The 288,358-nt window shown below is 36.8% G+C and overlaps 1 protein-coding gene and 1 non-coding gene across 2 annotated transcripts; one reads left to right on the top strand and one right to left on the bottom strand.

Annotated features, from left to right (window-relative positions):
* Window positions 1–117,335: 117,335 nt before the first annotated feature.
* SEMA3D (semaphorin 3D) lies at window positions 117,336–261,695 on the bottom strand. The gene is made up of 17 exons (XM_068973015.1): window positions 261,545–261,695; window positions 242,638–242,798; window positions 221,802–221,864; window positions 209,699–209,818; window positions 204,521–204,614; window positions 200,814–200,939; window positions 185,901–186,043; window positions 170,351–170,465; window positions 169,091–169,160; window positions 164,141–164,285; window positions 151,900–152,122; window positions 149,904–149,992; window positions 148,081–148,122; window positions 145,077–145,234; window positions 141,473–141,537; window positions 124,666–124,802; window positions 117,336–117,761 (listed from the first exon to the last, which is right to left on the bottom strand). Exons 1-17 carry the CDS (start codon window positions 261,693–261,695, stop codon window positions 117,336–117,338), a joined length of 2,328 nt encoding a protein of 775 aa, XP_068829116.1.
* LOC138080525 (U6 spliceosomal RNA) lies at window positions 228,521–228,624 on the top strand. Its single transcript, XR_011144984.1, has one exon. It is a non-coding gene; the product is annotated as a U6 spliceosomal RNA (small nuclear RNA).
* Window positions 261,696–288,358: the final 26,663 nt, after the last annotated feature.

Genomic DNA, 288,358 nt, shown 5'->3' with positions numbered 1-288,358 from the left:
GACTGCAGCCATGAAATTAAACGACACTTACTCCTTGGAAGGAGCGTTATGACCAACCTAGATAGCATATTGAAAAGCATAGATATTACTTTGCCAACAAAGGTCTATCTAGCCAAGGCTATGGTTTTTCCAGTCGTCTTGTATGGATGTGAGAGTTGGACTGTAAAGAAAGCTGAGCACCAAAGAATTGATGCTTTTGAACTGTGGTATTGGAGAAGACTCTTAAGAGTTCCTTGGACTGCAAGGAGGTCCAACCAGTCCATCCTAAAGGAAATCAGTCCTGGGTGTTCATTGGAAAGACTGATGCTAAAGCTGAAACTCCAATTCTTTGGCCACCTCATGTGTGAGCTGACTCATGGGCAAAGACTCTGATGCTGAGAAGGACTGAGGGCAGGAGGAGAAGGGGATGACAGAGAATGAGATGGTGGATGGCATCACCGACTCGATGGACATGAGAGTGAGTGAACTCTGGGAGCTGATGATGGACAGGGAGGCCTGACATGCTGTGATTCTTGGGGTCACAAAGAGTTGGACACGACTGAGCAACTGAACTTGTGGTAAAGAATGCACCTGCAATGCAAGAGACGCAAGTTCAATTCCTGGGTCAGGAAGATCCCCTGCAGAAGGAAATAGCAACCTGCTCCTGTATTCTTGCCTGGAGAATCCCAGGGACAGACAAGCCTGGTGGGCTACAGTCCATAGAGTCACGAAGAATGAAACACAACTGAGCAACTAAACAACACAAAAGGGAAATAAAGAGTTCAGGATGAGTTTTGGGTTTCTAATTTGGTGACTAGGTAGATGCCAACATTATTATATGGAGAAAAGCAACAAAAAAATTTTTTTTAATTCATTTTTTGGTAATATGAAAGCAACTATAAGATAGAACAGTGTCTAAAAACAGACATTCTGGTTCAGTTTTTCATTAGGTCTGTGACTTTGTTGCTACTCAGTCACTCTAAGTCGTGTCTGGCTCTTTGTGACCCCATGGACTGGAGCAGACCAGGCTTCCTTGTCCTTCACTGTCTCCTGGAAGTTGCTCAGATTCATGTTTATTGAGTTGGTGAGGCTATCTAATCATGTTATCCTCCACCACCTCTTCTCCTTTTGCCTTGAGTCTTGCCCGGCCTCAGGATCTTTTCCACTGAGTCAACTTTTCACATCAAGTGGCCAGAATACTGGAGCTTCAGCTTTAGTATCAGTCCTTCCAATGAATAGTTAGAGTTTTTTTCCTTTAGAATTGATTTGTTTGATCTCCTTGCAGTCCAAAGGACTCTCAAGAGTCTTCTCCAGCACCACAATTCAAAAGCATCAATTCTTCAGTGCTTTGACGTACTCCTCTCCCAGGTTGGAACCAGTCTGTTGTTCCATGTCCAGTTCTAACTGTTGCTTCTTGACCTGTGTATTTAGGTTTCTCAGGAGATAGTAAGATGGTCTGATACTTGCATCTCTTTAAGAATTTTGCACAATTTATTGTGATCCATACAGAAAAGGAGTACGTCAAGGCTGTATATTGTCACCCTGCTTATTTAACTTATATGCAGAGTACATCATGAGAAGTGCTGGGCTGGAGGAAGCATAAGCTGGAATCAAGATTGCCCAGAGAAATATCAATAATCTCAGATATGCAGATGACACCACCCTTATGGCAGAAAGTGAAGAGGAACTAAAAAGCCTCCTGAGGAACGTGAAAGAGAAGAGTGAAAAGGTTGGCTTAAAGCTCAACATTCAGAAAATGAAGATCATGGCATTTGGTCCCATCACTTGATGGGAAATAGATGGGAAAATAATGGAAACATTGTCAGACCTAATTTTTGGGGGCTCCAAAATCACTGCAGATGGTGATTCTGGCCATGAAATTAAAAGACGCCTACTCCTTGGAAGGAAAGTTATGACCAACCTAGATAGCATATTCAAAAGCAGAAACATTACTTTGCCATCAAAGGTCCATCTAGTCAAGGCTATGGTTTTTTCAGTGGTCATGTATGGATGTGAGAGTTGGACTGTGAAGAAAGCTGAACACCGAAGAATTGATGCCTTTGAACTGTGGTGCTGGGAAGACTCTTGAGAGTCCCTTGGACTGCAAGGAGATCCAACCAGTCCATTCTGAAGGAGATCAGTCCTGGGTATTCTTTGGAAGGACTGATGCTAAAGCTTTGGCCACCTCTTGAAAAGAGTTGATTCATTGGAAAAGACCTTGATGCTGGGAGGGATTGGGGGCAGGAGGAGAAGGGGATAGCAGAGGATGAAATGGCTGGATGGCATCACCTCGATGGCCATGAGTTTGAGTGAACTCCAGGATTTGGTAATGGACAAGGAGGCCAGGCATCCTGCGATTCATAGGGTCTCAAGGAGTCGGACATGTTTGAGCAACTGAACTGAACTGAACTAAATACAGTCAAAGGCTTTAGCATATTCAATGAAACACAGAGTGAAATGAAAGTCACTCAGTTGTGTCTGACTCTTTGTGGCCCCATGGACTATACAGTCCAGGGAATTCTTCAGGCTAGAATACTGGAGTGGATAGCAATTTCCTTCTTCAGGGGATTGTCCCAACCCAGGGTCTCCCCCGACATTGCAGATCAATTCTTTACTAGCTGAACCACCAGGGAAGCCCTTTTATCTGAAATTTCCTTGCTTTGTCTATGATCCAACAGATGTTGGCAATTTGATTTCTAGTTCATTTGCCATTTCTAAACCCAGCTTGTACATCTGAAGTTCTCAAATCACATCCTGCTAAAGCCTAGCATGAATGATTTTGAGCATACCCTTGCTAGCATATGAAATTAGCACTACTGTATGGTAGTTTGAACATTCTTTGGCATTGCCCTTCTTTGGGATTCAAATGAAAACTGACCTTTTCCAGTCATGTGACCATTTGCTGACTTTTCCAAATTTGTTGACATATTGAATGTAGCACTTTAACATAATCATCTTTTAGGGATTTAAAAAGCTCAGCTAGAATTCCATCACCTACACTAGCTTTGTTTGTAGTGATGCTTCCTAAGGCCCACTTGACTTCACACTCCAAGATGTCTGGGTCTAGGTGAGTGATCACACCATCATGGTTATATTGAGGTCATAAAGACCTTTTTTGTATAGTTCTTCTGTGTATTCTTGCCACCTCTTCCTAATCTCTTCTTCTGTATGTCCTTATCATTTCTGTCTTTTATTGTGCCCATATTTGCATGAAATGTTCCCTTGATATCTCTAATTGTCTTGAAAAGACCTCTAGTCTTTCCATTCTATTGTTTTCCTCTGTATCTTTGCATTGTTCCTTTAAGGTCTCCTTATTTCTCCTTGCTTTTCTCTGGAACTCGGCATTCACTTGGGTTTATCTTTCCTTTTCTCTCTTGCTTTTCACCTCTCTTCTTTTCTTAGCTATTCTTAAAGCCTTCTCAGACAACCACTTTTCCATCTTGCATTTGTTTTTCTCTTGAATGGTTTTGGTCACCTGTACAATGTTAACAAACCTCTGTTTGTAGGTCTTTAGGCACCATGTCTACCAAATCTAATCCCTTGAATCTATTCATAACCTCTACATATAATCATAAAGGATTTGATTTAGGTCATATCTGAATGGTCTAGTGGTTTTCCCTATGTTCTTCAGTTTAAGTCTGAAATGGCAATAGGGAATTCATGATCTGAGCCACAGTCAGCTCCACATCTTGTTTCTGCTGACTGTGAGAGCTTCTCCATATTCTGCTGCAGAGGATATAATCAGTCTGATTTCGGTATTGACCATCTGGTGATGTCAATATATAGAGTCATCTCTTATGTTGTTGGAAGAGGGTGTTTGCTATGACCAGGTGTTCTCTTGATAAAACTGTTAGCCCTGTGACTTAGTCAAGGTCTCCAGAGATGCTGAACCACTGGGAGGCTTCCTAAGTTGCAGAGCTGTTGAGAAGTACAGCTCAGATTGAAAGTCAAGCTGCCTAACTTCATAGGAGATTTAGTATGAGGAATTGACTCAAACAGTTTTGGAATCTGAAAAGTCTTATGATCTGCTGTTTGCAAGCTGAAGATCCAAGAAAGCCAGTGGTGTAATTCAATCTGAGTCCAGAGATCTGAGAACTAGGTGAGCCAGTGGTGTAAATCCCAATCTGAAGACAGGAAAGAGCTGTATCCCAGGTCAGACAGGCAGGAAGGGGATGAATCTACTTTTCTTCCTCTCTTAGTTGTATTCAAGCCCCACTGATTTATTGGATAATACCCACAGATATTGGAAAGGGCAGTGTGCATGATGCCCACCAACACTGAAGAGAACAGTCTACTGAGTCCACCAATTCAAATGTTAATCTTATCCAGAAAACCCATAGGCCTTCAGAAGTAATGTTTAATCTGGACACCTTATGGTTCAGTCAAATTAACATAAAAAAACAAACCATCACAGATTATGTACCTCAAATCCATCATCTATAAAATGGCAGTAATAATTGTACCTACCTCAAAGGATCCCTGTGGGAATTTAGTGATTTAATATTCTTAGAGCACTTAGTTCAGTGTTTGGTCCATAATGAAAGCACTATGTACTTTTTAGTTTTCTGTGACACTCAAAAGTAAACCTGAGGCTAATAAATACAGATTTTTGAAGTCACCTGCATATGTATGGTGGTTAAAGCCATGGCAGTATGGAAGGAACGGCTCAAGAAGAATGTCTGGCATGGGATTACAAGCTGTCCGCAGGTAATACCTGAATGCAAAGAATCGGTAGTGAAGAGGCTCAATTTGAAGAATTCAGATAAAAGAGCCATAAAGAAGAGACTAGAGTCTCATAGGCCACCAAAGACAGGTGTTTCAAGAAGGAGGGTTTGAGCTTTAAATACTCAAGAGTGTTACACTTATTATATACTTTGAGTATTTGACAGAGTGATTAAACTGAAATACGGTCAATAAGGCTTTGGTTTCCAAAGACAAAAACCATTTATAAAAATAGGTCAAGGCTGTGGTTCTACCTCTCTCTCTTTCTCATGATCCTACCTTCTGTTGGCTTCATTATCAGGAAAGTAAAAAAGAAGCCAAGTCAGTGCTAAGAGTGCCATAAAGAAACAGCAACATCCAAAGGAAGGGCATTTTCTCCTTTTGAAATAAAAAACTCCTTGCCCAGAAGAGTTTCTTCCAGTATATTTACCTCCTGACTTGTTGGCCCGTGGGTAAACAAATCATTTGCAAAAAGAATCAGGCCCCCATAAGTTTAGATAAATGTGGCTTCTCCCCTCATGCAAAGGTGGTATTCATTTTCTCTGAATTAAATGGCTGTGATAACCCAACCAGGGTTATTTTAGGAAAGATGATGTAGAACGGATGAACATTCAATAGACAGGTCTTCTGGATCACTGCATCTTACACTTTCAGTTCAGTTCAGTTCAGTCGCTCAGTCGTGTCAGACTCTTTGCGACCCCATGAATCACAGCACGCCAGGCCTCCCTGTCCATCACCATCTCGCACACTTTAATATGCACAAAAAACACTGGGAGATCTTGATAAAGTGCAAAGTTAGAATCCATAAAGGCTGTAGGGGAACTTTGAATTGTTGGCAGCTCTAACAAACTCCTCAGTTCAGTTCAGTTCAGTTGCTAGTCATGTCCAACTCTGCGACCCCATGAATTGCAGCACGCCAGGCCTCCCTGTCCATCACCAACTCCTGGAGTTTACTCAACTCATGTTCATCGAATTGGTGATGCCATCCAGCCATCTCATTCTCTGTTATCCCCTTCTCCTCCTGCCCCCAATCCCTCCCAGCATCAGAGTCTTTTCCAATGAGTCAACTCTTCGCATGAGGTGGCCAAAGTACTGGAGCGTCAGCTTCAGCATCAGTCCTTCCAAAGAAATCCCAGGGTTTATCTCCTTTAGGGTGGACTGTTTGGATCTCCTTGCAGTCCAAGGGACTCTCAAGAGTCTTCTCCAACACCACAGTTCAAAAGCATCAGTTCTTCGGTGCTCAGCCTTCTTCACAGTCCAACTCTCACATCCATACATGACCACTGAAAAACCATGGCCTTGACTAGATGGACCATTGTTGGCAAAGTAATGTCTCTGCTTTTTAATATGCAATCTAGGTTGGTCATAACTTTCCTTAGATGGTGCCAATAATGCTGCCCTGGGACAATGTGACTAGGAAATTTTAAGGGTGGTCTTTATACACTTGGGCTTCCCTGGTGGCTCAGAGCATAAAGAATCCACCTACAATGTGGATTAGATCCCTGTGTTGGGAAGATCCCCTGGAGGAGGGGACAGAAACCCACTCCAGTGTTTTGCCTGAAGAATCCCCATGGACAGAGGAGCCTGGTGGGCTACAGTCCATGGGGTCATAAAGAGTCCAACACAACTGAGCAACTAAGCACAATTATACACTTACTCTGAATTTGCCCTTCATTGGTATTTGAAATACAAAGTAAATTAGTCATAGTCTCTGTCCTCAAGGGATCAAGACAAATGAAGATAAATAGTCTAGTGGTAGTCTACAATAAAAATAAAAACACGTAATGATACCAAGACAATCCTGAAATTAGAAATATGATTACACATACAATTCTCAATATAAAATAGTTAATGTTTAACTCTTATGGATTACATGCTAATACCAATCACTTTTCAAAGGTCTTTTAAAGCATTAACTCATTTATTCCTCTTCCTCCTATTGTTAAAATATGTAATATGGAGGTTGGCACTATATTTTATTTCTACATCTTCAGGTATGCAGGTATGGAAAGCATTTTTCTTTTTCTTTTTTTTTAGTTTATATTTTGTGTCTTGTCTATTCATCAAACTGTTTGAATTTACTTATGAAATTATTTCTGACTTCCTTGGATATTTTATAGTAAGTATGGACCTCATTATAATAAAATAATAGATCTACATATTCACAGAGACTTCTTCAAGACTTCACAGTGTAAGAATAGGTTATTGTCTTAGTCTAGGTCCTCTGAGCATAGCAGTACATGCATGGGATCTTTTGAGGGAGACCACCAGGCGGCTGTGGCCGGCGCACTAAGCGTAGGTGGCTGTGCACTAAGCGCGACAGAGAGGAGCCACCTCGCGTCCGAGGCCGGGGTGGCACCAGAGGCCAGGGGTGGCAGTCGGGAGGAGCAACCCCATGTCCAAGGAGCGGTGGCTGTGCAGGCACAGGAGGGCCTAGAGGAGCCATCCCACATTGAAGGTCAGGAAGGGCGGCGGTGAGGAGATACCCCTCATCCAAGGTAAGGAGCAGTGGCTGTGCTTTGCTGGAGCAGCTGTGAAGAGATACCCCACGCCCAAGGTAAGAGAAACCCAAGTAAGATGGTAGGTGTTGCAAGAGGGCATCAGAGGGCAGACACACTGAAATCATACTCACAGAAAACTAGTCAATCTAATCACACTAGGACCACAGCCTGTCTTAACTCAATGAAACTAAGCCATGCTCATGGGGCAATCCAAGATGGGCGGGTCATGGTGGAGAGGTCTGACGGAACGTGGTCCAGTGGAGAAGGGAATGGCAAACCACTTCAGTATTCTTGCCTTGAGAACCCCATGAACAGTATGAAAAGGCAAAATGATAGGATACCGAAACAGGAACTCCCCAGGGCAGTAGGTGCCCAATATGCTACTGGAGATCAGTGGAGAAATAACTCTAGAAAGAATGAAGGGATGGAGCCAAAGCAAAAACAATACCCAGCTGTGGATGTGACTGGTGATAGAAGCAAGGTCCGATGCTATAAAGAGCAATATTGCATAGGGACCTGGAATGTCAGGTCCATGAATCAAGGCAAATTGGAAGTGGTCAAACAAGGGATGGCAAGGGTGAACATTGACATTCTAGAAATCAGCGAACTAAAATGGACTGGAATGGGTGAATTTAACTCAGATGACCATCGTATCTACTACTGCAGGCAGGAATCCCTCAGAAGAAAATGGAGTAGCAATCAAGGTCAACAAGAGTCTGAAATGCAGTACTTGGATGCAGTCTCAAAAACGACAGAATGATCTCTGTTCGTCTCCAAGGCAAACCATTTAATATTTTGCCTCTCCAGCAAAGCACAGCCGCTGTTCCTCACCTTGGACGAGGGGTATCTCCTTACCCTTGTGGTTCCTGACCTTCAACATGGGATAGCTCCTCTAGGCCCTCCTGTGCCTGCGCAGCCACCGCTCCTCGGGTTGCTCCTCCCGGCCGCGGCCCTGGCCTCAGGTGTGGTGGCCCCTCCCCGCTGCCGCCCCTGGCCTCGAGCTCGGGGTGGCTCCTCAGGGTCACTGCCCCTGGCCTCGGGCGTGAGGTGGCTTCTCCCGGCCGCCCCTGACCTCGGACGCGGGGTAGCTCCCCTCCCAGCCGCCGCCCTGACCTCGGATGCAGGGTAGCTCCTCTCAGCCGTTCCTGCGCCGTCGCAGCCTGGCACTCTAGGCCACTGCCCCTGACCTCAGACGTGAGGTAGCTCCTCTCGGTCGCGCTTAGGGCGCCGGCTCGCTGCTGCCACCTGCGCTTAGTGTGCCGGCTCGCCGCCGCCGCCTGCGCCAGCTCGCAGCCTTGGATGGCATCAATGACTCAGTGGACATGTGTTTGAGCAAACTCTGTGAGTTGGTGATGGCCAGGAAGGCCTGGCGCTCTGCAGTCCATGCAGTTGCAAAGAGTTGGACACGACTGAGCAACTGAACTGAACTGAACTGAGGTCCTCTGAGAAGCAGCCTCCAAAACAGGATTAAATTAGAAAGAAATCTTAAAAGGCAAAAGCCTGTGAAACGAACTGGGGAGAAACCTGGGAGAGATTAGCCATGACCATGATACAAGTCAAATTCCTAAAAAATAAAGCAGAAAAGAAGGTGACTGAGCGTGGCAGCATCAACAGTTCTCAGAAAAGTTACGCAAGGCAGCTTTTGAGTCCATAAGGCAAAATCATTCCCTCAGAGGAGTCCTGTGTCTCCCAGGAACAAGCCTGTCTTGGTATTCCTCCCTTGCTCACTCTTGGCAAGGAACGGCCTGAGGGAAGCCCCTGGGCACAAGCAGCAATGTGAATTTCAAACCATTCTGGGTCACCTGACAAGCAACCTCCTTGTAGCTGAAGATCTGAGGAGACAGTGGGACAATTCTCATCGTCACCCTAGTTACATTGACTGTTCAGTGTCCTTTACAGAGTGAGTCCAGCTGAGTCCAACTCTTAAACGTTAAATTTCTTCCTTTAAAAATAAACATAAAATGGCCATTGATTTACAGGTGCTATCAACATCTGCTTCCTGTCATCTTGAACAGAGTTCCAATTTGTCTTGTTAAGTGCATAAACTAAACAATTAGAATTAAGATCCTAGAATGTGTGAGGCTTCTGGAGGTCTTGCAGAATTCTCACAGTGCTTTGGATAGCTAAGACTGCACATGCAGAAGGACACTTTGCAGCACATTCCAGGAAATTCATGTGACATGCACTCTTGTCGCTGCAACTACTTCCCTCCGAATTCTTTACTTAATGCAGCACATTAAGAAAAATGTAAGAAAAAACTAAACGATGAAAATCACAAGTGGCAAATGCTCAAGGTGGTGTATGATGCACAAGCATAGATCACGTACTGGGAACAATATGAAAATTATAATATGCAATCATCTTTTATAGATGAAATCTTGAAATTTACACATACCACAAATACTTTTTATATTTCATTGTCAGTTTCTCTAACAATACTACTACTTTCCTTTTACGGGAATTTTTATATTAAAAAGCCAATACAGGATCACCAAAAATTTTGTAGTCTGTTGAATGAATTTCAGTTCCTATTGTGATTTCAATCGTGTGCTCATTTCAACAAAAGAGGGAGCAAAATGCTTGAAAGTTATGAAATGTCAATCTCTATATGGAAGGAGAGAGTAATTTAGTAATGTATCAAGACTTGGCTTTAAACTGTTGAAACTGTCAAGTTTTGAGAGAAAAAAAAAAAAGCACCTGGTGCCTTACATTCAGGAATGGGTGTGTTCTGCAGTGAAGACTTCTAGCCAATGACAAGTCAGAAGCAATTTTTCAAATAGTGATTAGTGATTAGTTCTGCAGTAGCAAAATCAAAGAATAAATTTACTTGTGCATTAATATGAAACAAACTTCTAGTCTGTCATCATGCAAATTGTATTACAAAACACAAAACTAATCAGTTCCACAAAAAATGGGGTACATGCTGATATAGTGAATTTCTTTCACAGCTGCATCAGTTCAGTTGCTCAGTCGTGGCCGACTCTTTGTGATCCCATGAATCACAGCACGCCAGGCCTCCCTGTTCATCACCAACTCCCGGAGTTCACTCAGATTCACGTCCACTGAGTCAGTGATGCCATCCAGCCATCTCATCCTCTGTCATCCCCTTCTCCTCCTGCCCCCAATCCCTCCCAGCATCAAAGTCTTTTCCAGTGAGTCAACTCTTGGCACAAGGTGGCCGAAGTACTGGAGTTTCAGTTTTAGCATCATTCTTTCCAAAGAAATCCCAGGGCTGATCTCCTTCAGAATAGACTGGTTGGATGTCCTTGCAGTCCACGGGACTCTCAAGAGTCTTCTCCAACACCACAGTTCAAAAGCATCAATTCTTCGGCACTCAGCTTTCTTCACAGTCCAACTCTCACATCCATACATGACCACAGGAAAAACCATAGCCTTGACTAGACGGACCTTAGTCAACAAAGTAATGTCTCTGCTTTTGAATATGCTATCTAGGTTGGTCATAACTGCATAGTATTTCTAAAAAGGTATAGTACAATGAATTCACATAAATAAATAAAATTTCAATATTTTTCTTGAAATAAAGGCTCATAATTATGTAATAAAAGATATTTTTAACTGCTTGTAAAATATTTACATAGTACTTCCTGATGATTAATAGTTTTTAATAAAGAGCTTTCATAGCATGGGCTTCCCTAGTGGCTCAGATGGTAAAGAATCTGCCCACACCACGTTCAGTCCCTGGGTCAGGAAGATCCCTTGGAGCAGGGAATGACAACCCACTCTGGTATTCTTGCCTGCAGAATTCCATGGATAGAGGAGCCTGGTGGGCTACAGTCCACAGGGTCACAAAGAGTAGGACACAACTGACTGACTAACCCTTTCACTCTCATAGCATAGTTGTATAGAGCCAGTTAAAAAATTTAATGGAAAAGATCCCAAGTCAATTTATTTTTATTTTTATTTTTACTTTATTTTACTTTACAATACTGTATTGGTTTTGCCATACATTGACATGAATCCCCCACGGGTGTACATGCGATCCCAAACATGAACCCCCCTCCCGCCTCCCTCCGCACAACATCCCTCTGGGTCATCCCCGTGCACCAGCCCCAAGCATGCTGTATCCTGCATCGGACATAGACTGGTGATTAGATTCTTACATGATAGTATACATGTTTCAATGCCATTCTCCCAAGTCAATTTTTTTAAAAACATCTTAGCTTAAAAATTGAATTTGGTTTGTTAAAATTTCCCAAGCAAAACACTTACGAATCTTTGCAAAATAAAAATATAGTTTAGAATTTAAAAGAATAAATTTATGCTTCCCAAACTGCATAGTATAGAAATATACTATTAATAACCACTCTATTACCCAAATTATTAACACAAATATAATATACCAAAACATTGGGGTATATCAAAAGATTGCTCTTAGGAACTTGAAAACCTCTCATAATTTTTATTAAAAGGAAAATAGGTGTGCGATATAATACAATACTTTAGAAAAGTGCTTATACATATTAAAAGAAGCCTACACAGTAAATTTCTTTGTCGTAAATTAGAAGAGGCAGTCTCATATGCTTTTGAGTTTACCTTGGATGAGGAAATGGCAACCCACTCTGATATTCTTGCTGGGAAATCCCATGGATAGAGGAACACGGCAGGCTATAGTCTGTGGGGTCACAAAATCATCACTGAGCGACTAACACTGTGGCTTTTAAATTCAGAGCAAGTTTTAGAAAGAAAAAAAAAAATGAAAAGGAATGCTTAGGTTGAAAACTCTATGACAAAGGCGATTGAATTTTAAATTAGCTTATTTAGATACAAGTGGCAGAAGGGATTTTAAATTAAAAACCTAAACCAAGGACTAATTTGAACCTTTTTAAAAAGTCTTTTAAAAGTTGGTAAGCAGAGGTAGTGCTAGCACAGAAGTATGAATGAGTCTCATACTTTCTCCTACCCTTCTAAGGAAAATATGAAACAGGTTTGCAGGAAAAAAAAAAATAGCACATGGCTCCCTTGAAGGCTTATTTTCATTCCAATTTTACTAGATCTTAGTTACAGTCTGCAAAATCTACTTCTGATGTTTTCTGCTAAGCACATCTGTTGTTGGTAGCTAGAAGACAAGCATGCTCATTTTTTAGAAGTCTATATAAATGGAAAAGAGTGACATTATGCAAAGGCTTTTATAAGTATCACTCAGAATAAAATCAGTGTTATTTAGTCCACATAAGCATATTCAAGAAGAGTTTTTCTCCAATCCTCAAAACAGATTTCTACAAATTACTTCACACAACAAAATGTGAATCCCTCTTATGGATTAAAAACAGAACACAGAAATTCATTTTCCAAAAATCAGATAGTTATACATTATAAGAAATATGTAAATTAGATCAACCAAAATAAATTCCTATTCTCAAATTTCATTACTTGCGATTATGTTTAACAAAGAGAAAGCATGAAATATAATTCTCCTCCCTTTCTCCTCCTGCCTTCAATCTTTCCCAGCCGCAGGGTCTTTTCCAATGAGTCAGCTCTTTGCATCAGGTCACCAAAGTATTGGAGTTTCAGCATCAGTCCTTCTAATGAATATTCAGGATTGATTTCCTTTAGGATTGACTGGTTGGCTCTCCCTGCAGTCCAAAGGACTCTCAAGTCTTCTTCAACACCACAGTTCAAAAGATGTGTGTTACCATTCAACATACTGTATTTGTCAGTCCCAGAGCATTAGAGGAAGGCCAAGCAGGCTTGTGTACTCAACAGATGTCACTGTTCTAAGTCTCTTTAGAAAGTGCTGTTTAAATTTAGAACTAAAGAATGACAAATAGATAGATATATGAGAGGAATAAGGTATGTGGAGATAATTATTCCAGGCAGAGGACACAGAAAATTTCAAAAAGCTCAGAAACAGGAAAATGCACTTTCAGGTTTGAAGTAAGGAATAGCAATGTGGCTAAGCACTGACTTTCAAAATTCTTGACTCTGACACACACCGAAGTTGATTAGTTTTATGTTACCACTTAATATACATCCAGACACAGACAGACACATACACATATATAACTTGAAAGAGCTTTATGAAACATTTTTACTTACTACATGTTGTAATATGCTTTGATCTTTGCTTCAGTTTCCTCCTTCTCCTCCTCCTCCTCTTCTCTCTCTCTCTGTCTCTCTATATAGATGAGAACCATAAGTTGATTTCACTTTTTCCTAATTGCTCACCTTGCAGTTTGTAAAACAGGGTAGAGGAGTATGGTAGAAACTGATTAGGATGATAATGGCAGCCAAGATAAGCAGGTCCCAGAGAAGGTGAGATGTGTAGACCACTAAAAAGCACTTGTTTTATGAACTAAATTAGAGTGACTGATTTAGCAGATGAATATACACATTGGAATTTCAGATAAGCTTTTATTATAAAATGTTTCATCACTACTTATACTACAGTAATATGATACCTAACATGTAACACATCCTATATTTTATCTGGCAACAGTGAAAGAAAGCCATTAAAAATTGTAATCCAGAGTAATAAATGGAGAGATAAATGATCTGATTTCCTTTAATATTCCTCCAGTTGCCATGAAAGAGAGGCAGAAAGACAACCCTAGAATTATGGATCCTAGAATATCAGTTTAATGTAATTTAATACAGGGAATTTCAGCAATATCCCAGATCTTGGAGCAAAAATTAAATTAATTGAACTGTTAGCCTATCATATGCTAACACACCAAATATCCTTTAAACTTTAATTTTATTTCTCAAAATAACATAATTTAAAATGCTGTGGCTTTTTAACAAGTAAGTGATTTTTTTTCAATTCTTCTACTTGAAGATTTTTTTAAAAAAATTTTTTCACCATGCTTCCAAGTCCCTGGGGCTAACAGTTTAGAGGTTTGTATATGGTTTCAGTTCCAAATGGAGGAAAATGGACCAAGGCTAGTAATCCCCACTGGCCTCCATAACACAGCCTATGCTGTTGCCTTAGTACATAGTCCCTGAGTTTTGAGGAGGAATTTCAGAATGGAATTTTTCGTGTGGTAACATGTTTTCACAGATAAATCATATAGTGGTATCCTGATTTAAGTGCCTTTCTTTAAATTTTCTTACAAAATATTCAGAAGCTTGTTTAGTGTAATGGCACTTCAGAGAATAGAAAGTCTAATATAGTTAGTCTGTCTGTACTTCATTAAGTTAAACAGTCACTTAAAAATATGTTTCACTTTTTAATTTTAGATAATTATTTCTTAAGATAGTTTCTCAAAATCTTACTCCTAGAGCAGTGATAGCCAGTATCTTTAATGACAGTATTTTAATTTAAAAATGTCAGGTTGTTTCAGTATCCCTTCAACTAGATTTTGGAAACCTAACTCACTCTAATTTAGAGAGACTTAGTTTCACTGCATAATTTTCCATGAAATCACTAGGATTCCTCAGCATCACTTAAAAGAAACTGGCTAAAGCACTTTAAACCCTATGAAATAAGTTAAACAGATAAAATTTATTGTTATTTAAAAGTTAAGCATAGCAGAAACAGCACAGGACAATCATGGGGGCCAACAAAGAAATAAGGGGAGGAAAGCTCATTCAGATATCAAAATGAACTCTAATATCAGCCATTCTGAATAAGTTATGATCTGAAAATATCCTGTCTATTTGCATTAAACATAACAAAGGAGTCCCAAGTGACACACAGTAAATGACAGAATTCTCCTCCTGTAATTGTAATAGTCCATGGATAGCCAATATCGTCTGCTTTTGAACTTGGCATTTTATAGGAATGCAATAAATTTATTATATATAGAAGTTCATTTGAGTCACAGGCTATTTCCATATGTCTATTATACTTTAATAGACATAGTTACAATAGGATTTTTCCACATTAAATTGAAGCCACCTTTCATTTCACTAAGCATTCAGAAGAATTTAGATTTCTTTAGAATTAGAGCAATTATAATCTACATACCTACCCTCTGCCAGCAATTTTCTATTTAAAGTGAATCCAATTATATCTTTTTCTTGCTCTAATATTAATAAAACCTCATGTTAATCAATAAGAAGAGTGTTTATCATTATTCATAGCTGTAGGAAATTGCCATAACTTGTAGTGAAGGTTATTTTTCCAATTATTTAAACCAATTCCTGTTTTTAAGTTCAAAGGTCTCTAAAGAATCATGTCAAATTAGATAACCTAAACTATAAAATGCACAGATAACACTCATCAGGTATCAGTAAGAATCCTCTGCAGTGTGATGTAATTTGGTTTGCTCCAATATAAACGGTCTCATTTTCATAATCTGAAGGCACCAGAATTGTTTTAAGTATTGATATATTTAAAATTTGATTTGAGATCTTATTCTTTTTTAACTCAATCCATAATCAGATATGATTTTAGTTTTTGATTATAAAATAGCTGTTGTTACAATAATTAGACCAACAGTAATGGTAGAGTAATTCATGAAGGTAAAAAGGATGAAAAGATCTATTTTCAGTGGATCATGGATTAACTCAACTATTTACCCACTCATTTACTGGGTTTTAATCCCAGTAGTCATTATGGGAAAGAGTGTTATTGTTAACCTACATGAGAAACACTGGGCTGGATGAAGCACATGCTGGAATCAAGATTGCCCAGAGAAATATCAATAACCTCAGATATGCAGATGACACCACCCTTATGGCAGAAAGTAAAGAAGAACTAAAGAGACTCCTGATGAAAGTGAAAGAGGAAAGTGAAAAAGTTGGCTTAAAGCTCAACATTCAGAAAACGAAGATCATGGCATCCGGTTCCATCACTTTATAACAAATAAATGGGGAAACAGTGGCTGACTTTATTTTTGGGGGCTCCAAAATCACTGCAGATGGTGACTGCAGCCATGAAATTAAAAGACGCTTGCTCCTTGGAAGGAAAGTTATGACCAACCTAGGGAGCATATTCAAAAGCAGAGACATTACTTTGCCGACTAAGTTCCATCTAGTCAGTTCAGTTCAGTTCAGTCGCTCTGTCAGGTCCAACTCTTTGTGACCCCATGAACTGCAGCACGCCAGGACTCCATGTCCATCACCAACTCCTTGAGTCTACCCAAACCCATGTCCATTGAGTCGGTGATGCCATCCAACCATCTCATCCTCTGTCATCCCTTTCTCCTCCTGCCCTTAATCTTTCCCAGCATCAGGGTCTTTTCAAATGAGTCAGCTCTTCAGATCAGGTGGCCAAAGTATTGGAGTTTCAGCTTCAACATCAGTCTTTCCAATGAACACCCAGGACTGATCTCCTTTAGGATGGACTGGTTGGATCTCCTTGCAGTCCAAGGGACTCTCAAGAGTCTTCTCCAACACCACAGTTCAAAAGCATCAATTCTTCGGCACTCAGCTTTCTTTATAGTCCAACTCTCACATCCATACTTGACTACAGGAAAAACCATAGCCTTGACTAGATGGACCTTAGTTGACAAAGTAATGTCTCTGCTTTTTAATATGCTGTCTAGGTTGGTCATAACTTTCCTTCCAAGGAATAAACGTCTTTTAATTTCATGGCTGCAGTGACCATCTGCAGTGATTTTGCAGCCCCCCAAAAATAAAGCCTGACACTCTTTCCACTGTTTCCCTATCTATTTCCCATGAAGTGATGGGACCAGATGCCATGATCTTCATTTTCTGAATGTTGAGCTTTAAGCCAACTTTTTCACTCTCCTCTTTCACTTTCATCAAGAGGCTCTTTAATTTTTCTTCACTTTCTGCTTAGTAACAAATATTTTAGGCTAATTTTCAGAAAACTTAAATTGCAATTCTTATTTTGAAATAAGGAGATAAATTTTCTGAGTAAGTGACTTCACATTCCAATAATTAGTTCTATACCTGGAAAATGAGAAATCTCACATATTTCTAAACTATTTGCTGTTTTTTTCCACTAATTTAAATTTTTCATATTAGTTTTAATGTACTGTTTACTATAATTGGTGGCCCAGCTTTTGTAGTTGTTCTTAGGTAGGCAATATATTTTTATTATTTTTATTTTTTTGGCAGCTAGATTATTTCACAGATAATCTTTTTTATTAATATGTTTACTTTCTTTTAGTGTACTGTGTTTCACTTGGTATTAGGTCATTTTTTTAAAAAAAGAATTCTTTCAGAATAGCTTTTTTAAAAATAATAGGAATCAGAAATCTTGTAATCACTGTTATAGAGAACTAGGAAATGTAGACAGTTCATGAATTACTTTAACTGTAAAGATGGGAACACTGCCTCTGTCTAAAGTTTATTTCTGAACAGTATTTCTTTTCTTATATCACATAAGAGGGATCAACATTAAATATTAAGCATATTAAAGTTAATTTTAATATTTTACAACTTATTTTCCTCAAAGCCTTAAGATGGAATTTGAATTTTACTAATATGACCATATTTTTATTTTATAATACATTTGTTAATTTTTAGGAATAGCATGAGATTGTCTAGTAACAACAGACAAAATAGGTGAGCATAGTTTACTTTCCACAGCGTATGTGTTAACTTTTAAAAAGTACTATATGCAGGCTTAATAATATGTGGACTATTTTGCTTCAGAACAAAATCCTTTCATACCTTTTCTGAGATACTACATTCTGAAGTTAACCTATCACAGCTATATCTTAAGAACACCAAAATGGAGTTTATGTAACTTAAAATATGGCTCAGCCTCTTTTTAAAATAAAGACAACTTTAGAAAAAGAAGCAGCACAGAGGGGAGTCAGCATAGGTAATGCTGGGAAGTCTCCCTTCAAACATAAAATTTAAAACAAATGCCAATAATATGTTAGGATAACTCATATATGAAAAAGAAAAGTGATAGCAGAATATTAAGAAATTAAGACATTTCATAAAGGTATGCTAGCCCATAGAAAAGAGGAGGAAGTATTGTCAGGTTATATATATGTATATGCTTTCCATATTGTAGGTTTGGGAGTAATAAAACATAAAATAGACATTAGTCCTTTTGAAAGAAATGATTCTTAAACGAAGCAAACTTTAACATACTCCTCAAGGACACAGAAGTAAACTTGGGTGTGAAGATCTGTCATGTCATTCCATAGGAAATCAAAATCATACAGATATCAGAACACATGTAAGAATTAAAGATTTTAAAATTAAAAAAAAAAGAACAAAAAAATAAATAAATAAATAAAATTGAGAGATAACCCCCCCAAAAAAATCATACAGATATCAATTATTTTGAAAATTTATGAATTAAAAATTAATTCCTACAAAATACAAACAGGTATTTTGATGGAAGTAGACATATAGATTCTGATACTCTTATGAGGAAAACATCAGCTCGAACAGCCAAGAGAAGTCTGAAAAGAAATAAGATAGGGCTAGCATTACCAGCGGAGAAGGCAATGCCACTCCAGTACTCTTGCCTGGAAAATCCCATGGATGGAGGAGCCTGGTAGGCTGCAGTCCATGGAGTCGCTAAGAGTCGGATACAACTGAGCGACTTCACTTTCACTTTTCACTCTGATGAATTGGAGAAGGAAATGGCAACCCACTCCAGTGTTCTTGCCTGGAGAATCCCAGGGACAGGGGAGCCTGGTGGGCTGCCGTCTGTGGGGTCGCACAGAGTCGGACACAACTGAAGCGACTTCGCAGCAGCAGCAGCAGCATTACCAGATATTACACTATACCATAAAACCTAAAAAATGAGTGGTAGTGGCATGTAAAAAGGCAGGAAATGAAACAAAAAAGCCAGAAATACCACCACACACATTTGGAAATTGACTCTATGTTAAAAGCAGCCCTTCAATTTACTGAGTTAAAGATGGACTTCTTAATAAATGGTGTCAGGTATAGGCACAGTTTGTTTTAAAAAAAAATTCAGGTTAGACTGTTTGCCTCACACCATACACCAGTATAAACTGCAAAAAGACTAAAGATCTAAATGCAAATCACTGAATTTTGTGGTAGGAGAAGCCTCTATAAAGCCAAATGTATCCAAAATAGAAAACAGTATCATCAAGGTCAAAAGATAGGTGACAATTTAAAAGCCATTCAGTCAGTCACTCAGTTGTGTCCCACTCTTGGCGATTCCATGAGCTGCAGCATGCCAGGCTCCCCTGTCCATCACGAACTCTTGGAGCTTTCTCCGACTCATGTCCATTGAGTCAGTGAGGCCATCCAACCATCTCAACTCTGCCATCACTTTCTCCTCCTGCATTCAGTCTTTGCCAGTATTGGGGTCTTTTCCAATGAGTCAGTTCTTCACATCAGGTGGCCAAAGTATTGGAGTTTCAGCTTCAGCATCAGTATCTCCAATGAATATTTAGGACTGATTTCCTTTAGGATTGACTGGTTGGATCTCCTCGCTTTCCAAGGGACTCTCAAGAGTCTACTCCAACACCACAGTTCAAAAGCATCAATTCTTTGGTGCTCAGCTCTCTTTGTGGTCCAAGTCTCACATCCATACATGACTACTGGTAAAACCATAGCTTTGAATATACAGACCTTTGTCAGGAAAGTAATATCTCTGCTTTTTAATATGCTGTCTAGGTTTGTCATAGCTTTTTTTTCCATGGAGCAAGCATCTTTTCATTCCATGGCTTCAGTCACAATCTACAGTGATTTTGGAGCCCCCCAAAATAAAGTCTGTCACCATTTCCATTGTTTTCCAATCTATTTGCCATGAAGTGATGGGACTAGAAGCCATGATCTGGATTTTCTGAACACCGAGTTTTAAGCCAGTGTTTTCATTCGCCTCTTTCACTGTCATCAAGAGGCTCTTTAGTTCTTAAATTTCTGCCATAAGGGTGATGTCATCTGCATATCTGAGGTTATTGATATTTCTCCCAGCAATCTTGATTTCTGCTTGTGCTTCATCCAGTCTGGAATTTCAGATGATGTAGTCTGCATATAAGTTAAATAAGCAAGGTGACAATATACAGCCTTGATGTACTCCTGTCCCAATTTTGGAATGGTTTAAAAACCACTAGGTGGACAGTAAATGAGAAGGTGGATATTTATGTAGTACCAAATCAGCATTGCACATGTTACTTTCATGTTGTACAAGGAAGCATAAAAGAGTGCTATGCAACCTTAGTGATGATTCAGCATCCATAATGCTGGTTCAAGCATATATTTTAAGCCTCCTAGGCAGATAAAATATAAAGTGTACAACATCATCTTGAACATATTCTGGAAAGAAAAAAATCCAAACTTTCAGATCCACATTCACACTCATAGAATTATGAGTAAGTAGCCTCCAATTAAATAAATTTAATTTTAAAATAAATAAAGTTGCTTGAATTAAATATTAAAACAATAGAATATAGGTATCTTATAACTTGTTATAAGATACCTCAAGGAAGCAATCAGACAAATCAAAAATAGATTATTCATCAGGGAAACTGGCCTAGTCTCTTTAATGAATCTTTGAAAGAAAACAAAATCAAACAGATGACAACAACAAAAAATCTGTTTTAGATTAAAGAAGAGAAGATTTCAGGGATGTGGCAGGTAAATGCAGTAAATGAGTCTGGATTGAATCATGGTTTAGCCAAACCAGCTACAAAAGATAGTAGAGGTATAGTTGGAGAATTCCAAATCTACTGATAAGATGAATTCTGTACATAAATATGCAAAAATATCAATTAATGAAAATTAGCACATGGCAGTCTGATATTTTATGTGTGCATACATGCTAAGTTACTTCAGTAATGTCTGACTCTTTGTGACATAATGGACAATAGCCCACCAGGCACCCTTGTCCATAAATTCTTCAGGCATGAATACTGGAGTGGGTAGTCAGTCATTTCTCCAGGGGATCTTCCTGACCCAGTGATCAAACCCCTGTCTCTATGTCTCCTGCATTGTCAGACATTTCTTTACCACTAGCACCCCTGGGAAGCTGCAATATTTTATGTACATGTAGTACATAAGCATGAACAGTATGGAAAGGCAAAAAGATAGGAAACTGAAAGATGAATTCCCCAGGTCAGTAGGTGCTCAAATGCTACTGGAGATCAATAGAGAACTAACTCCAGAAAGAATGAAGAGATAGAGCCAAAGCAAAAACAACACCCAGTTGTGGATGTGACTGGTGGTGGAAGTAAAGTTCGAGGCTGTAAAGAGCAGTACTACATAGGAACCTGGAATGTTAGGTCCATGAAACAGGGCAAATTGGAAATGATTAAACAGGAGATGGCAAGAGTAAACATCAACATTTTAGGAATCAGTGCACTAAAATGGACTGGAATGGGTGAATTTATCATCTCAGATGACCATTATATCTACTACTGTGGGCAAGAATCCCTTAGAAGACATGGAGTAGCCATCATAGTCAACAAAAGAGTCCAAAATGCAGTACTTAGATGCAGTCTCAAAAACGACAAATTGGTCTCTGTTCATTTCCAAGACAAACCATTCAATATCACATTAATCCAAATCTATGCCCCGACCAGTAATGCTGAAGAAGCTGAAGTTGAACGGTTCTATAAAGATCTACAAGACCTTCTAGAACTAACACCCTCAAAACATGTCCTTTTCATTATAGAGGACTGAAATGCAAAAGTAGGAAGTCAAGAAATACCTGGTAACAGGAAAATTTGGCCTTGGAGTACAGAATGAAGCAGGTCAATAGCTAACAGAATTTTGCCAAGAGAATGCACTGGTCGTAACATACATCCTCTTCCAACAACACAAGAGAAGATTCTACACATGGACATCACCCGATGGTCAATACTGAAATCAGACTTATTATATTCTTTGCTTCCAAAGATGGAGAAGTTTATTACAGTTAGCAAAAACAAGACAAGGAGCTGATTGCGGCTCAGATCATGAACTCCTTATTGCCAAATTCAGACTTAAACTGAAGAAAGTAGGGAAAACCACTAGACCATTCAGGTATGACCTAAATCAAATCCCTTATAACTATACAGTGGATGGAGGTTCATGACATTGTAGAGGAAAAAGGGATTAAGACCAATGCAAAGAAAAAGAAATGCAAAAAGGCAAGATGGCTGTCTGAGGAGGCCTTACAAATAGCTATGAAAAGAAGAGAAATGAAAGGCAAGGGAGAAGAGGAAAGATATACCCATTGGAATGCAGAGTTCCAAAGAATAGCAAGGAGCGATAAGAAAGCCTTCCTCAGTGATCAGTGCAAATAAATAGAGGAAAACAATAGAAAGGGAAAGACTAGAGATCTCTTCAAAAAAATTAGAGATACCAAGGGAAATTTTCATGCAAAGATGGGCGCAATAAAGGACAGAAAAGGTATAGACCTAACAGAAGCAGAAGATATTAAGAAGAGGTGGCAAGAATACAGAGAAAATCTATCCAAAAAAGATTTTCATGATCCAGATAATCACAATGGTGTGATCACCAACCTAGATCCAGACATTCTGGAATGCAAAGTCAAGTAGGCTTTAGGAAGCATCACTATTAACAAAGTTAATGGAGGTGAAGGAATTCCAAGTGAGCTATTTCAAATCCTAAAAGATGATGCTGTGAAAGTGTCACACTCAATATGCCAGCAAATGTGGAAAACTCAGCAATGGACACAATACTGGAAAAGGTCAGTTTACATTCTAATCCCAAAGAAAGGCAATGCCAAAGAATACTCATACTATAGCAAAATTGTACTCATCTCACATGCTAGCAAAGGAGTGTTCAACATTTTCCAAGCCAGGCTTCAACAATACATGAACCATGAACTTTCAGATGTTCAAGCTGGATTTAGAAAAGTTAGAGGAACCAGAGATCAAATTGTCAACATCTACTGGATCATAGAAAAACATTAGAAAGTTAAAAAAAAAATCTACTTCTGCTTTATTGACTATGTCAAAGCCTTTGACTGTGTGGATCACGACAAACTCTGGAAAATTCTTCAAGAGATGGGAATACCTGATCACCTGACCTGCCTCTAGGAAAATCTGTATGCAGGTCAAGAAGCAACAGTTAGCACTAGACATGGAACAACAGTATGGTTCCAAATTGGGAAAGGAGTATGTCAAGGCTATATATTGTCACCCTGCTTATTTAATTTATATGCAGAGTATATCATGAGAAACACTGGGCTGGAAGAAGCACACTCTGTAATCAAGATTGCTGGGAGAAATATCAATAACCTCAGATATGCAGATGACACCACCCTTATGGCAGAAACTGAAGAAGAACTAAAGAGCCTGTTGATGAAAGTGAAAGAGGAGAGTGAAAAAGTTGGCTTAAAACTCAACATTCAGAAAGCTAAGCTCATGGCATCCATTCCCATCACTTCATGGCAAATAGATGGGGAAACAGTGGAAACAGTGTCAGACTTTATTTCTTTGGGCTCCAAAATCACTGCAGATGGTGACTGCTGCCATGAAATTAAAAGACACTTACTCCTTGGAAGGAAAGGTATGACCAACCTAGATAGCATATTTGAAAGCAGAGACATTACTTTGCCGACTAGGGTCCGTCTAGTCAAGGCTATGGTTTTTCCAATAGTCATGTATGGATGTGAGAATTGGACTGTGAAGAAAGCTGAGTGCCGAAGAATTGATGCTTTTGAACTGTGGTGTTGGAGAAGACTCTTGAGAGTCCCTTGGACTGCAAGGACATCCAACCAGTCCATTCTAAAGGAGATCAACCTGGGATTTCTTTGGAAGGAATGATGCTAAAGCTGAAACTCCAGTACTTTGGCCACCTCATGCGAAGAGTTGACTCATTGGAAAAGACTCTGATGCTGGGAGGGATTGGGGGCAGGAGGAGAAGGGGACGACAGAGGATGAGATGGCTGGATGGCATCACGGACTCAATGGACATGAATCTGAGTGAACTCCGGGAGTTGGTGATGGACAGGGAGGCCTGGCGTGCTGCGATTCATGGGGTTGCAAAGAGTCGGACACCACTGAGCGAATGAACTGAACTGAACAGAATATATGATTCTCTAAATTCTCCTTATTTCATGTTATATATTTTTAATTTAGTTTTTATTTTATATTGAATTATAGTTGATTTACAATGTTGTGTTAGTTTCATGTATACAGCTAAGTGATTAAGTTACATTGATGTATATGTATACCTTTCTTTTATAGATTCTTTCCCATATAATTTTTTTGCAGAATATTGAGTGGAGTTCCCTCTGCTATGTAGTAGGTTCTTGTTGATTATCTACTTTATGTACAGTGGTGTGTATATGTTAATCCCAAACTCTTAACTTATCCCTTGCAGTGTTTCCCTTTTGGTAATCATACATTTATTTTTGTAGTCTGTGAGTCACTTAAGTTTATTTATGTAATTTTTTTTTTAGATTCCACATATAGGTGATATCATATGACATTTGTGTTTGACTTACTTCACTTAGAATATTCTCTTAGGTCCATGAATATTGGTCAAATGATATTACTTCATTTTTATGGCTGAGTAATATTCCATTGTGCATATGTATCATATCATCTTTTTACCCATTCTTCTTTCAATGGACATTTAGGTTGCTTCCATGTCTTGGCTATTGTAAATGGTACTGCAGTGAACATTGGTGTATATATCTTTTTGAATTGTGGGTTGTTTTTTTTTTGCATTATGCTCAAATGTATGTTTTTTTACAAGTTCTTAAAATCTGAGGAAGAGAAAATATAAAAGTAAATTGAAAATTCTAGGCATATTTTATGGGAGAAGTGACTTCCATTTGCATAGTGACAATAATTTCAACAGGGCTACTCAAGCTTTTTTGATTACATTCTCCTATTGATTATTCCTCTCCTGGGTTGTCTCTCAGATTTTAATATTTTAGGGTGAAAATGATTATTTTGTACTCCTTTGAGGTGCTTTGTTCTGCTTTCTTGGGCTTCCTGACTTTGTGAGCAATTTTATTTTCTTCCAGGACTTGAGGCATATAGTTTGCCCTCATAAATATTTAAATAGTTATTATCAATATTATTAACATTTTAATAACAGCAATTCAGAAAAGTGGAGTTGCTGCTCCCTATGAAAGCTAGTTGACACCTTTTGATGGGTATGGTTTTGAGAGGAGCAGTGAAGAGCAGAGTAGGAGGTTGACAGCTGCAGTAAAGAGAACATAACTCCGACCCAGGGAAGGCAAGTGATTGCAACTGGAGTGACAGTTTCCAGGTGGTTTCATTTATCTCTCTGATACCTTTCAAATACCTCTCTAGCAAAATGCCTTGAGCAAAACACACAAATTTCCAGGTGTAATCTTATTAAAAGAATACTGTAGAGGTGTATAGAACTCTTTTAGGGAATAGCTTCAAAAATTCATATTTGTAAGAAAGTAGTTTAATCATTTCCCTTCTAAAATGTACTTCCGACAGCTTCAGCTAATCTTGTGTGGTCTTAACCACTCACTATCTGTCAAACATTCAGGATCAAAAAGAAATTCTCTTTAGTCATGAAGTCTGCTCCAAATAAGAATAAACAGATTACAATACTCAATTTTAAACTTCTATCCTAATGGAAATAAAATTTATAGAACAGAAATACCAGGATTATTTTCATTTATTAAATGTAATCTTGTTGAAACAGAAATCTCCCTTTGAAAATATTTACAGGGCAGAATGGGTATTTCCTCATGCCCCCGTGTAGTAAACACACTAGAGCAGTAACCAAGAATAAAAGATAAACTCACCAGGAAAAAAAGAAATGCACTTTCTCTCTTGAAAGAAAAAGATTCACAATCAGATCACATGATAATTGTCCACAGATATTACAAAGAACAGACATTGGAGACCACTCACTGAACCAAAGCCCTTCTAACTTCTCTCTTTTTCCCTATGGGAGGCACTCTATTTAGTGTGTGTTTTGCAGCTGTAGCTGCAACAGTTTGGGGAAAGCTGGAAGGAGATATTCAAGAACCCAAAGAAGAAAAGGAGAAGGTGGATAAAGAAGGATTGTTTCTGGTTTAAATTAATAGAAAAACTAGCAGAGGACCGTTTCCTCCACCTATATCTGTATCAGTGCCATTTATCCCAATACGGAAATGATTTGAACTGATGTACACAGAGGGAAAGATGGAGAAGAAAATAAACTATGACCAGGCTATCAAAATAATCTATCCTAGTTTACTCACTTAAAAATGTGAAAAACAAAACGATGTAACCAGAGCATCACTGCCACCCTTCCCCTTATCTCATACTTCATTTACCATCTGTGCTACGTGTTTTGCCTCCTTTTTTCCCCTCTTAATTCATTATCTTATCTTCTTTTTTCCGGTTCCCTGACCCTGTGAACCAGTGGTCTATCTCATATTGGTAGACACAATATTCCCTGCTAAATGTGACGGGCAACATAAGGTTTGTGCATTCAAATACCATTTTATGCTCTGTTCCACACTTCGCATCCTTAGGATCATTAGTCACAGTATGTGTTCCATGCTGTGCCCATAATGTCTCATCTGATAATCACATACTCAAAATATTTTGAATCTCTATTTTACTAACAAAGTATCAGTATCAAACACAATGTGTCCCTTGTGTTCCTACTCTTTCCAAAGCTTATGTCTTAACATATAGACAATATTTATCTCTTTAGAATTCCCAAAATGTGTTTTGGTCAACTGAGAACTTTTCAGGGTTAATAAATAGGAAAAGCTATTTTTTTTTTTTAAACTTGAGGTTAGCAAGGAAACATCTTTAAATAGACTAGAATTTTTTAATATAATTATTTCAAGCTGATTAAGTTTTAACCATGAATGTCATCCGTGGACTGACATAAAAATTTGAAGAAAGAAGAAATTATCATAATTAAGGGATTGAATGAAAATTCTTTTAGTGGTACAAATCATTAATTTTTGCAATAATCAGGAAAGATTGTAAGACAGCCTCAAAGGAAAAAAAAAATCTAACATTATCTCAGTTTGATATGTACAGAAGTATACATATGATTGCCATATGTTTTTATGATGGATTTACAAAGATCCTAATAAGATGAATATTTGTATGTTGAAATCTAAATGAAAGAATATGAAAATTACCAGTAGTGGCAGTAAATTAAAATTTATAAATTCTACCACGATTTTAAATTCTAGCTTACCAGATATGATTTTTTTTTTATTTGTTAAACCTTTTTATTAGCATATCTATCGAAATAGACAATAATTCCTTAACATCACTCGCTGTGCAGTCCATATTTGCATTTCCCCAGTGGTCTAAAAGCTTCTCATTACAGTTGGTTTGTTGAAATCAGTTGAAATATTGTATATACAACATTCCTTTTGCATACAATGTATACACATTGTATTTGACTAGTACACTCTCTTAAATTACTTTTAAATTGTAAGAGTTCCCCTCTTATCGCTCTCATCCCATTTTTTCATTTGCATTACACATTCTAGAATGGGTGATGACTTCCTTGTAGTGAGATTTAACTTACTCTCTTATTCTTATATTTTCTACACTTTCAGTCCAAGATCAGTGAGTCCAAGATGTTTTACAGATGGTGCTATGTCTTCTTATTGCATCTCCTCTAGAGACATATGTCTAGTTGTCACTCTTTTTCTTATGGTGTAAAGGTAACTTTATTTTAAACTGTGTTGAGTAATGCAAAATTGTTTTTCAAAGTTTTTATACCAATTTAAACAATCTTTATCAATTCCATAATCTTTTATTGCCCCATAACTGCACCAGTTCTCACCAATGCTCTGTGAGGGGTGGGGTGGGGAGGGGAGTGGGAGGGAGGCTTAAGAGGGAGGGGAATATATGTATACTTGTAGCTGACTTGCATGGTTGTATAGCAGAAACTAACACAGCATTGTAAAGCAATTATCCTCCAATTAAAAAATTTTTTAAAAAGAAAATAAAGGAAGATAGCTTTATGACCCCAGGTTGGTAGATAATTCCAAGCAGTAATATAAAAGAAAGGAATGATAAATTCTATTATATTGAAATTAAGAATTATTGACAATCAATATACACTGCTTCTGCTGCTGCTGCTAAGCTGCTTCAGTCGTGTCCGACTCTGTGCGACTCCAGAGACAGCAGCCCACCAGGCTCCCCCGTCCCTGGGATTCTCCAGGCAAGAACACTGGAGTGAAAGGGAATAAAAATAGCATGCCATCTAGTAGGAGAATTACATATGTATACATGTATAATTTCTAAAAAACATTAAGAAAAAACAGCCCATAGTCAAAAGACACAGAAGATTAAAAATGAGTCTCCAATTTTTTAAAATGCACAACTGAACAACTAATAAAGGAAATAAAAACAAAAACCACAGTAAAATGCCTTTCAAACCTGACTGTTGAAGACATTAAATGTTGATGAGAACTGGTGAAGCTATGGAAAGCAATAAAAGCAATAAAAGACTATGGAATTGCTCAAGATTGTTAAAATTTTTTGTTTTATATTAGAGTATAATTGATTTATAGTGTTATTAGTTTCAGATGATTAGCAAACTGATTGAGTTATAAGTATACATATACCTATTCTTTTTCAGATTCCTTTCCCATTTAGGTTACTATAGAATATTGAGTAGAGTTTCTTGTGCTATACAGTAGGTCCTTGTCGATTATGTATTTTATGAGAATCCCAGGGACAGAGGAGCCTGGTGGGCTGCCATCTATGGGGTCACACAGAGTCAGACACGACTGAAGCGACTTAGCAGCAACAGCAGCAGCAGTGTATATTGATTGTCAATAATTCTTAATTTCAATATAATAGAATTTATCATTCCTTTCTTTTATATTACTGCTTGAAATTATCTACCAACCTGGGGTCATAAAGCTATCTTCCTTTATTTTCTTTTTAAAATTTTTTTTAATTGGAGGATAATTGCTTTACAATGCTCTGTTGGTTTTTTAATGTTTATGTTAACCCCAAACTCTTAAGTTTTCCCTCCCTATCCCCACCTTTCCCCTTTGGTAACCATAATTTTGTTTTTGTAGTCTATGGGTCTATTTCTGTTTTGTAAATAAGTTCATTTATATCATCTTTTTAGATTCTACATGTAAGTGATAACATATGATATTTTTCTTTGGCTTGCTTCACTTAGTATAATAATCTCTAGAACTGCTCTTTTAATTTTATGTGCTCTGCTGGGCCTCTAGCCATTTCTTGTACTAGACAATAGGCATTTGTTAATTAAGACTACAAAATAGTCCCCTAGTGAATCATGCCTCCTGATATTCACACCCTTGGATGGGCCCTGCTAACACTGAATCAGGTCTGACCATATATAGCCAAAAGATTATGGCATAAATAATGATGCATGGGTTCAAGACTAGCTTTCAAATACTGGACTCTAGGAATACCCACTTATCCCAAGAGCCATGTCAAAAGTCGAAGAAACTAAACCATCATGCTATGAGAATACTAACCAAGTAAAGAGGCCACGTGGAGATGGCTATGGGCTTCCCGGGTGACTTAGTGGTAAAGAATCTGCCTGCCAATGCAGGAGATGTGGGTTCTGTCTCTGGGTCGGGAAGATCCCCTGGAATTTTCCAGTATTCTTGCCTGGAAAATTCCATGGACAGAGTAGCTTGGCAAGCTGCAGTTCCTGGGTTCACAAAGAGCTGGACATGACTGAATGACTGAGTGCATACAAAAATAGCTATCCCAGACCAGCTGTCAGCCATGTGAGTAAAGGAATCACCTTGCATATTCCAGCTCTGCTGCTGCTGCTGTTAGGTCACTTCAATCGTGTCCGACTCTGTGTGACCCCATAGACTGCAACCCACCAGGCTCCCCCGTCCCTGGGATTCTCCAGGCAAGAACACTGGAGTGGGTTGCCATTTCCTTCTCCAATATTCCAGCTCTAGGAGGTCTCAAAGTTAAAAGCAACAACTAAAGCTGAAAGCTTATGGCCCTACTTTAGCTGTCCTAACCATCTTGGCCATTTGGGCTACTCTAGGTAGGGCTCCACTGCTAAGCCTTCCTTGCTGTGGCCCACCTGAGTTCCTAACCACAGAATTTCAGTATGTACCTATGGCTGATTCATGTTGAGGTTTGACAGAAAACAAGAAAATTCTGTAAAGCAGTTATCCTTCAATTAAAAAGAAACAAAATTTAAAAAATTTAATTGTTGTCATTGTGTGCTAAGTCACTTCAGTCATGTCCGACTCTTTGTGACCCTATGGGCTATAGCCCACTAGGTTCCTCTGACCATGGAATTCTCCAGGCAAGAATGCTGTAGTGGTTGCCATGCTCTCCTCCAAGGGATCTTCCCAACCCAGGGGCTGAACCTATGTCTCTTATGTCTCCTGCACTGGCAGGTGGATTCTTGACCACTGGCACCACCTGGAAAGCCCTGATATTTTCTGTACCTGGTTGTCACTGTACACCCTTAAATATTGGGGTAATTCATTATGCAGCAATAAATAACTGAAATGGTGTTTACTTTTTAGATGGAGGATAAATGTATGAAAAAAATATAACATGTATGTCATTAGCTTTTATATCATGCAGTGGGCAGAAATGGAAAGGACATTAAAAAAAGTTATTAGAAGCTTGAGAAGACTCAAGAAAACTGTTGATGTGTGCTTGAAGGACAGTGAACGAAAGGTACCAACTACATGCTGACAGAAAAGTTGCAGAATTTTTTTTCTCTGTAATGTGAAAAATGGAAAGGGGTTATAATTTGTGCATAATTAAGAAGATTTCAACATCAAAAATTGAAAGTTCTACATTATTTCTTGTATATAATAGGGAAGAGAAAGATGCCTTAAAGAAAAAGTAGTTCCATTTTTTAGCATAATTTAGAGGACATATATAGGAACAAGGAATTGCTGGATTCAAAAATAAAAATCTTTCTTTTCCCCAGTAAAATATTCTCAGAGTGAGAAATGGGCAAAGATACAATTCAAAATGAGGCAGTTAAATCCTTTACTAAGATACAAAATGGAAAAAAAAAAAAAAAGATAAAAAATGCTGCACCATAGAAAATCTCAAAAGACTTAAGGGCCTTAAAGAATTTTGTTAAGTAATAGGGCTCCTAAGAATTTTAAGGAACTTGTTCCACAACAGCCTGACATAGGGCCCAAGATAGAAAATAATCTTTCTGAAGGTGATTTGAAACTATGCCTTTTGTTTTTATAGTAAATTCTAATATTATTAATAGGAAGCTCAAAGTTCTTAATAGAGTGATACTTGAAGAGGCATTTCCTGTTTGACTAAAAGCCACAGGGCCTGTACAAAATAGAAAGATACTTCCTGGGGAGTGAGGTGACCAATAAAGACCTCAAGAATTTCAGTCATCCCAGCCCAGGTGCTAAGCAGGTGAGGGGGAACAGTCTTCAAAGGTCACCAGCCTCAGTCTCTATCTAACTGCAATCTAATTGTATAAGGGACTCAAAGTAGGAATCACCCAGCCTGTCATCACCAGAAATCATCTGCCTGACTCATACCTCTTGAAGACACTAAATGTGTTTTTCTAGCTTGGCAGATATTTTGCAATAGCATTTAAGATTATCTTTGTTTTTCATGTTTTTGATTCTCTGCAAAAGAATATAATAATTTATAGCCTATCATAATGGTAATTTGCATCATTTCATAAGATCATAGCTACTCATATCAGATGAACTAATCCAGAGTAATATCAGCCATATGATCTCTAAAGTTGGACAGTGTCTAAGTCTCTAATTTTGGCACATTTCAACTCTTTTCTCTCTATATAATCTATTTTAATTTCACCATGAATTTAAAAGTTCTGGGAATTTGAGTTGAGAATTTTAACCTATACATTTTCATGATCTAGATCATGAAAATGTATAGGTTAAAATTCCCTAAAAACTTGCAAAAAGAATAGATAAGGCAGATCTGCCAGTCTGTATATAGGTGAATTAAGCTGAGTCAATTTAGGACATTATATACTAATAGAAATAAACACATACCTGACTAAATGTGAAATTTTAAATGTAAAGTACATTGAATGTTTTGGTGAATTTTTCTGCAGTAAATTTATTTCTCAAATGGAATCAATCTTAGAGTACAATATATTCTAACACAGATTAAAAATATCACCGGTATGCATTATAAGATTTTATTTTGCTAATCTTAAACTCCAGACTCTTTCTTTTCTTCAAATCTTATTTTGAAGATACTCATGAACAATTTTAATAGTTTGCAAATATCTAACATATAGTTTATAGTTCAGTTTGCAGGCCAAAACTGTTGGTTTTATAAATGGAAAAGCTCTATTATATAGCATTAGCTAGTTCTCCTTAAATATTTACTGAGCATTTGTGTTTATGGGCTTCATGATGAAAAGCTTTGAGCTGTTTCTTGAAGTGGAAAAAGATTTGCATTATATAAAGTGCAAAACAAGTTTCTCTTTAAGGCTGACCTATTTCAGAACTAGTGACTTTCAATATCACTTTCCTGCGATCTGAGATTGAATTAGGAAGAGTAAGAATGTATTAATCATAGATACGTTTGTTGTAAAATGTTCTATTAGTTTATGTATATGTTGACTGCAAGTAAATGTTCTCTATTCAATTTTTTCATCTTCTGTCGGAAAGGACAGAAGCAATAAAGTAATAAAATTTTAATTGGAAATTACTAAATTGCCACAAAATCTTAAAGTTGGAAGAGGCTTTGAAGTACTGATATATAAACTTAAACTCAATGCCAGCTTGTCAGTTTCAATGCACCTGCATCCCGTCCTTTAGGGGTATCCTGCAAGACCTTGTCTCAGCATTAACATTTCCTGCCTTTTCTACTCAAAGACTTCAAGCTAAATAGTTTCATACATGATGAACAATAACCTACTTAATATCAATTCCCTTCAAAAAGATCAAGGTTCCCTGCGTAAGATAATTTACACTTTGAATTTTAAAAACAGGATGTTTGAGAGATTTGATAAACTTCACATGGTCTTCTTTAGTGCCTAAAATTAGGACAGTGGATTAAAAGTTACTTTAAGAGTATAAAAGTATTATATTACTGAAATTCTAATTTAGAAATTCAAGCTAATGTATGAATAATGAGTGGAGGAAAAAAGACTGACTCAACATACATCTTCCCTTCTCTTTTATTCCCTGTATTTTTCCTGTAATTATATCTTTATTCATTCTTCATTTTTAACTCACCACTTCTTCTGCTACCTAACATAATCTAATTCTATGTCTCCTACACATGTCAGACACCCATCTATATCAGACACATGATGAAGCAACTCATCAAGTGCAAGTTAATGAATTCTCAGAGAAGTTCCTGATCAATAAAGGAATGAAAGTGGCTCGGTAGAAATTGCATTTTCCACTTTCTCATTTATTTCAGGATGCAACTTAAAAGACAAAGGGCAGAAGAATGTTCAGATGTCACTTTGTTTTCCTAAGGAACTGTTTTTCATGATTATAATAATGCTTTTGGGAGAACTATCTGTGAATGTTCTATGATAACTACAGTTATTGTAACATAAAGAAAAGCAAGTGTGACCAAACTATTATTATTTCACTTAATCAGGTCACAGTCACAAAGTAACAATGATTCTGAATATCATTTACACATTAGCCTCCCCTTAGAAATCTCCCAGTCCATGGGGTCGCTAAGAGTCGGACAGGACTGAGCGACGTCACTTTCACCTTTCACTTTCACGCATTGGAGAAGGAAATGGCAACCCACTCCAGTGTTCTTACCTGGAGAATCCCAGGGACGAGGGAGCCTGGTGGGCTGCCGTCTATGGGGTCGCACAGAGTCGGACACGACTGAAGCGACTTAGCAGCAGAAGTTTCCCACTTGAGATAAAATTAATCAAGAGATATTCAGTTGTATAGATCAGGATTAGTATTCTAATAAAGTTGTGTCCACAGTAAAGGATATTAATAAAAATATATATTTGAAGGATTAAGAAAAATAACCTGACCACATGTACTTAATTTTAAATCACACACATTGCTCCTTTCTACTTGATTATGGCACCTTTTGTAGCTCCAGAAACAGCAAGTACTAGTGTTATAATTTTCAAAATATCTTCAACAAGAAACTAAGGGTTTAGAATGACCTCATATTTATCGCTTTGAACGCTGTCACATATCAGTAGACATAGCAAATGTTCAATACTAAGTTTAACAGTTTGCAAAAAAAATTAAGATAAAAAGGTAATTATATGATCATACTTAATCATTTCTAACAATTTGCTCTTGGGTTAGCCAAGTAATTTCACTCCTTTATGAGTATTATGTTATTAATATTTGTATAGGCATCACATTGTTTACTTAATCTTTCCAAATTACATTGTAATATTTTATCAAGAATTGAGTCTTTGGCCTCTTGATCATTTTCATGGCTCCTATATATGTCTTTCCCAGTTTGTCAATACCAGTAAAAATAGAATTTAGTATTTTACACACGGTCTTACCCAGCTTTCATCAGTAGATTGTCATCCACCTCTCATGAATTCAGAGACTGTATAAACATGGCATCAAAAATGTGGAATTGATTTTTCTCTTCATATATAATCTGCTTGCTATCATTGTTTTCATCATCAGACTTTGATTATCATCACTTTTTTCAGCTTATAGGATTCAAACTGTGTTTTGGAAGCTAATTATTTTTCTTTCTACTTTACTCCATATTTTTTTTACAATTATTCCATAATTGTCAGTTTGCTTCTTCTGATAAGGTAAAAGAAAAGAAAGTTTGTTTTTAAAAACTAGAAATATTAATATTAAATAAAGTCCTGAAAGACTCATGATAAAGATCAAGTGTACTAGAAAATTACTAACTCTTGCCTATTAACATAATATTTTCCAAATGTTGAGCATTCACACTTTTCCAATATTATTTTTGTAAAAAAAAGAGTGAAACTTTACTACGCAGATAACAAAAGGTAATGCAAGACATTTATTTTAAACTAAAACTACCTTAATTTTCCCACTAGACCATTACTTTATTGAAAAGGCAAGCTATACAAATTCTAGTTTTTGCTCCAAAAAGGAGAATTGTGACATATACTACAAGAAAACTATTGCAGCAAAGCTCTGCTATAATTTCAAATTCACACAAATGACAGGTTCACACTGATAAAACTCATAGACTGTTATGCACTCTTTTCTCAGAATGTTTTCCTCCATTTACTGCCTATGATCATCTATCAGACTCTTGATTCTGCAAGAATTAGCTCAGATGTCACTTTGTGAAGTTTTCTTCACTTCTCATCAGAATAGATTATACCTATGACTTGATCAGTTCAGTTCAGTTCAGTTCAGTGGCTCAGTTGTGTCCCTCTCTTTGCAACCTCATGGACAGCAGAATGCTAGGCTTCCCTGTCCATCGCCAACTCCCTGAACTTACTCAAATTTGTGTCCATTGAATTAGAGATGCTGTACAACCATCTCATTCTGTCGTCCCCTTCTCCTGCCTTGAATCTTTGCCAGCATCAGGATCTTTTCAAATGGGTCAGTTCTTTGCATCAGGTGGCCAAAGGATTGGAGTTTAACCTGCATGCAACATCAGTCCTTCCAATGAATATTCTGGACTGCTCTCTTTTAGAATGGACTAGTTGGATCTCCTAGTTATCCAAAGTACTCTCAAGAGTCTTCTCCAACACCACAGTTCAAAAGCATCAATTCTTTGGCGCCCAGCTTTGTTTATAGTCCAACTCTCACATTCATACATGACTACTGGAAAAACCATAGCTTTGACTAGAGGAACCATTGTTGGCAAAGTAATGTCTCTGCTTTTTAATAAGCTGTCCATGTTGGTCATAACTTTTCTTCCAAGGAGCAAGTGTCTTTTAATTTCATGGCTGCAATCACCATCGGCAATGGTTTAGGAGCCCCCCAAAAATAAAGTCTGTCACTATTCCACTGTTTCCCCATCTATTTGCCATGAAGTGATGGGACCAGAGAAGGCAATGGCACCCTACTCCAGTACTCTTGCCTGGAAAATCCCATGGGCTGAGGAGCCTGGTAGGCTGCAGTCCATGGTATCCCTAAGAGTCGGACATGACTGAACGACTACACTTTCACTTTTCACTTTCATGTATTGGGGAAGGAAATGGCAACTCACTCCAGTGTTCTTGCCTAGAGAATCCCAGGGATGGGAGAGCCTGGTGGGCTGCTGTCTATGGGGTCGTACAGAGTCGGACACGACTGAAGCATCTTAGCAGCAGATGGGACCGGATGCCGTGATCTTAGTTTTCTGAATGTTGAGTTTTAAGCCAACTTTTTCACTCTCCTCTTTCACTTTCATCAAGAGGCTCTTTAGTTCTTCACGTTCTGCCATAAGGGTGGTGTCATCTGCATATCTGAGGTTATTGATAATTCTTCTGGCAATCTTGATTCCAGCAGCCCAGCATTTCTCATAATGTACTCTTCATATAAGTTAAATAAGCAGGGTGACAATATACAGTCTTGACATACTCCTTTCCCAATTTGGAACCAGTCTGTTGTTCCATGTCCAGTTCTAACTGTTGCTTCTTGACTGGCATACAGATTTCCCAGGAGGCAGGCCAAGTGGTCTGGTATTATCTCTTGAAGAATTTTCCACAGTTTGTTGTGATCCGCATGATCAAAGGCTTTGGCATACTCAATGAAGCAGAAGTAGATGTTTTTCTGGAACTCTCTCACTTTTTCGATGATCCAACAGATGTTGGCAATTTGATCTCTTGTTCCTCTGCCTTTTCTAAATCCAGCTTGAACATCTGGAAGTTCACATTCATGTTCTGTTGAAGCCTGGCTTGGAGAATTTTGAACATTCCTTTGCTAGCATGCGAGATGAGTGCAATTATGTGGTAGTTTGAGCATTCTTTGTCATTGCCTTTCTTTGGGATTGGAATGAAAACTGACCTTTTCCAGTCCAGTGCCCACTACTGAGTTTTCCACATTTACTGGCATATTGTTGCAGCACTTTAACAGCATCATCTTCTAGGATTTGAAATAACTCACCTGGGATTCCATCACCTCCACTAGCTTTGTTCATTGTGATGCTTCCTAAGGCTCACTTTACTGAGCATTCCAGGATTTCTGGCTCTAGATGAGTGATCACACCATCATAATTATCTGGGTCATGAAGATCTTTTTTTTTTTTTTTTTTTAAATAGTTTTCTGGTATTCTTGCTACCTCTTCTTAATATCTTCTGCTTCTGTTAGGTCCATACCATTTCTGTCCTTTATTGTGCCCATCTTTGCATGAAATGTTCCCTTGGTATCTCTAATTTTCTTGAAGAGACCTCTAGTCTTTCCCATTCTATGGTTTCCTCTATTTCTTTGCACTGATCACTCAGGAAGGCTTTCTTATCATCCTTTGCTATTTTTTGGAACTCTGCATTGAAATAGGTATATCTTTCCTTTTCTCCTTTGCCTTTTTCTGCTCTTCTTTCATAGCTGTTTGTAAGGCCTCCTCAGACAGCCATTTTGCCTTTTTGCATTTCTTGTTCTTTGGGATGGTCTTGATCCCTGCCTCCCATACAATGTCATGCACCTCAGTCCATAGTTCTTCAGGCACTCTGTTTATTAGATCTAATACCTTGAATCTATTTGTCACTTCCACTGTATAATTGTAAGGGATTTGATATAGGTCATACCTGAATAATCTAGTGGTTTTCCCTTCTTTCTTCAATTTAAGTCTGAAATTGGCTTTTTGGAATTCATGATCTGACTTGATATAAGATACTTATTATTTTCCTCTATTAGAATATAAATCTGTCAGTACAGAAACTATGTTTTGCTTGTTCTGTTGTCCCATAAGAGCAAGTGCAAATATTTAATCATCTGGTTTCTCCATAAACTTCTGGAACAGTAGCTTAGGGCAAAGTAATATGGGTTAAGTAACCAGCCTAAGAATCAAAAAAGATAAAAATTCATTTAGAGGTCAATGGCTTTGGTGTCTAAGAGACCCCAAGTCTCTCCTAAACCAATAGCTACGTTAGATTAAGGATTTTAAATATTAATATGCAGTAATTAATAGATTATTTTGTTTTTCCCAAATAACCATTTTCATTTAAGCCATGAGATTTTGTATCACCTTTTTCCTGAAATAAGATTTGGAGATGAATAAGTGGTTGGTATTGGGAAAATGAAATTTTTTGGCCAAAGTGGAAAAAAGACAAGTTACTGACTTTCAAAAGCACTGCCCAGAGGTACAGCTTGATATTCCAAAAAATAAGTGTAGTTGTCCTTTTAGGCAAAAATAATATTCTCATGAAACAAAATTGTGTGTGTGCGTATGTGTGTGCATTCTTAGTCATGTGTGACTCTTTGCAATCCCATGGACTGTAGCCCGCCAAGCTCTCTCTGTCCATCAGATTTTCCAGGCAAGAGTATTGGAGTGGGTTGCCATTTCCTTCCCTAGGGGATCTTTCCAAACCAGGGATCAAACCTGGACCCCCTGTGTCTCCTGCATTGACAGGCAGGTAAGGCTCCTTGGTGGTTCAGTTGGTCAAGAGTCTGCACGTCATGTGGGAGACCCAGGTTTGATGCCTGGGCCTGCAAGATCTGCTGGAGAAGGGAATGACTACCCACTCCAGTATTCATGCTTGGAGAATTCCATGGACAGAGGAGCCTGGCAAGCTACAGTTGGGGTCGCAATGAGTTGGACACAACTGAGTGACTAGCACCAAAATTGTATTGTTTAAATTTAGCATACAGTGGGGTTTAAATATAATCTTTTTTAAAAATAAAAATAATATAAGTGCTTCAGATAAATGAAGGTATTTTATTTCACCAGTTAATCTTTCCATACATTGGATATAATAGCCCCAAAATATATTTTTTAAGCTGCCATGTCTTTCACAAAGTGACTATTGAACTGAGTATAGTTGCAATAATTTCTTTTTTCAAATGTTATTGAAATCCAGTTGATTTACAATGTTGTTATAATGTCTTCTGTACAGCAAAGTTACTCAGTTATACATACATATATTATTTTTCATACTTTTCCATTATGATTTATCACAAGACATTGAATGCAGTTTCCTATGTAATACAGCAGAACCTTGTTTGTTTACCCACTTTGTCTTTAACAGTTTATCTCTGCTAATCCCAGACTCCCAATCCTTTCCCCCTCTCCACTTATGTGTAGAATCTAAAATACAATACAAATCAACATGTCTAATTATTGTTTAAGTTCTAATATTTTATTTTCATATTACCCAAGGAATAGTAGGAATTATTAAGAAAGAGACTCAATCCAATCAGAGGATGTTACACCAGATTTGGAGATATTACTTCATATGCTTGTACTTAGTCATGCAGTCAAGTTCACTGTACAGTCATATCATATTTAAAGGGATGCTATCTATAATCCCAGTTATCTCTTTCCTTTCCTGGAAACTGAACATATATTTCCTCCTTAGTTTCTGTGGGAAGTTTGTTTATTTAGACTATTTATTGTGGACTTTAAATATGACTTTCAAAATATCTGCAAGATGTATAAATATATAAACCAACCTGACATACATTATCTTCCTAATAGATTATCACAGAATTGTCAGGAAAAAGAGAGAGTGACTTATATCATTTTTTGGCTTGTTAAACTGTGGTCAGATAAAATTCTAATCACCAAATTATTTTACTATAATTGTTTCATTTAAAAATTATCATCAATACTAATAAAGCAAATATAAACAATATATTTTCTTAATGGTGACACCTACTCATTTGGTACAAAACAATTCAAACAATTCAAAAATTGTTTCCAGTGTTTACAATTTTTCAATAATTGTCCAATGGTCTGCTTTCATGAAAAATTCAATGACTGTGCAGCAAGACTCATATACAAATCTTGGAAACCAGTAATATAGTTATGTATATTGCTTTGTGTATAAAAATGTTTATTTCATTTTAATTAGGGGAAGAGTAGCCCAATTTTATCAGGTGTATCTGAATGATGTTCAGTCATATCAAGATGAAGTTCTACTGTTTCTAAATTTCAAACCTGTCATAACATTATACTGTAGCTCTTAAATGTGTGATAGTCTAAAAGTGTGACTTTTTTTAATCCGTGAGTAAGTATCATAATGTCAAAGGATTTTTAGAAAGATATTTTTCCTTTTGCTTTTCTTGTCACCTAGATAGCAATGACATAAATATATTGGAAATAAGAAAAACTGACATTGCATTTCTCAACAGGCATGCAGATAATATATAGAGAATCAGGAGTGCGTTTTAAAATGTTTGGAAAGGACAGACAAGGATAGACTGGAAGTGATTTAATGATTTATAAGATTAAAGTCATCTGAAGAGTTTAATAATATGCATTAGGGAGTGGAATTCCGTAACAATATGCCAGATCTTGCTCAGATGTTCTGTCTTGCATTCTTCACATTAAAGAGTCTTTAGCTTCCCCTCTGTAAAATCATAAATGTTTGGTTACCCAAATGATTTTTCCAAATTTCCCAGGCTATCCAATGTCCAGTTATTTTACAATACAGTGTCTTGAATATCTTAATGGCATAACTGGCACAGAATCTTTTCTATATTAGCACTGGATCTTCAAACACGTTTGTCACAACAGCACGCGCAGGGAGACAATTAAAGTAAATATTTTTAAAAAATGTTTGAAGTAAAATAGCTTTGTGATATTCTTTATATAAACTGGTCTATTTATGGCTTCCCAATGAAGAGAAAGAATGTGCACTGAATGTAGTGAAGCAAAGCAAGCTACCGTCAAGAACAAAAATGGGCTTGGACAAATGTCATATTTTCAGCAAAACTTTATATAAAGTGATGTATCTGTCCTTACTTAAACATATTAGGATCCCCATTCTCCATGCACAAAGTTATACATGCGCGCGCACACACACACACACACACACACACACACACATTAAAAGCACACAGCATCTGTTACTATAGAACACTGCAGCGATGGCTGTTCATTTTGACTACCTACACTTGGTATGTTATGTTATCATTCACATGGACATTTCTCTTATTTTTTGGCTAGAAACCACATTTTTTACTTCTACTGAACGTCTGGTTATCTTCAACTTGTCAGCTGCTTTATACTGTGAGGTTTGCTTAGCACCTGGGTGCCTGATAAAAGTTGATGCAGTATCAGGTAATGCTGTGATTATTGTAATAAATTCAGGCTTCACAATTGCTTTACTATGGCAAATCATATTCAAGAAAAGGCTTTCTATGTGTTCCATGAAAGTAGATGACTATGGACCCCACTCTATAAAGCCTAGTCTTTTTCTCAGATAACTTTGAGTGTCTCCAGATTTAAATATATCGAAAGACTGAACTCTAAGAAGCAGTTCAAGGTTGTTGAAAGGGAGCCACCTCTGTCCATGTAATTCTTCAGGCAAGAGTACTGGATTGGGTAACCATTTCTTTCTCCAAAGGATCTTCCTGATACAGGGGTTAAATCCAGGTCTCCTGCATTGAAGGCAGATTCTTTAATATCTGAGCCACCAGGGAAGCTTGACAGTTGAAGAATAATCAGCTCAGTTGTTAAATTGCCTATGATTAAAAACTAAATGAGAGACATACTTTTGCATTTCTATAGATTGTGATGCTTTTGGTTTGAAAACAACTGATTATAGTTTCATGTTTCCTTTTTCTTATGTTTTTCTTCTTTACTTCTGTAAGTCAAAGATTCTAAAGAATATATTCCTTCCTGCTTTTATTTGTTTTGTTTTATTTTGATTTTATGGCATGAATAGTTATCTTCCTTACAGACTCATTAAATAATGATTTCCCATTATTTCCCAAGATTTCCCATTAACTTTTTCATATGTATATTTTTTCAAGTTCTCAAAGATGCATCTCTCCTATGACTAAATTTCAGAATCCATAATTGATAAATCATGATTGATGAATCCAATTAAATATGTATCAAACAATAAATTTGACACACCTAAGCAAGCATATATGATAAACTAAGTGAAAAACTTAACTGTAACACATCATAAACAAAAAGGTAATATATTTTCTATATAAAGAACCCCTAAAAATAAATAAGGCCAAAGGAAAAATGGAAAATGATGATTATGAACCTCTAGTTACTCTCACAGTGTCCAGCATATAGAGAGACATTAAATGTTTTATGAAGAAATGGGTGAATAAATGACTATTCAATCAGTTGTCCTGACATTTCAATAAAAAGCTTCACTTTTTGTGTAGATTACCAGTAAAGAGATTGCATAAAGTTTATATATGGATCTATATAATATTTAAAATCTGTACTTTTAAAGACATTGAGTATAGTTCCCTAGTCTATAGAGTGGGCCTTTGTTGTTCCTGCTTTGTGTAGAGTAATGTGTATATGTTAATTCCAAACTCCTAATTTGCCTCTTCTCCCCCACCCACTCCACCAACTGTAACCATAAATTTGTTTTCTGTGTCTGTGAGACTATTTCTGTTTTGTAAATAAGTTTATTTGTATCATTTTTTTAAGATCCTGCATATAAATGATATCATATGATATTTGTCTTTCTCTGCCTTCAGTTAATAATTGTTTCCCTGCGTAGCTCAGAAGTTAAGGCATCTGCCTCCAATGCGGGAGACCTGGGTTCAATCCCTGGGTCAGGAAGACCCCCTAGAGAAGGAAATGGCAGCCCACTCCAATATTCTTGCCTTGGAGAATCCCATGGACGGAGGAGCCTTATGGTTGTACCATGAGAGTGAAATAATGCCATTTGCAGCAACATGGATGGACCCCACAATTATCATATTTAGTTAGGCAAGGAATGACAAATATCATATGATATATTTTATATGCAGAATCTTAAAAAAATGATTCCACTGTAGGGCTTCCCACGTGGTGGTGGTGCTGCTGCTGCTGCTAAGTCGCTTCAGTCCTGTCCGACTTTGTGTGACCCCAGAGACGGCAGCCCACCAGGCTCCTCACGTCCCTGGGATTCTCCAGGCAAGAACACTGGAGTGGGTTGCCATTTCCTTCTCCACCCAGGTGGTGCTAGTGGTATTAAATAACTGCCTTCTAATGCAAAAGACATACTAAGAGACTCTGGTTCAACCTCTGGAGGAGGGAATGACAAAGTACTCTAATATTCTTTCCTGGATAATTCCATGAACATTGAAGCCTGGAGGGCTACAGTTCATAGAGTCACAAAGAGTGGGATATGAGTGAAGTGACTGAGCATGCGCATGCACACACACACACACACACACACACACACACACACGTTTACACACAATATTCATTATAAATATGTACACCGCACCTTGTTTATACATTCATCTGTCAATGGACATTTAGGTTGATTCCATTTCTTGTTATCGTAAATAGTGCTGCTATGAATATTGGAGTTCAGGTATCTTTTTGAATAAGAGTTTTCTCTGGATATATGCCCAGGATGGATATATGCCCATCAAATAGAATCATGTGATGACTCTATTTTTAGTTTTTTTAACTAGCATCTATACTCTTCTCCACAGTGGCTGTGGTAATTTACATTCCCACCAGCAGCGTGGGAGGGTTCCTTTTCCTCCCTACACTCTCCAGCATTATTATTTGTACACTAGAGCTCATCAATGAATTCAGTAAAGTTGCTGGATACAAAATTAATATCAGAAATCTATTACATTTCTATTCATGAACAATGAAATATCAGAAGAAGAAATTAAGAAAATACCAATTACCATTGCATCACAAAAATACCAGGCAAAAAACCTTCCTAAGGAGGCAAAAGGCCTATTCCCTCAAAACTGTAAGATATTGATGAAAGAAACTGAAGAAAACACAAACAGATGGAAAGTTATACTATGTTCTTGGATTGGAAGAATCAATATTCTTAAAGTGACCATACTCCCCAAGGCAATCTACAGATTCAATGCAATCCCTATCAAAATGCCAATGGCATTTCACAGTACTAGAACAAAACAATGTAAAATTTGTATGCAATTATGAAAGACCTAGAATGCCACAGTAATCTTGAGAAAGAAGAATGGGCCTGGAAGAATCAAGCTCCCTGACTTCAGACTATGCTACAACTACATCAATCAAAATGGTATGGAACTGGCACAAAAACAGATATGGAGATCAGTGGAGCTGAACGAAGAGCACCAGAAGCTAACCCACACATATTAATTTACAGCAAAGGAAACAAGAATATACAATGGAGAAAAAAAGTCTCTTCAGTAAGTGATGCCAGGAATACTGGACAGCTACATGTAAAAAAATGAAATTAGAACATTTTCTAATACCATATACAAAAATAAACTCAAAATGGATTAAAGACCTAAATATAAGGCTGAATGCTGTAAAACTTTCAGAAGAAAACATAGGCAGAACACTCTTTGACAAAAATCTCAGCAATATTTTTTTGGCTCCATCTCCTAGAGTAATGGAAATCGATACAAAAATAAACAATTGGGACCGAACTAAACTTAAAAGCTTTTGCACAGCAAAGGAAACCATAAGCAAAATGAAAAAGCAGCCTATGGGATTCAAGAAAATATTCGCAAACAATGCTATCTACAAGGGATTAGTTTTTAAAATACCCAAAGAGTTCATACAATTTAATGTAAAAAAAAAAAAAAAAAAACAACAAAAACACAGTCAAAAATGGGCAAAGACCTAAATAGATATTTCTCCAGAGAAAACATACAGATGGCCAACAGGCATGTGAAAAGATGCAATAGTGCTAATTATTAGAGAATTGCAGGTCAAATCTACAATAAGGTATCACCTCAGACCAGTCAGAATGTCCATCATTAAAAAGTCTACAAATAAAATTGTGTACTTTATACATAGAACAGATATATATTTATTATACATAATTTGTATTAAATTATAGACAAAGTAGATATTACATATTATGTGTAAAAAATATATATATATTCATTTATGCATATATACATACACATGCATATATGTATGTATATATAAGTATATATCTTTTCCCTTAAATTATCATGTTAAAAAGAGGGTAGAAGCTTACTAAAAAACTCAAATAGATTGGCATTTAATTTGTAGAGTACATTGTCTCTTTTTATATTGTTATGGCATCACTTCTGCTTATTATATAGGAAAAAAATAAAAACATAATAGTTAATAATAGATGATAGATGAATGTATGTAGATTGAATTGTTTTTCTTCAGTCTTCACCTGCCTCATTCAACCAAATGACTCTGCTGTGCCCCAGAGTAAGTGAACTAAAATTTTCCATTTAATTGATGAGCTTTGCCCACAGGACTTAACTTTGATAAACAGAATATTAAGGGGCATGACTTACAGAGATCTTAAACAAGCTTGCATGATTTGGCTCAGATGGCTTGGCCTGGGTAGCTGCTTGTCCAAAAATGCATAGGAACACATGCAGCATGCCTGAACCCATCCTGCAGCCTCCAGCTGGAACCTGGCATGTAGCTGGTTTGCCATGAGCAAAAATTAAAAACTTGTTATTGTAAGCCATCAAATTTTGGAGAGTTTCACTGTGCAAACTTATTTCTGTGTTAGCTGACCAATAGAAAATGGTATCAGAAATAGAATGGTGCCACGAGCAGATCTCCAAAACATGTGCCAAGAGCTGAATTTACAATTGGGTAGTGGATGTCAAAGAAACTGTTATACTGGACTGAGAACATGAAGATTGCCATTATACAGTAGCAAAATATCTGGTAAAAGTGTTATCTGTGGTAACCTGGAAGTCAAAAAATGTACCCAAAGAACTTCTGGTATTGGGCAAGCTGTGAGGCAGAATGTGGATATCATGAGTGCATTATTGCTACAGCATGTACGTGATGTTACCACAAGAGAGATAAGCTCAGAAAAAGGGGGAAAAAAAACTGGCTAGTTTGCAAGCAGAATTTAAAGGTACTGTGGAGATCTCTCTTTCCCAGATAGCTTTAGAATTGACTCATTAAATTGAGAGAGTCATGGGAGAATGCAAAGAAAGAGCTTATTCATGAAAACTAGTTCTAAGGAAGAACTTCTGGCTTGGCTATTCATGAGAAACAGACCAGACGCCTAAGAAATTTTTGAGTAAAGTGTACTCCAAAGAAACCTCACAAGCTTGGGTTTCAAAGTCATTTGATTATTTGAAATTTAAAACAAACATTGGATGCCCAGATTTACAGGATCAGGATTCCTGCTGTGGAATTCATTCAGTACCCAAGAAGGAATACTTTCCAAACCCACTTCAGGAAGTGATCAAAGAAGACTCTCCTGGAAGATGAATAGGAGTCATGTAAAACCATAGCCAGGGGAGTTAATCCCTGAGAGTAAAATCTGTATTTAATCCCAGTCCTTTTCCCCACCTACAACAAGGGCAGAACCACAGTGTAATTGATTATCTATTTTCTTCAATATCTGAGTAATAGTCACCTATATATGCCCTATTTTAGAAACCAAATAATACTGTAACTTTGAGTAAGATAAGGAGAAGTGGACTTTCAAGTGCTAAGAAAAATTTTATTCATGTTAAACTATTATGTTTAATTGCATTTCCCCATAGCCATAACTTTCAGTCTAATTTACAGTAAGCATGTAAAGGAAAACAATGTTATTTATGAGGTAGAAAATCTAAATAAACCCTTATTCCTAATGAATACATATGATTTCTTTATCTAACAGCCTTCTAGAATCTATAGGTGTTATAATGTGAAGAGATTTTGTTATTGGAATAAATGTATAAAATACTTAAATTTCCTAGTTTCAAAATTAACTTGGGTTTCTGAGTAAGAAAGACTGACTCAATATTCACACATGGCTTTGAAATAAAAAGTTAATAGACTTCATTTATAATTCTTCTAAAAAAACAGTTTAATTTATTAATTATTATACAGAGATTACAGACAAGGTATTCAACAGAATGTTAATTGCCCTTTTTTGATGTTTTCTTGCAAACTAATTTGTATCTCAATAGCTATTTTCTCCTAGAATTTCTATAGCTTTTTTCTGTTTCACTAAGTAGATTCAAATGATAATTGTTTTTGTATCTACTTATGTCAAAAATAGTCTCATAATAGATATAGAAGTCAAAGAATTTTGAATAATAGTCCATAAGAGAAAGGGGTATTTTCATTTTAGCCTGGAGAAAATTGATTTGAATGAAGTCCAGTTTTTCTCATACTGTATTCAACTAAATTGATTCTAGTTTAAATAAAATCTTATCCTTCTTGTCTCAGTTTCCTGGACATTTACATAGACTTTTATAATGCTGATTAATTTCAGTGCTTGCTAAATTCTGTGGGAATTAAAGTCCATGAAATCTCATTTTAGCTTTTATTTTGTGTGTGTGTGTGAGGAGGTGGGGGTAGATCTAAGCATCCTATTCTGTACCCATACACATGAGTGGGTGATTGACATTTTAAAAAAAGACAAGTCATTTCTTTGGATAACTTTGAGATTCCTTCCTCAAATGTTTTCATATTAGGCAAAGGGGATGTGAATTTCTACACTGATAATAAAGTGCTAACTGTAGGTACATTTTGCTCCATAGTAAAATTTACCTTTTGGTCTAACTTCATTAAGTAGAGAATACATATCAGTGACTTAAAAAATGAGAATATTTTTAATAAGAAGTAGCTAATTATGTGTTGTTTTATCATTTTCCTCTGAAATGTATTTGAACCTCAGGTTAGTAAGCTACAATAAATGTTGTTGAAATTACGGCTAGAAAGTTAAGTTACGGTAAAAAGAAATAAAAAGCTTTTAAATGACTAGAGAGAAGATAGATTGCTTCAACAGAAGGAAAAAAATGTATACAGTCTTATAATTCCTTATTTTCAGTATAATGTTTTCTGATAAGTCATATGCTTTTAAACAGTTTAAAATAATGCTTGAAATGCATTGTAAGATATTTTAAAAACCTGCCATCTGTATTATTTCATTCTAATTCATATACCTTTTATCACTGGAATGTATTGAGAAATGTTTGTCCCCTGTTAAACTATGTTATTGGTCCTGGGATTGAAAACACACCATCTGCAAGATTTTCCTTAAAAATGATCAGAAAGATGTCTTAATCTCAGTTTGAGAGTGTTTATGTTTACCCAACTATTGAAGTGATTTATTTTCAGTGGTTATCAATAGAGTCTGTTCAAATTGACACTGTGTACATGCTAATGAAAGGACAATTGACAACTGTGATAACCCTTGGAAAGAGCTATCTTCTTTGGTTGTGTGGTCTTGCATTTGTCACTTGGATTGTGTTTATGATCTTGAATCTTCCACTGGTTTGAATTTCCAAATAGAAAATAGATGGGAAAACACATCCTCCCCTTTTAAAGAAGTTTTTGTTATCTTTCTGATCTGCATATAATTCATACTCTCTGTGTATGTATGAGTATATATAGAAAGAAATACTTTTTATTGATAAGAATTAATATAATCACTTGCTTATTTACTGAATTTAAATGTCTATAAATTAGAATTAACAACACTGAACTTTAAAATTTACTTTTCAAATTGTTTAGAAAATAAAAGGACATCTAGGTTGCTTCCATGTCCTGGCTATTATAAACAGTGAAAGATGGTAATGATAACCTTGTATGCGAGACAGCACAAGAGACACAGATGTATAGAACAGTCTTTTGGACCCTGTGGGAGAGGGAGAGGGTGGGATGATTTGGGAGAATGGCACTGAACATGTATAATATCATATATGAAACGAATCGCCAGTCCAGGTTCGATGCACAATACAGGATGCTTGGGGCTGGTGCACTGGGATGACCCAGAGGGATGGTATGGGGAGGGAGGTGGGAGGGGGGTTCAGGATGGGGAACACGTGTATACCCGTGGCGGATTCAGGTTGATGTATGGCAAAACCAATACAATATTGTAAAGTAATTAGCCTCCAATTAAAATAAATAAATGTATATTTTAAAAAAGAGAAAGATGTGAGATCTCATTTATATGTTAGATCTAAGAAAAGAAACAAACAAATGATATAACAATAGAAACAGATTCACAGGTACAGAGAACCAGCTAGTGGTTACCAGTGGGGAGAGAGAATTGGAAGGACAATATAGGGATAGGTACAAAGTATTGTGTATAAAACAAATAACTACAAGGATATATTGTACAGCACAGGAACATAGCCAGTATTTTATAATACCTTTAAATCAAGTGTAATCCATAAAAATGTTGTCACTAATTTGTACACCTGAAACTAATATTTGTAAATACTTGTACAACTAATAGTTGTAAATCAACTATATTTCAATTAAAAAAAAAAAAAGAAAGAATGAGACCCTTGGGGGAAAAAAAGAAAACAAAAGGAGACTGAATGTGTTGTAGGAAGTGGGGGGCCCTCCAGGCCCCAAGAGTAGGCTCTTTTCTAACGTTCGGAAAAGAATTGTCCCAGGAGACACGTGCTGACAAAGCAAGAGAGACTTTATTGGAAAAAGGCACCAGGGCACAGAGCAGCAGGGTAAGGGAACCCAGGAGAACTGCTCTGCCATGTGGCTCACAGTCTTGGGTTTTATGGTGATGGGATTAATTTCCAGGTTGTCTTTGGCCAATCATTCTGATTCAGAGTCCTTCCTGGTGGCACACACATCGATCAGCCAAGAAAGATGCTAGAGAGGGATTCTGGGAAGTGGACGGACATGCGGTGTCTCCTTTTGACCTTTCCCAAACTCTTCCGGTTGGTGGTGGCTTATTAGTTGCCTATTCCTTACCAAGACCTCCTGTCGTAAAACAATTCATGCGAATGGTTACCAGAGAGCCTGGCCAGAGTAGGCGGTTTCAGTCAGTGTGCTTCCCCTAACAACTGAGAGCAGTTCTCCTGGGTTCCCTTACAAGCCTACTGCACTCTTTATTACAAGAAGACCTGGTGTCTTCTTGCAATAAAGTCTCTTGCTTTGTCAGCATGTATCTCCTCGGACAATTCTTTTCCAAGTGTTAGACAAGAGCCCTCTCTTGGGGCCTTGGAGAGGGGTCCCCCTTTCCTACAACAAGTAGTCTGAAAATTTTTAGTTCTACATGTCAATAATACATAATACTGACAAGTAATATTCTTAAATTTCAGAATTTGTACTTAAGTAAGATCTTTTAGTTGGCAGTTATTTCATTATGGTATAAAATGCTGAAGACAATGCTGTAAGGTAAAAATATAGGTGCTCATCTATAATATCCCAGAAAGAAGTAAGAAAATCCCCACACTAATGTGCTTGGGATTGTGGAGGAATACCAGCAATAATTCAAGAAAGGTGCTGGAAGGTGTTATAAATCATCTTTCTATGCATAGCACTGACATAAATTTGAAGAAAATAGCAAAGTATTCCACTAGATAATTTTTTATGCATGAGAACCTGCTCATAGAAGGAAGTTTGTGTTAGTCAGCTCAAGCCACCATAGCAAAATAGATGGGACAACTTTAGTTCAAGATCAGGGTTTCTTCCTAACTTGATTCCTAGTGACATTTTCCTCCTGGCCTGCAGGCAGCTGTTCTATGTCCTCACATGAAGGACAGCAACAGCTCTAGTCTCTCTTCCTCTTCTTTTTTTCTTTATCTGGATTTATTAAGATAGACTTGATACATAGTATTATGTAAGTTTAACGCAATACAGTATATTATTGTGTAATGTTAACACACACGAACAACATATTGATTTGACATATTAATATATTACCGAATTGATTACCACCATGCTGTTGCTACTGCTGCTAAATCGCTTCAGTCGTGTCTGACTCTGTGTGACCCCATAGACAGCAGCCCACAAGGCTCCCCCATCCCTGGGATTCTCCAGGCAAGAACACTGGAGTAGGTTGCCGTTTCCTTCTCTAATGCATGACAGTGAAAAGTGAAAGTGAAATCGCTCAGCCGTGTCTGACTCTTCACGACCCCAGGGACTGTAGCCTACCAAGCTCCTCCATCCATGGGATTTCCCAGGCAAGAGTACTGGAGTGGGTTGCTATTTTACCACCATAGCTTTCGCTAATACCTACATCACATCACATAATTACTGTTTTCTTTTGTAGTAAAAACATTTGACTTACTCTCTTAGCAACTTTCAAATATATAATACAGCCTATTAACTATAATTACTATGCAGTATATTAAGCCCCTAAAACTTAATCATCTTATGCTAGAGGCTTATGTTGTTTGATCAACAATGTCCCCTACTTTTATTGTTGATCCCCTACTTAGGGCTTCCCTGGTGGCTCAGAGGTTAAAGCGTCTGCCTCCAATGCGAGAGACACAGGTTCGATCCCTGGGTCGGGGAGATCCCCTGGAGAAGGAAATGGCAATCCACTCCAGTATTCTTGCCTGGAGAATCCCATGGACGGAGAAGCCTAGTAGGTTACAGTCCACGGGGTCGCAAGGAGTCGGACACGACTGAGCGACTTCACCTCACCTCATCCGCTACTTACCTCCTCTCAATTTCCAGCCCTTTGTAACTACCTGGTAACTAATTTCTGTTTCTATCAGTTTGTCTTTTTAGATTTCACCTATAAGTAATACTATAGAACATTTGTCTTTGTCTAAACTTATTTCACTTGGCATAATGCCCTCTAGGTCGATCCATGTCCTATCCAAATGGCAGGATTTCTTTCTTTTGTAAGGCTAATTAATATTCCATTATGTATTGACTTCATATATTTATATAATTACATGTATTAAACACATCATTCTAATCTGTTCATTCATTGACAGACACTTTGATTGTTTCCATATTTTGCCGATTATGAACAATGGTGCAATGAATACGGGACTGTGGTTATCTCACAGATATCCTGTTTTCATTTTCTTTGGATATATAACCTGAAGTGGGATTTCTGGACCATATAGTAGTTCTAGTTTTAATTTTTTGCGGAGTCTCCATACTGTTTTCCACAGTGGCTATACCAGTTTACATTCCCATTCTCTTCTCTTCTTATAAAGATACTAATCCCATCATGGGGCCACACCCTTATGGGCTAAGTTAAACCTAATTACCTCCAAAAGGGTGTACTTCCAAATATCATCACATTGGGAATTAGGGCTTTAACATAAGAATTTTGGAGGACACAAATATTCAGTCCACAACAGTACTGAAATATACTACTTGATTTTAAATATGTTCTTTGTTTCTAAATTGCTATTGGGCTATTAAAAAGTACTAACATAACAAGCTGATAAAGTTAAAATATTTTAGAGACTTTGGATTTTGTAGAAAATAGCGTGAATCACAGGCTTAAGTATGCCATAGAGAGATTCAGTTCAGTCACTCGGTCGTGTCCGACTCTTTGCGACCCCATGAATCACAGCACACCAGGCCTTCCTGTCCATCAACAACTCCCAGAGTTCACTCAGACTCACGTCCATCAAGTCAGTGATGCCATCCAGCCATCTCATCCTCTGTTGTCCCCTTCTCCTCCTGCCCCCAATCCCTCCCAGCATCAGAGTCTTTTCCAATGAGTCAACTCTTCGCATGAGGTGGCCAAAGTACCGGAGTTTCAGCTTTATCATCATTCCTTCCAAAGAAATCCCAGGTCTGATCTCCTTCAGAATGGACTGGTTGGATCTCCTTGCAGTCCAAGGGACTCTCAAGAGTCTTCTCCAACACCACAGTTCAAAAGCATCAATTCTTCGGTGCTTAGCTTTTTTCACAGTCCAACTCTCACATCCATACATGACCACTGGAAAAAGCATAGCCTTGACTAGACGGACCTTAGTTGGCAAAGTAATGTCTCTGCTTTTGAATATGCTATCTAGGTTGGTCATAACTTTCCTTCCAAGGAGTAAGCGTCTTTTAATATCATGGCTGCAGTCACCATCTGCAGTGATTTTGCTGCTGCTGCTGCTGCTAAGTCACATCAGTCGTGTCCGACTCTGTGCGACCCCATAGACGGCAGCCCACCAGGCTCCCCTGTCCCTGGGATTCCCCAGGCAAGAACACTGGAGTGGGTTGCCATTTCCTTCTCCAATGCATGAAAGTGAAAAGTGAAAGTGAAGTCGCTCAGCTGTGTCTTGGAGCCCCCAAAAATAAAGTCTGACACTGTTTCCACTGTTTCCTCATCTATTTCCCATGAAATGATGGGACCAGATGCCATGATCTTCGTTTTCTGAATGTTGAGCTTTAAGCCAACTTTTTCACTCTCTACTTTCACTTTCATCAAGAGGCTTTTTAGTTCCTCTTCACTTTCTGCCATAAGGGTAGTGTCATCTGCATATCTGAGGTTATTGATATTTCTCCTGACAATCTTGATTCCAGCTTGTGCTTCTTCCAGCCAACATCCGCTGGATCATGGAAAAAGCAAGAGAGTTCCAGAAAAACATCTATTTCTGCTTTACTGACTATGCCAAAGCCTTTGACTGTGTGGATCACAATAAACTGTGGAAAATTCTGAAAGAGATGGGAATACCAGACCACCTGACTTGCCTCTTGAGAAATCTGTATGCAGGTCAGGAAGCAACAGTTAGAACTGGACATGGAACAACAGACTGGTTCCAAATAGGAAAAGGAGTACATCAAGGCTGGATGTTGTCACCCTGCTTATTTAACTTCTATGCAGAGTACATCATGAGAAATGCTGGGCTGGAAGAAGCACAAGCTGGAATCAACATTGCCAGGAGAAATAGAGAGATTAGGGAGGTTAATTGATCTCAGTGCCATTCTTACCAACACCCTTCAGCACTAGGGACAATCATTAGGGTGACCCAAAGTGCTTTGGATGTGGCATGGGAGGATCTTCAGCAAACAACAAAGGGGGACAGGGTTTCAGACACAAGTGCTTTTTTATTTCCTTATGCTTGCTAAGTTGCTTCAGTCGTGTCCGACTCTTTAACGACCCCATGGACTGTAGCCCGTTCCTCTATCCTTGGGATTTTCTAGGCAAGAATACTGCCTTGCTGCAGGGGATCTTCCTGACCCAGGGATCGAACTCGCGTCTCTTATGTCCCCTGCACTGGCAGGTAGGTTCTTCACCACTAGCGCCACCTGGGAAGCCCTGTTTCCTTAGACTGTTCCTCATTTGCCCTGGGAAAAGTAGAAACATGTATTAAATCCAATAAGAAAGGGAAAGTGATACAAATTCACAAGTAATCACATATGTGTAAATTAAAATAACAAATACTACTATAAACTCAAAGGAGAAAATTTTTCCACAATTCAGAGTATCCAAGCATTTTTATTTTTAGATATACAACACAGAGAAACTTTCATGCAGTTCATACAGAAACATAGACAAGGGTACTTATCCTATTGGTATTTGTGGAAGAAAAAAACCATCTGGGTTGTTACGACCAGGGGAATAGGAGAATCAAGACTGTTACATACATGTGCTGGAATGCCACTGCAAAATTCAGTCAAGGAATATGACTTATATATCTCAGCATTACAGTCTCAAAATATTTTTTGTGAAAAATGGTAAGAAATGTGTGTATAATTTATGCAAAGTAAAGTTGCACAGATGCAGTATAGTTTATACTACACAAAAACTCTAAATAAATATGTAGAGAGTAGATAGGAATCATGTTCATTTAATATATTAAAATAGGTGTGTGGAGTGGGTAGAGAAGTGGAAAATTGTTTTTAAGGAGAATATAACCAAGATACCAAAAGAAATGTATCAATAGTTAGGTTGTCCTTGGTGAATAGCTCTTCATTATTAATTTTTACAGGAAATTGAAAAGGAGAAGTCCCTTGCAGAATAGAAATTTACTTTATCTCCTTATTAATCAAGTATCACCACAATAAGGATGTGAAACAAAGCTCTGCAGAATCTTAGTAGCTTGCAATAAGAGCATTTACTTTTCCCACTCACAGGTTTGTAATTTGAATAGGATGGCTCTGCATCATTTAACATAGTGGCTCAAGTTGAGTCCAGGCTTCACACTGGATTTCATTCAGCCCACAATTCTCTAAATGCTCCTGTACCTGCAGTACTCCAGGGCATGTTTATATCATGGTTATCAAAGCTATGCCCTGCAAACAGTTTGAAAATCTTTGTTTGTATCACATTCCAGTAAAATTTCTTTAGCCAAAACTGGTCATGTGGCCTTGCTCAGTATTAGTGGTATGAGAACATATATCCCGTTATTCTAGCGACCTGAAAGATCCTATGGCAAAAGGAATGTGGAGAGTTGTTGGGGAATTTCAATCTACCACTGCAAAATTCACTCTCCCTGTCCCAACTCCCAAATTCTCACGCGGTCACATCATCAGGCTTGAAGTCCAGGATCTGATGATTGACCTTAGAGCCAGATGAGGAGTCTCTTGATCAGGAGACTGATGAACTTAAAGATAAGTAAACTGTCTTCTGCATACCATTAGTTTCAGAGAACAGCTGTAATCAACACTCCTCTGTAAAAGGGGGAGGGATGAGAATCATACAGTAGCTATTATTCCACAGTAATTCAGGAATTCTGAAATCCTAGAGGCCAAATGTTACATGGTTCACCTTATGTAGTTACGGTATGTCCTTTCATCAGGCCCTTATCTACCTCCTGGGAGTAGTTCCTTAGTCCATTTTTCTCCATGATTGTTGCTTTACTACATGGCATGTCCTTCTTTGATATCAGTCACCTTGGTGATATCGGAAAAGGGCATTGAGGAACAAAATCTTGGTTGAGTAACTTTCTAAGTCCACTTTGTACCTGTGTAAAGTTATAATTCTAGAGGTATTCATATATCTTAAATTTTAAAGTATTTTATTGTCAATAGAGCTAACAAATTCTATAGGTAGTCTGTGTTTATGGTTCATAACTAATAACTCCTTTTGACCTGTACATTTCCTCTAGACTTATTTACTAATGCTTTGGACATACCATATTTCTGCACACTGTGAGTTTAATCTTTCTTAGGATTGGTTTCTTCATGTCTGACTCAAAGCATCTACTTTAATCCTTTCAGAGGCCTAGTCACATCTTAAGTAGATCATGTCCTGGGGCTTTGTCTTAAAGGTTATATCCTGGATTTGTTTTGCGGCATGTTTTAACATGTTTTATTGACATTGGTTTATTTTCAAAGAAAAAAGTTTACATAGAGATAATCTCAGTGGGGTCAAAATCTGCTAGTTCCCCTCCAGCTATTACAGAAAATTTTTGCTTTGCATATGGTAGATCATCAGTTTTCCAACCTTGAATAGCTATTATTTTTGCTATTTGCAACTTAATACCTTGGCCTATGACCAAGGTCATAAGTTAGTTTTTGTTTATGATTGTACCTTCTTCAAGGTACTAATTTCAGTCTAAGTTAGGCACTAGATGACAAAAAAGATTCCCTTAATTTGTATAGAAATGAATTTCGATTTAAGGACCAAGAACTTCTTTTCTTGAACTTCAGTTCAATGGCTAAGTCTATTGTTGTTTCTACATGCTCTAGCATAGAACAGTTCTAGATGTGGTAGCATGATCTAAAAATATCAGAAGGCCAAAAAAGGATATGATAGAATGCTTATCACTAATTACTAGGGAAATGAAAATCAAACCATAGATACCACTTGATACCTATTAGTATAGCTGTTATCAAAAATCAGAAAATAACAAGAGCTGGTGAGGATGTGGATAAATTGGAACACTTGCTCTTTGCTGGTGGGAATGTAACATGGTACAGCCATTATGGAGAGCAGTATGCCAGTTCCTCAAAAAGTTAAACATAGAATTTGCACATAATTCAGCAATTTCACTACCGCATATATACCCAGAAAAATAGAAAGCAGGGCCTTGAACAGATATTTGTATACCAGTGTTCATAATAGTAGGCTTCCCTTGTAGCTCAGATGGTAAAGCGTCTGCTTGCAATGCAGGAGACCCAGGTTTGATCCCTGGGTCGGGAAGATCCCCTGGAGAAGGAAATGGCAACCCACTCCAGTACTCTTGCCTAGAAAATTTATTTTACAGTACCTGAAAGGTGGAAACAACCCAAATGTCCACTGATGGATGAATAAACAAAATATGGCATACACATACAGTGGAGTATTACTCCTTTTTAAAAATAAGTGAAAAAAAAATAAGTGAAATTCTGATATATGTAACAACATGGATGAACCTTGAAGACATTGTGCCAAAAGAAATAGCTAGACACAATAGGACAAATATTGTACAATATTACTTTTATGAAATACCTAGAGCAGTCAGATTCTTAGAGAAAAAAGTAGAAGGGCAATTTTCAGGGCCTGGGTGGCAGAGAGAATAGGGAATTATTGTTTATGGTACAGAGCTTCAGTTTGGAATGTTGAAAACCATCCGAAAATGGATTGTGTTTATGACTGTGCAACAATATCGATGTATTTAATTCCATTGAACTGTACACCTAAGAATGGTTTAGATGGTAGGTTTTATGTACATTTTACCACAATAAAAATTATTTTTAAATATCAGAAGGCCTACAACAGCAAATCTAAAGGGCCAGAGATGTGGACCAGCATATATGAGATGCTTTGAAGGAAGAACACCTTGCCGAGGAAAGAGAGAGACAACATCTATAAAGTGTGGAGTGAGAGAGAAATATTAGCTCTTGATATTGTATCTCTAAAATGATTGCTAAATTCAGCCCCCATTCATTAGTATCTGAGGCTTAGCAGAGAAGGAATACACTTAGAGTGTAACTATGTATTTTATAGAATCTGAAAGAGTCCTTGGGAGCATTGTGAGACCCCTTCCTAACAGGAAATGCTTAAAATAGTTGAGTAGGCTTCAGTGGTGCTACTGGCAAAGAATCTGGCTGCCAATCCAGTGACTCGAGATGTGGGTTCAATCCCTGGGTCAGGTAGATCCCCTGGAGTAGGGAATGGCAACCCAAGCAGTATTCTTGCCTGGAAAATTCCATGGAGAGAGGAGCCGTGCGGGCTCTAGGACATGAGGTCACAGAGTTGGACATGACTGAGCATAACGATCTGAAGGAATCTGTAATTCTCACAGCTCTATAGTTTGGCTTGAACTTTTTTCATTATGATTATGACAGTGTTGATTCCTTAGCTTCCTGTTGTGGTCTAAAGAAATACTGGTTACACCAGCTGTTCACATTCCAACTTGTGTAAGAGTTGTCATCAGTCATACAGTACCTTCAAATTTCAACTGGAGGGGTAAACAAGAGTGGACATGAACCTTCTTGAAACTGTTGATAACTGCAAAATTACTGGTTCCTTTCTCTCATGACACCAGTAATTTCCACCTGGAAATCATAAATTGATTCTTTTCTCCATCTATAAATTTTGCAGAACATTATAATTGTAATGTTTTAGCAGAAACAATATAAATGTCCCTCTCTGAATTACAAGTGCTTTTAAGCTACTTGCTGGAGGCAAATGCACTTCTTGCATCAACAAGTAAGTGAAAGTTGATTGAAAGAGAAGTAAAGCTAAGAGATTCTCTCAGTGATAACTGTAACACCTGTATTAAAGGGCTAGCCGCTAAAAATTATGAGAAGTAATGAAGCAGCAGCAAATCTTACACTTGCTCTTGACAACATAATTGCGTCTTACTTGCTGTTATTTTAACCACAGTATTGGAGAACACCCAGTGAAACCAAAAACGAAGAATTGTGAAGACATCTGTGTCCACGTCTTTCACCTATAGTGGTATATGTGTCTTGGTTTTTACAGAAAGTTGTAGTAACCAATGAGAAGTATGCAACTAAATATATCTTTTGCTTCCATCTTATTTTAAAACCATTTCCCATGGTACTATTTTCAATAGTATTATTATAAAAACAATGAAATAAAATTTAAGGTGCCAAAGGAACCATAAACTTCCAGATGTTCAAGCGGGTTTTAGAAAAGGCAGAGGAACCAGAGATCAAATTGCCAACATCCGCTGGGTCATCAAAAATCAAGAGAGTTCCAGAAGAACATCTATTTCTGCTTTATTGACTATGCCAAAGCCTTTGATTGTGTGGATCACAATAAACTGTGGAAAATTCTGAAAGTGATGGGAATACAGACCACCTGGCCTGTCTCTTGAGAAACCTATATGCAGGTCAGGAAGCAACAGTTAGACTGGACATGGAACAACAGACTGATTCCAAATAGGAAAAGGAGTACATCAATGCTGTATATTGTCACCCTGCTTATTTAACTGATATGCAGAGTACATCATGAGAAATGCTGGGCTGGAAGAAACACAAGCTGGAATCAAGATTGCCAGGAGAAATATCAATAACCTCAGATATGCAGATGACACTACCTTTATGGCAGAAAGTGAAGAAGAACTAAAAAGCCTCTTGATGAAAGTAAAAGTGGAGAGTGAAAGAGTTGGCTTAAAGCTCAACATTCAGAAAATGAGGATCATGGCATCTGGTCCCATCACTTCATGGGAAATAGGTGGGGAAACAGTGGAAACAGTGTCAGACTTTATTTTTTGGGGCTCCAAAATCACTGCAGATGGTGACTGCAGCCATGAAATTAAAAGACACTTACTCCTTAGAAGGAAAGCTATGACCAACCTAGATAGCATATTCAAAAGCAGAGAAATTACTTTACCATCAAATGTCCATCTAGTCAAGGCTATGGCTTTTCCAGTGGTCATGTATGGATGCGAGAGTTGGACTGTGAAGAAAGCTAAGCACCGTAGAATTGATGCTTTTGAAGTGTGGTGTTGGAGAAGACTCTTGAGAGTCCCTTGGACTGCAAGGAGATCCAATCAGTCCATCCTAAAGGAGATCAGTCCTGGGTGTTCATTGGAAGGACTGATGCTGAAGCTGAAACTCCAATAGTTTGGCCACCTCATGTGAAGAGCTGACTCATTGGAAAAGACTGATGCTGGGAGGGATTGTGGGCAGGAGAAGGGGACGACAGAGGATGAGATGGTTGGATGACATCACCGACTAGATGCACATGAGTTTGGGTGAGCTCCGGGAGTTGGTGATGGACAGGGAGGCCTAGCGTGCTGTGATTCATGGGGTCACAAAGAGTCGGACACAACTGAACAACTGAAGTGAACTGAACTGAAATGAACTGAAAGACATATGACATATGATAGAAATCATCTATTCTTGAGGTATCTTTGGGCAATAAGTAGATTGTCTTTAGCTGTAAATCTTATGTGTTATTTTTACTGTAAATACACACAATGTGATGAATGTTCAGTTGTTCATGAGCTATCGGATTTCCAATGCATTCAGCTTTTTGACTTTTCCTGATTTCATGAAAAAATAGACCACAAAAGCCACTGTAAATTAAAAATATTGAAAACTGCCTGTAATGTCTTCATTCAACAATTATTTCGCTGGGGACTATAGCCATACCCCAAATCCACTCAAATTCTACAGACACTTAATGATACAGTCAATTGCTAATAACACATCTATTTTAGTATTCCTTCAGGATGAGGGAAAAAGAGGAAATGGAAAGAGCTCTCTATTTGCATATCAATAACTAACATTGCATTTTCAAGTCAGATTTCTATCATTTATTATTCAAGATAGCAGGAAACTTCTACAATTATAAAATTAGTGGCATTTTGTGAAATCTTTTATTTTTCTAATTTCTAAACTTCATGGCCTGCAAATAATACTCCTCTAAGAATAGCCTGTTGTCTTTGACAAAAGAACATATAGTAGCAATGAACAGTGCTACTCCTGTTTATATTTTTCTTGCCCTTATTCAAACTGAATCCCCAATGTCTTTTTCTGTTCCTCTTATAGCATTGCCAAAATGTTGACAAAGGCTTTCTGGACTATATTTTTCCCAAATGCAACACAATCCTAAATTTGGCATATAGCTGTTTGGCTATATTTTCTTTAAATACTATAAAAGCCAGTTTAGCTTCATGGTGTCATTTTGAATACTATTTCTCTCAATTGCATAATAATATGGTCCCATCAATTATATGATTAGTATTATATTCTTACTTGTGACTGTTTCCAAATACAGTACCTTGCCAAGGTTAAAAATAATAATAATAATAATCTTAACTATAGCTTTCTTATTTCTATGTACCATTTGATAGACATCTAGACTTTTTCTAGTTAAAAGGGAACTTATGTTACCTCCGTTGTCTTCAATTAACCCCAGATTTATTAGTTATTGAGTGTACTCCTTATATTTTAACATACATTAACATTTGTTTGGACATTTGGGGAAAAAACTAGAAAATTTTAATGAAAAAATGTTTAAATGATAGAATATCCCTCTTGTACTAATTAACTTCTCTAAGGCTTTGAAATAAATGGTACAAAATCAAGATATTTTTAAACAGACTAATATTGCTTTTGAAAAAATTAAGATTCCAATAATATTATTTGGACTCATTCAAATTAAATTTCCACTTGGGTACAACTAATTTTTTAATGAGTTTTTATCATGTGGTCCCATGGTTGATTTGTGCCCTCCTCCTGTTAAATGATGCAAGGTACTTTGAAACTGAGATGTTATTATGCCTTACACAAATCCAAAACCAACTAGCCACAGGTGTCAACCATGTGAGTTGCTGAAAACAGGGCCAGGAGGATGGTGGTGCATCGAAAATATGTTCATCTTAAAGTGAAGCTGGGCACTGTTTATACATCAAGGTATTTTTACTAGTAGCCTTTGAAATATTTAGGCAGGTGCCTATGTATGATTTTGGTCTGTGGAGCAGATGTGTATCTATCTATACCTAACAGATCATAAAAGCCTAAAGGTTAATAAAGGGATAAAAGGTACGACCAAGAGGAGGGCTTGGTATGAGTCCACAGTATAATTTAACTATGAAGTTGACACAGTGTCTAGAGAGGCACACTAGAGACACCATTTCCTTTCCTCCAAAGAGATACTTAAATGTTTCCATCTCCCTTAGACTTGGTGAGATGTAGCCCTGTGCTAGATTATTTTCAGGTGGTGTGGCGTTTTCATGAAAGAGTGGTGTGTGTGTGAAATTTAGAAGCCGATTTTTCCCTTATTAGAAAAATAAAAATCTGATAACACAGAGGATTCATTCCACATCATTCTGCAGAATATAGTGTTTCAAATGTTATTCAGTATGAGGGACATTTGAGTTTGCTCTTGAAAATTTTAGTTTCTTTTAAAAATAAATTTATAGGAGATGAAATCCAGTTTTAGAAGGCCATAGTTTTCTGCTAATGTTATTGGGATGTGAAGTGTATAATTCTCAATTTGAGTTGCTTTAAGAATCATACTGTCACTAAAAGTAATTTATGGAATGCAGTTTGAGTTCATAATGTAAAATAAGTTATTTATATTAGAATATTGGAACTATTAGGAAAGACCTGTCTCTGAAATTCTTTTAAAGTGGAATATGCATCTGTTGTTGAAGCAAGTATGATACGATAACACACAAGAAAGAGCCAATACAAGAAATATTATTTTATTAAAATAATTAGTAGTTAGTATATATTAACAGGATCAATTCTGAAATTATAGATTGAGGACAGGAAGTTAAAATGATCAACATAATTCTTATGTACTTAAAATTACTTCTTTTCAAACTTTGTGCAATAATTGAGATAAACTTACAAATATCCAGCACACGCACACACAAATGAGAAACAGTCAGAGATTCATGAATTTGTTACATGTGTAAAAGTATTACACATTTTGGTGTTTTAGGAATTATTTACAACCTTTGAAGTTTCTTTGAAAAATATCTTCTTTCAGATATTCAACAAAATATAAAGCAAGATTATAGAATTGTAACACTGGTTCAAGTCTAGGTTGCTTCTCTTATAAACATAATGTTTGAATTATGTGTAGAATTTGTATGAGTATCTCTGTTTGCAAAGTGTAATATTGGGCAATCTGCTAAATGATATAAAGATTTTTCAAAAGGTAAACTTAAGCTCACACTCAATCTCAGCAGTCAGTGAGGAAAATGCTTTCCACATGGCTTTTAACATGCCACAAACCAATTCTCTGCTTTGAAGATCATTCTCAGTGGCAGGAGAGGGAAGACACCAAGGGCAGAGTGATTTTAGGTCAAAATCCACTGGCAGTATTCTGCAACTGCAGTCAACAAGGTTCTGGATCCACAATTCAGTCTTTCTGACTGATTCCTTGGGTACCTCATACTGTTTCTATTTTAGTCCATCTCAATCAAATTTTAGAATATAGATTTGCTAACATGCAATGTTCACCAAAAAACAGTTGGGGAAATTGTAATGCCAGTTGGTAGGCAGGATTCGTCTGGATATTTAATTTTTAGTCTCATATTGAAAGCAACTGTTTAGTGCTATAGCTGTCTTTCACACAGAATGAAACCTACAGAAAACTTATAAAGAGAACCTCATCAAACTTCAGTTTTCCCAAGTCTGAGAAATGAGATTGAGGTAAAGATTAAATGAGATGACGCATGTAAAATACCAGTCATATGCGTGTGGTTAACCAATATAAGGTTTTCAATACTATTGTCATCTCTACCTTCATTTCATAATTCAAAATTAAGGTAGACAACACATTTAAATGGTTTAAAATTTAAACGATTTAAAAATGAAGATTAACAAAGAATATATATTGGACACTCTTCATTCCTCCTTCTTTCCAACCAGTTGGTTTCCTGTCAGGGGAAACTCATATAATCAATTCTTTATGTATCCTTGCAGAAGATATTTTGCATATATGAAGGTAAATACAAAAATATTATTTATTTTTATACATGTTGTTGCAGAGTATGATTAACACATTTTTGTACCCTGCTTATTATTAGATATATTAATCAGTAAATTTCCCCTCTCTTTATTCAACCTCCCTGGAATTGACCACTAGTTTGTAGCACAGTTCGCCTTATTGGCTATCTCTGGGTCAAGCAAGCTCCTACTTTGTCTTCTCTTCTGATATGTACAATAGAAATTTTGCATCCTATCCTAAAAGTTCCCACAATCTACTTTCCCCTTCCCTGGGGGTGGGGGTGGGGGGAAATGTATATATGTATGTATTTTAATGAAAACTTTGATAAATAAATCATCCCATCATTTCTTTCTAATATTCAACTAACTGAATATTCATTGCAACAAAATGAGTCTTCTTTGATTTTATTTATCTCTTCCCTGATATATAAGAACATAACAGATAATCAGAGAAGCCCAATAAACAAACATTTTCAGTCTAAAAATTAAGACTTCATAAATTTGTGAAAAGTGGGTAAATGGGGGACTGCAACACAGTAGTTGGTCTTTCTTGGTGGCTCAGACGGTAAAGAAACCTCCTGCAATGAGGGAGACCTGGGTTCGATCCCTGGGTTGGGCAGATCCCCTGGAGGAAGTCCTGACAACCCACTCCAGTGTTCTTACTTGAAGAACTCCCATGACAGAGGAGACTGGTAGTCTACAGTCCACGGGTTCACAAAGAGTCAGACACCACCGATTAACTAAATACACAGCACAGCAGTGGGGGGGGGGGGGGTCCTAGTTTTTCTAAGTATCTGTCAACTCCATCAGCTCATCAACTCATCATCTTCTGTGTGTCCACAATATTATCTCTAAAATAAGGGAGTTGAGCCAAGTGATTTCTCAGTATTAACATGATGGTTCTGTTTTATGTTTGCAGACCTTTTTGCTCTCATCACACAATACAAATATCAGCAGGAATATGGAGAAATAATGAGAATTGTAATAAATTCAAGACATTTTAAAGTGAACTGGTATCAGTTACCCCACATTTTCTGAAGAATGAGGCATTATGCTTTGGGTTGAATCATTGGCATCCTCAGTTAATACAATAGAAATTGTTAAAAAGGTGCTTTGAAACCATTACTGTATTATCTTAAGGTCAGATTCAAAGATAGAATTTCATTTATCTTTGAATTGTTTATAATTGGTATAAAATATCCCATGGAATTTGGCAATAAGGAGTTCATGATCTTTGGCTGCAAAGAATATAATCAATCTGATTTCGGTTTTGACCATCTGTCCATGTGTAGAGTCTTCTCTTGTGTTGTTGAAAGAGGGTGTTTGCTATGACCAGTGCATTTTCTTGGCAAAATTCTATTTGCCTTTGCCCTGCTTCATTCTGTACTCCAAGGCCAAATTTGCCAGTTACTCCAGGTGTTTCTTGACTTCCTACTTTTCCATTCCAGTCCCCTATAATGAAAAGGACATCTTTTTTGGGTATTAGTTCTAAAAGATCTGGTAGGTCTTCATAAAACTGTTCAACTTCAGTTTCTTCAGCGTTACTGGTTGGGGCATAGACTTGGATTACCGTGATATTGAGTGGTTTGCCTTGGAAACGAACAGAGATCATTCTGTCGTTTTTGAGATTGCATCCAAGTACTGCATTTTGGGCTCTTTTGTTGACCACAATGGCTACTTGATTTCTTCTGAGGAATTCCTGCCCACAATAGTAGATATAATGGTCATCTGAGTTAAATTCACCCATTCCACTCCATTTTAGTTCGGTATCCTGTCATTTTGCCTTTTCATACTGTTCATGGGGTTCTCAAGGCAAGAATACTGAAGTGGCTTGCCATTCCCTTCTCCAGTGGACCACATTCTGTCAAAGCTTCTCCAAAGATGGAGAAGCTCTATACAGTCAACAGAAAAAAGATCAGGAGCTGACTGTGGCTCAGATCATGAACTCCTTATCACCAAATTCAGACTTAAATTGAAGAAAGTAGGGAAAACCACTAGACCATTCAGGTATGACCTAAATCAAATCCCTTATGATTATACAGTGGAAGTGAGAAATAGATTTAAGGGCCTAGATCTGATAGATAGAGTGCCTGATGAACTATGGAATGAGGTTCCTGACACTGTACAGGAGACAGGGATCAAGACCATCCCCATGGAAAAGAAATGCAAAAAAGCAAAATGGCTGTCTGGGGATGGCTTACAAATAGCTGTGAAAAGAAGAGAGGCAAAAAGCAAAGGAGAAAAGGAAAGATATAAGTGTCTGAATACAGAGTTACAAAGAACAGCAAGAAGAGATAAGAAAGCCTTCTTCAGCGGTCAGTGCAAAGAAATAGAGGAAAACAACAGAATGGGAAAGACTAGAGATCTCTTTAAGAAAATTAGAGATACCAAGGGAACATTTCACGCAAAGATGGGCTCGATAAAGGGCAGAAATGGTATGGCCCTAACAGAAGCAGTAGATATTAAGAAGAGGTGGCAAGAATACATGGAAGAACTGTACAAAAAAGATCTTCGTGACCCAGATAATCATGATGATGTGATCACTAATCTAGAGCCAGACATCTTGGAATGTGAAGTCAAGTGGGCCTTAGAAAGCATCACTATGAACAAAGCTAGTGGAGGTGATGGAATTCCAGTTGAGCTATTTCAAATCCTGAAAGATGATGTTGTGAAAGTGCTGCATTCAATATGCCAGAAAATTTGGAAAACTCAGCAGTGGCCACAGGACTGGAAAAGGTCCGTTTTCATTCCAATGCCAAAGAAAGGCAATGTCAAAGAATGCTCAAACTACTGCACAATTGCACTCATCTCACATGCTAGTAAAGTAATGCTCAAAATTCTCCAAGCCAGGCTTCAGCAATACGTGAACCGTGAACTCCCTGATGTTCAAGCTGGTTTTAGAAAAGGCAGAGGAACCAGAGATCAAATTGCCAACATCTGCTGGATCACGGAAAAAGCAAGAGAGTTCCAGAAAAACATCTATTTATGCTTTATTGACTATGCCAAAGACTTTGACTGTGTGGGTCACAATAAACTGTGGAAAATTCTGAAAGAGATGGGAATACCAGACCACCTAACCTGCCTCTTAAGAAATCTGTATGCAGGTCAGGAAGTAACAGTTAGAACTGAACATGGAACAACAGACTGGTTCCAAATAAGAAAAGGAGTAGGTCAAGGCTGTATATTGTCACCCTGCTTATTTAACTTATATGCAGAGTATATCAAGAGAAATGCTAGACTGGAAGAAACACAAGCTGGAATCAAGATTGCTGGGAGAAATATCAATCACCTCAGATATGCAGATGACACCGCCCTTATGGCAGAAAGTGAAGAGGAGCTAAAGAGCCTCTTGATGAAAGTAAAAGAGGAGAGTGAAAAAGTTGGCTTAAATCTCAACATTCAGAAAACGAAGATCATGGCATCCGGTCCCATCACTTCATGGGAAATAGATGGGGAAACAGTGGAAACCGTGTCAGACTTTATTTCTTTGGGCTCCAAAATCACTGCAGATGGTGATTGCAGCCATGAAATTAAAAGACGCTTACTCCTTGGAAGAAAAGTTATGACCAATCTAGATAGTATATTCAAAAGCAGAGACATTACTTTGCCAACTAAGGTCCATCTAATCAAGGCTATGTTTTGTCCTGTGGTCATGTATGGATGTGAGAGTTGGACTATGAAGAAGGCTGAGCACCGAAGAATTGATGCTTTTGAAGTGTGGGGTTGGAGAAGACTCTTGAGAGTCCCTTGGACTGCAAGGAGCTCCAACCAGTTCATTCTGAAGGTGATCAGCCCTGGGATTTCCTTGGAAGGAATGATGCTAAAGCTGAAGCTCCAGTACTTTGGCCACCTCATGTGAAGAGTTGACTCATTTGAAAAGACTCTGATGCTGGGAGGGATTGGGGGCAGGAGGAGTGGGGACGACCGAGGATGAGATGGCTGGATGGCATTACCGACTCTATGGACGTGAGTCTGAGTGAACTCCGGGAGATAGTGATGGACAGGGAGGCTTCGCGTGCTGCGATTCATGGGGTCGCAAAGAGTTGGACATGACTGAGCGACTGAACTGACTGACTGATCCAATGGAAATAAAATTCAAACATGGAAAGGAATGATAAGAGGATTTAAAGGAATGAGATCAAAATAAAATGTAAGTAAATAATTTAAATGTCAGGGTCCATCCCCATTCCCAACCACCCAGAAATATCTGCAGATCCCCTTTACTCGGTGGATCACCCATCCCCCATCTGCTATGAGTGTTGGCTGCAGAAGTTTCCCAACATTCACCAAGTCCATAGGTCAAGGAACATATGTAAGGATTCTACTAGTTACTAAGTTTATTTATTCCAGCAAAGAATCCCAGATGAATCAAAAAACAAAAACATAAACCTGGAGTGTATTTATGGACAGATAGGACTCACCCTGAAATGGACATGAGCCAACCCTCCATTGATCATGTAACTTCCATATAACTCCAACTCACACCACTGGGCCGGTGTTAGTGTTTGGTGTCTCCAGGAATTAGGGTCAGTTCAGAGTCAGTGCTCAGTAATCTGTGAGTAGTTTGTTTATTCCCCCTTCACAAGTGCAGTCACTCTGAAAAATGGCCAGAAGTTCTTTGAAGAAGGAGGAAGATTTATGGTATGTTTTTGTCATTATAGCAAGGTCCTTCTTCCAGAGGTCTTGCCCTCTCATATAGTCTAGGGGTTCTGAGTCTGTGAACTGGATCAAGTATAGGAATTGGTGGAGGGATTATAGCTCTCTATTTTGTTAATTCAAGTCAGACTTCTATTAACATTAACCAGATTTAGAATGCTTATATATATATATATATATAAATCAAGTAAGATTTTTGTAGAATGCCATCTATTTCAGGTATAGGTAAATCAGGGCCAATTAGCCAAAGGCAAAAACATCAGCTGGTAAAGCCATTTTAATTACTGCTTTGACTGTGATGCCCATCGTGGTCACCACAGTCACCTTTTCTGTGGTGATTAAGTGCCACTACTTGGCTTCCACTGTCAGGGCACATCATCCATAAGTGAATTCACAGAGTCCAGGTCAATGGCATTCTGAAAGTATCCCTAGCCAGTGGAGAACAGCCTCCACAGAACTCCTGTAGGATGCCAGGACTCTGCTCAACAATGTAGTCCTATAAAACTTTGTAAAGAGAGTGTCCACTAGACACTCCCAGGGGACATATTAAGAGGATGGTTGAAAGAAAGTGAAGTCGCTCAGTTGTGTTCAATTCTTTGTGACCTCATGGACTGTAGCTTACCAGGTTCCTCCATCCATGGGATTTTCCAGGGAAGAGTACTGGAGTGGGTTGCCATTTTGTTCTCCAGGGGATTTACCTGACCCAGGGATTGAACCCTTGTCCTCCCTCATTGTAGGCAGATGCTTTTACTGGTTGCTGCTGCTGCTGCTAAGTCGCTTCAGTCGTGTCTGACTCTGTGCAACTGTATAGACGGCAGCCCACCAGGCTCCGCCGTCCCTGGGATTCTGCAGGCAAGAACATTTTACTGGTTGAGCTGACCTGAAATGATAAATCTGCTCTAGGCTTCCAGTCTCTATGAGCTTTTGCATACCTTCCTCTATAACATACCAAGGAAGATCTGCAATTTCAAATTCGTTTGGTGTAGACAACCAAGAAAACTGTCAGGATCATTCTCTGCTTAACACCTTAAATCCAGAATCTCTGCTTAATATGAGAAGGCAGATTACATTCCTATCAGACTAAGCTTTATTTGTTCCATGACCTTTAGACTTCAGCAAATTCTTCACAAATTCACTCCTCAGTTGGGACCTGGAAATACCCAGTTTTGTTACTCTCTCTTTGAAGCTGCTAAAAGCTTTTCTTGGATTTTCTTTCCCCTCTTAAAGGCTACTTGCTAAATCCATTCTCAGAATCACCAGATACCATGGAAGGAAATAAGCTGCTTCTTGTTAGCTTATACGTGAATGATGAGCATATCTCTGGAATTTTAGCCAGTCAGGACTTCTTTCACTCTACAGATCTCTCATGCCTTAAAAAGTAATATGAACTTTGTAATTTCATCAGCTTTTCCTACCTGTTGTAATGAGAAATTTGGTCTTGCCTGGACTTATTATATCTTATATAGCAATAGAATTCCCTTTTGTTTGTGCCAGTTAGGAACAGTTTATATTTATCTGGTGCTCCTGTGATAAATATAGGAGGGCAGAGAGTCGCTTATTATTGTTTTAAGTTCAAAAACCCAGACCTCTCTATCTGGGGACACTAGATCCCTTAGATCTTTTGGCAAAATTCATTTAGTGTCTATAGGAAAAAAAAATTTTTTTTTCTGAGAATAAGACCATTTATTAAGGCCTTTGTGACTTCAGAGAAACATGCTTCTTCCATTCTATACTTGACTATAGTTTCCTCCACAGTGCCCATGAGGTAATTTACCTAGTCTTTTAGAAATCTACTGAGATACCTTGTCTGCTAATGCTCAGTAACCATTTTCTTCATTGATGAAAGTTTATTTTAATGAGTGGTCATTGAAAGTAGATAATGCATGTGATTAATCTACCACTGGCCCTATATATCTTCTCAAAGATATTATGAGATATTTTAAATATTTAAAAAATTAGAATAAAATGTTCTGCTATTATATTTTTCAGTGAATATTTAACATACCTTGTTATAGAAAGATGTGCAGTAGAAATAAATGAGGACCACCAAATGAGAACAAACAGACTACTTATTCAGAGCTTGCTATTACAAAGGAGTTGGCCACCATCACTTTGGTTTGGCAGAGACCCAAAGAAAGTTTTATAGTTTAAAAAGGGAGAAGGAGGCTTTATGAAAATTGTTGGCAAGGGGAAGCTAGATGAGGTTAACTATAGTGCAGAATTCTATATGGTTCATTGAGGGGCGCGTTTGACTTTCACTGGTTGATAAAAACTAAGGAAGCTGACACTCATTGACCAAATGCTGTCTGTTCTGGGCTGCAGAGACCATGGTTTATGGTTTGCCTTTCCTGCTGATCCTGCTGATAACTCAGATTATGAGTCAGAGGTCTTTGTCATATATGATCTGGCCGCTGCCCATTTGTATATCCACTTTGTTGATATAAAAGTAGTTCCAGGTTTGTCCACTGACAGTTTGGTGAAAATATTACTTTCCTGCATATTGTATACCATTAAGCAGGTGAATTATTGCAGAGAGAGTGCCAGTTCCCACTTTTCCATAATTCAATCTTATTAGAAAGTGGCTTTCTAAATTAAAATAAATGAGATGCTAATAACAATTCAAATATTATTGTTTTTGCTTGATTGCTATGTTGTGTCTGACTCCTTGCAACCCCATGGACTGCAGCATGCCAGGCTCCCCTGTCCTTCACTGTCTCTGCTCACATTCATGTCCATTGAGTTGGTGATGCTATCTAACCATCTCATCCTCTGCCAGCTCCTTCTCCTTTTGCCTTTGATCTTTTCCAGCATCAGGGTCTTTTCCAACAAGTTGGCTTTTTACACCAGATGGCCAAAATACTTAAGCTTCACCTTTAGCATCAGTCCTTCCAGTGAATTTCCAGGGTTGATTTCCTTAGGATTGAGGGGTTTGATCTCCTTGTTGCCCAAGCAAGGGACTCTCAAGAGTCTTCTCCAGCACTACAGTTCAAAAGCATCAATTCTTTGGTGCTCAGCCTTCTTTATGGTCTGACTCACATCTATACATGACTCCTGGATATATTTAAATATCACTGACAGTTAAAGGAAAAATTCCAGTAAGTTACTGCATTAAGTTAAATATCCTTAGGGTTTTGAGTTGATGATTGACAGATGGCTTTATTTTGGAAATGTTTGATTGATAGAAAATTATTCCAACCCTTCATGCCTGGACAGGAATTTAAATCATTGGCTTTTAAATTTTGTTGTGCCTTTTTTTTTTTTTTTTCATAATTCATTGTCATTCCACTTGGCCCAAACCTGCACCACACCTCTTTGTTTTCTACATGCTACATCAATAATGTGTTTATCATCCATGCACAGATGAATGTAGGCTTATTAGTTTGTCACTGAGGACTTTTAAAAAAATGCTGATTTATTTATATGTCAGAATAACTGTCAATTAATGTCAAACATGGCATTGTACCAAAATATATAATGAGAAATATTGTCAGTTTATGATAATCCCCTAAGTATACTGTGTGTTAAGTTAAATATAAATTAATATAATACTTTGTCCTTCATCTAGCAAGAAGATTCATACACTCTTTCAATAGTATACTGTGCAGAAAGAATTTTTTTAAAAGATTCTGATGGTTTATGGATTCTATTTTTGGAAGTTTTTTGTGATTTTTCTTGGAGACTTTTTTTCTTCATTCTGATACAAACACATCAATAAAAAAAAAATCAGAGCAAACATCATCAGTTCAGTTCAGTTCAGTCACTCAGTCGTGTCCGACTCTTTGTGACCCCAGGCCTCCCTGTCCATCACCAAACTCATGTCCATTGAGTCAGTGATGCCATTCAACCATCTCATCCTCTGTCGTTCCCTTCTCCTCCTGCCCTCAATCTTTCCCAGCATCAGGGTCTTTTCAAATGAGTTAGCTCTTCGCATCTGGTGGCCAAAGTATTGGAGTTTCAGCTTCAACATCAGTCATGCTTAGTAGTAAAACACTGAAAACCATAAGATGAGAATAAGGCAAGGATGAATACTGTCTTTCCTTATAGTCTCCTTTGCCTCACATCCTAGGCAGGGACATATGGGAGATGGGGGGAAGGGTTGCAGGGAGCCAGAAGGACAAAATGGGTTGAAAAAGACTAAAATTTGTACCAGGATTACAGAGGGGCTTATGTTTTAGTCAAGTGATCCATTTCTCAAATTGGTTGGTAGGTACATGAAGTTGATATTCTTATTACAGTTTAACATGTAGATGTAACGTTATAAACTATTGTTTGCATCAATGTATAGTTTTGAGATAAACTTTAATCCAGGAAAAACAATATAACAGAGTAATTTGGGTAAAGGTAAGGAAATAACCTTAGATTATTTAAACCAATTACTTTTTTAGGCAGGTGATAATTTAGTCTCATTAAAATGACCATGTGTGAAACTACAGCATCATACACAATATTGAGGTTTCACTTCTCTTATATTGTCCTCAGATCTTAAAATAGCTAGAAGAGCACACATTCCCTTCTATTTAGTGAATTCTCAAATCAAAGGTTGAATTCCAAATTTCTACATTTTATGTCCCTTACTACTCAAAATTTTTTGAGAAAGCAGTTATGAAAAGTCTTGGAGAGTTGGAAATATAAAGGGAATACTGCTGAAGGAACTGGCACTCCCATCACTATATCATTTAACTGTTTACAAATGATTTAGCAGTAATACCACCAGGCTTCTCAGAGTTCACAATTTCCATTCTCACATCTGAAAATAGATCATAGTTCTGCTAACAGTTCACGCCATTTTTCAAAATAGGTCAGCAGAGCCTTTAATATCCAGTGTTTAAAAGGCATCATCACAAATGCTGTTCCTGCCTACACTTAGATAAAGTGGGGGTGATTTGTGAGGTGCAAAGGAAATCTCCCAAAACAGCATAATCACTTAAAAAATAAACTTGGATTGCTTGCTTGTCTTACAAGATGCTTAAAAACCATCATTCTATTTAATTGCAAGGAAAATAAATTTAGAGAAATTCAAGTTTAAAAAGAGATGGAGGGGAGGAAACAGAATTGGAGAGAGAGAAAAATGAGTGAGAGAGTGCAGAAAGAGTGAAAATGAAAAGGACAGAAAGCTAAAGAGACAGGAAATAAAAAAGAGAAAGACAAAGAGGAGATTTAGAGACCAAGAGAGTAAGGGAAACTAGGGAAGGGAGGAAGAACGAGAAAGTGCAATAGAACCCTAGGGAAAAAAAAGAAAATGGTATGCAGCAGATAAGGGAAACCTCTTTCTCTCACACACATTCACAGTGTGTGTGTCAAATGGCTAATTCAAATTCCAATAATCCATTCAACTATTGCTGTTTGTTATTTGCTATTTAATGGCTAAGTCTAAGTTGTGTTCGACTCTGTTGCTACCTCATGGACTGTAGCCCATCGGGATCCTCTGTCCGTGGGATTTCCCAGGCAAGAACACTGGAGTGGGTTGCCATTTCCTTCTCCAGGAGATCTTTCTGACCCAGGGATCGAACCCGTGTCTCCTACATTGACTGGTGGGTTCTTTACCACCAAGCCACTAGGGAATCCCCAATCCAGTCAAGTAATCACTATTGTAAGAATGATGATCCAGAGCTGACTAATGTGCTAGAACTTATAGCAGTTTTTGGAGGGTGGTTGGGCAGGAGGCAGAATCTGCATGGTGAGAGTAAGGGGAGGTAGGAGTAGGAACTGAGTTGACTGGATGAGACAACAGGAATGAATGATGCTGATTTGTGAAATTTATGTTGGGACACATAGATTGAGTGTACTAATTTTTCCAGAAGTGATTTCCAAGTCCGTGATGACTGCAAGCCCCTCTATTAGTACAGAGGGGAAAAAAAAGACAGTATTTAGTATTCAGGGAAGGGAATCTGTCTCTTAATCCCCATTTTCTGTGACGCTTCCTCTGAGCCTGCTGACCCTTCCTGGACTGCTTGGTTACCATCACCCTCCTCCACACTGGAAAACATGAAGACTCTGTTTTTGATTCTGACATGAGACTGAGCCCCTGCACTGACATGATTAATATACAGCACAGTAGAAATTACTGGAACCACACTCTGAAGTCACGCCAAACACATGCTCTGTAGACATGATAACCTTCAATAAAGATCACAAATGAATGTTTTCATTTTCAAGTGAGAGGATTAACTGCAGGATTACCACCCAGAGAGCTCCATTCACGTAGCTGGGGCATGATTATTTTGAATTATGAAAATAGAACTCCTTTCAATCATGTCTGAAATTCCATTCAACCTGGTATGAAAGCAACTATAATACACAGAAATACCTTGAAGGGTGCAAATTAAACCCACACAAAGAGGGATTCAGGCCAGATTTCTGGGAGGATATTTGAGCTTAGCTCATGTCACTGTTGTGCAAACATAAATTAAGGAAGAGAAAGTGCCAATATCCTGACCAAGTAACAGCATGAATCTAGCCCCAGGCCTAAAGTCTAAATTATCCATTAATAATATTTTCAGTTTTATTCAAAAGGGGCATGATCCTTGGAGCAATTCAGAAGAGTCTAATGCACGTTGAGCATTACTAGCTCACATACATGAGGGACTATCAATCTCTCATGGTAGAAAAGAACAGAGGTAATTTACCAAATGGTACCCTACTGACCCAAAAAACTGATTTACCTCATATGCAGGTTTCATTTTAGAGGAGATTTTATTTACCAGGCTTCATTGTAAGACCGACACATTGTATGCTGATTAAGAATGTATTGGAATATTTTTCTTCCCTATGGTCCTTTTTTAAAATAGGAAGGTTGATATTTAGTTGCGGGTTACAAGGCGCTGAGTTAATATTCTAGATCTGAAAATCACTGGTGTGCTGAAGCATATTGAGCTGTATTATCATCTGCACTGAGTCAGGGTGATACCTATTATGAAATTAAAAATGCAGACTGTTTAAAACCCTGAATCACAAAGGAAATGCTTTTCTCCTTCACTTATTCAAAATACACTATTTCAAATTCTGAGTTACTCTGTATTGTATGGCCTTTAGAAAATAAATGCAGTTAATAACATTTGATATATTAAAGGCTTCCAAGTCTGTAATTTAGGGCCAGGTTACTAAACATGATATTGTTTCTTTTACTAAAGGAAAAGAGAAAGATCTTGGACAAGGATTTCAAGCAAAGAATTCATATTCTTAGATCCTTAGAAAGAAAAGTTATCACTTGTAGTGAACCGTGTCACTATAATTTCTATTTGAAAGAATCATTTTCAGGATAATGTTGAGACCTCTCTAAATTTCTACCATCATAAAAACCAAATTGCTTCTCAAGCCCACAAAGTATAAAACTCAATTGCCTTGGAGGAGTAAAAGGGAGAAATAATTATTGAAACACAATTCCAAGTACTCTGAGTATGGCATATCATATTTTGTCCTGTGGGTCTCTGAAGGACTCAACTGACAATAAGGCTGTTGCTGGTCCCTGTGATACTCCCACGGCATCATTTAGAGCTCTCTCACCATTAAATAACAGACATTTTATGAAGCTGATAAATATAGTCTTCAACATTAACCAAATAATTCTCCTGATAGTCTGGTAAAACAGATGGAGAGGATAAAACAGAGAAGTTGTTAAAGGGCTTAAGTCAGTCCATAGAGACAATCCCATGATTTAGTTATTACTGGACCTCCCTAGTTTAACTTTATGACACCTTCTATTCCATTCTTTACTTATAAATAGTAACCTAGTCTCCAAACCACAGCTATCCCAACCTCACTCCCTTATGCTTGTCCTTCCTTCCATTTAATCAAGAACAGGACATAGTATTGCCATAAAGGGAATTACAACTTTTTCATGTATACGTTTTCTTAGCTATATCTTTAAGAGCCTTAAAATTACTTTTAATAAGATATTTTTTCAAATGGATAAATATTTTATGTTTTCCTTTTTTTTAAGGAACAACTTCATTTGAAGCACATTGTTTCTATCAACTTCTAAATTATTTTTATTTCTTGTTCTTTGACATAATCAGCTCCTTTTTAATTAAGTGGAATAAGCTGATTACTGCATTTCTTCTTGATGACAAGTATTTTGTTGGCCACTTGAGGGGCATAAATGAGTATGATATGGCTGCCATCTTGAAGGAAACCAGGATAAGGAAGGAAATTGATGACTAAACAAATATAACAGTCATAGTAATGATAATAATTCCTGAGAGTTTATTATGTTCCAGGCCCTGTGCTGAGCATGCCTTCCTTCATTTGATCCTTTGATGTAAGAGCTATTTCTATTCTCATTTTTCACAGACCATGCAACTGAAGCTTGCCAGGTTAATGATCTTACACATTGAACCCATGTAAAAAACAAATACTCCATTCTCCCATTCAAAGTTTATCAAACAATCTTTTAAGATTTCAATTTTTCACATAACCTTTCCATATAGAGCTTGTCTGACAGTTTTAGTTCTCAATATAATTAATACTTTTCAGTCTGGTTTATATTTTTATGATTTTTCTTGGCTTGAATTCTATCCCCAAGTCTAATCAATTCTGGGTCAGTGACAAATAGCATTTCAGAAACTGCAAAGTTGAGAACTATTTTGACAATTATTTTTAGGTCATTCTACCATGTCAGTTTTTGTGGTTAGTGGTTTTTCTCTCAAATACCAGCTAATCTTTGGAAACTTTCCTGAGTTTCAGAGGGATGTGAATATTACTTTCTCCTGCTCTTTTAAAATATCCCTACATTGTTATATTTATTTTTATACCTTATTCATATGATATTCTTCATTTTCAAGTGATAAATATCTTCTGAGCTACGAGGGAAACCTTATGACAAATTAAATATTCTAAATGTGGATTCTTCAGAATCTAAGTTCAATGTCTGATATGTAGTAAATTTCAATGTCTGTTGAAGTAAATTTTGCTTTCTTGAGAAGAGACCTCTATGAGGTCTTCAGTCTTTCTTTGCATTACCTAATCAGTGTCTATCTCTTTTACCTCTCTTTTATTTGTTTCTTCTTGTTTCAGAGAAGTAGGGTTCTCCCCTCTTTCTCAAATGTAATCCCACCAGTTTAAATCATGGTTGTTATTGATCTGTCTTTCTCCAAGACCACTAGCCACTCAGTATCTATGCCTTCTTTTCAGAAACTCTCATGGCCATCTCTTCCTTCCCTTTTGATTATAAGTTTTATTTTGATTTGTCACAATACCTTCCAAAGAATACAGTATGCAAAGGAGGGGAAAAAAGAGTAACTTAATAGTGGGGAAATACTACCTGAACCAGATGATCAAGGTCAATATCAGCAGTGATAAATCATGTTGATAGTATGTGCATTTGATACACCGTGTACTTTATCTCTGTGGTTTTCCTCCCAGGAATGCATATCCCCATTTTAATGATGAGAAAAACATCAGCCAAATTTCAATAGAGGGCATGTGAGGAAAAAAGCCTGACTGGTACTATCAAAACTGTCAAAGTCATTGTTTTAATTTCTCAGTGAATTGGCAGTGCTGTTCTCCCGAAAGAGGTTCTAGGCGATATCCTGTCCCTTGACTTTTCCAGCTTCTGCATTCCTGTGCTTGTGGTGGCATCACTCCAATCTCTGCCTCTGTGATCACATTGCTTCTTCCTCCTCTCTCTATGTGTGTCTTCTTTGTTTGCCTCGTATAAGGACACTTGTAATGGATTGAGGGCCTGCTCAGATAATTCAGGAACATCTTACCATGGATCTTTCACTGGTTGTTATTGTCACTCAGTTGTATCCAGCTCTTTGAGACCCCATCCACTATAGCACACCAGGATTCCCCATCCTTTACTATCTCCCATAGTTTTCTCAAACTCATGTCCACTAAATCGGTGATACCATCCAACCATCTCATCCTCTGTCATCCCCTTCTCCTGCCCTTAATCTTTCCCAGCATCAGGGTCTTTTCTAATGTCTCTCTGCATTAGGTGGCCAAAGTATTGGAGCTTCAGCTTCAGCATCACTCCTTCCAATGAATGTTCAGGGTTGATTTCCTTTAGGATAGACTGGTTTGACTCCATACTACCCAAGGGACTTTTAAGAGTCTTCTCCAGCATCATAGTTTGAAGGTATCCATTCTTCAACACTCAGCCTACTTTATGGTTCAAACCTCACATCAATACATGACTCCTGGAGAAACCATAGCTTTGACCATAAGGACCTTTGTCAGCAAAGTGATGTCTGTTTTCTTTCATATGCTGTCTAGATTTGTCATAGCTTTTCTTCAAAGGAGCACGTCTTTTAACTGCATGGCTGTAGTCACTGTCCTCAATGATTTTGGAGCCCTAGAAAATAAAGTTTGTCATTGTCCATCTATTTGCCATGAAGTGATGGGACTGGATGCCCTGATCTTAGTTTTTTTTTGAAAGTTAAATTTTAAGCCAGCTCTTTTACTCTCCTCTTTCACTTTCATCAAGAGGCTCTTGGTTCCTCTTCACTTTCTGTCATTAGGGTGGTGTCATCTTCATATCTGAGGTTACTGATATTTCTCCCTGCAATCTTGATTCCAGCTTGTGCTTCACTGAGTCCAGCATTTCTCATGATGTACTCTGCATATAAGTTAAAAAAGCAGGGTGACAATATACTGCCTAGATGTGCTCTTTCCCCAATTTGGAAGCAGTCTGCTCTTCCATGTTCAGTTCTGACTGTTGCTTCTTGACCTGCATACAGGTTTCTCAGTAAGCAGATAAGGTGATCTGTTTAAAAATTTTCCATAGTTTGTTGTGATCTACACAGTTGAAGGCTTTAGTAAAGTCAACGAAGCAGAAGCAGATGTTTCTCTGGAATTCCTTTGCTTTTTCTATAACCCAGTAGATGTTAGCAATTTGATCCCTGGTTCCTCACTTTATGTAAATCCAGCTTGTATATCTGGAAGTTCTTGATTCATGTATTGCTAAAGCCTAGTATGAAGAATTTTGAGCATAACCTTGCTAGTAGTTGATATGAGTGCAATTGCGTAGTACTTTGAACATACCTTGACATTGCCTTTCTTTGGGGTTTGAATGAAAACTGACCTTGTCAAGCCCTGTGGCCACTGCTGAGATTTCCAAATTTGCTGGCATGTTGAGTACAGCACTGTAAAAGCATCATCTTTTAGGGTTTTAAATAGCTCAGCTGAAATTCCATCACCACCACCAGCTTTGTGGGTTGTAATGCTTCCTAAGGCCCACTTGACTTTGCATTCCAGCATGTTTGGCTCTAGGTGAGTGATCACACTATTGTGGTTGTCTGGGTCATTAGTAACCTTTTATTTGTAGTTTTTCTGTGTATTCTTGCCACCTCTTCTTAATTTTCTCTGCTTCTGTTAGTTTCTTACAGTTTCTGTCCTTTTTTTGGTGTCCATCTTTGCATGAAATATTCCCTTGATGTCTCTAATTTTCTTGATGAGATCTCTAGTCTTTCCCATTCTATTATTTTCCTCTGTTTCTTTGCATTGCTCACTTAAGAAGGGTTTCTTATCTCTCCTTGCTATTCTTTGGAACTCTACATTTGGATGGATAAATCATTCCTTTTCTCCTTTTACTTTCACTTCTCTTCTCTTCTTAGCTATTTGTAAGGCCTCCTCAGACAACCACTTTGCCTTTTTGCATTTATTTTTCTTGGGGATGATTTTGATCACTGCCTCCTGCACAGTGTTATGAACCTCTGTCCATAGTTCTTCTGACACTCTGTCAGCTCCAATTGCTTAAAACTATTTGTCACTTTCACTGTATAATCAAAAGGGACTTGATTTAGGTCATATCTGAATGGCCTAGTGGTTTTCCCTACATTTTTCAATTTAAGTCTGAATTTTGAAATAAGGAATTCATGATCTGAGCCACAGTCAGCTCCTGGTCTTGTTTTTGCTGACTGTATAGAGCTTCTCCATCTTTGACCACAAAGAATATAATCATCAGTCTGATTTTGGTATTGACCATTTGGTGATATCTATGTGTAGGGTCATCTCTTTGTTGTTGGAAGAGTGTGTTTTCTATGACCAGTGTGTTCTCTTAGCAAAACTCTGTTGGCTTTTGCCCTGCTTCATTTTGTACTCTAGGGCCAAATTTGCCTGTTGCTCCAGGGATCTCTTGACTTCCTGCTCTTGCATTCCAGCCCCCTAAGATAAAAAGGACTTTTTTTGGTGTTAGTTCTAGAACATTTTGCAGATCTTTATAGGGAGCCTAGTGGGCTGCCATCTCTGGGGTCACACAGAGTTGGACACAACTGAAGAGACTTAGCAGCAGCAGCAGCAAGAACGTTTCAACTTCAACTTCTTTGGCACTAGTGGTTGGAGTGTATCTTCCAGATAAAGACACATTCACAGATTTCAGAATTAAAACATGGAAATTTATTTTTGAGGACCACCATTTCGAGGACTACCAAGAATGTCTGAAAAACTGTGACATTCAAGAAGAGCCTAAGTAGACATGAGCACTAAATATAATCTGATATCCTGAATGGGGCCCTGAAGAAGACAAGGACACTAGGAAATAACTAATGAAGTCTGAATAAAGAATTAGTTTAGTTAATAATGATATGTAAACATTAGTTTATCCATTGTAACAAATGAACCATTCTAATGTAAGATGTTAATAATAATGGAAATTGGGTGTGGGTCGTATGGGATCTAAAACTGTTCTGAAGCTCAAAGTCTACTTTAAAACAACTCTATAATTAATCCTTTATAACAATTCTGTCAAATAGAAGTATAAAGTAAACCACATATGTGATTTTTTTCCAAAACCACATTTTTTGATTATTTTTGTATATATATATATATACACACACGTACCTATTTTTCAAGTTCTTTTCCCATTTATATATATATATACACACACGTGTGTGTGTGTGTGAATCACTTTGCTGTACATCTGAAACTAGCATAACATTATTAATCATCTGTTTCTTGTTCAGTCACCAAGTCATATCCAACTCTGCAACCCCATGGACTCCAACACTCCAGGCCTCCCTGTCCCTCACTATCTCCCAGGGTTTGCCCAAGTTCACGTCCATTGAATTGGTGATCCCATTCCAACCATATCATCCTCTGTCACCCTCTTCTCCTCCTGCCCTCAATCTTTCCTAGAGTCAGGATATTTTCCAGTGAGTCAACTGTTTGCATCAGGTAGCCAAGGTATTGGAACTTCAGCTTCAACATCAGTCTGTCCAATGAATATTCAGAGTTAATTTTCTTTAGGATTGAGTGGTTTGCTCTCCTTGCTGTCCAAGGGTCTCTCCGGCATCTTCTCCAGCACCACAGTTCAGAAGTATCTATTCTTCAGCCCTGAGCCTTCTTTATGGGTCCACCTCTTATATCCATACATGACTACTGGAAAAACCAAAGCTTTTTACTATATGTACCTTTGTTGGCAAACTGATGTTTTTGCTTTTTACTATCTAGTTTTGTCATAGCTTTCTGCCAAGAATCAGAAATTTCTTCTAAGCAGAAATTAGAATCGTCTTCTAATTTCATGGCGACAGTCACCATCCACAGTGATTTTAGAGTGCAAGGAGAGGAAATCTGTCACAGCTTCTACCTTTTCCCCTTCTATTTGGCCTGAAGTGATGGGACTGGCTGCCATGATCTTAATTTTTTTAATATTGAGTTTTAAGCTGGCTTCTTCACTCTCTTCTTTCACCCTCATCAAGAGGCTCTTTAGTTCCTCTTCACTTTCTGTCATTAGAGTGGTATTATCTGCATATCTGACACTGTTGATATTTCTCTTGGCAATCTTGATTCCATCTTGTAACTCATCCAGCCTGGCATTTTCATGATGTGCTCTGCATCTAAGTTAAATAAGCAGGGTGACAATATAACAGCCTCTTTGTACTCCTTTCTCAATTTTGAACCAGTCAGTTTTTCCATATAAGTTTCCAACTGTTGCTTCTTGACCTGCATACAGGTTTCTCAGGAGACCAATAAGGTGGCCTGGTATTCCCATCTCATTGAATTTTCTACAGTTTGTTATGATCCACACAGTCAAAGACTTTAGCATAATCAATGAAACAGGAGTAGATGTTTTTCTAGAATTCCTTTGCTTTGTCTATGTCTATGATCTAGCAAATGCTGACAATTTCATCTCTGATTCCTCTGCCTTATCTAAAGCCACCTTGTACATCTGAAAGTTCTTATTCACTTACTGCTGAAACCTGGCTTGAAGTAGTTTGTACAAATCTTACTAGCATGAGAAATGAGTATACTTTTCCAGTAGTACAACTATTCTTTAGTACTGCCCGTCTGGGGAATTGGGATAAAGGTTGACCTTTTCCAGTCCTGTGGCCACTGCTGGTTTTTCCAAATTTGCTGACATATTGAGTGCAGCACTTTAATAGCATCATCTTTTAGGATGTTAAATAGCTCTGCTGGAGTTCCATGACCTCTGCTATCTTAATTGGCAGCAGTGCTTCCTAAGGCCCACTAGAATTCACACTCTAGGATGTCTGGCTCAAGGTGAGTGACTACACCTTCATGGTTTTCCAGGTCATTAAGAGCTTTTTTGTACAGTTCTTCTGTGTATTCTTGCCATCTCTTCTGCTTCTATTAGGTCTTTACTGTTTCTGTCCTTTTTTGTGCCCATCTTTACATGAAATTTTCCTTTGATATCTCCAGTTTTCTTGAAGAGATCTCTAGTCTTTCCCCTTCTGTTGTTTTCTTCTACTTCTTTGCACTGGTCATTGAAGAAGGCCTTATGTCTCTCCTTGCTATTCTCTGGAACTCTGCATTCAGTTCAGTATAGCTTTCCCTATTTTCTCTTGCTTTTTACTTCTCGTCTTTCCTCAGCTATTTGTAAAGCCTCCTCAGACAACCGCTTTGCCTTCCTGCATTTCTTTTTCTTTGGGATGGTTTTGGTCAGTCCCACCTGTACAGTGTTACTAACCTCTGTCCATAGTTTTTCAGGCACTCTGTTTACCAGATCTAATTCCTTGAATCTATTCATCACCTCCACTGTATACTCATAGGGGATTTGATTTAGGTCATACCTGACTGGACTAGTGGTTTTCCCTGCTTTCTTTAATTAAAGCCTGAATTTTGCTCTAAATCACCAGCTCATCATGTCAGATCATCAGATCATCATTAATCATCTCTACTCCTATATAAAATAGAAAATCAAGAAGTAAAGTGAAGTGCAATTTAAAAAAATTCAAAATTTCATTTCTCAGGCTTGCAAGCTACATTTCAAGTGCTTAATCTCACTGAACAGGATAACTCCAAATGTTTTCCTTGTTGTTGGTTTCTATGGTCTACTGTATAACAAACTACCCCTTCCCCCCAAATTATTGCCTTAAAATAACAATGGCTTATTATATCTCATGATGCTTTGAGTTGACCTTGCAATAATTTTCTGTTCTTGCTTTGTGTCTCTCATGCTGATGGTGTTAGAGAGCCACTGGGGCTGGAATATCCAAAAGGGCCTTATCACAGGTCTGGCTCTTTGGCCGGGAGAGCTGGAAGACCAGGCTCAACTAGGTCTCTCTCTCCTGCCCTGAAGCCTCAGGACCTCTGCTTCTGGTCTCTCCAGTAAGATGGCCAGATTTAATATATCTCTGGTTCAGGGCTCCCCAGAGCTCAATATAGAACCTTCCAGACCCTCTTAAGGATTAGATGTAAGACTTGGCACAGTGTCACTTCTGTGCTATTTCAATGCTGCTGCTGCTGCTAAGTCGCTTCAGTTTTGTCCGACTCTGTGCGACCCCATAGACGGCAGCTGTTTAAAGATAACTGTTATTTAATGTGAATCATGGAGCCAGCAGATTCAAGATGGAAGGAAAATACACAAGGGCATAAATTCGAAGAGACTTGGAGACTAGTGTTCTTGAGTGTTGGTTCAGTTTTCAACAAGGTATTTATTTCATGAGGGTTGTCACTAGTAATTCTCATAATCGTGTACTGTTACTTTAAAGATACAGAAGTTAAGAAACATGCTCAAGCAAGGGTTCCTCAGTAAGTGGGGAACATGGGCTACAAACCCAGGCACTTTGGATTCCTGAGCCCCTGCCCATTTTGTCAATTGTTTCAGTGTTAAACTTGTTTATATAAATAAGTTTTAAGGACAAAAATTTAGTCCTACTAAGAAATATTTTAAGTCCTTGATGTTATGCTTGTTATGATTAAAGAAGGTCTCATTAACTGAAACTTCTTATGGTCACAGCATTATTTACATTTGTGGTGGAAAGATCTAACTCTCTCTTCTATCTCGTTCTTGCTCTTATTCTCTTTTCATGGATAAATTTTGATGGTTGTGTGAAAATTTCTGCTTGCTTTACACAAACTTTTCACTTAGAAATTTCAGTTAAACGCATTTTTATCTCTGATCACCCAGAGCTCTTTCTGCTGACCCTAAATTCTTTCTTATCCTTCGTAATCATTGAAGACTCATCAGTGACATTACTAGTTCCGTGTAATATAATATGTTTTCATTCCGTATTTTCCTTAGGCAGAGAAATCAACTATGACAAAGTAATGACCTTAACATAACTGTCATTAACAAAAAGGTTACAGTGTTCTCACCAGAATAAAAGAGCCAGGAATCATTCTCTCTTGTGATTCTACATCTTACTTTGCTCTGAGCTCTTTAAACATAACAAATAATCTTGTCTTATTAAGCACCTGCTCAGTGAAGTTGGGGAATCAGACTATGGTGACATTAAATCTTGACCTTTGACTTCTGTCAGATGTCAGAATGATTATTTCTACTGGGTCTTGGTTTGACATTAGGGAGCAACTGGCTAATCCTCAGATTCTCCAAACTTGCTCTCTGGTCTCTTGCTAATGCTCATCTTGTTCTGGGTCTTAGATTTATTTTGATTTACTCTCCATGTGGGGTAACAGTATCTCTTTTTATCTTAAAGGGAGCAGCATCTATATGGTTTGAGTCCTAGTTCTCAAGAGAACTCAGGGAAAAACTTTAAAAGCTTAGAAATGGGTTTTTATCTCTTCCCTTTGTTGACTTTCCTAATATAGGATTTGGACAAGTGGCTAAGTGAAGAGATGTGTAAAAGGAAAAGACTCTGGGTCTAATTAGTTGGAACGACTTCCATGAGGGGTGAATATTAGAATAACATCATATCCAGAAAAAGAACTATGGATTTGATAACTTTTCCAAACAATGGGCCTAACATATTTGTTTTGAAATGTAATCACTGGGTCTTTAGTATTTTAAAAGCATAGTTGAAGTTGGCATTGCCATTAAATTACAAATGTGATGAAGTCCAGAATTGTGAACAATGTCAGCCCAGATTATATACAGAAGGAAGTGTGAGAAAAGGTCCGGGAAAAATTTTGGTAGACTAGATAGGAGAGAAGAACCTTGGGGATAGATCTACTCAAGCAGAAAATTTAAGAAAAGTGAAACTCACCTTAATTTATCATCTATTATGTGTCAGACACTGTATTGAGCACATCATAAACAGGAAAATGGGCAATAGCAGTAACATCCCATTGAAAGGAGCTAGAACAGAAAGAGTAGAATAGGCGAGAGCAACATTGAAATAAGGAATTTATATCTGGAATTTTCTAAGAACATGTGAACTTCTAGAACACAACTTCTATTTCAGAAAATCCCTAAATAGGACACAGTGTGTGTATATGCGTGTGCTTAGTTATGGCCAGCTCTTTGCGACTCGCTGGATTATAGCCCGCCAGGCTCCTTTGTACAAGGAATTTTCAGGCAAGAATACTGGAGTGGGGACCTTCCTGATTTGGGGTTGGACCCACATCTCATTGTGTCTCCTGCATTGGCAGGCAGAACCTTTACCACTAGGGCCAGCTGGGAAGCCACAGGGCACAATAGAACTCTACATCCAACTATAAAAATTTAAATAGGGCCAAACAGCCCTTCTCCTACTTTAACGCAATTTACTAAGCTTCATCAATCTGAATTTGCTTACAGTTCACTCATTCCTTTTTTGCTGAAGTTATACACAGTGTTTCTCTTCTTTGCCGCCATGAGCTGATGCTTGCTAGCCAGTAACAATTTTAGGAATTTTGTGGGTTGTTGATCCATGTATCTTAATACAATCCTTTTAAGGAATCGAAGTGAAGGCTGCTAAAGAAAGAGTCCAGGCTGCTAAAGAAAGAGTCCAGGGCTTCCCTGATGGCTCAATGGTAAAGAATGGCTCAACGGTAAAGAATCTGCCTGCCAATGCAGGAGACACAGATTTGATCCCTGATCCAGGAAACAAAGATCCCACATACCAAGGTGTAACTAAGCCTGTGTGCCATTTTACTGAGCTTGCACTATAAAGCTGCTGAAGCTCATGTACCCAGAATCTGTACTCTGCAACAAGAGAAGCCACTGCAATGAGAAGGCTGTTTACTGCAATGAAGAATAGCGCCCTCTCCACAACTAGAAAAAGCCCATGCACAGTAACAAAGACCCAACACAGACAAAATTAAATAAATAAACAAAATTATATTTATAAAGAGTCTAGGTTCAGTACCTAACAAGATTCCTCAAGAGGAGGGAGAGAAAGATAGAAGACAAGAGCTGTGTGGTAGTAGGGCAAATAATAGGGCTTCCCTGGTGGCTCAGCAGTAAAGAATTTGCCTTCAGTGTAGAGATGTGGCTTCAGTCCCTGGGTTGGGAAGGTCCCCTGGAGGAGGGCATGGCAGCCCATTCCAGGGCCCTTGCCTGGAGAGAATCCCATGGACAGGGGAGCCTGGTGGGCCACAGCCCATAGGCTCACAAAGAGTCAGTCACAAATGAAGCAACTGAACACACGGGCAGGAGAGACGATAAAATTGGAAAAATTGTAGGGTCCTTAGTGTTTTTGTCCAGTTGTTCTACAGAACTAAGCACACCATGATCAGTACTGCTTGACTGAAGAAGTGAATTGTTCAAGGCCAATGATTCCATATCTTTTCATGTCACAGTAGGCTCATAAAATGTATGGCAAGGAGGGATGAGTAGATGTGGTTACTTGCAGCTGGAGAGGATTGACTTTCAGGGTTCCAGCATACTCCAGATCCTAGGGGTGCCCAGAGGATGAGCAGTTGATTTTCTGACAACCTGCATGTGTTGTGGCCCATTGCTTGGGAAGCACTAACCTAAATCATGAAATATGCCTGAAATATACTTTTCTTCAGGTCTGTCATTAACATATTCTAACCTTTATGTATTCTGTACAGATGGTGCTTTGAAGAGGGGGGTGGTAAAAATGCTTCCCTTCTTTAGGTGGATCCAGCTTCGTAAAACCTACTGCTTGGCACAGGTTTCAGGTGCTGGCTTCCATCCCTGCTCATTCCTCCACTGTGTGCTTTATATCATTATGTCTGCTCAGCATTCCACTGTCCTCTTTCACTCAGCTAATTTTAGGCAATCTCCAATCTAGTGATCACTGACCACCTTTTACTTTTAAATTTATGGATTCTGCTTCTTGTCTTCATGAAATCTCCTTTTGGTTCAAATTTCTCTTTATCAGTTGGCTCAAGTTTCAGAGTTCTATATTCTCTTGAGTAAACTTGAAAAGGAAAAAATAAAAGAAATCTGAAATTTTCTCTTCCCATTATCCTTAGTGTTGCCATTTTTGTTTTGATTTTTTTTTTTTTGTCCAACTAATTCACATAGAATCACAGCCTCTGATGAGTCAAACTAGGATCAAAGCCCACCAGCCATGACTTCCAAAAACACACTTTATTTGCTTTGCTATCAACATGTGGATTTTCTGGAGAAGTTTAGGTGGGTGGGCAATGCTTATTGTAATATTAGAGTTTGGACTATGTGATTCCACAAAGGGATGGAGAAAATGGAGGTCCATTTTGGATGATTACTCTCAGGAAACAGCCGTTCAGTTACAGTTGTCTTAGTCATTTTTATCTGGAAAGAGAAAGGATTAAAGTCAAGCTAAAGTTGTCATTGATAAAGAAGCCGTTGTCCCTTGTGATAATTAGCAGAAGGGCTGTTATTTTTATAGTTCTGGGTATCCTTGTCTCTGTCTTGTTTCAGGCATAATCACTGAGTGGCCTCATCTGTCTTTTTCCCCATAGTCACCAGGTGGCCGGGTTTGAGTACTGTTTATACAGACATACCTTTGAGATATTTCAGGTTCCTTTCCAGACCACAGCAACAAAGTGAATATTGCAATAAAATGAATCATATGCAGTTTTTAGTTTTTCAGTGAATATAAAAGGGATGTTTGCACTGTACTATAGTCAATGAAGTATGGAATAACATTGTTTAAAAAAAGTATGCCTGTACCTTTAATTGAAAAATATGTTATTGCTAATCATCATCCAAGCCTTTAGCAAGTCAGGTAGCAACATCAAATATCACTGATCACAGATCACCATAACAAATATGGTAACAACAAAAAAGTTTGAAATGTGAAAATTGACAGAATGTGACACAGAGAGCAGAATGTGACAAAGTGAGCAAATGTTGTTAGAAACATGGCTGTTAGTAGACTTGCTTAATTGTCATGAAACTTCAGTTTGTAAAAAAATGCAATATCTGCTGAAGGCAATAAAGTGAATCATAATAAAATGAGGTATAGTAGTATTCTGCAAGCATCATTCATGCACGGTTGGAAACATTGGGTCTACCTACCAGCTTACGACTGCCAGACCTCCAACTTTTTCAGTGCAGAATCCTTTTATTCATAGGGTTATAGTTCTTGTTCTCCTGTTATTGTTTGCCCCTCCCTTTAAGCCTTTTCTATGGAGACTACTGATTCACACTCAAGCCGGAAGATGAGAAAGTCCTGTCAGATATTGATGGGTCTCTTTCTGAAATCTTCAGATCTATCTAAAGCGAGAAGGAAAACAGAGCTACTGTGATTTTACTTTGTAATGTCAGAGCTCTCACTTGGGGAATGAAGACAGAGTCAAGAGTCAGAGAAGTCATAGCATGGAATCTCCTATGAAGCTATCCTGTCCTGTGGCATAAATGAGACTTGTAGGGTCTGCAGTGTGGCTTGGCTGCACAAATCAAGAGTAGCCCCCAACTATCAAATTTTTGGATTGATAATCCTTCCCACGTTAAATTGCCCTTGTTGTCTTTTTTATGTATATGTGATATTAATGGAGTTTGTCTGTAATAATAAAGGGAAAATTCCAAGTGTTTTTACCATACTTTCCTTTAAACTTATCCCATCTGTCTAGATATAACAGTTTCTGAAATTTCTGGGAGGACTTCTGTAATAGACTTCTTTAGTTTTCTACACTGATGTATTTATATTCTATTGGTAATTTCAATGGGAGCTGGTGGGGAGAGAATAATTGCTTCAGGAGATAGTCATCTCACTCTGTTATCTGGAAAAATGTTTGTGATTTCTAGAGAATGAAAGAGAAAAGATATATCTTCCAGGAGTATTTTTTTTTTCCACATACAAATGGTTGTACTTGCTGCAAAATTTCATCACCCAAACTTCTCAGGCAAATTTCCCTTTTGAAATGGGATATGAACCGATTGTAGTATATAGACTTAAAAATGATCTCAGTACCCTTAGGGAAGCCTCAGGTGTCCTGCCATGGAGCCCAGCATTCCAACATACACTTATCTAATGACAGCCAACTTTTAAACCTGCTGACCTGTTCTTAATAAAGACTTTCATCAATGGAAGCTAAATCAAGTTAAAGCTAAATTGCCAACATTCGTTGGATCATCAGAAAAGCAAGAGAATACCAGAAAAGCATCTACTTCTGCTTTATTGACTACTCTAAAGCATTTGACTGTGTAGATCAAAACAAACTGTGGAAAATTTTTCAAGAGATGGGAATACCAGAACACTTTATCTGCCACCTGAGAAATTTGTATGCAGGTCAAGAAGCAACAGTTAGAACTGAACATGGAACAACAGACTGGTTCCAAATAGGGAAAGAAGTATATGAAGGCTGTATATTGTCACCCTGCTTGTTTAGCTTACATGCAGAGTATGTCGTGCAAAATGCTGGGCTGGATGAAGCACAAGCTGGAATCAAGATTGCTGGGAGAAATGTCAGTAACCTCAGATACACAGATGACTCCACCCTTATGACAGAAATGAAGAAGAACTAAAGAGTCTCATGATGAAAGTGAAAGAGGAGAGTGAAAAGCTGGCTTAAAATTCAACATTCAAAAAACAGAGATCATGGCATCCAGTCCCATCATTCATGGAAAATAGATGGGAAAACAATGGAAACAGTGAGAAACTTTATTTTGGGGGGGCCCAAGACGGTGCAGATGGTAGCCATAAAATTAAAAGATGCTTATTCTTTGGAAGAAAAGCTGTGACCAAACTAGACAGCATGTTAAAAAGCAGAGACATTACTTTGCCAACAAAGGTCCATCTAGTCAAAGCTATATTTTTTCCAGTAGTCATGTATGGATGTGAGAGTTGGACTATAAAGAAAGCTGAGTGCCGAAGAATTGATGCTTTTGAACTGAGGTATTGGAGAAGATACTTGAGTCCCTTGGACTGCAAGGAGATCCAACCAGTCCATCCTAAAGGAAATCAGTCCTGAATATTCATTGGAAGGACTGATGCTACAGCTGGAACTGCAATACTTTGGCCACCTGATGTGAAGAACTGACTCATTGGAAAACACCCTGATGATGGGAAAGATTGAAGGCAGGAGGAGAAGAAGACAACAGAGGATGAGATGTTTGGATAGCATCACTGACTCGATGAATATGAGTTTGAGCAAGCTCCCGGAGTTGGTGATGGACATGGGAGCAGTCCATGGGGTCTCAGAAGAGTAGACATGACTGAGCCACTGAGCTGACTAATGCTTCAAACTTCCTCCCTCCTCCCATCCTGAAAATCCTAATCACTTGTCCTTGATCCCAGTGAATGTTATTAAAAGAATGTAGGCATTTCCGTGACATGCTCAGAAAAACACAGTTTATAAGTAAAATAGGGAGTCCACAATTTCCACATCCATCAGTGCCTGGTCAAAGCAAAATATCTTAAAATCATTTCTATTCTTGTTATTTCTCATGAATTTAGATGCCATTCATAAAGACAGCTATCTTTTAACTGGTGTGTTATCTAAGTGCTCTCAGAAAGACAATCATGTACTTTAAAAAAAATGAGGAAAAACTTTGAAAGTCATCTGGCTTATAAATGGGTCTAAAAATAACATAAAAAAATGTGTTTCATGTTCAACTAAACTTGTTAAACACATGTCCCCCTGAAAGTTAAATTGCAGCCTTTTTTTAGAGTCTCATTTATAAATATACACTGTGGATTTTTAAGACCTGATATAAAATAAAGTATTTCCTAAACTTATATTCAGTTTCATACCTGTTAATATTTTCTAGAAGAATATTCTATTTATCCACACATTCTCATTTTTTCTGAAAGAAATCTGATAGAATTCATCTATTAGAGTCAATTCCCAGAATAGCACCCAGGATCATGATTTCCAGCCTAATTTTTCCACCACATCACACACTTCAAAGATGTACACATATCAACACTATATAAGTACTGTTGAACACACTTATCTATATAAAATTATATTGTATCTTTACTATTTTCTAATTTATTAAAGAGTTGTTTCATTGTCTAATGAACTTCCAATCAAGTAAAGAGTCCAAAATTTCCAAAGCTACTATGTTTTATTCAGCAGCTTTGTTTATATTTGACTCTCTTTTAGTATAAACTAAATGATGCAAGTGATAGGAATCAATATAAGTTGAATGATTTTGTTTAAATCTTTGATTATAGTCAGCAAAATATGGTCAAAAAGCTCTTGTTAGTCTATAACATGTTTCTCTTCATTCCCACAACTGTGCATTTAATCTGAGTCCAATGTTTATATATCTACTGCCTACTCAGAATAAAGCATTGATTGAAGTCCTTTTTATAAATAAGTAGTTTTGCTATTAATCAAATTTTACATTCCAATAATATACAGACTATATTTGTTTCTTGAAGCAAAGGATTGGTGGTAAACCATTATGAGAGCACCTAACTCATTAAACATAACTAGGTATGATTGTAGCTGTTAAAGATTGATCCAGGGAAAAATTAACACTGTTTTTATGCAGAGATTTTTTGAAACTTTATTCTAAAGGCTTTTAAACTATGTGGTACATTGAATAGTAAGTGAACTTTTACCAAATTGGTAATAACTCAGAAAGTAAAATATGCTTAAAAATCTGATTATTTACAGAAAATTATTTTTTCAAATCAAGATAAAATTTGGATTAATTTAACCATCTTGTGCAATAATTGCATTGTTGTAGTGCTTTCACAGGGAATGCTTCATGATTATTTGTTATAAAAAAGAGTTTATTTCAGTATCACAAATACTATAGATAAATTTATCAAATTCTAGTGTACATAAAAGAAACCTATTTATTTTTCTTGCTTTGATTCTGACCCATGGATTTCTGGGTCTTCAAGAAACCCAATAACATGTGGTATAAAGAAACAGAAGCTTCCTCCCAGCTTTCTCCATGTATGTTGCTCCTTAGCATGCTTCTCCTTTCTATATAGTCAAAATCTTTCTTCAAGTTCCTACCTGACTCCCATGTAAATACAATGTAAAACTAGTTCCAGCCTTTACACGTTCTTTTTCTCTGGACTCAGTCTAGTTATTCAGTCCTATGAAGAATCCCACAATGAGCCAGCACTGCCCACTGATTAGGATGGCCAAACTGTGGAACAGTGACACCAAATGCTGGTGAAAATGTGAAGAAACAGAGAATCTTACTCATTGCTGGTGGGAATATAAAATGGTACAGCCACTTTGGAAAACAGTTTGGCAGTTTCTTACAAAACTAAATATATTTTTACCACATCATCCAGCAGTCACACTCCTTGGTACTGACCCCAAACAAAGTAGTTTAAAACTTAAGTCCACACAAAAATCTGAATACAGATGTTTATAGCATCTTTATTTATAATTGCTAGAATGTAGAAGCCCCTTAGATGTCCTTAAATAGGTGAATGGATAAATAAGCTATACTACTTCCAAGCAGTCAAATATTATTCAACAGTAAAACAAATGAGCTGTAAAGCCATAAAAAAAATCAAAGAAACTTAAATGCATATTACTAAGTGAAAGAAACCAATCTGAAATTAATTGAAGAATTCACTATTTTAAGAATTCACTATTTCAAATTTCAAATTCAAAATTCAGAATTTCACACCAATCTGAAATTAATTCAAGAAGAATTCACTATTAATCAATCAGTGTCACAGTTGGCAGAAAGAGTAAATAATAAAAAATAATAAGTGTATGTTGGAATTATCACCTCTTACATTACAGGTTATCATAGGAAAACTGAGTGATTTGAGGAATACAAAGAAATGGAAGAAATATATACAGCAATTATAGCAACATCATCTTGAACCCTGTAAAAGAAAGGAGACTTGAAGAGATATAACCAGACTATAGTCAAGAAAGAAGTAATGTTGAAATCTGATGCAGTAAGTTCTGGTGACTGGAATGCAAAAGTAGGAAGTCAAGAAATACCTGAGTAACAGGCAAATTTGGCCTTGGCATACAAAATGAATCAGGGCAAAGGCTAACAGTTTTGCCAAGAAAATGCACTGGTCATAGCAAGCACCCTCTTCCAACGACACAAGAGAAGACTCTATACATGGACATCACCAGATGGTCAATACTGAAATCAGATTCATTATATTCTTTACAGCCATGATGGAGATGCTCTCTACAGTCAGCAAAAGCAAGACTGGGAGCTGACTGTGGCTTAGATCATGAACTCCTTATTGCCAAATTCAGACTTAAATTGAATAAAGTATGGGAGACCACTAGACCATTCAAGGATGACCTAAATCAAATCCCATATGATTATACAGTAAAAGTGAGAAATAGATTCAAAGGATTAGATCTGATAGGTAGAGTGCCTGAATAACTATGAACAGAGGGTTGTGACATTGTACAGGAGGCAGGATCAAGACCATCCCCAAGAAAAAGAAATGAAAAGGGCAAAATGGTTGTTTGAGGAGGCCTTACAAAAAACTGTGAAAAGAAGAGAAGCAAAAGGCAAAGGAGAAAAGAAAAGATAAACCGATTTGAATGCAGAGTTCCAAAGAATAGCAAGGAGAGATAAAAAAGCCTTCCTCAGTGATCAACACAAAGAAATAGAGGAAAACAATAGAATGGGAAAGACAAGAGATCTCTTCAAGATAATTAGAGATACCAAGTGAACTTTTATGCAAAGATAGGAAAAATAAAGGACAGAAATGGTATGGACCTAACAGAAGCAGGAGATGTTAAGAAGAGGAGGCAAAAATAGTTAAACGAATTGTACAAAAAAGATCTTCACAACCTAGATAATCATGATGGTGTGATCACTCAGCTAGAGCCAGACATCCTGGAATGCAAAGTCAAGTGGGCTTTAGGAAGCATCACTACAAACAAAGCTAGTGGAGGTGATGGAATTACAGTTGAGTAGTTCAATTCTTAAAAGATGATGCTGTGAAAGTGCTGCACTCAATATACCAGCAAATGTGGAAAACTCAGCAGTGGCCATGGTACTGGAAAAGGTCAGTTTTCATTCCAACCGCAAACAAAGGTAATGCCAAAGAATGTTTAACCTACCTCACAATTGCAGTCATCTCATGTGCTAGCAAAGTAATGCTCAAAAGTCTCCAAACCAGGCTCAACAGTGCATGAACCATGAACTTCCAGATGTTTAAGCTGGATTTAGAAAAGGCAGGGAACCAGAGATCAAATTGCCAACTACTGTTGGATCATCAAAAAAGTGAGGGAGTTCCAGAAAAACATCTATTTCTGCTTTGTTGACTACACCAAAGCTTTTGACAGTTTGGATCACAACAAACTGTGGAAAATTCTGAAAGAGATGGAAATACCAGGCCACCTGATCTGCCTCCTGAGAAGTCTGTATGCAGGTCAGGAAGCAACAGTTAGAACTGGACATGCAACAACGACTGGTTCCAAATCAGGAAAGGAGTACATCAAGGCTGTATATTGTCACCATGCATTTTTAACTTATATGCAAAGTGTATCATGAGAAGTGCTGGGCTGGATGAAGCACAAACTGGAATCAAGATTGCTGGGAGAAATATCAATAACTTGAGATATGAAGATGACACCACCCTTATGGCAGAGAGTGAAGAAGAACTAAAGAACTTCTTGATGAAAGTGAATGAAGAAAGTGAAAAAGTTGGCTTAAATCTCAACATTCAGATAACTAAGATCATGGCATCTGGTCCCATCACTTCACAGCAAATAGATAGGGAAATAATGGAAACAGTGAGAGACTCTACGTTTTGGGGCTCCAAAATCACTGCAGATGGTGACTGCAGCCATGAAATTAAAAGACTCTTGCTCCTTGGAAGAAATATTATGACCAACCTAGACAGCTTAGTAAAAAACAGAGACATTACTTTACCAACAAAGGTCCATCTAATCAAGCTATGGTTTTCCCAGTAGTCATGTATGGATGTGAGAGTTGGACTGTGAAGAAAGCTGAGCGCCAAAGAATTGATGCTTTTGAACTGTGGTGTTGGAGAAGACTCTTGAGAGTCCCTTGGATTGCAAGGAGATCCAACCAGTCCATCCTAAATGAAATCAGCCCTGACTGTTCATTAGAAGGACTGATGCTGAAGCTGAAAAGTCCAATACCTTGGCCTCCTGATGTGAAGAACTGATTCACTGGAAAAGACCCTGATGCTGCGAAAGATTGAAGGCAGAAGGAGACGGGGACAACAGTGGATGAGACAGTTGCACGGCATCTCTGACTCAATGGACATCAGTTTGAGTAAACTCCTAAAGTTGGTGACGGACAGGGAGTCCTGACATGCTGAAGTCCATGGGGTCTCAAGGAGTTTGGACTCAACTGAGTGACTGAACTGACTGAATTTCTTGATGAAGACAGAAGTGGATGAGGTCAAGAGCATAAGTGGACAGATTAGCTTCAAATTTTAAAATACAGTTTAAATGGATAAGAATAGGTACAGGTGTAATATAGATAAGGGGAGGTTGAACAAATTTGTAGCTGAGTCTCTTTGAGAAATAAATTAAACATATTTTAATTTAAAAAGAGATAGAACTATTTATCCTGGGAAAACCCTTCATATTTCTAAAAACAGAAGTGTCAAACATCGTAGTGGATGAAAGACAGGAATTGTTCTATTGTCAGAGGAGAGTTTCTAACAACTCCATATCACATTGTCAAGACCATTAAGTACACTTGGAAATGAGTGGAAACTTGACTAGATCTGGTTATTTTGCAGGAGAAAAAAATTAATGCTAGGCAAACGTTCTAGAGATGTTTCAATTGGTTTTCCTGGAAAAACTGAGTCTGAATCTAACAGTGATGAAGGAGAGAACTTAGGATCTCTGTCATCTCCATGACTGTAGCCCCATCCTTCCTTCTTTCTCACCTTCAGCACAGTCGCTCCAGGCCTGTCCCCTGGATGTAAGAGGTACCATTATTTAATTTACATATTATTTTTCATCCCTGGGATCCTTCCAGCTGAGGATTACTTCTTTTCCTGGAGAAGAAAGAAGTGTTTGCTCACTCAACTCCACTATGTGCTTAGCCCTTTAGTCGTGTCCAACTCTTTACAACCCCATGGACAGTAGCCCACCAGGCTCCGCAGTCCATGGAGATTCTCCAGGCAAGAATACTGGAGTGGGTTGCCATGTCCTGCTCCAGGGGCTCTTCCCAACCCAGGATCAAACCCACACCTCCTGCAATGCAAGCAGAATTTTTGCCATCTGAGCACCAGTGAAGCTCAACTCTACTACAGTTTAGGTAATGTAATTCTCCCTATCTCACATGTACAACCCCAGATTCTGGTGTTTGCGTCACTTCCAAATCAATCTCAGAACTTGAGGGCCATATAATGAGACACTTTCTGGTCTTACTTACACTTGGCTTCTCATCCAGGTTTCATCCCATGTTACTTTTCTAGCCATAATCTCTACTATTTGTCTCATCAATTCCATCTTCCTTTTTATCTTATTCCATTGCCCTTCTTTGATCACTAGACTTCTTTTAATTCTTTTTATGTCAAAATCTCATAACATCTATTAGATGTGGGCATGTTTTATGTATATATAAATGAGTGTAATATGCAACCTAACATACACTTGATACCTACCACTCAGTGCATGTCTTTATGTCTACTTAGTCAAATAAGTATGTGGTTGAACATTCGTGACTGGCTAAACTGTGGACCCATCACCAGGAAGGATATTGTAGGGTTTTACTAGGCTAGAAAAAACTATGAAAATCATATGGGAGATGATTTCAGAAAGAGGAAGAGAGAGGTATCTGTTAACATCCTAGCATACTAAGGTCCTCTTAGAAAAGCATTGACATTTTCATGCACTTTTTGCTTTCTTTGCCCTGGCCAGATTTCTTTCTTCCCTCACACATCTTTGAAACACAATAAGTCAGAATAATGAGTAAAGATTCCCTACACACACACACACACACACACACACACACACACACACACACACACACACACACACACCTGAGAAGTTTAGATTCTGTTTCTCAGAAGATTTTTTTCCTGATGAACTATGTCTAATCCCATTGCTTTAGGGATATCTCCAGTTCAAAAGTAAGGTCCAAGGGGAAAGTAAAGATACAAACAGAACTGTGTTAATAAAACACAGTTAATAAAACTGTGTTACTTCACTCTTTCTTTATAATACTGGATGATTATGTAGTACATATTAATTCACAATGTGTTAAAATGACGGAGGACAATTTGAAATTTAAAAAAAAAAAACAAAATATTGGTGGAAAACTGTCAGGCTTTCACTCACCAGAAACTTACAGTTTAGAACATTATTATTCACTCCTCCCTTATCTTTTATTTTTTTCCATATTTGTTCCTAGTCAGTCAAAGTTTTAGGACAAGGTGTTCTCTCTAGTTCATTTTCTTTATAAATACTCATTATAGTAATTGCCTGCAACTTTCTTTTGGAATTCACTCCACTCTCCTGTGTGCAATGGTTTGGGTGCAACCAGTCCTGCACCTTGGTCAGCACAGAATGTATACAAATGCTGTTCTGCAGAAAAGCACAGCCTGCTCCGACTGATAGTGTTACTTGACATATATCCTGATTACAGACTTGGCTCCCTGGAGAAAAAGCAATCTATGCCAAAAGGAAAAATGGATTGAAATCCTCTGAGCTTCTAGCAAAGGTTTTCTGTCTAATATCCCTCCTAAAATGGAGCCATAATTCACTTAAGTTCTACTTCTAAGCAGAAAAGCGTTAACTTTTGACCAACAGACTCTCTCAGATGTAAAAAGGAATCTTCGTTTGATATTTATTTGATATTCACTCTAAAAACCACAGTTAATCTTAGTTGAAAGGGTAATGTTAAAACACAAAAGTAACTATTTATAAAAAGGAAGGCTTTAATTTTCCAAATATGAATAAATAACTGTAACACTATTAATTGAATTTATGAACATGAATGTTTTAACCTGTGTCCCAGCTACTACCCAGTTTATTCAGTGCTATTTCCTAACTCCATGAAGGCATTTTGCAAATCTTTGAGATTAATCCAAAGAATGAGAAGGATGGACATTGTCTCAGAAGAAAAGAAAAAACAAATTCAATTAATAAGAATTCTTACACTGCAACATTAAAATTAGTTTGACTGTTTAATTTTTGTTACCTAAATTATCCTAAGTATAATTTCTTCACTGAAACAATGTAATACAGATGTTCTCAGAACATAGTTTAAGAGTTGGGCTTTAGCATCATGGTTTGCTTGCTTTTATCACCTTGCAGCTGCAAGGGAACACAGAATGATTTAGACCCAATCCACCCAATGTGGCTTTGACAAGTTATATCACCTCTCTGTGCCTTAAGTTTCCTTATCTGTAAAATCTAGATGAAAATAATCCTATTTCACATGAGGTTGTGGGAATTAAACAAATTAGTATTTTTAAATTCCTTTTAACTAGTACCAACTGTCTATATAATTATGTGTAAAATAATGAAAATATCATTGGAAAACTTAATCTCTGGAATTCTTAGTTTTTTCATTAATAAAGGTAAAATAGTATTTACTTCATTATATTGTTAAGAGAATTTAATGAAGATTGCATTAAATAAATATTAGCTTCTATAATTATTAGCTGTTAATAAATAGAAATTTCCTTCTCATTGGAGAAGTAAATGGGAACCCACTCCAGTGTTCTTGCCTGGAGAATCCCAGGGACGGGGGAGCCTGGTGGGCTGTCATCTCTGGGGTTGCACAGAGTCGGACATGACTGAAGCAACTTAGCAGCAATAAATAGAAACAAAATTAAATCTCCATGTAGCAGTAATGAGAATACTTATTATAGACATTTTCAATTTGGAAATGGGTTAAGAGACATGACTGTTACTGTTAACAACTTGGAATTTAGAATCAGACAGAGTGGATGTAAATCTTGGTTCTGTCACGTACCAGCTTTGTAATATCTATAATGACATCAAATCACACCACTATTCTCTGCTACTGGCAGCTTCTTCTTTTGAAAAATGTGAATAATAATTCTTGCATCTAAGTTTTGTTGTGAACATTAACTGAGACCATGTTTGTAAAGTAGCTGGCACTCTGTGTGCATTCAGTAATTGCTGGGTATTAGTAACTTTCATATTTATTGGGTTCCACAGTTTGAAACTCAAATCACCTTTTCCCCAAAAATATTATATTTCAGGTTGTGACCAGTGTTTTGGAAAAATCTAGGTTTATATATATATATATATTTCAAAGATTAAGTAAAAACAAAACAAAACAGATTAACTAAAACAAAAGCCATATTCCAATGAAAACATAGCAATCCCTTCACCGGAGGCAGCCCTCTTCTTCCAGTCACATTCATGGAAGGGTGTTCTTGTCCATGAAGCAGTAGATGTTCCTATGGACCAGTAGGCAAGTGACTGTGTTCTCTTGGTCTGCACAAATGCAACCCTCTTTCTCTCTCGTATGTTCAGCTACAGAGACTTGAGTGGGTCACAGTCCATAGTGCATCACACATTATTATCATTGGCTCATTCAAATTCTTTCTCTTTGCTTACTCGCTTGTTTATTTTATCCCCATATCTAGGCTGTGCATGCTAAGTCGCTCCAGTCATATCCAACTCTCTGTGACCCTATAGACTGTAGCCTGCCAGGCTCCTCTGACCATGGGATTCTCCAGGAAAGGATACGGGGATCTTCCCAACATAGGGATCAAACCCACATCTCTATGTCTCCTACACTGGGAGGCAGGTTCTTTACCACTTTTGCCATCTGGGAAGCCCAATTATATTTGCTGGGTTGGGGCAAGAGTATAAATGGAGGCCTCAGGCCCATGATTCTGTCTGCTTCCTGAATCTCAGGGAACCTCAAGCAGATGCATGTGATTGCCACAGGGCACACATGTGTATTCCATCCTCCTTCACTACCCCACATCCTAGGCTTGGGGATGCCACACTAACAACAACAACAAAAACGCTTTCCTTGACCAAACCTTGGTCAGGCTTCTTGAAGGCCTCTTCTGAACTGATTTAATCTTGGACCTCAGTGTCCATCTTTGTTGGATCTGTGTCACCCAGTTTTAGCAAAGATCCTGCCAGGTCAGTTTAGCCACTGGTTTGTCTTAGTAGTTTTCTATCCACTGAGCCCAACTCTCTTGTTTCTTGGCTATAAATTCCCATTTCTTTATGTTGAACTTGAAATGGAGCCAAGTTCTTTCATTCTCTCTCTCTCTCTCTTTTAATATTTATGGAAGTTGTCCTTAAGCCATATGCCAATTAACTCACTTTTACTGATTCCTTACTCTATCAATATCTTCATTTTCAACCAGTAATACAAGAAGTGAGCACATTTTTATTTCTTTTTGGTCCTTTTCATCCCTCACACCATAATATTGACATTGAAAAGCATGAATCAAACCTTAACCAATTTGCCATCTTTTCAAGAGATGCAACAAGCCACTTCATATCAGTCTTTCCCTTGGTGAGATTAAGTGGAAAACAAAGGAAAATTTCTAAAGGTGTTTGGTGTGGGTTTCCTACTGAGATTCCCCAGATATACATCTGCATCATATACAATTTCAGACAACTTTTTATATACTCAGAAAGAATTATTTTTAATTAGATTTCTTCACTAGAAATGTAAAATACTGCTATGTAAATGCATTTATGAATAGCATTAATGAATATTAAGTGTCCAAAAGAAAGGATTGTTGCTTGCTTCTGTTTTTATATAGTCAAAGAGAGCAAGTAGTTCCAAGTTTTGCCAGAGCCAATGCTTGTTTTTCTGCTGGTTTTCTGTTGGTTTCTGCTCTACTTACATATATTATCCTGGGTCCAAATAAAAATCATATGTCAGTAATTCACTTTTTTTTAATTTATTTTTTTATTAAATTTTTATTTTTACTTTATTTTACTTTACAATACTGTATTGGTTTTGCCATACATTGACATGAATCCACCACGGGTGTATGTGAGTTCCCAAACATGAAGCCCTGCTCCCACCTCCTACCCTATATCATCTCTCTGGATCATCCCCGAGCACCAGCCCCAAGCATCCTGTATCCTGCATCGAACATAGACTGGCGATTCGTTTCTTACTTAACAGTATACATGTTTCAATGCCATTCTCCCAAATCATCCCACCCTCTCCCTCTCCATCTCCAGAGTCCAAAAGTCCGCTCTACACATCTGTGTCTCTTTTGCTGTCTCTCATACAGGGTCATCATTACCATTTTTCTAAATTCCATATATATGTGTTAGTATACTGTATTGGTGTTTTTTTTTTTTTTTCTGGCTTACTTCACTCTGTATAATCGGCTCCAGTTTCATCCATCTCATTAGAGCTGATTCAAATGTATTCTTTTTAATGGTTGAGTAATACACCATTGTGTATATGTACCACTGCAGCTCAATTCCAGAAAAATAAACGACCCAATCAAAAATGGGCCAAAGAACTAAATAGACATTTCTCCAAAGAAGACATCTGGATGGCTAACAAACACATGAAAAGATGCTCAACATCACTCATTATTAGAGAAATGCAAATCAAGACCACAATGAGGTACCACTTCACACCAGTCAGAATGGCTGCGATCCAAAAGTCTACAAGCAATAAATGCTGGAGAGGGTGTGGAGAAAAGGGAACCCTCTTATACTGTTGGTGGGAATGCAAACTAGTACAGCCACTATGGAGAACAGTGTGGAGATTCCTTTAAAAAATTGCAAATAGAACTGCCTTATGATCCAGCAATCCCACTGCTGGGCATACACACCGAGGAAACCAGAATAGAAAGAGACTCCTGTACCCCAATGTTCATCGCAGCACTGTTTATAATAGTCAGGACATGGAAACAACCTAGATGTCCATCAGCAGATGAATGGATAAGAAAGCGGTGGTACATATACACAGTGGAGTATTACTCAGCCAGTAATTCACTTTTAAAAAATATACGTATGATGCATCTTGAGCAATACATCTTAATAGTTCTAAGTCAAAGAAATTTTTGCTATTTGATAAAATGTGTAAATGTAATGAATATGCCTAATTAAACTATATTTTTGAGAAAATATAAACAGGATTGAAAATGGATAAACAGGGTTATAAGTTTGGTTGACTCTCATTTAATGCTGGGCTGTAAAGTTCTAGTAGAATGACTTTCCAAGAAGATTTCACTTAGGACTTCTGTGTTCTTTAATGTAAACAGTACAGGGAAATGCTATATATAAATAAATAAAATAATTTAATGTATTATTATCAAACAATATCTGTCAGGTAAATCTATTTGATTTACCATTATTTTGATTCTGCCATTAATTTAGATCTTTAAAGTTTTCTTCAAAGACCTTTTAAAAGTCCTTGTGTTTAAACAAACCATTTATTGCAAATTATATGGACCTTCTTTCTACCAGTTGAAACCTTGTAAATTACGGCACTGAGTCCACCTGAATCAAAGGAAAAAAAAAAAAACAAAAACCCACAAACTGGTTTCTAATGGTTTTGTTTAAAATAGATGAACATTCAAAAATGAAAATAGAGCTTATTCAATTTACCAATTTGATTTTAAAAGAAGTACACTTCAGTTCAGTCACTCAGACATGACCAATTCTTTGCGACCCCATCAATCACAGACGACAGGCCTCCCTGTCCATCACCAACTCCCGGAGTTCACTCAGACTCACGACCATCCAGTCACTGATACCATCCAGCCATCTCATCCTGTCATCCTCTTCTCCTCCTGCCCCCAATCCCTCTCAGTATCAGAGTCTTTTCCAATGAGCCAACACTTCGCATGACATGGCCAAAGTACTGGAGTTTCAGCTTCAGCATCATTCCTTCCAAAGAAATCCCAGGGCTGATCTCCTTCAGAATGGACAAGTAGGACCTCCTTGCAGTCCAAGGGACTCTCAAGAGTCTTCTCCAACACCACAGCTCAAAAGCATCAATTCTTTGGCGCTCAACCTTCTTCACAGTCCAACTCTCACATCCATACATGACCACAGGAAAAACCACAGCGTTGACTAGATGGACCTTAGTTGGCAAAGTAATGTCTCTGCTTTTGAATATGCTGTCTAGGTTGGTCATAACTTTCCTTCCAAGGAGCAAGCGTCTTTTAATTTCATGGCTGCAGTCACTATCTGCAGTGATTTTGGAGCCCCCCAAAATAAAGTCTGACACTGTTTACACTGTTTCCCTATCTATTTCCCATGGAGTGATGGGACCAGATGCCATGGTCTTCGTTTTCTGAATGTTGAGTTTTAAGCCAACTTTTTCACTCTTCTCTTTTACTTTCATCAAGAGGCTTTTTAATTCCTCTTCACTTTCTGCCATAACGGTGGTGTCATCTGTATATCTGAGGTTACTGATATTTCTCCCAGAAATCTTGATTCCAGCTTGTGTTTTTTCCAGTCCAGCGTTTCTCATGATGTACTCTGCATATAAGTTAAATAAGCAGGGTAACAATATACAGCCTTGACGTACTCCTTTTCCTATTTGGAACCAATCTGTTGTTCCATGTCCAGTTCTAACTGTTGCTTCCTGACCTGCATTTAGGTTTTTCAAGAGGCATGTCAGGGTGGTCTGGTATTCGCCTCTCTTTCAGAATTTTCCACAGTTTATTGTGATCCACACAGTCAAAGGCTTCGGCATAGTCAATAAAGCAGAAATAGATGTTTTTCTGGAACTCTCTTGCTTTTTCGATGACCCAGTGGATGTTGGCAATTTGATCTCTGGTTCCTCTGTCTTTTCTAAAACCAGCTTGAACATCTGGAAGTTCACTGTCCACATATTGCTGAAGCCTGGGTTGGAGAATTTTGAGCGTTACTTTACTAGCGTATGAGATGAGCACAGTCGTGCGATAGTTTGAGCATTCTTTGGCATTGCCATTTTGGGTAGTGGTCTTGTGGCCACTACTGAGTTTTCCAAATATGCTGACATATTGAGTGCAGCACTTTGACAGCATCATCTTTCAGGATTTGCAATAGCTCAACTGGAATTCCATCACCTCCACTAGCTTTGTTCATAATGATGCTTTCTAAGGCCCACTTGACTTCACATTCCAGGATGTCTGGCTCTAGGTGAGTGATTACACCATCATGATTATCTTGGTCATGAAGATCTTTTTTGTACAGTTCTTCTGTGTTCTTGCCACCTCTTCTCAATATCTTCTGCTTCTGTTAGGTCCATGCCATTTCTGTCCTTTATTGAGCCCATCTTTGCATGAAATGTTCCCTTGGTATCTCTAATTTTCTTAAAGAGATCTCTAGTCTTTCCCATTCTGTTGTTTGCCTCTATTTCTTTGCATTGATCACTGAAGAAGGCTTTCTTATCTCTTCTTGCTATTCTTTGGAACTCTGCATTCAGATGCTTATATCTTTCCTTTTCTCCTTTGCTTTTCACTTATCTCCTTTTCACAGCTATTTGTAAGGCCTCCTCCGACAGTCATTTTGTTTTTTTGTATTTCTTTTCCATGGGGATGGTCTTGATCCCTGTCTCCTGTACAATGTCACGGAACTCTGTCCACAATTCATCAGGCACTCTATCTATCCGATCTAGTCCCTTAAATCTATTTCTCACTTCCACTGTATAATCATAAGGGATTTGATTTAGGTCATACCTGAACGGTCTAGCGGTGTTCCCTATTTTCTTCAATTTGAGTCTGAATTTGGTAATAAGGAGTTCATGCTCTGAGCCACAGTCAGCTCCCGGTCTTGTTTTTGTTGACTGTATAGAACTTCTCCATCTTTGGCTGCAAAGAATATAATCAATCTGATTTCAGTGTTGACCATCTGGTGATATCCATGTGTTGAGTCTTCTCTTGTGTTGTTGGAAGAGGGTGTTTGCTATGACCAGTGCATTTTCTTGGCAAAACTCTATTAGTCTTCACCTTGATTCATTCTGTATTCCAAGGTCAAATTTGCCTGTTACTCCAGGTGTTTCTTGACTTCCTACTTTTGCATTCCAGTCCCCTATGATGAAAAGGACATCTTTTTTGGGTGTTAGTTCTAAAAGGTCTTGTAGGTCTTCATAGAACCATTCAACTTCAGCTTCTTCAGCGTTACTGGTTGGGGAATAGGTTTGGATTACCGTGATATTGAATGGTTTCCCTTGGAAATGAACATAGATCATTCTGTCGTTTTTGAGATTGCATCCAAGTACTGCATTTTGGACTCTTGTTGACCATGATGGCTACTCCATTTCTTCTGAGGGATTCCTGCCTGTAGTAGTAGATATAATGGTCATCTGAGGTAAATTCACCCATTCCAGTCCATTTTAGTTCGCTGATTCCTAGAATGTCGACGTTCACCCTTGCCATCTCTTGTTTGACCACTTCCAATTTGATTCATGGACCTGACATTCCAGGTCCCTATGCAATATTGCTCTTTATAGCATCAGACCTTGCTTCTTTCACCAGTCACATCCACAGCTGGGTATTGTTTTTGCTTTGGCTCCATCCCTTCATTCTTTCTAGAGTTATTTCTCCACTGATCTCCAGTAGCATATTGGGCACCTACTGCCCTGGGGAGTTCCTCTTTCAGTATCCTATTATTTTGCCTTTTCATACTGTTCATGGGGTTCTCAAGGTAAGAATGCTGAAGTAGTTTGCCATTACGTTCTCCAGTGGACCACATTCTGTCAGACCTCTCCACCATGACCCGCCCGTCTTGGGTGGCCCCATGAGCATGGCTTAGTTTCATTGAGTTAGACAAGGCTGTGGTCCTAGTGTGATTAGACTGACTAGTTTTCTGTGAGTATGATTTCAGTGTGTCTGCCCTCTGATGCCCTCTGGGTTTGGTAAGTAACGTGTGGTATCTCTTCTCGGCTGCTCCAGCAAAGTGCAGCTGCTTATCCTTACCTTGGATGAGGGGTATCTCCTCACTGCCACCCTTCCTGACCTTGAAGGTGGAATAGCTCCTCTAGGCCCTCCTGCGCCTATGCAGCCACCGCTCTTTGGACATGGGGTTGCTCCGCTTGGCCGCCGCCCCTGGCCTCCGACTTGGGGTTGCTCCTCTTGGCTGCTCCTCTCAGCTGCTGCCCCTTACCTCGGACACAGTGTAGCTCCTCCCGGCCGCTGCCCCTGGCCTCGGGCGTGCGGAAGCTCTTCTTGCCTTCCACCCCTGACCTCGGACTGGGGTAGCTCCTCTTGGCCATTCCTGCACCGTCGCAGCCTGGGACTCTTGGCCGCTGCCCCTGACCTCGGACATGGGGTAACTCCTCTTGGCTGCCGCCCGTTGGGCATGAGGTCCTCCCAGCTTCTGCCCCTGACCTTGGATGTGAGGTAGCTCCTCTCGGCTGTGCTCTGTTCGCCGTCACAGCCGCCCGGCAGCGCACAGAGCACGGTGGAGAGGAGCTAAAAGAAGTACATGGGGTAGGAATTTTAGAAAATGCTTCCAGTAATGAATCATGAAAGTTTTACAGAAAAGTTGTTTCACAAGTTGCTAGAGACTGCACTAGATGTGAAGAATAGAGACTTTGTCTTCCAGAAATTAAGTTTCCTGTGGAAGATATAAGAAAAACTCATAAATTTTTAAGCTGTTTGATGCCTTAGGATATCTCATCTCATTAGAGAAATTAATGAATGATAACTCACATCAGGATACACACTAACTTAGGCTAAGTTGACCACTAGCTCACTTATATTCACTGCATTCCCTACTACACTACTTTCATCTGTACCAATAGCCACAAATAACTTCAGCTTTCATTTTTCCTGAGCATCAAACCCATATATCAAACTCTACCATGCACTCCTCAAATCATCCGAATTCAGTGTTCAATGCTGAAACTGTGATCTTCCCATCTTAACCTCCTTTCCTCACTATAATTCCTGGTTTTGTTTTGCTTTTAACTATCATCTATCCAGTTGCAAAACATAGAAATTTAGGGGTAATTTTTCACTTTTTTTTTCTCAAATGCCAATTTGATGAAAATATTGTTATATCATGTCTGGTTAAAAATACCAAAATGTCATTCCCTGTCTCCAGGATTAGATCTTTATCTAGTCTGAATCATAAAGTTTCTAACAATCAGAACTTTGCCTTCATGGTCAGCTTTCTATAATTTCCACACCTGAGTAAGATATGGTTATTCTCATGCTTAACTTGGCCTGTGAGCATTGAAACCTAAGACTACTTCCAAATGTTTCTAAAAACTAACTACAATGACACAAATTACCATGGGAGATTCAACATTTTTATTTGTTTTTCAGTAGTAAAAATGACCTGTGGGAAAGGGCTGCAATTATAACTAAACTCGATAATTGGAGATAATTGCCCAATAGTAATTTGTTTCAATATATTAAAAGCTTAGAGGGATATGGCCCATAAAACAACCCCTTTCCTGATGCTAAATGATAATTTCCTACCTGGTAAATTGGTCTCATTTTCTTCTTATTCAAGTTTATGTACTTTAATTTAATACTCTCCACTATGCCCCCTTCTACTCCTACAGTGCAAATGTAAATATACTAGCCCCTCATTAACAGGGTCCATTAAAACTGAGAAATTTACACAGGGCAAAAATGTTGGGCTAAATTTTTGCCTTTCTCTACACATGAGCAAAACATCAACAGTAGATTAAAAATGTATGTTATATTAATGTCAAAATTTTCCTAAACAAGATAATGATTTGTGGGATCATTTAAAAACCTTTTGCAAGATATAAATATTTCTTCAGTTTACCTAAAAAGCATGAGTTGGTTTATAAATTTGATATGTAAGCCAGAAACTCTATATTTTAAATATCAACCTTAAACAGTGTTCATTCCAAGAAAGGCCAACTCAGCTGTTTGGAGTCCTTTGGCACATTAAACACAGGGTTTGATATCCTAGATGCCTTAGGCATTTCCATAACAATAAGGTATTGCTTTGAAAATAGACATTATTCCAGGGTCCCTGAGGCCAAACAAGGTCCTCACTGTCACATTTTTAAAATAATCAGGGTGTCCAAGAAAGTCCATAATGTAAGTCAGTGGAACTGGAAGGTTGCATCTATTATGATGGCTCCATATCTAGTATTTCTATATGTTATTCTTTTCTCTTTCTGTCTCTTTTTAGATTTTACTATTGAGTACTTTGTTCTTTTACTGCAATTTAAATCTTTCATCTATTTTTTGTTATGAAATATTTCAAGCATGTAGAATTATGTTGAACAATATATTTAAATTATAAATCTAACACACAACTTTGTGAAATGCTAATGCTTAAATTTACTAGTTACAGCAAATATATGTAGTATATGATATGGAGTTTATATTTTTTTTAGAGAAATAATACTTTATTGAAATAGCCATACCTCCCTGTGTCCTCATTCTCTTATTTCTTAGAGGAAAATATATTCTGAATATACTGTTTAACTTTTCCAGAAATTTTTACTGCTTACATATGAATGTATGTATCCATAAGCACTATCATTTGCTTCTTTCAACTTGAAAATCCAGTATAATTCTTTTTGTGTTCCTATGCTTTGGGATTCTGTTTCTTTAACACTGTTTTTAAAATTTTTCTTTATAGATACATGCTGCTCTCCCCCTCCCCCCATTTAAACTTCTGTATACATCTAGTGACTATACTTCAGTCACTTCTGTAGAACATAGACATTGTTCTCTTTTTTCTATTATATTTAATCTTACAATAAATATTTTTTAAAATATCTATTACTGCACATGTGGAGACGGTTCTCAAGAATATACTTAATTGTGAAAAACTGGATCTTGGTGTACGTGCATTTTAAATTTTGAGTATTGTCAAGACACAGTTTTACCCAGTTACCCCCTCAGTAAAACTCTCCGATCAGGTAGCTTCCATAAGCCTCTTATCCTTCTCCATCAGAGGGCAGATAGACTAAAAACCACAATCACAGAAAATTAACCAATCAGATCACATGGACCACAGACTTGTCTAAAACAATGAAACTATGACCCATGCCGTATAGGGCCACCCAAGACAGAGGGTCATGGTGGAGAGTTCTGGCAAAACGTGGTCCACCGGAGAAAGGAATGGCAAACCACTTCAGTACACTTGCCTTGAGAACCCCATGAACAGTATGAAAAGGAAATAAGATAGGACACTGACAGATGAACTCCCCAGGTCAGTAGGTGCCCAATATGCTAATGGAGATCAGTGGAGAAAGAACTCCAGAAAGAATAAAGAGACAGAAAGCAAAAACAACACACTCTTGTGGACGTGACTAGTGATAGAAACAAAGTCTGATGCTATAAAGAGCAATATTGCATAGGAACCTGGAATGTTAGGTCAAACAGTCAAGGCAAGTTGGAAGTGGTCAAGCAAGAGATGGTAAGGGTAAACGTCAACAGCTTAGGAATCAGTGAACTGAAATGGACTGGAATGGGAGAAATTAACTCAGATGACCATTGTATCTACTACTGCAGGCAAAAATTCCTTAGAAGAAATGAAGTAGCCATCATAGACAGCAAAAGAGTCCAAAATGCAGTACTTGGATGCAATCTCAAAAACAACAAAATGATCTCTGTTCGTTTCCAAGGCAAACCATTCAATATCACAGTAATCCAAGTCTATGCACTCACCAGTAATGTTGAAGAAGCTGAGGTTGAATGGTTCTATGAAGAGCTACAAGACCTTCTAGAACTAACATGCAAAAAAAGATGTCCCTTTCATTATAGGGGACTGAAATGCAAAAGTAGGAAGTCAAGAAATACCTGAGTATCAGGCAATTTTGGCTTTGGAGCACAGAATGAAGCAGAGCAAAGGCTAATAGAGTTTTGCCAAGAAAATGCACTGGCCATAGCACACACCCTATTCCAACAACAACAAGAGAAGACTCAGCATTTGGTCTTCACCAGATTGTCAATGCCAAAATTAGATTAATTATATTCTTTGCAGCCAAAGATGGAGAAGCTCTATATACAGTGAGCAAAAGCAAGACCAGGAGCTGACTGTGGCTCAGATTATGAAATCCTTATTGGCAAATTCAGACTTAAATTGAAGAAAGTAGGGAAAACCACTATACCATTCAGGTATGACCTAAATCAGATCCCTTATGATTATACAGTGGAAATGAGAAATAGATTCATTGGATTAGATCTGAGAGACAGAGTGCCTGAAGAACTATGGACAGAGGTTCATGACATTGTACAGAAGGCAGGGATCAAGTCCATCCCCAAGAAAAAAGAAGTGCAAAAAGACAAAAGGTGGTCTGAGGAGCCCTTACAAATAGCCATGAAAAGAAACGAAGCAAAAGGCAAAGGAGAAAAGGAAAGATATACCCATTTGAATGCAGAGTTCCAAAGAATAGCAAGGAGAGATAAGAAAGCCTTCCTCAGCGATCAATGCAAAGAAGAGAGGAAAACAATAGCATGGGAAAAACTAGAGATCTCTTTAAGGAAATTAGAGATACCAAGGGAACTTTTCATGTAAAGATGGGCACAATAAAGGACAGGAATGGTATGGACCTAACAGAAGCAGACGATATTAAGAAGAGGTGGCAAGAATACACAGACGAACTATAAAAAAAAAGTTCTTCATGACCCAGATAATCACAATGGTATAATCACTCACCTAGAGCCAGACATCCTGGAATGCGAAGTCAGGTGGGCCTTAAGAAAGCATCACTATGAACAAAGCTAGTGGAAGTGATAGAATTTCAGTTGAACTATTTCAAATCCTAAAAGATGATGTTGTGAAAGTGCTGCACTCAACGTGCCAGCAAATGTGGAAAACTCAGCAGTGGCCACAGGACTGGAAAAGGTCAGTTTTCATTCCAACCCCAAAGAAAGGCAATGCCAAAGCATGTTTAACCTTAGCACAATTGCACTCATCTCACACACTAGCAAAGTCATGCTCAAAATTCTCCAAGCCAGGATTCAACAGTTCAGGAACCGTGAACTTCCAGATGTTCAAGCTGGGTTTAGGAAAGGCAGAGGAATCAGAGATCAAATTGCTGACATCTGTTGGATCATTGAAAAAGTGAGAATTCCAGAAAAACATCTACTTCTGCTTTATAGACTATGCCAAAGCCTTTGACTGTGTGGATCACAACAACGTGTGGAAATTCTGAAAGAGATGGGGATACCAGACCACCTGACCTGCCTCTTGAGAAATCTGTATGCAGGTCAAGAAGTAACAGTTAGAACTGGACAGGGAAGAACAGACAGGTTCCAAATTGGGAAAGGAGTATGTCAAGGCTGTATATTGTCACCCTGCTTATTTAACTTATATGCAGAGTATATCATGAGAATACTGGGCTGGATGAAGCACACTCTGGAATCAAGATTTCCAGGAGAAATATCAATCACCTCAGATATGCAGATGATACCACCATCATGGCAGAAATTGAAGAAGAACCAAAGAGCCTCTTGATGGAAGTGAAAGAGGAAAGTGAAAAAGTTGGCTTAGAATTCAGTGTTCAGAAAACTAAGATCATGACATCCAGTCCCATCACTTCATGGCAAATAGATGGGGAAACAGTGGAAACAGTGGCAAACTTTATTTTTGGGGGCTCCAAAATCCCTGCAGATGGTGACTGTATCCATGAAATTAAAAGACTCTTGCTCCTTGGAAGAAAAGTTATATGAACAACCTAGACAGCCATAGTAAAAAGAAGAGATGTTGCTTTACCAACAAAGATCCATCTAGTCAGAGCTATGGTTTTCGCAGTAGTTATGTATGTTTCTGAGAATTGGACAGTAAAGAAAGCTGAGTGCCAAAGAACTGATGTTTTTGAACTGTGGTGTTGGAGAAGACTCTTGAGAGTTCCTTGGACTGCAAGGAGATCCAATCAGTCCATCCTAAAGGAAATTCGTCCTAATATTCATTGGAAGGACTGATGCTGAAGCTGAAACTGTGAAGTTTGGCCACCTGATGTGAAGAACTGACTCATTTGAAAAGACCCTGTGCTGGGCAAGATTGAAGGCAGGAGAAGGGGACGACAGAGGATGAGATGATTGGGTGGCATCACTGACTCAATGAACATGAGTTTGAATAAACTCCGGGAGTTGGTGATGGACAGGGAGGCCTAGCGTGCTGCAGTCCATGGGGTCACAAACAGTCGGACACAACTAGTGACTGAACTGAACTGAGTATTGTCAAATCCCTCTTCCAAGATTTGTTTGTACTAATATATACACAAGTGACAAGTATATGAGCTTCGGAAGCAAAAAATAGTTGTTTACATTTTCATCATCCTAGGCATGAGTTTCCTGGACTAGCAAATCGTACTAATGCAGATAACAAGTTGTGTGGTTATAGACATTTTTGATTCTCAAATGCTAAACTTCTGTCTCCTTTTTTTTCAGGATCACTTCCATGCCTTACTATAGTTAAACAAATACACGTGGAATTTTTTCAGTTTTAAATCTTAGGTTGTATTTTTACTTATAGTAACAGCTTGGCCATGCTCTTTAAGAGGACCTTATATAATTTTTTTTTAATCTTTTTAAAATTTTATATATACACATTACCATAAATTCTCATGTTTGAAGCTTGTCAAAGGACTCAGAAAACTTGACATTTCTTTATACAACATCCATACAAGTTATTTCATTACAGGTTTGGGATATTATAATATTATCTATTTGCAAATATAAAATATCCTATATGGGTATACCAAATCAATAAGAAATGTAATTGTCTCTAAAAGAAATTCAAGTACATTCTTTATAAAACAAAATCATAAACCTCAACTTATGCCTTTAAAAATTTAAATTCATACAGCTAAGCATACAGATGACTATTTTTAATTTTCACTTAGAGAATGGTAATTGGAAATCTTAAAAGTTGTTACTTGAGTAGTAATATTAATTCAGTCTACTCAAGTCTAAATTAAATCACAGTAAAGTTTAAGTATATAATTATAATGATTGGGAAGAGAAAATTATTTTTTTTCATGAGGGAAATTATTGCATACTTACAGTGTAAAATATATCTACTAAAAATTTTTAGGAGATATTTTCCTTTGTATTTGAGTCAGTGTGATTCTATGTGTAAAATCTGGTTATCATGTTTAGGGTCTGAAAACAAAACTTGCACACAAACCAACATTCTGTTTATAACCATGAAACACTAATGTTTGTATTTTATTATAATACAACCAAAATATACATTTAGCAACTTGCAATTATTTTAGATTACAAGACTACGTTTCTTTTAAAATAGCAAAACTATAAATTCAAAGTAGATTGCTAACCACTTACAATTATTAATAATTAAATTACATAATTAACTGACAGATTTTTTTGCCCTTCCCCCCCAAATCACCTATTTCAAACATACCATAAATACTTTAATATGACAAAATATTTAAATGAGAGGTATAAGTCATGTATATGTTCCTGTCTTTGCACTGTCAATGTGTCCAATCTTGGAATTTTAGATCTTTTTTTAACCTCAAATGCAAATTAAATTATTTAAATATTGTCATTTACTGTGAGAAAAATATTTCTATAAAAACATTTTAAATATCTTTTTTTTCTAAATTCTCCATTCCCAATAAGGCTAATGAATTCCAACATTTTGTCCAAGACAAATTATAAAGGGAAGCTGTTTCAGCTTTCATTTCCACTTTTATTTATATTTCATGAGATATATTTAAGTTTTAAAATATCAGTGTTTAATGCTCTTGTTCAATTTAACATTTTGTTGACATCTGGAGGCTGTCTAATTGTCCTTGAAATTTTAATTTTCAATACAATGTGGAAAAACAGGCACTGGCAACTGTAAACGTATTTTTTGCTTGAGTTTATACAATTCAGCAGAAACAAAAGTTAACAGCATATAAAGAACTGAAACAAAGACCAAAAGAACAATTCAAGAGTAAACCCATTTTGCAGGCAGCATATTATAGATAAGTAGTATTTAGCTAATGGATTTGTGAGGTATGGTGTGAGTTATAATTCTTTCACTACTGTTGTGGCTTTTGCACATTTCTAATTTTCTCTATTTTCCATTTCTTAAATAATTTGGTTGATTTTCAAAAAAAATTTTTTTAATAATGTGAACGTGGTGTTTAGAGCTTTCTGTAGAATAATAGGTTCTACACTAATTATTTAGACTATCAATTTCTAAACAAACTTAAAATTCCCAATACATTGAATGTAAATGAATGCACAGTTAGGATTCAGCAGCATGAAATTCAAATTTAGCTGGAATGAAATTCAAATGATGAATATCAGTCAGAGACATGTATTCAAAACATGGGGGGAAAAACCCATAAAGTTAAGGCTAAACACAGACATTTTAAGACCTCTCTGTAAAAAGTTGAGTTTTTAGCAAATTTGAAACTATTAACTATAATTATATTTTTCATTATTTCAAAGAAAACTTGGTAAAAAACTTTCAGTGGTGAGGAAGTATACACTGTGTCTTATCTCTAGACTTAATATATTCACACTGTTCCCCTAAGTGTTCTAGGCAAAAAAAGATTAAACAATTAAATGTAGCAGCTTACATGTCTTGTTCATATAAATATACATAAATCTTTGCCAATAAAAGTTTTATTTATTACATGACTTTTTTACTAACAATATTTCAAACATATTTAAGTAATTATCATAAACTAAGAGATTTAGATCCAAAGCAGCCATTAAAATTTAGCTGTCCATTAAAATTCCTAACTTTTTTCTGAATAACTAAGAAAGAATTAATTAAAAAATGGCTTGGACATTCATATTTTGATGAAAACCAAATTTATTTTCACAAGTCAATCCTAACACTTGAGTTTCATATAATTCTCTCAAAGCTATCTGTAATTTGATAATTACTGTCTAATATACACATATTTGGAAATCTTTTTAAAAAACATACTCATATGCTTTGAGCTTATTATGAGTTCTGGGAAGATTTTAAGCCAGCAAATCAATAGTTTCAAACACTCTTGTTAGCAGTCTGATCTTGCTCAAACTATTCTTACGGATTACTTTTTAATAGAGTGATTTGTTCTGGTTCACTTAAAAAAACCATCTTCCTTAAGTTTTCCTTATAGTAAAACATCTACAAACGTTTATGAGTATCCTATCAAAAGGTGACTTAACATCATAGATCAGTGTGACTTCTTTGAGTAAGTAAGCAACGCAAGTACAATGAGTATAAGATAGAACGTTTTGAGCATAAATCCAGGAACAGACATGATACTGAATTCTGTAATATGTTGCCTTCTCAGAGGCTTTTACTTTCAAGACACGTACAATGCATGAGAAACGAGCAATGTCTGCTGTTTAGTTTTCTGAAAAGCTGCCTTCTGTGTGAGGAAGTGACTAATTTTTCATTTCACACTAAAAAGGGCGTGAAAGGCAAAACAGAAGAAGGCTAAGGGTTTTGAATTGTATGAAGGAAAGGTGAGTCCTTCTTAAACAGGCAGGAAACATACCATACATATTGAGAGGGAAGGTCAAATTGGAAACATTTGAAAGCACTAACAAAATGTGAAAAATGTTAAAGTGAGTTTGTTTTCTTTACATGCAGTAGACTTATTTATTATTAAATTACTAAAACAATGAGATTATACATCATATAATCTCAGAAATGCAAAAAAGTTTGTGAAGAAAAAGATGTCAAAGAGTTAATTTAACCCTTTCCGTTGTAAAAATTTTTGCATTTCATTTTTTAACAAATACATAGTATTCCCACTTCCCACGACTGTTGTCTATCTAATTCTCTCTCTATATATATGTATATATTGTCTTTTCCTATTCACTCAAATAAAATCTAATAATCCATTATTTAGGAGAGAATAAAGACACTAAATAGAAATAATTTATAGAGTATGATGAAATTTTTAGAAGAAAGAGAGGCAGTACACACTGAAATCCATTGGTTGTATATAAATTTGTGTTCTTTCTTCCCATGATCCTTGAGAAAATGTAACTTTTCCTCAGGCTTTTGCTTGCAGTTTCTTACAATCTAGAGTTTTTTTTTTTTTAAAAACAGATGAATTACAAATTGGCAGCTACTTATACTCCAGTGCATAAAACCACATTACCTTTCATCCACTGTATTTGTGATTGTTCTTCCTTTTTATGGGGAGTTTTCCCCAAAGCCAGAATTTATGGCTGTCTTTCTTTCTCTTAACAAATCCCATCTGCGTGCCCCACCCCCCCATTAGGATGCAGTATACTTAGTGATTTTTTTTTATTAAAATGCTTTCCCATACCCTATTAAAATATTTATTAAGCATTCTGTCCCTATAAAGCTCAGCATATATTCTAAAAACACATAACTGAGAACCAAGTTCTCTCTGTGAACCTGTTATCCTGACAAGTCACAAGGAATCCTGGGAGGAACGTTTATGCCCTTCAGTAAATCAATGCTGCAGGACACTAAATTGTAACCCCTGGGGTCTGAAAGGAGTAATGCACCTCTCCAAATCTCCAAACCATACACCAAGAGCAAATGGCTCACTGGGAAAGTTCCTGTTGATACTGTGAGCTGTATTTTGCATCTTCCCTCCAATTCTACCACCAGGCAGCCAGTTCTAAAGTGGAATGACATATCCATTCATAAGAACATAAAGCAACAACTGCATGGTAAACTCCATGCTTAAAGGCCATGCAAAGGACATAAAGCACCTTATTTCAATGTCAAATCTGATGCTTTCTTATGTCAGTTATTTACATAATAAATTCAAAAACTCAGAATATAAAACATTTACAAGTGTAAAGCCCCTGTTTTACATTTACAAGTGTAAAGTATAATTCTGATACTTTGCAGGTATAAGTTTTAGTTCTTGGAAAACTGGTTCAGATGAATGATTCACTCTTACTAATGCCATATCCACCATATAGTCTTATTCAGATTACTGTTCTTGTGCTTTAGCAAAACTCCATGGAAAGGTCTTATGAGTTAGTGTAAGGATGAATAAAACAGACAACAGTGTTTTTGCAGGTAAAGAGTTCTTTTCTTTAAATTAAATAGAAAACTATGTGGCCACAGCTCTAGGAAGTTCTTCCAGGTCTCTGTGATGTCTTCGATTTCGTTTCTTCTTCATTTCCTGCATGTGCTTCCACTTTGGGCTGCCCTTGTTCCGCTGTCTCCGCTTCTCCCTGTGCCACATCTGTTCGCAGTACTGGTCTAGGCTGAAATTTGGACTGCTAAGGATTTGGATGTAGTCTTTATATCTCAACCTTGACTCAGCCAACAGATCCTTGACCGGCCCCTCCTCATGCTCTGCCCTCTGGGTGTTTTCCATCTGTTCATTCTCAATGATATTCAAAGTCAGCTTCACTATGGTGTGGGTAAAAGTGTGCTCCTGCGCTTTGCAGTAATACAGCCCAGAGTCCTTCTTCTGCAGACTTCGAATCAGTAGCCCATATTCTGTTTTGATGATCCTTTCATCAGGTTTTACCTGCAGAGTTGAAAAAAGGTAGGTAATAAGTGAGAGCCAGAGATGAATCTAAAAGATCTAGTCCCCATCTCTCTGTCGTTAAGCATAATACTGTCAGCCATCGTGGAAGAGAGTGAAAAATTCAGCTCAAGTAGCTGCCCCAAGAAATGTATAGTTGCATCTGATCATATCTAACTGAGTCTTTGGAATATAATTAGTTTTTCCTCCCAATCTACAGATAGGAATAAAAAATCATGAAAATGAAGTAAACCTGGAAACTATCAACTGACCATCTTTACAAGAAATTCCACATACTAATTGGTATTCTAATAACACTGATTTGTATCTGAATTTTAGAACTAGAATGTAACATTGGCAGTCACTCTGTAGAAAAAGAGCTTATAGTGCACACTACTACCTATCATGTAGAAGAGAATGATTCTGAAAGGAATTTACTCTTTTTTCTAGATACTGCCAAATAAATGAGCTGAATAGCATATGGAAACTATAAGTGGTGACTTGTTAAAAGTCAAGTGGAAAGGCATGGAGGACACAGCCTCTGGGATGTTAGAGCTGTAACTAAGTAGGACCATATAGTCAGAAGGTTAGAAACATTTAAAGCTGATTTTCTCTTTTTACTATGAATTGAATTTTGATACTGTGTGTCTGTATGATACTTTAGACTATGTCATCTGTGAAAATACTTCTGATACCTCAGTATACTATAACACTGTGATGTGACTTTGAGGGTGAGAAAGCTCAATGAACAAAAAAGACACTCCCCTGGAATGTGATGCTCTTTGCTCTTTGAAGCAATAGTACAGAAAGACAATTCAAATGTTTAAGCTTGCCTGGCCCCCAGTCTGGTGTGAATAGTGAACCTATCTTCAATAAACTAGAGGCATGTTTACCAACACAAGAGCCCTGTTTAATGTGGAGTATTGTTGAGTGGGCTCGGCACTAAGTAGAATAACGACAACAACAACAAAGAAGTCTGGAAGATTTCCCAGTTTACACATCTGCCCCTGTATTGTGGACTTTGAGCTGATGGAAATCAAAGAGGCATAAAGACGGCTAAATTAAATTTATTCACAGTGGGTGGACTATACTTTGCATTTTTATGTGAAAAATATGTAGGAAAAAAAATCCCCCTATTCTGGAAATATGAGAAAAGGAAAAGAAACATCTCTGGCTACCAGCCCAGTTAACTCACAAGTATATGGCCAACCACCCTCTGTGCCAGAGAAGTGCAGCTGGCGGGGTACCACACGAGGCCAAAGGCAGGTCACAGCTCAGATCCCTGGTTAATGAGGCCGAATGGTCTCCAGCCCTGCCTTTGCTCTACACTGAATCCACACCATCAGGGGTTTGCTTGTTACCCTTACTTTGCCTATTTGGTTGAGTTGGTGTGTAGTTTCTTTTTTTTCTAATGGATTTATTCTAAAGGCCCAGACATTTTAAAATGCTACTGTAATAAAACTTATGTTGAATTCATTTATATTCTTAGAAACTATAGAAACCTCCTGCCTAGGGTAAAAGTTGAATTTGAATTGGTAGAGCTCTGAAAGATTAAACAAAAATAATAATCTCAAATTTAAGTTGTACTATATTTTTTTGTTTTAAATAATTTTATTGTAGGAATTATTTTTTAATTTAAATACATCTTAGATCAAGAAACTGAAATTCTGACTCCATAGCCTAGGTTCTGGTTCCTTTCCGCTCTACTTCCTATGACTATTCATTTATCTTCCCTGATTGGTCGCCCATTTATCAAGTTGGTGACACAGCGTATGGTGTATTTGGGGGGGGGGTGGTTAAAAGTAAAGCTCTTTGAAGGTTAAATGTGAAGTATTATTAGAAGCATCATAGACTACTGCTATACTGCTGGATAGGTGATGTTCTGAAGCTTTACTTCTGTGATTTAATGGAAAATGGCCTGTGGCTATTATTAATAGCAAGATGATCAAAGTGGATGACTTCAGTTACAGTTCACCTTTGGATTTTCTTTTCTAGCTGGTATTCTTGCTAATTTTTTTTTTTTCTAATTTATCTGTTTTAACTGGAGGATAATTGCTTTACAATATTATGATGGTTTTTGCCATACATCAATATAAATCGGTCATAGGTATACATGTGTCCTGTCCATCCTATCTTGCTAAACTGCATTTAATGTGACTCTTAGAGATTGTTACAGCTCTGACTCAATACTTTTAATTTTTCTTTTCAACCTGACAGGAAGGAATGATGACTTTGTGATTTCACACATACTACACAACATTTTATCATTATTTTTGCTATTCTTGTTTTATGTCCTGTTTACGTTATTTTACTCTGAAGTCTTGCCCCCTTCCCTCCTTTCCAGTCCCTACAGTATTCAGGGTTTCATAAACACCTGGCATTTCATTACCCCATCGGGGTCCTTCACTTTTCCTTTCTTTGATGGAATGCTTACATTTTCTTTGGTTTTTGACCTACAGATAAAAAGTTTGCCTTAATAAATTTCTTTTTGGATTTATCTAAATTCTATGAGATAATTTAAGGGATTTTTTTTTTGTCTTCCTAAAATTTCAAAAATATGCCTTTAATGAAATGGTATCTCTAACAAAACATTTTTAATTGATATATTTTCATAGGATTTTTGTAATCTAGAGATAGAAATCTGTGACCCAGAAATTAAGTGGTTGATTAACATTTGCCTCCTTCACATTCTCATTCTCTGTAATGCTTTCATTCCATGCTGAAATAGGATGCATTATGCAGACTGTATCTCGACAGTGAAATGTCAGCACAGTCAATTTAGAAAATTCAGCTCCTCTACAAAGAGATAATGTAATCTCTGGCCACTGATTTAAACTCATAGAATTTTCTCCATTCTAGTGATATGTAAAAGCTGCTCAGCCTTACAAATCAAAACCACGCTTGAACTCGGGTCAACTATCCATTTGCCTAATGTGAACAGGGATAATATATTTGGCATTATTAAATGTACATCTTCAGTGAAGGGCAATTCATTTAAAATGAAAAGAGAAACATGGAATGGGACAAAGGACAGTTAGGTATTAAGCAGCAGGTAAAGGTCAGGGACTTGATTCTCTGATAATAGCAGCCTAATGGTAATTCCTTTGCAGATAATTCACCTGTCAGGTCTTTCATAGCTAAAGCATGTGTCTTCGAAGTGACTAAGGCTTCAAGAGTATTTCCCTTCAACAAACATATACGAAGACTTATTAAAAATAGTGCTGAGGCAACTGGCTCATTATTTAAAAGAGAAAAAAATCAAATGAATACATAACTCATTCTTGATTAATATCTTGGAATAAATGTAAATATAAAATATAAACTGTAATTGTAGGGACTTCCATGGCAGTCCAGTAGTTAAGACTCTGTGCTTCCATTTCAGGAGGCATGGGTTTATCCCTGGTTGGGGAGCTGAGATCCTACATGCCATGCAGTAGGGCCAAAAAAAACCCAAAAAACAAAAAATTGCAATTGTAAAAGTAAAATCATAAGATGATGAGAAAATATGTACATGTTTTTATTGGGGAAGGAACTTCTAAGAACAAAGAGAAATCATATAAATCAATAGAAGTATCCAAATGTGTGTGATTTGAACACACAAAAGAATTTCAGAGATATAAAACATAATAAAAAGTTACTTATGCATAATGTTAAATGTTACTATTTAAATATATAAAGGGTTTATTAAAGTTTTTAAATGACTGTATCAACATAAACCAAGCAAGTAATAGGTAAGGCAGTTTGCCAATATGGTGATTTTGATGAGAAATTAGCAATATACAGTTGTTTATCCAAAGCTGTAAGAATATTAAAGTCTTTAACTCACTTATTTTACATTTAAGAATCTGTCCTAAGAAAACAAACAAGTAGAGAAAGATTTAGCTAAAGAAAAATTGATTACTTTAAGAGGTAACACAAGCTATTTAAATAAAACATGGAACGTGAGTGGATGATTGTGGCGTCAGGCTGGCAAGGGTGTGGGACAGGAATTGTGTATTACAACTGAATGGCAGGGGAAATTGCTGATAGTGTAATGGTTAATAGGAAAAAAACCTGAAATAGAGATGAAAATATATGTGTGATTATCTACACTTTGTGATCTCATAGTCTTTTATATGTTACTGTATTTTCAAAACCATTTATATTGCTTTTATGATAAAAGCAATAAAAATAAAGACCTACAGATAGAAACATACAAACATTTGAAGGTGTTTTAAAAATATTTTAAAAATCCACGGAAAAAATTACTATCACAAATGGTATATTATTTATTCAGATCTCAAAAGTTCAATAGAAGCTTGGGGACTGTCAATTAACTTGCTGGTTATAGCATAAACATCATCAATTTCAAGAACAGCTCTATAAGAAAGTCAGCAGACAACTGACTCATGACCTTCCCAACAGCACCCAACTGTGAAACAACTCGGCAAGGAAACGTTCTCCTCCTGGCAGAGAATAACCTGGTGACAGCCTCTGTGCCACAGGGGATCCTGGGCCTTCCCTCAGGCTTTGTTTTTTTTTTTTTTTGAGTGGAGGAAAGATTTCAAACTGTGACCTTCTTGGTAAAGAGCAGAGGGTACCCTGCTGGGAAAAATGCTTCAAATCTAGTCTGGATTTTGTCCCTTTCCTCAGCTCAGGAAGCAGTATTGCATATCCTGGACAGTGAATAACTGCCTATTTACAAAGATAGATGAAAATATCAGTTGAAACATTACAGCTAAAATATTTTAAGTATAATTCAATAAATACATTATTTCTGCTCCATTGAAATTTATGGAGCTCGGTACCACCATGATTGTATGATAAACTGTTAAAATGTGCATTAAAGTAATGCACAGCTTTTTCTGGAAACATAAACTATATGAATGCAAACATGCATAGGAAAATGTATGTATCTAAAACTGGCAGGGCACCCCAGGCAGAGTTCAACATTTTTTAAAAGTTGGATTAAATCTGTCATGGAGGAATAAAATCGTTATTACAAATTTATATTTAACTGAAAACAAATCATCAAACGTTATTGACTAAAATTAAAAATAGTCATTTGAGATATTCAAAAATAAAATACTATAATGTAACTAAAAGAACACCTGAATGTTAAAAAATTCAGATTAATGTCCTTCCAATATTTCATGGATAAATAATAAATGCTTTATATCTTGAATTTATATCATTTTTACATCAGATAAAACTTTACTATATATTGGTAAACAATGAGACTCTTAAACATTTAGTATAAATATGGATGTGTCATATTAAAACTTCTGGATGTAACAACAAGAATCAAGTTTTATTAGAGAATCTGACATAAGGACAATTGTTTGTCGTATTTGACACAAGGACAATTATGACATAAGAACATGAGACGATTATTCCCTTAGTATTAAATATGTGAAGGGTCAATACTTTGATAGAGAAATTATTCTTAAATGAAGAGAATAACAGCTTCTTAGTTTAACAGTGGACCATACCATAAAAGTCGGCTCTTTGACTCCAAGGTTTCTCAGCCTCAGCACTACTGATATTTGGGTGGGGCTGGATGGTTATTTACTGTGAGGGACTGAGCAATGCACCAAGGTTAGCATCATCCTTGACTTCTACCTAGTAGTCGCCAGTAGCATCCTCCCCTCATGCAGTGACAACAACCAAAAATATGAATACTTTGGGAGCAAAATGGCCTGAAGTTGAGAACCATAATTCCACAGTAATGTTTGGCAGATTACATATCCTATTTAAATGTTTATAGAGTTACCAAGAAGGCTGATATTTTAGAGGACATCTGGTCCTCCTACTTATATGGCAGAGAAACTGAGTGTTAAAGAAGTCACCACCTGCTCAGAAACCCTCAGCAGTCAGGGTGAACACATCATTAGTGCTGCTTCCTACTTTACACATCCTTCCAGACAGAGAGTGTCTGCAATGTTATATGAATTATTTCACACTTGTGAGTAATCCTCTGCTTTGAAATTCACATTCTCACATGTGTGGTTTTTTTTTTTTTTTCATTTTATTTTGACAGGAACTTTTGCATTTATTTTATTTACCTTAGAAAATTTTGGCCCATGGGACTTCAGTAATATTACCAAAGCGTCATTACTCAGCTCATCTAATTCTGACCCTGTGTTCATTCCATTACAATTACATTATCCTTAATTTAATACTGGGACTTTTAGAATTCTAGATTATCACTGGTTTCTCATATTTTGTCATTTAACCTATTTCACAATGTTCAAATAATATTAATATACAATTTCTCAGACTACCCAAACTCATCTCATTAAATTCAGTAACATGTATAACTTACCTATCTCACAAAATCTTTGTAATATGTTTTAAACACATATATGTGTTAGAAAAACTGTAACGAAAAGTCAAAAGTAGAGCATCCATATTACTTTTCCCTCTCTGTTGATTTAATTTTAATACACTAGAGTGAAAAGGTAGATACTTATACAACTTATTCATGTGATGATATGATACGATATATATTTCCAGTTTTGTACAAATTTGACATGTTTCATTTTATAGTCTAAACTGAATACAATGTGAGTTAGAATTTAGTCATTGTGCTACTGTGAGAGAAAGTCTCATTCTTGATCGAGAATTGTTCTAAAATATAAAGAATCTATGAAAAACAAAAAGTTGAGGAAGAATCATGTACGTTTGTTTATTTGTCTGCTTCTAAATGTATTTCATTAACACATTTGCATTAAATTGGGCTATTTGTCTCTCAAAGGCATTGTTACCTTGGATACCAGAGTATAAAATTTTACTTTCCTTGTTATCAAGTAGGGATAAGAACTGCATTTGGCACTAAAAGTTGAACATCTTCTCTCACAACGTAAATTTGATGTAAGTTTTACACTCTTTCCCTCAAGGTGATCTTTCTTTGATGACTATAACTTACCTCCTCTCGACGTTCATCTCCTGACCGCTGGATATACCACTTAATAGATGCTTGCTGGGATTTAGGTATACATTCCAGAAAGGTTGAATTAAATTCAATGCCAAAAATCACCTTTTCATCAGCAGCTTCACTAATGCCTGGAAAGCAAACATGGAATAGGAGATTAACCTTGACCTGATTTTAAAAGCAATGGGAAAATAGACTGATTTAGAACAGATGCCATGAGGGAAAGATTCATATACATTATTAAAGAGAAATGAAATTCATAGCATAGTATTTGTTACCTATGAGTAAAATACTAACTAATAGATTGATTTTTAAACTCTATCCTAGGGAGGAGCATAAAGATGGCGGAGGAATAGGACGGGAAGACCACTCTCTCCCTCACTAATTCCTCAAAAGAACATTTCAACGCTGAGCAAACTCCACAAAACAACCTCTGTAGGCTGGCAGAGGACAGCAGGCAACCAGAAAAGCAGACCATTGTCTTCAAAAACAGGTAGGGAAAAATATAAACGACGAAAAAGGAGACAAAGGAGGTGGGGAGGGAACTCCGTCCCGGGAAGGGAAGCCCGTCCCGGGAAGGGAAGCCCGTCCCGGGAAGGGAATTTTAAGAAGAGAGGTTTCCAAACACCAGGAAACACTCTCCCTGCCGAGTCTGTGGCGAGTCTTGGAAACCCAGAGGGCAACATAACAGGAAGGAAAAATAAAGAAATAATTAAAACCAAGAGATTACAAGCCCAACAGTAACTCCCCCAGCGGAAAAGCAGCACAGACGCCTGCATCCGCCATTGGGAAGTGGGGGCAGGGCAGGGACGCGCGGGAGGCGCGGGCTGCAGTGCTTTGTAACAATCGGGCAGGAACGCCCCACGCGCAACCAGAACGATCTAACTTGCGCTAGCAAACCAGACTGTGGGATAAATACAGCACGAAAAGCTCGAACATAAGACGCCGCCAGGACCAAGCACAGAACAAAGGACGGAACGGAAAAAGCCGGCTGCAGACCATCCCCCGCCGGGGACAGGCAGCCAGAGCCGTAAGGACTGGAAAGGGGCAATTGCAGACCCGGAGAGACTTTACTTACCTAACTGCAAGCGGGCTTCTTTGCTAAGACTTCTGGGGGTGCTGGACAGTCACAATCTGCCTCACGGGGGACGCCAGCGGTCCACCCAGAAAGCTGAGCAGCAGCGGCAGAAAAGGTGACAAGCCGCGGCGATCGCGCTCGCCAAACTCCTGAGCTACTCGGACCTGGGAAGGGCACAAAGCACAGTCCCAGCCGAATCTGTGCCTCTGAGGGCTGCCTGAGCGCCAAACATGAGCGGCTTGGACTGGGAAGTGCACGCAGCCTAGGGCCAGCCCCAGACGGTTCCCGGCTGTGCATCGTAGAGCCGGAGTGGTTTGTGCGCCGCGAGAAGGGACAGGTCAAGCGGGGCTGTGACACTGAGAGCACACGACAGCGCTATTAGTTTGCAGCATCCCCCCTCCCCACAGCGCGACTGAACTAGTGAGCCTGAAAAACCAGCAAACGGAAGAAGTTAAACAGAGGGAACCACCTTGGAAGTGATCCCACATGGCCCAAAACATCAGAGAAGAGCCAGATATATTTTTACTATTTTAAAAATCATTCCTTTTTTTTTTTTTTTCTTTTTTTTTTTTTTTCTCTTTTTTTTTCCTAACCTTTTTTTTTTAATTGTTAAATCTTCTATTTCTCCTCTAATTTTTATTACTATAACCTATTATTACTATTTTTTAAAAAAAAAAGACTTTTTTTTTTTTTTTTTTTAAGGCAAACACCATATATAGCCTTTGGATGGTTGTTGGTGGGGTTTTTGTTTGTTTGTTTGTTTTGTTTTTTTTTGTTTGCTTGTTTTTTTTTAAATAATTCTTGGTTTTTTTTCTTTCTTTCTTTCCTGCTTTTTCCTTCTGCTTCTTTTCTTTATTATTGTATTTTTGAAAATCCAACCTCTACTCTAGATTTTTAACCTTTGCTCTTAGGTTTTTGTTGTCAATTATGTTCATTTAAAAACCCAAACTTCACGACCCAAGTTTACCTGAGAGCGAGATTACTGGCTTGACCACTCTCTTCTCCTATAGACTCTCCTTTTTCTCCACCAGGTGGCCTCTGTCTCTTTTCTCCCCCATCTCTTCTCTATCCAACTCTGTGAATCTCTGTGTGTTCCAGACAGTGGAGAACACCTAAGGAACTGGTTACTGGCAGGATTTGTCTCTCTCCTTCTCATTCCTCTCTCTTATCCTCCTGGTCACCTCTGTCTACTTCCTCCCTCTCCTCTTCCCTGTATAACTCCGTAAATACCTGAGCGGGCCAGACTATAGAGCGCACATAAGGAAGTGACTACTGCCTAGCTTGCTCTCTCCTCTTTTGATCTCACCGCATCTCATTCCAGTTACCTCTAACTACCCCCTCCATCTTCTCTTCTCCTTGTAACTCAGTGAACCTCTCTGAGTGTCCCTCAATGTGGAGAAACTTTTCATCTTTAACCTAGATGTTTTATCATCGGTGCTGTATAGATGGAGAAGTCTAGAGGCTACTGTAAAAACTGAAGACCAGAAGCAGGAGGCTTAAATACAAAACCTGAAAACATTAGAGAACTCTTGAATTCAGGGAACATTAAGCAATAGGAGCTCATCAAATGCCTTCATACTTACACTGAAACCAAGCTCCACCCAAGGGCCAACAAGTTCCAAAACAAGACATATCACTCAAATTCTCCAGCAACACAGGAACACTCCCCTGAGCTTGAATATACAGGCAGCTCAAAATTATTCCAAAACCTTTGATGTCTCATAACCCATCACTGGTCACTCCACTGCACTCCAGAGAGAAGAAACCCAGCTCCACCCACCGGAACTCCAAGATAAGCCTCCCTAACCAGGAAACCTTGACAAGCCACTGATAGAACCCCACCCACAGTGAGGAAGCTCCATAATAAAGAGAACTCCACAAATCACCAGAATATAAAAAGACCACCCCAAACGCAGCAATATAACCAAGATGAAGAGACAGAGGAATACTCAGCAGGTAAAGGAACAGGAGAGTTGCCCACCAAACCAAACAAAAGAGGAAGAAGTAGGGAATCTACCTGAGAAGGAATTCCGAATATTGATAGTGAAAATGATCCAAAATCTTGAAATCAAAATGGAATCACAGATAAATAGCCTAGAGACAAGGATTGAGAAGATGCAAGAAAGGTTTAACAAGGACCTAGAAGAAATAAAAAAGAGTCAAAATATAATGAATAATGCAATAAATGAGATCAGAAACACTCTGGAGGCAACAAATAGTAGAATAACGGAGGCAGAAGATAGGATTAATGAAATAGAAGATAGAATGGTAGAAATAAATGAATCAGAGAGGAAACAAGAAATACGAATTAAAAGAAACGAGGACAATCTCAGAGACCTCCAGGACAATATGAAACGCTCCAACATTCGAATTATAGGAGTCCCAGAAGAAGAAGACAGAAAGAAAGATCATGAGAAAATCCTTGAGGAGATAATAGTTGAAAACTTCCCTAAAATGGGGAAGGAAATAATCACCCAAGTCCAAGAAACACAGAGAGTTCCAAATAGGATAAATCCAAGGCGAAACACCCCAAGACACATATTAATTAAATTAACAAAGGTCAAACACAAAGAACAAATATTAAAAGCAGCAAGGGAAAAACAACAAATAACACACAAGGGGATTCCCATAAGGATAACAGCTGATCTTTCAATAGAAACTCTTCAGGCCAGGAGGGAATGGCAAGACATACTTAAAGTGATGAAAGACAATAACCTACAGCCCAGATTACTGTACCCAGCAAGGATCTCATTCAAATACGAAGGAGAAATCAAAAGCTTTACAGACAAGCAAAAGCTGAGAGAATTCAGCACCACCAAACCAGCTCTCCAACAAATTCTAAAGGATATTCTCTAGACAGGAAACCGAAAAGGGTGTATAAACCCGAACCCAAAACAATAAAGTAAATGGTAACGGGATCATACTTATCAATAATTACCTTAAACGTAAATGGGTTGAACGCCCCAACCAAAAGGCAAAGACTGGCCGAATGGATACAAAAACAAGACCCCTCTATATGTTGCTTACAAGAGACCCACCTCAAAACAAGGGACACATATAGACTGAAAGTGAAGGGCTGGAATAAGATATACCACGCAAATAGAGACCAAAAGAAAGCAGGAGTGGCAATACTCATATCTGATAAAATAGACTTTAAAACAAAGGCTGTGAAAAGAGACAAAGAAGGCCACTACATAATGATCAAAGGATCAATCCAAGAAGAAGATATAACAATTATAAATATATATGCACCCAATATAGGAGCACCGCAATATGTAAGACAAATGCTAACAAGTATGAAAGGGGAAATCAACAATAACACAATAATAGTGGGAGACTTTAATACCCCACTCACACCTATGGACAGATCAACTAAACAGAAAATTAACAAAGAAACACAAACTTTAAATGATACATTAGATCAATTAGACCTAATTGATATCTATAGGACATTTCACCCCAAAACAATGAATTTCACCTTTTTTTCAAGTGCTCATGGAACCTTCTCCAGGATAGATCACATCCTGGGCCATAAATCTAAACTTGATAAATTCAAAAAAATCGAAATCATTCCAAGCATCTTTTCTGACCATAATGCATTAAGATTAGATCTCAATTACAGGAGAAAAACTACTAAAAATTCCAACATATGGAGGTTGAACAACACACTTCTGAATAACCAACAAATCACAGAAGAAATCAAAAAAGAAATCAAAATATGCATAGAAACTAATGAAAATGAAAACACAACAACCCAAAACCTGTGGGACACTATAAAAGCAGTGCTAAGAGGAAAGTTCATAGCAATACAGGCATACCTCAAGAAACAAGAAAAAAGTCAAATAAATAACCTAACTCTACAACTAAAGCAACTAGAAAAGGAAGAATTGGAGAACCCCAGAGTTAGTAGAAGGAAAGAAATCTTAAAAATTAGGGCAGAAATAAATGCTAAAGAAACAAAAGAGACCATAGCAAAAATCAACAAGGCCAAAAGCTGGTTCTTTGAAAGGATAAATAAAATTGACAAACCACTAGCCAGACTCATCAAGAAGCAAAGAGAGAAAAATCAAATCAATAAAATTAGAAATGAAAATGGAGAGATCACAACAGACGACACAGAAATACAAAAGATCATAAGAGACTACTATCAGCAGTTGTATGCCAATAAAATGGACAATGTGGAAGAAATGGACAAATTCTTAGAAAAGTACAATTTTCCAAAACTGAACCAGGAAGAAATAGAAAATCTTAACAGACCCATCACCAGCACGGAAATTGAAACTGTAATCAGAAATCTTCCAGCAAACAAAAGCCCAGGTCCAGACGGCTTCACAGCTGAATTCTACCAAAAATTTCGAGAAGAGCTAACACCTATCCTACTCAAACTCTTCCAGAAAATTGCAGAGGAAGGTAAACTTCCAAACTCATTCTATGAGGCCACCATCACCCTAATACCAAAACCTGACAAAGATGTCACAAAAAAAGAAAACTACAGGCCAATATCACTGATGAACATAGATGCAAAAATCCTCAACAAAATTCTAGCAATCAGAATCCAACAACATATTAAAAAGATCATACACCATGACCAAGTGGGCTTTATCCCAGGGATGCAAGGATTCTTCAATATCCGCAAATCAATCAATGTAATTCACCACATTAACAAATTGAAAAATAAAAACCATATGATTATCTCAATAGATGCAGAGAAGGCCTTTGACAAAATTCAACATCCATTTATGATAAAAACTCTCCAGAAAGCAGGAATAGAAGGAACATACCTCAACATAATAAAAGCTATATATGACAAACCCACAGCAAACATTATCCTTAATGGTGAAAAATTGAAAGCATTTCCCCTAAAGTCAGGAACAAGACAAGGGTGTCCACTTTCACCGCTACTATTCAACATAGTTCTGGAAGTTTTGGCCACAGCAATCAGAGCAGAAAAAGAAATAAAAGGAATCCAAATTGGAAAAGAAGAAGTAAAACTCTCACTGTTTGCAGATGACATGATCCTCTACATGGAAAACCCTAAAGACTCCACCAGAAAATTACTAGAGCTCATCAATGAATATAGTAAAGTTGCAGGATATAAAATCAACACACAGAAATCCCTTGCATTCCTATACACTAATAATGAGAAAGTAGAAAAAGAAATTAAGGAAACAATTCCATTCACCATTGCAACAAAAAGAATAAAATACTTAGGAATATATCTACCCAAAGAAACTAAAGACCTATATATAGAAAACTATAAAACACTGATGAAAGAAATCAAAGAGGACACTAATAGATGGAGAAATATACCATGTTCATGGATTGGAAGAATCAATATAGTGAAAATGAGTATACTACCCAAAGCAATTTACAAATTCAACGCAATCCCTATCAAGCTACCAGCCATATTTTTCACAGAACTAGAACAAATAATTTCAAGATTTGTATGGAAATACAAAAAACCTCGAATAGCCAAAGCAATCTTGAGAAAGAAGAATGGAACTGGAGGAATCAACTTGCCTGACTTCAGGCTCTACTACAAAGCCACAGTCATCAAAACAGTATGGTACTGGCACAAAGACAGACATATAGATCAATGGAACAAAATAGAAAGCCCAGAGATAAATCCACACACATATGGACACCTTATCTTTGACAAAGGAGGCAAGAATATACAATGGAGTAAAGACAATCTCTTTAACAAGTGGTGCTGGGAAAACTGGTCAACCACTTGTAAAAGAATGAAACTAGATCACTTTCTAACACCGCACACAAAAATAAACTCAAAATGGATTAAAGATCTAAATGTAAGACCAGAAACTATAAAACTCCTAGAGGAGAATATAGGCAAAACACTCTCAGACATAAATCACAGCAGGATCCTCTATGATCCACCTCCCAGAATTCTGGAAATAAAAGCAAAAATAAACAAATGGGATCTAATTAAAATTAAAAGCTTCTGCACAACAAAGGAAACTATAAGCAAGGTGAAAAGACAGCCTTCTGAATGGGAGAAAATAATAGCAAATGAAGCAACTGACAAACAACTAATCTCAAAAATATACAAGCAACTTATGCAGCTCAATTCCAGAAAAATAAACGACCCAATCAAAAAATGGGCCAAAGAACTAAATAGACATTTCTCCAAAGAAGACATACGGATGGCTAACAAACACATGAAAATATGCTCAACATCACTCATTATCAGAGAAATGCAAATCAAAACCACAATGAGGTACCACTTCACACCAGTCAGAATGGCTGCGATCCAAAAATCTGCAAGCAACAAATGCTGGAGAGGGTGTGGAGAAAAGGGAACCCTCCTACACTGTTGGTGGGAATGCAAACTAGTACAGCCACTATGGAGAACAGTGTGGAGATTCCTTAAAAAATTGCAAATAGAACTACCTTATGACCCAGCAATCCCACTGCTGGGTATACACACCGAGGAAACCAGAATTGAAAGAGACACATGTACCCCAATGTTCATCGCAGCACTGTTTATAATAGCCAGGACATGGAAACAACCTAGATGTCCATCAGCAGATGAATGGATAAGGAAGCTTTGGTACATATACACGATGGAGTATTACTCAGCCGTTAAAAAGAATTCATTTGAATCAGTTCTGATGAGATGGATGAAACTGGAGCCGATTATACAGAGTGAAGTAAGCCAGAAAGAAAAACACCAATACAGTATACTAACACATATATATGGAATTTAGAAAGATGGCAATGACGACCCTGTATGCAAGACAGGAAAAAAGACACAGCTGTGTATAATGGACTTTTGGACTCAGAGAGAGAGGGAGAGGGCGGGATGATTTGGGAGAATGGCATTCTATCATGTATACTATCATGTAAGAATTGAATCGCCAGTCTATGTCTGACGCAGGATACAGCATGATTGGGGCTGGTGCATGGGGATCACCCACAGAGATGTTATGGGGAGGGAGGTGGGAGGGGGTTTCATGTTTGGGAACACATGTAAGAATTAAAGATTTTAAAATTTAATAAAAAAAAAAAAAAAAAAAATAAACTCTATCCTAGCATTTCAGTTTTTATTCTTTCATTAATATATTAACTTTTGAAGTTTCTTTTTTTAGATAAGAATTCACAAGATATAACTAACATTGAGCCTCTTTGAGTTGCACTGAATAAACTTCATAATCTTTTAACTTTAAACCTTTAACTTTGTAGAAAATAGAACCAATTTTGTAGATAGTTCTGCAAGAGCAATTTATTTCACCTTTAAAGAGAAATTCATTATGAACTGGTCCACAGGGCTGACCACAAACCGTATGTTATGACCATATGACATTTCAGTATCAGAAAAGTAAGTGTACTTCTCTATACTTGATGAAATTCTATGATGACGCTAATACATTGGATATTCTAATACTCTGAATCAGGATATTATTTACCCCCAAAAGGTTCTCTTTTATTCAAAGAGGGATATTATAGCCCCACATGCATCTGCAATAAGACAGTTAATGGGAGGCTAAAGGATCAGTGTCTCAGACACCTTCTTCTCGTAAATCAACTGCGCCATCTGAAATACATTCCATCCAGAGTAGCCAAAGGCTGTGTCCCATGTGTGATCTAAGATCTGTAGATCAAATTTGATCAAATAAAAAATGACGGCTTCTCAGCCTGGCCCAAACATGCACTTTTTCAACATATATTCAGATGTCTCAATTCTGCAGATAGGCCCACTTAGCATTTTAGGCATAAACCAGAGTAAGGCTTAAGGGACCTAAGTGAATCTTCAATCTAAGCACCCTGAATTATCAGCAAATGGCATGAATGCACATGCATCCAATAGTTAGGTTTCTTTTCAAAACTTCTTTTGAACTTATTTGTGTTTTACCAGCAAAGATTAAGTCAAGCATGCTGACCCTATTATGAATTAACCTTATCTAACCGTCAAAATGCATGAATTCCACTTGAAATCTGTAGTCTATCCACTCTCTCTCTGCCAATTCAACAGATTATAGCCACGATTTTCAGATAATAAATTCCTAATGCTCAGGAAGATCACCAGTGCCCATCACAGAGAAGAAAGAAATGCATCATTTCACAGTAACAGAGACTGTATTCTTGAGCAAAGGGAGTCCATGAACAAAGCAGGGAGGATGCAGGTGGATTGTTAGGTGACAGGGCAAGGCCTTGGGAGAAAATCAATTAGATGGATTCAACCAAAGAACTAGTCAATTAAGTAAACATTAAATTAGTGAAATCAACTGGAAAAGCGAAATAGTGAGCTGATTATATGAAATCCATCTTCAAATCAGCAGAAAGTGACCCTTTGACACAAAGTCATCACCACATCAGTTTTACTACAAATTAATTAACTGAATATTCCAATGTTTATCTCTGAGTTTAAATTTTTCTATTTGTAAATTTAAACATATATGTGTGTGTGTGTTCAAAAGCATCAATTCTTTAGCACTCAGCTGTCTTTACAGTCCAACTCTCACAACCATACATGACTACTGGAAAAACCATAGCTTTGACTAGATGGACTTTTCTTGGCAAAGTCAAGTCTCTGCTTTTTAATATGCTGTCTAGGTTGGTCATAACTTTTCTTTCAAGGAGCAAGCATCTTTTAATTTCATGGCTGCAGTCACCATCTGCAGTGATTTTGGAGCCCCCAAAAATAAAGTCTCTCACTGTTTCCCCATCTATTTGCCATGAAGGGATGGAACCAGATGCCATGATCTTAGTTTTCTGAATGTTGAGTTCTAACCCAACTTTTTCACTCTCCTCTTTCACTTTCATCAAGAGGCTCTTTAGTTCTTCTTCACTTTCTGCCATAAGGGTGGTGTCATCTGCATATCTGAGGTTATTGATATTTCTCCCAGCAATCCTGATTCCAGCTTGTGCTTCATCCAGCCCAGAGTTTCTCATGATGTACTCTGAATATAAATTAAATAAGCAGGGAGACAGTATAGAGCCTTGATGTACTCCTTTCCCTATTTGGAACCAGTCTGTTGTTCCAAGTTCAGTTCTAACTGTTGCTCCTGACTTGCATACAGATTTCCCAGGAGGCAGGCCAGGTGGTCTGGTATTCCCATCTCTTTCAGAATTTTCCACAGTTTCTTGTGGTCCACACTGTCAAAGGCTTTGGTATAGTCAGTAAAGCAGAAGTAGATGTTTTTCTGGAACTCTATTGCTTTTTCAATGATCCAACAGATGCTGGCAATTTGATCTCTGGTTTCTCTGCCTTTTCTAAAACCAGCTTGAACATCTGGAATTTCACAGTTTATGAACTACTGAAGGTTGGCTTGGAGAATTTTGAGCATTACTTTACTAGCGTGTGAGATGAGTGCAATTGTGTGGTAGTTTGAGCATTCTTTGGCATTGCCTTTCTTTGGGATTGGAATGAAAACTGATCTTTTCCAGTCCTATGGCCACTGCTGAGTTTTCCACATTTGCTAGCATATTAAGTGCAGCACTTTCACAAGTGTTTTATTACTATCCATTTTTAAAGGTAAAAAATTTGCATGCAATAATGTTTTTAAAGAGTAGAATATGTCTCTTTCATTTAAGTGTAAAATAATTTTAAAGAATATTTTAATCTTTCAGATTGGAGGCAAAAAATCTTTTTTTTTCATAGAGAAATATCTGGAATGTTTCTTCATAATACACTTAGGACACGTCACTGATGTCAGTGTAGCAAGATTATAAATAGTTAACATTGTTTTAACACTATCATTAATAACTGTGCAATATCACAGTATATAACAATTGATGAACAAAAGAAGGAAGAAAGGAAACATCTATTTGCCAGTTATTCAAAACTTGATTACCAGATCAATGCAACGCATATTTATGGTGGGTTATAAGTAACTCGCCTCCTTTCTTTTTTACCTAAAACAATTGTTCAAATGTGACCCTTTCTCTTCTTTGAGATTGAAAACCCTTAGTTTGAAAACACCCTCTTAATTTCTACTTTAATTTTCACAATTGATTCTCTATCACTGACTTCTCCTATTCCAATCAATCACCAAGCTACCAAAATAAATTACTTTTATTTAAAAACAACTTTTCTTAATAATATAAAACAGTTCTTTATCACTTACAGGGTAAACACAAACTCCATAGAATAACATAGGGACGGTCACGAACTTAACCAAACCTATGTGAGTCCTTTCTGATTTTAATACTTGTTACTTAATCTACTTAGGAAAGTGTGATTGTTTCTTTAAGGAACAGCTCAAGGGCTATCCCTCTGAATATCCCTCGCTTCACCTAAGTATGGTGCAGACTTATTATTTTTTGCCTACCACACTGGCATTACTTTCAATGTAGGGAATATATTAGTGATTATGGCAGGCAAATTCACCACCTTTATATTCCAGAGACAGAGACAAAGTAATCAAGTGAATGAATAGATAATATAGTATCTGGCTGTGTGATGCAGTACAAGTAAAAGTAGCAGATTAGGGAATAATAGGGATCAGTTCAGTTCAGTTCAGTTGCTCAGTCATGTCCAACTCTTTGCAACCCCATGAATCGCAGCACGCCAGCTCCCTGTTCATCACCAACTCCCGGAGTTCACTCAGACTCACAGCCATCGAGTTTGTGATGCCATCCAGCCATCTCATCCTCGGTCGTCCCCTTCTTCTCCTGCCCCCAATCCCTCCCAGCATCAGAGTCTTTTCCAATGAGTCAACTCTTCTCATGAGGTGGCCAACCTACTGGAGTTTCAGCTTTACCATCATTCCTTCCAAAGAAATCCCAGGGCTGATCTCCTTCAGAATGGACTGATTGGATCTCCTTGCAGTCCAAGGGACTCTCAAGAGTCTTCTCCAACACCACAGTTCAAAAGCATCAATTCTTCGGCGCTCAACCTTCTTCACAGTCCAACTCTCACAACCATACATGACTACTGGAAAAACCATAGCCTTGACTAGACGGACCTTAGTCGGCAAAGTAATGTCTCTGCTTTTGAATATGCTATCCAGGTTGGTCATAACTTTTCTTCCAAGGAGTAAGTGTCTTTTAATTTCATGGCTGCAATCACCATCTGCAGTGATTTTGGAGGCCCCCCAAATAAAATCTGACACTGTTTCCACTGGTTCCCCATCTATTTCCCATGGAGTGATGGGACCGGATGCCATGATTTTCATTTTCTGAATGTTGAGCTTTAAGCCAACTTTTTCACTCTCCTCTTTCACTTTCATCAAGAGGCTTTTGAGTTCCTCTTCACTTTCTGCCATAAGGCTGGTGTCATCTGCATATCTGAGGTGATAGATATTTCTCCCAGCAATCTTGACTCCAGCTTGTGTTTCTTCCAGTCCAGCATTTCTCATGATGTACTCTGCATATCAGTTAAATAAGCAGGGTGACAATATACAGCCTTGATGTACTCCTTTTCCTATTTGGAACCAGTCTGTTGTTCCATGTCCAATTCTAACTGTTGCTTCCTGGCCTGCATACAGATTTCTTAAGAGGCAGGTTAGGTGGTCTGGTATTCCCATCACTTTCAGAATTTTCCACAGTTTATTGTGATCCACACAATCAAAGGCTTTGGCATAGTCAATAAAGCAGAAATAGATGTTTTTCTGGAACTCTCTTGCTTTTTCCATGATCCAGAGGATGTTGGCAATTTGATCTCTGGTTCCTCTGCCTTTTCTAAAACCAGCTTGAATATCAGGGAGTTCATGGTTCACGTATTGCTGAAGCCTGGCTTGGAGAATTTTGAGCATTTCTTTACTAGCGTGTGAGATGAGTGCAATTGTGTGGTAGTTTGAGCATTCTTTGGCATTGCCTTTCTTAGGGATTGGAATGAAAACTGACCTTTTCCAGTCCTGTGGCCACTGCTGAGTTTTCCAAATTTGCTGGCATAGGGAAAAAAGGTATTTCAGGTAGGTTGGTCAGAAAGGGTGTCTCTGAGAAATTAACACTGATACTAACATTTCAATCACAGAATAAAATGATGTGAGGATAGAGCCATGCGGACACCTGAAGTAAAGATTTCTTCAGGTACAGAGGAAACAAATGCAGACAGGGCTGAGATAGGAGCCAGACTAGTGCTTTTCAGAAACTAATTTCAAAAGATCATGGGCTTCCCAGGTGGCACTAATGGTAAAGAACCCACCTGCCAATGAAGAAAACATAAGAGACACAGGTTCAATCCATGGGTCAGGAAAATCTCCTGGAGAAGGGGATGGCAACCCACCCCAGTATTCTTGCTTGGAGAATCCCATGGACAGACGAGCCTGGTGGGCTACAGTCCAACCCAAAGAGTCTGATACGACTGAAGCAACTTAGCACACATGCATACATACTCTAAATATTTACAACAGCAATATTTACAACAGTTAAGACATGGAAGCAACCTAAATGTCCATCAACAAATGAATGGGTAAAGAAGATGTTCACAATGTTCATGCACACACATGTACATATAATAGACTAGTACATAGCCATAAATAGAAATGAAGTAATGACATATGCAGCTGCATGGATGATCCTAGAGATTATCATACTAAGTAGGTCAGAAAGAAAAAGACATATACCATATGTCACTTATATGTGGAATTTAAAATAATACACAAATGAACTTATCTATGAAACGGATTCACTCACACAGAAAAAAGACTAAGGGTTGCCAAGGGGGAAGGGGATAAGGAAGTGATGGACTGAGGTTGTGGGAATAGTGGACACAAACTATTATATATTAGAATGGATTAAGAAAAAAAGGTTCTACTCTATAAAAGATGATCACTTCTCAGCAGGAAAGCTATGACAAACTTAGACGGTGTGTTGAAAAGCAGAAATGTTATACTGCTGACAAAGGTCTGTATAGTCAAGGCTATGGTCTTCCCCATGGTCCCATAAGGTTGTGAGAGCTGGACCGTAAAGAAGGCAGAGCACCAGAGAGAATTGATGTCTTCCAGCTGTGGTGCTGGAGAAGATTCCTGAGAGTCTCTTGGACTGCAAGGAGATCAAACCAATCAATCTTAAGGGAAATCAACCCTTAATTGGAGGAACTGATGCTGAAGCTCCAGTATTTTGGTCACTTGATGCGAACAGCTGACTCACTGGAAAAGTCCCTGATGCTGGGAAAGATTGAGGGCAGAAGGAGAAGAGGGTGTGAGATGATGAGATAGCTCGATGGCATCACTAATGCACTGGACATGAACTTGGGCAAACTCCAGGAAATGGTGAGGGACTGGAAGACCTGGAGTGCCACAGTCTACGGGGTTACAAAGATCCAGACATGACTGGGTGACTGAACAACAACAACTACTGTATTTCACAGGGAACTATACTCAATATCCTGTTAAACCATAATGGAAAAGAATATGAAGAAGAATAAATATATACGGCTTCCCTGATGGCTCAGGTAGTCAAGAATCAGCCTGCCAATGCAGGAGATGCAGGTTCGACCCTGGGTTGGGAAGGTTCCCTGGAGAAGGAAATGACAACCCACTCCAGTGTTCTTGCCTGGAAAATCTCATGGACAGAGAAACTTGGCGGTCTACAGTCCATGGAGCCATAGAGAGTCTGACATAACTTAGTAACCGAACAACAACAAAATAACTAAATCACTTTGCTGTACACCAGAAACTAACACAACACTGTAAATCAACTATTCTTCAATTAAAAAAAAAAGCTTCCGATAGTATTGAAGTGGATGGTGTTAAGGAATGAATAGACAGAGATGGAATGTTTAGGTAGTAGAATGAAAAGGAAAGTTAAGAACACTCAGAAGAAGAAGCCTATATGGTAAAAGAAAAACCAGAAGTTTTCCATGTGGTGCCATGAAGCATACATGTGCTGGGAGACCATCTCTGTAAATGCAAGGCCCTGATTTGTAGTGCTTGATGATTTTTCTGGTATAAGAACTCCTACCATGGCTAATTCACGGTATCAATGGTTTAAAACCAGCTCAAAAATCTCCTACATAATAAACAATCAGCTCTCATGGGGCCATAAGAACTGGCTCCAGCATATCACTGCACCACTTTATGGAAGTCAAGTGAAGAAAGTGTTTCAGGGAGAAGGGAGCTAGAGAGTAAGTAATAATGAGTGCTAAAAAGTGTGCACTGGATTTGGCAAGGGAGGAAATCACTTGGTGATCTTGACAAAAACTGGACTGAGTTAGAGTGGTGATGGTGCTTAGAAAAGGCAACGTACAATGGAGCATAACAAGAAGGGGATGTGATGAAGTGAAGACAGAGATTGTGAGTGCCTTAGGCAGCAACAGTCTTTTATAAGTCCTTATAACATGGCATATATTTTACTTGTTTTTATGTTTGTTGCTCACTCCCTCCCCTAACACACACTTAAATTTAAAATCCCTGAATGTGCAGGTTGTTTTCTTTTCTGTTCATTTGTTGTCATTTAGTCGCTAAGTTGTTTTCAATTCTTTTGTGACCTGTGGACTGTGGCCCTGCCAGGCTCCTCTATCCATGGGATTTCCCAAGCAAGAACACTGGAGTGGGTTGCCATTTCCTTCTCTAGGGAATCTTCCTGACTGAGGGATGGAACCCGCATCTCCTGCATTGGCAGGAGGATTCTTTACTCCTGAGCATATCCATCATACCTAAGACAGTCCCTGCTAATCTCATATGCACATGTGATAAAATGTATGCACAGCACATAGTAATGATTGCTAAATAAAACACAGGCTATTACAGTGAGTCACCTGCACATTGGAACAAGAAAACAAATGTCCTATTCTGGACTAGAGCTTGTTTTTCTGAAGAATGATATTTTAAATTATAAACAATTGCTTTGTTTTTAAATTAAGAAAACTCTGCCAGACCACCAGTTACAGACTATGAAATGTGGGTTGTTTATTCAGTGGCGGGTGGTTACTAACAATGTGAGGACAGGAGGGCAGTTCCATTCTTCCTCCAGTTGCATGTATGTTTGTGTGTGTGCATGCACTTGTGTGCATATATTTTCTACCTGAAGGCAGAGCTTGAGAGTGGAAAGTAACTAAAGCTCTGGAATATATACATTTACAGATTGTATTCTCTGTTACCAGAGTCACTCAACAGACTTTCTCTCAATTTTCTACTCCTCCCTTCTCACACTCAGACTTTCAAGATCCTCCTTTCTATGACATTTTCTCTGAATAATACAGCCTCTGGTGACCAGTCTTTTTTTTTTTCCCTAAACTCCCACATCACGATTTGTACCTTATGACATCTTCCCAAAGAACTGTAAGTTATCTAAGGAGTCTCTTTGTCTCAAAGTATGACCAGGTCAATTATATGCACACGGAACTCAATAAATATTTACTGATTGAATGGTACCTGAATTAATAAGTGAATACAAATAATGCACAGGCTACCTAAAGTTTCTTTCCAATAAGTCCAGCCCTTTTATCAAACTTTTCTTGGAGGGTCTCTTCTGGGACAGTCTAAATGTCCATATGTTTTGGACTATATTCTGCTTTATCTCTAATGGCAGTTTCAAACTTTACAAGGATGGACAAGGAAGTAAAAAAGGAGGGAAAAGGTATAGGAATTTTAAAAGCCATATGAAACAAATAACAATATAACAAAGATTTATATTTACTTAGGCACGTGAACAGGGGGCTGATTTATAAAACTTTCTATTGCTTTTCCAGAGCACAAGCATTACACAAAATGGGATCTTCCTACACAAAAGATGTTTTAAGTCATATAATAAAAAAGACACACAAAGATTAGGCTTACAGTTTTCAATGAGAGTAAAGAATAGCAGACCTATACTTACTGTCTTCTATGTCCCAGCACTGGGTGATTGGGTCCCCATACTTCACATCTTGGCGTCTAGCTCGCCTATAGAAAAAGGATTAAGCGGTTTAGAACTTCAAGCATGATATCTGGAATATAAAAAGTCTACATCTAATACTAATAACAGTAGCAGAAGCAGAACTGTACTTGTTTCACTGCTTAACTTAAATGCAGGTCAGTATTCCAATCACTGCAACATTAATCCAAGTATTACTAGTTAGGTAGAGTCCTAACAGAATGGGTCTTGTTTTAGCAATAAGATGATCTGAATTTTATTTAGCCATCACAATGTTTCTTTGGTTTTGACAAATATTCAGTACAACAGGTTGAAAATAAATGTACTCCAGTTTTTACTTATACCCAATGAGGGGTAACTATTTGTATCTTCTTTTTTTTCAGTCAGTCAGTGGAAAGAAATAAGATATAAAAGAGCTTTAGTCAGTGGGTAAGAAAGTACACACAAGTATAAAATGCTTTATCATATGAAGATTCATTATTTATGTGATTAAACAACAAGATAAATATTATTTGAAACAGAAGTACAAGTTTGAAATGGCATGAATGGCTAGATGTTATTTCTATCTACTGACACACACAGTTCACAATGTTTCTCTCATAGTGGTGCTAATGATAGTAATAATAAAATAATGGTCTTGTGCATTATTGTCACATGTTTTCCTGAAGAGAAAATAATAACTATTGTATATTAAAAAAACTGCTACATCTAAGATAAATAAATCTTACACTCAGTGTGCAGTTTCATTTGCTTTGGCTATTTTATGTTGCCACATCAGAGATCACAGATGTCACAATGAACATTCTGTGATACTAGGGTGTTCCTTAAGGGAAATGTTGACTGGATGACAGTCTTGTGGAAGATTCATCTATCATACACATTTTTTGGCTCACACAAACATTATGTTAGGTGAGGGAGAACATCACAGTGGCATGTCTGCAAGATCAGAGATACAGTCCTGGGAAATACAAAAAGAAAAAAATATGATGGTATAAGGTACATAAGGTCAAGAATGTTTTTAAATCTTGGATTCATAAGGAACAGGATCAATTCATCAAACTGAAGGTTCATTCCCAACTAATGAGCATTCTTGTTTTTTAGGTTCTAGAAAAGAAAAGCATTGCCCAAAGATTACCTAGGATGAGTATATTCTTTGTGAAAAACTGACAAAAATGTTGTGACTTTTTACTTTAAACTTAAATTCAATTCAGAGATTTCAGGGAATATAAAAAGGTCTTGGCATTGTGTCTGTTTTTGTACTATACATTCAATCTGAGATACTAGAATTTACAATTTAACAGATCAGTTAACTTTCAAAAAATAGAAGTGCATATATAGTAGTAGGATTATTGTATGCTCACCTGCTATCTTGTTAAGACCTACAGATTAAAAAAACATATAGTTTGCTGACATTTAACCTGGAACAAAATATAATTTGGGTGATACCTTAATAAATAGTGTTACTGTAAACCACATTTTAAAATAATGATATTTTAATATATCAGCTACCATAACTCATATTAATAGGCACTAGGTTGTTTCCAATAATTTTGCTATTGAAAACAGTGCTGAAATGAACAAACATATAATTTGCGGTACTTTTTTGCCTGTGTGTATGTAAATAAATTCCTAGCCTGGGTACTGTTGGCCTACAATGACATTACTTTTAAGAGTACATAAAGCAATAAGTTACAAACGTGGGACATAGTTTGATATTTAAGCATATCTGGGTGGCAGGAATTGGCTAAGTTGGAGTAAAAGCAAAATTCCACATAATCACTGGTATGTACTGCGGGCTGTGTATAATCTACAGTATTACAAAAACATACATTAAGCACAAGCTGGAATCAAGATTGCCAGGAGAAATATCAATAACCTCAGATATGCAGATGACACCATCCTTATCGCAGAAAGTGAAGAGGAACTAAAAAGCCTCTTGATAAAAGTGAAAGAGGAGAGTGAAAAAGTTGGCTTAAAGCTCAACATTCAGAAAATGAAGATTATGGCATCCGGTCCCATCACTTCATGGGAAATAGATGGGGAAACAGTGGAAACAGTGTCAGACTTTATTTTTTTGGGCTCCAAAATCACTGCAGATGGTGATTGCAGCCATGAAATCAAAAGACACTTACTCCTTGGAAGGAAAGTTATGACCAACCTAGATAGCATATTCAAAAGCAGAGACATTACTCTGCCAACAAAGGTCCATCTAGTCAAGGCTATGGTTTTTCCAGTAGTCATGTATGGATGTGAGAGTTGGACCTTGAAGAAGGCTGAGTGCCGAAGAATTGATGCTTTTGAACTGTGGTGTTGGAGAAGACTCTTGAGAATCCCTTGGACTGCAAGGAGATTCAACCAGTCTATTCTGAAGGAGATCAGCCCTGGGTGTTCTTTGGAAGGAATGATGCTAAAGCTGAAACTCCGGTACTTTGGCCACCTCATGCAAAGAGTTGACTCATTGGAAAAGACTCTGATGCTGGGAGGTATTGGCGGCAGGAGGAGAAGGGGACAACAGAGGATGAGATGGCTGGATGGTATTACTGACTCGATGGCCGTGAGTCTGAGTGAACTCCGGGAGTTGGTGATGGACAGGGAGGCCTGGCGTGCTGCAATTCATGGGGTCACAAAGAGTCGGACATGACTGAGCGACTGAAGTGAACTGAACTATGAGTATATGCATACTTATAAACAAGGGAAGAAAGGAAGAATGTACAAAGGCTAGAACAGTAAAGAAAGCAAACTTTTTGTGCTTTCTGACAAAGAGGAAGGGAAAGGATATAAACAATTATCAGAATTTTTTAAAGCTGTGAAATCAAGAGTTATCAGTTAAATCCATTACTCCTGTAACTGGCTTCATTGATCAAGCTTGCTTTATTTGTTGCTACAAAAAGGTGCATATCTCCAAGCCTCAGGTAACCTGAACAAATGAACTTTTTGCCCAAGTTGTTGGAGTTGGTTGTGTCCTGTTTGAGCTCTAGCCAGTTAAGACATTGGCCTTCTCTCTGGGCATGTGAGGGTGTCCAGTTACCTTTTGACATCAGAGGCCAAAACTCCACCCTCTGAACATGAACCCCAAGAAGAAGCCTGTAGCTTAGTTCCATCCGCAAAGGCCATTGCTTACCTCACCTTTTCTATCTCCAATTACCTTTCCCAGGCTCCCCAGGTCTCAGGTTTATCTCATACACATCCTGAGTCCCTCACCTTTGGGTAGGTGGATTTGAGACTTGTTTCCTGTCTTCTCGCTTGACTGCCTCATGAATAAACCCCGTTCTCTGCTGTAAACCTTGGCATCTCCACAACTGGCTTGCTGTGTGTTGGACAAACCTGGTTTGGTAAAACCTCCACATTTCTAGAGTTCAGAACATTGTATTTTATCCTCCTTAAATTTAGCTTTATGAAAAACTATAAAACACTTAGGTTATAATATCCCTACCACAGACCATGTTTCCTGTATGTTTTGTCTTTAAACTAACTACAAGAGAAATTGGCCAACTTTTACTCACAACTTCACATGAGCAGTTCATCATGTAAAATGGAAGGCTTCGTCTTAATGTGAGGTGCTGCTCACCTTTTTGAAGTGGGCACATATTGAGAGCATGCATGTCCATCCCAGGCACAGTAGGGGTCTCGGGCAAGACAACAGTCTGCACATGCTTTCCCATAAGTGTTACATCTGTGCAAGGAAAGCTGAACCAATCCGTCTCGGGAACCAACATACAATTGTTGCTGCAAATCAGGCAAAACAAATGCATTAGAAGCATCTTTCAGCCTAGTCTTAAGAACTTCCCTTTCTTGAATACCATGTCACAGATCTAAATCTGTCTCCTCGGTTGCCACAGGAGGAGTAAGATAAGTCAGTCTTCAGTCTGGCTGGATGGTGATTTGAAGGTGTTGATCCTGAATTGGATAGCATTCTACAGAGCTAGAGTAACCTTGGCAGTAATTTAAGAAGGTCAAAAACCAGCTGCTAGACTGAGGAATTAAGATGTCAAATTCTTTCTCAATAGTTGAAAATACACTTTGGTAGACTATACCAAGCACAGATGCTATAGGCAATACTGCCGGTCTTCTCCTGCCATAAGAAATGACCAAAAGGAAGTTTCTAGAACTTTTTCTGTGGTTTTAACTAACCATTTCATTTGCTAATGAAGTATGGATCCCTGAAGGAAAATGAGTTATAAATGAGAGAGAAAGTATTTGGTATCATTGTGAAGAAAGTATTAAGGAGGCTTGTGGGATGCTGTATCACACGTAAAAGCCCGCAGGATACTGACAACTCAGCAAATAACATTACATTTTGAAAATAAGGGACCATATCCTCACATCCTTACATGAATTTATTTGAGGACATGTGGTGGTGGCAGAGGGGGGGAATCATACAAGTGAACAAGCCATTGTCTGTGCCTTCAAATGACATGTGGTCAAGTCTAGCGGACATACCAAACTTTAAATGGAGGGGAAAAAAATCTAGAAATAGATACTGGCACAAATAACAGATGTGTACTCTACCTATAGCAATCTGTCTTATATCCTTACCAGCCACTAATCTGCCAGTTAAGACCTCCAAGAGGCTAAATGCATATATTGTTTAGTACTTATTTTACTATATAATGTTCTATAATGTCCCTGAAACTCTTCTCCCTCTTTATTTCTGTCTAAGATTTCTGTTTCGTTTGATGACTCCTTTCTCTGCAGTGAATGTTGGGTTTCCTTCTTTTCAGTTCTCTTCTTTACTCTTCTTCCTGTACAAAGACTCAGTGGTATCTTGAAAACAACATAAATATGCACATACTGATTCCCAAAATCTATGCTTCCTACTCTACCTTTCTTTTTCTTTTAGCTGTGTGGCATGTGGAATTCTTAGTTCCCCAACCAGGGATGGAACCTGTGCCCCTTGAAGTGGAAGCATGGAGTCTTAGCCACTGCACCACCAGGGAAGTCACTTCCTACCCTAGCTGACCAAGAGACAGCATCCCAGTCACCCAAGGCGCAAATCTGGGAGTTGTCTCTGAATCGTCCTTCACTCTCATTCCATCTGCCACCTTATCTCTCCATTCTTTCATACAGAACTCTTAATCTACTTCCTCCTCCCTCTCCACTGCCTTTGTCTCAAGTCCTTATCATCTCTTTCCAGGATCACTTGTAAGTGTCCTACTATTACCCCAGGACTCAATCCATCTTCCACACTGCCACACCAGATTGCTCTCTCTAAGAGGAAAATCTTACCATGACACCCTCCTGCTTAAAATCTTTCAAGGTTTTCACTGTCTTGGATAAACATGTTAAACTTCTCAGGAGGGCATCCATGCAAAGATGTGTCTACTCTTCTGCTGTTTTACTTCCCCAGGTTCCTTTCTAGCCTCCTTGCTCCATAAGGATAGGTATGTTCTTTGCTCCAACTGTACACAAATTTACCAGGATAAGTTACAATCTTTCACTCTTTATACCTTTTCAAATGTTCCCCACTTCTACTTGGCTTGTCCATCCCATCCTTCTTTCTATCTGATTAACTGCAAGAGCTTTCATAGCTCAAGTTGTCTTTCTCTTAGCTTCCTCCCCTTGCTCCCCGACCCTCTTTTCCATCAGCTCTTCTCTTTTCCGTCTCCCTAGTACATGGTTCCATTTTTGCACTACTGTGTTTGCATGTGCCTTTGCCTGTCCGCTCCACAAGAGTTTCTAGAGATGAAGACTTATGCCATTCATCCATTTATGTACCCTCCAAGGACAGTAGCAGGCCTTCAGGAACTAAATGTTGAATGAATGAACAAACTAACAGAAAAGACTGAAGAAGAAATCTACTTGGATATTTTCCTAATAATCCTTGTATCATACTAAGTATACTTACTCTATGGATTAAGACAATTTTTGCAACAACTTAATGTTGAACATATTATCTATCATGTGTTTTACTTATATATCAAGAGTATGTATAGGAATGATAATGCAAGTCTGAACCTCTTGAATCAACTGGGGTTTGGGGTATCATATCCAAGAACTGTGACATCATATTAAATATTATTATTGTTATCATTAGCTACCATCTATTTTACACTTAGAAAGTACCAGCTCTCTGTCTAGAATTTTGCATACAGCATCCAATTTATTAGGAGGTAGATATTATTCTTCTAACTTTACTGTTGAGGAAATTGACTCCTGGAGTAAGATATTAAATGGAAGGTTGGAGGTTAACTATTGGGCTGTTTGCCACTGTAGTCTAACTCCTACACTCCCTGATTAAAAACCATTTTTAATGTTTAGTGCTAGTATTCTATTGTTACATGAATTACTTTACAGCCTTGACAGAATGGCATTCTCATGAGACTAGGAAAGTGAGCTCAATTTTCAAGAGCCAAAGAAAGGGAGAATGTATTATTCAATTAATGAAATTGGGTTCCATGTCTCCTAAGGCAAGGCTGAAACAATGCCCAATAATCAGTTATAAAAGAAACAATCTAAAGCTTTTTATAGATTTATAATTTAACTTCCTGCCTCAGTGGATTTTCCCTAAAACAAACTTTGATTCAAACAGTCTTCCTTTTGTGGGTAATTTTTACACAAAAATTAGAAAGTACCTGCTTCAGAGACAACTCCATGTTCAAGATGATTGATGAATGCTGAAAATAGAAATTAACTGTTAATAATCATGAACAGTCTTTTATAGTAGCCAATATTTTATCCTGTACCAAAGATAATTGGAGTAAACGTCAAGGCTCTGTTATGTAGAGGAGAAAAAGATCTTAATGTTTGCTATTTCCTTCCCATGTGCAGTGATTCAACCTTAATGAAAATTATCAAAATAGTTTCTTATTAAAGAAAAACTACCTAAATATATGTGAAGGCATTCTGGATTGCAAATTGTTCCCAGTTACCCATAAGGTTTCTCCCTCTTCTGACTTTGCTTATCTTAACTGCTTCCATATAATTCAAACTAGTGTTGACAAGAACATCTCCATAATTATTTATTGCCTTTTTCTGCTCTCACTTAGATCAGTAGTTCAAAACTTGTTCAAGTAGCAGAATTCTAAAGAGTTATAGTGCTCCTTGTGAATGAGCATATGCTTTATAGAACCCTACACAACATGATGTGTATAATTTCATGGGAGGAAAGTGTTATTTGTAGCAAATACATCTCTATGCAAGCAATATTAAATTTAATATATGAACAGAAAAGTTCCCAAACTAAGAATGATGGGATGATTAAAATTCTTTTCATCTATCATCAATCTTTCTCTATATATTAATTTCTCAAAATAGATATAAAAAATTTAAGGAAGTATATGAAAGAAATGAAAAGAAAAATGTTAAATGAGGAAGTTCTATCAAATACCTTTTTAAAATGAATTAAGCAGACAGGTTCATTATTTAATCTTAAGAGTGGAATCCATCCAAACAATTCCTCTTGAAACTAACAGCCACTGAACAGACTCAGTCTAACATAACTACATGTGTTGTGGGGGCTTTATTTTTGGCCTCTGGGTTCACACGTATATTTGACATTGACTTTTCCCTCAGGAACTATCCAAAGCTTTGTTTTCAGTAGATGGTAGACAGCAGGTCTTGTTTTTGTTAACTCCTGGACCACTAGTATCATCCTGTAAACAGGAACCAATGGAACCCAGCATGTTAATTAACTTGAGCCCCTCACAGTGGAGGGTCTACTCTCTTTTATGACAATAGATGTTCACATGGAAACAGTATATTTTAATATAGCTATCTCAACAAAAATGTTACAAAAGACCCAGCATATTTTTCAAAAGCTCTTCTAAGAAATGCAATTTTATTTCTAATTTCATTTTTAGAAAATAACTTTGAACTGAATCTCACTGAACATCTACAAAGAATGCCACAATTCAGATTTACTGTTAAAAGTCTAATGATATTCCCCAAATCTGGAGAACTATTATTTTAGATCTACTAAGTTTTTGGGTGATTGAGAGGAACTTAGTATACATAAAGATTTACTATCATGCAACTTAAAAAAAAAATTTCTTATAGAAATACAGGGAAACATGATTTATACACTTTTCTGTTTTCTCAAATTCAACTGAGGAAAAACTGAAAAGTAAAATTTATAAAGCAGAAAAGCATCTGGATAGTAAAAGAGATCCCAGGCTTTCATCTACTGTAGTGATTTGTCTGAGCATAAGCTTGGAAAACTCAGTCATAAGGGGTAGTCCCAGGAGTACCAAGCTCAGTTATATTCTACAGGGGAAAATGAGCCCAACTCTTGGTTGCTTTTTAAACATTTTTCCTTCACTTAAGGGAACAAAAAATAAAGGAGTTAACTGCAGAGACTTCTCCAGAAAAAGTGATGATATATTGAGACAAACACATCCCATATAAGAACTGCTTGGGTTCACAGTCTCTTCTCCCAGAACTCTGGCCTAAGTCTTACCTTGAATATCTGTAGCTCCTCCAGTACTACCTCTTCTATATTCCACTTCTCCTTTGAAATGCTGACAACTTTTAGGACTGTTCCAATGTCTGAAAAAATACATTACCCATGATCCATATGTTTCTACTTCAATGTTTAAACATTTATTACCAACCTTCCCCTTGCTCCCCTCATTTTTTTTCTCAATGCCTTTCAAGAAATCAGGTTAAATAAAGCATGCAAGAAATAAAGCTTAATGTACTAATATATGATTCTTCTCTTCTGAAATATTATAGCTTTCAGCTCATAGAACATATGTTTATAAAGAAAATATTAAAAGACACATACTTGGAGTGTATTCCTAGCACAGGAATATCTATGTCTCCTTTAAAACTTAGTTGAAATGATAACAAATAGAAACATCATAGAGGTATCTATATGAGAAAAGTGGCCATTACTAATCAAATGTATTTAACTGACAGAAACATTAATGGGTTAGAAAGTAAAGTTTTTATCTAAAATTATTTTAGAATTTTAAATTATCACAAGATTAATAATACATTGCAGTTCCACAAGGTGGCATGTAATTACAGAAAGATGATCAAAAGAACATTTTAGAAAAAGAAAAAAATTTCCATTTGGAGATTAATGTCTAGACTGACCTATATAAAACTAAATTAAAAATAGTTGCTTATAAACTTCTGAGCACTGTGGTTGGAATATATAAACATGTATGGTAATAATCCTGTTTGTACAAAAGAGCGTGAATTGTTTTTAAATGATTCTAGAATCTTTGAAAAATATTAAATATACATTTTCCAAATACCATATTTGGAAATCAGTCTACCTCAGTATCCTTATAATTTTCTCAATACAAGTTAGGTAGTACCACCTAGTGGCTAAATGGCTTTTCTGACTCAGAAATGTTCAAGAGCTAGGAATGAGCTTTGGGTGGGGCATGCAATTAAGAGGTAAACTCGTTAGAATTAATCACAAACTAATATTTTCATGTTTTGATGCTTCAGTAGTAATCTCTGTTGACTGGAAAACGCCACTTTTCTTCCCTGGGCCTTGGTACCACCATCTGCAGCATAATCAGGTTTGACAACTGGAGTGCTTGAAAGTCCTTTGACTCTGTCACACAGATGCTTCCTAATATACCTAACTTTTGTAAAACCAATACTCTTTTAGAAATAAAATTAGCCTAAAATTGTTTTGTAGTCCTAAAAACCTTTTTCAGTAAAAGTGTCAATTTCTTCAAAACTCATCAAATTTCTATTTTTTTAATGCAATGCTTGATCCATCAAATTATACAACATTATCCAGGATGCAGTGCTTTTGTTTTAAAAATACATGCTATTTTCATTGCCATTAGAATTCACAGTACATTATTAGATATTACTTTTTTGAAATGCACCAAATAAATAATATTTCTTTTCCTAGAAAAAGTAATCATTTTAATGAGTTGGCAATCAAAAAGTAAATAAAATGAGTTCTAATAATGAATAATTAATCCGCAAAATTCAAGGGCAGGAAAAATAATTACCAAGAAGTTTTTCCTTTAAGTTCTTTACAAATTAATAATTAACTTTTTTGAAAAGCCATCTTATGTCAACTAAGTTAGGGATTCTCAAAACTGGGTGAAGGGATCCTTTGGGGTAGAATTGTCAAATATCTCTGTAAAGAAGGAAATGTGAAGTTTGAAGATAGAGAAACTTTTCTTTGCCTACATGTTTTAGTCCATAGTCATTCAGCAAATATGTATTGAGCACCCATCTATAGCAGGCACACTGCAGTTGTATTATAGAAATATGTTTTGAAATCTCACACAACTCTAATGGAGGCTGGGAGATAGGTATGATGGTCAATTAAAAGCAATTGTTATGCAAGTTAAAAAAACATTGAGTAGGTATGAACTAATTACTCATTTTGATTTTGATTAGTAGACTTTTCTGAATTTTTTGTTTGTCTAATGAAAAATTCATGTGAAAGAAAGCATAACCTGGTCCTAACATACCTGTTCCAAGAAACATCACATCATACTGGCCATCTTCTGCAACGACGTGATCCACCACGATCTGTGTCAGTCTGTAATCCACATTGATTTGCTTGAATGTTGGTCGTCCCAAAACTGGATATACTGATTTATACATCACAGGGTGCCGCTTTATGAAACTGATGACATCATCTGGAAAATCTCGTGTGGATTTGACCAGTGGGTCATAGGTTTTGCTTGGACACTGAAAAGAAATGAGGCAGGGAGTAAAGACATTATTCATGCACCTGAGAAATTTTCATTTACTTTCAAAGTTTTTAGAGCTTATTACTGGTAATATTAAATGAATGGTCAGTAGGATCAACATGAAGTCACATTGAGATATAAATAAATACAGTTCACCGTGAGTGTATTTAAATCAAGTTTTTGCTTTCAAAAATATTCTAAAATATTACAAAGAAATATTATTCAGCCACACACAAAATGAAATCTTGCCTTTTGCAACAACATAGATGGACCTTGAGGGCATTATGCTAAGTGAAATAAGTCAAAGAAAGAAAGACAAATACTGTATGATCCCATATATGTGTAATCTAAACAATGGGACAAACAGAAGAGCTCGTAGATACAGAGAACAGATTGGTGGCTGCCAGAAGTTGGGGGTGAGGGATAGGCAAAATGGGTGAAGGGGTCAAAAGGCATAAACCTCTAGCTATAAAATAAGTCCTGGTGATGTATGGTGGCTATTAGTTACAGACACTGCATTTCATATTTGAAAGTTGCTAAGAAAATAAATTTTAAAAGTTCTAATCAAGAGAGAAAAAAATAACTATGGATGGTTACTGATGCTAACTAGACCTATTGTGATCATCTTTCAGTTCAATTCAGTCACTCAGTGGTGTCTGACTCTTTGCAACCCCATGAACTGCAGCACACCAGGCCTCCCTGTCCATAACTAACTGCCGGAGTCTACCCAAACCCATGTCCATTGAGTCCGTGATGCCATCCAACCATCTCATCCTCTGTCATCCCCTTCTCCTCCTGCCCTCAATCTTTCCCAGCATCAGGGTCTTTTCAAATGAGTCAGCTCTTCGCATCAGGTGGCCAAAGTATTGGTTTCAGATTCAACATCACTCCTTCCAATGAACACCCAGGACTGATCTCTTTTAGGATGGACAGGTTGGATCTCCTTGCAGTCCAAGGGACTCTCAAAAGTCTTCTCCAACACCACAGCTCAAAAGCATCAATTCTTCGGTGCTCAGCTTTCTTTATAGTCCAACTCTCACATCCATACATGACTACTGGAAAAACCATAGCCTTGACTAGACAGACCTTTGTTGACAATGCCTCTGCTTTTGAATATGCAGTCTAGGTTGGTCATAACTTTCCTTCCAAGGAGTAAGTGTCTTTTAATTTCATGGCTGCAGTCACCATCTGCAGTGATTTTGGAGCCCCCCAAAATAAATCAGCCATGGTTTCCACTGTTTCCCCATCTATTTGCCATGAAGTGATGGGTCCGGATGCCGTGATCTTCGTTTTCTGAATGTTGAGCTTTAAGCCAACTTTTTCACTCTCCTCTTTCACCTTCATCAAGAGGCTCTTTAGTTCTTCTTCACTTACTGCCATAAAGATGGTGTTATCTGCATATCTGAGGTTATTGATATTTCTCCCGGCAATCTTGATTCCAGCTTGTGCTTTCTCCAGCCCAGCATTTCTCATGATGTACTCTGCATATAAGTTACATAAGCAGGGTGACAATATACAGCCTTGACATCCTCCTTTTCCTATTTGGAACCAGTGTTCCATGTCCAGTTCTAACTATTGCTTCCTGACCTGCATACAGATATCTCAAGAGGCAGGTCAGGTGGTCTGGTATTCCTATCTCTTTCAGAATGTTACACAGTTTATTATGATCCACACAGTCAAAGGCTTTGGCATAGTCAATAAAGCAGAAATAGATGTTTTTCTGGAACTCTCTTCCTTTTCCCATGATCCAGCAGATGTTGGCAATTTGATCTCTGGTTCCTCTGTCTTTTCTAAAACCAGCTTGAACATCTGGAAGTTCATGGTTCACATATTGCTGAAGCCTGGCTTAGAGAATTTTGAGCATTACTTTACTAGTGTGTGAGATGAGTGCAGTTGTGCGGTAGTTTGAGCATTCTTTGTCATTGCCTTCTTTGGGATTAGAATGAAAACTGACCTTTTCCAGTCCTGTGGCCACTGCTGAGTTTTCCAAATTTGCTGGCATATTGAGTGCAGCACTTTCACAGCATCATCTTTCAGGATTTGAAACAGCTCAACTGGAATTCCATCACCTCCATTAGCTTTGTTCATTGTGATGCTTCCCAAGGCCCAGTTGACTTCACAATCAAGGATATCTGGCTCTAGGTGAGTATGAGTGATCACACCATCGTGATTATCTGTGTCGTGAATATCTTTTTTGTACAGTTCTGTGTATTCTTGCCACCTCTTAATATCTTCTGCTTCTGTTAGGTCCATACTATTTCTTTCAGTGTATACAAATATCAAATTATGTTATACACATGAAACTAATATGCCATATGTCAATTATACCTCAATGAAACATTAATAGTGCACACATTTTAAATCTTTTACCCATGTCCATTTGGGCTCCAGTTTTTGAAAAGTCTTTTTTGGTTGTGTTAGCATAGGTGAAGATTGGTAATTCCCATCCATATCTTTTCTTCCAAGAAGTATAACTTCAGAAAACTGACTATGAAACCCCCATGATAGATATTTCTATTGTCTTTTACACTGGTCTCTTCTTGAATTAACTTCAGAAGTCGAAAGACAACTGTCTTAACTTGTTGGCAGATGGAATGGCTAATGGTCATCAAAGAGATCCTTACAAAACAAAGTATCCTGCTTATTAAAGTTCAAAAGAAATGTCTAAATTCTATCCATTTATCTGTATTTTCTAACGTTTCCAAAATGAGCTCTAGTTTTTACAAAGTTACATGAAATTTGAGTTGAAAGAAAGTGATTTATAAACACCATTATTTTCAACTTCCTTTAATTAATGTAAAATTTCAGTTTTAAATTAAAACCATGATTGTTAAAAAATAAAATGTAACAAATCAACGTCATAAAATTACTTATAAAACAGCTTTAATAGTTTGACATTATAATCATTTAGCTTTTCATAACTGGTGTGAAAATTTACTGTGAACAATTCGGCAATTCAACAGCTCTGCCCCTAAACAATCTGTGGAGAAACCATCAGGGAATTTTTCACTTGTCTAACATCTCTTCATGTGTGCCTTTTGGCATCCACTAATTCAATAGTTAGTGTACACTGACCCCTGGTGGTAAAAGTAAAAAATTTACACTGCTACAAATTAAATGAATTCCATGTGCCTCTATCCAAAAATATGAAAAGGGAATTGCTTCATATTTGACTTTTCTTCATCAAATATCTCCCCTCCCACAAACTAATCTACTTTATTTTATTACAGTTTAGGAATTTATCTCAGAACAATGCTGTTATTACACTTGAATTCTTAATAGGCTAATACCTTTCTTTGGGGAATGAAAAAATTTAGCTATATGATGAAAGCATTGAAAAGAAAATGAGCAATATTAGGAAAGTTTATAAGAGAGTCCTGCTTCCTCCATATTTTAGCTCTTCAACAAGTTGGAATCATAATCTGCAGTGAACCGAGTTATTTATATCCAGCACTTCCCTGGTGGCTCAGAGGTTAAAGCGTCTGCCTCCAATGCGATAGACCCGGGTTCGATCCCTCCGTCGGGAAGATCCCCTGGAGAAGGAAATGGTAACCCACTCCAGTATTCTTGCCTGGAGAATCCCATGGATGGCGAAGCCTGGTACAGTCCAAGGGGTCGCAAAGAGTCGGACACAACTGAGCGACTTCACTATCACTACACTAATTAGAATCTTGTCAAGGCTGAATTTGTATTTCTCAGTCAAAGCATTTACCAGGGTCATTTTATGGAACTAAACATACTAGAGTTAGTCACAATAAATGACCTTGACCTTAATTTACAGCAATAAAATCGTAATAGCTCACCAAATTATAAGAAATATCAAAGAACTTGTAATGAAAAAAAAAATCTGTTAATGATTTTCCATAAATAACTTAAGAATATATTTATCTGTCATAAAAATCTTGGATGTGAAAAGAAACTGATCTTCTCTTGATTAGTTTTATTGTCTTGTCAGATCTGCACTAAAGAGGTTAAAAATGTCCTAGAATGTTAGCCATTTGTTACTTACTGAGCATACTTTTAGCTGGTTTGTGGTCTGAATCTATAAACCTATCTTTAGTCACTGTTTCTAGCACTTTGCTCCTAGCCAAGTGAAATCTGTCAACTAGATAATGGAAGAAACCCTGTATTAAGCAGATTAAGCTGTAACTCAAAGTGGATATGGAGCTCAAATGATACAAAGCTCTTGCCCAATTATAGGCTGCATGTTTCAGTCAAAGGCCATTCATAGAGGGCTTATAGCTTAAAACTCCTGTGGTGCTATCTGGTGGGTCTATCATTAAAATCAAAGCAAATGCAAGATTTCTGACTGCATTACATCTTTGAAACAGCTCTCTAACTTAAGAAAATCAGCTCTTTTGACTGTGTAGCTACAATCACAGAGTAGCCAATATTTCAAAAGATATGTTGTACCATTCAAGCCAGATTTTATATCAAATATTCAAATTATAAGAAATTTTAATGTGAGAAAGTATAGGCAAATGAAGCTATGACCATTTATCAAAAAACAAGTATAAATTTTCCTTCTTGCTCACCTTCTGACAAAAAGGTTTAAGTATACTAAAATCTAAGAAAAAAATAAAAGGAAATCTGGTTTCTATTGCCTATTATAAAATGATCTTCAAAAATGTATTTTTTTCATATGGCAGCTTTTCCTCATGGCATGCAGCCAGTGTTTGGATAAGATCTTTACCCTCTAGATTGCTGTGTGTGATCTCTCGTCTGCGTCTCCACTCTGCTTTCACAAATGAAAGTGATTTGGTAGAGATACACCCTGAGGTTTAAGACAGTACAGTTTGAACCAAATATTGTTATTTTAGTATGTTAAAAACCAGGGGAATGTTCCCCTTTGATATCATATACCTGCATCACACAGAGAGCTAAAAATAACTTGAGATGCCAAACATCTTATGCAGGTAAATAGAAACTAGTGAAGAATTCCATAAAAGAGAAAGATAATGTGTGGGGAAATGCTCCATCTAAATAACCATCTTCAATTATCTTCCTTCCACAAGTCCTAGAAGATTTTCCGTTTGCAACCACACATCCCAGGTATTCACAATCTAGCCAAGTTTTCTCTGTATGTATGTACTTTAAGTTCTACCTGTTGACTCAGTCCATCTGAATATACTGTAGAGGGCATTTTATTTTTGCCCCCGGCTTTCTAACATTTGCCTGACCCCCATCACTTTAGCTCCTGTGATTGTAAGAAGTAAATCAAGGAACTTATCTGTGTCTCCACCTACTGTTTAGAAAAACTCTAAGTTTAAAATTTGAAGGGTAAAAAATAGGCAGAGAGCTAGTCTCAAAACTCTCAAATGTCCGTATCTTGCTGGAAACAATACCAGCACAAGTGCAGAGGAGAAAAGGAGCTGGTAGGCGGCTCTGAGATGAAAGGGTAAACCCAGTATTAGTGAACCCTGGTTCCACGCCTATCTTCCCTGGCAGGCTGCCACCCGGACTAGGTGTGATCATGTTATGCTTGGCACATCTGCATGTTTGTAGAGGGCCTTCAATCGTGCAGTGGGAAGCAATGGATAAGAGGAGAAAAAATGGGTTTTATCCAATGAGAGAACTTGGCCCCCTGGTGGGCCCCAGACAGCTGTTACAAGTTTTCTCCCCCTGCTGCTTAGACCTTTTGTCTGCAGGTTGCAATTTCCTTTTAAACAAACCAGAGGGATGACCCAGAGCAAGGGAAGACATGGCATGGGGAACAACTGAACCGGGCTTTCATTTTTGGCAAAATGGGAAAAATAAGCTAAATGTGTAAAGCAGTCTGATTTTTATTTATAAAGTAAAACATGCAAATTTAATAGGTGCCATCCTAGCCCCTTTATTACTCTGAGAGTTAGTTTATAACATATTTGAGCAAGAAAGATGCTATATTCAATTAAAGAGTTAGAAGAGCCAGAGGTAGAGACAGGTAAATCTCTTGTTTTTGAAGGTTGTCAAAAATGAAAACACAGTCAATAGTTTGGGATTTGGAGAATCTTATTTTAAAAGCGAATGCTGGCCCTTTGGAAAAGAAGGCTGAAAGCCAGTTGAAAAGATTGACTTGTTAGAATCTGACCCTGTAAGAGAAACATGTCCTATATACAGTTAAAGGGAAAAGAGAGATGTTTTGTCATATGCTCGCCTCAGTGTATCAGATTAAGGAACCAGGAGTCAGGAGGCCAAGGTTCTAGTTCTGCTTCTGCTTCTCCCTTCCAGAATAAAAAACCTAGAAGGATTAGAATTAAAGATATTCTTGGTAATTTAGAAGTGGTAATAGAGTAACAGTTTGTTATCCAGTAAGTGGAAAACCATACTGTGAACAAATATTGGGGAAAAAAATGAAACTGTGAATTTAACATGATAGAGAGGCATCTATGAGGTAGTGACACACAAAATTAATTTCCCCAAAGATTTCCACATACTTTAAATTAATTAGGAAAGCTTAAAACAAAGGAAAGGCAACCAAGTTTTAGACATTTATCAGATGCATAAATGAAAAGATAGGGCAACACTGTGAGGGGATTCTTCCATTACTTTTTTCATCTCATTTGGTAAGATTCAAAGTCTATGGTTTTCCTGGTAGTTTAAGTGGTAAAGAATCGGCCCGCAGTGGAGGAGACTCGGGAAACACAGAAGATTCAAGTTCAACTCCTGGGTAGGGAAGATCCCCAGGAGAGGGAAATGGCAACCCACTGCAGTATTCTTGCCTGGGAAATCCAATGGATAGAGAAGCCTGGCAGGCTACAGTCCAAAGGGTCACAAAGAGTCAGGCATGGACATGATTGAGCAACTAAGCGTACATGCACTCAAAGTCTAATATAGAAAGGAAGTTTAGGATACTTTTTTGAAGTATTTTTCTTTTTGTACCCTTATCTTTGAATCAATCTTAAAACCCTTTTTTCTCTGCAAATAATCAGAAAATCCTTACTTAATGGAGCTAGTCTAAGTTACACTCAGATCTAATTTAGGAGATTCATGCTGCTGCTGCTGCTGCTGCTGCTGCTAAGTCACTTCAGTCGTGTCCGACTCTGTGTGACCCCATAGACGGCAGCCCACCAGGCTCCCCCGTCCCTGGGATTCTCCAGGCAAGAACACCAGAGTGGGTTGCCATTTCCTTCTCCAATGCATGAAAGTGAAAAGTGAAAGGGAAGTCGCTCAGTCGTGTCTGACTCTTCGCGACCCCATGGACCACAGCCTACCAGGCTCCTCTGTCCATGGGATTTTCCAGGCAAGAGTAATGGAGTGGGGTGCCATCGCCTTCTCCTAGGAGATTCATGAAGACATCTAATTTAGGAAATTTGTGAAGATATACAATTCTAAGAATCATCAGCTCTATAAAAACAATGTTTTGCAGAAATATGTCATTGCTCAGGCCAAATATTTTAGGTAGATCAGGAAGAGAAAATAGGGTGAGTTTTGGAACTCATGAATTCCACGTTTTATTTCAAACCCATGCTGTTGAGGACATGGACCAATGTAAAAGTTGGAATTTCTCAGCAAGCATTTTAATAATAAGTGAAGCACCAATGCATATAGCCTGTCTGCTCTAAAAACTGAATTATTGTCATTATGTATTATTATCCTACGATATAACAATATCTCCTTGAAACAAGAAATTCAGATATTTTCAGAGTTAACATTTGCATCACCTCTTTCTAATATTTATACACAAAGAAAGAATAGGTTTTGCTGATGTGTAAGCTATTCATGGGAATTTTAATGTATTTCTCATTCACCAATATACACATAATAAAAATAAGTTATGAAATTAAAAGGCAATATGGATAATTACATCTTATTACTCCCGACCAAAAAATGAAGCCTTAGTTGGGAAATTCACATGTAAGTTTGATCTTTAAAATTAAAGCTGAAACATTTAACAATAAAAATGGTAACTATTTAGGAGAAAATGTAATTTAAAAATGAATTGTTATTTTTACAAAATTAGAGGTTTAGAAATTGTTTAAAAACCATGGGAGAATGGTTCAAAAGTAGTGAAACATATAGTCATTACATGTTTTAAGTTCAAAAACTTTTTACATTTTGGTTATTGTGAATAATGCTGCAAATGAACATGGGAGTGCTAATCTCTCTTTAAGATTCCAATTCTAATTCTTTTGAATAAATATCCAGAAGTGGGGTTGCTGGATCGTGTGTTAGTTTTACTTTTTAATTTTTTGATAACCCTTCAGATCTTATGTGAAAACAACTTAATGTTTATTAACTGATGAATGGATTTTTTAAAGTGGTACATATATAGGGGAGAATATTATTCAGTGTTAAAGAGAAGGAAACCCTACCACTTGTAGATAAACTTGGAGAACATTACACTAAGTGAAATAAGTCAGTCATAAAGGACAAAAATTGCTTAATTTCATATATATATATATATATATATATATATATATATATATATATATATATATAACATGTTCAGGAGTGCTAACTCGCTTCAGTTGTGCCCGACTCTTTGCAACCCTATGGACTATAGCCCCCCAGGCTCCTCTGTCCATGGGATTCTCCAAGCAAGAATACTGTTGTCATGCTCTCCTGAAGGGGATCTTCCTGACCCAGGGATTGAACCCACATCTCCTGCGGCTTCTGCACTGCAGGTAGATTCTTTACCACTGAGCCTCTGGGGAAGCCCCATAACATAGTCAAAAGCATAGAAGCAGAGAACAGAACAGTGGTTTCCAGGGGTTTGGGGAAGTGAAGAATGGTAAGTCACCAATTAGTGGGTATACAATTTCAGGTACACAGGGTAAAATCTAGAGAGCTGCTCTACGACATTACAGCCTGTAGATAACAATACAGTATTGTACACTTAGAAATCTGGTAAGAAGTGTTCTGACCACAGTAAATTGTTTTCAAAAATCCTTTCTTCTCACCTTTTTGATAAGAGACTGTTTTAAAAACTGAAGCTCACATTGAAATAAACACGTATTGTTAACATTTATGCATAAATCATTGAGGCTTCCCAGGTGGCGGTAGTGCAATAGACATTAGAGACGCAAGTTCCACCCCAGAGCTGGGAAGATCCCCTGGAGCAGGAAATCACACTCCACCTCAGTATTCTTGCCTGGAATTTTCCACGGACAGAGAAGTTAGGCAGGTTACAGTCCATGGGACCACAAAGAGTCAGACGTAGCTGAACAACCGAGCACACACACACACACACACACACACACACACACACAAACACATAAAAACTTATCACACAGAATAAAACTACAGAGTAAAATTTTAATAATAAATGTAAGAAACAAAATCTCCTGCTATTACAAATCTTTCCCAGATTCTGCTATTTTCTGGCCTGATCTCAATCTGGTTTCTCTATCTGACCTATTATCACTCACTGGTGGATTCTTTCATACTGTATTTCACTTTGAACTTATTATCAAGACCCAGCAGTTCAATAATGGTTGAAAAGGCCCATTTGAACAAAATATAATTTGTTCAGAGATTTTGTTTGGACACCAGAGGGCAGAAGAATCACTTGAAGTACAGGAATTCCATTAGCGAATCTTGTGCATTCTTGAGTTGCCAGGCTCATTAACATTGTAGAGCAGTGATATCACCATAAGGCTACGAGTTTAGGTTGGACTTTTTATCACAGGAAGTACAAAAGTCTGTTAAACTAAGAAAAATAAGTAGTTACAGCACACAGAAAGTTCCCGTGTGTATTTACTGGAGTGATAATGTCAACAGAAGGCACTGTTGAGAGAACTTAGAATTCAATCTTAATAGCAACATGGTTGAGAAAATATAAGTTGCAAAGGCAGTTTTAAAAATAATCTATTTAAAATTTTTAACTTAAGTGAAAAGTCGCTTTCAGTAAGTCACTTTCCTGACATTTCCTAGAAAGCAAATTATTCAGCCATGCTTTTGATTAAAGTAAGCCGTGTTCCCTGAATTACAATAAAAGAAATGACAAGTGCAATAAGGCTTCAACACTTCATTATTTTTGTAGAGAACAGATTGATCCCTGGAGAAACAATGTAAGGTTCTGTTGTGTTGTTTGATTTTATCACTTTGAAGCCAGAATGGCATGGAGGTTAATGATATTTGATTTAGAATTATGTGAATGTAAATTTAATCCTAGTCTCACTTCACAAACTATGAGACCATGAGCATATGTCACAAGATTTTCTCAGCTAGAAGACATTTAGTTTAACTATCCTCCTCAAAGTAAATAAATAAAACCTTCAAACTTCATGGATGTAGCCCATCAGGCTCCTCTGTCCATGGGATTTCTCAAACAAGAATACTGGACTGAATAGCCATTCCCTCCTCCAGGGGATCTTCCCCACTCAGGGATCGAACCCAGATCTCCTGCGTTGCAGGTGGATTCTTTACCATCTGATCCACAAAGGAAGCCCTATACATACAGGGCTTTATATATGTGTCTGTGTGTAGTCACTCAGTCGTGTCCGACTCTTTCTGTCTCCATGTCTCTTGTCTCCTGCACTGGCACATAGATTCTTTACCACTGGGCCACCTGGGAAGCCCTATCTCTATCTATACATATATATAGCATGTATATCCAGTAAAAGATCTCCCATGCAAGAGGAAAATAGATATAATTTAACATAACAAGTTTTAATATAGTGTCAGAGTACAAGGACTAAGAGCTTGGATTCTGCCGACAGGTTTATCTGAGTTTAAAACTCAGCTGCACACTCACAAACTTCGTGACCTTGGGCGTTACTGCACCTACCTGTGTCTGATATAGCTCATCTGTAAAATGACATTAATAACAACAGAACTTGCTTCACAGAGTCATCATAAAGATGATATTGTAAAGACTTGTAAAGCCTTTAGAAGAGTACCTGCACACCCTGAGTACCTACACCCTATGTTACTGTCTAAAAAAAAAAAAAAAAAAAAACAGAACAAGTACAGCTCTGATATTCAAAGAAAATTAAAAAGTGAACACTGCAAACCATAATGTTACATGCAAAACTTCATTTCCAAAGTTGTGATTACTCCTTATCAGTCCAGAAAACATCCATGAAATAAATTTATGTTGAGGAATTTTGAAAGGGAAAATAGACATGGTGCTAAACTATGTTTTCCCAATTTAATTAGATTATATAACAGGAAGATGAAAAGAGAACTCAGAAAGCCTGGCTACCAGATGTTTCCTCTTTAAGAACAAACATATGAAAAGATAAAACTCATTAGAATTAGATGGGTTAAATCAGTAACTTTTCTGAGATTTTGATGATTATTTTAGTACTCTTTGTAGAAATATTTATAATGAATTAATCTTTTTTAAAAGGCATTTTCCCTTTCTATTAGATCAATTAACCAGTCCTAAAATAGTAACATAACTGTTTTAATCACATCAACAAAACAAAAGCCTTCCATTTATCATGTACATACAGATTTTAACTACAAAGGTTTTTTTTTAAACAGATGCATAAACTCTAAATCACATTTCCTACTTTTTTCACCTCTGTTCCAAACATGATTTATGCTGTTTGAATAAAATTTTGGACCCAAGTGTTTCCTAGGTATTTTCCACATCTAAAATAAATTCTAAAGTGCAACATAATAAAAATGAACGCAGAATAAGAGAAAATATAAGTTAAAAGAACAATTATAAGTGATGTATAGTCTTTTTAAAATAGAAATAAGGACTAGAAGACTCTAGCTACATTCAGAGTTGTATGTGAGGAATAAATACTTATTTGGCATTTCCTCCTAACTTGGAATATTTGTCATTCTAGACATTAAATCATTTTGACAATTCTATTGACAATTTGAGGATAAATACTATATTCCCAGGGTAGTTTGCTCCTTACCATACAGCCTTTTATTTGCTCTAGTACTTATAATTCTTACTCAAAAGAAAAATGTTAAGTTCCAGTAAAGGTCAGACGTTTTAACACATCACTGTAAATAATTAGTTATTTTAAAACCACAGTGCATTTTGCTGTGGTGAATAACGTAGTTTATTAGAATTAGGAAGAGAACATGGACCTAAAATAATATTTTGATTATTAAGTTCAATACATACTGTGCCAGGTCGGGGATAAGGAATCCTTCCATCATACTGCACCCAGCAATGGTCTGCACTTTCCTTATGAGCGTAGGGACCATTAAAAACTGCTCTGATGTCAGCCATGCTATACATACACACGGCAGAGCCTTTGAAGATGGAGCTGAAAGAAAGCAACAGAATCAGTCATTTGTTGGTCCATTCTATCCTATAGTTGCTGCAGACAAAATGGGCCTATGTCTTAAAGGAGCTTATAGCCAAATAATCCTGAATAAGGTTTGATAACAGTTACATTACAGGTAATTATAGTAAACTATAGTATAACTATAGTAATTATAGTAAACTATACACGCAGATGGGTACCCAGTTCAAGGGTCTCTAGTAAGTTTTCAGAGAGTGGACAGCATCTATATTGATATCTGATGGACAATAGGAATCACCTAGAAAAACTTGAGGATAGACAGGACTATGTAAGAAATAGTATCATTTATTCACATACTCTTGAATTTTATTTGAAGTTATTATAGCATAATGCCTTCTAAGGAACTTACAAAATTAAGAGTTACAAGTACCTACTTTTATAAAAAGGAATATTTAGGTATGGAAATATCTTGTCTATCTGCTTTCTTAAAATGAATGCCCATAAATACTGGCTATTAATAATTTCCTCATATAATTTTTATTAATTAAAAAACTGAAATAATCTCTTTAATCCCTTTTTGGATTTCTGAGTTTATGTAATTTATCTGATGCTTAAAATTCATCATGATTACACAGGAAGGGGACATGTCCAATTCAGGAGCAGAAAAGCTTCATGGGAATTCAACACATTGTCTCAAACTGATGATGAAAATTGTTAGCACTGGCAGACATTTCATTTTTGTTTTATTTCTAGAAATTAAAAGACATTTCTCTGAATCTAAAACTTACAGTGATTTGTGTTCTTAAAAATAAGATCACCATTTATACTCTAAGAGGCTCAGCTTGGCACTACACAAATGAGTTTAGGATTCTCTAACATGAGTAACTCAATCATTAATAATTCTTGGAATGACATTAATGGGAAGCATTGGGATCTGATGGTGAACAGGCAGCTGGGAGAAAACTAGCTGCTACGAAGGGAAATGATGACCCCCTAACGATCACATGATCTGTCTTTGATACTTTAAAGGAATTATGCTTAATGGTATTGGTGTTATTGCAGATTAATTATATCTTGTCATTGGACCAAGGATGTGACTTGCATCCCGACATTACCTCACTCGTCATGGCAGCATTAAAAATAAAATAATCAAGTACACCAAGAACAAAGAGCTGACTTGTAACTTCACACTCTGGGAGGGCAAAAACTTGATAGTCGAAAAAGAGAACTATCTTGGGGCTGTATTTCCCTGGCACATGTCTATGCCTTGTATGTGAAATGCACAGTGACTTCAAAGAAAGTTCTGTGAATGAAAAGATGTCAAGAGAACCAGGGCTCAAATACTTGAATAAGTACAGGCACTTGCTCTTCCTGCACCTTTTTAGTTAAGATATAAATTATTATAATAGCAGAAAAATGGAGTTCAAAATAGCAGCTTCTGAGCATATCCTCTCTATTCTTGTATTTAAATATTTCCACCCTATATTTTATAAGTAACTAAATAGTGTTTTGTTTTCTTATATATTCTGAGCCAAAAGTCCACTTAAGTTTATACTTAAGGTATTGTGAACTAAATGACAGTAAATTCTCAGAAAACGTAAGTTGCCCACAAAATATTTTAATAATTTATTCGAAAGGAGGAAGGAAGACCACTTGTCCAAATGCTAATGCCAACACTGACAATTCCTCCAATACTGCAATCAATATACATTCATAATGATTGACAGCAGCACAATGGAAAAAGTGAAAAGTATTTCAAAGACTGTAATATAGGCAGTAATAAGTAACGAGAATAAAAGTGCATTTGGAATGGAGTCAAAGGTAAGTTACTAAGTTACTGAGTTAAATAAAGTTATCATTAAATAAGATCAAGTGAGGTCCAAATATTCTTTGAGAATGCTTTATGGCTGCTAGTTCAGTTCAGTTCAGTCGCTCAGTCGTGTCCGACTCTTTGTGACCCCCTGAATCACAGCACGCCAGGCCTCCCTGTCCATCACCATCTACTGGAGTTCACTCAGACTCACGTCCATCGAGTCCGTGATGCCATCCAGCCATCTCATCCTCTGTCGTCCCCTTCTCCTCCTGCCCCCAATCCCTCCCAGCATCAGAGTCTTTTCCAATGAGTCAACTCATCGCATGAGGTGGCCAAAGTACTGGAGCTTCAGCTTTAGCATCATTCCTTCCAAAGAAATCCAAGGGTTAATCTCCATCAGAATGGACTGGTTGAATCTCCTTGCAGTCCAAGGGACTCTCAAGAGTCTTCTCCAACACCACAGTTCAAAAGCATCAATTCTTCGGTGCTCAGCCTTCTTTACAGTCCAACTCTCACATCCATACATGACCACAGGAAAAACCATAGCCTTGACTAGACGGACCTTAGTCGGCAAAGTAATGTCTCTGCTTTTGAATATACTCTCTAGGTTGGTCATAACTTTTCTTCCAAGGAGTAAGCGGCTTTTAATTTCAAGGCTGCAGTCACCATCTGCAGTGATTTTGGAGCCCAAAAATATAAAGTCTGACATTGTTTCCACTGTTTCCCCATCTATTTACCATGAAGTGATGGGACCAGAAACCATGATCTTCGTTTTCTGAATGTTGAGCTTTAAGCCAACTTTCTCACTCTCTTCTTTCAGTTTCATCAAGGGGCTTTTTAGTTCCTCTTCACTTTCTGCCATAATAAGGGTGGTGTCCTTGATATTTCTCCCTGCAATCCTGATTCCAGCTTGTGCTTCTTCCAGCCCAGCATTTCCCATGATGTACTCTGCATATCAGTTAAATAAGCAGGGTGACAATATCCAGCCTTGACGTACTCCTTTTCCTATTTGGAACCAGTCTGTTGTTCCATGTCCAGTTCTAACTGTTGCTACCTGACCTGCATACAGATTTCTTAAGAGGCAGGTTAGGTGGTCTGGTATTCCCATCACTTTCAGAATTTTCCGCAGTTTATTGTGATCCACACAGTCAAAGGCTTTGGCATAGTCAATAAAGCAGAAATAGATGTTTTTCTGGAACTCTCTTGCTTTTGCTACAATCCAGCGGATGTTGGCAATTTGATCTCTGGTTCCTCTGCCTTTTCTAAAATCAGCTTGAACATCAGGGAGTTCACGGTTTACGTATTGCTGAAGCCTGGCTTGGAGAATTTTGAGCATTACTTTACTAGTGTATGAGATGAGTGCAATCGTGCGGTAGTTTGAGCTTTCTTTTGCATTGCCTTTCTTTGGAATTGGAATGAAAATGGACTTTTTCTAGTCCTGTGGCCACTGCTGAATTTTCCAAACTTGCTGGCATATTGAGTGCAGCACTTTCACAGCATCATCTTTCAGGATTTGAAATAGCTCAACTGGAATTCCATCACCTCCACTAGCTTTGTTCGTACTGATGCTTTCTAAGGCCCACTTGACTTCACATTCTAAGATGTCTGGCTCTAGATTAGTGATCACATCATCATGATTATCTGGGTCGTGAACATCTTTTTTGTACAGTTCTTCCATGTATTTTTGCCACCTCTTCTTAATATCTTCTGCTTCTGTTAGGTCCATACCATTTCTGTCCTTTATCGAGCCCATCTTTGCATGAAATGTTCCCTTGGTATCTCTAATTTTCTTAAAGTGATCTCTAGTCTTTCCCATTCTGTTGTTTTGCTCTATTTCTTTGCATTGATCGCTGAAGAAGGCTTTCTTATCTCTTCTTGCTATTCTTTGGAACTCTGCATTCAGATGCTTATATCTTTCCTTTTCTCCTTTGCTTTTCACCTCTCTTCTTTTCACAGCTATTTGTAAGTCTTCCCCAGACAGCCATTGTGCTTTTTTGCATTTCTTTTCCATGGGGATGGTCTTGATCCCTGTCTCCTGTACAATGTAACGAAACTCATTCCATAGTTCATCAGGCACTCTATCTATCAGATCTAGACCCTTAAATCTATTTCTCACTTCCACTGTATATTCATAAGGGATTTGATTTAGGTCATACCTGAATGGTCTAGCGGTTTTCCCTACTTTCTTCAATTTAAGTCTGAATTTGGCAACAGCCAACAAAAACAAGGCTGGGAGCTGACTGTGGCTCAGATCATGGCTGCTAGGAGAAATTTTAAGGACGTCACAGAGCCTCAGTGACAATATAGGATAGCATTAAGCAGAAGGAAGATAAGAATACACATACAGAAGTTAGGAAAACAACTTCAGTTCTTGTCCTAGCAATTACTTACTCTTCTTCAGTCAAACACATATAATACCAACTTCCTCTGCTTAAGTTAGTAGAGCAATGATGATGTGGTGATAGTAATAGCCACTCTCCCATCTCTGTAAAGGGGAAGTGCAAGTAAGTCCATGTGAAGACATTCTAAAAGTAAAGAGTGTCATCTCCTGATCAGAGCCTGGACAGTATTTTGTATTTTGTTAGTGTTACCTCTATGTCATGCAGCTCGACCAATTTATTATGATTAATATATGCATGTGCCCTTGTATCCAATAACTTTAGTCTAGGAATTTAGCTCACAGAGATATACTTGCTCCTACAGGGAATAGCACATGTACAAAGTTAGTCCCTGAACTATTATGCGTATTAGCAAAGGACTGGAAACGATGGAAATGTCTGTACAGCGGACTGATTAAATAAATTGTGGTAGTCAGTATAGGGGATGCTCTGCAGGTGTAAAGAGAACAGAGACATTTTATGTATTGATATCTAGGAAACACTATATGAAAAGGTAAAATGAAAAAAATGTGTATTTTTTTATACAAAAGAAAGGGTCAAAGAGAACATACAACTATTTTCTTACATACATATATCAATTCTCTGGAAAGATTACAGTACTTTTTTTAACTTACCTGGTTGTGGTAAAGACTCCATATACTACAGGATTTCTTTCATCTCTCGTGGGGAGTAAGTAAATGTCTTCTATTAATGGGAAAAAATAATGATTCACTGTAATTTGTATTTCTCATTATCATGTTTGCTTTTTCCTTAATAATGCAATATTTCTGAGACTCTAAATAGTATGTAAAATTAAGATAACAGTGACAGTCATTACTTTATGACAAAAGAAATTAAGGGGAAAGGTCCAGTTCTCACTAGCTATCTGGCACTGTGTTGAACATTTAACCTCCTAGTTGTTTACTTCAATCACCTGTAAATGGGATGGTTCACTTGATAAGCTCCATGTCTGTTTCCTATTAGGTATATGTGACTTGATGGAGAATTGAAAGTAAAAATGGGTTATTTTTACCCTCCAGTGTTAAAGCAAGGTGTTTTCTTGTAACTGCCCCAGCTTGTTACCAATTCAATTACCTATTTGTTAACTATGAAAACAGCTGGAGCAGTGAATTTCTTGTGCAGTATTACTAGTGTAATTACTTGTTCAACACTGATATTAAAGCAGTGTAAATAATATCCCTTAAAATATTATTTAAGAGGTGTGCATGCTTATATACAGCATGAGAAACCATCCATGAATATTGAACATAGACTTTAATATTTTAAATGCAATCTGACAAAAATTATTCAATGATATCATTTTTACATTGCATGACAAAACCACAAAAAAAATTCAAAAGGTAAAAGCTAATACTAACTTTATATCCAACTGACAAATTCCTTCTAGCATCACACTCAGAGGAGTAGAGAAGGGAAATGAAAGAGAAGAATCTAATGCTTCTTGGCATATCCTTTTTACTAGAAAGTCAGAAGGGACAGAGTTCACAAGATCTGCAGGGCATCTCCAGCAGAGGGCATCTATAGAATGAGGAGCCCACATTCTTGCTACCTACAGCTGGTGGCTCCTTCCAGATAAAAGACTGCATGAAGAATGGATCGACTGCGGGATCCCAGAGCTCATAAGTGTCCATTTCTGACCACAGTTTAGTTTCCATCATAACTTTAAGGACACTTACAAAGAAGGGAATTGCTTCATTACGATGTGCACCCATGTTCTTTTGTGTGTGGGAATTTAATAAGTACCACTCCGGCAAGCTGTCTTGGTCTTTATAATCAGGTATTTGGGGCTAAAATAAAATATATGCTAAATTTCTTAATTAGGCAGTAACACTCTTTTTTTTTTTTTTTTAAGAGAAAAGAAACATGTGACTTACGAAGCTCATCAAAATGAGTATCTGCCCCATCGCTTCCAGGAATCGAGCAAATCAATCTGGCCTTGAGAAAAGTGGTCCATTTGTTTATCAGGCTGCGTTGTCCTCCTAAATCATTCTGAAAAAAGAAAAAAAATAAGATACAGATTTACCAACATGATTTTATCACCAACTAAAACTGGTGGTTACTATAGGTAGTGTCTTATTGATGTCATTGCTTACTTTCTTTGTAAGCAATTCAAGAGCTTACCTCCTTGAATTTTCTAAGGAGGGAAAAGGCAGTTTTGTCCTTCAACATTAAATGCTTTTTTCACAGTTAAATGTACAGTGTAAACGCCATAGCTCTGCTGAATGAGCAGATGCGTGCAAGCCAACAGTAAATAATACAGGCTTGGAATCAACTCCCATCTCTGCCAATTTTCTCTCTATGACTTACAAAAGGCAATTTAATTCTCCAAGTCTCTGTTTTCTCATTGACAAAATATGATAAATGCCTTGAGATATCATTATTTCGATGATTAAATGGAAAAAATTTTGTCAAGTGCTTAGCAAAGGCCAGACAACTTGTATTCAATAAATGTTAGCACTGATTTGTACATTAGTCATATGATTTAGATGAATTATTTGCATCCTTTAGAAATATGCTTTGGTATGACCTAAAAATAGCCTTTTCCAAATTTAGTACTCTTGGAAAAGGCTATTTTTAGGTCATACCAAAGCATATTTCTAAAGGATGCAAATAATTCATCTAAATCATATGACTAATGTACAATTTAGTACTCTACTAATTAAATGCATGCTTCCCTGGTAGCTCAGATGTTAAAGCGTCTGCCTGCAATGCAGGAGACCTGGGTTCGATCCCTGGGTGGGGAAGATCTCCTGGAGAAGGAAATGGCAGCCCACTCCAGTACTCTTGCCTGGAAAATCCCACAGATGGAAGAGCTTGGTAGGCTACAGCCCATGGGGTCGCAAAGAGTCGGACACGACTGGGCGACTTCACTAATTAAATGCAAGACAAAATAACATACACATAATAGCATACATATAAAAGCAATCTTGTTTTAAATACTAATTGATGTTTTTCCAGACTGTTTTATTCTGAAATATTTCATTAACCATGTTCTTTAGTGGTAGGTGAGTGAAATGGGGAAGGGGGTCAAAAGGTACCAACTTCCAGTTATAAAATAAGAAGTGGAGATATACCATACAGCATGGTGAGTATAAATAATTCTGTATTTCATATTTGAAAGTTGATAAGAGTAAAAAACATTGGAACTATATATGATAATGGACATAAAGTAAACTTACTGTGGTGATCCTTTTATAGTACATACAAATATGAAATCATTATATTATATACCTGTGACTAATGTTGTATGCCAATTATACCTCAGTAAAAAATTGAAAAAATATATTCTTTAGACATTTAGCAAGATGTAGGCATTTAAATCAATTAGGGAGAATAAACAGGGTTATGCTGTTCAATAATTCACCATAAAAAGATATTTTTCTTATTTTTAATTTAATATGTCTCTGTGAACACTAAATTAATATGATTTTTTATTTGGCTCAACTAAATCTGCTATGCTTATAATAAATAAATAAGACTTTCATGGTATAAATGCATTCAGTACTTAATTTTGACTTTCAAAAATTATGAAGCCATGATTTCCATTACTATATTTCCATGTAAAGATAAATTATATTTAAAAATTTGTCCTTCATGCTATGTTACTATGAAGTTAATAAATAGTTCACTATCAAATTTCGGGTCTGAATAGCTAGAACTAATTTCTCTGTGGTTCTTTACTCTCTGAAAATTAATTTAGAGAAAAGCATCTAAATGATAACTCCAAACAGGAGAATTCAAAGTCATACACAACAAATAGTTGCTTTTTTTGAAGAAAGAAAAGGAGAGGAGGAGAGGAAAGAGAGGGCAGGAGAAAGAGATCACTTTGAGTTTTAACACGGGTAATAAGGAAATCTAGATTCTCAGATGACGTCCTAATAGACCAGAGCAAATCTCAGAAGGCTAAAGGATCTGTGGCAGAGCTAACAGGGCAAGCAAGGTCCCTGAGACTGGAGACCAGAGCTGTCTTTATAACCAACACCAAGGGTGTACTGTGACACCCAGAGTGAGTGAATGGTGTTTCACATCCATCTCTGCTAAACAGCAGAAATAGTTCAAGTATAGCTCCATATAGATGAGTAATTATTATTTGCTTGAATTCTTTAGGTTTTTAACAAACTACTTAAAAAATAATTTAAAATTTTAAATACATTCAAAATCAATAAGCAGTATGAACTCAAGTTTGCACTTAATGAACAAAATGTCACACCTCACAGCTTACATTGTCTCAATGTTATAAGTTTTAAATAACTCCAAGTGAGTGTGAACCTACCCTTTCCTTTTTATTTTTAGCCTCATGGTGAAACTTGTGGCATCTTAGGTCCCTACCTGGGCCCACAGCAGTAGAAGTGTGGAGTCTTAACCACTGGACCACCAGGGCATTCCCTCAATGTGAGCTTACCCTTGAAATGTGTGTAGCTGAGTTCATGTGTGTTGGAGGCTGATTATACATATACATGTAAATATACATAATAGAAACACAATGGTAACCACAGCAATTGTTTAGAACTTGGACAAACAAAAGATTTTTCTGGCAATAATATTCTGCCACTGACACTATATAGAACCATTAACACATGGCAATAATAAAAAGCAAAATAACTTCTGAGAGTTTTAAATTCTAATTAGAAAATGTATTCTTATTCTTTTATCCAGCATCTACTCCAAATATACCGCTAACATCCTGACTGTCAGGTATTTATTAAAATATATTGAATAATTAGTGAATAAAAATACAAGATAAAATTGACAGAACTCTTTAGAAAAAGGACAGATAAAAATATAGATAAATGCCAAAAAATCTGAGCCTCCTCTGAAATTTGTTAGGAAAACGAGGACAGAACTACTAAGATTTAATATTGTCTAAGATTACAGGTGGATTCACACATTCAGAGATTGGTTCGGAAATATTCTAGATGCTGGAAACGAGGAGCAAAGAACAATTGGGGAAACAGAGATGGGTAAGGTGAACCAGGACAAATCTGGTTTAGATGAAGACTGGGATAAACTGAAATAGAGGAAAATATTACAAAGTAAACTGGGGTAAAATCAAGGAAGGCTTTGATACCAGACCAAAGTGTCTGTATATAATTTAGTACATAATAAAGAATTACTAAAAGATTTAATAATTAGCAAAGAAGTGAAAGAAAATGAATACATATTTTATATAATAACCCTCTAGAAGCAAACATGACTGTAATTGCTCTTAAATTTATATTTTGTATATTGTGCCTCTATTACTTGAACTGTTGTTGTTTAGTTGCTAAGTTGTATCTAACTCTTTGTGACCTCGTGGACTGTAGCCCACTAGGCTCCTTTGTCCATGAGATTTCCCAGGCAAGAATACTGGAGTGGGTTACCATTTCCTTCTCCAGGGGATCTTCCTGACACAGGGATTGAACCCACATCTATTATTTGAGTACCACTGCTCAAAAATAAAAATATTTCAGCTAGCTATTAAATGATTTCCAGTGTCTGCAGATACAAAGGCAGATTTTCCTAGACATAGTTTTTACTTATACTGCTAATATCCTCAGATCACTTAATATAAACCCGGATGTTAATATTAATGCTTCAAGTCCGACTCCCAGTGACCCCATGGACTGCAGCCCACCAGGCTCCTCTGTCCATGGAATTTTCCAGGCAAGAGTACTGGAGTGGGGTGCCATTGCCTTCTCCGTAATATTAATGCTTCCTCCTAAGGTAATAATGAATTCTGTATAATGCACAGTATACTGCTGTGGGGGGAAAAAATATGTTATCTGTAATTATTCAGAAAGAAAGATTTTAAATAAATTTAAACATATGTTATCTCCTCATCCTTTTAATGACCTTTAGTCTTTTTAAATTCTCACACATAGCCTTTGCTTTATTTTAGCAGAGCCTAGGTTATACTAAGCATAACTCTAAAGTCTGTTTTAATGCATTCTTCTTACATATTTATAATATTTATAAAATTATCATCAGTTATATTTGTACATTTTGGGAGCCAGTAATAAATACTAAAAATAGTACTGACTCAATGTGCATGAAGAAACAGATTGACTATCATAACTACAATACTAGGGATCATGTTTGGTTCACTGCTTTACCCCTAGCAGTTATCCAAATGATTTCTCTAAGTGAATAAGCAGATAGTATCAAGTATTTGCTCCATGACATTACTTTAACACTGTACACATTACTATGTCATTGTAACAATGAGCAATCACATTCTCTTTTCAACATACTACGATATAAAAGTGACAAGAAATGGCTCATTTTCAAACACTGTCCCCTTTATATTTGCAGTTATCACCCATATTTTAAGACAAACCATCAAAAACTCTACCTATTCTCTTAGCTCCAAATTTGTTGAAAAGAAAAGAGATTTATACTGTACCTGAATATTTTTTTTTTCAATCTGACAAATAGAAACTGCCGTACTTTGAGCAAAAGAATCTTTAAAGGTTCTTGCCTACCAATTGAGCTGCCATGCGTGGCCTCTCAAGGAATTAAAAGATAAAAACTAACACAAAAATCCAGGTCAAAGATGAAAACCACCTGCTGTCAATGGGAAAACAAGTATAGTTTCTGGGATAATAGCTCTCAGGAATGGATTATAAGCATTTAATGACTGGATAGTAACTCTTACAGACATCCAGAAGCATGACCTGGGATGGCAAAGTTCAGTTCACAAGGAGTTGTATTTCTCCTGCAGAGAAGTGTCAGTTGACTGATTTTGTGGGCCAGCTCTCAGTCTCTGGATTTGTTTGCAAATCCCCAAAATCCCCCCTGAGAACTTTAAGCCCAGAAGAGGGCTGAAAGGGAAGTAACCACTTTGGTACTAAACTGTCACCTCCTTGCTTACTTTTGTGAGGTTCTAAAGAACACAACTATCTCACTAACACTGTAGCTTTATTATTGAGATGTCAAAATCAGCAGCTTTTAGTCATTGGTCAGTTCTGTGTGTTTCCACTCCACAGCTTCTTTGTGGTCAGACTGCCAAGAACCTTGCCATCCTCTCCACAAAGATGCAGATGAAAGTAGCGATGAAATTAAATGTAAACAAGCCCAACCACATGTGTACAATGTGGGTAGTGAGTGTAGAGGTGCCTGTTTTTTCATTCTCTATAGTTTTTTTTACATGTTTGCCATATTTCTTAATTTGAAAGTGATTAATGAAAACCAAAAATTTTTTAAATGAAAAACAATTCACAATCTTTGTGCAGTTTAAAATAGAGTATCTCTGAATCATTTGATTGGGTAATAGCTGCATATTATAAAATACTATGATCTTCTAATCCTGGAATCTCCTAATGGGGAGATCAGCCAGGAGGCAGGTTAATAGTGATTCCATTTTCCTTCTTCTGTCACAGCAAACTCAAGTCCTTATAAATCTTACATGGACACATAGAGTAGCTACAAGCTGTCACACATGAACTTTTATTGAGTGTATCTTTTGACCTTTAGGTCACTATGCTGGGTTCATCTGTTAAACATGATTTTATCTCTGTATAACACCCTCTCCAAGGATCTCTCAACACTTTATAAATATTGTTAGGTTCACCTTTATACTGAGAAACAGAAGCTCTTAGTGTATTAACTGCTGTTCAGCTCCTATGCTCTTAAATCCTCAAGATTCTGTAAATCAATGAAATCTTCAAGACATTTGTGAACATTGAACACAGTGTATTCAATTAAAATACAGATGCGCATTCAGAAATCTGTAACCATATTAATTAGTTAAATTTGAAGGACACCAGATTTTTCAAATAAATAAACATCTTAAACACTTAAGAAAAATAGTTTGATGGTTAAGTCAGAGGTTATAAATTCTCCTTTCCTTAAAAGTTATTTTGCCTAATGGAACTCTCCTGCTTCTTTGTGCAGACAAGAGAATGCAATTCCCTGAAGCACTTTAAAAACCATAATCTATGCATGTTTGTGAACCCCTCTCCACCATTCTAGCTGTCAATAACATTTATACTCAGAGATTTTATCTTGAACTAACACTACCCACTTTCTTCTGAAGTATGATCTAAATATTAGAATACAAAACATTTGCTTTTCTATAACTGACACTATCACATTGAGACAAACATACAGGCTTTCTATTGATCCTTTTTACAAATTCAAAAATATTTAGGCAAGTTAATACTTCTGTGTCTTTAATGCCTGTTGAATAATATTTTAAAACATCACTCATATTCTGTATCTGATTTGTCATTTATAATAACTGCTATACCTTGCAGGTTTTAAATAATCTTGTGTTGAGATATAGCTTCAAATCACCCATTTGCACCAGGAAATTCTGGAGATAAAATCATAGTGACTAACATTTCAGAGCAATTGTTTAATGTATTTCTCTCTGGGTGCCTCACTCTTCACTGAATTATTCTAGGGACAAAATTTAGAAACTCTGTAAACTTAATATAGATGATCTGTATAGGCTATATATGTCAATGATACGGGTAATCCAAATGCAGGATGGCCTATTTAGAAGCTTGAAACTATGATCATCATGTGGTAGAAATAAAAAGTCAAAACCAGCACAAGATTCCCAGGAGACTAATTGGAAAGACATACCATATATATTAAAATACATTGTTATACTGCAAGGAAGAGCTTAAATGAGGATATTCTAATACATTAAAGAACTCATGGAAAATAGTGATGTGAAACCCACTGAATCAAATGAGAGAACTATGTTTTACTTTCCTTTTCAGCATAAGACTTCTTCAAAAATATGTCCTAACTGTGTTTCCTTTAACTATTTCATAGAGATGCAAAACAAGTTATGACCACTAAAAATAAAAGCAGAGAAGGAAAATAATAATGAGTCTTCTATTTATCTACTAATAATCTTGAAATACCTTGGTAGTAAAAGAAGCAAAACTAGGGAAACGTGAATATCTCACAGGGGAGAAGAAAAAACAAACAAAAACTTGGATGGCAGGTATTGAACACAGTGGTTTTTAAGGGATAACTTGTGAATAGGCTTTCAAGACAAAAATTTCTTTTCTTTTTTTTTTTTTTTTTTCTGAAAAGAACTCTAGTGTTTAGAGATGATTGTTTTTGATTTGTCGTTGGAGAACCAAAATGGAGAACATGTTTTTCTAACTACTTCAAAAAGATTATTAAAAATGCAGGACTCGGGTAATACACTGTGTTCAAAAAATAACTGTCTAAGAAGATTTAACAGATTAAATTTAGGCATATCTAGGCACATTCAGCAGTCTTTTTCAGGTAGGATCAGAGTTCATTAAATTTAAAACAAGTAAAAAAAGCTATAGCCAACAATATAAACCCTTGCCTAGGAATTTCTGACAGGAAAACAGATGGAAGTGAAGCAAAAGCACATCTGTAACTCTGGGCTCTAAATCTCTCATTAGGTTGTAAGCGACAAGCTGTAAGTAAGCAAAACACACACACACACACACACACAAGAGGGAGATCAATACATACGAAAGTGTCATCAGCCCCAAAACACAAATCTTCAAAGGCAGTAATTGTCCAAATAGGACCATATATCAAAATAGACAATGCAAGTAGAATCGAAGCAAAAGGGCTATTAATTAGACCCCCAGGCAAGTTATGTGAAAGGTCCATCCAAGCTGAATTCCTGGCGTGGACAAAAGGAAATACCGCAGGACAAAAAGAGAGCTGGCACAACCTGCAGCTGGAATCTGGAGTGGGCTAGCATAAGTAAGCTAAATGAATAGAATCCAAAAATAATGCAAAACAAACTTGAGGCAGAAAGTTGTGAGCAAGCTCCACTAACGTGACTGGTATTTCCACATGTTACAGGGTGGGTTTTGAAAAGAAACACAGACAGACAGACAGACACACAAACACACAGTAATAAACATCACATCAGAAAGGACTAGCTTGCAAAGTAAATAGACATAAATCTTTTCAGAAGGTTTATTTCATGCAGTTTCACCTATTCTTTCAGTTAGCATTTATTACCTCACCACAAAGATTTGTGTAATTTACCATCACGAGAGCAGTCCGGGGTATAAGGTGCACCATTTAGTACTTGAAAATACTGACTGTTCAAATCCAAGAATTATAGAGCCTGGTAAAGACTTTAGAAAACACTCTAGACTAAACACCTTATTTTAAATTTGAGAAAACTGAATAAGCAGTTTGACTAGATAGTAGTGACACTACTGGAAAACAATTCATTAGATTTATTGCCATTTATAATGATAATCATACTCTGTTTGAAGAGATTCTTTGAATGAAGGTACTTACTCTCCTGAGGCTGTTATTGATCAACAGCACCCCATGAAATTATCTTCTAGGTGAGTTTCTTTACTATTTAGTGAATCTCTCATTCCTATTTCTTGTCTAAAATTTGCACTGTTTAAATTGTTCACATAATTTTCACCAGTGGGTATTAGTTGCTCAGTCATGTTTGACTCTTTGTGATCCCATGGACTGTACTCCACCAGGCTCCTCTGTCTATGAGATTTTCCAGGCAAGAATACTGGAGCAGGTTGCCATTCCCTTCTCCAGGGGAACTTCCCAACCCAAGGCTTGAACCCAGGTTTACTGCATTGCAGGTAGATTCTTTACCATCTGAGCTACCAGGAGATGTCTGCAAATTCTTTGACTCTATGCAGAAATAAGATCCATCCTCAAAGCACAAATATTGCTAAAAATGATGGGAAAGTAATAATAGTAATTTTAACATTTAAAACGAGTAAAATACCATCTCTTCTCAGTAACTAATCTGCTTCTCAGCACCACCAAACCCCCCACAATGTACACACACTATTATCTTACACTTTTAAGCAGTTAATTGATCTGACTCCAAAAGTGTGTACATATGACATGTGTGCATACATGATTTTTGACATGTAACTTAAGACAGTATGATCATGTACTCACATTATTTACATGTCAATATCTTAGATGGTTAACTGCCTGAACACTGTATAAGTAGCCTTTGTTTTCTAGTACTTTCCTCTGTATCTGTCATATCCAAGTTCATGTGATCCCATTCAAGCCTTTCATTTGTGTGGTAAACCAGTCAGGGAAGAATTGACTGTCCTCATTATCTAGGCCAAGAAACTGAGCTAGAAAAAAAGTACAGCAGAGATGTAAGCCTAGATTTCACTTTAAATTGGGCAAATTATTTTTATCATTTGGGCAAAAGTTACTGATTATATTCTTACTGCCAAAACTAGTACCTGAATTTTAGTCATAATTATACCTGACAATGTCAGACACATCAGTATCTAACATTACTGACAACTGCTTTCTTCTTCAGACAGTTTCTATCCCTGACTTGTAACAACATTCTTGTCCAGTTCTCTATCTGCTATCAAACTATTTCTTCTCAGTGCCTTTGTGGACATTTCACTCTGCTCTTTCTCAAATGTTATTGTCCCTCAGGATTTTGTCCTTGCCCTTTGATCTTGTACTACAAATCTTCCTGGGCAATTTCAGACATTTCCATGACTTCAAGAACTACCAATACACTGGTGATTTCCACATTCATGAATCTAGACATTACTGAGTCTCAGGTTTTATATTTTCAACTGGTTATTATGGCAGCATAACTGAGAACATCAAGTTCAATATGGTCAAATATAAAATTTATGCCCATAAACTTTTCTTGGTGTTTCTTATCTTAAATATCAGAAAGTATCTCTTTGTGCATTTTCCTAATATGTGCCTTATCTTCTGGAAACCACAGTTACTAAGAGTATAGGAGTCTCTTGTCTACATGACTAGTTTCAAGGTCTCTGGAACAGCAGTAAGGGAGAATTAAAATGCATGGAGGATGTAGTAAGACAGGAAGTTGTTGCAGCCTTTCATATAACATCATGGAGTCAATACCTGCAGTATTAGTCAATTCTAATTGTGGTCGGGGAAATAAGACTTCTGAAGACTGGTGAAATTTTATACATGGTTTAAAAGGAAATGAACACTATCCTGCTAATTTTCAATGCATCTGTTTTGCTCCAATCACAGTAAATCTTTTTATTTCTTAAGTGTTTTTTCCCACCTCTGAGATTTCACATGCGCTTTTCCTTCTGCCTGTGATGTTCTTCATCATCCCTATCACCTTTGCCCTGCAACTTCCTAATTATTTTTATCATCTGATTCAAAAGTAAATTTCTCAGAAAGACCCTCCATTCCAATCTTAAGTTTACTTATTTTTCCAATTGCACCCTGTGATTTTTCCATTATAGCATTTATCATACCTTCTAATTATGTGTTAATCTATGTGCTTTCTTGTTTCATTCAGATATCATGCACTAGGTTATAAGCTCAGTGAGCCCAAGTGTCATTTTTTAAAAACTTCTATCAAACTGTTGCTTAGAAATGCCCTGTAGAGGGCTGGTTACCAATAAATGTGTTAAGTAAATGAATGTTTTGATAGTCTATATTTATATTGTAGCCACTAGCCATACAAGGCTATTTAAATTGCAATTAATTAAAATTAAATAACACCAAAAATTAAGCTCCTTAGCTATATTAGTCATATTAGGCATATGTGATCAGTAATAGCCACATGGCTACTATGATGTAGAGTTTAGATATAGAACATTCCCATCATTGCAGAAAGTTCTATTGGACAATCCTTTTCTACACCAGGCAATTAATAAGAGTGGTAGTAAATTTAGGACCTTTTAGAAATTAACATACATTCTATTTTAAAAATATCTCTTGAACTTACCCATATCTCTTCATTCCTACTTTCTTTGGGAAACTACCTAACAGGTCTCTCAGTCACAAATATTTCTCAATGCAGATGCATTCCTCAAAGAACTGCTAAATACCTAGAGGTCACTTCCCTTCCTAAAAACATTTATAACTTCTCATTGTCTGAATGATAGAATTGAAACTCCTTAATATGAAAATAATACTGTTTATCTTCCAATTAACCACAATTTAAGAGATAACATTGCTCCCCACCAATCTCTCAATTTCCACTGACAACAAGATATCACTGTTCTGCAAACAAAATGTATTTTGTCACAAGGCTACCTGAAATGCCTATCCTCCTTTCCTGTCCTTGGTGTAGTCCTCCTATCTCTCAATTATTAGGCTTCATGGAGTGCACAGAGTTCTCAGTCTGACCTTGACCACATTACACTGTGATTATTTGCTTGTATCTCAATTACCCTCACCTGTATTGTAAGGTGTTAAAGAAGATAGACAGCAATTTACTTATCACCCAGCATCTAGTGTACTGCAGTTTGCACTGAACTTATGTTTTGTTATTGAAATAATGAAATAATAAAATAATAAAGGAGGGGGTTACAAAAAGATTCACCCTTATCATGTAAGCAGTTCTTTGTTCATTTTTGTGTAATTTTTGCCTATTTCCAAAACCTCCTCCCTGCCAATAAAAATATACCAGTCAGTCAGTTAAGTTGCTCAGTCATGTCCGACTCTTTGTGACCCCATGAACTGCAGCACGCCAAGCCTCCCTGTCCATCACCAACTCCCGGAGTCTAACCAAACTCATGTCCATTGAGTCGATGATACCATCCAACCATCTCATCCTCTGTGGTCTCCTTCTCTTCCCGCCCTCAATCTTTCTCAGCATCAGGGTCTTTTCAAATGAGTCAGCTCTTTGCCTCAAGTGGCCAAAGTATTGGAGTTTCAGTTTCAAATCAATCCTTCCAATGAACACCCAGAACTGATCTCCTTTAGGATGGACTGGTTGGATCTCCTTGCAGTCCAAGGGACTCTCAAGAGTCTTCTCCAACACCACAGTTCAAAAGCATCAATTATTCTGCACTCAGCTCACTTTATAGTCCACCTCTCACATCCATACATGACTACTGGAAAAACTATAGCCTTGACTAGACAGACTTTTGCTGACAAAGTAATGTCTCTGCTTTTTAACATGCAGTCTAGTTTGGTCAAAACTTTTCTTCCAAGGAGTAAGCGTCTTTTAATTTCATGGCTGCAATCACCATCTGCAGTGATTTTGGAGCCCCCCAAAATAAAGTCTGACACTGTTTCCACTGTTTCCCCATCTATGTGCCATGAAGTGATGGGGCTGGATGCCATGATCTTAGTTTTCTGAATGTTGAGCTTTAAGCCAACTTTTTCACTCGCTATCACTTTCATCAAGAGGCTCTTTAGTTCTTCTTCACTTTCTGCCATAAAGGTGGTGTCATCTGCATATCTGAGGTTATTGATATTTCTCCCAGCAATCTTGATTCCAGCTTGTGCTTCATCCAGCCCAGCATGTCTCATGATGTACCCTGAATATAAGTTAATTAAGCAGGGTGACAATATACAGCCTTGACGTACTCCTTTTCCTATTTGGAACCAGTCTGTTTGTTGTTCTAACTGTTGCTTCCTGACCTGCATATAGGTTTCTCAAGAGGCAGGTCAGGTGGTCTGATATTCCCATCTGTTTCAGAATTTTCCACAGTTTATTGTGATCCACACAGTCAAAGGCTTTGGCATAGTCAATAAACAGAAATAGATGTTTTTCTGGAACTCTCTTGCTTTTTCAATGATCCAGCAGATGTTGGCAATTTGATATCTGGTCCCTCTACCACTCAGTCTAATGGTAATTCCTTTGTCAGGTCAATAAAACAACTTTTACTTTAGTAGCTGTAGAGGTAGAGAGCTCTTAAAATGTCAACAGTTTTTTACTGGGCTGAAGGTTCTCAGATAAAACTGAAAATGAAAGTCTGTCAGTCGTGTCTGACTCTTTGTGACCTGTATAGTCCATGGAATTATCTAGGCCAGAATATTGGAGTGGGTAGCCATTCCCTTTTTCAGGGGAATCTTCCCAATCCAGGGATTGAACCCAGGTCCCCAGCATTGTGGGCAGATTCTTTACCACCTGAGCCACCAGGGAAGCCCAAGAATACTGGATAGGTAGCCTATCCCTTCTACAGCAGATCTTTCCAACCCAGGAATTGAACTGGGGTCTCCTGCATTGCAGGCAGATTCTTGACCAGCTGAGCTACCAAGGAAGCCTCCCCAAAAGAAAACAAAACAATAACAACAAGAACAACAAAAGCTTAGTATTTCCTAAAAAATACCCTTGTGGAATAAGGATATCCTGGTGGAACAAATAGTATAAAGGAAAAGCTTTATACTCAGGAAAAGCTCATGTTACTGAAAAGCTTTGTAAATTCAGTACAGTGGACAGTTAGTCTTAACTCTCTCTAGCATGCTCTCTTCCTTCTTAGATCTTTTTTAATTGAACATCATGTTGTTTCACGGCATAGACATACATTATGTTACTATTTGTCGAAAACAGAAAAACAGTATTATAATAACCTTTTGGATTAAAAAAAAATGAAACAGAGGAATAAATATATTCCCAAAAGTGTCACAAAAATATTGTGTGTGTGAAAATAATGTATAATAGCAACCATGATGATGCTCAATAGCTATTTTTTAAAATTAAACTTGTTATTCTTTTGCAGGACTTTTTTTTTTAAGATTTCAAATCATTTTTAATCTTGCCAGTGAAATCTTAGGAGTGCTTACTTTTTACTAAGCTAATCCTAAATTATTAGGTAAGTTAGAAACTTGGACAGGGCAGGACAGAAATTAAGAAATTACAAAGATGCATTTAGAACCAAATATTGCAAACATTGACCAGTGGATCATACGTGTAGCAGGAAATTTTGAAGATGGTGCTAACTGAAGACAGGGATTGAGTAAAGAGATGCATCAATTTAAGAATAACCTCTATTTCATTTTTTTGAAGGAAATTCGTCCATCTCACATTCTTATTTGATCTCACAATTTGTTAGCTTTTTTATCCAAACATAATAGCATGGCAAAATCTTGCTGTGTGGTCTCAGAAGTTTTTTGTGATAGAAAGACTCATATTTCAGTCTCTGTTTTTTCAGTTCTATTGGAGTTTGTCCATAAATAAAATAACCCATGCTGATACTTAAAGTCTAGATTATATTTTTATAATACAAATGTATAAATGGGGCAACCTGTGTATTTCTTCACTTCTAAAGTTAACTTTCAGTATATTTAATATGAGGGTAAAAACATGACTTTGTTATAAACAAATTTCTATTAAATAGAATCGACCTATCAAGAAATAAGTATTGGACTGGTTCGCAAAGCTAATACTTGTTATATGTGTTCATCACAAAGTGACTCTTAAAATACATCTAACTGTTGTAAATCTCTCGTGACATACTTATTATGGTTCATGTGTACAAATGATGTCCATCCACAGCACAGCCTCCGGGCTGGGGTACTGTTGTGCTAAGGCATGCTTCAGTACACTCACATACTACGACTACTCCAAGCAATGGCCATTCATCTCCAGGAGAGAGACTTCAAGAGAAATGACTGTGAATTCTTAAGACTTTGAAAGAATGAGGATGCTTTTCAGAGACTGTCCCCTGGGGGTGAAGGGATCAATGGGAGACAGCATTACTGGCTAGGACACTAGATAAAGAATGATCTGCACTCACAAGTTTGGTCTCTTTCAAAAACTGTGTTTTCATTAGCACTTTTAAGGGCAATGAAGGTTTGTGTTTCTGTCCCTGGAAGTGTTCAAAAGCCTGAGGGCACAGGTTGAGAAAAAAAAGTGATAGGCTCAGATGGAAGAAAATGAAAAGTTTGTACAAGACCAAAGAAACCTTCCCACTGAGAGTATTTATTAAGTTAACAGCTCTTCCTCTTAATAACTGAGTTAATGCCGAAGGTGTCTGGATATTTAAGAAAAGTGATTTTAGTGAAGATAAATCCACACTAACAAAAGAATATGCTGTAAAGTATGATCGCAGTAGTATTTTTATTCTATAAAGCTTGTATTTACATGACAGCTTTGATGGCACAAAATGGAAGTGTTTCATAGAGTTTCTGTTTTCTTGTAATTTCCACAAAATGGTAGTATTAAAAATTTCAGTTTTCTTCAAATGTTTTGCTCTTTGGTTTATTTGTGTTTCCTTCTTATCACGTTTTTCTCTCAGAACCTAATCTAGATTAATGCTCTACAAAATAAATAGTAAGATTATAACTACATTTTCAACTTATTATGCAAAAATATATAATTTTACATGCGATGTGTTTTGATTAAAAACTATGGGATATGATTCTGCTAGTGATGCTGCTACTATCTATTTAAAAATAAGATTATTTAATGTACAAAACATTTTAATGTCCACGGATCAGGACAATGCAGTGGTCTTACTGGGAATAGTGATAGCTGGCAGAGGTGTAGCCCACCAATAAAAAGGAGCAAACTGCCAAGCAGAGCTAACTCAAACCTGCAAACAGCTCAGGGATTTGAAAAAATAATTTTTAACATTGGAAAATTTTTGATTCTTTTCCGTTTTGGATCTCAAAGATTATATGTATAGGATAACATGAATTTACTCTGCCATTTATGAATAATGGGATTAACTTCAAAATTACATGGTTAATTATTCATACATATACACATATGCCTAAAGTAAAATAAATATATCATACCTTACAAACTCTTCCAACTCGAGAAATGATGGTCTTATCAGAAGTACTCCCTTCTTGAGATGATTCACGAAAAAAGAAATATATTTTATCATCATCTGGATTATAGGTGTCTGGGATGGGGAAAGTTCCAATAAATTTTGCTCCTGTTTGGAAGAAAAGAAGCTCTACATTAAAATACTGAAATAATTCAGCCACAATAATACTGGTATCTTTTGTATATAAAACAATTAGCAGCAGAATAAAAAACATGAATGAAATGTGGAAGTGAGGCATATACACAAATAAACATGACACAAAGTAGGAACAGGTATTCGCACAAAGAAGTTTTGAACAAGTTCTTTAGGACTCCAGAGACCAGGTGGGAACATGACTGGCTGAGATTCATAATTATCTCAGTTCAACTGAATTACACATAAAGTCCTTTTTTCAAACCGAGAGAGTCAATGATTTTATACTTTCCTTGTTTATGATTGGACTTTTATATTTTCCTTTTTTATGATCGGTTTTTCAACCAGTTTCCATTATGAAGAGGTCAGGAAAAACTATAAACATATCTCAGATTTTGATATATTATGATGTTATTTGCTGAAGTTTGTGTAACTGCCAAAAAAACTCAACCAACCAGTAAAATGCTTGGGTTGACTTCAGTGTTGGCTCTGAGGACACTCTTTCCAAGTTTATATCCTGTCTCTGCCACTTACTGGAAAGGTGACCTTATGCAAAAAATCTTTTACTTCTCTATTCCTCAATTTTCTCATACCTAATATGAGGTTACCGATATCATCATATCTAGGGTCACTAATATGATAATCAAGTAAATTAATACATGTAAAGCATTTACTATCCAGTAGTGTCTGACACATAATAAGGATTTAATAAATGTTATTCATTATTAAAATGACTGGGATGATAATAATGATTATTAGGGCCACAAACAAGAGAATGATGGAAAATTGAGCATTTTCACACAATTGTTATCAATTGTATAACATGTAGTTATTAAAAATGAAGCAGTTCTAAATGTACTGGCAGGGAAAATTGTCCATGATGCATATCAAGCAAAAAAAAATGATGGCAATACAATTAGCTCCTTTGCAGTTGCATCAGTGACAAGTCAATTTGGGTTACTAATGCCTTGTTTAAAAAGTACTTGGCCTTTTAAGTCTTAGTTTTATATAAATGAGAGTTAACCATTTATATGGTCAACATACAGATCTGGGAGTAACAGATCTGTTATTGGATGATACTAGTTCAGAAATAAACATTTTGATTAATAAAAATCATTTGATTAGAGGAAAGACAAAAATTGGTTAATGAGGAATAAAGGACTTCAATTAAGTAGAATATACAAGATGCCTGGAAGAAAGCAATGAGCACTCTTTAGGAAGTAGAAGCAGGAATGAGAGAAAACAAAGTTTCCCAAAAAATAAATATAATAAGTAGGAGGTGAAAAAGTAACACTGCTTTTGTTTTGATCAGGGCCCTGATTGCCAGGTTCCCCATGGTATTAAAACCCATGCCCCTGCAAATACACAACAGTTGATCAATAGCCCAGGAAACAAGACTTCACAAAAGACTCCTTCAACAGACAAAAGTTAAAGTTTGATTCTAAGTGATGAGTAGTTCAGTCTTTATCATCCCAGCCTCTCTGGGTCAACCCTGGGTCTCCCATCCAGTCTCTTCTCTGCTTAAATGTGAAACCTTAAGAGGAAAAGACTGGGGTGGGTGGGTGGGAAGTATCTGCATGAACTTTCTCCCTTTTATTTTTTGTCATTTCCTTGTTCTTTCCCTGGAATTTAGAACTCCAGTGGATTTTTATGTTCTCAATAATCTCACTTTGATATGGTTCTAAATTACACAAAAAAATTTATAGAAAATCACATAGCATTTTAAAAATTTTCTTTTATAATTAATCTTAAGTTAGCAAGTTCCATTAACAATTCTACAGAAGGCTTTTTGTTTTTCCCTCCAGCCCTGCTTTTAAATTGTTGATACATCACAAATAGTTTTGAATATCTGAGCAAAGTTAAAATTCTTTTTAGTCACAAATTAATTTTTGATTTAAATATATCATGTTTTCTTTAAAAAATATTTCTGTGGAAATAAAATTTCTTATAAATGTAGCATTAGGATTCCAGCATATTCATAAAAAGTAATGATATATTTGATTACTACTATATGCAAAGGCACTTAGAACAAGAAAAACTTCTAGGATCAAAGAACACAAAGTGAGCAAAAATTGACTCTTTGTTCAGTTACAATCTGGATAAAGAAAATACTGACAGAAGGCCAAGATATGGCTAAGAAGAAGGGCCAGTCTTGATGTTTCCAATGACTTGAAAAGATTGGAACAATGAGTAGAGAAAAGGACAACCAATTGTGGGTTTCCACAGGCACAGATCAGGTATTGATAATAATATATAGCACCTTTTTGAATTTACAGATGCCTCAATTCAATGCGACTGACCTGGATACAAATCTCCTGCTGCACTGGCATGTATATTTTTAAAATATATAAATGAAATAAATAAAACCCCATAGGTGATTTTTACAAGGATTTGTAAAAATTCTTATTTAAGAGTCACTGCCATAGATTACCATTTCATATACAGGAAAAGAACATAGACAGGACTCATTAACCCTAGGTCAGTCATGCAGATGCATGGATGGACAGGAGGAGTGAAGACTTTAATACAAAGTATTCATAATTAGACAGGGACAAAAAAGGAATAAAATGGAAACTATACAGAAAGATGATCTCCCCAGGTTGGTAGGTGCCCAATATGCTACTGGAGATCAGTGGAGAAATAACTCCAGAAAGAATGCAGAGATGGAGCCAAAGCAAAAACAGCACCCAGTTGTGGATGTGACTGGTGATAGAAGCAAAGTCCAATGCTGTAAAGAGCAATATTGCATAGGAACCTGGAATGTCAGGTCCATGAATCAAGGCAAATTGAAAGTGGTCAAACAAGAGATGGCAAGAGTAAATGTCGACATTTTAGGAATCAGCAAACTAAAGTCGACTGGAATGGGTGAATTTAATTCAGATGACCAGTATACCTACTACTATGGACAAGAATCTCTTAGAAGAAATGGAGTGGCCACCATAGTCACAAAAGACTCCAAAATGCAGTACTTGGATGCAATCTCAAAAATGACAGAATGATCTCTGTTTGTTTCCAAGGCAAACCATTTGACATCATGGTAATTCAAGTCTATGCAACAAGCAGTAATGCTGAAGAAGCTAAAATGGTTCTGTGAAGACCCACAAGACCTTTTAGAACTAACAACCAAAAAAGATGTCATTTTCATAAAGGGGACTGGAATGCAAAAGTAGGAAGTCAAGAAACCCCTGGAGTAACAGGCAACTTTGGCCTTGGAGTAGAGAATGAAGCAGGGCAAAGGCTGATAAAGTTTTGTCAAGAGAATGCACTGGTCATAGCAAACACCCTCTTCCAACAACACAAGAGAAGACTCTACACATGGACATCACCAGAAAGATGGTCAATACCGAAATCAGATTGATTATATTCTTTACAGTCAAAGATGGAGAAGTTCTATACAGTTAGCAAAAACATGACCAGGAGCTGACTGTGGCTCAGATCATGAACTCCTTATTGCCAAATTCAGAGTAAAATTGAAGAAAATAGGGAAAACCACTAGACCATTCAGGTATGACCAAAATCAAATCCCTTAGGATTATACCGTGGAAGTGACAAATAGATTCAAGGGATTAGATCTGATAGACAGAATGCCTGAAGAACTATGGATGGAGGTTTGTGAGATTATACAGCAGACAGGGATCAAGACCATCCCCAAGAAAAATAAATGCAAAAAAGCAAAATGGCTGTCTGAAGAGGCCTTACAAATAGCTGTGAAAAGAAGAGAAGTGAAAAGGAAAGGTATACCCATTTGAATGCAGAGTTCCAAAGAACAGAAAGAGAGATAAGAAAGCCTTTCTCAGTGATCAGTGCAAAGAAATAAAGGAAAACAAAAAGAATGGGAAAGACTAGAGATCTCTTCAAGAAAATTAGAGATACCAAGGGAACATTTCATGCAAAGATGGGCTCGATAAAGGACAGAAATGGTATGGATCTAACAGAAGCAGAAGATATTAAGAAGAGGTAGCAGGAATACACAGAAGAACTATACAAAAAAGATCATGACCCAGATAATCATGATGGTATGATCACTCACCTAGAGCCAGACATCCTGGAATGCAGAGTCAAGTGGGCCTTAGGAAGCATCACTACGAACAAAGCTAGTGGAGGTGATGGAATTCCAGGTGAGTTATTTCAAATCCTAAAAGATGATGCTATGAAAGTGCTGCACTCAATATGCCAGCAAGTTTGGAAAACTCAGCAGTGGCCACAGGACTGGAAAAGGTCAGTTTTCATTCCAATCCCAAAGAAAGGCAATGTCACAGAATGCTCAAACTACCACAGAAGTGCACTCATCTCACATGCTAGTAAAGTAATGCTCTGATTCTCCAAGCCAGGCTTCAACAGTGTGTGAACTGTGAACTTCCAGATGTTCAAGCTGGATTTAGAAAAGGTAGAGGAATGAGAGATCAAATTGCCAACATTCACTGGATTATTAAAAAAGCAAGAGAGTTCCAGAAAAACATCTATTTCTGCTTTATTGACTATGCCAAGGACTTTGACTGTGTGGAACACAACAAACTGTGGAAAATTCTGAAAGAGATGGTAATACCAGACCACCTGACCTGCCTCTTTAGAAATCTGTATGTAGGTCAGAAAGCAACAGTTAGAACTGGACATGGAAGAACAGACTGGCTCCAAATAGGGAAAGGAATACATCAAGGCTGTATATTATTACCCTGCTTATTTAACTTGAGTAAATCATGAGAAACACAGGCTGGATGAAGCACAAGCTGAAATCAAGATTGCTGGGAGAAATATTAATAACTTTGAATATGCAGATGATACTACCCTTAAAGCAGAAAGTGAAGAAGAAATAAAGAGCCTCTTGATGAAAGTGAATGAGGAGAGTGAAAAAGTTGGCTTAAAGCTCAACATTCAGAAAACTAAGATCATAGCATGTGATCCTATCACTTCATGGCAAACAGATGGGGAAACAGTGGCAGACTTTATTTTGGGGGGCTCCAAAGTCACTGCAGATGGTGATTGCAGCTATGAAATTAAAAGACACTTACTCCTTGGAAGAAAAGTTATGACCAAGCTTAGGCATAACCTAAGAAAAGTTATGACCAACCTTAAAAGCATTACTTTGCCAACAAAGATCCATCTAGTCAAATTTATTGTTTTTCCAGTGGTCATGTATGAATATGAGAGTTGGACTATAAAGAAAGCTGAGGGCCAAATAATTGATTCTTTTGAACTGTGGTGTTGGAGAAGACTCTTGAGTCCCTTGGACAGCTAGGATTTCAGAAATGATATAGAAATTATAGGAATACAATTGGCTTGTTTTATCTCAACAAATACATAAGCTTAAAATGGGGACGACACAAGTAGAATTTATCATAGTGCTTAAAAGAACTTAAGTAGAAGTTATCTACATGTAGCCTGATGACCCTTTGTAATTTTAGTATCAGAACTACTGCCATGATTGAGTTGAATTTATACTTTTAAAAATAACACAGTAAGTGTTAGTCACTCAGTCAGGTCCAACTATTTGCGACCCCATGGATTGTACACGCTCTTCTATCCATGGAATTCTCCAGGCAAGAATACTGGAGTGGGCTGCCATTCCTTTCTCCAGGGGATCTTTCCAACCCAGGGATCAAATCCGGATCTTCCACATTACAGGCAGATTCTTTACTGTCTGAGCCACCATGGAAGCCCATGATTGAGCTAAATTTATAGTTTTAAAAATAACATAGTGGTACAAAATTTGCAGTCTTCTCTCTTCAGAGAGAAAAAGAGATCTCAGTGATTTAAAACAGAAAATCATTACAAGTAAAAAGGATTTTTACTGTGAGAGAAAGAGTTGTTTGTAAAACTTTCCTCAGACACACAGATGGAAGCAGCAGTTATATGGGCTGATTGGTGTTCTCTTATTTGCGGAATTCAACAAACAAAACACAGCTCTACAACAGAATGGAATGTACTCTGCCTGAAAGCAATACAAATAAACATGTTAATTCATATTCTATTGTAGAAATGCACAGAAGAGCCTCTTTGGCTATGCAAAACATTATCCAGGTGTTGTTGCTAGGTATTGCCATTTGAAAAGGTCAAAAGTTAAAGTATGACACTAGTCCCCATTCCAGAAATTTCTTTATAATATTAGTGAGGCAAAATAGAGTACATGTTTTTCCAAGTTATATTTCTTTTAAATTTCAACTAATATATAACATAGATGATCTTACTGTGTTTATTCAGTGACTGTTGTTTTGGATTGATATTGGATTCTTAAATGTTGGTTCTTTTTCATGTAAAAATTATTACTGTAAGAAAATTATTTTGGGAGTACTGTAAACAAATTAAATGGTGGAAGTATTTAAGCCAAATATTTATTATTATGTGAAGAAATCTAATTATGAAAAAAAAAAGCATTAGTATCCAACAGTACACTATTCTGTGATTTAAATAATAAGTAATTTTGAGTTAAAAATAAATACCAGTTTTAAGAAAGAGAATTTTCTTTCTCACAGATTCAATTGAGGTCCTATGTCTTAGAATATTGATGTTAGTATTTTATGATAGAAACTCTTTTCTGACTTGTTGCCAAGTTTATGTAAAAGTAGATATCATTTCACCAGTATATGACATGCATAGTTGGATTAAATAATTTAAATTCATACCAAGAGACACCTGTGCTTTATTAGAGTACGTTTCTCCCATTTGGCATTTGAAACACATGTCTTAATAGGGATGGAGTTTGAAATCGTGCATTTTCACAACCTAACTTTTAGCATGACATCAAGAGACCCTGCCAAATGAAAATGGCATAAATCCATATGGCCTGATGAAAGCACATCACTTTCATTTCTCCTTATGAACATTGTTTCACCCAGATGAGTACACCTACAACAGGACTTAAGACATAGTGAGTTCCTTATTTTCCTTTATTTCTTCTTGTAGTGTCTTTTTCCTACCACTTTTGAAAAATGTTATCCTTCTGTGTGGGAAAACAATTTATAGACAAGAGCACTCCAAGAGAAACTTCAAATGAAAACTGTCTCCACATGTTGGAAATAAAAATTTTAAAACAAAAGTTCTCATCTACTCCAGGAAAGAAAACAGAAACATATGCAACTGAGGCGTCATTGTTTGTTTTCATTATCCAAATGGTCATACTTCTTACTTTCATCTCAAAATTCTCATGAAAAACGTCTAATGTGTTTGAGTAACCCTCTGACTTGTAGATTTCCTTAAATGTTCTAAGATTAAGTTGATAAAGAAAAGTGTGGAAGTATCTAAGACTTTGTCTAGAACAGCCATAGGGTTCACCTTCACAAGTTTTCAGCCTCCTGGTGAGGGATTTAATAGATGGATTCATTTCTCAAAGAAGGAATCAGGAGTCATACTTCTTATGTCTTCTGGCATTGGATTAGACAAAGTAATGAATGATGCAATAATATATAAAAGAAAGTAGTTAGACATTGACACTGGCCCCATTATTTGAAACATCAAGTACCTGTCAGTTCTTAGTAACTGAACAAAACCCCAGAGTGAGTTTCACATCTACATGCTAAATAAGTAGTCAAGAAAATTTACACATTGTATTATATGATTGTGGATTGCACTGTGATATGTGACAGGTATTACACTATCTGATTATGCTATGTACATAATTAATAAAAAGTATACTTTAGACCAACCTAGATAGCATATTAAAAAGCAGAGACATTACTTTGCCAACTAGACATTACTTTCCATCTAGTCAAGGCTATGGTTTTTCCAGTGGTCATGTACAAATGTGAGAGTTGGACTGTGAAGAAGGCTGAGCGCTGAAGAATTGATGTTTTTGAACCGTGGTGTTGGAGAAGACTCTTGAGAGTCCCTTGGACTACAAGGAGACCCAATCAGTCCATTCTAAAGGAGATCAGTCCTGGGTGTTCATTGGAAGGACTGATGTTAAAGCTGAAACTCCAATACTTTGGCCACCTCATGTGAAGAGTTGACTCATTTGAAAAGACTCTGATGCTGGGAGGGATTGGGGGCAGGAGGAGAAGGGGACGACCGAGGATGAAATGGCTGGATGGCATCATCGACTCGATGTACATGAGTTTGAGTGAAGTCCGGGAATTGGTGATGGACAGGGATGCCTGGTGTGCTGCGATTCATGGGATCGCAAAGAGTTGGACACGATTGAGCGACTGAACTGACTTACTGACTGACACTTTAGACCAGTGCTGTCCAATAGAAATTTCTGTGATGATGGAAATATTTTATATCTGTGCTGTCCAATAAAGTAGCCTCCAGCCCACAGGGCTATTCTTGAAATATGATTTGAGTAACTAAGAAACGAAATTTTATTTAATTTTAATTAGTTTACATTTAAATAGCCATGAGTGGCTACTGTCTACCATATTGGACAGAACAGCTTTGGAGCAAGTAGCCTGGATCAGCAACTTGGCTGTGTCAGGTCCAGTTTAAAGAGGAAACAGTTTTTATCTCCATAACTGCCACCCAAATTCAGGAGACATGATATGATACTTTTGTCAGTAAGTGAAGGATGGACCGAGCAGTTGGAGACCTGAACACATCCCTTCTTCACACTGAGTCTCAATTTGTGTAATGCAAAGTTTGAATAAGATAATGTCTAACCCCCAAACACAGCTCCTTTAACAACCATTGCTTTTTTGTCTCCCTATATTCCTGACACTATCCAGATGACTCCTCTGACCTCTATCTTTGGATACTAGGCTGACTATATCTGGAAAATGGCCACTTCTGAAAATGGAGAATAGAAATGTCCCCTCAACAAAGTCAATCTTTTCCCTTAGCTTGTCTTTACAAGAATCTCATATAGTTTCTGTCATTTTTCCCTTACTCTGCCATAGTTTCCTTGCACCAGGAAGCTTCTGACTGACTGAGTCTACTGACACATTGTGCTCTTCTGATTCTGCCCAGCTGCTGCTGCTGCTGCTGCTGCAAGTCGCTTCAGTCGTGTCCGACTCTGTGCGACCCCATAGACGGCAGCCCACCAGGCTCTCCCATCCCTGAGATTCTCCAGGCAAGAACACTGGAGTGGGTTGCCATTTCCTTCTCCAATGCATGAAAGTGAAAAGTGAAAGTGAAGTTGCCAGTCACGTCCGACTCTTAGTGACCCCATGGACTGCAGCCTACCAGGCTCCTCCATCCATGGGATTTTCCAGGTAGGAGTGCTGGAGTGTGGTGCCATTGCCTTCTCCATCTCGCCAGACTATCCCTTAGCAAATGTTCACAATATTGACTAAGCTGTGTACGGTGCTCACATTGCTTGCCTAACCCACATGTTCTCTATTTGCTATGGTCTCCACAAGCACATCTTCAGTTTGCTGTTGCTCAACATGGCATGGAGATATGGACCCTGATTGTAATGAGGCTGCAAGAGCAGCAGATGGGCAACCACAAGGTGAGAATTTAGATTGGTGGACTGTATCGTACAATAGAAAGAATAAAGTGTCTAGAGCTAGAGACACCTACTTGAGTTTCAATTGCACAATAACTGTCTCACCACAGACTATTAATCTGATTTCTAATCTACCCCCAACTGTAAAGTGGAAATAGTAATTCTCTCAAAATTATACCACTAACTGAGATAATACTTTAAAAGTGCCTAATAACAGTGACTAGGATGGAAGCTATATAAAATTAATTTGAAGCATAAGAGACCAGATATAGAGAAATGGGTTAACAAACAAAATAGTGGCAATAAAACAGAGACAAGGTGATGGAGACCTAAAGAAAGATGGTGGCCATGGAAAAAACAAGGTCAACCAATATTTTGAAGGAAGTAAAGGCTCTTAGTGATAGATTAGATAAAGGGAGATAAAGGAGAGGAAGAAATTAAAGATAGCTTCAAGGTTACGTGGTGGATGAAATTAAGAATGTTAAGATAGATTAAAATCAGGAAATAGGTGAGGGCAGTTTAGAAAGGGAAAACAAGAAAATTTTGAACTAGATTCCCAGGCTTTTAGATTTTAAATCCTATTATTGTTTTCTACATCTATTTACTATTCAAAGAAACTCAAGCAAAAGTTCACTAAGCAACTTGTATAAATCTCAAATGATTTTAATGGCACAATCAAGGCCAAGGCTTAGGTATCTTATTCCCATATTTAGCAACTAGTTCCTTTTGTTTAAACTGAGATGAAAATGTAAGACATTCAAATAAATATTTTTAAGATAACTTAGTTACAAGAAGGGGCTTCCCTGGTAGCTCAGCTGGTAAAGAATCCGCCTGTCATGCAGAAGACTCCAGTTTGGTTCCTGGGTTGGAAAATCTTCTGGAGAAGGAAATGGTACCCCACTCCAGTATTCCTGCCTGGAGAATCCCATGGACAGAGGAGCTTGGTGGGCTACAGTCCACGGGTTGCAAAGAGTCGGATATGACTGAGTGACTTCACTTTCACTTTCACTGGTAGCTCAGATGGTAAAGCATCCGCCTGCAATGCAGGAAACCTGCATTAAATCCCTGGGTGGGACGATCCCCTGGAGGAGGGCATGACAATCCACTCCAGTGTTCTTGCCTGGAGAATCCCCCTGGACAGAGAGGAGCCTGGCGGGCTACAGTCCATGGGGTCAAAAAGAGTCGGACATGAATAAGCAATTCAGCACAGCACAGTTACAGGAAAAGGTTGAAAATAAAGTTTGAGAAAACACTAAAACAGAGAAAACATTTAAAGCTATTAGAATAGATAAGATCACAGAATTACAGAGACAGAGGAAGAACAGATGATTAATACCTAAAAATGCTAAGTATTAAACAGATGTCAGAGAATCAGAGCACCCAGGTCTTTAGTCCCACCTGCTGCCTCTCTCACCTTCAGGAATAATGACGATGAGGGTAATGACAATATTGACACTGAATTGCTTTTACAATTGTCTTTCATCAGACTTCCCTATACAATTTAATTCTTGTAACACCCTGCGAACAGATACTATTATTACGCCAAATTGTTATTTTTATTTTTTAAATGTGTTATTGATTTCTTTTGGCTGCACTACGCAGCATGTGAGATCTTAGTTTCCTGGCCAGGGATCGAATTTGGGCCCTCAGCAGTGAAAGCACTGACCTGCCAGAGAATTTCGCAGAGAATTTATGCCAAATTTTTAGACAAAAAATTTAAATGCTCAGAAAAGTTTGACTAAAGTCACAAAAAAATGATGGTCATTATTTAAACTTAGGTAATAAAGTTACACATAAACAGAGCTGTAATTTATGTCTAACTTCAGACACCTCAGAGTTAAAGAACAGCAAATGTAAACTGAAAATGTCCAAGGCAGACCAGGTTATACCATCCCTCTTATTATGAAAATTAAAAGATGCTTGAAATTAAAAGATGATTGCTCCTTGGAAGAAGAGCTGTGACAAACCTAGCCAGCATATTAAAAAGCAGAGACATTACTTTGCCAACAAAGGTCCATGTGGTCAAAGCTATAGTTTTTCCAGAAGTCACGTACAGTTGTGAGAGTTGGACCATAAAAAGGCTAAGCACCAAAGAACTGATGCTTTCTAATTGCAGTGCTGGAGAAGACTCTGGAGAGTCTCTTGGACAGCAAGGAGATCAAACCAGTCAGTCCTAAAGGAAATGACTCTGAATATTCATTGGAAGGGCTGATGCTGAAGCTGAAACTCCAATATTTAGGCCACGTGATACGAAAAACTGACTCATTTGAAAAGACCTTGATGCTGGGAAAGATTGAAGGCAGGAGGAGAAGGGGACAATGGAGGATGAGATGGTTAGACGGCATCACTGACTCAATGGACATGAGTTTGGGCAAGTTCAGGGAGATGGTGAAGGAGAGGGAAGCCTGGCGTGCCATGGTGCATGGGGTCACAAAGAATCTGTCCCAGCCAAGCAACTGAACAACAAGGACAAAGGAATCTGCCTTAAACATTCTACAAGTATAAATGATAATTCTAATTCTTCATCAGTTTCCTGCATTCAATTCAGTGAGACTTCTACTTTCTCCCTCCAATTACTTCCTTTCCACTGACTTCCATAATTGCAAAGTTTTCTCAGTACCCCAAATCTTCTCTTGCTCATATCCTTGGTTTTCTCTATTCCCAAACAATATCTTCTATTTTAATTATTTGTCGCTGTATAGTCCCACATCCACCTCCACTGCCACCACTTTTGTTCTCTAGTTGATGATGGACAGGGAGGCCTGGTGTGCTGCAATTCCTGGAGTTGCAAAGAGTTGGACATGACTGAGCGACTGAACTGAATTGAACCTCATTTTACTATCTTTGGTGTAATGGCCCTTCTCTCTTTGTCTTCCTCCTTACTTCCCTTCCTATTATTATCATTTATCTCTATAAAAAACAAAGATATGATTCTCTTGTTAAGATTAGGGAATTAGTAAAAGGAATCCAAAAGATACAACTTTCCAGTTATAAAATAAGTAACTTTTGGAGATGTAATATACATCATGATGACTATAATTAATAACAGTTTATTGAATATTTGAAAGTTGCTAAGAGTAAATCTTAAGTTTTCATCACAAGAAGGAAAATTCTCTATAGGTATTGACAGAAGTTAGCTAGACTTATTATGGTGATCATTTCACAATATATACAAGTATCAACTATTATGTTGTACACCTGAAACTGGTGAAATGTTATTTATCAATTATACCTTAAAAAAAAGACACACAAAAAAAGAATTAAACCTGTCAACAGATGAATGGATAAAGAAGGTAAAGAAGATATGGAATATTTATACAAAATGGGATAATACTCAGCCATTAAAAAAAATGAAATAATGTCATTTGCAGCATTATGGATGGAACTACAGATTATTATATGAAGCAAAATATGGAACCTAAAATACTACACAAATGAACAAATCTGTGAAACAGAAACAGATTCACAGATGTAGAGAACAGGTTGCCAAGGGCAAGAGGGGTGGGAGATGAAAGGACTGGGAGTCTGGGATTAAGAGATGCAAACCAGTATATACAGGATGGATAAACAACAAATTCCAACTGTATAGCACAGAGAGCTATATTCAATAGCTATATTGAATATATCTGATTCACTTTGCTATATAGCATAAATTAATGCAACATTGTAAATCAATTATACTTCAATAAAATAAAAAACTGAAATAAAAAATTAAATAATAGATAACTTCAAAATAGTTTCAGGAAACATTCACAGATTTTCAGTCCCATCAACCATCTCTTCTGATGTTCTGGGCATTCATCATCCAGGAGGTCGGCAACCCTCCCCTATAATCCCTGCAGGCCCAATGGGCAGAACAGCATTCAGTATATCATAGGACCTAAAAGCTGCTCATCAGTAACAAGTTAAACCAACACAAGTTTCCTACTTTGTAAATCTCTTCTCATAGCACTAAGAACAGCATGCTAGACAAATAAAAGCTGAATACATATTTCTCACATTTATTGTCTTAGCAATACTGCTGACTTCTGAACATTCCACCAGTAAGGAAAAAATAGAATAATCTCTTAAATGAGTGGCAATATGATGACATTTACCATCCCAAGACTGGGAAATACAATTTATACTTGACTTTAAAGCCATACTATTTTGTTACCTGAAGAGATAACTAAGCTTTTCTGCTGGTAAAATCTAAGGAGTCATTCTCAAACCAAGTTATTGCCACAAAAACCTCACAATATTCAAGGATATGGTCCTGCCTTGCATAAGTGTTAAGAAGTTAACAGTAATCACTTAGTTGGGGATATTCTAAGTTTGTTTACTCTATTAATAGGGTTCTCTCTTGGTCAATGGATCACATTGTTGTGTAAACAAATGGATCTGGAGGTTTTGACTAAAGAAATGTTTTAAAAGTGTTTTTCCCTTTTGTTTATGTTGTCACTGCTTGAATGATGCTGAGAGATACATAGATAGCCCCAAGGAAATCTCTACCCAGGCCTCCTCCACTAAAACCTAATATTTATGGGTTTTAGTGGGAATGGGAAATGCTGTGTGCCTGCTTAAATAGCAGTGTTAAGTTATTCTGCCATATGGTGAAGTAAGTTCCTATGTTAACTGGAAAACTGTAGAAAATTATGATAAAAACCTGACCTGTTGGAAGGCAGCAGGGCAAAAGGAAAAAGGAAAAAAAAAGGCTTTCACCATTCTTTCCATTAAATAAATTCATTCAGGAGGTCTTTTTTGTTGTTAGAAACTCTAAATGCTGTATGACCTTAAACACAAAAATAATCAAACTAATATCAATATGCTTAAAATTTTGGAGAGACATATTTTAACCAAAAGAAAAACTAATTTTTTTCAGCAAAAGAAGTTAGCATTACAATCTAACCCCTTTCTATTATGTTCATAGACAGTATTTGGCTTTCTATTATGTTCATAGACAGTATTTGGCTTAGTCATTAAAAAATAGGCTATAGGAGAAAGACTGCCAACTTGAACTCCAGCTCAGCAACTGACAAGTCCTAAGACCTTGACCGAATTACTCAACTTCTCTCTACCTCAGTTTATTTATCTTTAAAAAGCAAATAACAATAATAACACATCCCTCACATTAAAACATTGTGAATATTTTTAAAAATCAAGTAGAGCATGGAATAATGTCAAGGACCACAGCACAATAAATGTCAGCTATTATTATTATTATATACGCAATAAGTCCTAGAGATCTTTCTAACACAGTGAGGAACTCTTTCAAATGTATTTTATATATTGAGCTACATAACTTCCAAAACAAATCTGAACGAACAATCCAGAGTTTCTTATCTACTCAAAAGCAAAGGCAAAAAAATCAAAAGTGCGAAAATCACTAACCATTGAGCCAGTGGTGTTCTGAAATGTCAGTTCTGATGTAATGGTCATGAGTAGGCCCAAGGGACCGTGTGAATGCAGTATCCTTGCCAAGGAAATCAGAAGCTGTTCCAGAGTAGAGGTACTCATCTGCAAGGGAGAAAAGAATACACAGGACTTCTAAGAGTTTACCAGCAGACACTACTGAAACAGACCAATTTCACAACATGAAACCAAAGATGCTTACTGCTTACATAAGAATATATTGTTTTATAAATTTCCCCTTCAGATTTTGAAAAATCTGCTCAGCTGAAGAAAAGATAACTCAATAAACTTTGGTAAGCTGATTCCAAATACTTGAATATAAAAAAGGCCAAAGTCTCCTGAATTAATAATTACACATGCATTTAGCTTCTGTTATCTTCTTTCCCTCTCCTCACAAATAATTCAAAGATATGTCATAATTAGGAGTCGCTCTTTGTAACAACACACACACACAAATTTAAAAAGTAAACATCATAATGAAGAATGGACTGTGTAATTAGTATTTACTTAACCAACATAGCCTCAGTGACCACAACTTTTCTTTGCCTAACCTCTGCTGAAAGGGAGCTTTCAGCACTGAAGTCATACTTTGTAATTATAACATGTTGCATTCCTTGTAGCTAATCATGTTTCTAATAGTTCTGATAAACAGGAATTTCTGAAAAGGGAAAGATGTGGCCTTTCACTTCAGTTCAGATCAGTCGCTCAGTCGTGTCTGACTCTCCGTCATGTCCGACTCTTTGCGACCCCATGAATCGCAGCACGCCAGGCCTCCCTGTCCATCACCAACTCCCGGAGTTCACTCAAATTCACGTCCATTGAGTCGGTGATGCCATTCAGCCATCTCATCCTCTGTTGTCCCCTTTTCCTCCTGCCCCCAATCCCTCCCAGCATCAGGGTCTTTTCCAGTGAGTCAACTTTTCGCATGAGGTAGTCAAAGTACTGGAGTTTCAGCTTTAGCATCATTCCTTCCAAAGAACACCCAGGGCTGATCTCCTTTAGAATGGACTGGTGGATCTCCTTGCAGTCCAAGGGACTCTCAAGAGTCTTCTCCAACACCACAGTTCAAAAGCATCAATTCTTCGGCGCTCAGCCTTCTTCACAGTCCAACTCTCACATCCATACATGACCACTGGAAAAATCATAGCCTTGACTAGATGGACATTTGTTGGCAAAGTAATGTCTCTGCTTTTCAATATGCTATCTAGGTTGGTCATAGCTTTCCTTCCAAAGTGTAAGCGTCTTTTAATTTCATGGCTGCAGTCACCCTCTGCAGTAATTTTGGAGCCCTGCAAAATAAAATCTGACACAGTTTCCACTGTTTCCCCATCTATTTCCCATGAATTGATGGGACCAGATGCCATGATCTTCATTTTCTGAATGTTGAGCTTTAAGCCAACTTTTTCACTCTCCTCTTTCACTTTCATCAAGAGGCTATTTAGTTCCTCTTCACTTTCTGCAATAACGGTGGTGTCATCTGCATATCTGAGCTTATTGATATTTCTCCTGGCAATCTTGATTCCAGCTTGTGCTTCTTCCAGCCCAGCGTTTTTCATGATATACTCTGCATATAAGTTAAATATACCAAACTTCTTTGTCCTGTTATTTGTGTAAAGTGGATAACCATGTCTTACCAGAGACAGGGGAGAGAGAAGAGAAGAGAAGGAGGGGTGCCAGAGGCAGAGAGAGGTGGGGAAGGAGATGGAGAGTGGAAAGAATGAGGAAGAGAGGGCAGAGGAGTTTAAGATGAGGGAGAGGAGTGGAAGAAAGGACAGAAGGGAGACAGGTGGGAGAAGGGGAAAGAAAAGGTTGCAAGGGCAAGAGAGGGGAAATGGGAGTGGTGGTCCATGTTCCTGATGCAAGTTAGCACGTTGGGGGGTGGGGTATGGCAGGAAGAATGCAGTCCCCATAGTAGAACATGTTGTCCCTTTAGAAGCTAAGTTTCTGTTTCAATAAATCTTTATATTCAACTACTTTGGTTTACACTTAATAGACTAAAATTTTAAAAAATAGCTAAATCTCTACAGAGCATTTAGATTTTTTAAAGCCAATATAAGAACAACTACAATCACTAAAACTCAATTCTCTCAGAAACATATCTTTAAAATTCTGCCTTTGCATAAGTGACTCAGATATTTTCAAAAATCTTCCAATTACATCCACTGAAATAAGACTTTTAGTGAACTATGTGAGACAACCAATCTAACTATTCATAACAATCGTCAGTTTCCAAAGATGGGGGGGGCGGGGAGATACACAGACACATAAACATAAAAGAGATAAACTCAGTTATGTAGACTACAACTATTTTTTCTGGGGGGGTGGGGCACACAGTGCAACATGTGGGATCTTATTCTTTGACCAGGAATTGAACCTGTGCCCTCTGCAATAGAAAGGCAGAGTGGTAACCACTGAACCACCAGGGAAGTTCCCAGTTATATAAAGTAAATGTAGACATGGTACTGATTCCATCTCTTAAAAAATATAGTGCAAGACAATATTTCATTGTGGGGCAAATTTTTAAAAATAGAAGAACCAAACAACATCATCAGTAGAGACATAAAGGAAATACACCATTAATTTGAAATATAAAACTGCAAACATTCATTTTGCCAGGAAAAAAAAAAGTATATTTCAACATAAAAGTTGGATCTCTATATCCAGGTTTTAAAACCGTCTTCATTGTACTTAAATTACTTAGAGGTTCAGGGGTCACCAATGTCTACAGTCTATTGTTAAAGGTGTGTCAATTCCATTTAGCGGATCAGTCACAAATCATCGACCTCACTTTCTGAGGATAATGACTGAACATTAGTCACATAATTTTCAAAACACACACACTTTCACTTCAAAGAAGAGCACTGGTTCTCACAAAGTGAAAATTAAAATGTCATGGTGTGTCACTCTTGATAGCCTATTCAAACACCTGATGGACAAGCTAAATAAAAAGAGACTAAAGTCATGAACAAAACCAAGACAAAAGTAGTCCTTATAATGGCTGAAACTTAGAGGTCAGAGGTCATGTTGATAGTCTTCAGAAAAGACTTCAGACCACACAGTACCACCTTCTTTAAACATGATGTTCCCCCCGTAAGAGAATTTATGATGTATGCAAAGCAAGAGAAAACTGAATATGCCAGCAAAAATTTCACATTTCTATTAATACAATCAGGTTATGGTGAAATTGAGGAGTTACAACATTCTATTGTCTGTGCTCTATAGTTTGATTTATTTGTCTTATTAATTTATCCACTTACATCTTATTATTACTTCTCCCACTCAAATATTCAATATATTTTATAATATATTATGTTCAAGGAACTGCTAAATTTAACTGCCATAATGAACCAAATAGAGATATATAAGCTAAATATAAGAAAATCTGAGTTATCTATATGTAAAATTATAGCACACATGAATGTCGTTTGCATTAAACGCATTTCAGCCTTTTCAATCTGAAGTTCATTTAAAATGTAACTGTGCAGACATTAAGGATTACTAGAGACTCATTTTATGGATAAGGAGCTAAATACAGAGAGACGTGACACTAAAAAACTACCACCAAACAGTCAGTGGATGATTAATCCAAAATAATCTTTAACTCACTAAGACAGTGTGGTTGAATCTACACACATCCTTTTTTAGAAAAACACCTAAAAGCAAGAAGTATCCTTTGCTGCTCTTACCTGTCATTACTGAAGCAAAAGGCTGCTGAGGATCAAAGGGACATTTCAGTCTGCCAGACTCCAAATTGTGTGTGTCTAGTTTGAAAATAACTTCCTGTTAAGAGAAATATTAACACAAGTGTGATTTTTTTAAAAATATGAGAATTATCAAGAACGTAGGGGATAAGAACTAAATTCTAACTCATTAATTCAACAAAAACTGAACATATAGCATGCACATCAAACTGTGCTTCTTAACTCTTCCACAAATATTATTTCTGTCAAGACTCAATTCCCATGTTTTGATCTCCATTTGCCCTAAGTAGTAATTATAATAATGAATGAATTTTTCAATGCCTTCATCAATTCATTTAGCCTGGACCACTATCATCATCAAAATTGCTATCAAGCAATCCTATTTCTTAAGTCTAATAACTAATATTGAGTCTAATAAGCCAGTTTCCTCCTCTAAGAAATAAATTTAATAATCATACTTTCAGAACTATGATGGTCTATCTACCTAAGCATCTGCAACTATACCATATTACTTAAGCCTTATGATATTTTGTAATTTTAGTGACATAAAAGTGTTGTAAGGCAGGCAGTTCATTTTCAGAGCTATTGATACATGTGGGCAAAAAAAATTCCAACGTAGTATTTTCACTATTATGAAAACACTATGCACATTAAAGCCACACAGTTATTTTGGCAGAAACATTTATTTTTATAATAGTGGCCACAGACAGAATGGCATTGCCAGACTTTTAATGGTCAGGGGAAAAAAAAAAAATCTTAGGTTGAACTTTCCAAGAAAAATATGAATGTATAATGAATATGGCCCCATGAGTTTGAGTGTTTCATAACAATGACAACACTACCATCCACAAAAAGACTGATGATTCAGCCTACAAACGCACTAGCAAAATTCAGCATTTCTGACATTCTCTCTAGAAGGCATATCTACAGAGTTATATCAGAACACATATGCAATTAAAAGAAATCATTCAGTGCCACTTATCTAGAAAGTAAGCAAAGAAGCAAAAGGGAGAGAAAAAAATTGATTATTTGGATTATTCCTTTTGTATGATGTGACATTTCACGTCTTTTTCTTTTAAACAATACTAACAGTAACTACTGCCTTATTTAAAAAATAGCAATACTAATTTAAATAGCATGAATAATGATTGCTATTTAATAGTTTTAAGAAAACAAGCTTTAATACCTTAATTGTATTTAATGTTAATACATAATAACCATGAGCAGGAATTTCATGTACATTATCTCATTGAATTGTCACCATAAATGTAAAGACGTGGCAACTTTATGAATTCCAGCTTTACAAAAGGAATATTGAGAGTAAAAGGGAGAAGGATCTTGTTCAGTATCACATAATGAATAAGAGGCAGAGGAAGAGCTTGAACTCGGGGCTGTCTCCAAAGTTCATGCTCTTAACAAATCTAACCTCAGGATTTCAAATTCATGGATTTAAAAATGTGCTGAAATTAATCTATAGACTCACCATGACCATGTAACATGATCAAGCTCAAGTATGTTTAGTTAGAACAGTTCAGCTAATGATAAGTTGTGATAGTGGCGCCTAGGCATGAAAAAAGTCCAATGAGAACACTTTTAGGGAATGTTTCCCAACTGTGGATGGGGCTAGAGATATGTCAGGAAAAAACACCTACAGAACACAGCCCTTAAGAATGTTTAAATATCATTAAGGGCACATTATTCTCCACAGGTCAAACAGAACTGTTGACTCTAAAGCCTATAATGGGACGTTGTAAAGGGAAAAAGTAAACTGAATTCTGGTGTGCCAGAAGATTATCGTAAAAAGCTAAAAAAGAAAACCCAAGAAAGTATCTGGGACAATGTCATAGTTGATGCAAAGTCCTAGATAAATCCTTATAATTGTACAGACTCCTGTTGTCAAAATGTAATATTTCATGAAATTCTCAAGATAAGCCCATAAAATTGTTATCTGTGGAAGCTAAGGACAAGGTCTCCCTTATAATCTCCTGGAGAAAGGAGAGAACAGGAAAGCAGGTTTCCTTGAGCCAGAGTCAAGGACACCAACAGGAAAATGATGTCAGAAATAAAGGCTGATACAATGGACTTCCTGAGATAAACTGAATTACATGACATTTTAACTTTTGAGACAATTTTAATTTTATAAGATTGGTCCCACCTAATTCATTACACAAAAAGCACCTGTCCAAACTACACACAGAGAAATACTGTTGAAATACAGACAGAAGAAGAAAAGAATGGAAATTTTCATCATCACAACAACTAGGCAAAGTTATTGTTAATATCATATTAATTACGAATACTATTAATATTTAAATATGAGGTTTGCAGTAGCAAAGGGAGATTCCAAAGGAAAGAACATGTTTCCAAGCTAACTATTAAAAACCTATCAGGCACCCCCAGTAGTATAGAGTAGATAGATAGATGGCAGACATTATTTTTAAATAAAGTTCATATACATACTTTGGAAATACTTGCCTTTTTACCTTTCTGTGTTCTTGTTGCCTAATACAGCTGAATATTAAGTGACCAGAATGGAGCAAGTGATATGCCAAAGCCCACGCAATCATTTTCTTATTTTATTCTTAAAATAACTCTGTGAGTTACTATTATTGTCATCATCCTTCTGCTGAATAAACAGGAGCTTAGAAAGTATATGCAGAAGGCCATGGAGCTGGTAAATGACAGGGGCCATAATTCAAACTCTGGCTCCCCATGTTCAAATTCTCAGTAGTTGTCAACAGCCCCTGACTTCTGTCCTGAAATCCAGATCCAACTGCCCACTTGGCATGACCTAAAGAGCATTTCTCAAAAGCAGAATGTATAAAACTAACTCACCATTTTCCCCACAAATTTGTTACTTGTCTCACCTCAATAAATAACACTATTCTCCAGCTCATTGCCAAAGACAGAAATCTGGGATTCATTTCAGCTGCTTCCTCTTTCTTCTCGTTGCCCCCAACACAAAAGAGTGTCCCCCAAGAAGGGGGACTCTACACCCTTCTCTCCTCCATCTCTGTATTACTGTTCCCCCTTCTAAGTCATCTTAGAAGCAACTTTATCTATTTGAGAATGTCATGCCTTCCCTCTGAGCTGGACAGTGAATCCTGGGACTAATAACTCATTTCATAAGTGGACAGTCTTCAGGCAGTGTTGCCATACAATTACCTGTCTTCCTGACTAGTGAAAAACTCACAAGGCTTAATACCCCTGTTCACTTATAACTTTCTCATTTACAGAACCTGTAAGTTTGATGGCCCCAGGGCTTTTTGACAGTATCAAGCTAAGTAATTAGCTCCTTCTAAATTCCCTTTCAGTACTTGTGAGTTTTAGAAGTTAAAGAACATTATTTGTATCCCTCAGCAGGTTTGGAGTTTGGCCTTTAGCCCCAGGCCTCAAAATACATTCAAGCTGTGGGGCTATCTCATATAATTACACCCTATGCTATGAGCCACTGTTATATATTACCCTTCATCAAAGCCAGGCAAGAGAACATTACACCAGCAACAAAGAATGATGGATTCAAGTTGCCAAGTCTCCTAGTGGTTCAGAGATTTAACTATCAGGGTTGCTTTACTGTCAAACCATTGAGTCTGGGCTGGTTAGACAAGTTGGTTAAAGAGAAAAATTTATCCAGCCACAGTTATGGGTTTAATCTCTGCTTGAATCAGTTAAATCAATGCAAAGAAACCTGTACTATGAGCCCAGACTTTACTTTCAAACACACATCCAAATTTCCTTAAAATATGTGTGGTTAGTCACAAGAAGTATATACATAAACATAAGGATGACAGTGTAACCCATCAAGCTATACAAAGTAATGCTTTAGAGTACAGATTCTAAAGCTCAGATGGGCATGCTTGCTCTAGAGATAGACTGCTGCTGCTGCTGCTGCTGCTGCTAAGTCACTTTAGTCATGTCCGACTCTGTGCGATCCCATAGACAGCAGCCCACCAGGCTCCCCCGTCCCTGGGATTCTCCAGGCAAGAACACCGGAGTGGGTTGCCATTTCCTTCTCCAATGCATGAAAGTGAAAAGTGAAAGTGAAGTCGCTCAGTCGTGTCCGACACTTCGCGACCCCATGGACTGCAGCCTACCAGTCTCCTCTGATCATGGGATTTTCCAGGCAAGAGTACTGGAGTGGGTTGCCATTGCCTTCTCCTCTTCCTCCCTTGAAAAGTGAAAGTGAAGTCGCTCAGTTGTGTCTGACTCTTTGCGACCCGGTGGATTTTAGCCTACCAGGCTCCTCTGTCCGTGGGATTTTCCAGGCAGTAGTACTGGAGTGGGTTGCCATTTCCTTCTCCTGAGATAGACTACTTGAGTTCAATTCCTTGCTAGGCCATTTATCAGCTGGGTAATCTTATGCATGTTATTTCATTCCACTGAGATTCTACTTTCACTAATTTGCGAACGGGAGTTATAAAGATACAAACTTCATTAAGAGTGTTGTGAAATTCCAAAAAACAATCCATGTAAAGTACCTGGCACAGTCCATGACACAAAGAAAGTACTCTAACAAATTAATGTTGATTAAACTATTGCAATAGGTATGTTTCTCATTTATTGAAATGCTCATTGATAGATGGAATGCATTACTCCTAATTAATACTTCCTACATTTCCACTATGCAAATTTGGTCTGGCAGAAATAAGTCCAGTATGATAACAAGTATGATAACAACTAACTATACAATTTTAAGAAAATCATTAAAATTATCTATATTTAGTGTCTGCTATTGTAAACATATGCAACAGGTCAAATTTGTCGGATGGGAAAAATTAAGTTATTTAGAAGATACCATTCTGTCACAAGGTCTTACAGGAAACAAATCTTTACCAACACCAACATCATAAATAGATCTACTTATATAGGAAGCTCAAGAGGAAATAAAGCTGTACATAGAGCCTAGAAAACAAGTACTTTCAACACTTTACACTATTAATTTTCATCATGTCACTAGAAAACTTTTAATAGAAGAAGTTTTTATTTGGTGGATAAAGCAGATAATCAAAATGGTAATAATCTATTAAGTGGTTGGAAACATAAGTTCTTAGTTCATACAGAAAATGATTCAATTTTTATATTCAAATCTACTTATTTTATGTCATAGGCAGTAAGTAATAAGCTATTATAGTAAATTGTTTTCATGCTATTTCACAATATTACCTCCTTGTAGATTCCAAGATCAATATATCCACATATTGGATGAAACGCTCCAGTTCCACACACATAAACGTGAGTTTTGTTATAGGGTTGAAGTACTCTGATGAAATTTGCACATTCTGTCTATTGGGCATAAAAAACATAAAAGCATTAGCATATAATTCAGGTATTTCAAGGTATCATTCATACCACCTGCTTTCCAAGTAGATTAATCATCAAAAATAAGTGCTAAAATAAAAAAGATTTATGAGAAATGCTTAACACCTGACTTAGCAAAGGAGACAAAACAAATTAGAAACTATGACTTGAAGCTTTTTTTGAAGTTTTATGGCTTTGAAGTAACCAGAGTACTAGAATGCACATTTCTACAGTAGGACTCAGTGGGACCTACAGAATGAATATATACAGAGTATGAAAGAGGTATCCATTACCAAAGAGGTAATTTCAAGAATTACCTACAGAACCAAACCCAAACCAAATATTATGCTCTGATGTTCCTTCATTTTCTGTCCCATATAGATCTTACTGTGTGCAGTTTCAACTGAATCAGCTACAGTAAACATAACACTTAACACAGATGTCTTCCCATATATTATTCCATTCTTATTTCCTAGAATGCCCTGCCACTTTATTTCCGTTTTTTTCAATGTTACAGAGCCTTTACGGAGAAGGCAATGGCACCCCACTCCAGTACTCTTGCCTGGAAAATCCCATGGATGGAGGAGCCTGGAAGGCTGCAGTCCATGAGGTCGCTAAGAGTCGGACATGACTGAGTGACTTCACTTTTGACTTTTCACCTTCATGCATTGGAGAAGGAAATGGCAACCCACTCTAGTGTTCTTGCCTAGAGAATCCCAGGGACGGGGGAGCCTGGTGGGCTGCTGTCTCTGGGGTTGCACAGAGTCAGACACGACTGAAGCGACTTAGCAGCAGCAACTGAGCCTTTAAGATTTAGCTTAAGTCCAGCTTATTCCAAGAACTTCTGTTTCTTCCATAAATATTTTTTGCTTTGCTTTGCTAAGTCACTTCAGTCGTGTCCGACTCTGTGTGACCCCATAGACGGCAGCCCACCAGGCTCTGCAGTCCCTGGGATTCTCCAGGCAAGAATATTGGAGTGAGTTGCCATTTCCTTCTCCAATGCATGAAAGTGAAAAGTGAAAGTGAAGTCGCTCAGTCACGTCCGACTCTTAGCGACCTCATGGACTGCAGCCTTCCAAGCTCCTCTATCCATGGGATTTTCCAGCCAAGAGTACTGGAGTGGGTTTTTTTATGCCATGTCAAAATTTTAAGAGACTTAATATTTCTGCCTCTTTTCCAAATGCTTGGGCCTAAAAGTATTCTTTAAAATGTGTATCTTTATAACTTAATTATTTTCTATCCCCGAACTGCTTGTAAATAGTGACTCCATTTTTCAGAATAGTCATTCTTATTATTTTCAATTCATCTTCTCTAAGCCATCCCTTATCTTTACATAATTACTGGAAACAATTTTTAACTAACTTCATGATTCTTGGACCCAAAGACTCCAAGAAAACACTGGGCAATAGTACGGTTTTATTTTAAATCAGCTCTACCTAGGAGATGGACAAGTGTTTACTAAGGAGGTTGGAAAACTATGAAATCACTGTGATTGAGAAAAGATCCATTTTCTCTTGCCTGAATGGCCACAGGTCCTTCACCCATCAGGTCCCTGTTGTCATTAGGGTTGTTAGGAGGAGAATATTAAAAAATAAAAAAAGATAAAAACCAACTGGTAGGATGATTTTTTTAATTAAATATTTTTAATGACAGATGATAACTTAGCTGGTAGGATTATGATTGTTATGTGGATTAAAATAAAGACTATAACACTTAATAATTGCTTATCACATACTCTGATTTTGATCTATACAAAATAATGTTTCTCAGTGGCTGTTCTGATTTTCGAGGAAAGAGCGATTTCTGCATAGCTGTGGTACAGAGTTTCTAGTACCTAGTCTTTTTTGTCCAGCTGGCTTAGCAATCTCGTGTCTCAAGAATTTGTAGATCCTAGTGAATAAAATCTGCACATTCTACCCAGAAAAATGCTATAAAGAACTAACTTACTGAGTTTTCTGCTCTCTGCTCCCTTACAAACAAAGCAGTTGCTTAAGACTAAATGAGAGGACAGTATCAGTCAGTCCCTCAGTTAGCCATAGAATAGAAGGATGTTTATCATGTAGGGAGAGTCAGAATTCTCTAATAGCAGCAGGAAAACTACATATGGTTACACATTTGTGCTGCAAAAAAAGAAAGCCCTATTTTAGCATATGCAAACCATACTGTAGAATCCTTAATATCCTGAATATTTTCATACATTTAATATATGTTCTCATATAAGTATTATATGTAGATTCCTAAGAAAGGAAAATTTTATATTCATTGAGACAATTTATCTGGCAGACAATCTTAACAAAATCATATTATATGTTTTTCACACTTCCATCGAGGTATCTGATGAAGAGAATTTATTTTTTATTGACATAAAAGCACTGTAGAAAACTAGCTTCATGTTCTTTTATATCATGTTAGACAGTCACAAGTGAAAACTTAATTCAGAGAGAAAATTCACCCTACTAATGGTTTTGAACAAATGTCTCAGTAACATGAAATAAGCCAGGGTGAAAAAGAGTAAAAATGTAGGTGATCATCAGATAAATTCTAATGATGGCTTCACTGGTAGGGTAAGAGATTCTAATATTCTCCAGCCTTCATCTTGCTCATTCATGTTCAGTGAAGGGACTTCTACTTATTAGTCTTTTCCCCACGAAGAGGCTTACACAAGGGTAAAATCTATACAAGGAATAGTACACAGGGAGGGGAAAAGTGTAGATGGATATGCCTGGAGTGAGGTGGGATTGACTCACTGCTAGTAATTACATCATTTTTCAAAAGCTCTGTTTCACCAGAGTCATAGAATTTAGAGAAGAATGGTTATGGAGTGAATATTTATGTCCTCCCCAAATTCATAGGTTGAAACCCTAATGCCTCCAGGGTGATGGTGGTTGGAGGTCAGGTTTTTAGGAAGTAAATAGCTAGAAGTCTTTTGGGAGTCCCTTGGAAAGTAAAGAGATCAAACTAGTCAATCTTAAAGGAAATCAACCAGAATACTCTTTGGAATGACTAATGTTGAATCTCCAATACATTGGCCACTTGATGTGAACAGCTGATTCATTGGAAAAAACCCGAATGCTGGGAAAGATTGAAGGCAGAAGGTGAAGAGGGAGATGGAGGATGAGATGGTTGGATGGTACCACAGATATAATGAACATGAACTTGGGAAAACTCCAGGAGATGGTGAGGGACAGGCAAGCCTTGTGTGCTGCAGTCCATGGGGTCACAAATAGTTAGACACAACTTGGCAACTGAATAATAGCAATAGCCTTAGAAGAGGTCAGGAGGCTGGAATCCTCCTGATAGGATTCAGGCCTTTATAAGAAACGACCAGGGCACTTGCTCTCACTCTCTCTGCCCTGTGCAGAAACCACCAGATGACGGCCACCTATGAGCCAAGAAGAGAATCTTCCCTAGAAACAAAGTTGGCCTGCACTTTGATCTTGAACTTCCCAGGCTCCAGAATTGTCAGAAATAAATGGCTGTTGTTAAAGCAGCCTAGTTTATGGTATTTTGTTATGGTAGCTCAAGCCGACTAACACAGTAATTTTACAAGAGTTTGAAATAAATATTTGTATAAAGAAATAAAACAACTGCCTTTCGAGTTATAAATTACAAAGTCTAAGAGATTAGAGACTGTGAGACACAGCACTGTTTAAAACGGCAAATAAGGCCCAGAGTGAAACATCACACACAAAGGAGATACAATTTGAGTGATGATAAAGAAAAACCTCTGAATCACACCTAAAACATTCCACATCCTTTAACTTTTCTGGGAGTACTTTATTAAGATGCAGCCAGCCCTGGAAAGTAACCCATTATGCTAGTTCCTGACTTGGTGAGATATTACCAAGGATTTGTTTATGAAATTCCTCCCTTCTCTCAGACTGGGCTGCCATGGAATAGAACACTGTAGGGACAATCCTGAATTTTCTGACTCAGTTTACCCAAAAGTCAGTTCTGCCCAAAGTTTTCTGATTCATTGGAAAAAACCCTAATGCTGGGAAAGATTGAAGGCAGAAGGAGAAGAGGGAGATGGAGGATGAGATGGTTGGATTGTACCACAGATATAACGAACATGAACTAGGGAAAACAGGAGATGGTGAGGGACTTGGGAAAACAGGAGATGGTGAGGGACAGGCAATCCTCGTGTGCTGCAGTCCATGGGGTCACAAATAGTCAGACACAATAGTCGATGAAGTTGATGGCAGGCAGTTCTCTAAGAAAACTGGAGGCAATGAAAAGACATTGGTTGCCTGAAGGAAAGAAATGTGGGAAGAGATTCTAAAAGATAAAGTCTCTTATTTCAAAGTTTGCCTAGGGTGGTCATTTCAGCCAAACACTAGTGCCTCAAGTGAAACAAAAGTCTTTCTCTTTTAATTTATAACATTTTTTAAGGCTCAAAGATTCTGTGTTTTCTTTTTGTGCACAAGTTTCATTAAGTTTTGCTTAAATAGCACGAGCAATAATTAACTTGATTTAATTCACTTAGCAACCTGCATAGCTACTAAGAGTGGTGTAATTCTGTGAGGCATGAAGAAAGAAAACTCTGAGAGGCAGCATTTTTAATTTTCCCTGAAAGCTGACTAATTTATAGGTATTGCCACAATGGTAAGGGTTGTTGCACATGATCAAACAATTCAACTCAGTGAGTGATATACTCAACCTTGGAGGAGAACTGAATTTCTCTTTCCTTCCTATGCTTTTTACCTACTCTCTTTCCTACCTCCTCAACTCTCCACTATAAGACAGACTGAAAAAGACAGAATTAAAAACAAGTACCAATCTTCTGGGCTTCCCAGGTGGCACTAGTGGTAAAGAAAACACCTGCCAATGCAGGAGACTTAAGAGAATTCAGAAAGATCCCCTGGAGAAGGGCACAGCAACCCACTCCAATATTCTTGCCTGGAGAATCCCATGAACAGAGGAGCCTGGAGGGCCACAGTCCATGAGGTCGCACAGAGTCGGACAGGACTGAAGCGACTTAGCACACATGCACACATAGTAGTAATGGCTCAGTGGTGAAAGAATCTGCCTGCTAATGCAGGAGTCCCAGGTTGGATAAATGGGTTGGGAAGATCCGATGGAGAAGGAAATGGCAACCCACTTCAGTATTCTTGGCTGGGAAATTGCATTAGGGTTTTTTCCAATGAATCAGAAAACTTTGTGCAGAACTGACTTTTGGGTAAACTGGAGGCTACAGTCCATAGCGTTGCACAGAGCTGGACATGACTGAGGCAACTTAGCATGCGCACACACACACACCGGCTTGCTGATATTTTCAAGTAATATTACTCATTTCAACATCTACCCTTATACACATTTCTTTCTGTTGTTGCTATTCATTCAGTCGCTAAGTCCTATCTAACTCTTTGTGACCCCATGGACTGTAGCCTGCCATGCTTCTTACACCATGAGAGTTCCAGGGCAAGAATACTGGAGTGGGTTACCATTTCCTTCTCCCAGGGATCTTTCCAACCCAGGGATTGAACCCGTGTCTCCTGCATCGGCAGGTGGATTCTTTATGACTAAGCCACTAGTGAAGCCCCATACACATCCTTACACACATATATAAATAGATATTTAGCTAAATAAATAAAACAAATATAAAACTTAATACTTAGAGCAAAGACAAATACCTATTAGTCTATGTATTATCATCTATAACTTGTTTCCCCTTAATACTTGGAAAAATATTAGCAAAACGGAAGTACTTGTAAGTCCCTAATCTTATATGTAATTCAATTAAATCCAATACAGCTTTATATGTGTTTCTGATAACTGAATTGTAATCATTTATTTTAATTTATTTAGGTGCTACATGAAAAGACACTTATGATTAAGAATCTGGTCAGTCTTTGTGTTTAGTATATTTTGCAGAATACTGTGATCCTCAGTTTTTTTGATAATTTGCCACATGCCTATCATTGTGGCAAGAATACACAGAAGAACTATACAAAAAAGATCTTCATGACCAAGATAATCACAATGGTGTGATCACTCACCTAGAGCCAGACATCTTGGAATGTGAAGTCAAGTGGGCCTTAGAAAGCATCACTATGAACAAAGCTAGTGGAGGCGATGGAATTCCAATTGAGCTATTTCAAATCCTGAAAGATGATGCTGTGAAAGTGCTGCACTCAATATGCCAGCAAATTTGGAAAACTCAACAGTGGCCACAGGACTGGAAAAGGTCAGTTTTCATTCCAATCCCAAAGAAAGGCAATGCCAAAGAATGCTCAAACTACTGTACAACTGCACTCATCTCACATGCTAGTAAAGTAACGCTCAAAATTCTCCAAGCCAGTCTTCAGCAATACATGAACCGTGAACCTCCAGATGTTCAAGCTGGTTTTAGAAAAGGCAGAGGAACCAGAAATCAACATCCACCCACATCTGCTGGAAATATCCGTTGGCAACATCATTGCCAACATCCACTGGACCATCAAAAAAGCTAGAGAGTTGCAGAAAAAACATCTATTTCTGCTTTATTGGCTATGCCAAAACCTTTGACTGTGTGGATCACAATAAACCGTGGACAATTGTCAAAGAGATGGGAATACCAGACCATCTGACCTGCCTCTTAAGAAACCTATATGCAGGTCAGTAAGCAACAGTTGAAACTGGACATGGAATAACAGACTGGTTCTAAATATGAAAAGGAGTACATCAAGGATGTATATTGTCACCCTGCCTATTTAACTTCTATGCAGAGTACATCATGAGAAACGTTGGGCTGGAAGAAGCACAAGCTGGAATCAAGATTGCCAGGAGAAATATCAATAACCTCAGATATGCAGAAGACACCACCCTTATGGCAGAAAGTGAAGAGGAACTAAAAAGCCTCTTGATGAAAGTGAAAGAGGAGAGTGAAAAAGTTGACTTAAAGCTCAACAGTCAGAGAACGAAGATCATGGCATCTGGTCCGACCATTTCATGGGAAATAGATGGGGAAACAGTGGAAACAGTGTCAGACTTTATTTTGGGGGGCTGCAAAATCACTGCAGATGGTGATTGCAGCCATGAAATTAAAAGACGCTTACTCCTTGGAAGGAAAGTTATGACCAACCTAGATAACATATTTAAAAGCAGAGACATTACTTTGCCAACAAAGGTCCATCTAGTCAAGGCTATGGTTTTTCCAGTGGTCATGTATGGATGTGAGAGTTGGACTCTGAAGAAAGCTGAGCGCTAAAGAATTGTTGCTTTTGAACTGTGGTATTGGAGAAGACTCTTGAGAGTCCCTTGGACTGCAAGGAGATCTAACCACCAGTCCATCCTAAAGGAGATCAGTCCTGGGTGTTCATTGGAAGGACTAATGCTGAGGCTGAAACTCCAATACTTTGGCCACCTGATGCAAAGGGATGACTCATTGGAAAAGACCTTGATGCTGGGAGGGATTGGGAGCAGGAGGAGAAGGAGACGACAGACGATGAGATGGCTGGAAGGCATCACTGATTTGATGCACATGAGTTTGGGTGAACTCCAGGAGTTGGTGATAGACAGGTAGGCCTGGTGTGCTGTGATTCATGGGTTCGCAAAGAGTCAGACACGACTGAGTGACTGAACTGAACTGAACTATCATTGTGGTATATCTTAGGTTTGTCAGGTAGACCTCTGTTAAAATTCAGTCTGCAAAGATGTTTTGGTCTTATAATATTAAAAAATTGTAATATGTTGTTAACACTTCAGAATAAGTATATGAAAATCCAGATATCACATTTCTCTCAAAAGTGATTTAACAACAACAACAAAAAAAACTAACAGATTTCTACCACCTATGGTAGAAAGGGGAAAAAAAAATAATTAAAGGAAAAAAATTGAGAGATGTGCCTATAAAAGTCTAAACATCTAATAGGAAAACTAGGAAAGGACGTTTTTTACATGAGTGTGACACAAAGTAATCATACATGAATATAAATCTTAATTTTACAAATATATAAGATATTTAGTGCTTATAGTAATGAACGAACTTCAAGCTAAAAGCAATAAAAATAATTTTGTTTTTGTTGGCAAAAATTAAATATATTTATTTCATTCATTAATGTATTAATGAATGAAATGTTAAGCATTAAATATATGTTGTATACAATATTAGCAAGGGTATTGGGAAATATACCCTCTTAAGAGCAGGTACTGCTAATTTAAGTATAAGAAGCTTAAACTTTCTGGAGGGCCATTTTACAATGCATAAAATATTTTATATCCTTTGACCAGTAATTCTACCCAATAACCAAAGATGTTCACAATATTTATATATAAGGTTTTTCATGTGTGGCATCATTTACAATAGTAAAAACTGGATATATATCAAAATTCTAACAATAGGGGATTGATGAAATAATATATAAAGGAATGCAGTGCAGCTATTAAAAGTAGTGTTATAAAAAGGAATTTAATGACATGGGAAAATGCTCATGGCAGTCTGTGAAGTGAAAAAAAAAATGTTTAAGGGACTATGTATACAATGATTTCATTCTGAAAAATAGTAAACAGATAAGATAGAAGAATAAACATCAAAATGTCACCAGCTATCTCTGGGTAATGTTCATGGGGAAAGAAATATTTACAGTGATCTATATAGTTTTCAAACTTTCTGCAGTGAACACTTTGTTTTACTTTTAGATGTTCTTTAAAATGGAAAGTAAATGTAATCAGAGAACTTTAGAGACGGAAGATCCTTTAACTCTATGCAGTGTCTCTATTGACAAGGTTGTGTGCCCTGATAGTTAAGCTGACGAACAGCCCTGGCTGCCCACACCCCATCCATTCTTTTGCCAGGACTGAGCTGTTTACCCCACTTTTCTTTGCCGGACCAGCCATTTCTCTAGTGACTTTCTGTTGAATAATATTCTAAACAGAAACAAAATAGACCAAATAGTGTGTGTCGCCTCTTCCTTCCCTGGATTAAAACTGTGGACTGTACTCAAGCAAGAAGACTAGTTCTCTTGTATCCTGTTCTTCCACCCCCTCTGTACACCAACTAGCTAACTTTCATTATGGTAAATAATTCACTATTTTTCAGTTATATAGTACCATTGTGTAAAGGGACAGTCTTTCTAAACACTTGTTAATTCTCAATACACTCTTGGGAAATAGGTAAAAATTACTAGAGAAGGGAGAGAGAGGGTAATGCCAAAGGTAGTAAGAGATGATAATAAAACCACATACTAGTCTCAGTTTTCTGTTGACCAAAATCTATGTAATGATGTAAAATGAGGATCTGTGTTATGGTGATAGTAAAGAAAGAAATGATTTGAGGGATTCAGTTTGTAGACCTTACATATAAAACTCAAATCTTCATGTGTAGATTATAGTATTTCATAAGAGCACAGATTGTGGGGCAAGTCTTCTTGATTTAATTCCTGGCTTCACTATTTACTGAATACATAATATAGGGCAAGTCAGTTAATTGTTCTGGTTTCAGTCTTCTCATATGGAAAATGAGGAATAATAATAAAATCTAATATATTGTCTTAAGGATTAGTTAAGATTATAGGTATAAAGCATTGAAAGCAGTTCCTGGAACATGGTAAGTACTATAAATATGTTACTTATGCTTATTAACTCTAAAATATAATATTATTTTAAAGGGACAAATTAAAAAAGGAGACAGACACTTTTATTATTCCTACATACTTCAACAGTAAACTTTACTGACTTCAGTAAAAAGAGAAAAGCTCCCCAAATCTCTAATCCTAGGTTAACAGTACGTGTTAGAGGTGATTATCAGCTCTCAAATACAATTGAATTGGAAGAATAGATTCCATTTACTGGTTCTTATGTGCTATCTAGGACACTACCATCAAAAAAGTTTATCACTCTTTACTTTAACTTAATAAGAGGGGCAACTGAGTTACTATATAACTGGAATTAGTGAACATACTGAAATGAGAACACGGACACAATTAAAACCTTCACTGATTGTCTGACCTTGAGAGCTTATCCCTCATCTATTCCATGGGAAAACTGACACTATTTCATTGTAGCACATTTAAAACAGCCTTTTCCTTCTTGCCTCTTCATCAGACACTCAATACTAGTGAAATACAAACCATTGAAATGTTCACACTGTTTATGATAAGCTTCTATTGTTATGTAACAAAATGATTTTGAAAAACCATAACCAAAGCATCTATTTTCCCCATGAGTTAAAAAAAGTACTGTGGCTTTTTCAGACCTGGGCGCCTGCTCCCAGGGTACCTGACACTGAACAGGGTGAAGAAATTAGAGACATGAAAGGAAGAATATATTCTAAATTAGTTTAATCTCTTTCATTTCTAGTAAAATAAATATAAAAATGTTTTCCTGTTGCATGTGAAACAAACACTCCCTGATATATTTCTGCTAATATTAGGTGCCCGAAAAGATCACATTTAACACTGATTGAATACAAAATCAGGCATAACCAAAAGTTTCTTTCATTTTGATTATTTTGTTTTGTAGGACAATCATCCCTCAGTATCCTCAGGGAATTGGCTCCAAAACCCTAACAGATGTAAGAATCTGAAGATGCTCAAGTCCTTTATATAAAATGGCAGAAAAACCTCTACATATCTTCCCATATACTTTATCTCTAGATTACTTATAATACTTAGTACTATGTAATGATACATAAACAATTGTAAATACAATGTAAATACTATATAAAAGTTGCCAGAAGGCAGTAAATTCAAGTTTATTTTTTTGAAACTGTCTGGAATTTCTTTTTTGAAATATTTTTGATCCATAATCGGATATATGGATCAATATAACTCAAGAATATAACTATACATATTTAGGCTCTTAATAAATACTTGTTGAGTAAATGAATGAACAAATGAGTGAATAAGTCAGTTGTTATGAGGCTTCCCTGCTGGCTCAGATGGTAAAGAATCTGCCTCCAGTGTAGGAGACCTGGGTTCAGTCCCTGGGTTGGAAAGATCCGCTGGAGAAGGAAATGGCAACCCACTCCAGTATTCTTGCCTGGAAAATTTCACAGACAGAGAAGCCTGGTGGGCTACAGTCCAGACACAACTGAGCGACTTTCACTTTCATTTTTCACTTTGGATTGGTAGGCTTCTAAGCTTCCCCTTAAATTTATTAAGCAACATGTCATGTTGCTTTACCTTTATCACAATATTAAAGTGAGACATTTTTAATCTAGTTATGCCATCATACAACACACACTACTTGCTGTTATTAAATAAAAGGGTACTTCTCAGCTTAATATTTTTGGGTTATAGTGGTGAGGGGAAACATTCCAGGATGATCCAAAGGAAGCCTCACGATGTCCATGCTTTTGCCCAAAGTTGGAACTTTGTCATCTTGAGTTATATTCAGGGGGTGACTTATTTTTCCAAAGAAGAGCAATGCTCCCTATCATTACAATGCAAGAAGTCAGGGTGGAATACAGAGAATTTGACCTGAATCAGAACTTTCAGATGAGAAGTGGTGGTCAAAGCCTTAGCATCTCAGGAGCTTAAACAGGCAACACAATTGGACGGAGCAAGCAAGACAATTGATCTTTCTTAGTATCTCTATAATGCCTACTTTTGAAAGAATTCTTGTAGTTATAAGTTTAATTTCACCCAAAATTAAATATCAAGTGTGTGTTTGTAATGCTACAACAACTGATGATTTTGTATGCATTGACAAAATACACGGATTAGATAAAAATACACAATTCTAGAAATATAGTATTTCCTGATAGTTTATTTTTAAATATTTAAAATGTATTTTTGGTATTTTTTGTGAAGAAAATACAATCAGGATTAACACTTTAGAAAATGTAGTATTTCTAAATTTCTGAGAATAATGTCATTCATTTTGGCAAAGTAGAAATATTTTATACCATATTAATCTTTACACAGACTATTAGTGTGGTTGTAAAAATAATACACTAATGCCATTCATTCAATAAAATTTAATATAAATATTTGCTATCATATCAGTACCAGTTTAACAAAGATATTTTTTAAAGTCTCATACTTACATTGGCATCTTTCCCAGCTAATTTACACAATTCCACCCGTTCCTTTGCAGCAGGCCAATAAATCTGTAAAACATTTCAAGGTGTGTTAGAATCTGAATATTTAAAACACCCTACAATTCTAATTAGGAAAGGGTGTGAAATTAAAGAGTGAGTTTCAAGCCAAAAGCATATTGTTAGCTATGATTTAAGAATTTTGAGATTTAAATATTTTCTAAAATCATTCTAAAAAGATTATAAGAAAAAACTGTCAGAAACATTCATTTCTATCTGTCAATATTATAATTTCTTCTGAAATGTATTTAATAATAGATAAATCATGTAGTATAACTTCTTATTGTGACTTCAACAGAACTTCAGGTTAGCATTTGCTATAGTTAAGAGATTCTTTTTAGCTTGTTTTTTCTCTGTTTGCTCAGAGCAGTAGTGCACTATAAACATTCAATGAGGTGTGAGAAACGGCTCTCTGTCACAAGCATAATTTATCACTTCAAGTCAAAGACCAGTGTGAAATTGTTCATAATATTTAACACATATAAAACTGAGACACATCTTTCATTTAGTTAAACATTAAAATAGGATGATAAGCATTATCTTATTTAAATCTTTCAGTGACCTTTAAAATAGCTATGCTTATTCTCACCATTTTGGGGTCAGAAAATTTCTTCATATAGTCATTAAACAACAAGTCGAGGGCCATCAGACTGGTTTGAAACAGAGCCAAAGCATGACCCAAAGTCTGTGCCTTGAACTGGGAGGGGCGGGGGGCGGTCTCAAACACTACATAATAAATATTATTTGAGCAAATGCCTACAGACAAAGGCAGTAGGCTCCTTGATTGATCACTTTTAATCAGCTTGAACAGTCCTGAATTTACCACAAATAATTTGTCTTGTTTTTAATGAACTTTAGAAGTTCTTCCAGGAAGTTTTTCAAAATAAAGCCTAAAACTGTTGTAATACTCCATTAGCTTACAGAAAGAATTGCTCTTTGTTAAGCTATAGGCAAGAAGAAACAAGAAAGTCAAGCTCTGAGTAGCTTATATGTTCCAAGAGTTCCTGACAAACTTTCATTATGTTTCTCATCAATGTTAGCAGAAAATATTTTAATAGGTGAGGAAAAAGGAAAATATCCTGAGGGAATACACTGAAAGAGACTTGTTAAACCTGGAATTAAACAAATGATTTAGAAGTCACTAATGTTTATATGATATTATATTCATAGTCAGATATCAGGGTTTTATATTTCTGAACAAAGAGAACATAGAATAGCACTTAAATTCTTTGAATAGATGTATATGATGTAATTACTGTGATTTTTAAATAAAGCAAGGTTGTTCATTTAGAGCATTTAAAAAAAAAAAATTTGGCCACATCGGATGGCATGTGGGATCTTAGTTCCCTGACAATGGATTGAACCCAAGCCCTCTGCATTGAAAGCCCAGAGTCTTAACCATTGGACCACCAGGGAAGTCCTAGAGCATATTTTAACAACTACAAATCTAACGAAAAAGAGTGCACAGATATTGGTTGTTGATATAGCAGCAGGCTCAGGTGACCAGCTAACATGGATGTGGCTCACAATAAAGACATAAAGATGCTGTTTGTCCAGAAATGGTTTAAAACACATTCACGTGATTTTGAACAATTGTTCAGATGCCCAGTTGTATCTAACCCTTTGCAACCCCATGGACTCCAGCACTCCAGGCCTCCCTGTCCCTCATCATCTCCCAAAGTTTGCCCAAGTTCATGTCCATTGCATCCATGATGCCATCCAGCCATCTCACCCTCTGACACTGTCTTCTGCCCTCAATCTTTCCCGGCATCAGGAACTTTTCCAATGAGTCAACTGTTCACATCAGATGACCAAAATACTGGAGCTTCAGCTTCATCATCAGCCTTTCCAATGAGTAGTCAAGGTTGATTTCCCTTAAGATTGACTGGTTTGATCTCTTTGCTGTCCAAGAGACTCTCGGGAGTCTTCTCTGGCACCACAATTTGAAGGCATCGATTCTTTGGTGCTTTGCCTTCTTTGTGGTTCAGCTCTCACAACTGTACATGACCACAGGGAAGACCATAGCCTTGATTATTCAGATCTTTGTTGACAGAGTAATGGCTCTGCTTTTCAATACACTGTCTAGGTTTGTCATAGCTTTCCTGCCAAGAAGCAATTGTCTTCTGATTTCATGGCTGCAGTCACCATCTGCAGTTATTTTAGAGCCCAAGAAGAGGAAATCTGTCACTACTTCTCCCTTCCCCCCTTCTGTTTGCCGTGAAGTAATGGTGCCAGATGCCATGATCTTAATTTTTTTAATATTTAGTTTTAAGCTGTTTTTTTTTTTTCACTCTTCTACTTCACCCTCATCAAGAGGCTCTTTAGTTCCTCTTCATTTTCTGCCATTAGAGTGGTATCATCTGCATATCTGACGTTTTGAATAACAGCCAGCAATAAAATATGAACGGACTATCGCAATGAAAAGCAGTATGAATGGACCTCAGCAATTTCATTATTAGCAAAAAAAGTATATTCCTCAAAATGACCAATAGCATAATCTCCTTAGAATAATGTTAAAAACAACTAAAATAAAAGGCACTTTTTATATATGTATGTACATACGATAAATACATAAAAAGAAAGCAGAAGAGTGATGAATACAGGATTCAAAAGCAGAAGAGTGATGAATACAGGATTCAGACAGATGATTATACAAGACTAGTAAATAGAAAAAGATTACCAGTAAAAAAAGAAAAACAGGATATTACAGATTTTAGCTTTTGTTCTGGATGGTGTGTTTTCAGATGTTTATTTCTTAGCTGTTTTTAATTATGTAAATTAGTAAATGAATCAAAATGGGCCATGCATAAACCAGATGACAGACAACAGTCTGTCATCAATCTGAAATCAAGAAGTCCTAAATCAATTAATATATGAAGAGCAAAAATAAAACACTGTAGCTTAGCTATCAGGAAATTTGAGAGTTTCTTCGAGTTGTTTTATTTTATTATTTATTTTTATTTTTAGTCACAGGCAGCAAAAACACTGAACTGAGTATACTTCTTGTCCCTTTAAAAATAACACCTTGAATAACACCTTGAATTTATGGAATCTTGAATTTATAGAATCTTTGTTTCATATTTGAACTTATAAGCTCAAGATATCATCTTTTATCTTGCTGATTATTTATTATTATTCTTAATTGTGATAAAATATGCATAACATCAAATGTATCGCCTTAGTTATTTTAAGCATATAGTTCAGTATTTTTACATATATGCACTTTGTGCAATCTCAAGAATTCTTTCATCTTGCAATACTGCAAAGCTACATTTGCTGATTCTTTTGTGTAACAGTGATTTTACAAAGGATAACTTTGTATCATTGGAATAAAAATAAATGGTACACAGAATGCATATCCACAATGTGTCAACTTGTTTAATCACTAGCTCATTTTGTTTGGTGTCTAATCTAGATTAATATTTCTTTGAATCCTTTCAGTATGTCAGATCTTGCTCTTTTCTGTTTTTATATGATGGTCAGATTTAATCATATTTCAGAGATAAATTTAGAATAAATATTTGTAGATTTGTTCAGACCTGAATAGCTTACTGGTATTAGTACTATTCAAAAAAAAAAGAAAAAAGGAAATACAGGACTTTTTTCATATTAAGTGTGACTTAAAAAAAAAAAAAAGACAAAGAACATCACTGGGTTCTTTCTTTTACCTTAAACCAATGTACTCAGTGCTTGAGTTGAAGTAAATTATGAGATAAATGATGTTTCTAAAATTGATTTTTAATATATTTATAAGAGCTTCAAAAAGGAGTTATCTAAAGATTGATAAAATGTAAAAGCGATCTTTTTTTATTTATCATTTTTGAAGTCTAAATCAAAGTTCCAAGGTTAGCACAGATTACTTACTGTTCATTACTTATTGTTCATTAAACACATAACTACGAAAGGGCTTCTGTACACCTGGTAAGGTGTGGCACTGAGGTCTACAATATGAGTCAGAAGACAGTTCTGTAAACAGGGTAATGGCATTTCCACCAGAGATATAAACCTAGGGAGAAGGGAGCACAGAGGATGGGGCCAGGATGCTCAGGGAGCCCTAGAAGCACTATGTGGGAAAAAAGTCCCTACCAGTCTTGACTTCTGAGCCAGTATTTTAAATTACTTGATCTTATAGTTTCAACTCTAATAGAACAGTTTAGTTGAATCGTTTCAGCTCTAATTGTGTCTTAAAGACTTGACAGTAAAATAGTAATTGAAGATTCTGTTCTCTCTTTGTAAAGGGGCACACATTTTAAAAGATGTTTAAATGGTTTAATTATACATTTTCAGTTATTAACTTTAAGTCATACAGTTTTAAACTGAATTATGTCACCCTAGTAAATGAAGCAATTAATACTAAAACGACAAGCTTCTAAGAACTGAGTTTCTGATTAGTGGGTAAATGCTATACAAAGATATTCAAGCACTGAAAATTTGTTGGACTTCAAAAGTCAATATTAATAAATCTTCTAATGTCTGTTTACAAAGCAGAATTTTTCCCCAAAATGTTATCTCACTTTTCATGATTCACCTTCAATCCCATAAAGCCTAAAACTTGTTAAAAAACAGAAATTATCCCTAGGTCATTATTGTTATTCCACAGGAATTCTAAGATAGTATCATAAAGACAATTTTACTTCTTAAGGAAACATTCAAGCCATAAAAATAAAGTTGTTGAAATTATATTGGCTTATTTTGACACATTGCTGTCAAGAATTTAGGAATCACAAATAGAATTATCTTAAGAATAACAATCTAGAAGATATCTGATTATCTTTCAGACTCTAAACATTTACTTAAAAGGGAAAAAAAAATCACTGAAGTTGTGCCAGTATTTAAAAGCAATCATTTTAATTATCATTTATGGTGAAATTTTCTTTTACTTGCTACCTAGTCATTAGAATAAGGTTTATTTATTTATTTTTTTAATATTCCCTTTGATCCCTTGTTGATAAACAATGTGCTGTGCTGTGCTCAGTTGCTCAGTCATGTCCGACTCTTTGCAACCCCATGGGCGGCATGTAGTCCGCCAGGCTCCTCTGTCCATGGGGATTCTCCAGGCAAGAAAACTGGAGTGGGTTGCCGTGACCGCCTCCAGCACAAAGCAGCAAAATTTCATGCAATTCAGTATAAAAACAAAGCCAAAGAAACAAAATTTCCACACATACTTACATAGATTTGGCAGAAATATGTTCAAGTAACGTATTTGTTTTTTAATTATCTTTTGAAGTGACGTATATAATATGAGAGATTGAATATGTTTGTGTGTGTATGTGTGTGTAGAGAGGTACAGAGTGGACAAAACTGTAAGAAAAAAAGAGCTACAGACAGAGACAGAGATTTTAATTCTGATTGGAGATAGAGTATTCCACATATAGTTTCAAGTATCAATATGGTTTACACAAAAGCCCAGGAAGTACCTGAGATCTTGAGATTATTTCAATAGCCCAGGTAGTATACTGTGAAACTGCCTCATGCTCAGACAAAAATTACACCTTATACTTGAAGATACAAAGTCCACAATCTCTATAAAAGGCTGTCTTGATCATTAGGTAATGGGAAAGTTTTATGGCAGTGATTATTAATACTCTCACTGCCTTCACTGAATTTATTAACAGTAAAATGACATACACATTCTCTTGCACTTTGGTGCTTTGCCTATCCAGCATCATACCATATTAAGAACTGCATGTGCAAGGCAAACAAAACACATACTCTATTTCTAAAAGTTGATGCAGTTGTCATTACTCCTTTAGAAAATTAACCATAGACATTTTTCTTTCACTTACCAATATAAGGCATACCAGAAGCCGAGATGTTACTTGCATAACTGCCTTATTTCAGTTGTCCTGAAATATTCCCACAGAACACTAGTTTTTAACTAACATTGTATGATGTACCAGACACAGATCTTAAGGCTCTCATTTTGGTGGGAGTACTCTTCCAGACCTTGGAGCCTAGATATGAAGGATCTCAAATATGTACAAAGCTGATCTTGCCATCCGTGTGCAGGGCAGACATCAGAAATCAAACAGATCTTTTCTGTGGATCCAGATGAGCCCAAGAATTTTTCTCAACGTAATTACCTAGGGTGAAACTACTAATTAAACCACTACAAAATAATTAGGGGTTGCAAATTGGTTTTAATTTGAGTGCTAATCTTAGAGATCAAGCCAATAACAGAAAGCTACATGGGAAAGAAGAGAAGTAAATAACTGTATAAAATGTCTCCACTTGAAAAAGATAATTTATGAGTTAATGTTTTAAAACAAATATGTCTGATAAGTTAGTTTCCATATTCAACAATTTACTGACTTACCATGTTAGTATGCTTATGTTGTCTTCAAAATATTTCATAATTGAAATTGACCATTTCCAAAAGATTCATCTCTGCCTGTAACACTTGAAAGGATTGGATACTAACTTCTAAATAGATACATGTAGTGCTCACTTTGTCAGCACCATGTCAACCTATTCCAGTATTCTTGCCTGGAAAATCCTATGGACAGAAAAGCCTCGATCCATGGGCTTGCAGAGTTGGACATGACTGAGCAATTTAGCACAGAGGCTATGCAGTGACTTAAGAATTTTTACCAAGGAAAGAAAATAATTGAGTTGTTAGGAGATGAGGAACAGATGAATACATGTATATGTATGACTGAGCCCCTTTGTTGTTCACCTGACACTGAAATACTAAAATTGGAAGTATATAGAAAGATTAGTATGCTCCCTATACAAGGATGACATGTAACTTTGTGAAGGGCTACATATTTCTTTAAAAAACAAGTACAAATAGGTATATATCTGTTTCTTTCAGATTTACAGAATGTAGATTACTAGTCTGAAGAGAGACAATACAACCTATGATCTATTAACCTTATGTTGATTTTATTTGCTTTGTTGTTCATTCACAGAGTTGTGTCCGACTCTTTGCAATTGCACAGACTCCAGCATGCCAGGCTTCCCTCTCTTCCTGTCCTTCACTATCTCCCACAGTTTGTTCAAACTCATCTCCATTGAGTCAGTGATGTCATGCAACTATCTTATCTCCTGTTACCCCCTTTTCCTCCTGCTCTCAATCTTTCCCAGCATTAGTCCTTCCAATGAATAATTAGGGTTGATTTCCTTTAGGATTGACTGGTTTGATCTCCTTGCTGTTCAAGGGAATCTCAAGATCTTTTCCAACACCACAGGTCAAAAGCATCAATTCTTTGGCACTCAGCCTTCTTTATGGTCCAACTCTCACATCCATACACAACTACTGGAAAAACAATAGCTTTGAGTAGTAGAACCTTTGTCAGCAAAGTGTTGTCTCTAATTCTTAATATGCTGTCTAGGTTTGTCACAGCTTTTCTTCCAAGGAGCAAGTGTCTTTTAATTTTGTGGCTGCAGTCTCTGTCCACAGTGATTTTGGAACTCAAGAAAATAAAATCTGCCACTGTTTCTACTTTTCCACCATCTATTTGTCATGAAGTGATGGGACTGGATACCATAATATTAGTTTTCGAATGTTCAGTTTTAGGCCAGCTTTTCCACTCTCTTCTTTCACTCTCATCAAGAGGCTCTTTAACTCCTCTTTGCTTTCTGCCATTAGAAGGGTATTATCTGCATATCTGACGGTTGTTGATATTTCTCGGTGCAATCTTGATTCCAGTTTGTGATTCATCCAGCCTTGCATTTAGCATGATGTACTCTGCATACAAGTTAAATAAGCAGGATGAGAATATACATCTTTGATAAATTCCTTTCCCAATTTTGAACCAATCCATGTTCCATGTCTGGTTCTAACTGTTGCTTCTTGCCCTGTATACAGGTTTCCCAGGCAGGTAATGTGGTCTGGTAAAGTGGTCTGGTATTCCCATCTATTTAAGAATTTTCCACAGTTTGTTGTGATCCACAGTCAAAGGCTTTAGTGTAGTCAATGAAGCAGAAGTAGAAGAAGTTTTCCTGGAATTCCCTTGCTTTTTATATGATCCAACAGATGTTGGCAATTTGATCTCTGTTTCTTCTACCTTTTCTAAATCTACCTTGTACATCTGGAAGTTCATGGTTCATGTACTGCTGAAGCCTAGCTTGAAGGATTTTGAGCATTACCTTGCTAGCATGTGAAATGAGCACAATTGTACACAATCATAAGCAGACTATGTTTGCTTATCTCTTTCCAAAATCCAAAATGATTTGCTTTTTTTTTTTGAAGCATATTTACTTCACTTTGAATACAAATAGGCAGGAGGAGCTCACAGTAAAATGCTGCAAAGTCTCTAACAATTACAGTTTCATTTATAAGCTATATAACTTATTAAGAGTTATCACTTAGTAAGGTAAAATGTCAGGCACTTTATTTTTAATTAGTTAATCATAGGCAAGTTACAGAAACATTCAAATAATGATAAGGCCTTATAACAACATCCTAAGGAAATGCTAATTATATCTGCTGTTTGTTTCATCTTTGGAGAAGCAATTTAATTGACTCAAGTTAGCAAGTGCAAGGTCAGTCAAATGCCCTTTGCCCTAATTTAGAGATGTCAAAACAGCTGAATGGAATACCAAGAGGAAGTTACAACTTGTCCATAAAATCTAATTAAAGACAAAATTTCAGTCTTAAAAATTCAAGTGGCCATCTCTGTTAAAGAACAGCAGCCAAGTTTTTGAATGGTTGTAAAAAAAGTTGGGAAAATGCTGTTCTAAATGCTGTATGACACAAGGATATGAACAATTGAGGGAGCAGTGACTACTCCAGAGTCTGGGTTCCTAGGACATAAGAGAGGTAGGTAGGAGACCTAAGCTGAAAGAACAAAGTGCTGGAAATAAAGACAGGAGGGCCAGCGGTGAAGCTCATAGATCTCAAACTGACTAGGACAGAAACTGTTACAGAAGAGGAAGTTTAAATTCTTAAGTTTTGGGTCTAATCTGGGCACATAGTTTTCCTCATGAAGTAAGTCTTGGGTAAGAACTGTCTTTCCCTTTCCTGTTTTAGGACTCGGCTCAAAGCCTCTTTTACCAATACATTTAGTTTTCTTCTACTGCCTACTTCTGAATTCTGATACACTCATGCTTATCACATCCATCTGCCCCTTTCTTTCTGCAAGCAGATTAAGCTTGGGACTTTTGCCTGGCATAAAGAGCAATGAACTGCGGTGGACTCCCAAGACAGGAGTTCAAGTCTCTACTGCATTACTTGTTAGCAGCTAATGCTGTGCTTTCAACTGTTATCTTAGCATTATCTGCAGAATTAGCTTTTGTATTATACAAATTAAAAGGAAATTTAAGACATCCACAGATAGGATGGTAATTTTGAATTTGTGGTGCAATTACAACTGTGGATAGATTCCAAAATTTTGTAAGGAATACAAGTCACAGACTCCATTATCTTCTTCAACAAGTATATGACTCATTAAAGTTAAGTAAACACTGATACTGAGTGACCAGGGACATCACTTTTCCTTTCTACCCTCTTTAGCACCTGGCACAGCTTCGCATATAGAATAAGTACTTGAAAATTATTGAAACATGATCTACACAGTTTCCTGTAAAACTGGAGACAGAGAAAGAGTTCTTGTCAGAGTTCTGGCAGAGGTCTGAGCAGTCTGACAACATCCTGACAGTCCATTACAGTGACCAGATGGGACCTGCACATCAGCACCCGGGCGGGGGAGCCAGCCCATCCATGAAGGAGGCAATTGTTCCACCTCTGATGACTAGACAGCATGTGTTCTGCAGGCAATAGGAGCAGATTAATCACCATGAAACTAAGCAGGGCGCCTTATACCAAAACTTAATTTATAGGGATGTCCACATGGTTTCCAAGGGTTTATATTTTCTTTATTTCAAGTATTAACTAAGAAAAGAGTGGCAATTTTCTTTCATCAATAACTTGATTTTAATTGAAAAGTTATTTATTCTGAGTCTTTCCCCCCAAATAATAGACTTCCAGGGTCACACATTAGATGAGAATGTCTTATTCAGCCATGAAATGAGTTAATGAAATAGTCAGAAGGTCACTCTGATTTATAAAAGCATTTCTGCTTATACTCAATATAAAGCAAGCAAGTACAGGATCCCCATGTATGAGAAACCCTCTTGTTTTAGGCTTCCCTAAGGAAAGGAAAATAAATTCCTTTCATGCTATACAAAAAAAGGGTGTTTAAATATTCCACTGAAAATTACTGTAGTTAAAATTATAAACTAATTATAATTTTTCTAATCAAAGTGCTTAAAAACAGAAGCATAGTTTGATAAATTTCAAGTAATCTAATTTTCGTAATTACATACCTTGTTTTCACGTTAAATAAGGAAAAAATATACAAAATTACATTTTGGTTATTAGAAAGAAGAAAAAAACTATCACATTTATAAACATGGAATCACTATGAACAATAAGGTAAAAAAGAAAGTCAAGCTTCTTAGAGTGTCTGAGTTCTAGCTTTTAAGGGTTTTATCTTTATCCAATGTTTCCTTTTAAATAGTTTTGATTATTTTTTGGTTAAATAACTGAAAGAATCTAAAGTTCATAACTGTGGGGATCTAACTTTAGCAAGGTGAAATGAAACTGTCTCAAGTTATTCCATAAAAATATGGAATCCTCTTAGGTAGGCTATAAAATTTATATTGCTCTGATATATTGCTTTCTCATTTTAAAACCCATAGGAAAAGTTCCTTTGGTTCTGCCAGAAACATATTTAGTGCTTTTTACATTAAAAACAAACACCAACATACCTTGAACTAAAAAATTATGTGCAACTATCTTGAACATAAAAAATTTTTAAGTATTAAACTGCTTCTGCCTTCAACCCTGTAAATTTAGCTAATAGGTTTCTGTTGGGGCCTGGTTAACAATCTTCACTTTTGATTAGATAACATAGCAATTCTTCGAACATTTTATGTATAGCATTTAATTTTGACACATGTCAATTTCAAGATAAAATATTTTTAATTAAATAAAAACAAGGGAAAAAGATAAGTACTGTCTCAAAGTGAAATTAAACTATTTGAAGATTAATGTTTCGATTATTTAAAAATGAATCATTGCATGTCCTACATTCTCATTTATTAGCTTCTCAGTTATGACTTAGCTTTGCTAGAACCCAACAGAAATACTATTGAAAAACATGGAAAACAAGATGTAAGACAGCAAATGTTTTGAATAAGGCTATTTTTATCCAAAATGTAAATTCTAATAAGGATACTGACATTCTCCATTATTCCTATAATTCTAGAGTGTATACATCAGGAATGATATACAATGAGCTTGCCTGTTTCATTTGGAGGTAAAGCAACATTCTTTTGAAAGCTCATTTTATGACTTAGACAGTAGAGCAAGGTATTAAAAAATAAATTTTAGCTGATAAAAAATTGAAAATGACATGTTAGCTCAGGATGCAAAAAATCTTCAAAGTAGGTGGCCAAGAATCATATAGAACATCTATGTTCAAGCTATAAAATAGTTGGATCCTGGAGATTAGAAAGCTTTTTCTTTTCCCTTGAGAAGGATATTTTCTCCGAGATAGTTGTATCATGTGTCTTACAAGCCCTAGGGTGAGGAGTAGATGCCAGGGAATCAGCTTTGATGGCACCTCAAGATGTACCTGGGGGCTTCCCAGGTGGCACTAATGGTGCAGAATCCACCAGTCAATACAGAAGATATAAGAGACACAGGTTCAATCCTTGGGTCTGGAAGACCCCCTGGAGGAGGAAATGGCAAGCCACTGCAGTATTCTTGCCTGATGAATCCCATGGACAGAAGAGACTAGCAGGTTACAGTCCATAGGGTCACAAAGAGTCGAACACAACTGAAGATGCACTAGCTGTTAAACACGCTGCTGTGGGACATTGTGGATGAATGCATAAAGAATGAGAGAGAGACTGACAGGTTGCAGCAGAGGCATAGGCCAGGCTCAGGGGCCATACTGATATCAACCTGAAATTCCGGAGTGTGTCCAGGAAAATACACATGACAGTTTCCTAGGGGATGGGTGGGAGCCATGTTCATGCAAAAATGGGAGGGCATTAAGTCCCCTTGATCCCCTTGATTGAAAAGACTTTAGAAGTTAACATTTGATGGAACTGCAACCTGCTTCAGGATAGAGAATCAGGACACACTGGTAGAGCAGAAATACAGTCACCTGTATCCAGAGAACTGCAAGAGAAGAAACTCCAGAAAGAGGACATTCCAGAAACTCACAATGGTGCTTATGAAAGAAAAGTCACCCTTTAACGTCTGGCAAGGCCAGATGGATGAGAAGTGGGGTCTCTCTGGTGATGGCAAAAGGTACTTCCCTGAACCCCTTTCCTCTCCCCTCCTCCTGATATGACATTAGAGGGTCAGACACTGAGTATAACAGCTCACAAAAGAGGAGGTGTGCTAAGCAGAGTCAGGAGTGAAGAAGCCTCTAAATTTCTCCCTACTTGAGAGCCTGCCCTCCCTCCCATGGCATGCCCAAACAGGGAGAATTTTAAATGAGGTTGAATGCTCTGTTATATCAGAATGGACCTTTTAACTGCTGGGTAACAATTGTATACTACCCAAGAGTGACCTGGAAAGTGATGGGGTCTGCTGAAGTCAGACAGGTCCAGGGAGATAACAGAGTCCCACAGAGTAGATTGAAATGAACTGTGGGAGGTAAAATAAAGTTGTTTATTATTACGCTCCATGAGTTGACATAACAGTTGCTGTTAGATTAGCACGTGAAATAAATAATAACTGTAGTTTCAGAGTAAGCTTGTTTCTCATTGGTCTATTCATCAGCCTCTATAGCCTACTTGAAAAAAAACGAGAGAAAACAAAAGAAAACCAAGAAAAAAATGCTTCATTAATAGATACAAAGGCCATACTTAGCTTAATAAATCATTCCCTTTGTGACCTTTTTGCTTACATGCTGGTTTAGAGACTAACTCCGCCCAAGCATGGTTTGAACTGCTTCCAAAATGAGTTATATTTTCAGATAGAAGGATCCCAACAATTCATTAAATCAAGAAGCCAACTAAATAACATAACCAAACAGAGTATTGGATTTTTTTTTTTTTTTTTACTGTCAACTATGATTCCATTAAAAAGAAAGAGTGAGAAGAGAGAGTGAGAGACTTTTAGCTTGTATATATTACTGCTAAAGTTTACATAGAGAGAGCTCTGGATTTTACATGAATTATTGCTAGGACTACTTAAGGCTGGCTGAGGTGGAAAATGTTCATTTGTAGTCAAAGTGACAGATACTGTGTAGTTCAGGATAATTTGTTTAGAAGCCACAGGTCCTTAAACCATACAGTACAACTGTCAAACACTTTCATTATTATGATGTCTACACTGAACAGGTTTCTCACGCATCACTTATAAATGAATGATAAATGGATATAAATGTCTGTCTGCAGTTGACCACCTTTTTCAAGGACTATATTAAAATTCCTCTGACTCTAGAGATGGGATAGGTTAAGGGTTAGGGCAGAGAAATCTAGTTTAACTGAGGCCACAGGTGGCGCTAGTTGTAAAGAGCCCAGCTGCCAATGCATATATTAAGAGAGGAAGGTTTGATTCCTGGGTTAGAAAGACCCCCAGGAAGAGGGCATGGCAACCCACTCCAGTATTCTTGCCTAGAGAACCCCATGGACAGAGGAGCCTGGTGGGCTACAGTCCATAGGATCACAGAGTCTGGCATGACTGAAGCAACTTAGCATGCACACATGAGAAATTTACACGTGGAGGGGAGAAATGATTTTTTTCTACCCCATTTCTCAAACATGTTTTTCCCATCCTATGGCTATAGTCCATAGGGTTGCAAAGAGTCAGACACGACAGAAGCAACTTAGCATGCACTCACACCACGTTCTTAGCACCAATAATAGACACTCAAAGTTATCTGTGAAAAAGATTTTTAAAAACTGACTTAGGTAGAAGGCCAAAAGAAAAAATTATTCAAAGTTCAGTTGCTAAAAATTATTCAAAGTTTTAGTTCTACAAATACATATAATAGGTTTCAACACTAGATCATCATTCAAGCCAAAATTAGTTTAGATATAATTCTGTTAGGTAATATTCCCAAGGATTCTTAAGTCTACTTACTTGATTTGTTAAAAAAAATATGTTATCTGTACATTAAATATTTAGTGTATAATGTGAAAATCTAGTACTACACAATAATGATATAGTCTTTAATTCTCTGAGTTAAACTGTAATGTATTCCCTACTGACTGTATCACCCAAACAACAGTTAACAATATTGTAGGGAAAAAACTTACAGGATATCAGCAGATTTGAAAAAAAGCTACAGCAGATTAGATTTTAAAAGCTTAGATTAAATAATCATAGAGAAGTTTTATAGAGGCAAATGAACTCTTACATAAGCAAGAGAAGTATTTGTAAAGGTTAGCAGGTTTTTCATTTTTTACCATACAGTGTGCAGAAAAATAAATGATTTCAAGGATTTTTACTTGCAGTGAATATTTTCCAAGATATCTCCTGAAAGAAAAATAAATCCTTCCAGATAATTTCCTTGTAGAACTAGCTAATCTTTATAACTTCCTCCAAAGAGAAAATACACAGTCTTTGATTATCTGAGAAAACTTTCATGTTTGCCTATGGAAATCTATGTTAATAATAAGAAAAATTCCCCTAAGAAAATTATTTTTTTTCAGAAAACTTGCTTTCTCCTCCATGTCTGCAAAGTGACCGATCTGTGAACACGTCTTCCTTCTAAAACAGCTGGCTGATGTAAGCAAATCATAGTTTCCCCCGAATTGACATGCTTAGGCCAAAGAGGTACAAGGCAGAATTCTTTAAAAGGTTTCCTTGCTCCTAAGAATGAGACATAGTAAGTAATGTTTTTTTATTCTTTTGTATTCCCTTGTCTGGATGTGGCCCATGAAACTGCTACAGCCACCTTTCTACAAACCTTAGGGTAATGCCAACACCAGTGATGGCAGACAGATGACACAGAAAGAACCAGATCATTCATATTATTGCTAAACAGATGATATTATCTTTTATATAGCCACTCAAACTCTGGACACTCTTATTCTATAGTTTAATAAGTCTTTTTTTTTTTTTTTAACCAGCCCAAGTAAGGTGACTTTTAAGTGGAAAGCACACTATTTGATTAAAGAGTAATATATTGGTCTCACACTCAAAAGAAGATAACAAAATTACCAACTCAAAAAAATGAGGAAACATTATTTAGTATTCTTTATGGCTAAGACACTGTACAATGTTTAAAGGAGAATCAAAAGTGCATGTAAAATAGTTCCCCCACTCAAGGAGTGTATTATTAAAAGGGGGATATATTTATACAAATGGATGATAATAGCTTTATCAGATAGGACATTTGACACTGTGTGGATCACAACAAACTCTGGAGAATTTTTAAGGAGATAGGAATTCCATATCACCCTACCTGCCTCTTGCAAAACCTTTATGCAGGCAAAAAACCCAACAGTTAGAACTGGACATGGAAAAACAGATTGGTTCAAAATTGGGAAAGGAGTACATCAAGGCTGTATATTGTCACCCTGCCTATCTAAATTATATGTAGAGTACATCATGGGACATGCCAGGCTGGATGAAGCATAAGCTGGTATCAAGATTGCTGGGAGAAACATCAATAACCTCAGATACGCAGATGACACCGTCCTAATGACAGAAAGTGAAGAGGAACAAAAGAGTCTCTTAATGAAGATGAAAGAGGAGAGTTAAAAAGCTGGCTTAAAACTTAACATTTGATAAACTAAGATCATGGTATCTGGTCTCATCACTTCATGGCAAATAGATGGGGAAACAATGGAAACAGTGACAGACTTCATTTTCTTGGACTGCAAAATCACTACAGATGGCGACTACAATCATGAAATTAAAAGATGCTTGCTCCTTGGAAGAAAGGCTATGACAAACCTAGACAGTGTATTAAAAGCAGAGATATCACTTTGCTGACAAACCTCTCTATAGTCAAAGCTATGGTTTTTCCAGTAGTCATGTATGGATGGGAGAGCTGGAACATAAAGAAGGCTAAGCACCAAAGAAGAGATGCTTTTTGAACTGTGGAGTTGGAGAAGACTGTTGAGAGTTGCTTGGACTGCAAGGAGATCAAACCAGACAATCCTTAAGGGAATCAGTCCTGAAACATCATTGGAAGGACTGATGCTGAAGCTCTAATACTTTGGCCACCTGGTGCAAAGAGCCAACTCATTAGAAAAGACCTTGATGCTGGGAAAGTTTGAAGGCAGGAGGAGAAGAGGATGACAGAGGATGAGATGGTTGGATGGCATCACCAACTAAATGGACATGAGTTTGAGCAAGCACCAGGAGATGGTGAAGGACAGGGAAGCCTGGCATACTGCAGTCCATGGTGCTGCAAAGAGTTGGACATGATTGAGCGACTGAACAACAAATATATAAAATGTTCTAGTAAACACAAAGATAGTTATGTCTCCCGAGGATGAGGAACCCTTGGAGAACAGGATGCAGTAAAAGAGTAAAATTAGATAAATGCCTTCAAAAATGAAGAGTGAGATGAGCAAGAAAGTGAATGGCAATTTCAGGAAACTGTAGCAAAGTACAAAACTTGAATTATTTTGGAAGGAACTAACATGGCAGTTAGAGTAAAAGAAAGAGAAAGAGGCAAACAAAGTAAAATGCTAGTGAGAGAACAAGGAAGAGTGGGTTAAAAGGAGACGAAACAGGGTAGAAATGGACGGGAAGGACTTAGAAGTCAACAGAATCCTGTAGTTTATGCAAGTTCTTTGGAAATTGAGAACTGCCAGAAGTCTATAAACAGAGAAGAAATATGATCAGATTCTTATTTTTCTAAGCGATAACATAAATGGTCATGGTGAATGGATGAGATGGGGAGAGAATGGATATTCTCTTTTACTAGATAAATGAAGCTGAAAAATGGTATTATCACTTACATTAGATGAAAATATTGAAATGTTTGCTACCTTATCAGCATGGTCTGTCAGCTGAGGCTTTTGTTCAAACTGCAACAGAGCTTGTTTCTCCCTTTGTCTAATGCTGCTTCCTTAGTGGTACCCTCATGTGTGTTGATCCCAAGAAACCCTCCCTTGCAAATACTCTATAAGCTAATTTTCATCTCACAATTGGCTTCTGGGGGAACTCAACTGACAACAAAACTAGTGGGAGTGATTAAATATAGATCCAGATCTCTGCCCTTGGAATGGGATCCCTTCTGAATGGATCTGATTGCTCCATTTTGATCTAGGGTTGAGGGAAGGGAATATCAAATCAATGTGCATTATCTGTTTCAAACCTTCTGAGAGAAATTCACAGAAATTCACATTTCTGAACTAAATAGAGGACTAATGGACCAACTCTACAGGCTTCCCTGGTGGCTCAATGGTAAAGAAGCCACCTGCCAATGAAGGAGATGTGGGTTCAATCCCTGGTTCAGGAAGATCCTCTAGAGAAGGAAATGGCAACCCATTCCAGTATTCTTTGCCTGGCAAATCCCATGGACAGAGGAGCCTGGTGAGCTACAGTCCATGGGGTTGCAAAGAGTCAGACACAACTTAGCAACTAAACAACAACAGATCAACTGTAGAAAAAGCCTCCTTAAACTCTGGGATATCATGTCCCTGGTAATGCTTATACTTGCCTTTAAGTCTATTATGTCTCTGTAGAAATTAAAAAAAAAAAAAAAAAAAAAAGCATCGCTTATCCCTCTTATCTAAATGTCAGAATTTGGAAAAAAATTTGGTCTACTTAATTTTGACTTTCTAGATAGAGAAAATGCCCTGAAAGGTCTAATTTCGACTTTCTTCTCCTACGGCTATTTTCTCAAACGTTATTGATCATATACCTGCCCCGTTCATATACCTGCCTCATGCATTATAAAAGACTCAAAAATCTAGTCTGAACAGAGTTAAGATCATAAGAAGAATATTATTAAATATTTATGATGAAATGATTTTTTGCTACTACTTTTAGTGATTCCACTCTAAATTCTTGTGGCAAATATGAAATGACAATGGCTGATATTTCAGTAGGCACAGCCTTGTTTGTACAAAAACTTCAAATAAACAGATATCCTAAATTTTGATACTCCAACTGGATACTTTCTACACAATTTCTTTTTAAATTTCCCAGAGGAAAAAATTCCCAACCAGTCACTCACAGCTCAATTATGTGTTGTAGATTGCTTTACTCTATAAAGAATACAAAGGAAATCCTTCAGCCCCACAGAGTCCCAGCATGTGTGGTTTCTTCCACAGAGGAGTCTGGATTTTTGCTGAGGGGCACTGAGCCAATGCAAACCACGTAGGTCTAAACACTGCTCAACTACTACATCTTGACACTTACTTGCTACTGTGGAGTAAGAACCTTTCAGAACTGACATGATTTATATAAATTTTAAAGGTGGATACCTATAAAAACATAAATTCTTACCTTTGCATACCTAACCTCTTTATGAATTGTTCATTTTACAAAGATAAATGTCAGTTTAACAGAAAGTCTCTAGTATAGACTCTACTTTTATAGTATGTTCAAATGACCATTTATTTCAATAACATCATAAGGGAAATCAATATTTCATAAACATTTATTTTATTAGATATTAGCACATTTCAAGCATGGAATATAGCCAAAGAGAGATTTACTTAAAATAGCCAGAGGAGGAAGTTAGCTATCAGAATTTATTTTAAGCAATGATCTAATACACTCAGTTCAGATAAATGGACTTATTCTTCCAACCCTTTCCAATCTCTGAAGGCAGAGAACAGCACCAGAACAAATTCCCTTAAAAGTATGAATCACTTTTTGTTATTATTCTAAGACTGAGACATATTTGGAAAAATGCTTTGTTAGCTATGTAGTGTCTTTTAAAGAAAAACCACAAAGTTGAAGATTTCCTTTGGCCTCTTTCGTAAGAAGAGCCATAAAGATATTTACTGATGTTGAGATACTAGTTGATATTGTCTATAGCCTCTCCTAGGAGTTTTTTTAAGTACTCATACTCCTAAGGGAAAAAATACACCCTTAAGAAGAACTGGGGGATTTCCCAGTTATTATATAAGGGAATTTCCATAGCATAGAGCTAAGACTCCATGCTATCAATGCAGGAGGTCCAGGTTCAATCCCAATGTCGGGGAATTAGATCCCACATGTCACAACTAAGAGTTCATACACCATAACTAAAGATTACATGTGCCACAGCTAAGACCAGACAGCCAAATAAATAAATATATTTTTTAAAAAGGAATAAATGGAATGAAGCTTTAATGTCAGAATGAAAGGTAAGTTTTTTCAAATTCTACCACACAACTGTTTATTTTATCTTATTATAAACAATATCTAGGCTATAGAATAATACTCATCTTAAAAAATAAGATAACCTTACGAGTTTGTGTGTTTGGACTGACACAAGTCAAGAACTACTGGCAATACTGTAGTGCTCACAGATTACACAAAAGGCACACATATACATTTGCATTCAAAGATTAGTTCTTTACCATACCTGAGCATTTATTTAAAAAGTATTCCTTTTCCTTTGGTGGGCCTCAAAATGTGTGGAAGTACTACTTAAAAATTAAATGATTACAAGAGCAAAAACAATATTTCTAATGCATGTGCTCATTAAGCAATAGTAACGCATATGGTGACAAATATTTTGCCTATGTAGACTAAAACTCTTGGTGCTGATAATATTCAAATAGTGGAACAACTGTTATTTAGTTATTAAAAGTGCCTCATAATTAGAGGGTTAAGTTAAAGTGGTCATTGTAGGTGAAAGCTATGTGAAGCTTCAAAGTCCAAGAGTGACCTATAAATAACTCTTTCTGAATGGGATAAAGTGTCTATTAACTCAGTGTGTACATGCTAAGTCGCTTCAGTTGTGTCCAACTCTTTGCATCCCTGTGGACTGTAGCCCACCAGGCTCCTCTGTCCATGGACTTCTCCAGGCAAGAATACAGTATTGGGAACTACTGACCTGAAACCTTGCAATGGTTCCTAGTATTTCTTTTGCAATAGAATTTCTTATGGAAAAGAAGAGAAAGAAAAAACAACCAAGTATACCTTACAGATGCAGAATGATCATATGTCTTCTCATTAGTCATTCAACTCCTCTAGTCTTGATATCCATTTTTGTTTGCATAGATATTGATATTTACTAAGTTACAATACTAGTTAATAATAATTAAGACAGTGTGGCCATCCTTGCTTTGCATATCACAGTGCTAGCTGAAAATGTAGAATACAATAGTAATTGCTTTTCAGTTTTGAGTATATATTTCTTTAAGTGGTAAGACTGTTGTTAATGAGCCCATAATTGAGGCATTGTTCATCCTTACTATCTGAATGTGAGTAATTCATAGCAGAAATCTGTTTAAATGTAAAATTAGAATGTGGAGAAGACAGCGTGGTTTAAAATGCTACCGGAGTCATACTATCATTTTAAAGTATGCTTATATGTTCACTGAAAATTAATTCAGAAATTTATAATAATTGCTACAGATATAAATGTTAATACTTCATGAATAACTCATTTCTAGTTTTTAAATCTAAAACTTTGCATTTCTGTTAGCATCCATTTATTAACTTTTCATACCTTTCATTCATATTTTCAAAGGTTTTAGTATTACACTCAGTGTTAACAAAAAGCATGCATATGTGTTTGAATCCATAAAATCCAGAAATATGTATCAGAGGCAATACGTTCTTTTAATATGTTATTTTTTGACATGCACATGACCTACTGCATTTGATGCTGAATCACTTAAAACGAAAGAGACGGAAAGGAGCATAGATGAAAATAAATGCATCCAATCAACTAGACAGAAATAAACTGACCTTCTTAAAATTTTTGTTTAAGTCAACCAGACTGAGCAAGAAGATGTGATCCTTGGCTCCCAGGAGCAGCCTGCCCCTCTCCTCATCTAACATAATAGTTTGGAAATCCAGTCCTTCTGATGAGCCCAAAAAGGGAATACAGCTATTTGAAAGCAGCAAGTCTATGGGAAAATAAAAAGGATAGAAAAAAAAAAAATTCTTATTAAGCAAAATATTTATTTGCTTCCATATACACACCATTCCACTTTGTAAATGCATATATACATCATGAAAATTCCAATTTATACATATGCAAACCACAGACAGATTTTAGCACACACTTGTTTAGAAAGATTCAACTTATACTTCTATTTTATTGATGTGTTTATATTATTATCAAAATAAATATAAAACATGTTAGAAGAAAAGCAATAAATACAAAATTTTTCACAATCCTGTTTGCTTTCTTAAGTTATAAATTAATGCATTCAGCTACAGTAAGATTTGCAAACTGATCAAATGATCAATATACACAAAGGAAGCAGCCAACTAAGTATATGATAAATCTCAGACATTTTTTCCCCCTTCTACTTTTTATGATATCCATGTTTGGAAGATTACACACTGCCTAGTTCCCAGTGGTTCAGTGGTAAAGAATCCGCCTGCAATGCAGGAAATGCAGGAGACACTGGTTCGATCCCTGGGTCATAAAGATCCTCAGGGTCAGAAAGATACCCTGGAGGAGGGCATGGCAACCCACTCCAGTATTATTGCCTGGAGAATTCCATGAACAGGGAGCCTGACAGGCTACAGTCCATAGGGTTACAAAGAGTTGGACATGACTGAGCATGCACACACAAAGTTCACATATACAGGAAGATGTAAACGTAGAAGTAATGAATTCTGAAAGTGAAAGTGAAAGTGAAGTCGCTCAGTCGTGTCCAACTCTTTGCGACCCCATGGTCTGTAGCCTACCAGGCTCCTCTGTCCACGGGATTTTCCAGGCAATAGTACTGGAGTGGGTTGCCATTTCCTTCTCCAGGGGATCTTCCCAACCCAGGGATCGAACCCAGGTCTCCCACATTGTAGACAGACGCTTTACCCTCTGAGCCACCAGGGAAGTCTGAAGGAGACCTGAAGGAGATGTGATCCTGAACCAGTGATGGAATCAGAATTATAAAGTGAGAAGGGACCTTAAAACTTAATTTATGCCAATTCATGATTTTATAAATGAAGGTGTTTAATTCCATCAAGATGAAGTCACATGCCCTAAAGTCACAAAACAACAGTGGCAAAGCTGATAATATAACCTCAGTCCCAGTCTCCATTTATTTTGGGGCTGTTACAAGGCCTAAGTCTTTCAGTTATGATTGTGATATAGACACATTTCTATTCAAATTTAGGTCTGAAGCCTATTGTTAGGATGAGAGCCTCACTGCTGAGGGCCTAGGTTCAATCCCTGGTCAGAGAACTAAGAGAACTATCCATAAGCCATGTGATATGGCCAAACAAAACAAACAAAAAAGGAAATAAATTTAAATTTAGTTCTGAGTTTACAGGAACCCAAATCTTTTCAATATTTTTTTCTCCAAGTACTAATCATGCCTTCTCATTTTCTGCAACCCTAGACTATTAAATAACATGAAAAAAAATAACATCACTTGTCACTTATTAAAGTCCATTACATTTTACTGGACTTTGCAATTCTGGCTGTATGATCTAGGGCAAGAAAGTTAACCTGCCTTCGTTTTCTCATCTATAAAATGGGAATAATGATGGATAGAAACAATGTAATAAATCATGAAAGTGTGAAGAATAATGAGTAAACATATGACCAGCATTAGAATAGTGCCTGGCAGTGCTGTATAACTATTAGCTATTATAATAATGATTTATAATCTATAAAAAGGAAGTCATATTTCCCAACTCATAATTCCCATGATTAAAGGAGGTAACTTTATGAAGTTCTTAGAACAATGTCCTGAAGATAGGAGAAGTTCAATAAATAGTATTACTTTGAATATTAAACTCTGGTTTGGACCAAATAAGTTCTATGAAGGAGTATCATCTCATCTTCCATTAAATCTGACTCATGAAGATTAGTACATCTCTGTGTTTTTTAAAATGATTTTGAAATAACATTAAAAAGCTATTCTGTCTACAAATACTTATTAGCTTAGAAAGTATTAAGTATTAAGCATGTAAACAAGGTTGTGGGATGGCTGAGCCTCGCTGTTAGGGGCTCACGGATCCATATACAAATAGATAGGCATAGACAATAGAATACAAGCAAAATAAATTCTAATAGAAGTACACACAAAATGTTAACAGATCTTTCAAGCAATTAATTATGTATCACCTTACAGAAGGAGGTGATATTTACAAACATTCCTGAAGGGTAGATAGAGCTTTACAGGAAAAATATAAAAAACATTTTACTCCAAGCAGAGGACCACTCAAATGGATTGTACCAGGGTATATACCATCTTATATTATGCTTACATATTGCATGTTTAATGCATTTCCCACTATGGGGTATGAGTTCCTTCGGGTCAAAGACCAGGTCTTACTTATCTTAGAACCCCCAGCACACAGCTCAGAGTCTGAGACAAATTGAGAACTTAATAAATATGTGTGGAACTGCAGTAGTCCAGTATGCTGGAACAGAGAGAAGAGGTAGGGGCAGTGAAAAATTAGGCTGTCTCAAAGTAGTCACTGTGTAAACCGTTAGGCTGCAGAGTTTAGGTATTATATATGTAACTGAAAGCCAATAAAATATTTTATGCAGAGAAAGTGATAAAGAGTATAGCTTAGCGTTACAAACGTTAAGTCTAGCTGCTGTGTTCAGGATGGATGAGAATCAGGAAACACGGGGGCAGAGAGATTATCTAAAAGTTTCTAAAAGATGGTAAGTCCCTGAATTATGGTGGTACTAAGGGGAGGAGGAAGATGTTTAGGATATTGCATCTCATTTTCTGTCTACTTAAATGAGGAAAATAAAGGACATCATCATTTGCTTTATTTTCTTTTACCATAACCAATTTTATCAGGTTTAGTTTTAGGAAAAACAGCTGCAAAAATATTGACTAACCTTAAGTATTATCATTTCAAAATGATTTAATGTTGCCTTGTGACAATGTTAGCATCAAACCAATTAGAGCATGCTTTACCGATGCTTAGCAGCCAAAGTAAATAATTAGATTCAGACATTACATATGAAAATTTCTCAGGTTGACACATTTTGAAAAGATCTTGGGACAGGGAATGGAACAGGTTCCCTCTCCCCCAAGCAGCTTATCTTTCTCGTATTTCTGCCAAACCAAGCAAATTCACTTTTGTTTCCACGGGATCATCAACAAAAGCCTAGGAAAAAAAAAGAGTTAAATCCAGAGTCTGTATCTTAACACCTAAAGCTGATATACTCTCAGGATTTCAGGAATCAGATATGAATGCTGGCTCTGCAGGCTGAAAACTCATGCAAGTTAAAGGCTAATAATTTGGCAATATATTTCCAAGCTTTATTTTTTCTTTCCTTAAACCAGCAAGTCTTAGGCATATAATTTTTTTAAATTGTCCACAGTTTATAAGTCTTTTTAACAAAGACATCATCTTGTTTTCCCCCTCCCCCAACTTTGGTGGTGGATTGAATGGGTTGCTTCATAAAAGCCATTCAGAGGGGGTCTGCTCTGTACTTACTTAACCAGCCCCACCTTTCTGCAGACCTCTAGGTCCTAAATGCATTCTTTGTTCTTCCTACCTAAACCTTTGACCTAAGCCACCATAATCACTCCTGTTCTTTTAGCAGTTCATTTTCCTATCACCTTGTTCTCAGTTTGTAATCTCACTCAACCAGGGCCTCAAATTCCCATTCTTGTTCTATCAATAGATTCTTGAAAAATCTACAGTTGATTATTTCTGAAATAAATACATCAAAGTTATGATTAATCATTTACTAGTTTAACTATGAAAATCCTGTACAGGATGGATTTTAATTGAATGATGACACAGACAAGATGTTCATAATCCATAATCAAGAAACCATTACAACAGGATGGTTCTGTGGTTCAAAACTCCTATAAAGAGCATAGTATTTTCCTATATTTGTATTCATGTGCCTGCATGTTAAGTTACTTCAGTCATATCTGATTCTTGGCAACCTGATGGACTGTAGCCCAGCAGGTTCCTCTGTCCATGGGATTCTCCAGACAAGAATACTGGAGTGGGTTGCCATGCCCTTATCCAGAAGATCTTCCTGACCCAGGGATTGAACCCACAAGTCTCTTAGATCCCCTGCATTGGCAGGTGGGTTCTTTACCACTAACACCATCGGGCAGTCCCCTTGTATGTATGTGTGCATTGCTAAAGAGTATATCCAGAGTTCATCAATATCTCCTGTTACGTTACCGAAGGCACAGATAAATTGTATGTCTCCCACATAGAGTTAATAGCATACTTAAAATAATTTCTCATTTCTAACACAACAAGTCAGTCTCTACCCTCATAAAACTAGATTTCTGAAGGCAAACAACTGACTCATCTAAGATCACCAGGTTCTCTGCATATGCTATAAAACTCTGCTAACAAGTTCCACTCTTACAGACCTCACAGCCTAGTGCGGAGAAAATGCTCATCCACAACAAAAAAATGAGAATATATCTTTTTTTTTAAACTTCTAGTAGCTGAAGACCTTATTTATTTTGGCTGCACCACAGGGCATATACGATCTTAGTTCCCCAAGCAGGGATCGAATCCATGCCCCTGGCATTGGAAGTATGGAGTCTTAATCACTGGACCACCAGGGAAGTCTTGAGAATATACTTGTGACAAAGGACAATGGTACCACAGTAGTAGATTGTTAAATACTTTTAACAGAAAAATAGAAAGAGCTTCCTCTCTGTCTTCATTAGCAAGCCAAATAACACAGCTCTTGCCAATATGGTGGATAGAGAAACCAAATGGTCTCTGATCACCTTCCAACACTGAAGTTCTACGGCATTAGAACCATACATTGAACTCTGTTAAAACAGACACATATCAAATAACAAACTTCAAGTAACTCATTCATCTGTTTACTCCAGGCCATTGCTCTATTCCCTGGAACAGGTAGTCTCTAACCTTTGGGAAGAACAGAAATACAGTATAACGTAATTAGAGCTAAAGGGAGATCTTGATAATGCTGTTTGAATTCTCTATTATTACCAATTCAATGAGGTTCAGGATGGTTAAGTGGGCTTCACAAAACCAATTTGTTCTTCATGGCGGAATAGGGCAGGAATGAACCCCCTGACTCACAGCCACATGCCCCTCTATCTCACAGTTCCTGCTCCTATTTGAAACAACAGCTTGTTCTATAAAGAAGTCTTTATATCTCCCTGTAGTGTCCCTTCATATAATTGTTCTTTCAGCCTGAAGACATATTTGACCTGATGTTCTATATTCTTCCTCTTCACCCCAGAAAGGAAAGGAGTGGCCAGTCACGCGGAATCTAACAAATTTAGGATTAGGCAACACAGACTTCCTCAATGTTCTCTATTAAATGAATAAAATCCCAAACCCTTGAAATCCTGAATTTATTGCCAGAAATTCTAAACTGGGTGGAGCTGACAATCTCTCTCTTGAGAAGACTACATAGTTAAAAAATGGCTTCCCACATCCTTTAAAGAACACTTAACAGGAAGCTCTTTTTTTAAAGGAGAAAATCAAAGTTATTAAGGGCAGATTTTCATGGGGTAAAAATAAAATCACCTTTGAGCAAAGACAGTTTCCAGTCAAATTCCTCAGCAGAAAAAGCTTATAGCCAAAATGAATCCAGATCAAAACCCTGTCACCCTGGGGATTTCCTGGTGGTCCACTGGTTAGGACTCGGCACTTGCCAAAAAAAAAAAAAAAAACGAGAGAATGAAAGAAAGACAAACACACACATACACACAACTCTTGTTACTTTTCCCTACCATTCAGTATATTCAGCAGAAAAGTACAAATTCTTACCCTACCTGCTCATCTTTTTCTTCAAAGAAATAACCATTATATTGTTAGGGCTATTCTGACGTTTCTTGAACACAGTCACATCTCTAGTGTGTTCTCTGCAACATCATCTAAATAAAGACATAAAGGTGTCTTCATTCCTGCCTTCTCCATAAATTCAGCTTCTCCCTCTTGACTTCTGAATTCCCTGGGTTTCCATGACTGCCAGTCTCCCAAGACTCCTTCTATGGAACCTCTTGATCCCACAGTTTCCAGAAATGTTCTGGCTGTCAAACCAACCTCACTACAAACTTCAAATCTCACAACTTCCCCAAAGCCTGTTCTCTGTTTGGGTCAGGAGTTGAGTAAAGAGAGCAAACTGTTCATTCCAAAATGAAAATTAGTCCCTAATTTTGTGACTCACTGAGTCTCTTTGGCCTGCTATGAACCTGTATTTCTCCTGCTTTTTGTCCAAGGCAAGGCAAGAATTCTTTCTTGGATTTAACCTTTGGAAAGAGAGCTCATCTTAAATTGGCCCCACCTGACTTTCAATTGGTTTTCTGAGGCCTGAGACTATATGAAAAGATTTTGGTGACCAAGATCGCTCACCTTCACCTATCAAACATACTGCTTATTCTCTATGTATGAAGCTTAAGTCTCCATAGCTAACTGCTCAAAATAAATAAAGAATATTATTCAAACTTAAAATCCCAACAAAAAGACTAAATTATAAGAATATATTACTGTTCTATTTTCCTAGATGAAAAGTCTAACTCTACCTTGCAAAATAATGCAAGTTCAAATTAGAAAGAAAAAGAAATCAAATTCTCATTTGCTCATCTGCAATGGAATGTTGGAAACCGTTCTGTTCATTAGGTCTCAGACAGATCATTATCTATATCAATAATAAATCAGGTGACACCACATAGGGAAACATATACTAGGAACAAGTACAGTCTATTATATCATCAGAGCAACATTCTTTCCAGGACAAGACGTGGAATAGGAGTGTGGTAATTTTACACCATCACATTTTCATCTACATCCATGCTTTTAAATCACAGGTTTATTCTTATTTGGCCAGCTTTCAACAATAGATGCCTTTTATAATCCATCACATGTGAGATTCATAATTTATGATTATGGATCCCTTTTAAATTCTTTGAGTAAGAATGAATAGTTTTAAATTCTCAAAAGCTTGGCCATAATAAATTTTGCTACTGACCTATAAAAAAAGCTAACATTATAAATAACTGATACATTTCCAGAACAATGCAATGACAGAATAAACTGCCTCAGAAATACTTGACAGGATAATTTTAGGAAAGATACATTCTACTTTGACAATTACTTTCTTAATTCACTTTAAGGTATTGAGAATGTCTTCCTTCTCAAATTTTAAGGAATACTTAAAATCTAAACACCATGTCACAAGTGAGCATAAATTTGTTTTCAATTTAGAATGTGAATTTAATTTTTAAAAACTCAAAAATGTCAATACATTTTATTTTATAATACATCACTTATTATTGATTCCAAATAGCAAGACAAATATGACAACAGCAAATAATTCCTCAAGCAAAGACTCATACAAGTTAATTTACAGAGCAGAGTTATGAGACTAACATAATATTTTACAATAATAATTTTAAATTACACTAATCAAAGTTAAGCATATATATATATATATATACACACACATATATAAAAGTAATGTTAAGAAGCATATATAAGCCCATCTGTCATCTCCAATTCTCTGTCCACCTCCAATCTAGAATCTATTGACATATTTACTAGTTTATTTTCTATTTATTTTCTTATTTACAAATAATATATATGCATTACTATTCTTTCAATCACTCAGACATTTCTATTGAATTATTATTTACAGAAACTGAGAATTTTAGATTTCTTATGCCAACTCTTTCCCTCCAACCAAGTCCCTAACATTATAGAATATCCATTTTTATGAAAGCTATATTTAATCATTCCATTATTAGTACAAGGTAAATATTCTTCCCTACTTAGAAAAACTGTTCTTTAATGATCCTTACTTTCTTGAACAATATGTTGGTTTTGTTAACAATTTCTCAATTGTGACATTTGCTTTGACTTCATTAAGATCATAGTCAAACCTTTCCACACCTTCTGAAAACTGTGTCCATAACATTTTCAAATGAAATTGTCATATGTTTTTGTTTCTCTCCAGGAATACCCACTCCTAGACTCTTTCTTCCTCCTGCTCCAATCTGAACTGTCTGTTCTCTGGCCTGAGTAATACTTTCTCAGACTTTTTTCAACTTCTCTCCTGGTATGACTCCCATCTTTCCTGGATCTCATGTCTTCATTCTTTGATTTATTTTCTTATTTTGGTGAGCACATCTCCAGAAGTGTCTGTGACTTAGATTTTTGAAATTTTCCATATATCCAAAGTTACAGTTTGGAAGTCTCATGTCATCAGTGCCCCAAGGATTTGACTGTCTTCTGTTTTTTATTTTTTCTTTCTTTTTCCTTCCTCACTCTGCTATTATAAAATTTAAAATGATTGGCCTGAATATGTCTTTTTTGTTTTTCATTTATTATGCTGGGCATTCAGCATGACATCTGATTTGAAAATTAATTTCCATTGATTCAGGGAAATGTCCATTTGGTTTTTCATTTAGAACAAACAGATGTCAGTTATCCATGGAACTTTCTCTAGGATTTATCCAGAAAGGGTCCTCTCTCTTACCTAAGGAAGATAATTCTATAGAAATGTGCATGGAATTTGAATCAGAATATGCTTATGGAATTGCAAGAGGGAGATTCAAAATACAGTCATAGAATAATGTCCTTAATTTAAACATGCGTGCATGCTAAGTCACTTCAGTCGTGTCTGACTCTTTGCATCCCTATGGACTGTATCCTGCCTATGTAGGCTTCTATGTCTATGGGATGCTCCAGGCAAGAATACTGGAGTGAGCTGCCATTTCCTACTCTAGGGGAACTTCCCAACCCAGGGATCAAACTTGTGTCTTTTATGTCTCCTGTATTGGCAGGCAGGGTTTTTACCACTAGAGCTACCTGGGAAGCCCCCTTAATTCAGGCAGTAGGGCATAAACAATGAAATAAGCTTTTCCATTTAGTTTCCTATAACCATTTTCTCATAAAGTGTTAGTTCTCTACTGATGATTTCAAAACATACACCTAAAACCCCATTGCATCTCCCAAGTCATAGTTCAGAATTTCCAATAGCTAGCTTGATATTGTCATTTTCCCCTCAACCACCTCATCCTACCAATTACAATGACTTTTGACATGACTGAATTCTCAGGCTCAGGATAGCAGAATCGTTTTTAGTTCTTCTTCCTTATTCCCTTACTCTTTTATTCCCCTATTTAAATAATTGGTACCTCTAAGGCTATTGCATTTCCCTCAACATCCAGGTAAATTTAAAGCCTTATAGATTTTCTCATGTAAATCTTTCATTCTTCTTCCTCAAACATTTATTCCTATTGTCAGCTAGGCAAACAGCCATATTACTACTTCTCAAAACTGCTGCAACAGGTTCCTAAACAACTTTGTTCTCTGCTCCCATCCCTCGCCAATCCCTCTCCAATCCACATGAAGTTATATATTCTGTTTTTTCCCCTAATTAGAATTGTCAGAATTTCATGATCAAATTATCTAATGCCAACAAACAGTTAAATTCAATAAACTAAATTTCTTCCAATTTTCCAAGTTCAATTTCACACCCAACCTCTTCTGAAGTTCTTTTAAGTGTTTTGATTTATTTACCATAATACTATGGGATCAGTCTTTTTGCAGTTATACCATCCTTTAAAAAGATTAGAAGCCCTTGCAGATAAAAATAAGTCTTAATCATCACTGCAATTCATCACCTCTTTTTTTCACATAAGAAGTCTAATAAACATTTAACTGATTTTTTCAAAGGAGTGATTCTTGTTTGTGTTGATTTTTCTACCTTCCATTTAAATCAGAATTTATTGCAAGCTTATTAATAATTCAGAGAGGTTAATGTGCCATTTGGAGACCCCACTGTGGCTCTATTGCTCTGTAATCATGAGAGATTCCTGTTGTGACATCCAAGTATTCTTGTTTGTGTGTGTGCCAGGGGGTGGTTTCAGAAATAAAGCACTGTAAAGCAGTGCTTCTCAGCATTAACATGCATTCAAATCAGCTCAGATTCTTGCTAAAATAACAGATTCTCACTGAGGCATCTGAGAGAGGCCCTAAGATTCTGCATTTCTAACGAGTTCCTCATTTATGCTGGTACTGCTGCTACTTACACTGCAGTTGGAGTAGAAACACTAAAGAAAACCATGGGCCCATTGCTCTGAAGTGCTGGACACTTTCCTCCCCACACTAGAGCTTCTCTCAAACCCTTAAATGATGGTGTGTTAATTTACGCGAAATAGCCAAATTATTATTGTTCCTATACAATACTACAGTGTTAGAATAAGTTAGGGATGAACAGATTTGATCAATGTGATTAACTTACAACTAGCTTAATTGCTATGTGATAAATGACCTACTTAGTTTCAACCAATGACATATAACGCTTTTCCCCCTCAGTTTTCTCATACAAAGAAGAGAAGTAATCCATTTAATATCCATTAACCTGGAAGGAAAATGTAAAGACAAGTTATGATTTATTATCGACTTAAGTGAATTTCCTATTATTTGTGGCAGAAGAAATTATATCCACAATGCCTAAATATATTTTTAAAGGCCTTGAATTTTCTTCCCACCTTACTTCAATTAATTCAATAATATATTTGGTTTCTCTCTGAAGCCTATCATAATATCCATTTTGTGCTTTATTACATCTAAGGAGCTTCTTCTCTAGTATTTAATTTGATCCTTAAGGAGAACCAGAAGGATTATCTATATATAATTTTCAGATAAGAAAACCTAGACTCAGAAAGAGCAACCAACTATTTTAATGGTGTAAGAACAGTACACGCCAAAGAGAGAGTAAAAACATATCTAGGTCTTCTAACTCTAAGCCCAATCACCCACTACAGCTATATTTTATATTTTAAGATCAATGAGTACACTTCTATCACTTCCCCCACTTCACCATTCCATTGGGATTACTGAAATATTTGTCTTATTTTCTAGACTGTGTCTGGCTCACTGTGGCTTTAGTGAAATAAACCTCTTTATGAGTATCTTTCTAAGTAAAAAGCACTTTAGTTTTAATTTATGCCTCTTTTTAATTAATAGGATTAAAATAGCATGTTTAAAGGACTCAGGAAGATGCAAAAGGTATATTACAAGTTCTTGAGAGGCATTCATCAAATTTTGTTAAAAAGACCCAATGACATTCATTTTCAAAATATCCATAAATTTATATTTTACACATATATTGAAAGACCCTCACTGTAAGAAGTCCTTAATAGAGCCAAATTTTAGGCTATTGAAGTCATACAAAAAGCAATTGCATATAAAAACTTTTATCTCCTCAATAATTTATAGATAGTAAACCCACTATTTAAAAGAAAAAAAATCTATTGTAACCAAAAAAACAGGTTGACTGGGTTTAATACCAGAAAAATTTGCCTTTACTTAAGTTATACTCTTGTAAGTTCCTTCCATATTTATGCATAAGCAGGACACAATCAAAGTGTCTCATAATATAGCTCTCCTTCACCCCACCCTGCTGGGGGGATGACACTGATGACTGTGCAGACTTCAGTGATTCACATATGTTCTTAATTCCAGGACACTTTTTATATGATACCTTTGTATGGTAATATTAGTAACTTCTACCACTCTGTGAACCTCTATAGATCAATTACATTTAGAAAAGTGCTTTACATATATTGTTAAATAGATTTTGTGTGCGTGTGTGTTCATTAGTGCCTGACTCTTTGCGACCCATTGGATTGTAGCCTGCCAGGCTCCTCTGTCTATGGGATTTCCCAGGCAAGAATACTGGAGTGGGCTGTCATTTCCTACTCCAGAAAATAGATTTTAATTATTACTAAATACATTTTTTAGATTACAGGCAAGTTGTAATACAGACATTATTGAACTGAATTGCAGGAGACAGATCAGTTTTTTAATTATCTACTTATGTGATTCTGATGTTATCATTTAATCTTTTTGAGTTATTTCCAAATCCTTACATATAAATTTTCTAAACATATGTAGTACTTACAACCTGTGTCATTATATCAAACTGAATATATTTTCATATCTATTTAATCTCTCTTTCCACCTAGACAACATTCGACACTGATAATGAACCAGGTAATAGTTTATTATGCAAAATAAGCCACTTTCATTAACTTATGTTCTAAAAGGAGCCTGATTTTAGAGAAAAAAAATTGAGTCTTATCATTATTTTCTTCAATAGGGTATGGATTATCCCATATTGCTCCTGAATCATTAATTATTCCTCACCTAGATTATTTCAATTAACACAAAAATATGTTGCTGTTTTACTCATAAAAGAAAAAAAAAAAAAACATTCTATTGATCTCATTGTCCTTTCAGCTACTACTGCCCATGTCTCCATTATAGGAAAACCCCTTGAAAGAATTATCTACACTTATCTCCAGTTCCTGAGCCCAGAATGCATGCTTGTGTTCTGGCTCCCATTCTTGAAGATACTATTCTTATCAAGGTCAACAATAGACTTTTGTTGTTAAATTTAATGTTGATTTTTACTTATCTTTCATGACAGAGCTAAACAGGGCACTGCTGATGAGTCCTCTTCTTACTTTCTTCATATAACTTCCTCTACACCACAGCTTCTGATTTTGCTCCTCCACACCTGAGCACTTCTTTTACTTCATGTTGATGCTCATTCCTTCTTTCTCTAATTCTCTGACTTAAGGAATTAACATTTATATATGCTAACTGCCAAATTCATATCTCCAACTGACACTGCCCATAAACTCCAGAAATTATACACTCAAATACTTTCTTGGCATTTCACTTAGATATCTAAAAGACTTCTCAAATAAATATGTCCACTTGATCTTCCCACACAGCAGTCTTTCACAATCTCCACCATCTCAACTAATATTAACTCCATCCTTAGATCAAAAAACAAACACACACCATGGGGTTAGGCTTGATTTTTCTCTTACTTCACATCCACCCCATCCAACCCATCATTCACTTCTAATCCATCAACAAACCGTATTGGCTCTACCTTCCCATCTTCTTCTACCTCCACAGAAGGAGTCTGACTCACAGACCATCATTTCCCACCTGGATTATTACAATCCTCTCAGACTTAGCTCCCTAGTTTCCTGATCTCTCCTTTTTATTGCATACAATACAGAAGCCAGAGTGATCCTATAATAACGAAAGTCAGATCCAGTCACCTCTGTGTTCAAAATTCTCCAGGGGACTCCCATAACATTCAGACTAAAAGCCAATGTTTTAACAATGGCAACAGTGAAAGAATCTGATCCTCCTTCCCTTCTATTAACTCTGATTTAATCATTTTTCTTATTTCTCCCATTCCATCTCTTTTTAGCCATACTGTCAGTTATTATTTTCTGTGAAACATTATTATCTTGCTAGGTATTAATAGTTGTTCCTTTAACTGTCTTCTTTAGGATCCTTGAATGTGCGAGACAAAAACCAATCCCACACACAGCCTCAGTTTAGGGAAAATATGTCCGGGAAAACAAGTGAGTTCATTAGAAATTAAAGTATCAATGACTTGCTCCACATGGGGGAAAAAATATATACATGTATATATGGGGATTCCTCCTATAAGATTGATTATGCTTGTTCACTATGTACGTAAGGGGAGATAAATTCAGAGCAAATCATTGATTTGACAACAAAAATGTCCACTTTCGAAAGGAGCTTCTGAATGATTTTATGATTCCTTTTAACCCACTCTGAAAGTTACCGACCACTCAAAGACACTCCTCTTATCAAGGTCAATAATGATCCAAAGGCTTGTTAACTACTAGAATATGATGAAGATAAAAATACTGGAAAGTACCTTCAATAAATTCATAGTCTGTGGGTGGTACTGGACTAAGAGAAACTAACTCTAGCAGAAAATCTCTGAGAATAAACAGAGGCAATTTTAATATGTGCTGTAAATCCCCAGGAGGAAACTATATAATATTTTTCAAACTTGTTTACACAGGGAAAATTGTGGTCTAGGAATAACCATTAATACCTAGCAAGATAATAATGATTTGCAAAAAATAACTGACAACTAAATGCTTACTATGTCAAACACTGTCTTTCATGCTTTACATGAATCAAGATACCTTCACAATATCCTTATTAAATACATTAATGCATTTAGAAAACTGCAGTACAGAAAGTAAACATCCAAATGTCTCACAGACATAAGCAGTTTGGCTTCAGAATCTGCCTTCTTCATTGCTATACTCAATCAAGATGAACAGAATCAATATTAGACTAGTCAAATCAAGTAAGTTAGATGCCTCAAATTGTTATCTCTACTTGAGACATGCCGCATTTCACATTTATACAGATTTCTTTGCAAATAATAAAAAACATATAGATATCCATTCATTCCTCAGAAAATTCAACAAAATTACTATTCTATCAAATACACTAAAGTTTATTTGTATAATAGCAGATGAAAATTTTAAGGGTGACATCAAGCTTTTTTTCTACAGAAACACATAAGTTTTGGAGGAGCAAAAAATAATTAGTACTCTTGGTAGTTACTGAAAAGAGCATATTGCCAAAGACGTAATAATGAAGCCTTGTTTTCTTCTTTTATATATCTTGATATTTCTATTTCTGAACATGCAATATCTCTTTCAAGGGCATAAAGTGGCAAGAACACGGACCTGAACTAGAGAGATGGAAACACACAACTTAGTTCTTTCACTTAACAGCTTCATGCTTTAGGGCAAGGCCTTCAAGCTCTGACCTCATGTTTCTTATCTATAAAATGGGTATAAAAACAAGGTTCTTCATAGTGTCCTAAAACTTAGACATGATAAAGTCTAACTAGGATCCTGGATTCAGTCTTTTGCCTTATATCCTGGATGGCACAACCCATGATTGAAGTAACCTCCACTCATTTGTTTACCTGTTTATTGTTTGCTTTCTATCTGGAAAAGAAATTCAAAAGAGAGCGGCTTTTCCTTTTCCAAAGCTTTTGTACATTCTCTTTAGCTGTATTACCTATTTCATCTTTAGGAGTTTTCCAAACACCACTGCAGGTACTACAGATTCCTGGGTATGAATATCCTTAACTTGTGTAAGTTTCTTCATCAGGAGAACAATATACAAAATGTTTATACTAATTTCAAGATCGAAGTTGGTCATTTTTCAAAAATTATATCTAATACATCTGCAGTATAAAGTATACAAGTCACTGTGAGAAGCCCACCTTGTAAGGCCATATATGTATGTATATTTTATCCTTACAACACAAAATACAGAAACCCAGATCATCCTGACCTCCAGGTTCCTTACTTACTACTCTAGAAACTGATTTAGCATGTATAAATGTGTAAGAATTCAAAATATTCAACTGAGAGGGAATCTCTTTACACAACAAAAGGACCAAACAAGCTCCTGTAGATTCAGAGGTTCAAAACTAAGTCTATCAAAGGGCATTCTTTAGATAAAATGGTTATTATATTTCTGTTGACCTTTAAGAAATCCCGTAAAATAATCTTGCAGCTGTTCAAAGTAGCTAACTCTACTGATATGGGCTGTGTCTCCGGTCTGCACATAAGGAAGCTTGAGTTATGGAAAATAAAGCTGATTTTGTGCTCATAAAAATGAATAATTTTTGAAAATTACAATCAACTTTTCATTGGACCTGAATTTTCTAGCCTCATATCCTGGAAGTGAATAACTAACAGCAGCCACAGAGCACTATTGGAGGGTGGTGGAGGAAGGAGGGGCAGGGGAGAGGGAGTGAGTGTGGGTAACACGGGTAAGTTCAGAGATTTTTTTAAATTACTTCACTGCATTCAATCTTTGCTACTGCTTTTGAAATGCAGATAACCTACTTGTAAATAAATACCTAAAAAATAAAGTATACTAAATATAAGAACCATAAAAAGAAGAGTTCTTATTGCATTGAATCCAACATTTATACCAGTTCTTTTATATAAGTACTAGGTGCTGGGAGAAGTGAGAATATATAGAATATATAGGGAGATAAATAAAACAAGATTTTAAACTCTTACATGCTTTTGTACTTTGTATTCCAAGTACAAAAACAGATTCAGCTCCCCAAAACTTTCTTATTAAGAATAAGCTAATTACCAGCAGCTACCTAAAATTAATGTTTTTAATTCTTTTTAATTTTTAGAACCTTATCCATTATTTTCAAATGATCAAGTTACCACATTTGAGTTAACATTTTACAATTAATCCTACAAAATTTTGATTATGACTACAAATTAGCACAATGACAATCTTTACTTCCTGTAAGACTATTAGAGGGGATGAAATCCCACAAGTCTGTAAATCTCTTTTGGCCCCTGAGTAATCTTAAACGGAGACTGTGATTTTCTTCAAACCCATTTGATTTTGAAACTGAAATCATACAATCAGTCAGGTAGGTAAGTGCCTCAGGGAAGACAAGCTCTTGTCCAGGGTGTGAGAAATATGAATAGCAGCACTGGGCTGGCTCAGGAGTTGAGCCACCAACTAATTTGAGACCTTAATTTCTTAATCTCTCAGTACCTCAGTATCCTCATTTATAGGAAGATGGTAATAATCTCCACCTCCCAGGGTGGTGATGAGGATAACATAATTCACACACAAGCCTTATTCCAACGCTTTGCTCATGAGGAATCCTAGAGAGTAATCATTAACTATTATTAAAATTTATTTCCAAGTCTATTTTGCATGTTTATATTCATCAATACAATGCTCTGGCATTATTCACTGTATCACAGAAACCAGGTAATATTTCCTTTCTTTGCCCTTCAATCTATTTTCAAACTTTCTATTTTTTTTTAACTGTTTGACTTTTACTATTTGTTTTCTGTTCTATGAGGAAGTGAAGTGAAAGTTGCTCAGTCGTGTCTGATTCTTTGCAACCCCAGGGACTGTAGTCCACGGAATTCTCCAGGCTAGATACTGGAGTAGGTAACCTTTCCCGTCTCCAGAGGATCTTCCCAACCCAGGGATCGAACCCAGGTCTCCCCCTTTGCAAGTGGATTCTTTACCAGCTGAGCCACAAGGGAAGCCCAAGGATACCAGAGTGGGGTAGTCAATCTCTTCTCCAGCGGACCCTCCCAACTCAGGAATTGAACCAGGATCTCCTGCATTGCAGGAGGATTCTTTACCAACTTAGTGATCAGGGAACTTAAGGTAAATGTAGAGGCATTTGCCTTAAAAACAGGCAAACAAATCAGACATGTGCAATATGATGGATTGTGAAAAGCCCATGTTATGTATCCATATCCCTATTAGGATAGAAAACATTTCCATAATTCAAGGAAGTTTCCTCTCACATTCCTTTCCATATGATCATCCCTCAACCATGCAAAAGCAATATCTTGATTTTTTTAAAAATCATAGGTTAGTTTTACCTGTTCTAGCAATTTGAGAAGAATGTAAAAACTCAAAGATAATGATGCTAGCTTAACTCATTTGTTCATGAGATATAACTTCAAAACCAGTACCAACATATGAAATGTGTAGTGTATGTAATAAAATAATTCCACTTATGCTTACATTAAGCATCAAATTAGCTTTAGTATTGATATTTAATTTGAGCTGAAAAGCTACCTTTTAAAAGATTACCTAAGATAACTTTTTATCTTAAAGATTAAAACTGCCAGCATTATTTTTACCTGCCAAGTTCAGAATAAAGGAAAATCCTCTATATTTCTCTCATTAGTTAAGGTATTAAAGAGGCCAAGGGGATATCAGGAAAAAAAATCTTCAAGCACGAAATGGCACATCCACTCTCTCTCTCTCGATATATATATATTTATATATTACACTTACATATAAACATGATGGTTAAATACTAGCATATAAACTTTGCTTTTAAATGTTTAAATTAATATAAAAGCGATTAGATTTCACTTCTTAAATGTTTTCTCATCTGTTTTAAGCCTTTCACACTTCTTAAACAATAAAATATATATATGCTTGAGATATTCAAGATATGTTAGTTTGTTAGTATTTTGAAGATATCTTAATGTTTTTAAAAAATGCCAAGGATAAGCTAATTAGTAGCAGCTGTATGGAATTAACAATTTTTCTATTTTTAGGGTGTTAGGTTGCTCACTGCAGGCCTAGGAGGCCTCTATTTGCCCAGCTTCAAGACCAAAGAAAGAGCCCAGTGTCAGCGACAGGAATATCAGTGGTTTAACAGAAGGGGAGCTTACATGTCTGAAGTAAGATCTTAGAGCAACACCCAACAGAGGTTATGACTGCCCCCAAAGCAGAACATGGCAGCAGGCTTCACTCCCAGAGGCCGGGGGTTAGGGGGTAGCGGGGAGGGAGGTGGGGCGATGTTACCATTTACAGAAAGAATTGACAGCAGGATGGCTCATCAGTTACCAGGGCAATCAGCAGAAACCCCTTCCTCCGCTTTGATAGGCTATCTTGGTGGCTAAAAGTTAGAACAATCATTAGCTGGAGCCTAAGCAAGCATGTAGGAGTCTGGCAGATGTAGGTGAAGCAGGTACTGGTTGAGCAGGAGACTTACAGAGAGCAAGAGAAAAACCATCTTGAGTGGCCTGACCATATCTAGGGATTGATTTGTTTTAATACAAGTTGACTGCAACTTGAGGATAAAAATTTCCTAATTATGCTAATCAATAGTTAATACTTGTAAATAATGAACTGAAAAGTATACATGGACAGTTTTTACATCTATTTTCTTCACCAAGAAAAATAAATAATTGGGCTTTTTGTTCTATAATATATTATTATTAACTGATTACAAACATTTCACTGAACTCAGCATGCGTTTCTAAATAAAAGAAGAGATGCTGGAAAACACTGACACATTTACCTTTGTAGGTTAGCTTGAGTCGTGGAATATTTTGCTTAGAAGTTCTAATGACTGGAAGAAACAGCATGGTCATGCTTATCATCATCAAGGCATGAAAAAGATGAAAATTGTGGCTTCTGGACTTTGGTCTCTCATCTTTAGTAACAACCATGATGAAAACAATGTTCTCTTTCAAACAGTGTTAACTGAATCTAAAAAGAAGAAAAAAACTATTAATATAGCAGTTTGCAGATTTCTCTATACTTAGTAAATTATAGTTTTCTGAATGTATGTTTTTTTAAAAAATAATTTCTCCTTCTCTCTTGTTCTGCTCTTACAAATTGTTGCGGGGAATGAATCACAACTGAATAATAAAAATGTAATAAATAAACAGCTGGCTTTATTCAGACATGGAGATGAGTGCAAAACAAAAACTTCAACTACTTAGGTTAATTAGCATCCCTTCTACTAAAATGTTTGTCTTGTTTTATGCAAATATAGGAGGAACCAGTTCTTTCTGTATCTTGATGGATTCGTGGTCAGAAAAGAATACTGGTAGAAGCCTACTCTTGCCTCATACCTTCCTCAAAGAGAAAGATCCTCAAGTAAAACTGAATAAAAGCTATCATTTTGAGAGAGTTCTTTTGTTTCTGACCAAAAAATATTCCCAAGTCTACCTATAATTGGGACAATTAAACATGATCTGGTCAGGGCCGCCAGTACAGATTTTAGACCTGGGACAAGGCAATCTTACCTGCAACCTATATTACTCCACACAGGGTGGCACTGAATATAAAATACTGTAGAAGAAAAAAATTTATAAGAGGACATAGTTATTATAGGTTGCCACAATCAAGCTGCCTTGGTTGTCTCTGTTAAGACACGGAATAAATCAAAACTCACATATTTCCAACTAAGTCTTGTAATAATAATTATAAATAATATTCATTGAGTATTTACATGAACTGGTACTTTTTAAAAAGTGGTGTAAAAATCTTATGCTACTGTTCATTGTATGTTTTTTTACCCTATTCAAGAATCCCTATTTATTTAATTTCATTGAGCAGGTTCAGCTGCATGGAACAAATTCTGATAAATTCCCTTTTCATTTTTGCTACTGCTGTTGTTGCTAAGTCACTTCAGTCGTGTCTGACACTGTGAGACCCCATAGACGGCAGCCCACCAGGCTCCCTCGTCCCTGGGATTCTAGAGGCAAGAATACTGGAGTGGGTTGCTATTTTCTTCTCCAATGCATGAAAGTGAAAAGTGAAAGTGAAATCGCTCAGTCATGTCTGACTCCTAATGACCCCATGGACTGCAGCCTACCAGGCCCCTCTGTCCATGGGATTTTCTAGGCAAGAGTACTAGAGTGGATTGCCATTGCCTTCTCCATTTCATTTTTATTCTGTTACAAATATTTTCTAATCTTCCATGTTATGGCTTTTCAAACATATCCATCATTTAAAAGTGGACATTTAAATTCCAAATACATGGAGTTTTTAAAATGTCTTTGATATTACTCTCTCATTTTGATATTAATTTCTAATTTAAATACTTTCTTCTCTACAATCACCCTCTGTGTTTTTTTTTCAGTCTTCTAACTTTAGTGAGGCTTTAAATGGGTAAGTCAAATATCTCCTTGGTAAATGTCACATTGTAGTTTAAATATGTGGGTAATTTTCAAATATCTTTTGATACTCATTTCTAACATAATTCCACAGTAATAACAGAACAGACTATATGATTTCAATAGCTTTAAACCATGAAATTTTTGCACCTTCCTTTATGTTCTTGGATATGTTACAGTGTCTCCTAGTTTATACTCTATGGGAACTTGGACAAAATTTGTATACTGCTATCTTGTAAAAACTGTATAATTCTTAATTACGTTGAATTGGTTCATGGTGCTTTTCATGTCTACTACATACTTCTAATTTTCTGTATATTCATTCTATTAATTTTTGTGAGTTTGATATTGAAACTCCAACTAAAAATCTTAATTTACTTACTTAAAAAATAATTGTAATATATAGAGGAACTATATGTAACTTTGTTCTATATTTTCCAAGTCTCTTATAATGTGTTATCTTACTTTCATAATTTAGAAAATAAAAAAGAAAGAGAAGAAAAAAAGCTGGTTTACATAAATTAAATTACCTAATGCTGATAAATTAAAAAAGTATGTCATTAGATTGAGGTTTCTCTAGTGCCATGTAGCCTATCTAACTGAACAAAGCCTAAGCCTGTAAATGCCTCAAAAGTACAAATTTATAACACTAAGAACAACCAATCAAATAGTTAACTAGGCTTTAAGGTATAGACAATCAAATAATCTTCCTGTCTTGGAAATTTTCTTTAGGTAAATCTTTCCCCTAGTATTCATCTGTCAGTGGAGTGCTCTTAACCACTTTCAGTTTCAGTTCAGTTTAGTTGCTCAGTTGTGTCAGACTCTTTGCAACCCCATGGACTGCAGCATGCCAGGCTTCCATCTCCATCACCAAATGCCAGAGCTTGCTCAAACTCATGTTCACCGAGTTGCTGATGCCATCAAACCGTCTCATCCTCTGTTCGGACTTCAATCTTTCCCAGCATGGCTCTCTATCTAATGAGTCAGTTCTTCACCAGCTGGCCAAAGTATTGGAGCTTCAGCTTCAGCATAAGTCCTTCCAATGAATATTCAGGGCTCATTTCCTTTAGGATTGACTGGTTTGATCTCCCTGCAGTCCAAGGGAATCTCAAGAGTCTTCTCCAACACCACAGTTCAAAAGCATCAATTATTTGCTACTCAAATTTCCTTATGGTCCAACTCTCATATTCAAACATGACTACTGGAAAAACCATAGCTTTGACTAGATGAACGTTTGTTGGCAAACTGACATCTCTGCTTTTTCATATGCTGTCTAGGTGTGTCATAGCTTTTCTTCCAAGAAGCAAGCATATTTTAATTTCATGGCTGCAGTCACCATCTGCAGTGATTTTGGAGCCCAAGAAAATAAAAGTCTCTCACTGTTTCCATTGTTTCCGCATCTATTTGCCATCCAGTGATGGGACCAGATGCCATGATCTTAGTTTCTTGAATGTTGATTTTTAAGCCAGCATTTTCACTGTCCTCTTTGACCTTCATTAAGAGACTCTTTAGTTCCTTTTTACTTTCTGCCTAAGGGTGGTGTCATCTGCATATCTTAAGTTATTGATATTTCCCCCAGCAATCTTGATTCCAGCTTGTGTTTCATCCAGTCAGCATTTAGCATCATGTACTCTGCATATAAGTTAAATAAGCAGGGTGACAATATACAGCCTTGATGTACTCCTTTCCCAATTTGGAACCAGTCCGTTGAAATAGTTGTTTCCAAATTTGCTAGTGTATTGAGTGCAGCACTTTAACAGCATCATCTTTTAGGATTTGAAATAGTTCAGCCAGAATTCCATCACATCCAATAGCTTTGCTCATAGTGATGTTTCCTAATGCCCACTTGACTTCAGACTCCAGGATGTCTGGCTCTAGGTTGGTGATCACACCATCGTCATTATCTGGGTCATGAAGAACTTCTGTAAATTCTTACCACCTCTTCTTAATATCTGCTGCTTCTGTTAAGTCTGTACCATTTCTGTCCTTTATTACGTCCATCGTTGCATGAAAAGTTCCCATGGTATCTCTAATTTTCTGGAAGAGATCTCTAGTCTTTCCCATTCTATTGTTTTCCTCTATTTCTTTGCATTATTCACTGAGGAAGACTTTCTTATCTCTCCTTGCTATTCTTTGGAACTCTGCATAAAATGGGTGTATCTTTCCTTTTCTTCTTTGCCTTTTACACCTCTTCTTTTCTCAGCTATTTGTAAGGCCTCCTCAGACAGCCATTTTGCTTTTTGCATTTCTACCTCTTGGGGATGGTCTTGATCACAGCCTCCTGTACAATGTTACAAACCATCATCCATACTTCTTCAGGCACTATGTCTATCAGATCTAGTCCCTTGAATCTATTTCTCACTTCCACTGTACAGTCATGAGGGATTTGTTTTAGGTCATGCCTGAATGGTCTGGTGGTTTTCCCTACTTTCTTCAACTAAAGTCTGAGTTTTGCAATAAAGAGTTCATGTCTGAGCCACAGTCAGATTCTGGTCTTGTTTTTGCTGACTGTATAGAGCTTCTCCATCTTTGGCTGCAAATAATATAATCAATCTGATTTTAGTATTGACCATCTGGTGATGTCCATGTGTAAAGTCATCTCTTGTGCTGTTGGCAGAGAGTGTTTGCTAAGATCAGTGCATTCTCTTGGCAAAACTCTGTTAGCCTATGCCCTGCTTCATTTTGTACTCCAGGCCAAACTTGTCTGTTACTACTGTTGTCTCTTTACTTTCCTCTTTTGAATTCCACTCCCCTTGTTGAAAAGGATATCTTTTTTGTTGTTAGTTCTAGAAGGTCTTTTAGCGCTTCATAGAACCTTTCTACTTCAGCTTCTTCAGTATTAGTGGTTGATACTTCAGTTTAGTATCACACAATTCAGATTGATTTTTGCTCAAATATACTCTTAAAATTTTTAACATGCCTCCATTTATTTTTTATCAATGCTAGTGACATCCAAGAAAGACAGGTAATTATATATTTTCCTCATTTTACAGAGGAGGAAACTGAAGTACACATTTTGATAATTCTCTCAAGGTCATATGGCCAATAAAAGATGAATTAAAACATTTGTTCCAGACTTTAGATAGAATCAGCCTCCTTAGCCCCAAAGTATTTTATGTGCTTTTCATTATGTCACAATCAAGTTATTTTCAACTCTTGAAAAGTCTTCCCTCTCCTCGATATTTTCTAAGACATAACTCATAGGAACAATAATGCTTTGCCTGCTTCTGGGAAGGATTCCAGATGTGGTACCTGCTTCAAGTATCAATAATTTCTGTACTTCCTTACTGAAAGTTAAGCCATAATGAAAAAATATTATACTTTACTAAATATCTAATTATTTAATATCAAAATAAATACTATATGCCTATATGGTTAATTTTAAGAGAAAGTCTATTAAGAGTATTTTTCTTATGGAAGATCAACTCTTTATTAAAATGCTTTTATTAGAATGACTTTGAATAAAGATTCCTTAAATTTATCTTAAATCTTAGAAGTCAAAATCAGTCTCGGAAGGTGAAACAAATTATATATGTATTAATTTTATACATAAGACAAATATTCTAAGAATACATTACAGATTGTATATTGTTTATTCATGAAGTGTTCAACATGAATGCTTAATACACTATGTTTTCTCAGTTACTTTAATTACCTGTAGGAAGTACCAAACTATTCTATCTTTGTGTAATCTGTGCATATTTAATTCTTTGATTTAGAAGATTACTACCAATGAAAAGAATCAAGTTGATTTAAGTACTCATTTAAGAATAATGTACCAAATATGCCACACAAATATGCTTCACATTTGCTTGACATTTTGTGATGATTCCAGAGGTCTAATTGCCAACATCCATTGGACCATAGAAAAAGCAAGAAATTCCAGAAAAACATCTATTTTTGCTGTATTGACTACACCAAAGCCTTAGACTCTGTCGATTTAACAAACTGTGGAAAATTCTTCAAGAGATGGGAATACCAGACCACCTTACCTGCCCCCTGTGAAATCTGTAGGCAGGTCAAGAAGCAACAGTTAGAACCAGACATGGAACAACGGACTGGTTCCAAATTGGGAAAGGAGTATGTCAAGGCTGTATAATGTCACCCTGCTTATTTAACTTATATGCAGAGTACCCCATGGAACATTCCAGGGTGGATGAAACACAAGCTAGAATCAAGATTGCTGGGAGAAATATAATAACCTCAGATATGCAGATGACACCACCCTTATGGCAGACAGTGAAGAGGAACTAAAGAGCATATTAATGAAACTGAATGAGGAGAGTGAAAAAACGGCTTAAAAGTTAACATTCAGAAAATCAAATGGCATCTGCATGCCAGGTAGATGGGGAAACAATGGGAACAGTGAGAGATTTATTTTCTTGGGCTCCAAAATCCCTGCAGATGGTGACTGCAGCCATGAAATTTTATGACCAACCTAGACAGCATATTAAAAAGCAGAGACATTATTTTGCCAACAAAGGTGGGTCTAGTCAAAGATATGGTTTTTCCAGTAGTCATGCATGGATGTGAGAGCTGGACTGTGAAGAAAGCTGAGTACTGAAGAACTGATGTTTTTGAACTGTGGTGTTGGAGAAGACTCTTGAGATTCCCTTGGACTGCAGGGAGATCAAACCAGTCAATCCTAAAGGAAATGAGCCCAGAATATTCATTGGAAGGAATTACGCTAAAGCTGAAGCTCCAATACTTTGGCCACATGGTGAAGAACTGACTCATTAGAAAAGACCCCAAACCTGGGAAAGATTGAAGGCGGGAGGAGAAAGTGATGACAGAGGATGAGATGGTTTGATGGCATCAGTGGACATGAGTTTGAGCAAGCTCCAGGAGTTGGTGATGGACAGGTAAGCCTAGTGGGCTGCAGTCCAAGGGGCTGCAAAGAGTCAGACATGACTGAGAAACTAAACTGAACTGAATGATATAATTTAAGAGAAAACAGAAATTTCAGTCTGACATAAAAGATCTATACTATCAGCAGCCCTTAATGAAAATTCTAGCTTTAATAATTTAAGTAAAAATATATATTTTAGAATAAAACAGTAATGAAGTCCCTCAGTAAATAACATTTTTTAAAACAAACTCTAAAAGACTAAAGTTTTATATTATATAAAAACTATTAGGACAACACATACACTGTTGGCACAAAACACTTAATTGGTCTACAGAAAAATTTATAAGAATTAGTTTTAAATTATATGAGCTTTCAATTACTTGGTGTCTTAAAAAATTTATTTCTTCACCTTTTTAATTTTACATTTACGCCTGTAAAACACAGATACATTCTTTGTGTTGTAGATTCTCCTTAAAAATGTGTTTTTTGGCAAATGAAATATTTTTTAAGGAATATACACTTAACAATATATATTATATATATATTCCTGGTCACTAACACCATAACTCATCTCTAAACATTTATTAAGGTGAGAAGAAAGATAAGAGTCTTTTCTAAAAGGAGCAGTTGATTAGATACAAATAATAAACTCTCAAGAAATAACTGCTAATATCAAGATATTGGTATGATGCTATGGAAGACAATCAAAGGATTTTAATATAGGTTTAAGTAAGACAAAGCTAGTTTCACAGAGAAAGAAAATAAAAAAGGAGAGGAATAAAAGGAGAGACAGTTCCAGATGACAATAATACCTAGTGAAGGGTTCCAAAACAGCTGGAAGCATGATTAAAAAAAAAAAAAAAGACAACGGGTAAGGGAGGTACCATGATTCAATGGGTGAAGGAGAGAGGAAACCAAAGAGTAGTTCAGCCTAACACTTAAATGTGCCTCATGCCTGTTCTGATATCTAATATAGTGGAACTCAAATGATGCAGTTATTCACACTGCCTTTAGTCCTACACCATGAGTGCTGTTATCATCTATTTTCATCAGTGCTTTTTTGATCCCACTTGCCTGTTACTTTCAATTTTCCCAGCATCGTCGTGTTAGCAGAACATGGGTATCTGATCACAGCAGATCCACAGCTTTGCCATACTAACATGCATACTCCCACCTACCCAGTCTCCAAAAAGACTGAAAGGTTAGTTGAATGTCAGGATTAAACTAGGGGTTTCCTGGTGGTTCAGTAGTAAAGAATCTGACTACCAAAGCAGTAGACACAGGTTTGATCCCTGAGTGGGGAAGATCCCCTGGAGAATGAAATGGCAAACCACTCTAGTATTCTTGCCTGGGGAATCCCATGGACCAGAGGAGCCTGGAGGGCTACAGTCCATGGGGTCAGAAAAGAGTCGAACACAACTTAGTGACTAAGCAACAGCAACAAAGAGTTTAAGTATAAGAAATTTCTCATTAGGTTTAGTTTTCCTGCGCTTCTGGACATGTGTAATACTATTCTTTTATGACATGTAACTGTGCATGTAGTGTGAATGAATGTTTATGTACACAGGGAAAAGAGAGGAAACTTTCTGTGTGTGCATTTTATTAGCAATAATGACCTCAGTACAGGACATTTCCTGTGAATTAATGACCAGTTGGGGTTAATGGCCCTTAGCTATGTATTGAGATATCTACTCCTCCAACTGGTCATTAATCGCTAAGACATGCCCTGTGCCTCCAACACTATGTTAAGAAGATTGATGTTTTGGTTTTCAATGAACAGTAGTCATACTGTTCCCTGTTACCTAACTCATTAATATTGTTAAATAAGTTAAAAACCAAAGCACTGCTTTCCTTGCTACTGTGGCATTCCAGTAAGTGCCCACACGTGCTGAAACATTTGTTAAGGGTGACGGACAAAATATCAAAAATTCTGAACCTCCTGAAATGTTTTTTAAAACTTTATATATGTTTCTCCTATAAAACAGCCACTATCTATAATCTGCTGTTCCTAATTCTTTTTTTCTCCTCCCAACCGTCCTTTAAATTCAGCAGTTAAACTTTTTATTGAGATCACTTATGGGTTAAATGTATTGCCAACAACCTCTCCACTAATCTATCGATACTTTGCTATCTTCCAGTGTATGTTAGTGTGTGTGTGTGTGTGTGTGTGTGTGTGTGTTTTGTACCCATAAGTGTGTGTATCCCGCATCTGGGAAGAATTACAGAAGTAGGTGTGATTTAACCTAAAGTGGTGGATTTGGTGAATTGCATAGGTTATACTGCGTGCTACTGTCTGTAACAAGCTCGACCTGGAGCCAATTAACTGCACGTAATCTGTTCCAGATGTGCACTGGGACAAACAGCACTCTTGGGGATCTTCAGATGTGAAGCCAATAGGGAGTGTTCTGATTATGAGAGAGTTTTACACACTGTTCCACTAAATCAGAGATTCAAATACATAATCTCACACTCAAGAAGGCCTTATGCCATTTCCCAAAGGAATAGAGAGTCCAGAACTTATTAGATGGATGGTAAATTGTCAAAGATATTATTTGAGGAGCAAGGGATATAAAATTTCACATTTGAACTTCATTAATTTGTCTTATTTATATCTATTTGTTCCAAAAGTCACTGAGGTAAGAATGTATAATTATGGTGAAAAACTAGATTCTATACTTAGGATAAGAATTAAAATACAATATAAGTCTTCATACCTGAAAAACCTGAACTTAGGGTTATTTTTCAGGTGTGTGTGTGTGTGTGTGTGTGTGTGTGTGTGTGTAGGGTTGGGAAAGGAGGAAAAGAATCCTTGATTTCTTCATTTATAAATAGCTTTTTATTCTTCCTGGGTGTCCCTGGTGGCTCAGATGTTAAAGAATCTGCCTGCAATGTAGGAGACCTGGGTTTGATTCCTGGGTCGTGAAGATCCCCTGGAGGAGGAAATGGCAACTCACTCCAGCAATCTTGCCTGGGAAATTCCATGGACAGTGGGGTGGCAAAAAGTTGGACATGACTGAGCAACTAAACAACAACAACTGCCTTCAGATGTCATGAATTCCTCATCAATTCATATATTCCAGGGAGTATGACAGATTACCTGATTTTTCAGAAATAATGAAAAAGGAAACTTACATGCTAAACTCAGTAAGAATAAATTATAGTAGTTCCACTTATATTTTGCAGTGGTTTAAACATAATGTTTCTATTTCTAAACTACACTGAAAGTATATTGTTGAATAAACCTGTGCTCAACAAAGAACCACTGTTACATGTTACTTGAGTTTGCATGCCTTATATAGCCTTGCACTTAAAGCCTGATTAAATCCTCTAGGATCTTACCCCAGTTGAATCCAACTCAACAACAACAAAAAAATAATAGAATAGTGAGATTTCAGAACATACATGTGTAACCTGTTAGATTTAATATTGTGGGTTAGATTTTTTCTTGAACATGACAGTAACAGCAAAACCATGCTTACACTGTAAGAAGTTGTAAAGAAATCAAGTGCCCCCAAGGTCCAAACTGTTCAAAAATAAACACAGAAAAAATTAATAAAATATGACTGTAAATGGCTTTACTAGTCTTCTTTCTTAGCCTTAAATCTCATATTAACTGGCTACTCAAAGTACTAATGGTTATCAATTTGTAGGGTCAGAAAAAGTAACAAAGCATAATCACAGTCAGTTTGTCTTTAAATGTGATTCATCCTCAATTCAAAGGCTTAAGATTTTCCTTTCCATATTCTCATTTTCCAGAGAGCATTCTGATCCATGCATCTTTTCATGACCAAGATAATCTGATTCGTTACTCTTTGGAATTCTGATACACTTTATGAGAATTCTAGGATATTTTATCAAATGTCTGCATTTTGTATTCAAAATATAAATGTACAGTATTTAAACTGAATGTTGTTTCAAACTTAACATCCTACACCTCAAATATTCTGATATGTGCCCCCTGCAGTTTAAAAGGGGATTCTTAAATTAATGAAATATTTAATAAAGCAGAGTAGAAATTACTGTAATTAAGAAGGCAAAACAATTATATTTTCTTGAAATTAAAAAAGTTATCTATGTGTTTATTATTGAATGGTTCCTCAATTTTATTACTTTAAAGAATATCATTAGCATCAAAAACTGATATTTTGAAAAATAATAGAAAGTTTTAGCTTTCTTTCCTGAAGTACACATTTATTTATTCACTTAGATATTGAGTTATATGCCCAATAAAGATTTTCTCAGACTTTACAATACTGATCTACTATTTCTGCTATGTGGACAATAAATGGATTTAAACCTTTAAAAACTTGACCCTTCAATGAAAACACATAAATTTTATATAAACAAACTAATTTACTTATTGGCCCAATGGTCTCTGTATCAGCTGAAATAATCGTGCACCTCAAATACCTTGTCTTTCAAAGCAATGGAGGTATCTTATATTCTCCTGATGCTTACTTAAGCAGCACTTGTAGTAAGGATGGGCTTTCCAGGTGGCGCTAGTGGTAAAGAACCTGCCTGTCAATGCAGGAGATGTAAGAGATGTGGGTTCTATCCCTGGGTGGGGAAGATCCCCTGGATTAAGGAACGGCAACCCACTCCAGTATTCTTCTCTGGAGAATCTCATGGACTGAGGAGCCTGGGGGCTACAGTCCATAAAGTTGCAAAGAGTCGCACAAGACCAAAGTGACTTAGCACGCAGCCATCAATATCTAAAAGCAAACTTCTTACTCTGAAAAACAGCATATGGCAGGAAAAATGTGATCCTGAACTTCATATTCACATAAATTCTCTAGGAATGTAGGTACTTTTGAGATCAAAACACTTAAGACAAGTTAAATGACTTTTTTAAAAAACAAAAGCATGTGCTAAACACTTTAACACAATTTATTTATTTCTTCACTATTTAATGAAATGCCTAAGGGAAATAAACATTTCTAACAATGTAAGGCATCCACCTGCATAGTGAGAAAAGTTTAAATAATTAACTTCATAAACATAACACTATCTGGGAATAAAAATAAGCAGTGTGTGAAAGGAACTAGGAGTCATATGCAGAATTTAGAAACTCAGTCTTCATATCAGATTTTAATTTCATGATAATTGACCCAACTGTGTTAAAAAGAAATAACAATTTTAATGTAATTAAATGTGAAAGTCACTAACATTTTAAAATTTATTTTTAGCAAACTGAGTTCAACAACTGATGACTATCAAGTTTTTCTTAGGTGAATATTACAAGATAAGTCTGTACATGCTCATTGTAGGGGCTGCTAGCCCAGAAAAGGGCTGGGTCTCTGAAGACAGTTATCTGCAATAGAGCTCTGAATTTTGCCAAAGCTGATCTACCAGCTACTACCAGAAATTCAAAAGTTCCCAAGACTCTGACCCAGTCAATGCTTTCCCATTTGGTTTAGTTCTGCTATTAAAACACTAAAAATAATTTTAAAGTAATGTTATAACTTGTATGTATAAGCCAGTATTATAATTTTCATTTTTTTATCCTTACATGCTTGCTTGTTACATTTCTTCTACCTACAGTTCTAAACATCCCCAGTTACATCTTCCATAATTCCTCCAGAAGTAGACTGACATGGTGCTTGAACACGCAGGTGCAAAGCCTAGGTCTGCCACTTGCCTCCTGATTATTGATAGGAAAGTTACTGAATCTTACTGTGTCTCACTTGTCACATCTGAAATAGATTACAGAAGTATTTAACTCATTTGTTTAAGGATTAAGTTATGTACACCATGCCCAGTACACAGTAAGTATCAATGTATATTAGCCATTTTTCAATCACTGTATTTGATTTGTCTTAATTTTCTATTAAGATTATTTTTAACTACAAAAGCAAATTATTTTCTAAAGACATTTAGTAATGATCTTAACATATGCCTACAGTTCATAAGGCCTGTAAAATAAAGAGATCTCGGGAAACTATTGTATAACCTTCAAGAATATGAAGACAAACGAACAAAAAAAAAAATCACAGGGTGCCACCTAAACAAACAAATGACCACGCAAGCAAATAAACTCCATTTCTATGGCTTAAGCCGGTATGGTCTGAATTTTGTTATATAAGGATAAGATATAATTGTGTCTCGAGTGCTTGCAAAGCTACTCATTTAAATTAAATGAAGTACAAAATGACAATGAGGCACCACCTCACACCAGTAATAATGAAAAAAAAAATGTGAAAATCGTTCAGTCATGTCTGACTCTTTGCAACCCCGTAGCCTGTAACCCACCAGGCTCTTCTATGCATGAAATTCTGCATGCAAATGGCCAACATTAAAAAGTGTACAAATAACCGGAAGAGGATGTGGAGAAAAGGGAACCCTCCTACACTGTTGGCAGGAATGTAAGCTGGTGAAGCCGCTGTGGAAAACAATATGGAAGTTGATCAAAAAACATATGATACAATGATCTCACCGCTGGGCATATAGGCAGACAAAACTATAATTCAAAAAGATATATGCACCCTATGCTCACTGCAGCACTATTCATAATAGCCAAGACATGGAAACAACCTAAATGTCCAACAGATGAATGAATAAAGAAGACTTGGTTTATGTATACAAGTTTCAGCATAAAAAGAGCAAAATAATGCCATTTTCAGCAACATGGATGCAACTAGAGATTATCACACTAAGTGAAGTAAGTCAGAAAGAGAAATATAAATACCACATGATATCACTTAAACGTGGAATCTAAAATATGACACAAATGAACCTATATATGAAACGAAAACAGAATCATGGACATAAAGAATGGACTGGCGGCTGCCAAGGCAGAGGGAGCTGGGGAAGGAATGGAATGGGAAGCTGGGGTTAGCAGATGTAAGCTAGTATATGTAGAATAAATAAACAACAAGCTCCTACTGTATAGCACAGAGAACTATATTCAATATCCTATGATAAACTATAATAGAATATTAAAAACATACATATACATATGAATAACTGAATCATTTTGCTGTATAGCAATAATTTATACAACATTGTTTAAATCAACTATATTTCAATAAAAAATTAAATGATGCTGTTTTTAAAGAAAGAGAATATAACTATCCAATCAAATAATAGCATCATATAAATCCTTAAAATCAAAATAGAATAAACATTGGTGAATATATATAATATTTAACCTTAAGATTTTCACTTGTACTAAAAGATTAGATTAAAGGGACTTCCCTGATGATCCAGTGGTTAAGACATCACACTCCCAATGCAGGAGGCCCAGGTTTGATCCCTGGTCAGGGAACTAGATCCCACATGCCTCAAAGACCCAGTGAAGCCAAATTAATGCAGGAGCTTCCCCAATGACTCAGCAAGTAAAGAATCTGCCTTCCTGAATATAGGTTCAATCCCTGGGTTGGGAAGATCCCCTGGAGAAGAGAATGGCAACCCACTCCACGATTCTTGCCTGGGAAATCCTGTGGAGAGAGCAGCCTAGTGGGCTATAGTTCACGGGGTTGTGAGGAGTTGGACATGGGCACACACAAGAGATTAAAAGGATTAGGCTTCTCCTGGTCTCTTTTCCAGAAACAGTTCTAGTTTCAAAGGAAAAAACAGAGAATTTAAATAACCTCGTGGGATACTTGGAATTGAACAACATACTATACGCAATGGTATATTCAAAATATAACAATGACATATGCTATAATTAAATATATCCTTTGCATTGGATCTTACTACATTACATATATGTTTTAATTTTTATATGTCTATCCATCTAGCTTATTTAATTCAGTGTACTGTTTTCCATTTCTACCCCTCATCTTTGCGTTTAAAATGGATAGAATGATCTTGCACAAACTGTTAGCAATGTCCTTTGCTTTTCACCTTCTTTAAAAAAATTACTCTAATTATGATGCCACTTAAGTTTACATATTTTATAAGATGCTGACATCCTTTGACATATATAAAGTATTAAGTAGTTAATTAAAATAATTTTTCTTCACAAAATAGTAGTCATTTAAAAAGGTGTATTTTGGGAAGTCCCTGGCAGTCCAGTGGTTAGGACTCTGTTTTCTCTACCAAGGGCCTGAGTTTGATTCCTGGTTGAGGAACTAAGATCCCACAAGCCACATGGTGTGGCAAAAAAGTAAAATAAACATAAATTTTAAAAATAAGTTATATTTTATCCAAGATCAATTTTACAAGTTTTTTTTTCACTTACCTATGACACCACTCTTATGGCAGAAAGTGAAGAGGAGCTAAAAAGCCTCTTGATGAAAGTAAAAGAGGAAAGTTAAAAAGTTGGCTTAAAGCTCAACATTCAGAAAACGAAGATCATGGCATCTGGTCCGATCACTTCATGGGAAATAGATGGGGAAACAGTAGAAACAGTGTCAGACTTTATTTTTGGGGGGCTCCAAAATCACTGCAGATGGTGATTGCAGCCATGAAATTAAAAGACGCTTACTCCTTGGAAGAAAAGTTATGACCAACCTAGATAGTATATTCAAAAGCAGAGACATTACTTTGCCAACTAAGGTCCGTCTAGTCAAGGCTATGGTTTTTCCAGTGGTCATGTATGGATGTGAGAGTTGGACTGTGAAGAAGGCTGAGCGCCGAAGAATTGATGCTTTTGAACTGTGGTGTTGGAGAAGACTCTTGAGAGTCCCTTGGACTGCAAGGAGATCCAACCAGTCCACTTTGAAGATCAATCCTGGGATTTCTTTGGAAGGAATGATGCTAAAGCTAAAGCTACAGTACTTTGGCCACCTCATGCGAAGAGTTGACTCATTGGAAAAGACTCTGATGCTGGGAGGGATTCGGGGCAGGAGGAGGAGAAGGGGACGACCCAGGATGAGATGGCTGGATGGCATCGCGGACTCGATGGATGTGAGTCTGAGTGAACTCCGGGAGATGGTGATGGACAGGGAGGCCTGGCGTGCTGCGATTCATGGGGTTGCAAAGAGTCGGACATGACTGAGCGACTGAACTGAACTGAACTGAACTGAAATTGTTCTTTTATTATAAAGCATATTTTAAAATTCATAACAGCTTGCAAAACATGGTTGCTCTAACTTCATTCTCACTAGCTATCTGTTTTATATGTGCTAGCGTATATCTTTCCATGCGTCTCTCTCCATTCATCCCACCCTCTCCTTCCCCTCCTGTGTCCACAAGTCTGTTCTTCTATGTCTGTGTCTCCAACACAATACTGATCTTTTTAAAATTATACTGATTCATTACTTTGTAGAATGTTCGTCATTTGTAACACATTCATTTTCAAGCTTAAGTAACCAATCATGGTGATTCCCTGAGATCTCACAGAAATTAGTGGCAGAGCAGCTTGTACACAAATAAAAGACAAATAACTGTAAAAATAAATAAATAAATAACCACCCTAAATCTTTTTGGCCTCAATTAGAATAAGCAGGAGATTCCTGAGTTGAGCAGCCAGCTACAGATGGACATTTACTCATTTTATTTTTTATATATTTCTCTCTTAGAGAAAATATCATATCACCTCTTACCTCTGAGGTTGACTTACAAGTGAAACGGACACTGGAGTGTGAATTTTAAAATACAGAATTCACAGGACTTCCCTGGTGGTCCAGTGGTTAAGAATCTTCCTTGCAAGGCAGGGGACATGGGTTTGATCCCTGGTCGGGGAACTATGATCCCACATGCTCTGGGGGAAACTAAGCCCCTGTCTCAACTACTAAGCCTGACTGCCACAACTAGAGAACACTTGTGCCACAACTACTGAAGCCCGAATGCTCTGGAGCCTGCATGCCACAGCTAGAGAGACTGTGCTCCACAACAAAAGATGCCACATGACACAACAAAGATCTCATATGCCACAACTAAGACCCAAGGAATCCAAATAAATAAATACTTTAAAATAAATACAGAATTTTCTTTAGATATAATCTCTCAGCATCCTCAATAACTAACCTCATTTATTTTTATCAAGTGTTATAGTAACTATAACTTTCTTGAATCTCCCAAGGGTAACACAGCCTGGTGATGGTTTGGGTTGTAATCCATTTTGCTACTTATCAGCTTTATGTCCTGAAAGAATTAACTTAATTTCTCCGATCTCAGTTTCCTCATCTATAAAATAGGATTTACAGTTCCTGTTAAATATGGTTGTTGCAAGAACAAGATGAGATCATTCATGGAAAGTACTGATGACCTTGTGAGGCACATAGTTAGCTCTCAGAAATGGCTGGCTTACAGTTCCTCCACTTTTGCATGAACTATCATAGCAACTATTTTTCCAAAGATGTTAAGTGGGGATGAAACTTAAGAGGAAACCTGGAAACTCCCATGTTCCCCTGTCATGCTTGCAAATGTGTGTAATTTGGCATTAAAGTTCCCAACTTTCATCCCACAATGTAAGCTTTTTTCCAGGCACAGTTAGATAAGATCCCATAAAACAGGAATAATAATACATTATTTTCTCTGAACTTCCAGTTTGTTGAGCACTAACAATGTTCACTGCCAAAATTAAATCCTAACCAGAAGAATACACTTGCTTTATTGGATATGGAAATTGTTAGAAAATAATAATAAAGGCCAAGTGAAAAATAAATGCTTTTTATTTTAAAAGACTCAGTTTGGGGTTACTAAATATGTTTGACAAAGGTCTTGGAACTTACAAACAGTTTTGAGGATAAATCAACCTAAAGGTACTTCTGAAAGCTTTTGCATGTCAGGAACTTTAGTTTTAATTATAACTGCGGCAGTTTTTCAAAGTATTCATATCATTAATCTGTTATAGTATGGTAAAATCACAGTTTAAAAAATGTTTCCAAATGATATTTAGGCCATTCCCTACCTCTCACAGGATCTGCATTTGTACCATTCAGAACAAGCGTAATTTTCAACAGCAGACACATGTTTCTTTTAAGCTACATGAAGGCAGACATGAATCACATACATAGCTGTATCCCCAAAGCCAAGCGCAGTGTCTGGCATGGAGTATGTAGGAGATGAACATAAATGTGTTAAATAAATGAAAGAAACAGCCAATCTCTTTCTTTATTCTTTAGCAGCCCACTTATATGATGCACGGTGATGAAGCAGCCAAAATGTCCATATGTCATTTCTGTGTGTGATATCATGAAGAATCGAAAAGTCTATACAAACTTAACAGTATCAGAAACATATGGAAGCTTTGGGATCGAACAAGAAGAACCTCATGTCTGCTACAAAGATTCATACCTAGAAAACAGGAGAAATAACTGAGCAGGTCAGGGATATTCTTGGTATTTCTGGGTATCTTTTTTTCAAAGAATTTTCAGAATCGCATTTTTCTCACTTCACTCTGAGAATGTCGCAGAAAACTCCTGCATATAGACGGACCATGAAATAGTAAAAAGTTTGAAATCTGAAGTCAGGTGGGCCTGTGTGTGAGTTCTAATTTTACCACTCTCTAGACAAGAATTTCTTCAAAATTTAGGAAAAACTGGCAACTTTTGTTATATTCTTTGATTTTAAGTACTAAACATTAAATTCTCTTTCTACATAGTATGTGTATAATAAACCTTAGACATTATGATGAATATTAGGATAGCTCTATTCCCCCCAGTGGGGTATGGTCTGCCAATGAATCCTGCTGCTACCTATGACTGGGAAGTGAGCGAATGCCCATTAGCAATTCGGAAAATATTATTAAGTTTCACTCCCCCCATATCCCAAGTGGTCTCAGTGGAGAAACTTTTGTAATAAGATAATACTATTTTAATGTGATTCTTTTTTACTATCACCTTTATACTGACCCCTTGTCTCCTTATGTTAACGGTTGCTTTATCTAGAAGGCAAAGCACAAAATTGAGCTTGGCAGAAATTAAGCACATATTTAAATACTCATTCTGTCTTTACAACCACCATAGTCCTAAAACATTCACAGCACAGACATTTTCCTCAGTTAAGCCATATCCAGATGAAAAAGGAATAGGAATGGTAAAATATGTAAACCACTCAGAAAAAAAAGTGGAGATGTAGAGATTATTGCTGTCTTGGGCAGGAAGGAATTTGAAGTTCAAATGCAATAGTGCATGCATCCATCTTTTGGAATGTCAAAGAACAACAAATAATTCTTGATCATAAAATGATGAGAAAAAGATACCTTCCTATCCTTGGCACTTCAAAAATCAGTTTTTAAGGCACTCTTCGATGAAACTCTTGTATTGCATTACTCTAATAAGGAGTTCTCTTTTTTGAAAGTTACTGTGTAACTTACTATTTTAAGTTTAATAAGTACCAAAAAAGGGTTAACAGCCATGGACTCTGATAAGCATCAGTGTAAAGTAGGCACAACTTTCATTTTTCAAATATTGCATCTGAACCATTTAAAACAGACACACACATCATCCATCTACTTAGGGCATACTGGTAAATTCATATATTTTAAGAAAAATTATTATCTGTAAATGGTATTTTATGATAAAGTTTAAAGCAATTAAAGTATACACGTGTCTAGAAGCATGTTTTAACTTCAAATACTATAAAAAGGGCTAAAATCATTACCATTGAAAGGTAAATTATGCCTTCATGCATGCATCCTGTCACTCGGTCATGTAGTTGTGTCTGACTCTTTGTGACCCATGGACTATAGCCTGCCAGGTTCCCCAGTCAATGGGATTTCCCAACCAAGAATACTTGAGTGGGTTGCCATTTCCTTTCCCAGGGGATCTTCCCAACTTGGTGCTCAAACCCATGTCTCCTGTATCTCCTGCACTGAACCACCTGGGAAGCTCTATTGTTGCTAAAAATGAATGTGCATTACCTGGGAGATTTTCAACTGGGAGAAACATTTTTGATAATTTGTTATTTATAGATTCTGCCATATAACTTTTACTATTAAAATCTGACTTATTAGTATGTCAGTTTCTCCAGCTATTATTTTATAAAGGACACAAAGAACAGGAACAAGGATGAATCACATTGTAGCAGAAAGAGCAATAAAGCCCTAAGGCCTCACAGAAGTCCTGGCTTTGTCTCCAACTGAATATCTTATCTTCAGGAATTTAATTAACCACTCAGAGTGTTAGAGTTCTTTTATGTAAATATAGTATGTCATTATGTCTTCAACCTAACAGGGGTACTATATAGTTCTAGTAAAGTGCACTTAGATATTATAAAAATAATTAACAGACAACATACACAAAAGTATTTCTTAAAAGAGCTAAATTATTTCAACTTTAATCTTGTTTTCTCAAGGATTAGGGTTATTCAATCATATCTAGGACAGAGTCAGTTACCAGAAAACCTGCTTTGAGATCTATTCTAATTTCTCTTTATCAAGTAAAGAAGAAACATATGTACAGGAAGAAAGGGGAAAGGTATGTCTGTTTTTTACTTAGCAAACAAGCCTGTCATCAGTGTTAGTTGTGTCATTTAGGGATATACAAGCTATTTTATGTCTAGGATTTACTTTTTCTACTCCATGTTCAAAAGGGAGCCCTGAGTAGCTGTTGCTATATGCCTGGGTTACTACAATTGGTATTCTGAATTCCATCTGTAGACTCCAATCTTGAGAGTGACATATATTTCCAGATGTGTTTGTTTTTATAAAGTGTTTTCTTTTATAATGCCATCTCAAATTTAAAATATAAACTCTCTCTCCCAGTTCCTTCCTCACATAAATTACTCTCTCTCTTCCTCAATGTGTACTCCCTGTTCCAGGCAAGACGATCAAGAAACACATGCCATCCAAATCATGTTCATTTCCTTCTCCCTGTGTTTGCTATCCTGTTCTCCCAGATCCAATCTCATCCAAAAAGCATTTATGGATAAATTCCAAGGCAAAACATTCACTCTCTATCACGATCACTATGGCACATTTTCTTCTAACACACTAACTTACAATCAAGTTATCTTGTATACGGCCTAAACTGTACACACCTCCTATCGCTCCAAAACTGTTAAAAGGTGCTTAAACACAAAAAAAGTGCATTCTTTCAAATCTACCTTAAATATCTCATAGAAGTTGACTAGGCTCAAAGTAGAAGCCTAGTAAATGTTTATTAGATTGATTAGAAATGAACAAATTTAAGGGAAAACATAAAAAGTGCTCTTCTGATTTATCAAACAACTAAATGAATTTGGAGGATATAAGGGTCTATAAATTTTCTACAACATAAATGATAGTCTTTAATAACCTAAAAACATATGTAAATTTGTGAGAGAGAACCTAAGTATTATGAGGAACTAGAGAAATAGGTTATGTTTTACAAATAAAATATCGAGGTGTAGATGAAGAAAAAAAAGGAAAGATGTACCCATTTGAAGGCAGAGTTCCAAAGAAGAGCAAAGAGAGATAAGGAAGCCTTCCTCAGTGATCAATGCAAAGAAATAGAGGAAAAAAAATAGAATGGGAAAGACTAGAGATCTCTTCCAGAAAATTAGAGATACCAAGAAAACATTTCATGCAAACATGGGCACAATAAAGGACAGAAATGGTATGGATCTAACAGAAGTAGAAGATATTAAGAGGTGGCAAGAATACACAGAAGAACTATAAAAAAGATCTTCATGACCCAGATAACTATGACGGTATGATCACTCACCTAGAGCCAGACATCCTGGAATGCAAAGTCAAGTCGGCCTTAGGAACCATCACTATGAACAAAGCTAGTGGAGGTGATGGGTTTCCAGTTGAGCTATTTCAAATCCTAAAAGATGATGCTGTGAAAGTGCTGCACTCAATATGACAGCAAATTTGGAAAACTCAGCAGTGGCCACAGGACTGGAAAAGGTCAGTTTTCATCCCAATCCTAAAGAAAAGCAATGTCAAAGATGTTTAAACAACCACACAAGTGCACTCATCTCACAAGGTAGCAAAGTAATGCTCAAAATTCTCCAAGCCAGGCTTCAATAGTATGTGAACCGTGAACTTCCAGATGTTCAAGCTGGATTTAGAAAAGGCAGAGGAACCAGAGATCAAATTGCCAGCATCTGCTGGACCATAGAAAAAGCAAGAGAGTTCCAGAAAAACATCTACTTGTGCTTTATTGACTATGCCAAAGCCTCTGGCTGTGTGGATCACAACAAACTGCGGAAAATTCTGAAAGAGATGACAATACCAGGCCATCTGACCTGCCTCTTGAGAAATCTGTATGCAGGTCAGGAAGCAATGGTTGGAACTGGACATGGAACAACAGACTGGTTCTAAATAAGGAAAGGAGTACATAAGGCTGTGTATTGTCACACTGCTTATTTAACTTTTATGCAGAGTACATCATGAGAAATGCTGGGCTAGAAGAAGCACAAGGTGGAATCAAGATTGCCAGGAGAAATATCAATAACCTCAGATATGCAGATGACACCACCCTTATGGCTGAAAGCAAAGAAGAACTGAAGAGTCTCTTGATGAAAGTGAAAGAGGAGAGTAAAAAAGTAGGTTTAAAACTCAACATTCAGAAAACTAAGATCATGGCATCTGGTCCCATCACTTCATGGCAAATAGATGGGGAGACAGTGGAAAGTGACAGATTTTATTCCTTGGGGGCTCCAAAATCACTGCAGATGTTGACTGCAGCCATGAAATTAAAAGACATTTGCTCCTTGGAAGAAAAGTTATGACCAACCTAGACAGCTTATTAAAAACCAGAGACATTACTTGGCTAACAAAGGTCTGTCTAGTCAAAACTATGGTTTTTCCAGTAGCCGTGTATGGATGTGAGAGTTGGACTATAAAGAAAGCTGAGTGCTGCAGAATTGATGCTCTTGAACTGTGGTGTTGGAAGACTTTTGAGGGTCCTCTGGATAGCAAGGAGATCCAACCAGTCCATCCTAAAGGAGATAAGTACTGAATATTCATTGGAAGGACGGATGTCGAAGCTGAAACTCCAATCCTTTGGCCAACTGATTCAAAGAACTGAATCACTGGAAAAGATGTTGATACTGGAAAAGATTGAAGGCAGGAGGAGAAGGGGACTACAGAGGATGAGATAGTTGGATGGCATCACTGACTCAATGGATAGGAGTTTGAGTAAACTCTGGGAATTGGTGATGGACAGGGAAGCTTAAAGTGCTGCAGTCCATGGCGTCGCAGAGAGTTGGACATGAGTGAGATACTGAGCTGACTGACTTACTGAGATGAAGAAACATAATGCTATCCCTTAAGCACTAGTTAATAAACTGTTAACAAAGGTGGATCAAAAAGTCTGATAATACAATCAGCCTGGAATTGATTAGAAGTTTAAAAAGAAAGAATGGGCAAACATAAATATGATTTCATTTCATGGCTGACAGACAATGTATCTGTAAACACAACAAATGTAGTGTAACTCTAGTCAGTGAAAAGAAAAGTACATCATGGAGTTAGTTTACGAGTTAATCTGAGATAACAATATTCATATTCTTAAAACTATATGATATGCTACCATTCAACACTCTTGTACCAAAATATCACAGCAGTTATAGTACTGTTCATTTTGTGTTCACTTATTTATACAGATGACATTAGGTTAGAAGATCTATGTAATACATGAAGAATATGGACTAAATATGTAAACTGGTGTTTACAGCATTTAACATTGAAATATATGTTAATTTACAAATATCAAATCTAATATAATTAGGTTATATTAGAAGCTAATATTAACACTCACGTTGTTTGAATGACTCCATTACTTTAAATCACATTTTGAGCAATCAACACAAAAGGCAAAACCAAGATATTCCATTGTCAAACACTCAGAATTTTTCACTCTTTTTAACAGCAACCATAGCTGACCAATATCTTCTTGTTTTAAAGGAAGGGTCTTTAACGGAAAATATCACGGTGTAAATAAATATTTGATTATCAGTTTGAAGAAAGACATATCATCATGGATTCCCGATATTAAGGCCAGTTTCTGCCACCAGCAAGCTTTTTCTCCTCAGATAATTTCTATGACTTTGCTATGGTCTGAATGTGTCCACCCCCATAAAATTCGTATGTTGAAATCTTAACCTCCAAGATGATGGTGTTTGTAAATGGAGCCTTTCTTAGGTGGTTAGGTCATGATTGTTGTTGTTGTTTAGTCATTCAGTTGTGTCTGACTCTTCCACAACCTCATGGACTGTAGCCTACCAGGCTCCTCTGTCCATAGGATTTCCCAGGCAAGAATACTAACTAGTGTGGGCTGCCATTTCCTTCTCCAGGGGATCTTCCTGATGAGATATCAAGCCTATGTCTCATATATCGGCAGGCAGGTTCTTCACCACTGGGTCACCAGGGAAGCCTATGAATGAGATTCAGTTCAGTTCAGTTCAATTGCTCAGTCGTGTCCTACTCTCTACAACCCCAGGAACCGCAGCACGCCAGGCCTCCCTGTCCATCACCAACTCCCGGAGTTCACTTATGGGATTAGTGTCTTATAAAAAGAGGCTCCAGAAAGACCCCCTAGCTCTTCCCACCATGAAAGGCCACAAGAAAAAACCACTGGCTATGAGCCAGGTAGAGGGCTTTCACCAGAAGGCAACTATGCTGACACCTTGATCCTGGACTTCTAGCCTCCAAAATAGCCAGCAATAAATTTCTGGTATTTGTAAGTTACCCAGTCGGCAGCATTTTGTTACAACAGTTCAAACAAATGAAGACAGACCTCTTTAGGTCTGTCTATACTTTTCTTCAAAACATGGAATCTGGAACCATTGGAATTTTAAGGTATTTTCTAAGTCTAAAATTCCAGTATGGCAGATCTAGTTATGACGAATTGCTTCCAATTTCCCAAAATTAAAAAGCCATATAAACATTTGCTAACAGACATACATACATTGCTAACTTCATTAGCAATAAGAACACTAACCTTTATTTCTAGATTGTATCCCAATATCCATACATATAGTATGTATAGTATTGACTATTATTTTGTGAAAACATTTCAGAGTGATTTAAAAAATCAGCTTTACTCAAGAAAATACAAGTGTATCACAGATACAATCATTCAAGAATTCCAAGACAGGAACAAAGATCCAGGAAAAGTTTCAATACAGATGCATAAAATACAAAAAAGCTGCTATTCAAATTAACAGCTTTTCTATAAAGTTTTGAAATTTTGCTTCACCAAGCAATTTAAAGCTACAATAACATGACACTAATATAACAAGATAACCATACTACTTGGATTTTGAAAATATTTTTGTCTTTCTCACAAAAAGTCTATAGATTGCAAAGTCAAAAAAGAGTAATTCATTTTTATAATTATTATTGTCAGTATAGCTTCTAATCATATTTGAAATGGTTGGAAATTTATAGAAAAGAAAATGAAGAGATATCTTGAAATATCTAGGCTGCTTTTGTTGAAACATACTATAAATATAAACAAGAGTGTTAGAGAAATTTGCCATAAATTTACTTATGGCAAGTGAACACATTTATTTTTTGATATTAAATGTCACTACATAAACTTGTAAGTAAAATGAACAACAGAATTTAGTAATATAGCAGTTGTTAGAAATCTAGAAACATTTATTAAAAACACTAGAAAAGTCATATGCTCACACATGGTACATTTTTGTGTTAGACAACATTAAACAATTGTGAAATGAATGAGAGAAACAAAATTATTAAGAAAAAAATGTTGCCAAAGTATAATATGCCATTGTTTGTATGACCCATCTTGTTTTTAGAGATGGTAAAACAGGAAAAAATATTCATCTTAGAACTCATGAAATGCTACAGAATTATCTCATTTTTGTGGCTAGACTAAGGCATACATTCTATTTCTTTATAAAAAATGAGATAAATGATAAACACTGTAACTTAAAATGCTTTTGCAGAATAAGCAATTATTCCCACTATGGAACAATAACAACAAACTTAATCATTTCTTTTTTTCTTCTCTAGGTGAGGGTTAAAATCATAGAGTTAAATTATCAGCACAGCAGAAAAAGTAAGAATTATCAAAATGGATAAAATTAATTTTTCATCTGCTGAAATAATTGAGCAGTTAAAATATTACTGCAGGCTACTATTAATGTATCATATAATTCTAATGCACATATATAAAAATATTTACTGACATACTAGTAAAATTAAATGTCTGATGTGATTTACAATATATAATGAATATAAAATATTTGTTAACATAAGAAGATGAATATTCTGTTTTATCTGATTTAAAATAATAATTGAACCACTACTGTGGATGACTATTAATTGACTTTTTCACTCAAGAGAATATTTATTGAGCACATTCTAAGTGTCCCAAGTGTCAAGCACCTTTCCAGGCACTCCAGATACTGAGTGAATATAGAAAAATATCACCCTTGGTGATCAGATAAATGGTATCTAAAATACAAGCACCAGTATTTTAGAAAAAGGAACAGGGAATAAACACAAAGGAAATATATAATAAGTCACATTGCGGAAACTGCTATAGAGAAAAACAGAAGAGATAAAGACTTGGGATGGGGAAGTTACCATCTAAATGGGACAACTTAACTGACATTAATCAGGCTTAACTGTGAACATTTAAAACATTTCCATTTCCTTATAACCAACAAATCACAGAAGAAATCAAAAAAGAAATCAAAATATGCATAGAAACTAATGAAAATAAAACATTTCCATTCCTTAAAAAAGTTACTGCATTCAAAGCAATGACAATTCTCATTTGGAGATTTGTACTTACTGGGCATAGAGGGTTAGAAAAAAAGTCATTTCCTCTAGCTTAACTAGGAAGAAGAATGATTTTCTTAGTGTAAAGAAATAGCCTCTGACCGTTCTTCCTTTTTTTTTTTTAACATGGCATTTTTCCTTTCTCAGTATACCAGGTGGGATGATAAAAATGTCCAAATGCATTTTCATGATGTGGTTACAAACCATAATATCTTAGTTGACATGGTAATTTAAAAGATAAATTCAAAACAAATTTTTGAAGAATGCAATTATTTCTTCTTGAAATCCAAATCAGATTAAAAATAAAATCAACTTATCTCATATTCAATCAATCTTGAGATGAGTAAGACATGACTTCTTGGACTTCATAATTCTTACTATAGTTACATGTTCCTTGAACATGAGAACTAATTAAATTGAATGATAGTATATGACACTACATTTTATATAATGGGCTAAAATAAAAACACCACATCAACAGAATTGAACTAATGTGTCTGAGATTACTGTTCTTAAATTTTTAGAGGGAGACAAGAGAAATCAGTTTAATATCAAACTTTCATTTGTAACTTCAATATGATTTTCTACAATGTATATTAATTTCATTTTCCTCCCTTCCTCAAATAGGGAAAACTTTTTAATGTGACAGAGTAAAAGTGCACAATAGTATAAATCACATAAATTAAGTTCTGGTTTAAGCTCTGTCAATAAATGTCAGTGTGACTGTTGACAAATTATTTTATCTTTGTGAATTTCAGTTTCCTCATCTTTAAATGAAGGGAT

This window comes from Capricornis sumatraensis, chromosome 5, assembly GCF_032405125.1.
Source record: "Capricornis sumatraensis isolate serow.1 chromosome 5, serow.2, whole genome shotgun sequence".
Lineage (NCBI taxonomy): Eukaryota > Metazoa > Chordata > Mammalia > Artiodactyla > Bovidae > Capricornis > Capricornis sumatraensis.
Note: the sequence above shows the minus strand (reverse complement) of the source record. Positions and strands in the feature narration are given on the sequence as shown.

Coding starts and splice junctions, on each gene's coding strand:
- SEMA3D (XM_068973015.1), bottom strand. CDS start 261,695: ATGGTTGTTACTAAAGATGAGAGACCAAAGTCCAGAAGCCACAATTTT. Junction 169,161..170,350: donor TACTCATTTTGATGAGCTTC/GTAAGTCACATG, acceptor TCCCATTAATAG/AAGACATTTACTTACTCCCC. Junction 124,803..141,472: donor GTGCTGGGACATAGAAGACA/GTAAGTATAGGT, acceptor TTTGCTTTCCAG/GCATTAGTGAAGCTGCTGAT.